Genomic DNA, 288,358 nt, shown 5'->3' with positions numbered 1-288,358 from the left:
CAACTAGAATCCAGTAGAGTGAGCACACCAAGCCTCCCATAGGGTCCTTTCTGCATTTCTGTTTTGTAAAGCTTTGTGCTGTTTGCTTATTAGAAATGCTAATAACGTGTCGGGTTTAGTTGTAGATTATTTGCGAATCTGTAAAAGAGAGGCATTGATCCTGAGAGGAACTGCCCATATTCTGGTAAACACAGCTCTCGCCGAAGGGAGCAAATAAAGAGAGCTCTTTAAGAAAGTATTGTTTAGCCTTATGCTGAGATGGAAGATTAAACTAAGAATCCATAGAATTACACAAGGTTAAGTCCTGTCTACTTTTATTTTACTTTCTCTGGGTAGGGGTTAGGGTTAGGGTTAGGGTTAGGGTTAGGGTTCGGGTTCGGGTTCGGGTTAGGGTTAGGGTTAGGGTGCTTGGCAAAATGGGTCCACTCTCTCCTGGGTAACCCTGGCTCTAGTCCCTCTTTTATGTCCTGGCCTGCCCCACCAGTCCCCTGGAGCCCTCTGCTGGCCTAAACTCCATGCTGTATGTTCTTACTTATAAGTGGGACATAAGCTATGATGATGATTCCAAGGCCTAAGAATGATAAGTGGGCTTTGGGGACTTAGGGGGAAAGGTGAGAGGGAGGTGAGGAATAAAACCCTACACATTGGGTACATTGTACTCTGCTTGGGCTATGGGTGGACAAAAATCTCAGAAACCATCAATAAAGAACTTTAGCATTTAACTAAAACCACCTGTTCCCCAAAACTATTGAAATAAAATAAAATAAAATAAAATAAAATAATAACAACAGATATCTTATTCCTTTGGTAGACCACATAGCCTAGCTCAAGAATTGACTAAATACTTGTAAAATATAAGAATAAATGGAACAACTGGGTTAGCACAGCTCATGCAGAGATGTCCAGCCATTTCAGAAGTGTTAAGGTTCAAAGCAGTGTTGCCTGCGCAGGCCCTGGGGTACCGCATTTTTGGGGAGGCACTGCCATCTCAAGCCTCCTTGTTTATGGCTCATGTTCTAACCCTCACACAGCACATGCTTGTCTTTAAAAACATCAAGGTGAAATAAACCACATGTTAATCAAGGTAGAATAAGTGGGCAATTAGAGAACCCACATAATTTAGTTGTATAACAGTAAACTTCTGCTGCATATTTAAAGGAAAATAGGCAAGATAATGTTTTTTATAAAAAGTGCAAATTATTCCACTGTTTTTGAATACTCACTGCTAAAACTCCACACTGAAGCACTGCCCAGAATGGTGGCCCGTGAAGCATTCTCAGTCTGGGACACGTTATTCCTCTTCTGTAAAAACTGCACCACTTTCAGACAGACTCTCAGGCAAAGACACAGAAAATTATCTCATTATTAGATTTGTGATATTTTAGAGGTTTCCTATCGCTGAGGTCATCTGAGCCAGTAGTTTTCAAAATGAGTTGATGGCTTCATATCCTAAAATGTTGCATTTAAATTCTAGTTAAAAATAGTTTACTGTATTTTTCCATTCTAAGACAGATTTTTTTTTTATGCTTTACTTTTTCTGGAATTAGCGTGCATCTTACAATTGATACACTGCATTAAATATGATGAGATCTCTTCTGTTCTTCTAAAAAATTATCAATACATTTGTGATGAATATTGATTTAATGGCATCTCATAATTTAAAACATCCAGGTTACAATCATTAACTCTTCTACAATATTTAGATACAAGAAGGTCATATTTCTTTCTTTTTATAAGTCAAATTATATCTAGCAGAAACTCACATGTGTGAAGATATGGAAGATTCCAATTCACGGAGGTTCCTCGTCATATTCTGTGCCAGACACTGGAGGCGGGTATGGTGGCACTTCATGCTCCTCACCTTCCTGTCTCACTACTTTTCCTGTGACTGCCAACTGCTGGCCCTTTACTCTGAAGGGGGTGAGAAGACCACTGCCCCTGGCACTGGGGAGGGGATGCTCCTCACAGCACAAGAAGTGCCAGGAAGGCAGCCGTCACATGCCGGAACCTTGGCCACACCAACCACATCTGGGGAATTGCATGTGACTAGGGCCTAGCCGATTAGGAATGCTGCTGTTCTGGGAATATCTCCCCGGTATCTTCATTTTGTTTTTCCATTGGCTAGTCCAGCTTAACCCCTTAGATGATTCTAGATCTCCACTGAAAATACCTAGGTGAGAGTTATCCAGGCAAATTCTCTTTTCCTCCTTTAAAACCATAAAGGCCATATGTGTGTGTGTGTGTGTGTGTGTGTGTGTGTGTGTGTGTGTTACAGCGAGGCCTAATCTGCAAAAGCACAGCTTGGCCTTCAGGAAATAGATGGGAAAAGGGAAAAAGGCTGCTTTATTATTTCCTTGTGCCGTCAAAGCACACACAAAGAAAATATCAGTTAGTACTTTCCCTAGTAATTCCATCTGTAACATTGAGCATTTAAAAGTTGTTATAATACATTTAAATACCATGCCCAGACAAGCGCATGATAAAATGTAGCATTAATGAAACAATTAAATGTCCCAACTTAATCTGTCTTCTTGTAAGCCATGAAATAAATTTCTCCCACTATCTCTATGAATATGTTTACCATTTGTGCAAATATACCACTGAATAGAGAGAGACAATTTTTATTTTGACAACAATGTACTCGTGAAATTACACACATAAATTCTGCTATAACCTGTGTGCACTGGCAGATGCAATTAAATGTGAGCCAAGGCCCATTTGTTCATGCATGTGTTTTTATGATTTTGTCTGTTCCTTTTTTGACTTACATATTTATAATACAGAATGTGAGAAGAGTTAGCTCTTTGTAGTTATTTAGCTGTAAGACATAGAAAACTGTTCTAGAACCTTTAAAAAGCAGTTGCAGGAATTTTTTTAAAGTCCCTGAAATTACACGTCAAGATATTATTTTAAATTATTATTCTTTGAAACTACTTTTCTGTATACATCAAGATTTATCAATAACATATAATCAAAGTAGGAAAGTATGGTTACCATATTGTATAATGGCACCTCATATTGCTTATTTCTTTTATAATTAAGTCATAAATTGAGCTCAGAAAAATATTTATATTAATAAAATGATTATCATCGGTAATGTTTGAGTTTTTCTTGTACATTTTTATGTAACAACAAAAAAGTTTTTACTATTAAAAATGATTTTTAAAAAATTGGAGCAAACCTAACCTTAATTTTATAAATACAATAACCTGAGGCTCATCAGGGCTGGTGACTCACACAGGCGCACACCCAGCATTGCCGGATATCGGCTCAGGATCCTGAATGAATTTGAACAATTCTTGCTAAATTAATAAATGCACTTTAAAATAGGCCCATGTTAATCCCAAAGTAACTAAACCTGTGGAATTTGCAAAAGAAGATGTTTATGAATGAGGACGTGGCCTTTCGACATTAGTTCTGATTCTGTGCCTGGCCTGTTTCTCATAGTTTTATTTACATATATTGATTATAATTTTAATACTTTTATTTTCCAGAGAAAACTAGGGCATAGGCCGTTTTAAACTGTCATATGTTAGCATTCTGTAGTAGATTAGAAAATGTATGAGTATACCATCTCCCAACATCGGGATGTGTTTTCTCATAGTATATATGTTTCTCATAGTACACAGTACAGTGTGGTACTTTCTCATAGTACATAGTACAGTGTGATAGGCAAAAACATGTTTATTAACAGGCCAAAATATCTAGTTTCTCTGTAAAAATAAGAAGCCAAAAGTATATAAACTTGAATTACTTATGTCCAGTAATTAATGTTTTAGTATTGTATCTTATTTATAAATGATATAGATATTTAATGGAAATATTTTACCTAGCTTAACTTTAAGGTTAAAAATTACCAAAAGTATTTTGGAAACTACTATTAGGCAGATTTACTGTAAAAAACTTATTATTGAAATAATGTATTTCACTTTTCACAACATGGCACCAAAGCGAAGAAGGAAGCTCCTGCCCCTCCTAAAGCCAAAGCCAAAGCAAAGGCTTTAAAAACCAAGAAGGCAGTGTTGAAATGTGTCCACAGACCCCCCAAAAAGAAGATCTGCATGTCACCCACCTTCCAGCATCCAAAGACACTGCGACTGCGGAGTCAGCCCAGATATCCTCTGAAGAGCACCTTCTGGAGAAACAAGCTTGACCACCATGCTATCATCAAGTTTCCACTGACCATTGAGTCAGCCATGAAGAAGATAGAAGACAACAACACGCTTGTGTTCACTGTCGATGTTAAAGCCAACAAGCACCAGATCAAACAGACTGTGAAGTGCTCTGGGACATGGATGTGGCCACGGTCAACATCCTGATTCAGCCTGATGGAGAGAAGAAGGCATATGTTCTACTGGCTCCTGATTACGATGCTTTGGATGTTGCCAACAAACTTGGGATCATCTAAACTGAGTCCTGCTGACTGATTCTAAATAGATGCATATCTTTTCACCATAAAAAAAAGGAAATAATGTTTTTCATAAAAATGACGACTTAAAGTCTTAAAGCTTATAGATTTGATTCTAATTATCTAGTAAGTATAATATTAGCTTCTTGTAAGCACTCAAGCAGAATAGAAACTTGTTTGTTGGCGGGGCACGGTGACTCACACCTGTAATCCCAGCACTTTGGGAGGCCGAGGTGGGCGGATCATGAGGTCAGGAGATCAAGACCATCCTGGCTAACACTGTGGAACCCTGTCTCTACTAAAAATACAAAAAAATTTAGCTGGGCGTGGTGGTGGGCGCCTGCAGTCCCAGTTACTTGGGAGGCTGAGGCAGGAGAATGGCATGAACCCAGGAGGTGGAGCTTGCAGTGAGTCAAGATCGCACCACTGCACCCCAGCCTGGGTGACAGAGAGAGATTACATCTCAAAAAAAAAAAAAAAAAAAAAAAAAAAAAAACTTGTTTGTTTTATATTTAATAGTGATAACTCTGAAGACATAGTTGTTTTATTACACAAAAAATATTAAATTTATCTTATTTAAGTTGTATCCAAATCATGTTAACTTGAAAAACATTTGTATCGGTTCCTTTTGTTTGGGAGTTTGGGGAATATTTATTTATAAATGATTATTTTTTTCCAAGTCAAGTTAGAATAGAACACTTTTAGAGGATTTTATAAATGAATTTTGCAATGCTACATTTCTACTCATTGGATTACAAGTTCTCAGGCATCCCAAATGATTAACAAAATGAAGATTTCTAGGGCTTCTGTGGGAGAGTATGGAAGGTCTTTTTGAACTTTTTAATGCTGTCAAATGAAGAATGATGAGCTTCATAAATTCGGAAAGGAGAGATTTCATTATGTTTTTGTTTTTTTTGAGTCGGAGTTTCACTCTTGTTGCCAAGGCTGGAGTGCAGTGAAGTGATCTTGGCTCACTGCAGGCTGCACCTCCCAGATTCAAGCGATTATCCTGCCTCATCCTCCCTAGTAGCTGGGACTACAGGCATGCGCCACCATGCCCAGCTAATTTTTGTATTTGTAGTAGAGACGGGGTTTCACCATATTGGCCAGGATGGTCTCGATCTCTTGGTCTCAGGTGATCCACCCGCCTCAGCTTCCCAAAGTGCTTTGATTACAGGCATGAGCCACTGCACCCAGTGAGAGATTTATTTCCTATAAAGGGTTGCAGCCTGCAGGATAGTCCTGACAGGCTAGGAAGCATAACCTCCAGCCAGAAGTCAGAAAGAGACACTTAAAGGGAGACGTAAAGGAAATAGTAATGTATACTGAGTGACGTGGCCAAATGCACATATTTAATAAGCTCTAGGAGGAGTCATGCATATTTCTGTAAGGAGAAATGCATGCATGCGCAATTGAGTTTCTTGCTCCTTCATGGGTCCAATGTACAAAAAAATGGCAGTGTTAGCATGATCCCAGGGTGGAGTTTTCAGCCTTCTGACATTAAAAGATGAAGCTGAGGATATGAAAATTCGCTCTGTGCATCCTGTGTACGCTGTCCAGAACCTCTCCATCATGGGTGGTCTCTTATCAGGCAAGAGAGGAGAGGCAGCTTACGGCAGTTGGTTGAAATCAGTGGCGGAGTCTTTTGAAAGGCTTGTTTCTGTTAAATCCTTAGGGTAGAAAGCCTCATCATGGTTAGCAAAGGAGGGGGTATAATGAGGTGTATCTGACCCCTGTCATCCCATCCTGCCCAACTTGTAATAGGGGAGGAAAAATAATTTTCTCTGTACCTTTACGGAATTCTAAGATGGGACCCTCTGTAAATCCGAGAACTCAGTTTTGAAAGTCACTCTGGGATCCCCTCAGCCAAGAGTGGGTCTGTTCAGTCAGTTGGGAGCTTAGGATTTCATTTTCATTTATCAGTGCTAATGGGAATGAGTAGGCTGTCTTCCTGGAAGCTGAATTTGAAAGAAACTCCTTGGATGGGGTTAATGGCAGCTGTATTTTCTGGGAGCTCTGCTTTAATTAGATAAAGTAAGTTCTGGTAAGATTTCTTTCTTTATCTTTGGTATCTTAAATGTTTTCATTTAAATAATTTTTATAACAAGCCTTTTTTTTTTTTTTTGAGACAGAGTCTTGCTCTGTTACCCAGGCTGGAGTGCAGTGGCACGATCTTGGCTCACTGCAAGCTCCGCCTCCCAGCTTTATGCCATTCTCCTGCCTCAGTCTCCCAAGTAGCTGGGACTACAGGTGCTCACCACCACACCCGGCTAATTTTTTTTTGTATTTTTTTTTAGTAGAGATGAGTATGGTCTCGATCATGTTAGCCAGTATGGTCTCGATCTCCTGACCTCGTGATCCACCTGCCTCTGCCTCCCAAAGTGCTGGGATTACAGGCATGAGCTACCGTGCCCGGCCCCTATGACAACTCTTGATATCTGAGTGGGTTCCCACACAGTCATCTGTTGTAAGACTTTCTGATTCCTTTTTTTCCTTTGGTCATTATGAATAGGGCTTCTGTACATAATTGCATGGTAGCTTTTGTTTGGAAATAATATCAAAGTAGCTGTCAACATACTTATGAATGTGATTTTTGGATTGTAAGGTGAGACTTGTTTAGCTTTGGGAAAAACTGCCCAACTTGTAAAAGGGGAGGAAAAATAATTTTCTCTCTACCTTTACGGAATTCTTAGATGGGACCCTCTGTAACAAATTACAGATTAAAATGAGAAAAAAGTAGACAAGTTTAAAAACATGTATACCTTATGGATACATGGGCAATACTCAGGGAAAAATGAGTAAATCCCCAGCAGGTGGCTTTCAATTCAAGTGTAAATGCTATCTTCAACTTAAAGAAGATTTGAGGCTCAGTAGTGGGGAGGTAACAAGCAAAAGCACAGTAGACAAGGGTAAGTTTTCTTATACAGACTTAACTCCATGCATTCTCTGTTGATAAGACTCTTTAGTGATTTAGTCATCCTTCTCTTCTTGGTTGGTGCCAAGAGAGAGGTCTTTTAAATGGGGATTTCTTTTATAGATGTAAATTTTCCTTACACAAGGGTAACTTCTACTCTGTTTTGAGAATTTCCTTTTTTAGCATTTTTTTTTTTCAAAGTAATCAGCTCAGAATAATTCTTATGCCAAAGGGACATATTTTGGGGTGGCATATTCTGGTTTCCTACCATCATATTTTGGGGTGGCATATTCTGGTGTTACACACTGTCTTCCACCAGCAATGAAAAGAGTTCTTGTTTTTCCTCCAGCAATTTGTCATTTTTTTAGAGTTTATCAGTTCTAACAGATATAGACCAGCTGTGCTATCTCATTGTGGTTTTCAGTTCTCTAGTATGTTGAGCATGTTTTTGTATGTTTACTTGCCATCTGTAGATGGTCTTTGGTGAGGTGTGTGTTCAGAACTGTGTGCATTTTTAATTGAGCTGTTTAACTTATTGTTTAGTTTTAAGAATTTTGTATATATTTTGAATGCAAATTCTTTCTCAGATCTGTATTTTGCAAAAATTTTTTTTCAATATGTGGCTTGTCTTTTTGTTCCCCTAACAAGGTCTTTTCCAGAGTATAAACTGTAAATATTAAGAAATCCACATTGTCATTTCTTCTGCATATATCAACCTTGTGTGTCATTTGTTAAAATTCATTACCAAACCCAAAGGCACATAGCTTTTCTTCCATAGCTGCTTCTAGAAATTGTACAGTTTTGCATTTTTAGTGTGAGGATGATTTTGAGTGATTATTTGTGTAAGTTGTAAAGTTTTCATCTACATGCATATCATTTCCTATGGTTTCCAACAATCATTCCCTCACTATTTTTGGGAAAGACACAGGGTAGTGGGCTCTGTTAGAGCAGATAGATGGCTAGACATGAAGAGGAGGGGGAGCTCCTGAAAAAGGGAAAGTCTGGGAAGGCTCACCTGGAGGGACCACGAAAAATTCACATTTAGTGGCATCTGTAATGCTGGAGCGGATGGGCACTTGTGAATTGCGGGTAGGAGGGAGAAGAGGTACCTATGCAGAAAGAAACACCCTAGAAATCCTCATAAGATGCCCCAGTCATCATTCACTCTGCAGTAATAATATCACAATATTGCTAGCTACATGCTGATAAGGACAAAAGGGACATTCTTAAAAGAAACCTGGCACCATAAGTACAGATTAGGGCAGAGAAGCACATTGAAAAGAGATAGACGCAGTAGGTCCAAATGTGACCGCCGTCAGCCTGCCTGGGATGGCGGGAAGGAGCCCGGTGCCAGAGTGGATTCGGATGGATCACCACACACGTGCCTCATCCAGCACTGAGGAGGTCCCACAAGCCTAAGTGGGGCAGGTCGGGGACCTAAGGCAGGCGGCCTGCCGTCACTATACTGCGAGCAAGAGGGCCCTGCAGTGCCCCAGCGCCAGCAGGGGGCGCTGGCCACCACTGTAAGAAAGAGGGCCCTGCAGTTGCTCTAGACGCCAGCAGGTGGCGCAGTGGCACAGCACCGTGAGCAAGGGGGCCCTGTAGTGCGCAGCTGCAAGCAGAGGGCACCCGAGCCCGGCTTTTCAGATTACTGATGTTTCCCCCTCTCTGCGCCGCTCCTCGGGCTCCGTGCGTCCGTCCGCCTCCACCGCGCCCCCTCAGGCCCACGCAGCGTGCGTCTCCGCGCCTGTGCCGCCACCCCCCCCGCCCCGCAACGCACGGGCGTGCTACACTGCGCCTGGGCCCGCCTGCGACTCTGCACCTGCGCCGGCCTGCGCCGCGCCGGCGTGTGTCTCTGCGCCTGCGACACTGGGCCTGCGCCGCGCCCGCGCGCCACTCTGCGCTTGCAACTCTGCGCCTGCGCCGGCCCCCTCCGGCGCGCGACTGTGTGCCTCCGCCGCGCCGGCCTGTGACTCTGGGTCTGTGCCGCGCCGGCGCGCGACTCTGCGCCTGCGCCAGTCTGCGACTATGCGCCTGCGACTCTGCGCTGGCCTGCGTCGCGCCCGCCTGCGACTCTGCGCCTGCGCCGGCCTGCGCCTGCGCCGGCCCGCGACTATTCTCCTGCGACTCTGCGCCTGCCCCGGCCTGCGCCGCGCCGGCCCGCGACTCTGCGCCTGCGCCAGTCTGCGACTATGCGCCTGCGACTCTGCGCTGGCCTGCGTCGCGCCCGCCTGCGACTCTGCGCCTGCGCCGGCCTGCGCCGCGCCGGCCCGCGACTCTTCTCCTGCGACTCTGCGCCTGCCCCGGCCTGCGCCGCGCCGGCCCGCGACTCTGCGCCTGCGCCGTCCTGCTCCGCGCCAGCCCGCGACTCTGGGCCGGCGCCGCGCCGGCGTGCGACTCTGCCCCGCCCCGGCCTCCGACTCTGCGCCTGCGTCGCGCTGGCCTGCGACTCTGGGCCTGCGCCGGTCTGTGCCTCTGCGAGGGCGGAGTTGTATTGTCTTCATCACAGACTCAGAAAGCATCACGAGGGCGGAACTGTGTTCTCCTTTGCGCAGACCTGGGGGGTACCGCGAAGGGGGAGCAGCGTTCTCCTCAGCGCAGGTCAGCACGTGGGGTGCACCGCGAGGGCGGGGCTGCATTCTGCTCAGCACAGACCCGGGGTACACCGCGAAGGCGGAGCAGCGTTCTCCTCAGCCTCGCTTTGGGGCAACGCGGGGCCGCATCCACGGCGAATAAAATCCTGTTTGTAGCCTTGAGTAATGAAGGTCAGAGACTAGTTAGAATGGTTCAGTGTGGAAAACGGGAAACCAAAAGCCGCTCTGAATCTTGCGCACCGACGTTCTCCCCACCCAGGGCTAGGCGGCCTCAGTGCGAGGTCCACACCGTGGCCCGGAACACAAATGCAGCATAGGCAGACATGACACCCCAAATACGACACCCGCAGTGCTCACGTAACAAGTACCTGTAATGCTAATGCACTGCCTCAATAGAAAAGTTAATACAAGAGCTGCATTTCCCACGCTGCCCTGGAGTGCTAAGACAGCGATCATAATAACACTGACATAGTCAGTGCGAACGTAGCAATAGGGTTAGGGTTAGGGTTAGAGTTAGGGGTTGGAGATAGGGGTTATGGTTTAGGGCTAGAGCTAGAGTTTTAGGGTTAGGGTTTTAGGGTTATGGTTCGGGTTCGGGTTAGGGGTTCGGGCTAGGGCTAGGGGGTTAGGGTTAGGGGTTCGGGTTAGTGTTAGGGTTAGGGCTAGGGCTAGGGGGTTAGGGTTAGGGTTTTAGGGTTAGGGCTAGGGGTAGGGTTAGGGGTAGGGGTAGGATTAGGGATTAGGGTTAGGGGTCGGGGTTAGGGTTAGGGTTAGAGTTAAGTGTTAGGATTAGGGTTAGGGTTACGGTTCGGTTTCGGGTTCGGGTTAGGGTTACAGGGTTAGGGTTAAGGGTTTAGGGTTAGTTTTAGGGTTAGGGTTAGGGGTTAGGGTTATCGTTGGGTTAGGGTTAGAGTTAGGGGTTATGGTTTAGGGTGAGGGTCAGGGTCAGGGATTAAGGTTAGGGTTTAGGGGTTAGGGTCTGGGTTAGGGGTTAGGGGTTATGGTCAGGGTTATGGTGAGGGTCAGGGGTTAGGGTTAGGGTTTAGGGTTTGGTTTAGGGGTTAGGGTTAGGGTTCGGGTTTATTAGGGTTAGGGGTTTGGGTTAGGGTTAGGGTTTTAGGGTTAGAGTTAGGGTTAGAGTTTGTGTTGGGGTTTAGGTTATGGTTAGCGTCAGGGTTATGGTTAGTGTTAGGGGTGGACAGGGCTTCATCCCTCAGCTCACCTAAGACAAATACCTATATGATTTCTTCTTCTGCCCTGTGTAAAATGCAGCTTCAATGAGCCACACTAAGGTATAAGTCACTATTCCTCTACCCCTACTCACAAGTCAATTGTGTATTCACCGAAAGGCATATGAAAGTCTCAAAACAATGCAATATTTTGTCTCTTGTCCACCTATATGCTGGAAGGCCCCCACCTTTGTGTTTTCCTGCCTTTCCAGATGGAACTGTTTCTTCGAAAAACAAACAAACAAAATGTGGTTTTGAGACATTTGGATGTGGGAGTTCTTGCAGGCCAGATGTCCTACCCTTGCCTGAGACGGCGGTGGGGCCACCAAGGAGATGGTGGCCCTCATGCTGCCCCAGTCTCACTCCTACAGGCTCACCCCCAATCTGGCCCACGATGCAATGCGACTACAGAGAAGTGGAACATACTCACTTTAGGTACTGCTGATACTCATGCGCATTCTTCCCATGAACAGAATTCTTCCCATTGACCAACTGCAGCGTAATGAGGAACCAGATCAGGCTGAGCACAGGGGACAGTAGTCTGATACTAAAAACAGATGAAAGTAAATTCAAACGTGAGGAATGTTGGTATTTTCCACCGTCATCAGGAAAAAGATGTTTCACCTTATCAACATCCTTAAGTCCCAACTTCTCAAAAAATAATTTTCCTAATCCTCAGAGCCCAATGCCTGCTTCCAGCCCCCAGGCCCGTGGGTGGCGGGAGTGCCCAGTGTAGCCCTTGCTCCTGGCCCATCCTGCACGACCGCATTCCTTGCTCATCAGTCATCCTCTGAGACTCTCAGACATCTGACGGTCTATGTCAGGGCTGCCAGGGGCTCTGCACACTCACGGAGCACCAGGCAGGCCCAGTCTGCGCCCAGCAGCCCCCCTGCGCCCTGCCCTCTGACTTCTAGGGAGGGACTCTCACTAGAGGAAAACAAATGGCCTCAATACGAAAGCAGGCTCAATGCCACCAGATTAAAGAAATCCCAACTAAAGTAAGATCTTATTTTTCCCATGAAACTAGTTGAGACATTTAAAAATATTCTGGTTTTGGAGAGTGGTAATAAGAGAATGACCTTGTCTTATAAACTGCTGGTAAGAGTGTAAATTGAGTAACACCCTTCTGGAGGAGAATCCAGTGATATCTATTTAAAGCTTTAAAAACACAGATACCACTCAACCCAAAAGTTCTAGAAATGTATCCAAAATGGCCATTTCTTAAGGATGTAGCACATTCTAAAATATACACTGTAAGTGAAGGAACCATAATGCTGTTAATCTGCAATTAAGTTAATCTATTGTTATATTTTAAATCCAAATCCAGTTAATCCGCTGTTATACTTTAAATCCAAATATTCATTTAGGTAGATAGAACCCATATTTCCATAGGCCAAATTACAAACACTATTTAAAATAGTATGTACTATAACTTTCTATGAAAATCAGCATGGGGAGTCCTCACAGTCCTCAGATAACATCATCTCATTCAACACCGTTTCATCACAACATCAGTGAGAAAAGAAATTGATACACCGTGAGGGCCACGGTTTGTGTGGAGAAGCACGTTCTGCATGGGTTTTCTCCCATCCCCCAGTTTCCTCCCACATCCCAGAGCCGTGCACATTAGGTGAACTGGCGCATCTCCATGGTCCCAGAGTGAGTGTGGGTGTGTGACTGGCCCTGCGAAGGAACCACGTCCTGTCCAGGGTGGGTCCTGCCTTGTACCCGGAGCTGCCGGGATAGGCTCCAGCCACCCACAACTCTGAACTGGAATGAACAGGTTGGAAAATGAATGAATGAATGAATGAATACAAATTATAAGAACTTGTAAAGCCTACCATCATCATACAAGTGCTCGACAGTGCGTGTCGGTACAAAAGTGCTCAGTGACCCACACATTTGTTCCTGTTGGTGCTGGAGCTGTGGGTGGGGGGAAGGGGGTGGGCCTGGGGAGGTCTCGCTCTGCAAACATTTACTGCCTCATTTAACCACCACAGGACTGCCGGACTGCCGTCACTCACTGCCTCGCCAAACAGTGAGTAGTTCTCACTAGTTTTTATTCATCTTTCTTAAATGTCCATAGAGCTCATATGTGCCTCAATGCTTAACACTTTAATTGTTTTGGGTCTTTCTTTAGAAGTTTGGCAATATTTTTATGACCAGAAACATGCTGTGGGAACTTAACTTTTGTTTCCACCGTGCAAGGAAGATAAATCTCAGTACCCCAAACTCACTAAGCCAAAGGGAAAAGTCAAGCTGGGAACTGCCTCAGGCAAACCTGCCTCCCATTTTATTCCTATATAAGGTGGCTACAAGAGAAAAAAGCTACATACAGACCTCCCTCACAGTTTGTCCACAAGGAAATGCCTCGTGGGCCTCAAGATCTCTATCCGGAAAGACTTCTGCTCAGTTTCACCCTGGCAATGCAGTTGCCAGCTGATCTTCCCAGGGGTGGGACAGGACGTCATCCCTCAGCTCACCTGAGGCAAATACCTATATGATTGCTTCCTCTGCCCTGTGTAAAATGCAGCTTCACTGAGCCACACTAAGGTGTAAGTCAGTATTCCTCTACCCCCACTCACAAGTCAATTGTGTATTTACCGAAAGGCCTATAAAAGACTCAAAACAATGCAATCGTTTGTCTCTTGTCCACCTATAACCTGGAAGGCCCCCACCTTTGTGTTTTCCTGCCTTTCCAGATGGAACCAATGTACACCTTACACCTACTGACTGATGTCTTATGTTTCCTTAAAATGTATAAAAATGTATAAAAGCAAGCTGCGCCCCAAGTACCTGGGGCACATGCTGTCAGGACCTCCTGATGCTGTCACAGCACGTCCTTCACCCTGGGAAAGTAAACTTTCTAAACGGATTGAGACTTGTCTCAGATATGTTGGGTTCATACTATCAGTTGCGTATGTGTGCTACTGCAGAGCACCTGGCTTCTGTTCCAAGACGTGAACCCATCTGTGGGCTTCTGAGGAGAGGATGACATGTTGGGGAAGGATCAGTCTGGCTGCTGTGTTATGACAAGGGGAAGGGCTTGCAGAAGTCGGTGGGCAGACCAGTCAGTGCCAGCGACATTCCAGGGAGGGACCAAGGCGGTATGGCCAGGTGGTGGCACAGGAGGGACAGGAAGAAGCAGATGTGGAACATATTTCTTTTTTTTTTTCTTTTTCTTTTTTTGAGATGGAGTCTTGCTCTGTCATTCAGGCTGGAAAGCAGTGGCACAATCTCGGTTCACTATAACATCTGCCTTCCATGTTCAAGCTATTCTCAGGACTACAGGCACCCACTACCATGTCCAGCTAGTTTTTGTATTTTTATTGGAGACAGGGTTTCACCATGTTGGCCAGGCTAGTCTCGAACTTCTGACCACAGGTGATCCACTTGCCTTGACCTCCCAAAGTGCTGGGATTACAGGCATGAGCCACCGTGCCCGGACTGTGGAACATATTTCTAAAACCTGTTCCAAGGATGGAGTATGAAGAGAGGAGAGGAATCAGGCTTCCAACCTGAGCAGCCACCTGGGAGGCTGGAGGTGCCACGTAGCTGGGAGGACTTGAGGAATGAAGATGAGGAGACACTGTGTCCCTGAATAAGCTTCAATATTGTGAAAAATGTCAATTATCCCTAACTCAATCCATGAGGTGTTCTTATTTGTTTTTGAGGTTTTATGTTTGTCCAAGTTTACACAGAATAATAACTATTAATTTTTTTAAAAGTAAAGCTAGACTCTGTACCTTACTCTCAAGATGGAATAAATTCCAGTTGGATCCAAAGACGTAAGTGGAAAATAAAGAAAAAATAGGTAGGGCACGTTGGCTCATGCCTGTAATCCCAGCACTTTGGGAGGCTGAGGCGGGTGGAACATAAGGTCAGGAGTTCAAGACCAGTCTGACCAACATGATGATACCCCGCCTCTATTAAAAATACAAAAAAACTAGCTGGGCGTGGTGGCAGGCACCTGTAATCCCAGCTACTCGGGAGGCTGTGGCAGAGAACTGCTCGAACCCAGGAGGCAGAGGTTGCAGTGAGCTGAGATTGTACTACTGCACTCCAGCCTGGGTGACAGAGTGAGACTTTGTCTCAAAAAAAAAAAAGAAAAAGAAAAAATAGAAGTACCAGAGAAAATGTATACCTATATTTTTAATTTTGAAAAGCGAAGATTCTTTTCAGAATGACTCCAAATGTGAAGCCAGAGAAAAAAAAAATCAAAACCTATGAACAAATAACAAAGCAATATGTACACAAATAAGGCTAATGAACCAGTGGGAAAAATGAAACTGAAATAAATGGAGAAAATACATTAATAGGCAATTAATGAAATAATTATAAACATCTAGTAAACATAAAAAAAAATGAAAATAAAAACATAATCTTGGCTGGATATGATGGCTCGCGCCTGTGGTCCCAGCTACTCGGGAGGCTGAGGCAAGAGGATGGCTTGAGCCCAGGAGGTCGAGGCTACCATAAGCCATGACTACACCACTGCACTCTAGCCTGGGCGACAGAGCGAGACCCTGTCTCATAAAAAATAAATAAATAAATAAAAGAAAAGAATTTTAAAAACCTTATTGGTATCTTTTGTCTTAGAACTTTACTTTTTAAGAGTATTTACTTAAGTGCCCAAATCAACAAAGATGTTCATTTCAGCATAATAATTAGGAATTTTCTACATCAGGAACATTACAACTCATCCATCAATGAAGGACTGCTTAGGTAAATAATAACATATTGATAAAATGGAATATCAAACAGCTGACAAAAAGAATAAGGCAGAACAAAGATACCAAAAACACACTGTTAATGAAAAATGCTAGCTATAAAACACAACGTACCTTCCTACGAACTCACTTTGGTACACTCATAGCAAAAATATGGTAGCAACACTACCTAATTATTAACAGTAGTTATTTCTGGGAGATGGAATTCTTGAGGGCTGTTACTTTTCACATTAGTTTTTCTATTTCTAGTAATTTTTCTTTGAACATTTAAACATTTTTAAAATAACTGTCAAATGTATAATTTGAAAAAAAGATTAAAATGTCAATAACAAATATTCTAACCTAAATTATTTACTTTGAAATAATAAAAGAATTAGTTTATTGATGATGCAAATATCCTACCCCATCGATGCAGCAAACATCTGTAAAAATTTCCTAATATTTGGTTAATCCTATTTTATAATTTGCTCTTTGATTTTCAATACTTAGCTGCTGTTACATACAAAAGCAAACGTGTTTTTAAGAAACAAGTTAAATTATTTTAGCTAAGATTAATATTGATTGATCTGTGATAGAGAGTATAAACTTATGTGTAATCCAGTCACTTTTTTTTCTGATGGAGGATACTGTAACTCAGATATACTAAAAGATGATTAATAGTTAATTACATTTGAAAGATGAACTATATCCTTTCATAGCTGAATGAGTTAATCTAGTTAATGATTTTCTTCCCTGTAAATTACCTTAAAAACTGATAGTAGACCTTCATCAACATATATGAGTAACAGTACAACAGAAAATGCAAGCAACTGATTAGTTGTTTCTTTGGAAAATGCATGTAAGTTGATCTCCCCGTGGCTTAAATGATCTCTTATGCGGGGACCCTCCTGATGGTTCAGGAAATCCCAGAGAAATGCCTTTCAGAAATTAAACAGAGAAAATGTTTTGTTAGTATCCGCGGCAGAGAGCCATGCCTGGTGTTGCTAACAGAAGGAAAGAGTGAATCCATCAAGTCCTCTGAAGCCCTGGGTGGGACCCTGCTGCGGAGAGCTGTTCTCCTACACCCACTGGACAGAAAAGGGAGCTGGAGAGACTGTGGGGGAAGGCAGAGCTGCCCAGGTGGTACTGGAGTCTCATCAAATTCCAGTCTTTCTTGTTCTCACAAGGGGTGCCTCACAATATCGCAGTTGGTTGTACACCCCCTGCAGTACAAAGAATAATATTCTCTTCTCTTCCTTTAGTTCTTGAGAACAATATCACATGGCGGGGGACACGCCGTGCACTATTGGAAGTAATATCATTCTCTTATTCTGGGTAGTAGGAACACTATCTCAGGCGGGATGGACAACCCCTGTGATACTGAGAGTAATATCATCCTCTCCCAATGAAGATATTAGGAACCATATCACAGGGGGCGTGTACACTTCTTTGATATTGGTAGCGATATCATCCTTTCCTCCCTGGGTATAGGAAACAATGTGACAGGCGGGGTGGACACCCCCCACGTCTTGGGGAGTAATTCCCTCCCTGGATATTAGGATCCACGGTGGACACACAGTGTGTTTACGATTCTGAGAGTAATATCATCTCCCCCTCTAGACATTACAAACAGTATCAAAGACGGGTGTACACCCTCTGCAATATAGGGAGGAATATCATCCTCTCCCCGCCTGAATATTAGGAACAATATGAAAGGAGTGTTTATGACCCCTGCGATATTGGGAGTAATATCATCCTCTCCCAGGTGGAAATTAGGAACAGTATCACTGGGGGCGTGTACACCCCTGCGATATTGAAAGTCGTATCATCCTCTCCCCTCTTGGATCATGGGAACAACATCCCTGGGGGGTGTACACTTTCTGCGATATTGGGAGTAACATCATCTTCTGTGCCTTGGAATATTCAGGATAATATCACAGGGGGAGGGGGCGTGTACATCTTCTGCAATATTGGGAATATTATCCTCTCTACCCCTGCAAATTTGGAAAGATATCACAGAGTGGGTGTTCACCTCCTGCAATATGGGTATTAATACCGTCTTCTCCCCTTTGAGATATCAGGAAGACTATCACACAGGGGTGCACAGTGTCTGCGATACTGGGAGTAATATCAGCCTCTCAGCCTTGAGATATTGAGAAGAATGTCACAGGGTGGATGTACATCCCCTGCCATATTTGGAGTAATATCCACCGCTCCCCTCCATGGATATTTGGAACAATATCCCAGGCTGGGTGTACGCCTCCTGCTCGAAGGGGAGTAATATCATCCTCTCCCTCCCAGGATATTAATTACAATATCACTGGGCGGGTGAACACAACCTGTGAATTATTATCATCCTCTCCCCCTCTGGATTCTAGGAACAATATCGCAGAAGAGCTGTACCCTTCCTGTGATATTGGGAGTAATATAATACACACTTTCCATGAATATTAGGAGCAGTATCACCGGGTGGCTGTCCATTCATTGCTATGTTTGGACTCATGTCATACTCTATCCCTGTTTATATTAGGATCAGTGTCACGTGGTGAGTGTACACCTACTGCGATATTAAAACTAAAATCATGCTCTCCGTCCCTGGATATTAGGAACAGCATCACAGGTAGGTGTACACCCCCTGCGGTATTAGGAGTAATAATATAATTAATTATTAAACATCAATGATCGATTTTAATAATTATCAATGATACTATTAATTAATAGGAATCCATTTATTAATTATGGATAATTATTTTAAATATATGATTATGCATACTTAAAATTAATTATTAACATTAATCACGTTTAACAATATTATTAGTTCTTAATATTAATTATTATTTTATTACCAGCATCACTTAGTATTGATTTAAGTAACATTATTGCTGATATCATTATTTTATTATTAACAGTGATATTACTATTAATTATTAACAATAATCTTTAACATTTTTAACCAGTATTAGTTTTTACTATCTTTATTGTGATTATTAACATCGATGATTACTCTTAATTTTTCTTATATTTATTAATATTAATAATTAATAGACTTGTTCCTGGTATCCGGCGGGGAGAGGATATTACTCCCAATATCGAAGAAAGTGTACAGCCCTCTATGATGTTATTCCTAATAGCCAGGGGGTAGAGGATGACATTATTGAAACTATCGCAGTGGGTGTACAACCCTTCGGTCATCTCGTTCCTTATATCCTGGGTGGGAGAGGATGATAGGACTCCAAATATCGCAGGGGGCGTGGACCTCCCCCGTGATATTGTCCCTAACATCCAAAGGTGGAAAGACTGACATTTCTTCCGATTTTGCAGGGGGTGTACACCACCCCTGTGATATGGTTCTAATATCCAGGAGGCGAGAGGATGATATTAGTTTCAATATTGCAGGAGGTGTACACTCCCCAGTGATATTGTTCTTAATATCCAGGGATGGAGAGGACTATATCACTCCCAATAGAGCAGGGGGTGTACACCCCTTCTGTGACATTGTTCCTAATAGCCAGCGGGGGAGAGGAAGATATTACCCCCAATATCACAAGGGGGTGTATACCTTATATCCTGGAAGGGAGACGATGATACTCGTGGCAATATCGCGGGGGGTGTACACACCCACTCTGATATTGTTCCGAATATCCAGAGAAAGAGAAAATCATATGACTCCCAATGTCACAGGGGGTGTACATCCTCCTGTGATATTGTTTCTTATATTCAGGGGGAGAGGATGATATTACTCTCAATATCACAGGGGTTGTACACACCTCCTGCGGTATTGTTCTTAGTATCCCGAAGGGGAGAGCAAAATATTACTCTCAATATGGCAGGGGGTGTACACCTCCTTTGTAATATTGTTCTGAATATCCATGATGGGAGAGGATAGGACTCCCAATATCACAAGAAGTGTACAGCCGAGGCCGGGCGCGGTGGCTCAAGCCTGTAATCCCAGCACTTTGGGAGGCCAAGACGGGCGGATCACGAGGTCAGGAGATCGAGAGCATCCTGGCTAACACGGCGAAACCGCGTCTCTACTAAAAAATACAAAAAACTAGCCGGGCGAGGTGGCGGGCGCCTATAGTCCCAGCTACTCCGGAGGCTAAGGCAGGAGAATGGCGTAAACCCGGGAGGCGGAGCTTGCAGTGAGCTGAGATCTGGCCACTGCACTCCAGCCTGGGCGACAGAGCAAGACTCTGTCTCAAAAAAAAAAAAAAAAAAAAAAGAAGTGTACAGCTGCCTGTGATACAGTTCCTAACATCTAGGTGGGGAGAGGATGATATTACTGCTCATATCGCATAAGTTGTAAAACTCCTTTGATATTTTGCCTACAATCCTGAGGGGAGAGGGTGATATTGCTCCCAATATCGAAGAAGGCGTACACCCCCCTGTGACACTACACCCAATATCCACGTTGGAAGACGAAGACATTACGCCCAATATCGCAGGGGATGTACACCCATCCTGGGATATTGTTCCTTATATTGAGAGGGGGAGAAGATGCTATTGCTCCCAATAACGCAGGGGCTGTGGCGGTACACCCCTCCTGTGATATTGTTCTTAATATCCTAGGGAAGCGAGGATGATACTACACCCAATATCACAGGGGGTATACATCCACCCAGTGATATTGTTCTTAATGTACTCCACCTCCCACCACCAGGGATATCGTTCCTAATATCCAGGGGAAGAGAGGATAACATTACATCCAATATCGCAGGGGAGTGTACACACCCTCTGTGATGTTGTTCCTAGTATCCAAAGGTAGAGACGATGATATTACTGGCCATATCGCAGGGGGTGTACACCTTTCTGTGATACTATTTTTGACATTCAGTAGGGGAGAGGACAACATTAATCCTAATATCACAGAAGGTGTACAGACCCCTGTGATGTAGACCCTAATGTACAGGGAAAAGAGAAGAATATTGCTCTCGGCCAGGCGCGGTGGCTCAAGCCTGTAATCCCAGCACTTTGGGAGGCCGAGACGGGTGGATCACGAGGTCAGGAGATCGAGACCATCCTGGCTAACACGGTGAAACCCTGTCTCTACTGAAAAATACAAAAAACTAGCTGGGCGAGGTGGCGGGCGCCTGTAGTCCCAGCTACTCGGAAGGCTGAGGCAGGAGAATGGCATAAACCCGGGAGGTGGAGCTTGCAGTGAGCTGAGATCCGGCCACTGCACCCCAGCCTGGGCTACAGAGCGAGACTCCATCTCAAAAAAAAAAAAAAAAAAAAAAAAAGAAGAATATTGCTCTCAATATCGCAGGGGCTGTAACCACCCTGCCCCCCGTATATTGTTCCTAATATGCAGCGGGGTGGAGGCTCATAGTACTCCCAATATCCCAGAAGGTGCACACACCTGTGATATAGTTCCTAATATCCAGTGGGAAAGAGGCTGATTTTACTTTCGATATTGCAGTGGGTGTACAGCGCCCCCAAACCCGGGGTATCGTTCCTAATATCCAGGCGGGAAGAAGATGACATGGCTGACAATATCGAAGTGGGTGGACACTTCTTCAGTGATATGGTTCCTGATATCCAGGAGGTGAGTGGATATTATTCCCAATAAAGTAGGAACCGTTCAGTCACCCTGGGATTTTGTCCTTAATAACCACAAGGGAGAGGTGATGTTACTACCAATATTGCAAGGGGTGTACACCCCTCCTGTGATATTGTTTCTTATATCCAGGAAAGGAGAAGATGGTATTAGTACCAATATTGAAGGGATGGACAGTCCCCATGGGATATTGTTCTAAAGATGCAGGTTGAAAGAGGATGAGACTCCCTCCAATACAACAAGGGGTGTACACCCCGCCTGTGATATGAATCCGAAAACCTAGAAGAAGAGAGAATGACATTGCTTCCAAAAACACACGGGGTGTACACCCACCCTGTGATATTGTTCCTGTCATCTAAAGGAAGAGATGATGATACTACTCCCACTACTGGAGAAGGTACACACCCCCCTGTGATATTGTTCCTCATAAATTGTGGGGAAGAGCATGATATTACTTCCAATATGACAGTGGCTTGACACCCCGTCTGTGATATTGCTCCTAATTTCCAGTAGGTAAAGTATGATGTTCCTGCCAAGAGAGTAGTGGGTGTACAGCCGCCCTGTGATATGTCTCCGAATATTCAGGGAAAAACAGGAAGACATTACCCCAAATCTCCAGAAAAGTGTACACCCATTGTGTGATATGGTTCCTAATATCGGGAGGTGCAGAGGATGGTAATCTTTCTCCCATCGCAGGCTGTGTACACATAACCTGTGAAATTGTTCCTAATATCATGAAGAAAAGAGACTGCTAATAATGAACACACATTTCAGGGGGGAGTAATTATTAAGATCCACATCGTAAAGGGGAGTAATAGAGATCCCCTCTCTCCCCCTCACTGTTACAATCCACATCACAGGGGGTGAGAACCCCCCCACGATATGGGGAGTAATAGCATCCCCCTCTCTTCCCCTGGCCTTATATAAGGAGGCTGGCCTTATATAAGTGCCCCCCAGTGCCATCGCAGGCTTTAATGTATTCACTTAAAGATTTTTCCTCATTTAGATCTGCCATTCCCTTAATAGGTCTAATTGCTGCCTGACATTCTGTATTAGCATATTCATGAGCAAGCAGCTGAACGATCACTTTCTTGGCATGAGAATTGGAAATGGCCTTTTGAGCCGCATCCGGCAAACGGGCGATATAATCAGGATAAGGCTCCCTTGGACCCTCTTGAAATGTGTGAAAAGAAGGATAAGCAGTAGCAGGGTCGTTAATTTTTTCCCAGGCTCTTAGGCATGTAGTTCTGAGCTGATCAACAGCCTCATCACCCATTACCATCTGTTGATTTAGAGTACCCCATGCCTGTCCGATTCCAAGCAATTGATCAGGTGTGATATTAATGGGACGTTGGGCTTGAGCATTTCTGCCTGATTTGTTGCTTCATCCGTCCACCAGGTTTTCAATTGGAGAAATTCAGAGGGGGACAGGGTGGATCGGGCTAGTGCCTCCCAATCCATACGTATTCAACGTCTGTTATAAGCCACACATTGTAACAAGGAATGAACATAAGGGGAATTTGGCCCATATTGTCCAATTGCTTGCTTTAAGTCTTTTAATATTTTAAAAGGAAATGGCTCCCAGCATGCTTGAGTAAGTTCTCTGGCCTCCTCAGCTGGTGAAATAATTACCAGAAACTGCCAAGCATTCAAATCCCCCATTTCTTGTGCCTGGCGAATGGATGCCTGGATTGTCCCTGTGCCATAATTTGTATTTGGACCCGCTCGCAGCACTCCTCTACCATAATTAACAGGTGGGCAAGCCTAGATCATTCCCTCATCCTAATTGGCTGTTGGACAAGCCTGAAGCTTCCCTTCGCCATAGTTACTGGCGGGGCCTGCAACAATGGGAGCGGCAAGGCGTGGGCCTCAGGCTCCCCTTCCAAAAATTCCTAAGGCTGGCCTGGGGGTGGCCATTCCAGACCTTCCCCTAAAGGCGCAGTAGGTGGCACAGTTTCTTTTATAAGTTTTTGGAGATTAGCATACATACCTTCCCGTTTCTCGCCCTTTTTTAAACGAGACTGTCAAGGTTCACTTAGCTGATAATTAGACTCCTGATTATTCAACTTTCCTATGTCATCCTGAAAATCCTCCTTCTCCTCCTCAGTGTGGAAGGGCTCCAGGGCTGTTTTAATTGCAGACCACACAGACCAAGCAGAGACGGGAATATCGCGGCCCTCTTGTTGTGCTGGTTTTAAGTCTGATCCCACCTTGTCCCAATCTTCTACATTCATGGTTCCATATTCTAGGAACCAAGGAGAATACTTGTCTACCAGAGGGAACAAAGATGTGAGATTTTGGGTACTGACAATTACCCCTCCGTGGCGCAGTAACTGCTGCACAAGGCTTAAGTAATTAGCGACCTTACTCTCAGCTCGACCCACATTTTCCCGAGGTTTCCCTGGAATTCCCCGAGCGCCCTCCTTACCCTAGAGCTTGAAGTGAAAACCTACTCGGGAGTCCTTTGTCGGTCGTCCTCACCTTTCCACGCTCTGGTGTTCCTTCACTGGATTATTTGTAGAGATTACAGGGAGCCCTGCGTTGGGCACCAGAGACAGCCTGGGCAACCGAGGGAGACCCCCGTTTCTACCAAAAAAAAAAAAAAATTAGCTAGGTGTGGTGTCGCTCGCCTGTAATCTCAGCTACTCCATGAGAAGTCAGACAAAACCTGCCACCAGAGACTGATTTTCTTCTAAAATGCTTTCTCCAAAAGGGGGAAATTGGAAAGGAAAATATTTTGGGCCCCGCAAATCACTAAGATAAAGGGAAAAATCAATCTGGGAACTGCTTAGGGCAAACCTGCCTCCAACTCTATTCAAAGTCATCCGCTGCTGGCTGAGAAGAATGCATATATTATTGCCTCCTTTGGAAAGGCTCATCAGAAACTCAGAAGAATGCAACCGTTCCTCTCTCACCTGCCTGTGACCTGGAAGCCCCCTCCTGGCTTCGAGTTGACCCACTTTTGCTTCAGGTTGTACCGGATCAAACCAGTGTTCATCTTACATATGTTGATTGATGTCTCCTGTCTCCCTAAAATGTGTAAAACTGTCAGATACAGTCAGTTTCTCTTCGGAGGTTTGGCATGTTAACGTTCTTGTGTTTTGTTCTCGAACTCAACTTTCTTGTTCTCCATGCCTCCTTGCCCTTAGTTACTGTAAACAACCTTCCCCCACCCCCGTCAGTTCTAATCAATCACTCACATCTGTTCCCTTGGTTACCTGCTCTGCACCCATTTCTCCCTTCCAAACCACACGTCCCACCCCCACCGTTGTAACTCACGACTCCCTTCCCCCTTCCTTATTTGGGAAAGTATTCACAAATAGCCAACGGGGTCATTTTAGATCTTGAGGTCTGGCCCCAGCCCATGCCAGAGGTAGGGATTGCATTAGGAATAAAAACCCCTGCTTTCCTTTGTTCCGTGCGCTCTTGCGATTGTGATTGATGCCAGCAGCACGCTTCCGCAGAGGTAAATTGCGTTGCTGAGAAAACTTTTGCTTAAGTGCTGGTTTCACTTTGTGTCACCGAGCATTTATCTCCAACAAAACCAAGCTGTGCTCTGACCACCTTGGGCAACTGTCATCAGGACATCCAGAGGCTGTGTCATGCACAAGTATCCCTAACCTTGGCAAAATAAACTTTCTAAATACTCTTTTCCCCAAATGCTCAGGGAGACTGATTTGAATAATCATAAAACTCCGAGGCTGCACTCCAGCCTGGGCGACAGAGCAAGACTCTGTTTCAGAAATAATAAAATAAAATAAAATTAAATTAAAAAAAAAAATCAAATCTCCGGTCTTCCGCACAGCCGACTCTGCGTGAATTACTCCTTCTCTATTGCTATTCCCCCCGTCTTGAGAAATCGGCTCTGTCTAGGTAGCGGGCAAGGTGAACCCACTGGGTAGTTACAGAATTGTCACTATATTGCTTGCAATTTTATATATATATTATGCACAAATAGCTATAACCTTGTATAGGAGGTTAAATGCAAATGTGCTCCTTGCGTGGTCAGATCCCAGCGCAGGAAGGACGCACCCCCTACAAACCCCTAGGCCAAAACGATCATTCTGGCCACATCCAGCCTCACGTGAGATCGCAATCTCCTGTCACTCAGGGCCTGAGGGGGCGGGGCCTGAAGCCCCATACAATCAGGGAAGCTGGGGTGGAGACCCGTCAATCAGGCGCGCCGCCGGAAAGGAGAGGGTGGCTTCCGGGACCCGGCTGGCGGGCGCTTTGTCTCGCCTTCGCCACCGTAGGCTCTTTCTGTGAGTCTCCGCTGCGGCTTCCTGGCTCTGGGAGGCCCGGTGGCTCTGCAGCAGCCTCGGCCACCCTGTGACCTGCGGGTGTTGGGACGTCCGTAGCGGGCGCCAGGACACCAGGGAAGCCGAGGAACGGTGAGTGGACTGCCCGTGGCTTCCGGAAGTGGGGAAGAGGGCTGGGTGAAACCTGCTGGAACCAGCCATGGGCTGCGGAACCTGCGGACCGAGTCGCGGCCGCGCAGCCGGGCCTCAGTCCCCTTCTGTGCAGGGCCGGGCGGCGCGGGCAGCGGGACCCCTGCGTCCTGTCCGTACCTGTGGGCGCCACTTCCGCCGGCCGGAGCCCTCTCCGGAACCCCGCGCCTCCCCCACCCAGTTAGTGCGGTGACCACGGGAGGGTGATCCGGGAGAGCCCGGCTCGGTGTGGGGGGTTCCAGCGTGGGAGGAGCTGTGGTTCATGGAGCTTCCAGTCCCACCTTTCTCCCCCTAAAATTAACCTGAGGCTTTGTTAAAACGTTAAACGGTGTGTTTGAGCAAACGCGATTCTTAAACGGGTACCGCAGTCATGGTTTGTGGTTTGGGGTCCACGGGAGGGGCGTAAATGAGAGGCTTTGATAAGGTGAATGAGGACGCAAACCATACATATATATATACGCACATATACATACATATATATACACACACATATATATATATATATTTTTTTTTTTCTTTTTTTTTGAGACGGAGTCTCACCCTGTCGCCAGGCTGGAGTGCAATGATGCAGTCTCAGCTCACTGCAACCTCTGACTCCCGGGTTCAAGCGATTCTCCTGCCTCAGCCTCCCAAGTAGCTGGGCTTATAGGTGCCACCACCACGTCCAGCTAATTTTTGTATGTTTAGTAGAGACAGGGTTTCGCCATGTTGGCTAGGTTGGTTTCGAACTCCTGACCTTAATTGATCACCCTCCTCGGCCTCCTAAAGCGCGGGGATTACAGGCGTGAGGCACCTTGGCCAAAATATTTTTCTGTTTCCAAACATTTTACACGAGAGGAAAGCGGAGAATAAATCATCTGACACTCTACTGTAAAAAAAAATCTTTGTGCCTCTCTTCATCTTTCCTAAGTGTACATATGACCAAAATGTCTTTAGGTTGAGGTCCCCCCGTGAAAACTTGACAGGGTGTTGTGTCCTCAGCCACTCTCCTGTCTTTTCCTAGTCCTGGCATTTTAGAACTGTCTGGGGATGACCCAGGATACCCACAGTGGCCATGTCTATTGGAGGGTCTAGTGAGTCTCAGCCCCGGGGTCACCTCATCCCCAAGGACAGCCTGAGGTAGGGGGTAGAGTCTCTCAGGGGAGCAGCTGGATGCTCTTGGCCTTAGAGGAATCTCCTGGTATAGTTTCATCTAAAATGGTGACCCGTTAGGGTCATTAACATTTTAGGACATTAAAATTAATGGACAATACAATGTAATGTCATGAAAGTTAGGTCATTAAAATTGTTCCTCCAGCCGGAGTTTTTATTCCTCGGAGACACATTGACGGTCTGCCAATGGGATGGTGATATTGAGAGGAAAAGGCAGAAATGGTTTCTGCTCTCTAGCTTGTCTCAGACTTGTGAAGAGAGAAAAACCATCCCAAAGGACAAGGAAAACCCACCCCAGAGAGGATGTGCAAGAACCTGAATATTAAAATGCACTTAAGGCCCACAGGAGGACAAAGAGCAGTGCCAGTGCCTCCTAGGTGGTCACTGAGTACTTTACTGAACAGGATGGGTGTCCTAAGGGATGGAATGGTCTGCCGTGACACTTAGAAAGGTCTGCGTTGGAGTCAGCACTGCCTCTCCCTGAGTTTATTACCTTGAAAAGGCTTGTCCGCTTATTTGAGTTTCAGGTTTTCACTGACTGTAAGATACATTTTGTCAGTACAGCTTGAAAGATAAAAATACTATTTCCAAAGAGGCAAGGTAAAATGATGTATTTCGTTTGCTAAAAATTCGTGTTTATTTCTTCCCCAGAGTGAGTGTAGTAAGTTTTAAAGTTCTGTTCTTTTAAAGGGTAATTTCAAATGGAATTGTAGGACTTAGCTTTGTAAATGCTACTGGTGAAATAAAAGTGTGATAGATAAATTGATGATTTATAAAGATTCACCAAAATGTCAGTTCCCCTCTTGTAGCTTGGTGAAGAATTTATGACAGTGGACACATGTGTATCCTCTTATCTGGGTGTCTGAGTGTTGTTTTTTGTTTTTTGGAGATGCTGTCTTGCTCTGTAGCCCAGCTGGAGTGCAGTGGCGCCATCTTTGCTTACTGCAACCTCCTCCTCCCGAGTTCAAGTGATTCTCCTGTGTCAGCCTCCCGAGTAACTGGGATTATAGGCACCAACCACCACACCCAGCTAATTTTCATATTTTTAGTAAACACAGGGTTTTAGGCCTGGCATGGTGGCTTATGCCTGTAATCCCAGCCCTTTGGGAGGCCAAGGTGGTTGGATCACGAGGTCAGGAGTTCCAGAGCAGCCTGGCCAACATGGTGAAACCCTGTCTTTACTAAAAATACGAAAAAATTAGCTGAGCGTGGTGGCAGGCACCTGTAATCCCAGCTACTCGGGAGGCCGAGGCAAGAGAATTGCTTGAACCCGGGAGGTGGAGGTTGCAATGAGCCAAGATCTTGCCACTGCACCCCAGCCCAAGGGACAATGCGAGACTCTGTCTCAAAAACAAATAAACAAACAAACAACAAAAAGACGGGATTTTTGCCATGTTGGCCAGGCTGGTCTCAACCTCCTGACCTCAGGTGATCTCCTGCCTCAGCCTCCCAAGGTGCTGGGATTATAGGTGTGAGCCACGATGCCTGGCCCACTCTATTTTCTTTTTATTCCCTAAACTTTAATATGTTTGAGTTGGTCTGTTCCTTTATCTCTTTTTTCTTACATAAAAAAATTCTGCCTAATCCTTCGTTAAAAAAAAATCTTCCTGTGACTTCTGAAAGTATTCTGGTTTTATCTTTTGTATTTGAATATATAATAAGATGATTATTGTTCATGGAATAGAGAAGAATGCAATACATTTTCCCAAGTAGGTGCCAGCCTGGTTTGCCTCATATTGTAAAGTGCATGTAATTTCTTTTTCTATTCTATAGTGCCTACTCTATCATTCCTCAACTTTCCATATAGATGCTGGGTCATTAAGACTTTTTTTTCCTTTGGTCTGCTTGCTCATCTCTCTGCTAACACTGTGCTGTCCTGAATATTTTTGTATGAAAATCTTAGAAGTATGTTAGACAAGCCATCACTCTTTTTTTAGATGACTAAAAATGATTAGACATTGGTCATCTTTACTACATACGAAAGAGTAGCTTTTCTTGCCTAAAACCACCTGATTTGGGAATTTATGTGGTTTCATAGGAATAGCATCTGGAAGTGGTGACATTAATGTCATTTTAAAAAGCATGTGTCCTATTTCCTCTTATTCCTTTCTGCCTTGATATTGTGCAATGGAAATTTGAAAAATTGTTGTATTAGTATTGTTAAATATCAATTATTGGTTTTATTTACTACTCAATTAAATTTAATAAGCCTATTCTCTCTTGGTGTAATCACGTGGAATGGGTTCACTTCCACAGTTAGCAAGTGACAGCACATGTAAAATATTGTCTACCAGGGAAATTCATTGAACACTTAGTGTTCAGACTGTGTTTTTGTGTCTGGTTCCCTAAGCACCACTGCAGTGACACAGAATAATAGACTTTCAGCAGAAGAAGTTTTGGAAAATATACTGCATAAACCATTTAGATGCAGTGAGTCATTCTTATTACTTGGGTTGGTGGAATCCCTTTCAAAATGTAAGTTCCTAATACAAACAAAGATTGAACTTTGCGAGCAGGTATTTTTAAGAATAAGTAGTCTCAGGACTGATAATATTAACTCACTTATGCACATCAGGTAGGACTTTAGTATGACAGATACTAGAAATGTACAAAGTGAAGTTAAAAGGTAACTCCTAGCAGCATATCGTAATCTTACTCCCTGGATTCTCTAATGAGATGGGTGTTTCTACTTTGCTGTTGCCTTTTTGAATAGTTCAATTCTAGCATTAGTACTGCTGTGTGGGAGGGAGTATGTGTGAACAGAGTAAGAGTTGTGACAATCAAGTCATAGAATAAATGCTTGGAAATTTTAGAATCTTGTAAACAGCTTATGAATTGAGTATACATTCCCAGTGCTCTCAGTCTCACTCATCCTTCTATCCACATGTGTGGAATGTTTTAGGACTCCGTGGCTTTTGAGGATGTGGCTGTGAACTTTACCCAGCAGGAATGGGCTTTGCTAGATTCTTCTCAGAAGAATCTCTCCAGAGAAGTGATGCAGGAAACCTGCAGGAACCTGGCTTCTGTAGGTAAGAATGACAACACATTTCACTTAATTACAGAAGTATTTCCCTATCATCAGTGCTATTTGTGATTTGGAATGGGGCAAGGGAATGATTTGGTGAATAAATCAGGCATGGGCACTGTGTACAATGAACATGAAATCTAGTAATGTTTCTATAGTTTGAAATAATTCATGATAATTTTGTGCATCTGCATTTTAGGAAAAAAACGGAAAGACCAGAATATTGAAGATCACTTCAAAAAACTTGGGAAAGATACAAGATAATTTGCACTGAGAAGAGGAAATAAAGTCCTCTGAAGGAATCTTAGCATGTCATGAATTTAAAAACAAGCAATCAAAGCAAATAAGAGTCACTTGAAATTCATTTCCTTTTAGAAAAATTTCACCCAAAATGTAACGTACATCATTGTAGCAGTCAGTGTTTGGAAAACAGTTTACTTGAAAATAGTACTACAAAAGTGTATATGAATGTTACTATTTTGGTCATAGCCATGCAGGTGGTAGCTGTGTTTTCAGTAGTAGCCCCTTTACTTTCAAATAATTCAGTCGTGGCACAAAAACAAAAACAAAACAAAACAAAAATGCATTTTCCCTAGTATTGGTAGCAGTGTAAGTCGAAGACCTATGAATGAGTAGAAAGTTATTACACCAACCAATAGTAATGTGCTTGTCATTTTTTTTACAGAAATCATATGGCACAGGGACTGCGTGAAAGCAAAGAAGGTAGTCAGTATGATGGACAAGTTGTCAGCCACATTCCAAATCTTGATCTGAATGAGAACATTTCTACTGGATTAAAACAATGTGAATGCAGTATTTGTGGAAAAAGTCTTTGTACATCATTCCCTCCTTAATAGGCACATCCTAGCTCACTCAGGATACAAAACATATGGAGAGAAGCAATATAAATGTGAACAGTGTGGGAAACTCTTTGTTTCTGTTCCAGGTGTTAGAAGACACAGGATAATGCCCAGTGGAAATCCAGCTTATAAATGTACGATATGTGGGAAAGCTTTTCATTTTCTCAATTCAGTTGAAAGACATCAGAGAACTCACACAGGAGAAAAATCCTATAAATGTAAACAATGTGGTAAAGTGTTCACTGTTTCTGGTTCTTGTCTAATACATGGACGAACTGACACTGGAGAGAAACCCTACGAATGTAAGGAATGTGGGAAAACACTCAGATTTTCTTGTTTTAAGATGCATGAAAGGACTCACACTGGAGAGAGATGTACCAAATGTGATAAAGCCTTCAGCTGTTCCACTTCCCTTCATGACCATGGAAGCATTCATACTGGAGAGAGACCCTATGAATGTAAACAATGTGGCAAAGCCTTTAGTCGTTTGAGTTCCCTTTGTAACCATAGAAGTACTCATACTGGAGAGAAACCCTATGAATGTAAACAATGTGACCAAGCCTTCCGTCACCTCAGTTCCCTTCACCTCCACGAAAGAATTCATACTGGAGAAAAACCCTATGAATGTAAGAGATGCGGTAAAGCCTACACGTTCCAGTTACCTTATGCGCCACTAAAGAAGTCATGCTATAGAGGTTGGGTGTAGTGACTCAGCCTATAATCCCAGCACTTTGGGAGGCCAAGGTGTGTGTATTGCTTGAGCCCAGGAGTTCATAACCAGCCTGGATTAAAACAATGTGAAGCAACCTGGGCATCGTGGTGAAACTGTCTCTACAAAAAATAAAATAATGCTGGGCCCGGTGGCTCATGCCAGCTACTTGGGAGGCTGAGGCAGGAGAATGGCGTGAACCTGGGAGGCGGAGCTTGCAGTGAGCCGAGATCGCACCACTGCGCTCCAGCTTGGGCGACAGGCAGACTCCGTCTCAAAACAAAAACAAAGAAAATAATTAGCTGGGCATGGTGGCACATTTCAGTTGTCTTAGTTCTTTTTCAAGGACATAAAAGGCCACAGGGGGTTGGAGGGAAGCCCTGTGCATGTGGATCACGAGGTCAGGAGATCGAGACCATTCTGGCCAACATGGTGAAACCTCGTCTCTACTAAAAATACAAAAATAGCTGGGTGTGGTAGCATATGCTTGTAATCCCAGCTACTCAGGAGGCTGAGGCACTTGAACCCAGGAGGTGGAGGTTGCAGGGAGCCGAGATTGTGCCACTGCGCTCCAGCCTGGCGACAGAGTGAGACTCCATCTCAAAAATAAATAAATAAATAAAGCCCCTTGAATATAAGAAATGTGGTAAAACATTTACTCTTTCCCATTCCCTCATAAACATGAAAGAACTCACACTGCACAGAAAGCTTAAGAATGTAGGAAATGTGGTCAAACCTTCAGATTTTCCTGAAGATTTGGGAGGGCTCAGAGTGGAGAAAAGCTTTTGAATTTAAATTTATGGTAAGGCCTTCGCTTGTGTAAATTCCATTTGAAGATGTCAGCTCATTCCTGAGAAAAACCCTATGAATGTCTAGAATGTTTGAGTGTTTCATTTCTCTCATACCCACTTAAGGACATATGAAAATGCACACTGTAGCTGGCTGGACCTTGTAAATACAAGAACGTACACAGGGTTAAAACTCTAACAGTTTAGAAACTACAAGAATATTTTCAGTTTTAACATTTACTTGAAAAGCCGTGTGAAAACTCCCACTGGAAAGAAGTTCTATAAGTGAAGCTTTTCTAATTTGGAAAGCCTGGTGCAAATTAATTATCGTGCAGTGCTTGAAAAAAATCTATGAAATGTTACACAAGTTACTAGTATATTTTTATCAGTGGCCCATTCTTAAAGAGTCTTGAGTATGCATTTCACCTTGTTTTGCAGGGAAACCTTGAGGTGAGAGTTCTGTAAGTGCTCTTTAAGCAGTAGTACTTGAATTTCATAGATAATGATATTTTCTTAAATCTGTTGGTAGAATTTTTGTCTATTCATTTGATAATGTGCTGGATTCATAGTTGAATTTGGATGTTTTTCTAATATGTAGGTAAGTTTAATTTTTTTCATTATTATTTCTTTTTGAGATGGAGTCTCACTCTGTTGCCCAGGCTGGAGTGCAGTGGTGCGATCTCGGCTCAGTGCAACCTCCGCCCCCTGGGTTTAAGCGATTCTCCTGCCTCAGCCTTCCGAGTAGCTGGGACTACAGGTGAACGCCACTACATCCAGCTAATTCTTTGTATTTTTAGTAGAGACAGGGTTTCACCATGTTGGCTAGGCTGGTCTTGAACTCCTGACCTCGTGATTTGCCCGCCTTGGCCTCCCAAAGTGCTGGGATTACAGGCATGAGCCACTGCGCCCGGTCAAGTAAGTTTCATTTGTATGTATTGTCCTGTGATTAACGGACCAGTGAATAATGATTGTGAATTCTTGGGATTGTCTTACTAGCCTCATTTGGCAAATTTTGATTATCCCTTTTCCATTATACACATCCCACCTATTTTTATTAAATGAAAAACTACTCTTGATGTAAAGATATTTATTTTTTGCTAATAATGAGTTGGTATTAATTCCTAAGTACGTACAGTTTACCCAGGTGACGGAGCTTGCAGTGCGCCGAGATCACACCATGGCACTCCAGCAAGGGTGACAGAGCGAGATTCTGTGTCAAAAACAAAAAAAAAAGGAATATCCTCACTTTTTTTTTTTTTTTTTTGAGACGGAGTCTCGCTCTGTCGCCCAGGCTGGAGTGCAGTGGCCGGATCTCAGCTCACTGCAAGCTCCGCCTCCCGGGTTTACTCCATTCTCCTGCCTCAGCCTCCTGAGTAGCTGGGACTACAGGCGCCCACCACCTCGCCCGGCTAGTTTTTTTTTTGTATTTTTTAGTAGAGACGGGGTTTCACCAGGTTAGCCAGGATGGTCTCGATCTCCTGACCTCGTGATCCGCCCGTCTCGGCCTCCCAAAGTGCTGGGATTACAGGCTTGAGCCACCGCGCCCGGCCATATCCTCACTTTTTTAATGTTATACCACTCTCCGCGCTCAAGTTAATCCCTGTTTGGGCCTGTGGGAGCTTACACCATCCTCCTGTATGTAATTAATAACTGATGTCTGGCTTATCTGTTTAGTAATAGATGTTATGTGTTTAACGGTGCCAGTAAACATAGGGTGCTAATTCCTTCCTCACCAGTGGGGTGCATGAGACGCTATTGAAACAATTGGCAGCACGAATGGAATGGATCAGCCCTCATGCAGGACACCAGCTCAACTTGACCGACCTGCTGTGGGCTGACTGTTCCGTAACACATCAGCAGTCACCTGGGTCAGAACCGTGAGCTGACGATGGGCCTTCCCTTTGGTCTGCACAGTGTTTTGTGGTCTTCAGGTGTTGTCATCTTCTTCCACACTAAAATGCTCTCATCTCCTAGACATCCATGTTTAACTGCACCCCAGCATGAACTTTGGCCTGTGCTTAGCAGGCAGTTTTGAGGCCCTGGCTTATAAATGCACAAAAGCACAGCACATAAGCCAACACTTAAGTCCTAATTAGCAAGAATCAGGCTGTATCTCTGTAGTCCCTGCATCTGCTCTGGTCACCATCTCTGTGTGCTTAGGGCAGCCATGTGAACATTATTAATTATTTTACACTCCAAGACAATAGTTATTATGTAAGAAGTAGTGGCCTTGTTTGTTTCTTGTGCTGCTGCTCCCCTTGCTGCTGTACCATACACCCTCCTGATGAGGTGTACATCTATGGTGCCTCATGGTTCAGGCACTGCTGAGTAAAGAAAATGGGAAGAAATAGTTTGATATTAACCCCTACCGAAGCATATGAAGAAGCGTCTCAGCTGCTTTCATTGAAAAATTCCTGACCAGGGTATGGGCTTTTCTTATAACTGCTGCTTATCAGCATGTCAAAAGTCTCATCTTCGGACTGCAAGTCTTGATGGCCTTAGTTATAGTGGCCTTACTGCATGTGGAGCTAACCCCATGAAGATGGAGTGACACTCTGGAGGATTAGGTGGTCTCCTCCAATGTGGGTTGATGGGTTTCTGAACTCTTTAACCATGCAGAGAGTCTACACTGCCAGTGATCATATGCCACAACTCTATAGATGTAGAAATTCAAAATATTCTGAAACAGTTTCCATTGAAAGGAAATAGAAAAGCGGTCTGGTGCCACGCTCCGGTTAAGAGAACTAGTAGATGGCTCACAAGAACACTCTGTCGCTACTGTCTGTGCCTCTGTCACAGCAAATATCCCGATCCTTCAGTTTTAAGGGTACAGGGCCATTTTCCTCCCTTTCTTACTGGTAGTTTTCAAGATTACTGTATGATATGCTGGGAAGGCAATATCCTGATAATCAAGTGACATTGGTCAGAACAGCCCAGGCTCTGTTATAGGCCCTGCTCGAAACAGAATGGCCTTTAACGCTTGTGTCCAGCAAACCACATTCTGGGAGAAAACTCAATGTGGGCTGCTTTCTGGGGTCCCTCAGTTGTAGTGCAAGTGAAGCATTTATAGTCAAAACTCCAACCATCTGCTCTGGGTAACCTTCCTGATCTTGTAGTGGTTCATATTGAATCCTAGACTTCTGTTGTCTTTTGTTTGCTATTTGTAAGTAATAAATTCACTTCATGGAATTTATCTATGAATGTATTTGGCCTCATTGTACTCAGAAAAGTTGGTAGCCATTGCACAGTGAACCCGCTTCATAATTGGTGAAAACACCTATGGCCCCCTTGTGCCACAGCAAGGAGGTTCATTCAGCCAAACATAAACTTCATGTTTGTAAAACCCTGTAACACAATTATTACCATGTGGGAGGCCTTTAACAATGGTGATGCTGATTTGAAAAACTCTGAAGGAAGAAATTTACTCAAATGGGTTGGGTACATGGGAGTTCCTCCTAATTCCAAGAAACCCTTACTCCCCTCCACCTAAAAAGAGTGGAGAGGCCGGGTGCGGTGGCTCAGGCCTGTAATCTGAGCACTTTGGGAGGCCGAGGTGGGCAGATCACAAGGTCAGGGGTTCAAGACCAGCCTGAATAACATGGGGAAGCCCCATCTCTACTAAAAATACAAAAATTAGCCGGGCGTGGTGGCAGACACCTGTAATCCCAGCTACTCGGGAGGCTGAGGCAGGAGAATCGCTTGAACCTGGGAGGCGGAGGTTACAGTGAGTCGAGACAATGCCACTGCACTGCAGCCTAGGTGACCGGGCAAGACTCCGTCTCGTGGGGGGGAAAAACAGTGGATAAGAACTGAAACAGGTTCAAAATTTCAACTAATTGGAAATGCAAGTTTACAAAAATATATTTAAAATAAAAGGTTAAATGAGTGCTCATTGAATTTTATGCCTCCACAAAATAGGTTGTGAGTTAACTTCCACATTTATTGAAAGCCACCAAAGTTGGGAAGCCTCCGTGTCTGAAATTCACAGGTGGCTCAAATAAGAATTATACCTGGGGATACCCCAAAGTTTAAATTTGGTATCCCCTATGATATTATGAGGAATTACTCTACATAAATCAGGTTGTCTTCCTTTAACTCTGAAAATCATATTATCTTGCCTGAATTCTCCATAACGCATCGCTCTGCAGTATCCTATAGTGGACATGGCTTTTCTGACCAATAAGCACTAAAATTAAGTGTGTGAGACTCACCTATGTTCTTATCAAAATGGAAATCCCTGAATCCCACCAGTTAGAATAACATGACAGAATGTCAGATTTGTGGAATATATAAGTTTTCTGTAAGGTTATTAGGTATCGATTCCATTTTATTAATAGATATCAATATATATAGATTACCTATTTCTCCTGTGTTTTAGTATGAATAGATTGTGTCTCTTAATTCATCCAGTTGTCTAAGTTACCAAGTTTGTGGGTTATGGAGATTGTAATATTCTTTATGATTTTATCATCCATGGGCTCTCTAATATAAAGGCTTCTTTTAATTCTTAAAGTATTAGGTTGGTGCAAAAGTAATTGTGGTTTTGGACCATGAATTTTAAATTTGTATAACTAGGCTGCAACACATCTTTATTAATCAAAATAGAACCCATTACAATGGGCTGGGGACAGTGGCTCACGCCTGTAATCCCAGCACTTTGGGAGGCTGAGGCAGGCGGATCAGGAGGTCAGGAGTTTGAGACCAGCCTGACCAACATGGTGAAATCCCGTCTCTACTAAAAAGACAAAAAGTAGCCGGGAGTGGTGGCATGTGTCTGTAATTCCAGCTACTCAAGAGGCTAAGGCAGGAGAATCTCTTGAACCCAGGAGGCAGAGGTTGCTTTGAGCCGAGATTGCACCTTTGCACTCTGGCCTGGGTGAGAGAGTGAGACTCTGTCCAAAAAAAAAGAAAAAGAAAAAGAAAAGAAACCATTACAATGAATACATTTTTTGCCAATGAGAAATAAACTTGTTTATTCTGTGCTTTCAGGGTTGGATGAACTCTTGAAAAGCATTTTCTGCATCTTGCTGGTTGTGTACTTGTTTTCCCTGCAAAAAGTTGTCAAGATGCTTAAAGAAGTGGTAGTTGGTTGGTGGTAGTGGGAGTAGTATCATCATCTCTTCCTTTAGATGACAGGAACAATATCACAGGGTGGGTGTACACCCTGTGTGTTTTTGGAAGCAATGTCATTCTCTCTTCTTTTAGGTTTTCGGATTCATATCACAGGCGGGGTGTACACCCCTTGTTATATTGGATGGAATCTCATTTTCTTTCAACCTGTGTCTTTAGAACAATATCCCATGGGGGTTGTCCATCCCTTCAATATTGGTACTAATACCATCTTCTCCTTTCCTGGATATAAGAAACAGTATCACAGGAGGGGTGTACACCCCTTGCAATACTGGTAGTAATATCACCTCTCCCCTGTGGTTATTAAGGACAAAATCCCAAGGTGGTTGTATGGTTCCTACTTTATTGGGAGTAGTATCATCCACTCACCCCCTGGATAAGAGGAACCATATCACTGAAGAAGTGTCCACCCACTTTGATATTGTCAGCCATGTCATCTTCTTCCCGCCTGGATATTAGGAACGATATCCTAGGGTTGGGAGCTGTGTACACCCACTGCGATATCGAAAGTAAAATCAGCCTCTTTCCCGCTGGATATTAGGAACTCTATCACAGGTGTGTGTGCACCTTCTCGGATATTGGGAGTGCTATGAGCCTCCACCCCGCTGCATATTAGGAACAATATACAGGGGGCAGGGTGGTTACAGCCCCTGCGATATTGTGAGCAATAGTCTTCTCTTTCCCCTGTACATTAGGAACTACATCACAGGGGTCTGTACACCTTCTGTGATATTAGGATTAATGTTGTCCTCTCCCCTACTGAATGTCAAAAACAGTATCACAGAAGGGTGTACACCCCCTGCGATATGGCCAGTAATATCATCGTCTCTACCTTTGGATATTAGGAACAACATCACAGAGGGTGTGTACACTTCCCTGTGATATAGGGCATAATGTTATCCTCTCTTCCCCTGGATATTAGGAACGATATCCCTGGTGGAGGGAGGTGGAGTAAATTAAGAACAATATCACTGGGTGGGTGTACACCCCCTGCGATATTGGGTGTAGTATCATCCTCGCTTCCCTAGGATATTAAGAACAATATCACAGGAGGGTTGTACCGCCACAGCCCCTGCGTTATTGGGAGCAATAGCATCTTCTCCCTTTCTCAATATAAGGAACAATATCCCAGGGTGGGTGTACATCCCCTGCGATATTGGGCGTAATGTCTTCATCTTCCAACGTGGATATTGGGTGTAGTGTCACAGGGGGGTGTACACCTTCTTCGACATTGGGAGCAATATCACCCTCTCCCCTCAGGATTGTAGGCAAAATATCAAAGGAGTTTTACAACTCATGCGATATGAGCAGTAATATCATCGTCTCCCCACCTAGATGTTAGGAACTGTATCACAGGCGGCTGTACACTTCTTGCGATATTGGGAGTCATGTCATCCTCTCCCATCATGGATATTAAGAACAATATTACAAAGGAGGTGTACACCCCCTGCCATATTGAGAGAAATATGTTGCTCTCCCTTTTGGGATATTAGGAACAATATCGCAGGAGGTGTGTATAACCACTGCGATATTGGGAGTAATATCATCCTCTCTCCCTGAATATAAGAAACAATATCACAGGACGATGTACACCCCCTGTGATATTGGGTGTCACATCATTTTCTCTCCCTCTGGATATTCGGAACAATATCACAGTGGATATGTACACCCCCTGCGATATTGCCACGAGTATCATCGTCTCCCTCCCAGGATATAGGGAACAATATCACAAAGGGGTGTACATCCCCTGCAATAGTGGGAGTAATATCTTCCTCTCCCCCGCTGGCTATTAGGAGCAATGTCACAGAAGGGGTGTACACTCCCTGCTCTATTGGGAGTGATATCTTCCTCTACTTCCCTGGATATTAGGAACAATGTCACTAGGGAGTGTACACCTCCTGCAGTATTGAGACTAATATTATCCTCTTTCCCCTTGGATGTTAGGAACCATATTGCAGGGGTGTTGTACATCCTCTGCGAAATCAGAAGAAATATCATCCTCTCCACCTTTGGAACACTTTTTAACATAGCTTCGCATGTGGGGAGGACTCGAGTGATTAATCAAATATTTCATCAGGTGCAGTTCTTCTGTTTCCCAGTTTTGACACAACATTTGGTGAAATTTCCAGGGACTCCTGTGGTCAGCTTCACGGTTTCACTCTGTCACTTTCTAATGCAGTGTTCTTTGGGAGTCTTTCAAATTAAGCGCCACCATTTAAAAATAAGTTTTATAATATGCAGTTTCAGGTTAATTCTTCACCTTTGTGTCTCAGGCAGTGGCTCCCCACCTGTGAGTCGTCAGAAAGGTTCACACGGTTTTCCAGGGCGACCTTTGCATTTACTGGAACTATTAAGAGCTCGTTCCTGCTTCCGCCGTGATTGAGACGCAGTGCGCGTGATGCCGTGCGTGGCTTAGCGTCTTCTGCAGGCTTAGAGGGCACTTTCTGTTCTTCCCCAAGCCTGCTCCGCTGTGCCGAGTGTTCACTGTGGGCGATGGTCACGCTGTCTGGCACAGGCCACTGATGCCACAGGGCAGACTCCACGTATCGGAGCCTGCAGAATGGCAGAGTCCGGCCTCCTCGCCGCCCTTCAGGGGGAGCAAAAAGCGCAAGCCTGTGATCAGAGCTGTGCTAGCCCAGAAAGCCTCCGAACAGGTTTAATTTAGGAATCAGCTCCTACCAACTGCCCATGTTTAGGATATGTTTGAGTGTTTGTGATTTTTCCTGCACTGAAGCTACTGGGCTGGCTCTGAGTCACCGTCGTGGGACTTCAGGTTGCCCCGACGGGAAGCGGAGGGAGAGGAGGGCCGCACAGAGGCTTGCGGCGGTGATAATGAAGGGCTTGTTGCCTCTTGGGACAGCGAGTTCAAACTCTTTGTAATTGTCAGCGTAAATAGTGACCCGCTGAGGACACGGCTGTAATTCAGGGTGGCATGGTTGATTGTCATCCTTGATATCAGGTACCTGCCTCTAAAATGACGGTACTCGTAGTGCGGCTCCAGGAGGGCAGCTCCTGCCAAACACACGTGCTCCTGGGCCCGCGCCTGAAGCCATGGTCGTGCTGCCAGCCAGGCCTGCAGCTGTGGGTGCAGCAGGGTCTTCATGGCACTGAGCACCTCCCTTGTTTGCTTGTGGGGCCCAGCCCTCCGTCCCTCCCGGTCCCCAGTGCGGCTTCTCCCAGGGTTCTCACAGCCCCGTGCACACCTCCGTCTTCACAGCTTCCCTAGTTTTCTCGTGGGCAGCCCAGGAGGGCGCCTGGGCAGGGTTCGTGTGTTAGTCGAGTTCTCTTCAGCCTCCCTGGCTAATGGATCAACAGGTCCCTTCAGATGAGTCAGCCAGCTGTGCCTGCGTGTTCAGGATACTTGTCAGGGTCCTTCCTCAGAGCAAGACCCACACTCACCTCCTCCATAGGACTTTGGAGCCCTCCCTGGAGAGACACCAGCCACATCCAGAGGGGCCGCCCGGGTCCCCGCAGGCTGGTGGGAGTGACTTCTGAGCCACTCGAAGCCCCACTTTGTGTTCCTACACCCCACAAAGTCATTTAAAGCGCCATGTTCTGGTGCCGTGTGCCTCTCGAGTGTGGCACACAAGCCTAGACAGGGATCTGAGCGGGCACTGCCTTCCTCAGGCTGCGCTTGTGTTTTAGGGCCCCTGGAACACTCGTGGCTGTGATTCTGGCCACTGTCTCGGCTTCCCCAGACGGTTTCACCCGCAGCCTGAGGGCCACATCGGCAGCCACCGAGGAGCCAGCAGGTCCGACGTTGGTCTCACTCAGTCCTTCTCGACTTTGGTGACAGAGGAGACAGAAAAACTTCAGCTGGGAGCCCCAGGCCTTCTCTGCTTGGGGCCCTGGGACTGAGATAGCACAGATCCTGCCATCCACGTGCTGGGGGCCCCGCTGTGCGGCTCCCTCCTCTGGTCAGGGGCCGCTCCCTTGGGCTGGGCAGCTGCGGGTCCTCGCACTCAGGGGCTCAGGGTGGATCCTGGATGCAGAGAGAAGGAGAAGGGCGGCGGTTTGAGCCCAACTGTGTTGGCTTCATCTTCTGCTTCTTGTCGCTAAATACATTTGCAAAGTTTTCCAGATGAAAACGCAGAAGGGATTTTTAATGACTGCAATCTGTGAATTCCATGGAAGCCAAGTCTGTCCACCTCTTTCACCCACCTCATTTCTCCCCGTTGGGGTTGATTTTGGTAGCGTTCATAGGGGCAGGGACGCAAGGGGTGGTGGCCAGCCCTTGGCCCTGTGTCCCTCCTCTCATCCCCTCAGCGCCACAGCATTTTGGTGTCATCCCCTTCCCTGCATGTGTCCTCAAGAAAACCAAGTGCGGCTGGAGGGAGATGCCTGTGCCCGCTCCCGTGACCTTCCCGGCCAGCCTGGCTACAGCGGCCTCTCAGCAGGCATCTTTCTGGTGCTGCCTCCGTGCCCCTCCCATCACCTGATGCTCGTGCTCCTGAATCTTCACGCTTGTGCTCCGTGCAGCCACCTCACGGGTTCCCTGGGAATGGAGACGGTGTTTCACGCCAGTCAGAATGCTCTTCTCTGTCCACTGAATAGTCCAACACAGAATTATTGCTCTGTGATTATTTATGCTTTGTTATGTAGAACTGGAATAAAGAAAAAGCAAATTTAGACATTACAGCCCTCAGGTTGAAGCTGGGTAATTGCATTAGGGAATTAAATGAGAACATTTGAGCTTCTCGAGTTCTAATTCCACATCTTCGTATCCCCATCACCCCATACCCAGTGTCTAACACAGCTCTTGGTCTAGGAGTTTCTTGATAAATGCTTATTGAATTGAACTGTACTGAGTTTAACATTCCCACCCAGAGTTAGAAGCCAGTCCCTGAGCAAATTGCATTTAGAACGTGAGTTTGACGTTACTATGATAAGCGGTGTCCTACACGTCATAATTCCTAGTCAATATCAGCTATTTAGTCAAATAGAGTCAAGTATAGAGAGACATTGGCCCATCTGGCGAAAGGGCAAGGCACGATGCTTTAGGTGCAGGTCCCCAATATCAACTATGAAAATAAAATGTTGTCATCTCCAATTGCAGCCCTGTCCTCAGCTGGTCACTGTTTATGCTAAGAATTTTAAACAGCTTGAACTTGCTGTCCTGAGAGACAACACACCCTCCATTCTCTCTGCAGTGCAGCTGCCTGGGTGGATGGAACATGCCCCTCCTCCCTCCCTCCCTCCCTCCCCCCTCCCCTCTCCCTACCTCCCCCCTCCTCTCTCCCTCTCTCTCCCCTCCTCTCTCCCTCTCTCCCCCCTCCTCTCTCCCTCCCTCTCCCCTCCTCTCTACCCCCCTCCCCCCTCCTTCTTCCTATCTTCTCTCACCTTTCTCCCCCCACCTTCTCTCCTGGGTGAGGGGCAGAAGAGAAGAGACCTCCGGAATCTTCTGCTTCATCCAAGCAGCTTGGGGGCGCATCAACAGCTGCAATTTGGCTGTCCCAGCAGGTGCCTCAGGGCAGCCTTTCTAATGGGAATCCTGGAATCATGTCTTTCCTAAATGTGTCCTAAAGGCTGGAGGACATGAAGTGAAACAATGCTCCATGCTCAGTCCTGTGATTTTGTGTATTTATTGGACTTACTTTGAAATTAAACTAAATGATACCCAAGGTAGAGCATGAAAAAAAAAGTAAAAACAGGCTATGGTGTTTGAAAAACAAACAAAACCGTTTGGTTTGTTGGTTTGTTCTTAGACCTTCACAGGCTCCTAGGCCACACATTTCAGTTTCTCAGCAAGTGACATTCTCTGCGGAAGCCATGTGAGCCTCTTGTTTGATGAAGTCAGCCACAGCAGAAAGAAGCACTCCGTAGGCCCCGTGCTCAGCACCTTGGCATGAGCTCCTGCCATCTTCTGTTCATGCTCATCACAGCTCTGTGCAGTGGGCATCCTCCTGATCCCTGTGGGAGGATGGAGGATGGAGGCGGAAGGGTGAGTGACGGCAGGATCACATGAGGGGTCTCTCCCGAAGTAGGGAGGGGAACCTACCCAGGACCTCAGTGCCCATCACGTCCTTCCTTCTCCTCCTCTGCCTCTCTGTGACTGTTTGACTCAGGCTGCAGGGACAGACGTGAGTATGTGCAGAGCGTGTGTGCACCCCTGGGGGTGTGTGCTCATATTGGCAGGGAGGGATGTGCGCGTGTACAGAGCGTGTGTGCACACCTTGGGGATATGTGCTGGCATTGGCAGGGACAGATGTGAGTGCGTACAGAATATGTGCTGGCATTGGCAGGGACAGATGTGTACAGAGTGTGTGTGCACACCTCGGGGTTGTGGGTTGGTGTTGGCAGGGACAGACGTGAGTGTGTACAGAGCGTGTGTGTACACCTGGGGGTGTGTGTTTATGTTGTCTTGTAAGCGGCAAATACGTGGCCTGTTGCATTGGGCGGCCCTGCGCCCGTGCTGAGTCCGTCAGTGGCCCTCGGGTTGGGGTCTCTATCTCCCCAGACAGCACTCGAGTGTCTTGAGGTTTTAGATTCTTCCTCTCCGGGTACTTGGGCCTCCTCAGGACCAAACATCAGAACCAGCCCCAACTGCAAACTACAAGAACATTCAAATGCATCTTCAGTAGAGAAAATAAAAGCAATTGGAATAATTTTCCAACATGACCCCGTGGTTAAGCCGTTAGATACTCCAGCCAACAGATTGAGTCACTTTAAAATTCACACCAATTAAAATGGCTGTGAGAGTTGCAGAGCTTTACCGCTAAACCTTGAAATAATTGAAGCATTCTGCTCCACTTGCTTACAAACTAGGGTTGGGGATAACTTTCAGTCCAAAGTAGTAACCTTGTAAATCCAGCTTAGATACGAGGCTCCCACTGACACAGGAAGAGACAATGGCCCTTGTTTATTCTCCTGTGTTCAGATACTTTGTCATTTTTTTTTTGTATCCTGATCATCACTTCTGCTTTTCCAATTCAAACTAAAGGGAGTTTAGTTCTGTTTTGGAGAAGCTGTGGTTAGTAGTTTCTTTTCATGGTTTGCTTAATCTCTTAAGTCTAGTGCTCGCATTTACCCAAATAGATTTTTCTTTAGTACAGCGGTGCCATAGCCCAGGGCTTCTCCCTCCATATCTGCTCCCCAGGAGGCTCCCTAGGAATGGGCGCTGGAGATCCAGCCCCTTTCCGTGTGCCGTTTTCTTTCAGTCCAAGGTAGGTTTGGCTCAGAGAAGAAAACAGGCCTCCGGGTTAGGTGCCTCTGACTGCTTGCTTGTGAAATGTTTAATGATAAGGTGCCTTCCAAACTAATTTTACACATTGATAGTTGTAGCCTGAAGTATCACTGCAGTCATAAGAACAAGAAACACTCCCATCAAGTAGATAGGCAGAAGAAAGCCATAAAAGTTTAATAAAGCACAAATAAAATGGTGTTGTAAGAATTTACAGTGGGAAATGCTCTCAGTCCAGCCAGATTGGCTGTGGTGTCCTCCTGTAAATACATTTAGCCACGTGTGGCCCTGATCGCAATCACTACTGTGAATTGCCATCCAGAATGTTCTTGGGGGTTGATGCCTGGACTGTGCCAGCAGATGAGTCTGATTTGACGTCATGGTGGTGATGTGCTTAACACGGCCAGCTGAACTGAGGGGTGGCCACCCGTGCACTCGCCACGTGCAGCCATTATTCTTGTAATGGAGTTGCACGGGGCGCAGCTTGTCCACCTGGGCTACTTAAAGTACCGGGAACCCATCCACGGGTGGGTGCCTCCCAACATAAGAGCTGTCTTTTTTTATCCAGTGCCCTCTGGCGCTGCAGACTCTGAGTCCACCGGGAGGCACCGGAGTGCTCTGCTGGGCCAAGGAGGTCCCCGAGCAGGTGGTCACTCATTGCTTGTGGAGTGGTCCATGGCCTATGAGTTTATTCCCCGGGTCTATGTGTGTGAGATTAACCAGTTCACAGCTGGGCACTTACCCCTTACACAGGTGACACTAGTTAAAGTGGAATCTGTATTGGCTCACACGGGAGTGTGTGAGGAGCTGGGAGGGAGGGGAGGTTTGGCCGTAGCACTAGAGCCTGGGCTCCTGACATTCTGCGTCTTCCTGTTGGGGGGGCCGTCAGGGCCGCTGTGGGTCCTGAAGACAGTAGGTGCCATATGGACCAGGGGATGCAGAAGCCTCTAGAGGCTGTGGGGGGCAAGGAGACGGTCGCTTCCTCAGAGCCAGCCCTGCCGACACCTCGACGTTAGCTGGTGGGACCTGTTTTGGACTCCAGCTTCCAGAAATGTGAGAAAATAAGTCAGTATTTAGGGTGCTAAATTTGGGGTGATTTAGTGGAGAAATAGAAAACTAGCCCACAAAGGTGCACGTATTAAAATGTGCTCTGTCCAGGTGTTCACAGTGGTGTGAGGGGGATGGCATCAGGGTTCTGGGAACTGTGCAGTTTTACTGAAGGAAGGGGGTTCGCCACGCCTTTCCTCATGTAACTGAAGGTATGTATGCCTGCCACACCGCCCAGGAGACAGGGACTGGAATTCTGACTTTATTTCTTACGGGAACCAAGCCACAGTCAGAACACAGGGCTGAAATGAGCTTCCTACAGCCTGAACTGGGAAGAGGAATCACAAGTTGCTTGTTTTTTTCTACACAGACCTGTCCTTTCAGGTTTTGTTAAGTTCTGGAAAAAGGGAGAAGCCAGGCACACCTCGGTGAGGGACAGTGTTTCTGGAGGTGGAACGGCTTCAGCCTTAATGTGGCCGTGTGGTTGGGAGGCTCAGAAACTGCCCTCCAAGGGCACTCATCTGTTCCTTATTGCAGTAATACCTCGTTTACAGAAATCCACAGAAATTACAGTGCGGGAGGCCTCTGGTCTGGATGGGTTTGTGTGGACCGAGGTCACGGGGTGTTGTCCCAAGTGCTTATCCTGATCTGGCAGAGGTTCTGTTCCCAAATAATTATTCCACAGTTTCAGAGCCTATATCTGAGTGATAGTCTTTTAACTTTGTTGCATAAAAGTAAACAAAGTATGTCTTGAGGGTCTAAAAATCTATTTAGTAGTCATGGCTTTAAACTCATACATGGGGCTTTGGGATGGAGTGAAAACCACCGTCACCTGCGTGGACGCTGCGTGGTATTTTTAGCGTGGTGGCCTGCTCATGCCTTGAGCTCCATCTGCAGTGTGAGCAACAGCTGTGCATTTGAGAAATGTAGGCAGGTCTGCTTGCTCCTCCAGGGGCCTGCAGGCATCCGGGTGAGGGGCCTGGGATGAGGCCACATCAGTGGGAAGGAGCTTGATTGTGTCAGCAGATATGTCTGCCTCTACGGGCCCGCAAGCCAGCCAGAACCCAGTTTTCCTTTGGTCATCTAATGCCAGAAAAAAACCTGTTTCTTGGAGATTCTCGTAATTTTTATTAATGAACCATTTGACCATAAATAAAATGTTATAAATGCATGAGGCTTTACAATTTGGCAGATGTGTAACTCACATGTCATTATATCAAACTGTTGAAGATATTTGTTTCACTTGAAGGCTTTTAGCATTTTATGCGCAAACCAAATGCCAGTAGCATTTTGAAGGAGTATTTTGGAATTTTAAACACAGTGGGACAGTGCTGGGTCTCTGGGATGCTGGTGAGGTGGACGTGACCTCAAGCTCTTGGAGCTTGCAAGCAGGATTCCTAAATTGTCACACCTGCAGTGCTGGAAGTCAAAGTGGATTTCTGTAAATGAGGTATTAGTGCAATAAGGAACAGATGAGTGCCCTTGGAGGGCAGTTTCTGAGCCTCCCAGACACCCCAGGAGGGAGCGGGATGGGAGGCAGTTACCCACCAGAACCTGGACGGTGGACCGTGTTTGCTGGTGGCCCTGCTTGGCAGGTTGTTACGTGCAATAAGAAACAGGTGAGTGCCCTTGAGAGCTGTTTCTTGGCCCCCTTCAGAACCACAAGTGGAAGATGCCCCAAGGTCGGGGGGTGGGAGTTTGGTTATCCACAGAAGCCTGGATGGTGGAGCTGAGTTTACTGATGGTCCTGCGTGGCAGGTCATTCCATGCAATAAGGAACAGGTGACTGTCCTTGAGGGCGGTTTCTCGGCCTGCTTTGGAACTGCAAGTGGAAGACGCCCCAAAGTGGGGGGGGGGGTGGTGGTCCATTATCCAGTGGGGCCAGATTTGCTGTTGGCCGCTGCGTGGCAGGTCACTGCGTGGAGCGATGGGAGGTGAGTGGAGTGGGAATAGAGGATGCACCCTCCACAGCTGCTGCTGGGAGTTGGCTCTGGTAGCAGAAGGGGCATAGATAGAGGGATTCCCATCAGGGGCAACACGACTGGGGTCCCACGTGTGCTGGACGCCGAGGTGTGGCTATATGTAATCTCAGTCTGCACAGCCGTCCTGGTGAGTGGGTTCAGTTACTTTCCCATCTCACATTTGAGAAATCTCGGGGGCTCACATCACAGCTAGGTGGGTTGGAACTAATGTCTCAGGCAGGACGTTGGCCCCAGAGCCCAGATCTTACCCGGCCCCGCTCTTTTCAGTACACCAAGCTTGTAGAGAGGGGTGTGTGGTGGTGGGTGGCGGCTGAGAAACCAACACAGTAGAAGGGGGGGAGGAAATAAACCAGGCAGGAGACACAGGCAGTGCTTGGGAGATCTGCACGGGGTGTGGGTGTGGGGGGCACCTCTGGGACTGTGAACCCCGTTCTGTGCTCCTGGCTTGCCCAACCTTGGCCCTCAGCCACATGCTGCGTGCTTTAGGTGAAATCTCAGTCCCTCGTGTGGTGCGGGCATCTTTTCTCCCTGGCTTTGTCACTCCGTAAATCACGGAGTCTCAGTGGGGATGGCGGGGTGGTTGGTGGTCCGTAGAATTTGCCCTCCACCTTCCCATCCTTGTTCTGTCCTGTCTGGCCTGTTACCTGAATCTGTGTCTCTTCCGAGCCTGCAAATGAGTGGAGGCCACGGCAGCCTCTTGCTGACAGACCTCTCAAACTCTCTTATTCATCAGAATCGTGTTAAATGCTGATTCTTAGGCACCCCATTAGACTCTACGCCTGTCTGGCATGGGTACTTTGGGGAGGGTACAGAGGGTTGCTGGGCTGTTCCAGGAGGGAATTTGCATTTGTAGAATGTCCACTGTGGTCTTTCCAGCACTCTACTTTCCATGCACACGTGGCATTAAACCTGGAAGACCTCTGGGTGCTGTGCTGGTGAGGAAGCCCCGGCTGGACGAGGGGCTGCTGGGGCTCGGACTTGATTCCTGGGCTGGGGGCTGCGGGCTTATTCTCTTCAGTGGGCCTGCTGATGGGATGCCCTGAGAAGTCCTGCTGTGTACTCAGGGGAAGGTGCAGAGACAGGCTCAGAAAAGACCATGGATTTAAAAATTCCTACTGGAAAATCTTTTATGAGCAAAGTAATTTGCATCTAACTGTAGACAATCATTGATTGAATAAATGGTTTGTTTACAAAGTTGATCCTATGAACAGATTAAAGTTTTCATTCATGCCTTATCTATAATGTAAATAGCAGCTATTACTGCAACCTAAATTAGCTTTAAATTTCGTATCAGATTGCAGTCCAGATTACAAACGGCTGCTTGATAATCTAATTGATAAAACGGAGCAATTTAGTGCTTGGAACCCAGAGTGAAGGGAACAGAACTGCTTTGGTTTCTCAAAAGCGTGTGACTGAGTGGTGACCTGGGGTGAAGAGAAGTGGCTGGAGTCATTACACTCGAGGAGATGATCTGCCCCCGCCTTTCTCAGCTGTCTTCTGGACAAAACAAAAGGGTGATAAATGGAAAAAATTCAGCACTGAGTTCGTCTATGCCCTGAGCTTCTCATACGGTCATTAATGGGCTGTATCTGTGAAGCCTCCATACAGGCACAAAGGAATTAGGCTAGAGTAAGGCGGCCGGCGACCTCTGGCGTCTGGACCGCGTGTCATTTCCTAAAGCCCTCTTGGGTGAAATGACAGTCGCAATGTCTGTTCGGAGAAGTGTAATCTCACGTATGAGATGCAGATTTTAAATGATGCAGATTTTAAACACCAAAGTCAGGAAGCTTGGTGGGAGTGGCTGTCTTCCAAGTGGTTTTCTGTGCTGCCATGGATGAGGCGTGGATGTGTCATCTGTTGGTGAGATCCACTGGTGAAGGGGCTAAGCAAACCGTGGAGGTCAGGGGTGTGAAGGTGCATCTCTTCTGGCATCCCAAGTAAATACATTTTGTAAAACTTGTGAATTTGACCCTGACCCTAACCCTGAGTGTTGAAGTCTGGTGCAGTGTCTTGAGCCCTCTTCTGCATTGAGGGTGAGTGACTGTAAATGACCGATTCCTCAGTGGTGAAAGTTCAAATTTAGCTTCCCTGAGGAAGCCAGACCTCAGTCACCCGTATCTCCATTAACACTGCGGCCCCTACGCGGGTGGCTGCAAGTTTCCAGGCCTTTCTTGGAGAAGCAGCCGTGAGGTGCTTGATGATTTGACAACATCAGCCACCTTCTGTCTTCTGTCTAATCACGGTACAAATGATTCAAGGAAATGGATCTGGTTTCTTCCCGATTGTTGGAAGAAGCAGCCCGCCTAGGGACTCCACCGTCCTCTGCACTTTCACAGCGAAGTCTGTGTCTGTCTCCGAGGAGTGTCACGTGTGTCGTGGGAATCACCTTCTTAATTCTTCCTGCTTTTGAGGGCTCAGGTAGCTCTGCTGTTTCACCCGGGATGAGCAGCAGGTGGTCTCTGGTTGCTGTGGGACCAGGGCTTGTGTTTCACCCGGGACGAGCAGCAGGTGGTCTCTGGCTGCTGTGGGACTAGGGCTTGGGGGTACATCATCACATCCGGTGGCCTGTCCAGGCGGGCATCATTGTCTTTTGCCTGTTGCCTGAGGCAGCTGTGATGCCATGAGGATCATGCTTGTCAGGGCCAACCCAGTTCTTTCAGTGTACACCTCTCCTGCTGGAGTGCCTTTCCTTATGATGACTTGTTGAATTAGCGTGGAGAATGCAGAGAGGCTCTGGGCCTCTATCTCTCTCTCGTTCTTACTCCCTGCAGCTGTGATGCCCGACAAGGGAGCCCATAGCCAGAGGCTCCTTTAATTAGAATAAAGATTTGATTACATAGCTAAACAGATTTGAAAAGAACTTCACAGATTAAATTCCAGATTCAACCCTTCAGGCCCTGTGGCCACGTTTCAGGGCTCAGCAGCTGTAGGTGACTGTTGTCTTTCTGTGTTGGCTGAGCAGATTGGGGCGTTTCCAGTTCAGCAGGCAACTCTCTTGCATGGCTCTGCCTGTGGTGAGGGCACCTAGGCTGGAGAGCCTCGTGGGGATCCCTTAGGCCTCTGGCTGCAGCCAAGCTGCACGGTTCCTGTGCCCCGGGTCCTCTGCAGGCCCAGATGGATCCCACCACAGAGCCAGCACTGCTAGACTTGGGTACGGTGTGCAGACAGCAGAGGGGCACGTCTGGGTGTTGCAGGGGCTGGGGTGACTGGCCTCCTTGGCCAGGCTCCTGTCTCCTAGTCTTCAGGGGAAATGCATCCACCATCCACCATCCATACCGTGCACCAGAGGAAAACTGCAGGCTTCTCTGTGGATGGTGAATTGAGATCATGCAGAGTGACTAGGTTTGGGCTCCTGGCCAGCGTGGAACCTGATACCTTTAGGTGGAACCTGACATGCCTCCATGTGTACAATGCAAAGAGAATGCAGCATTGTCAACTTGAATCCAGATGTGCTCCCTTTTGAGGTGGAAGGTTCTGGGAGTATTGGCCATTGGTGATTGTGCTGCCGTGGAGGACTTTGAATGCAGGCACTGGTTTGGGATAACCCTGGTTTCCTGGTCCTGTATGTGGGCATCCCTGAATATCCCGGACTGGAGGAAGGCAGGGCAGATGGGAGGGTGACAAGAGGTCAGGTGTTTCCAGCTTTGGGGACTGATGCCATCAGATGGCCGAGATCAGGATGGTGGTGGCCAGGGACCAAAGCAGGGGTGCGTGGATATGCCATGTTTCCTGGAGCAAGTGGAGGACCTCTTGAACTCTATTCCTGGGCAACAGTTCTTCCATTCTCAGGAATCTGTGCCATTGTAATTGAGTAGCAAATTCTGTAATTGCTCTAATTACTTACTAAGTCCCCATCCCATTTACCATAAATTAGCAACAGTGATAAGAGTTTGCCTAGTCAAACCTTACCAAGAAAAACCAGTGGAACTAGTTTTAGTTGCCTCCAGTTCCCTCCAAATCAGATTCTTTAGCGGCTTGTGTCCCCACACTTGCTGCAGTTCCTCCTGGGCCTGGCAGGCACATTCCAGACATTCATATCTCCGCTCAGATGCAGGCGTGCACATTATTTATAGAAAATGGCACTGCGCTGTGATCGGCTTGAGCTGATGTTCTCTAGGTGGGAGGCGGAGGTTCAAAAGTTCTAATGGGATGAAATTAGAAATACGAATTTTAAAAATTCACGTGTTATGAACTCTGTTCAGTGATTTTCTCTGAAATGAGAGACTATTTGCAGATGAGGCAGTCAGCCTGCAGCTCTCCTTAGATATGTACTAGACCTCGATGCCGTCCTTTGGCCTCTTCCTGGGTGTGGGGTGCTCTGCTTGAAGCAAAACCAAAGGAAAGAACGTGGTCTGTACATCACTACTGCAGCCAGCTCAACGCACACACCCACTGGGAGGGGGGTTTGATCACTTAACATTTTAAATGCATTTAACATTAAACCAGCAAGTCAGCCAGTGCTTTCTGTAAGCAAGCTGCCTGGCTCATGGGAACCTGACACTTGACTTTTCGGAAGAGAGTACTTGCTTCTGTGGAGTGTCAATATTTGTCTCATTTCTTGAGACTGCTCAAAGTGATGAACGTGAGTAAATTAGGACCTTTTTTTTTTGTAAATTGGGCCACAGAGCTCTCCAGGCACAGTCAGGGGAGTAAACAGCTGTGAAAGATGCCGCCTGATGTGAGCCATGGCCAGGCGCTTTGGAACCTGGAATTCCATCTCCAGCCTTTCAAAGGACACAGAGGAATATAAAATGCAGATGGGAGAGTTCATATTTTGGGCATCTCTGTTCTTTTGAAATCAAAAGTGCAAAGAAAAAGTTTTGCCTTAAGGTCTTAACCCATACTTGTTTTTCTCCTGAAGTTTTAAGATTTTCTTAACTGCTTTTTTCTCCCCCGATCCTTGGGGAACTTCTATCTTCATATCTTCTTAAAAGATATGGTTAAATTCAACACTGAAATTTAAAAACATGCTTTCATATTTTTCTTGAAACTGATGTATCTGACATTGGTGAAGAACTAACTGGGAGTATTGGTTTATTTTTAATTTTTTGAGACAGTCTTGCTGTGTTGCCCAGGCTGGAATGCAGTGGTGTGATCTTGGCTCACTGCAGCCTCACCTCTTGGTTCACGCCATTCTCCTGCCTCAGCCTCCTGAGTAGCTGGGATTATAAGTGCCTGCCACCATGGCTGGTTCATTTTTGTATTAGTAGAGACGGGGTTTCAACATGTTGGCCAGCACTCCTGACCTCAGGTGATTCTCTCCCCTTGGTCTCTCAAAGTGCTGGGATTACAGGCATGAGCCACCACACTCGGCCTGGGATATTCTTGATTGTAACTCTAATAGATCGCTTTGATAAAAACGAAATAGAACAACAACAACAACAAAAAACTGTCTGAAAAGTCCCAAAATTAAAGAGCTCACTTGGACAGGGATTTGGACACCAGTTGAATGGCCCAGCACAAACCATAGTTACATGGGCCACTTGGCCTGTTAGATCCTTAGGGTACTTGAAATCATGGGGATATTTGCATTTCTGCCTCTGGATATCGTGTTAGTATGAATTCGGCTAGTGTTTGAGGGCCAGGCTCAGATCCGGGAAAACAAGAGCCCCTGCCCTCACGGCACTTCTCTTCCGTGTGTGTGTGTTAGGAAAATAGAAAGCATAAAATATTTTTTTCAATGAGCTGGGAAGATGGAAAAACAAGCTTAAGATGTTTACTTGTTCAGAAGAAGGGAAGTGCAAGGAACACTCAGCTTTGCTGCTGCTGAAGGAGGCCCCTGGTGGAGGCTGTTTCAGAGGTGGGGTTTCTCTGAGAAAGGTGGTAAGAGGCAAATAGGATGCCCCATCTGGTTTGCTAGAGATGGGGAAAGTTAGTATCCCCAAAACAGCCTCAGCATTCTGGCAAAGGCTTTGGAAAACCAGCTAGGGTGTGGGACCTTGTTGGCCGCTGGGTAGAAGGAAAACATTGCTGGTCCTGAGGACTGTACTGTTCTTCCACTGCTATAAAGAACTACCTGAGGCTGGGTAATAAGGAAAAAAAGGTTTAATTGGCATACAGTTCTGTGGGTTGTACAGGCTTCTACATCTGGGGAAACTTACCATCAGGGCGGAAGGTGAAGGGAAAGCCGGCATGTCTTCACATGGCTGGAAGGGCAGGGAGAGTGAAGGGGAAGGTGCCATGCACCTCCAAACAACCAGATCTCAGGAGAACTATCATGAGGACAGCACTTGGGGGATTGTGCTAAACCATTAGAAACCACCCCCATGAGTCAATCACCTCCAACACAGGGTTACATTTCAGCATGAGATTTGGGTGGGGACACAGAGCCACACCATGTAATGCTTCCCATTCTTCTGCACGTGCTTTGCAAATGGTTCTGTCATTGGTTTTTGTTTTTGTTGATACATAATATATGTACATATTTTCAGAGTGCATGTGATATCTTGATTCATCCCTATATTGATGAAATCTGTGTACTTGGGATGTCTTTCACTTTAAATATTTTCTTTTCCTTATGCTGGTTATGTTAAGTTATTCTCTCCTAGCTGTTTTGAAATACACAGTAGATGACCCACTGCCATCCCCCTGCTGATAAATCAATAGTAGGTCTTGTGCTCCCATTAGGCTGTGTGTTTGTGCCCGTTACCAGCCTCTGCCCATCCTGCTTATGAGTGGGCTCTGCTGGGCCCTGTTGACCACCTACTCTTGGCCTCCATGATATCTGCTCTCAGCTCCTACTTATGAGTGAGAACATGCTCCGTTTCTTTGCTTGGCTGGTTTGCTTGATGTAATGTCCTCCAGCTCCATCCATACTGTCGCGGATGACAGGGATCTCCGCTGTGTGGTGGAGTATTGCTCCTGTGTATGTTCAGGCCACGTTCCCTTCATCCCCTGTTGATGGGCACTCAGGTGATCCCGGACGTTGGCTGCTGTGGATGGTGCTGCACTGAAGCTGAGAGCAGTCACTGGCTTTATACTCAGGGGACGTGAGCCACTTTGATGTTCTCAAGCAGCCTATCCCCAAAGCCCTCCGTGGAATGCCGCATTCCTTTGTACCCATGGCTTCTTCCACTAGGATGAACAGCTGGGAAGGGACTTTGAATGAATGCTTGGGTTTCTGTCTTTAATTGGTACCCAGCTACACTGGCCAAGCAGGGGTCCCAGTGACCCTGGACACTACCTCACATAAGGTCCAAAGATGCAGTTAGGTTCTTTTTTTAACTTAAAAAAAAATGCTTTTGACCTGGTTAAGCTATAGCATTATCAGTTAGAGTTTTTCTATATTGGAAAGGTGTATATTTTATTTTCTAAGAAGGAAAGAAATCCTGTTAAATACTCTAACCACAGATTAAATCATGTCAAGGAAAGAGGTACTATTTTGGGGGAAAATTACCCCTTCATGTCAAAGATCAAGGAGATGACTTACATTGTTTAATTGAGTTAATTGTGAAATCTTAAGTGGTTTTAAGAAGATGAGCTGTGGATGCTGCAAGACATGAGACTGAGGCTGATTTAATGTTAGTCAGCCCTGACAGAATGTGGCTAATATTTAAAGCTTGCTCCAGTATTGCTTGATAGATTGTAAGTTAATGTAAAGATCTGTTTGATGCTTTTATTTTACAAAATATTATTGAGAAAAAGTTTGACAGCCAAGGAACCGCCTTCAACCAATTTCTTCCTAATTTCTATCACCAGAAAATTTTGTCCTGTTAATTCCAGAATTTACTTTTGGAAAGTTCCCATAAGGAGAGCAGAGGTATTGGTGGTTGAATCATGACTTGAATTTGGGTGAAGATCGTTAAATATTTCATAGTCATGTTTGTCTTGGTGGTTTTAGCAATTTTATATACAATTAGAACTGTAAGTCAAACCAAATGTGTTCTTTTGCTTTTGTGATACTCTTTTGTATGACTATACTGGTAAAGAATGATAAAATGTGTATAGGGTATTTTTTTCTGTGTAGATATTAGGATTTTTAGGGAAACAAATTAATCATTCTTCTAATATACACTGTGCTGTGTGTTGGGTCCTTTGTACATTAGTTGAATCACTATAATGAGGACCACTTGAAAGTCTGTTTCTATACCAGATCTTTTATATGTTGACTTGTGTTATGCAAAATCCTTCATCCTCTAAGAAGACTAAGCAATGGGTTGGAGGAGAGATTTAATCACCCATTAGGTCTATTCCGAATGCCCAGAATTGAATACAAGTACTAATTATGTTTTTGAAGTGAGGTGTGTGTGTGTGTATGTGTGTGTGTGGTGGACTCCTTTTTAGGTCATGGGAGGGAGGTAAAGCAAAGATCAGATTTGCTGATGAACATTTGTGCATATGCTAGTGGAGAAGTCATATGACTTGACTGCACCTGCGTACTCTGATTTTGGTTTCGTTAGTGTCCGTAGCCACAAGCCTCAGCCTTCTCTGGGACCCACCCTGAGGGGCTGTGGTGAGGGTTATTACAGAGTTGTGTGTCTTAGCGAATGACACAAACGGTCTTGTGGGCCTACTTTGGCTTTGTTTGAACCTGTAGATTGTTAAACTAAATTTAACATTTTGAGGATTGTAAATTGTGATTCTTGTCTAAGAAGAGGTTTCTGTTGTCTCTGAAGACAAGAGCCGCAATACAGATGGTCCCTGGCTCACAATGGTTACATTTGTGATTTTTTTTTTTCAACCTTGTGATGGTGTGAACTAGTCACACTCAGTGCATTGTTCACCCCGAGAAGGGCTGCCTCTGGATGAACCCATTGTAAGTTGAAACTATTATGTCAAATGCACTTCCTATTTAGGATATTTTCAGCTTATGCTGGGTTTATTGGAACAGTTTCATCCCATGGTAAGTCAGGGAGCATATGTGCTCATAAGAGTAGAGAGGATCTCATAGATACTGTGAGGTATAATGTCTCTGATGTTGTAGAGATATGATGAAAATGATCAAGTGGGACTTGGAAGCCTTGGAGGGACTCACAAGGGTGGCTCCTGGAATGCAAACGTGAGCGCCACTGGCTTCTGGATGTGACATCTGTGCCTTCTGCTTAGCCCAGTGGGTTATTGGCTGCTTCCAAGGGCAGAGAGGTCCAGCGTTCCTGTGTTTAGGTGTTTGAGCTGCCTTAAGAGCCTAGGTCAATTCTCACTGGTGTCTTCAGGGCTTTAGGCCTTCTGAACAAGCAGGAGGAAGGGCGACTTTGTAGAGCTTTGGAAATCTCAACGGACTTCAGGGCCATCCCCTTGGCAGGAAAGAACCCCACTGGAGGCAAGCAGGGTGCCCTGCATGCCTGTGCTGGGCCCAGGCATGTACGGACGTTGTGAGGGCCACAGGACACAGATCGGTCTTGGTTCACAACTGGTGTCGATGGCCACGCAGCATTTCTGCCAGGTACATGACTGCAGGGACTTGGGTTTTGGGGTGTGTGTCCTGGTTGCCTAGTTGCTTGGAAGACCCCTATTCAGATCCCAGCCTGAGTCACCGTGACAGGCCTCCCGCTTCACACGCCACACGGAAGCCGTGGCATCGGTCACTGACCCCCACCAGGTGTCAGATGTGCGTATGTATCTTCCCTGGTCTCGTGATGGGTCTTGTTTTGAGGTTATAGTAAACGTTCTTTACGAGGGGTTTTGGATTTTTTATGTTGTTTGCAAGGAGACAGCAGGGAGTGCTTGAGCAGTGAGATCCCCTTTCCAACCAATGCAATTTCAGATCCCAGCAGGTAATTAGGGCAGGGGAGCTATAGGATCACCTTTCCAACCAATGAGAATTCAGATCCCAGCAGGTAATTACGGCAGCGGGGTGGGTGGCAGAACCCTGAACTGTGGCTGTTTCTGGTGTCTTGCCCCGCAGACAGAGCATGCTGGGGCCTCCGTGGTCCTCTGGGGTGGGTGGAGCGCATGAGCTGGGTGCTGCTGGGCTGTGGCTGGCTCCCCAGCCCGGGGTTTATGCAGGACTGGTTCTTAAGACGACTTGGAACCCAGAAAGTAGCACGAGGAGAACGGGTTTGTGCCTTTCTGGATCGTTGGTGCTTCCCAGTCTCAGATGCTGTGCAGGCTCTGAGGGGTCTCACCAGGAAGACTTGCACAGTCGGCCCCCAGGGTGGAGTGGGGCTGCAGCGGGTCTTGCAGGAGCTGGAAGTGGGGGTGAGTGTCTCGCAAGCGGGACCTTTCAAATGGGCCCAGCAGGATGCATCCGTGGAAATGGTGCCACCTAACGCAGGGCTGCGGCCAGCAGGACCTGAAAGGTTACAGCGGGCTCTGTTTCTGCTCTCTCTCGAGAGTCTCTGCAAGGTTTTCCTTGGTTTTTGTCTGTTTGGAGGACGCTTCCCCCTTTCTTGGGCTTACCTAGCCTTCTGAGCTTCCTTATTGAGTATGACAAAGCCCTGAGAAGGCATTTTTATCGCATAATTGTGTTATCCTGGTGGCTGGATAAATGACCTGCAAATGTGGGTGACTCAGTAGCTCTGAGGGTATTCAATATGCAAGCCAGAGGTGGGAAGGAAATGTTCAGGCAGGCATCAGAGGATCTATTCTCTGCTTCACACTGGGGCCCTGGTTTGCTGACAGTCTTCACATTCAATCCAAAATGGGGATAATGAAGTCTCACGGATTCGGCTTCAGCTGAGAGCTGCCTCCAGCACAGTCTTGTGTGAGTAACAGTTTCTATGTTTGGTGCGAAGGGCGGGCGTCAGTTGATCTTATTTGTGGTGGTGCTTATGGTGGGTTTTTCCTAAGGAATGTAGACTTAATTAGCTTTGGCAAGGGAATCCTGAGTGATAAATTGGAAGAATGTTTCAGGAAATTCTGGAACCTGCAGTGAATCTGGAATCTGTATGAAATTGAGATTTGGATTCTCACAATTTCCTAATGCTACCCCGAAACCCAGTAGTTGACATAGTTGTAGAGCTTCAGTTGTGCTGCCCCAGTTCCACATTTTAAAAGGAACACGTTGCTTTCATCTAGAATGTTCTGACTTCTGACTACTGCCAGCAGAGTGACCAGCTCTCTGCATCAGAGGGGAAGCCAGGGCTGTGCTCACGGCGTCGCGGCAGCTGGGAGCTGACCCTGGACTTCAGGCACGTGTGATGCTGACCATTTTCTGTAATTTCCAAGGGTGTAGTGGTCTCCTTCGCGCTTTACAGTCTTCTGAAGTTTTTGATGTGTCTGCACTGTATAGATTTTTCAGAAGTAGATGGCCTTTTCCCCCACCCTTGGGCTGAGTTTTGTCAGAGGCTGGTGTGTGGGAAGCACCACACCCACATTCTGACAGGGAAGACTCTGGTGCCCAACTGAGGTCGGAGTGGAAATTTGTTCTTCCTTCCCTCCAGTCTGGTCCAGCTGCTCCCTGGTTGCAGAAGAAAATCATGCTTATCCAAGTCGTAGGCAAACCCCCGAAGTCAAACATTTGTCTTTTCTTTAATAGGCCCATTTAGTTTATAAGGGATGATAGGTAGAGAAATGTCTTTTAGGGGAAAATTAATTTCCTTAATTACAGAGAACTTTTTGGATAAAAACTGCAATCAGGAAGCTATTTTGTAATAAGATCTAGTTAAATACTACAGTGGAAAGCTCCTTATATTTGATCTTAAACTTGGGCCTGGTGTGCATGGCCGCACGCTGGTACTCATGATGCCACGCTCAGCTGTGAACTACAGGCACGGCACATACTTTCTGGTTGCTTTTTTGAAAGTCTTATTGCTTGGCCTCTCCGACTCAAATGTTGAGTTACGTTGATTCTGTTCAGAATGTTCATCCCTCCGTCTAGGGTCCAGTCGTCCTTCTCAGAGGAGGAGACCTGAGGATGAGATAGAGGCCAGAGGGCTGTGGGGCTGAGGGCGAGGGTGGGGCATGGGGCCAGAGGGGCATGGGGCCAAGGGTGGCGCAGGGGCCTGAGGGGTGCAGGGCTGAGGCCGGGGCAGTGGTAGGAGGGGTGTGGGGCTGTGAGCCAAGCTCCATGGTGGCCTCTAGGAATTGGGAGACTCCAGGCAGGAATACAAGCTACTGACCCCTTGACTTCAGCCCTGGGACTCCTGACTTCCAGGGCTGAGAGGAGGTTTGCATTTGTGGTAATTTGTTGCAGCAGCAATAGGAAGTTAATGCATTGTATCTGTTCTTCACCTCCAAACCTTTGAAAAGTAACCCTGTTGTATCGGCCTTTTGTGTGCCCTAAATTCTAATGAGATGGTTTGTAGGAAATAATGGACACAAACGATGACAGAACAAAAAGTTGGACAGAAGCAGTGTTTTCTGTGGTTCTGTAGTTTGGGTCTATGAAGTTAGATTTCGGTCAGAGAGTGTGTGGTCTTGTTCAGTGTATACCTGGAGTACTTGTTCAGAGCTCCTGGGGGAGTGGTCTTTAACACTGTTAGGATTAAAACTCCAAGCACATCAGGGCTAGAGTTCCTGAGTCAGTGTTAGGCGACGTTTCAATAAGAGTTGGCATGTAGAATCTGCCCACTTTACTAGTATGAAGCAGCAAAATCTTCTTTTTTTTTTTTTTTTTTGAGGTGGAGTCTCGTTCTGTCTCCCAGACTGAAGTACAGTGGCGCGGCCTTGGCTCATTGCAACCTCCGCCGCCTGTGCTCAAGTGATTCTCCTGCTTCAGCCTCCAAATTGCATGATTTATTTTCTTGTTTTATATACTTAGTATATGAAAACTCTGCAAACTTTATTAATACAAATGACATGCCAGAACTTAGGAGAATCTGGCATTTTCCCATGCAAATTAGTAGTGATGTGGAATTCCTGGGCTGGTTTCATTTTATAAGACATGGGATGGACTTTGCCTAATTTCTGTGGAGCTAACAATTGTTAATCACCCAGCACTCTTACCTCCCCCAACAGCTCAGGTGAGGGGGTTGTTACTCCCACTGTCATGATGAGAGGCAGGAGACTGAGGCTTAGATAAGCAGATGACACTTTACTGTCCAGCCCCACCCACCCCGTAGTTTCCTGCCATGGCTCAGCTATCTTCCCGCAAGAAAGGATAGACACCCTGGTGCTGGGTAGAATTCCTTGTGAACCCCTTTGCATCCTCCAGGGAGTTCTTGCTTTACAGTGGTGGATCATGTGGGGAGGCCTCTGGCCCACTGAGAAAGTGACTCAAGTTGTAACATTACTGTCTCTCTGTCCGGCTGCTGTCGATTGGGTGATTAGTAAAGAGACATTTAATGCTTACAGCTCTGGAAGCTGGAAAGTCCAAGGTCAAGGCAGTCCAAGGTGAAGGCACCTGCACATCTGGTGTCCCAGGACCTGTGGCTTACAGACGGCAGCATCTCACAGGGTCTTGCGTGGCAGCAGGTGTCTCGTCAGGACTCACATGGTGGAGGAGCAGGAGGGCTCCTCCAGACCTCCCAACAAGGACACCAACCCCAGTTCTGAGAGCAGGACCTCCCAAAGACCCCACCTCTTAATGTATCCCATCGGAGATGGTTTGAGCATGAGGTTTTGGGGACATTCAGGCCAGAGCCATTGCTCTGCTGTGGTGTTAGGGCTGCATGGCATCATTACTGCAGCAGAGCCACAGCTTCTTATCTGCGTTTGCTGCAGGAGGAAGACGCAGGTGCCTGTGCAAGTTGGGGTTCGGTGCAAGAAGTGGAGACCCTCTGGGAATCTTAGCAGGAGGAATTTAAGGCTTTGAGAACTGACACCTTAGGACTGTAGTTTTCTTCAGACTGTAAAAACCTTGGTGTGTGACAATACTGAACATTGCCTGAGCCCTGTGATCCTGTAAAACAGTGGTGGTTAAGACTTTCCCCCTCCCCACAACTGCGCCCCCACTTTTACTGCAAGAAGCCCCTTCCCATGTGGCCTAGGCTGACTGGCGGATGACCATTCACCGAGGACAAGGCCAGATACAGGCCTTCAAACCCCCCCCCTTCTCTGCCTTATAAGTGATTAGCTAAACTGCCTGTTCCCACTAATCAATCACCTCCCACCTTGAAATGGTTCTTCGTGGTGCAGTTGCGCCTAGGGGGGTGGACTTGTCTTTGACTGTTGCCTTCCACAGAGGACGGTTAGGGTGGGCAGGAAAGAATTCACTGCTACAGGTCTGCATTCCAGGCTGTTTCCAGAACTGGGAATTCTTGTGCCCTGGAGTCTGGGAATGGATTTCTAGTGTCCCAGCTTCAGGTGGAGTTGAAATTGAGTGAGGCAACCCACCACACCCATCTGGAGCCAGGAACTAGAGCCATTTTTAAAGTGGCAGTTTCTCCATAAGATTACCCAAAAAATGTGCTCAGCACGTTTCTTTCTTTCTCATATGCATTTGGCCATCTAAAATGGGAATGGTGGTTTTTGGAAGCATGGATGTAGTTTTAAATTTTGAGTATTGTAAACCTTAATGTAGCTTCTTAAAATGTTTGCCTGATTATCTGGAGATTTACTAAACCTTTGGAGTGGTAATAATGAGTTGATCTATACGACTTTGCTTTCTATGATGCGATGAAAGTACTCTAATTAAAACCTCTGCAATTGGGTCAGCAGGCGATTGGCCAAAACAAATTCTGCTTTTTGGGTTTCTTTAACCAAACAAGGGAGTAGAGTGTAGGGTGAAGTGGCAAATTCATTTCAGAGCACGCCAGAGCCCTCAATGATTGAGCAGCCTTCTCAGGTGAACGTGTAACGTGCCCTGAGTCTTGGCAAGCCTGGCTACTGATGTGTGCACGTGACACCACAGAGCCACACCTAGGAAGATGTGGTTTCTGTAACAAGCTTTGGAAAACCAAAGTTCAACTAAATTATCTAACTTTGTTACAGAAAAAATTTAGACCAGATGGCCAAAGGCCTGATTGTTTCATGGTTGAGACATGGTTATAAAATTGCCCTTACTTGGTGCCAATCAGTGTTGGTCCACAGTGATATTCCTCCAACCTCACTGAATAGTTTGGAGACTGATACGAGACTGAAAATCTCCTTAAGGTGAAAAGGGCTCTGGGGCACCCGGGAATATCCGCACACCCGTGGCCATTCCCCTATAAGGTGGAGAGGACGGCTGGGTCACACGGGAGCATCTGCACACCCGTGGCCATCCTCTTTAAGAGGGAAAGGGCTGTTGGGGTGCCCCGCAATATCTGCACACCCGCGGCCATCATTCCTGTTACCCTTTCTGCTCAGTCACCTCTGTGTTCCCGGATTCAGGCTTTGGGACACTCATGAACAGCTCGTCCCCTGGACTGGTGAGGAAGGAGTGGGAGGTTGTTCTGAGGCTCTGTCACTGTCTGCCCTGTCATGAGCTGGACAAGGCAGTGGCAGTGACCCTGGAGGAGTCTGGTCAGTGAGGGCTCCGGCAGGAAGTGCTGAGGCTTGAGGTGGCTCTGCCAGTCGTAACCAAAGGTCTTCCCTCTTATTTCCATGTTTCCTTCTAGTTCTGCACCTTGCACTGCAGAGTCTCTGCGTATCTATAAATACACATGAGTTAGATACAGGTGTCTCTTTCCCCTCTGTCTGGGGCTGGGCCCAGGGAGTGAAGTGCAAGACCCCCTTACTGCTGGATGCCCACCAGCACGAGGCACTGCCTGCCCTGCTGATAAATGCCTACAGCGAGTCCTGGAAGCCTCCTTCTGAGGACCTGGCCTGTTAACGGTGTATACGGGAGACAACTGAGCTCCCCTTGCCCCACCCTGAGCAGAGACTGGGGAGGCGGCGGCAGCACTGCCCCCATGGTGCATCCTTGGTGCACGGAGGAAAGTGTGTTCATGCTTAAAACACAGCCTATCCTCTCAAAAGCAGGGTGACAACCACATTTACTTCTGGAATCTTAAAAAGGAGCCCGTCTCTTTGAGAGAAGAACGTGGCACGTATGTGTGTACCTCCTTTTTTTTTTTTTTTTTTTGAGACAGTCTCCCTCTGTCACCCAGGCTGGAGTGCGGTGGTGCGATCTCAGCTCACTGCAAGCTCTGCCTCCCGGGTTCATGCAATTCTCCAGCCTCAGCCTCCCAAGTAGCTGGAACTACAGGCACCCGCCACCACGCCTGGCTAATTGTTTGTATTTTTAGTAGAGACGGGGTTTCACCGTGTTAGCCAGGATGGTCTCGGTTTCCTGACCTCGTGATCTGCCCACCTCGGCCTCCCAAAGTGCTGGGATTATAGGTGTGAGCCACCGCGCCGGGCCATATGTGTGTACCTCTTTACAAGTCTTGCCCGACCTTTGCATTTAAAAATTATTGAAAAACTTAAGGATGTAACTGACAAGAGCTTTATAGGTTTCTCCAAGTAAAAATTTGGAAAAGTTAAGTGAACCCATAATGCGTTTCATTTCTATGAGTCCCACACTTGGATTTTTAAATGTGGGCAAAACATCTGTATGTTCTTCAACCTGATTTCCGTGGAATCGTGAATGAAACCTGCTGAAGTTGCCGTGCGGGTTTTGTTATGTGGCGGTGACAAGTGGGGCTGGTCATCAAACAACTGGAGGGATCCCTGTCCTTTCTATGCTCCTGTTGGACACTAGGCACGTGCTTGGGTGTTTTCTGTGTGTGTGGACAAGATGAGGACAGGATTTCCAGATTCACACGGTGGTATCTTCTCCCTTTTCTGTTAAAACGTGTCTTCTGCTGCTTCTACATAGACCAAGTGTTTCTTTCTCTTGCCTGTCTACATAAACGCTGTTGAACAAAAACCGTAATGTAGACATGTGAAGCTGAATTCCACATGATAAAGCAGATAGAGATGACTGAGTATACTGTTTTGTGGAAGGAAGGTTTAAAATGATTTTTAGCTTTTTCCCTGAAATAGGGAATACTTTTAACTTTTTCCCTGAGATAGGGAATAATGAAATGGGAAAATAATTAAATTTTCCCATGTAATTGTTAGATTATATTTAATTATTAGATTATTCATGTATTGCAAGGGAAAAAGGAACTAGATCACCGCATGTACCCAAATGAAAATTTAAAGGGTATGGGCGAGTTCATTTAAACTCCTTTAATTTGTTTTTGTTTGTTTGTTTTTGACAGTCTCACTCTGTTTCTCAGGCTGGGTGTAGTAATACAATGACAGCTCACTGCAACCCCAACCTTCTAGGCTCAAGTGATTCTCCTGCCTCAGCCTCCCCAACTGCTGGGATTTACAGGCGTTAACCACCACACACAGCTTATCACCTCTTGGAGACTAGCTTTGAGTTTGGGCATTCACTGAACTATATTTTGGTTAATTCTCAAAGTTTGTCACTGTTTATCTTTAATTTGCTAAAAATCTACACGTATTGTAAAATGCGTTACATTTCCTTAGCATTCACGGATTCCCCGTTAGTGGGGCAGAGACACAGAAGGGCAGAAGGTGTTCAGACATCATCAGGGTTGCAGTTGAGTCCTTGCCCTGAACACAGTGGAGCTCTGGGCTCTGCGGCCCCACGGAGGTCCTCTATCCACTGAGGGGGCCGGGTTACCTGGAAGGTCCCTCCAGCCTCTGCAATTTTGCCCTTTTCAGGTTAACGTCTCATCGTTGTCCTGGACAGCACTGCCTTTCGTTCACTGACCCACAAGTGAACAGCTAGTCAGTGGCCAGTGCTGCTTCCTTCAGCTGGGAGGTGGTGATGTGATAACACTTCCATGGAATTTGGTTCTTGGTGTATTAAGGGTTCAGTTGTATGTTTATTTTTAATCTGCACCTCTGAATTGGTCTTTTGATTGCAAAGAGATTGCTTACTGGATTTGTTTCTGAATATTTCGTGGATAACAGGAGAACCTTGCTTATCTGTGTGTTCATTTAATGTGTTTTTGCCAGGCATTTATATGGGTGTGTTAGCCCTCAGCCCACTTTCTGTGTGTGGTGGAGTCATTGAAATCATTTATGTGAAGTGTCTCTTCTATTAAGGCCAGAGGACGTGGGGTGGTGTCTCCCTAAACTAGGGGGAAATGGCATTGTTCTGCCCTCCTCCCTGGGAAAGCTGGTGTTTCCAGGTCTCTGAACTTGGCTCCCACACTGGGAGAGTGGCTGTGGCTTCTGGAGCCCGTTTTGTGCGGGACTGACTCCTTCACTTGCTTTATTCCCCACCGTCTTTGCTGCTTTATGACGCAGAGATGAGGGAGTTGGGCCCAGGGGCCTTGCCTGTGCCTGAAGGGCCCGATGCAGAAAACTCCTGGTGGGAAGGATGTTCCTTGAGGGCAGCTTTTGGAGTCTTTCCTACTTTTAACTGAGAAGCAGCTATTCACATGGTTCTATTCTGCTGGTGTGTTTCAAAATAATTGGTGTAGAGTTGCGAAGACGTCCGAGACACCCATGATCCACTCCGGGCCAGTGCCGGGCATTGTGCTCAGATGCCTTCAGACCACATTCAGATGCCAAAGATTCTTGCTTGGTTATTCTCAAACTTATGAGAATCTAAAACGCGAGCCACGGTATGGATTTTCTCTTGAGCCTCCATGACTTTGCCTTGTATTTTGGGCATGAATGACTTCATCAAGGGAAAAGAATTTGAGGAAGGAGCCTCTGAGGCTAGGAGGGGGTGGGAAGGGGCAGGGGGAAGAGGAGGGAAAAGGAGCTGTAGAGAGAAGAGCCAGGCTGGGGCTGGGGCAACTCCCCATGATGCTCCCCCACCCCTGGCGCGAGGCCCCAGGGACTGACTGATTTTCCCACAGGAAATGTGTATGATTGCGTGTCTGTTTTGTGGGCTGGCCATTTGGATTGAGGGAATGTCTGTGTTGTGATTCCTTATTGATTCGAAGGTTGGAAAGGTTTGTGCTCAATACAGGGGTCTCTTGGTGCGATGGGAAATGTGATCGCAGCCGCCTTCAGGGTGGGGAGAGCCCTTGAGGCCCTCAGTGGTGGCCGGTGTCGGCCTTCGCTTCCCTGGGTGAGCTGCCCTCAGGGTGGGAAGGGAGGCCCTCGGTGGTGGCCACTGTTGGCCTTCGCCTCCCTGGGTGAGTGCTGCTCCATCCCCGGCTCTCCGACTCCTTGCCTGGCACCTTCCTCGTTGGAGGCCGTGATCCATCAACTTTGTCCATGCGTGTCCTGCAGACTAGTGCTGACTGCAGGTTCAGGAGTGGTCAGAGGAGGCCAAAGGAGGCCCTCGTGATGCGAAGCTAAACGTTTAATGATGGCGCTGTTGAGTGCATGAGCCCCGTCAGCCCGAGTCTGGGTAAGAGGGAACCGCAGGGTGGAGGGAAGACTGGACAGATGGGTGCTTTCCTCGGCCCCTGGGAGCACGGCCAGGTCTACCCTCAGACCTCCTGGTTTCTCCCATATTTCCGTAAATAGCAAGGGAAGGACTCGGGGCACCCAGGGACCTCAGGGGTATAAGCTGTGTCCTCGCGTGGCCCCAGCTGTGGCCAGTGACGTTATTCTCTTTAACCTCAGGCTTATTTTCTATAAAAACACAAAGGGACAGAAGTAGTTCAAGGGCCTCTAAAGACTTATGTAATTGTTAATAGGCCTAATTTTATGCTTTCTTGTGTATTAAGAGCAAATCATGAAACAAACTCATTTCTGTTTGAAGAAATCTTTACTGCTCTCATTTTTGTGGCAAGCAGCATTGGTTCTTTGCTTAGTGAGCGTTAGTGCCCTCCTGCCTAGTGCTGCTGCCTGGTGTGTCCTTGTACACACCTCTGTCCATTGGTCTCCGTTCACCTTTCCGCCTAGAATTGTAGGAGGGGCGCTGGGATCTTAGGGCTAGAAAGAAGCTCTGAAGACCACTTTTAGGGGCGGCTTTTAGTCAGGGCTTCCAGAGAGACAGCCAGCCGGGTGTGCGTGTGTCTCCAGGGCGAGGCTTGCTGCAGGGGCTACAGAGTCCAAGAAGCCCCAGGACCCACAGCCTGCAAGGTGGAGTCCTGGGAGGGTGTGGCTTGAAGACTTGAGAAGCGGAGGGTGCAGATCCCACCCGGGTCTGAGGAGCTGAGACCAAGGAGCACGGGCTACAGAAGACAGATGTCACCGGCACATCAGCCAGACAGGTGGAGTGAACCCAGTTTTCCCCGCCTTGCTGTTTTACTTGGGCCCTGGGTGGATAGGGTGGTGCCCCCCACACCGGCGAGGATGGGTCTCCACTCAGTCCAGAGGCAAACATGCATCTCACACAGAAATAATGCAGAACCAGCCATCTGGGCACCCCGGGCACGCTCAGGTTGATGCACAAAACCAACGCCGCGCGTGGCCCTGACATCTGCGTGTTCGCATCACTCCATGCACATTGCTCGGTCATTGCCTCGGTGAGTTTGTAAGTTCGTTGTGTGGTTCTGGGGCTCTTTGTCCCGGGTGGTGGTGGTGGTGATGATGACAGGTTCCCCACTGCCCCAGCTCAGGTATGGAAGGTGATGGCACCAACGGCTCCTTGTTTCTCAGACACTTGAGCGGGTGCTCTGTGCAGCCAGTTCCACCTGCAGCAGCATCTGTTCCCTATGCCGATTCCATTCGGAGTGTGCGCCTCCCTTCTGTTGAGGGTGCAGCCTTCTTTCAGGGAAGAACTGTGTCCTGTTCGCCTATATCTCCTGTTGTGAATCTCATGGCTGAATAAGTAGCTATAGGATACCTCGGTGGCTGAACCATAGGTTCATTGGAAAGAAAACTTTATACATTTTTTTTCTTTTTGGGATGGAGTTTCACACTCAACGCCCAGGCTGAAGTGCAATGGCACGATCTTGGCTCATTGCAAACTCTCCCTCCTGGGTTCAAGTGATTCTCCTCCCTCAACCTCCCAAGTAACTGGGGCTACAGGCGTCTGCCACCATGCCTGGCTAATTTTCATATTTTCGTTAGAGAAGGAATTTCACCATGTTGGCCAGGCTGGTCTTAAACTCTTGACCTCAGGTGATGCACCCACCTCGGCCACCCAAAGTGCTGGGATTACGGCCATGAGCCACCACACCCAAGAACTTAATACCATTTTTTAAAAAAAAATCATAGTGGGCTTGTTAAATGCTTACGTTAATGTTTATTTTAAAAAATGTTATCTGTGACCTTTGAGCTTTTCATAGCACTTCTCGTGTGAGTATTTAAAAAAGGCCCTTTAGTCGTGGGGGAGAAGCGGTTATCCCTTTCAGCAGAGGGAGATGGAGGAACAGGCCGTGGTGGGTCTGAGCACAGGCAGTCACCCCAGCCTTGGTGCTTGCTTAGGTCTGTTCTCCGTTCACCGTAGTTGCATCCACTCTCATTGTCACCTTAAAAATAGGCTTTTTCGGCCGGGCGCGGTGGCTCAAGCCTGTAATCCCAGCACTTTGGGAGGCCAAGGTGGGTGAATCACGAGGTCAGGAGACCGAGACCATCCTGGCTAACACGGTGAAACCCCATCTCTACTAAAAATACAAAAAAATTAGCCGGGCGTGGTGGCAGGCGCCTGTAGTCCCAGCTACTTGGGAGGTTGAGGCAGGAGAATGGCGTGAACCCAGGAGGCGGAGCTTGCAGTGAGCCGAGATAGTGCCTCTGCACTCCAGCCTTGGCGACAGAGCAAGACTCCGCCTCAAAAAAAAAAAAAAAAAAATAGGCTTTTTCCTCTTTCTAATCAGAACAGTTAGTTTGTTAACTATCACGTTAAGGTGTCGAGAATGATGGCTTTCAGGCCTCAGATATGACACAAGTAATAAATGCAGCTGACCCTGAACAACATAGGTTTTGAGCTTCGAAGGAACACTTATGTTAATTATTTTCCAACCAAACCCTTACTGAAAAAACCTGGGTTTGTGGAGGGCCGACGTTTCCTACATGCGGTTCCATAGGGTGGCCGTGGAGTCCTGTGGATACGTAGATTTGGGTAAACTCGGAGGGTGTTCTGGAATCCATGTCCCTGTGTATACAGAGGGACAACTGCAGCTTTTTAAAAGTTTGTGTCCTGCCTTGTCCTAAAAAGGCTCCAAGGTGGATGCAAAATTATTTCATTTTTTTGGTTTTCTTGGTGGGATATTGATGTTTATTCTACAGTGTCTAAAATCCTGAGTGAACAGAGTTACCGCTTCTGGAACAAAGCCAGTCTGGAAACACATATTGAGATATCCACCTTTTCTTCATGGTTTCACAAAAGGCCATGATCATATTTTATTCAGTTGAACCATAGGAAACTGCCAATATTTGCAGTTTGTGGCCTACAAAATGGCAGGTTCGTACGATATTAAAAACAAAGGCTTCCTGGATGGGGAAAATAGGAATCTGTAAGAACCTGAAGTTGTCTGTCATGGCCGCTGAGTCACAGATAAATAAACCTGCGTGAGGGGAAGTTGGCTGTACAGTATTTTCCTTCTGTTTTGAAACTGTCAGAAAAAGGTCAGTTCCATTGAGTTGGGTCCCTTTGCCTCACCTTTGCTGCATAGGGGACTTGCCATTATACCTCTTGTTTCCAGTGCCCAGGAGGCAGATGCCACATAGAAGACCTGCAGGTCAGTGGATGTGAAACAGGCATCGGACACGCTGTGCACCTTGGGACGCATCTGAGAATTGAGTACTTGCGGCAGGTCTGAGGTGAGGGCGTGTTCCATCTCCTCTCCCTTCTCTGGCTTTGCAGGCCTTTGAAGTTGGTCCTGGAAAGTGAAATTAGTTAATGCTGATTTAAGCTCCAGGTCAAAGCCAGGGGGCCGAAGAGACCCGCCCTTCACTAGGGGTGTGAAGCATTGGGCCCTCCCATCAGGAGGCAGCAGGGACTCGAGAAAGCCCCACATGCCCTCCAGTTCCCTTATGTTGAAATTTTTTTTTTTTTTGTGACGGAGTCTGGCTCTGTCGCCCGGGCTGGAGTGCAGTGGCCGGATCTCAGCTCACTGCAAGCTCCGCCTCCCGGATTTACGCCTTTCTCCTGCCTCAGCCTCCCGAGTAGCTGGGACTACAGGCGCCCGTCACCTCGCCCGGCTAGTTTTTTGTATTTTTTAGTAGAGACGGGGTTTCGCCGTGTTAGCCAGGATGGTCTCGATCTCCTGACCTCGTGATCCGCCCGTCTCGGCCTCCCAAAGTGCTGGGATTACAGGCTTGAGCCACCGCGCCCGGCCCCTATGTTGAAATTTTTTGTGCTTGGCCATGCCGGGTCATTTTGGGAGGTAAATGGGGGGTTCACATGGGGATGTGCAGTTTTCTTAGGTATCAGGTGCGAGAGTTGAATTTGTAGAAGCTGTGCAGATAGGAAAGGGCCTGGCAGGGAGTGCTGTTTACACGGAGCCAATTTAACGCGAGGTCTGTGCTCTGCCTGGGTCCGTGTCTGTCCAGTGTCTCCCAGTCTGCAACAGGACGTTCACGTGACTCGGCGCCATCGTCCCACTCTGTGTAGACATCTGAGGATCTGCGCGGCTGCTCTGTTAGAGCGAGTTGTGATAATGAACTGAGAAACAGTGAACAGACCCTGAATTGGTTAGCACTGGTTCCACGGCCACTTCTGCCGTGGTTGGAGTCATTCATAATAAAATGTGCTGGACTCCTATGCAGAGCTCTGAATTTCAGAGGCCCTTTAACTTGGCAGCTAACCAGCCGCTTCCTTCAGAAGACATTTGAGTCCCCTTTACCTACCAGGGTGACCCTGGGAGTTTGAAGATGAGTGAGACAAGCCCTCCGTGTCTTGTGGATTTTACTGTCCAGAGGGGAGACAGATGTGGATGTTGAAGGAGTCCCTATCAGAGGTCAGCGCACGTCATTTTTGTTTCTTCAGCACTTGCTGTATTCAGGCGGTGCCCCGGGCCACGTGCAGAGCATCTGGGGACCCTGCCCATGGCATCCCAGGCACAGCTAGCATCTGCGCCATCTTCATACTTGGCCTGAGTTTTGGGGAAGTACCGAGGATGGCTTCTGCCTTTGCTAGAGAGAGTTGGAAGTCAGGGCAGCCCTCCACAAGGAGATGATCGCCAGCTGATTCCTCAAGAAAGAGAGGTTGTCCCCACATGGGCAGAGCAGGGCAGCATGCACAGACCTGGGTGTGGGGTCTGGGGCATGTGCATCTGAGTGGGGTCTGCTGGGAGACAGCAAGGGTGAGGTGTGAAGGCAGTTGGAATTGACAGGATAAATTATCACTAAGGCGATGCTGGGAAAACATAAAATTAGGACTCTCTGGGGTAAACATGGACTTAGGGTGACCCTGGGCGTGGGTGTTTTCAGGCTCTGAAGGCAGAGATTTAGGAAATTGGGGCAGAGCTGAGCCCCAGATGAGGATGAAGACCACCCTTGGGATGTTAAATGAGACAGGGGTGGAAACCCAGTGAATGTCCTGGGGGGTCAGTCCAGCAGGAAGGCAGCAGAGGAGACCGGTGTCCTCAAAGGCCCCTTGGGCCTGTCTCTCAAAGTGCTGGGATTACAGGCATGAGCCACTGCTCCCTGCTGATACTTTTAAAATTTCTAAGCTACTCTCTCTCATACCCACTCCTATATATATTTTTTTCTAGACCAGGTTTATGGCTATATTTTTTCCAAGGGAATCGAAAAGTTACCTGTTTGAAGTACAAATAACACCGTGTTTAAAAACCGAAAATGCCAATTTGCATAGAAGTTTCCAAATACCCAGTTGGTTTGAGCCTTGCATTGCAGTGTCACTACCTGCTCTTAAATTTCTACACGATGTATAGATAGCGAGGCAGGGACGGCTCGTACATCTTCAGATTTCAATTCTACTAACTTGGGCTATATTTTCATTTATTTTGGCACACCTGTGGGTGCGGTAAGCAATGCCAGGGTATTTATTTTGAAGCTTGTCCAATAACAGTTGGGAAGATTTTCACATTTTTAGAATTTTCATAATAATAGTTATAATTTACAAAGAATTTAAAATTGTGTAGTCATTATTTTGTTTTTTTTCTAGATGTGCCCTGAAACAGGGTTGCTAACTATCATTCTACATCACAGGATTCAGAACAGTACCCTTTTGGAACAGATGCCTGTTATCGAGGAATTCCACCTAGTCAGTTCACTTTAAACGTGTTTAAAAGGTTTTCTTTATCCTAGTTGGCACCTGTGGCTATAGTTTGTTTTCACTGCTGAGGAATATTCCACGATGGAAACCGTAATTCATCTGTTTTTCATATCGGTGGACATTTGGATTATTTTGGGAGGGTGTGTATGTCTATTCAGCCTTCATTTTTTCAGGGTTTTTTGTAGAAGATAATGTAACAGTGTAACATCCTCTGGTACAGAGCCAACACGAACCCTGATTACAGCCACACAGACTCTCAGAGCTTGTTACCAACACAGAGAACCATTTTCTTAAGTTGAAACACAGTAGCAGAACCTGAAGCCATGTGAACGGTTCCTCCGATCTTACACTTGGAATTCACTTTTTATCACTATGTCTGCTAATTAGGAAGCATATCAATTATACAGAAATCTGAGAATGTAAAATTATACGTTTATAACAGAAAAAACCTTATTTAATACCCCAGAACACATGGCTATGTTTTTCCCTCATGCCCCACCACTGTTTTCTTTGCTTGAAATGGGAAATGACACTTGAAGGCAGTTTTCTAGCGACTGTTAGGCTGGCATAGTTCTTCAGAGACAGAGGATGTAAAGCACATGGAGAATTTCTGTCTGTGGAATGTGATTTCCTGGTCACCTTATTCAGGCTGCTGCCGCCTTCCCCTCTGGCCACCTGCACCGTGGGACGTCTGAGGAGGTCCCTGTTTCATCCTCTGGAAATTCTGAAAAGGAAGGAGAGGAGGGCGTGCAGGGTGTGGTGCATTTGTGTTGGTCCTTCGAGCTTTTATTTGGAGTCTCGGCTGCCTTGGTGGTTCCTGCCTTTATGCCCCTAGCTCGTGGCTTCGTCCTTGTGTCTAACTCACAGGCAGACAGATGGAAAGGGAAGTTGTATTCAGCCAACAGCTTGATCTTATTCTCAAGGCTTAAATCGACTGGGTATTTGGAGACTTCTGTGCAAGTGGGCATTTTTGGTTTTTAAACATGGTGTCTTATTTGTACTTCAAATGGGTAACTGGTTCTCTTGGAAAAAATATAGGCATAAAGCTTGTTTTTTTTTTTTTTTTTAAAAAAAGATGAGAGTGGGTGTGAGAGAGTGGCTTAGAAATTACACCAATAATGGTTGGGCCTGGTGGCTTACGCCTGTAACTCCAGCACTTTGAGAGGAGGAGGCAGGTGGATCCCCTGAGGTTAGGAATTCCAGACCAGCCTGGTCAACATGGTGAAACCCCGTCTGTACTGAGAATATGAAAATTAGCCGGGCATGGTGGCAGGCACCTGTAATCCCAGCTACTTGGGAGGCTGAGGCAGGAGAATCACTTGTACCCGGGAGGCAGAGGTTGCAGTGAGCCGAGATTGCGCCACTGCTCTCCACCCTGGGCAACAGAGCAGAAACTCCATCTCAAAATAGACAAAAACAAAACAAACAAACAAAAAACACCCCGGTAATGGAAACCTGGTTGCGTCATCTGTGATGGAGATGGCGGATTATTTCATTTTTAGTGACAGGATGAATTGGATATGTTCGCAGTATTGATCTTGACAAGGGAAATGGTGAGAACCAAACGTGCCGCCCAGCTTGGGCCTTGCCATTGGCAGGCGGGCAACAGACTGGAGACTTGGAGACCGAGGGGAGAATTCCCTGGTGACGCTGGTGCAGTGTGTGCTTCTGGACTCCTGCTGGAGGGAGCTGCCCCTTTGCCTTGCAGGCTTTGGTGCAGTGGAGACCTTAGGACCTGCCCCTCCTGGCACACCTGTGGGTGTGGGGAGCAGTGCCAGGGCTCAGGCACAGGTGCTGAGCCCGGAATGTGGGACGGCAGAGGCTGCACACGCCGGCAGGCATCTGCTCCAGCAGCCGGGGGTTTCCGCAAGGGGGCGGGGGTTGGTTTTCCTCCTTGAATTTGAGTGGGGAAGGTGTCCTGGGTTGCTGTGTCTGCGCTTGTGTTGCTCTGAGGTGAAGTTGTGGCCCCGAGTCCCTGTCCCTCTGCCAAAGTGAGGGTTTGCCCATTTTTAGGTGAGATTTCCCTTGGGTCCGGGTCTCTAGGAGTGGGGCGCATTCCAAGGGGGCGTGAACACAGTGGACGCGCGTGGGCCTCTTCCTCTCCCCTCAGCTCCTGGGCCGTGTGTGAAGAGCTGCCCAGCGGAATCACCCTCCTGCATGGTGTTTCATTCACCAGAACTCGTTCTCACTGTGGACTCTTGAGTCAAATGTAATCCAGGAATGGAACGTGCTGTTGCTGGATGCCACACACAGCATCAGGAGCCTAGTTGGGGATTATATGATCTTACCCCACACCTTAAAAGTAAAGACTATAGTTGTTAGGCGTCTGAGCCCAAGCCAAGCCATCGCATCCCCTATGACTTGCACGTATATACGCCCAGATGGCCTGAAGTAACTGAAGAATCACAAAAGTGCCAATGCCCTGCCTGGACTTAACCGATAACATTCTACCAGAAATAAGTGAAAATGGCCGGTCCTTGCCTTAAGCAATGATTTTTTTTGTGTGTGAAATTCCTTTTCCAGGCTCATCCTGTCTCAAAAAGCTCACCCACTGAGCACCTTGTGACCCCCACTGCTGCCCGCCAGAGAACAACCCCCATTTGACTGTAATATTCCTTTACCTATCCAAATCCTATAAAATGGCCCCACACTTACCTCCCTTCGCTGACTCTTTGGACTCAGCCCGCCTGCACCCAGGTGAAATAAACAGACATATTGTGCTCACAAAGCCTGTTTAGTGGTCTCTTCACACGGGCGTACATGACAATAGTTAAGGGGATACTGAAGTCTTTGGCAGCTCCAAGAGCTTTTTCAGTTTGTGTCGGGCCATTTTAGGCAGAAGGAAATGCTTGCTTAGAGAATCTTACAGAAATGTTCGGTGCAGTGCCATTAACTAGTGGAATAAATGTGTAACTTTCCGTGGTGGCCCTCTGGAAAGAGATGCACTTTGAGTGCACCCTGGCCTGCTTGCTACAAGAATCGGCCATGTCACCCCGCTTTCCGTGGGTCTGCAGGTGTGCGTGGTCCATTGCCCTGCACTGTGGCCATGGAAGGGAAGATGATCTGGAATGCTGGCGACAGTTATCAGTGCGTGTTGATGTGTGCTGCTTTCTACAGGGGAGAACATTTCTGTTTAATAAACATCTCATCACGATGATGACTGCAAGATATTTGAGTCTCATTCAATAGTGCTTCTGGGTTCCTTCTGTTTTTAATCTGCTTTCTAGCACTAGGCAAGTGAAGACATGGAAAGTAAAAACCCATTGAACTTGTAGAGACATGGTGTTGTGTAGGAGCAGACTGTAGCCTCTGGCTGTTTAAAGATTGTAGTAAACCTCTTACCTGGCATGGTCAGGGTGTAAATTATCTTGTTTAATTGAAATGTGTATGAGTCAAAGCTGGCGCCTGTATTGTTGATGAAATACCAGATTTTAAGGGAACATGTCAATGTGCCATAAGATACCAACAAAGTTCCTCACTGAGGTTTGGCGCGGGTTCGGAAGAGCTGGGCCTTAGGTCACCAGGGTCGTCTCTGGGAGCAGATGCTCAGTGTGGGCATTAGTCACTTAGCCTTTCCAGAGCTGAGGAACAGCTCTCTGTGATGGTTTTTGAAACCTGTATTTTGAGTCAGTTTGTCCCACTTTACTCAAAGTTGCCGCGCGATTTCAGACCTTTGCCTCCACCGTGCGCTCGTTTTCTTGTCCCCTGATAACTGCCTCAGTTGCCCCGGCCTGACATTTCAGCCTTGTCGTTCATGGACACAGGCTCCGTGGTGGGGCCAAGGCCGCGACTCCGGCTTGCACAGTTCCTTGCCTCTCACCATGGTTTATCACATCACTCCCGGGATCTCCCGTTTAGAAGAAGAGTGTCCGTTTCCTGCAGGCCCTGTGTGGTGTGGAAACCACCCCTACCTACCTTTCTCCTGTTTGAACTGTACCGTGAAGCTATTTCTGTTCTAGTCAACCGTCAGAATTTAAGGAACAGTGATTTATGTAACTTATCACACGCTTCTCAGCAGTTTTTTATGAATTTCATTCTGTTGTGAAATTGTTGCAGTTTTCATGGCTATGCTGGTCTCACGTTGTGGCCCTTGAAATGAATTCCCTTCCCCATTGTGTGTTAAGGTTGTGCCTGGGAGCTGTTGAGGCCTCACCTCTGCTTAGGGCAGTGGCTTTGCTCGCCTGTCAACAGGAAGAACCTTATTTAGAGCATTTCTAATGTGGTTTTTGCTTCCAGACAGTTACTTTTTTCACAGAGACAGCCACTAAAGTCATAAATTATACTCAGGATGGACACACGGGTCAGCTGACAGAGTGGAGTCCAGAACAGATCCAAAGATGCAAAAGCAGTTGAGTGGAATTTGAGTCTTTTCAACAAATGGTGCTGGAATTATGGGACAGTCATATGCAAAAGAGTGAAAACAGGGAGAAATTTCTGTATGAAAATTAAGGTGGACCATAGCCCTGAATGTAAAATACCAAACTACAAAACCTATAGAAGAAACGGAAATTGTGGAGACCGAGGGTGAGAGCTCTTAGCCATACCATGATCCATAATCAAGGAAGAAAACAAGTAGGTAAGACTCATCAAAATTAAACTTCTAATATAAAAGACACCCCTAGGGAATTGAAGAGACACATTTTCGATAGATGGGGAGAAGATGTCTATGAACCATGCAGCTGGCAAAGGACTTGTATCCAGAATGCACAGGACTCCCACGGCTCTTGACAGAGAACAAATCACCTGACTTAAAAGTGGAAGAGACCTGAACAGATGCTTCGATGAGAACGACGGGAGGATGGCCCGAAAGCATCTGAAATGACTTTCAGCGTGACTGGTTGCACCAAGATGTGCACTGAAGCCGCAGTGAATTTGTTCACACCCCTGTGGAGCGCCTGACTAAGGTCTTCCGACAGCCCCAGGTGCTGGTGAGGACAGGCAGTCGGGACTCCTGTGCGATGCTGGGGTTCAGCATGGTGCAGACAGCTTGGCGGTTTCTTACAAAACTGAACTCACACAAACGTGGGGCCCGGTGACCCCAATCCTGGGTATTTACCCTAGAGAAACAGAATCTGATGTTTAAGAAAAACTGTGCCCAGATGTTAAGAGCGCTGTCTATAGTTGCCCAAAACAGGTTACAATGTGCCACAGCCATACGTGGAACAATAAATACCCAGCAGCCCCGAGGCCTGGCTGTTGATCACAGGACACCCCGGGTGCACCTCCAAGCACAATGCCCAGGAAATCGTGATTTTGCGAGTGTTTTGCGACAACACTCGCAAAAGACAGACCCGGGGGATGGGAGGACACGGAGAGGGTGGTTGCTGAGAATGGGAGGGTATGCTTATGAGGCCCCGTGAGTGGGTTTGGGGCTGTTGGACTGTTCTGCTTGTGTGATGACGATTATGGGAATATTTGTGCCGAAATTCACAGAACTGAACACTGTCCACTTTACAGTAATTTTTAAAAAGTGGTAATATGCTCATTTTCGGTACTGTTTTTAATGGAAGATGGAGTTTGCAGATGATTTGTCAGGGCAAGCCTGTCTCAAGAGTTTGTAGATGATTCGTTAGGGGCCTGTCTCAGAGCGGTTGGGTTGGGTTGGATTGGGTTGGGTTGGAAAAGCCTTCCCTGTTGGGGGCAGTAGCATGGGGCATGGAAAGGATATTGCCAAGGAAACACGTAGAATCCTTTGAGGAAACATGTGTTTTTCTAACTTGCTATAAGATAGAATTGGAAATTGTAATGGTTTTGTTTTCTAGAGTCTCGGTAGAATAGGGAAGACAGTGTAATAAAAGCTAATTTTGAAATGAAGAATTTTAAAGATTTTCAACAGCAATTGCTCTAGGAAGTCACCCTGGAAATGTTTTTAAAGATGTTCAGTAGCAATAGCTCTAGGAAGAGTCACCCTGGAGTTGCTTCTTGAGCATTGGTTTCCTGGCTGTGTATCTTCCGACTTTCATTTTTAAGTTTTGCTGTGAGTTGGGGATGTGTGGGAATAGCCATCCCCAGGTGTTGGGTAGGAGTGGCCCTGCAGGGGGGTTGCATGTGCCCCGAGGCCTGAGGCACTGTTTCAACCTAGCTTGGAACATGGGGACTCTTGTCAGTGGCTGGAGTAAGAGTACCAGCCTAGCAGGCTGGGGGAGCCCCGGGGTGGTCTGGGCACTGTCCTCCCTGCCTGCAGGATGGCAGCTGGAGGAGCTCGAAGGCTGCCTGCCTCGTGGCTGTCAGCGCAGCAGCCCCTCCTGGCCCTGGAGCAATCTTTGGGTCCACGAGTCTCTGCGCTGGGACTTGCCTCCTGGGACCTCTGCCACTGTCCTGAGGGCCCTGGTGCCACTTTCCTGGTGGGACCCAAGCCTCAGGCAGCTGCGACCCCAGATTCGGTTGCTTTCCCTGCCGTCTCATTGTAGCACGAGTGCTCATCTCACTCAATGTAGAGCCTCAGGTTCCTTCAAGATCCCCAGATGGAATCTCCCAATTTAACAAGATAGTTGGTGGCAAGATTTGAGCGGCACTGATTTAACTCAGCTTCCAGAGTTTAAGTTCCCAAGACACAGTCCTGCTCCTTCCTCGGCCTCATCCTGTGTGGCTGGTGTGGATGCGGGGTTTCCGGAGGGTGCGGCTGAGGCAGGTCAGCAGCAGCTCATTATTGATCGCTCAATGCCTTGAGGATAACTAGGATTAATGACCTTTATAGGGCTGTAGTTTTGGAGTATATATATGTGCGTGTGTGTGTGTGTATGTATGTATATATATGTGTGTGTGTGTGTATGTGTGTATATATTTAAATGAGGTGGACACGGTTATCACTACATTTTTCTGACATGAAACTTGGAGAGCAGAGGATTTAGGAAACTCCTGAAGCCACACTGTCAGCGGGACCCGGGCGGTCTGGCCTTAGACCCTGCACTGTTCGCCCCTCACCACGCTGTCAGCAGACCCGGGTGTTCTGGCCTTAGAACTCACGCTGGTCGCCCCTCCCTGCCACGTTTTGAGGTTTTTCCTGCTTCTGGGCAGCATTTGATAGCTTGTGAAACAAGACCAAGACTTACTATGAGTGGATATGCCATTATCTGAGATCCAGAACGTTTTCTGGACCTGGTGTTGCCGATGTCACGTAAGGGAAGGTAAAAACATTTTCATTGTGGTCACTGGGGCTCCTGAAATGGTATTTTTCCCAGTGAAAGTTTACTCAAAAATCTTTTAACTCAATACTATGTAAACAGGAAGAAGTGTGTTGGGCTCTAGTTAAATGTCTCAGAGCCACAGAAGTAAATGAGGGCACCTTCCGAGCACAGCCTCCTGGAGGAGTCCAAGGATGTTTGTCTGGAGGGTTTGCCATGAAGCAGGACTTGGGCAGGGCTAGTCTGCCTAGGGAGGCCTCTGCCATGATGTAGGTTAGTTGAAGTAGTTGACGGGTGGTGGTGTGAGGTCAGTGGTCCCCGAGGAAGCCCCTAGCAAGGCCGGTTTCCGTGGGATGGAAAACTGCCGTTCAGTGGCTGTAATCCTGGCTTCACGGGTCTGACATACAATCCTGCACTTGGATACTTGGATCCCAGCCAGGTCAGATGGCCCTGAAAGGACATTCGGACTGTGACGGCTGCACCCATTCTCAGCATCTGTAGGGTCTCCTATGTAAGTGTGTGTTTCCATTTTCTTTCAGCACAATTTCTCCCAGTGAAGTCGTGAGAAATAGAAGGAAAGGTGGAATGAAGATGTGATTGAGGAAAGTGTGCTGTGGTCTTCGACCTTATTTTGCCTTGGTTGGTGCTCAAGAACTTCACCTGACCTCAGAGCTGAGCATTTCTGCCAGGAAGTCCTGCCTTTTATGCTACCTCGAGGCCTGTTGAGACACTCCAAGAAGCTTCGTTAACAAATTGCGTTTTCCTTTTACAGCAGTTGGATATATTTGCAGCAAAACAAAGGAATAACCCCCCAATATGGTGATGAAATGCATTTAAGTATAGATAACATTCAGTCTTGAAGGGCCTGGGATTTTAATCATCTTTGGGTCATGTAACAAGTGGTGTTGGTGATTAAAATCTCCTGACAGCTTTGTTCTGCCACGTTCCTGAGTTTTAAATGATGATCTTCCTGGTTGTACCTTGGAGGGGCATTTGTATCAGTAGAGAGCAGAGTGGTGGTTCCCAGAGGCTGGGAAAGGACAGAGGTGAGGCCCCTGAAGGACACTGGTCTTCCCGGTTTAGGGATTTGGGGCTCAGCCACCTTCCTGTGTCCGTGTAAATTATACCCAGGATCATTTTCACTCGCCCCACTTTAGTTGAGCATTGGAGCTTCAGGATATGTGTGCCCACGTCACCTGGGCCGTGATCCTGGAGTTGGGTGAGACTGATTCCCGGGTTTGTAGAATTACTCTGGGATTATTGAAAACAGAAGCACTTGAGGCATTCATAATGCTATTTCCTGAACGTAATTTATGTTCAGTTCTTCAGAAACATTTATCTGAGGAAGCATCTACAATTTTTGTTTTCTGCCACTCAGTGCTAGGAAGAATTGTGCAACACTCAAGTGAGTGGCATTATTCCTCTCCCTCCACCATGCAAGCAAGATTAAAGGTACCTCTGGCTCCCCTCAATCTTCTCATCTGCAGGGTGCCTGGCGTGGCAGTGTGCGGCTTTCCGTCTTCTTTTTGGGGAGAATTAGTTGTGTTTGTACTTCTCAGTTCAGCCTGGTGCAGTTGTGTGCGTGAGGAGCTTGGATGCTAGGTGACCCTCCCAGGCCTGCCTCCCCCCTCCTTAGGCCTTGTTCTAAACTGACAGATAAACAGTGTGTTTTGGAAGAGGACAGCAGCAGGGCAGGAGAGAGTTTGTTCAGACTTTCTCCTTGCACTGACGTTTGAGCCTTCATCCAGCCTGGGCACTTCTACAGAGCTGCTTTTGTGTGTTGCAAACCATTCCCTCCCAGTAACCGTGCTTTCAGAGGTTTGGAAATGTGACTTAACTCATCTTCAATTTAAAGCGTACTATTAAATTTTAGTGTTGAAACTGATGTATTTTATGGCCTTTATTTGATTTCTCTTGATTTTTTTTTTCCCCATATGAGACATGGCATCTTAAGGGAGACAGCCTGGTGTTGGCTGCCTTTCCTAAGGATGGAAGTGAATTCTGAAAGCCCTTTATGTAGGCAGTGAAATAATCAGGGAACCGTTATTATAGCTATGCCTGTCCATGTAAAGCGAGCACGACTCATAAGCAGAAAAAAGTGCAGCCCGGGACCAAGGTGAGCCCTAATGCTGCCTGTGCCTCGCCTCCCTGCCATGAGGAACGCAAGTGCAAGCGCAGGTGGTTGAGTTAGCCTCCAAGCCCAGCCTGCACCGCCCTCATATCCCTCTGCATCTGCAGGGGCACAGGCCGTGCTGCCACCCCTCGCTCAGTGCCAGGGCTGATGCATCAGGAACAGTGGGTACTGTCCGCCCCTTGCTCGGTGCCAGGGATGATCTGTCGGGATCCCTCGTGCTCATCTGGTCCTCATGTCTTCATCACCAGCCTCCTGCTGGTAACGGGCTTGTTATTACCTTGGTATGGGTAATAACATACCCATACCAAGGTGTTGTGGGGCGGTGCTCAGTCCTCCAAGGGAATTGGCCCTTAACCGATTCATATTCAACAGGACCGGGAAATGGGTTCTTGTTCCATGTCCTGGATCCCAGGAAGCCCTTGCCCTGAACCCTGTAATGCCCGGGGTCTTCCTGAGAAACGCTGGTGCCACTGGAGCACAGCCCAGCCCCCTCCAGTTTCTCCGCTTTGTAACTGCACTTGTGTTTAGCAAGTCTTCCAGGACGTAGACGCTGCTTGGTGTGAGCCAGGTTTTGTCTGGAAAGAGGACAGATCTGAGCCGGCAACCAACCAGCCCAGAACCATCTTTTATGCTTCCAGATTCTGTGTCCAAAAACTTACCCGTGGACATTGAGGGTGATGCATTTCTGCTCCAAGACATCTGTGGACTCAGCTGGAGGGATCAAAAGGATGTGGAGCTTCTTCACTCCTGGCCTGGGCTTGGACCTGCTGTGCAGCCTCTCAGTGGCACCAGGGCCCCCTTGTGTCACAGTAGCCTCGGGTTGGTGGCACTGCCCCAGGATGTCCCAGGCTTCATGATAGTAGGGCCTGCTTGTGCCATGGTGGCCTCGGGATGGTGGCACTGCCCCAGGGTGTCCCAGGCTCCAAGGCCAGTGTTCCGTCCAGCAAAGGGAAGTTGTACTGTAAGGTCTAGTCTCGGTAGGTGCCTGGGGTCCTATCCTTCAGAGCGGTCCTGCACTCACCACAAATCAAGCCAGGGGAGGCCCTGCCAGAATTTGCAGCTGTGTTTCAGGTTGTTCCACAAGGCCTATTTTGGGCTAGTCAGGTATATAATTCTTATTCTCTGGTTTTTTTGAGACAGGCCAAAAAACAAAAACAAAAACAAAAAAAAAACCTTTTTGTTGCCCAGGCAGTGGTGTAAGCAAAGCTTACTACAGCCTTAACCTCCTAGGCTCAAGCGATCCTCCTGCCTCAGTCTCCTGAGTAGCCAGGACCCACAGGCACATGTTCCACGAGTCCCCATGCCTGACTTATTTTTGTATTTTTTGTAGAGATGGAGTTTTGCAATGTTGCCCAGGTTGGACTCAAACTCCTGGACTTAAGCAGTCCAGCTGCCTCAGCCTCCCAAAGTACTGAGATCACAGGCATGAGCCACCGTGCCTGGCCAAGTGTGTTTCTAATTTCAAAATTAAGAGGACCCAGAGTCAGTTAATTACGTCTCTACTGGAACATGTTGCTTATAGTACATTAGGAAAAATCATCCAGAACTTGGAAAAGGGGCTGGACAGACACAGCCTTTCGAGGTTGTGTGATGAACCCCTGGGGTCTTTAACCATCTGGAGGGATGTACCATGTCAGACTCACTGTTGTCAACCAGCTGAAGCCCAGGTTTCATGAGGTTATGTGTCAGCTTGTAGTCCTTTCTCTGGCAGAGATGCGAGTGACTTCTGCTCAGTGAGAGGCTCATCTCAGGGACTTCATGGCCTGAGGGACGGCAGCCTGTTTGAGCTGATTGAGCAATCTCGCGCTACCCTTATTTTCTGAAACGCCTATGAGTGACTTCTCTCTTTTTTTTTTTTTTTTTTTTTTTGAGACGGAGTCTCGCTCTGTCACCCAGACTGGAGTGCAGTGGCCGGATCTCAGCTCATTGCAAGCTCCGCCTCCCGGGTTTACGCCATTCTCCTGCCTCAGCCTCGCGAGTAGCTGGGACTACAGGCACCTGCCACCTCGCCCGGCTAGTTTTTTTTTGTATTTTTTAGTAGAGACGGGGTTTCACCGTGTTAGCCAGGATGGTCTCGATCTCCTGACCTCGTGATCCGCCCGTCTCGGCCTCCCAAAGTGCTGGGATTACAGGCTTGAGCCACCGTGCCCGGCCCTATGAGTGACTTCTCACATGGTCTTTGAAGCGGCTTCATGCCCGCGCTCCTTGGTAATGATCGAATGCTTTTTTTGACCCCTTGTCCCCTTTCTTTGGGGTGTTCCAGTCTCAGTTCTCATGATGTGTTCTGCTTCTGTAGGAATTTCTGAAGCTACTGAGTGTAGAAAGCACTGAGGAGGCTGTGCTCCCACCCCTGTGAGTCTTCCAGGCATGATCCTCTCCCCTTGGCGAGGCGGCCTCCATGGCACACCGAGGGGGCCGTGCTCCTGTCCCCCGTGAGCTTTCCAAGTGTCCTCGTCTCCCCTCCAGGGGGACAGGAGGAACCTTTCAAACCCTTCTTAAACTTGTTTTCATGTCTTTGTTTTAACAGATTTCTTTGCATCGTCTCCCTTATCCAGAAGTGAGGGTGAACGGAGTTATTCACGGGAGTCAAGAAACCACACGCAGCCCAAAGTGATGTTTGTTTCCCTGAAATGATTTGTATGTGTTCACCTTAAAATGCAACTCAGTAAAACAGGTGTGTTTTGAGGAATGACTTTAAATTACTCAGGTAAAAATGTGACATTTAAATTTCATCATCTGTGCGGGTGTCCACAACCCCCTTCTGTGATTGCTTGTGAGTTTGTGACTTGTGGTTATTTTTGAAGAAAGAAAATCTATTGCTGAGGACTTTAGAGGGTGTGCTGGGATTGTGTAGGGTGGACATCGGGGGCTTCAATGAGTGGCTTCCTTGAAGAGGTTCAAATTAAGGCTGAGAGTCCCTACTCCAAAATGCTCCGAAACCTGAAACATTCCGAGCTTCCTCATGACACTCGAAGGAAATGCTCTTCGGAGCACTTTGGATTTCAGGCTGGGGATGCTCAACTGGGAAGTGAAATATTGCAAGACCCTTCTGGCCCCAGGAGCTTGGATAAGGTCATGGAGGGGGCCTGTGCTGGGTGTCCCTGGAGTGTGAGGCAGCCTGGGCTCGCTGAACTGGTTTTTGTAGGAGCCACAGAAGGGAAAGAGGGTCAACGTGGCCACACCTGGCTCCTCAGAAGGCTGGACCAGAAGGAGATGGGCGCAGAGGGCAGCAGTTGAGTCCCCAGCGTCCGGGGCTCCTGTCCCTGGTGGAGTTGAGAGCCTCCTCTAGTTGTGGCCTCTCCCCTGTCAGCAGCCACTGAGGCCTGAAGGGAGAGGGGGCTGAGGAGAGGAGGAAGGATAGGCCTACTTTTGGAGAGGGCCAGCATCAGCCTGTGCTAGCCTCGTGTGTTACTCCTGCATCCAGGGTGCACGGCCGTGCCTCGTGGTGTAGCGGTTCCCGGGATGCACAGCGCTTTTGTCTGCAGTAACGGCTTTGTCTCCGACCCTTGGAGGCAAGTTACCTTTTTCCCCAGTGAAAAGAGGTAGAAAATCTTACAGAAATGCATTTGCTCTAATGTCTATTTTCCGATAAGACATGGTCGCTTAGGCTAAATCTTTGGGAAGTCAAGGCAGGAGGATCACTTGAGGCCAAGGGGTTCAAGACCAGCCTGGACAACATAGCAAGACCCCATCTGTATAACAGAAAAGTTAGCTGAATGTGGTGGTGCATGCCTGTGGTCCCTGCTACTCTGGAGGCTGAGGTGGGAAGATCACTTAAGGCTACAGTGAGCTGCGATTGCTCCACTGTACTCCAATCTTGGCACAGAGCCAAGACCCAGTCTCAGAAAAAAAAAAATCCAGAAATGTCATTTTCTTTTTAAATCATCCCAAAAGAAAAATCAGTTTTCTCTAAGAATGTAAAGGGAAACTGATACGATTCTTTCCTTGCATTGTTTCTCCTTTTGAAATATTTACAATAGTCCGTCCACATCGTCTCTCATCTCATTACAAAGCAGCAGGTATCTTTGAGGTTAGTGGTGTTTCTCTGTGTCGCACCTTGGAGAACAGCCAGCATGAAACCTCTTACCATGATCGTGCACATCGTTTGTAGTCCCAATTAAAATCCTCTCCAGAGACGCCTGTGCTGCTTATTATAGCAGAACTTTGGTTGTGCTGAAATGTGCATTCAGCTAATGGTTTTAAGTTCATATCTGAGATGATGCTGTTAACTGACTTAGTTCAGGAATCATTTACTGAGTGTCTTCCAGGCCAGACATTGGGGACAGAAAGGTAATAATGATCCCTGCCTCATGCGCAGGAAGTCTAGTGCGATGTACAGACACGTGCCAATGGCTGCCATGGAATATGGTGAGCATTAAGATAAAGGGGCACCCTGTGTGCCCTTGGAGCATAGAGCAGGGCTTGTGTTCTGGGAACATGGGCTCCATGTGAAAACACAATTTAAATTTTTTTTTTTTTTTTTTTTTTTTGAGATTGAGTCTTGCTCTGTGGTCCAGGCTGGAGTACAGTGGTGTGATCTCGGCTCACTGCAACGTGCTCCCCCCAGGTTCAAGCGATTCTCGTGCCTCAGCCTCCCGAGTAGCTGGCATAACAGGTGTGTGCCACCACGCCCGGCTAATTTTTGCATTTATAGTAGAGATGGAGTTTCACCATGCTGGCCGGGTTGGTCTTGGACTCCTGACATCAGGTGATCCTCCCGCCTTGGCCTTCCAAAGTTCTGGGATTATAGGCATGTAAGTATTCATCCTTTTAAATATCTGCGGGTAGCACTTAACTTTAAATGGGTACTAATTAAACTATTGAATGACTTTAGTATGGATTGAACGACTTTGCTCGGGCCTCGTTTTTAATTTCTTTCATTAGAGAGAAAAAAAAAATGCAGGTTGAATATCCCTCATCCAAACTGCTTGGAACCAGAAGTGTCTCAGATTTCTTCAGATTTTTGGATTTTTGAATATTTGTATTATACTTGCTGGTTGAGCATCCTGAATTCAAAAATCCAGAGTCTGAGCTGTTCCAATGAACATTTTGTTGAGCGTCACGTCGGCACTCAAAAGTTGTGGATTTCAGAGTTTCTGGTTAGGGAGACTCATCCTGTATGGGTGCTGGAATGTCACAGGAGTTCTGGACCAGAGGTTGGGTGACTAGGGTTTGGTTTTCGCTTTGTTACTAAACAGGCTGTTTTCTTCCATAAGCTCAGCTTTAGATCCCCCGGTTGTCAAAGAAGGGAATGGGCCATCTGATGTTTAAGGCCTCTGTTAGTTCTGACTTGGAGACACCTGGCTTCAGTTCATCTTCCTTAGGAGTGGACAAAGAATATGGGAATTTTGAAATTGTTAGTCAACATCTACAGGGTCGTTGCAGCCTGGTTTTGAGTAAAGGTCATCTTTAGTGAGCCCAGGGAGAAACAGTGGTTTAACTGTCAGCTGAGAGGGGTAAGCAGTCCTATTAATTTTCCTCTGTGTTAGTGAAAGCATTGTTAAGGGTCACAGCGTTAGTGAACTCACTGTCACAGGTTATATTGAATGTCTTTTCAGTCACTAAATGCTTTTTATGATATGTTTTTCGGGATTTCAGTGTTGTATGATTTCTCTGTGTTAAGCACAGGAAATTTAACATCAGCAAAAAAGAATGCTTTTTTTTTTTTGAGATGGACTTTCGTTCTTGTCGCCCAGGCTGGAGTGCAGTGGCGTGATCTCAGCTCACTGCAACCTCGACCTCCTGAGTTCAAGGGATTTTCCTGCCTCAGCCTCCTGAGTAGCTGGAATTACAGGTGCCTGCCAGCATGCCCAGCTAATTTTTGTATTTTTAGTACAGATGGGGCTTTGCCATATTGGCCAGGCTGTTCTTGAACTTCTGACCTCAGGTGATCTTCCTGCCTCGGTTTCCCAAATTGCTGTGATTACAGGCATGCGCCGCCTTGCGTGGCCTTGAATGTTCTTTCTATGGGAATCTACGAAAGCCAGCTTTTGAGTCTAGTGGCAGAAACCTCTTCATTGTTTAGCTGTGCTGTGAGCTTGGAGGGCTTCAAGTCCAGCTGAAAAAGCTGTAGTATTTTAGGTCAGTTGGCTGTCTTGGAGAACTTCATGAGCACTGGGCTGGAGTGATACTGTCAGAGTTCATGAGCGGTGTGAGGCTCTCAAAGCCTAGATACTGGGGTTGCCCAAATACGTCAGCTGGACTCACTATTTGTCTCGGGAGTCGGGGGATGGAAAATGCTGTGGTCTTAACTCTTCTCTTAATTTTACAGTGCTGCAATTAATGCTAAGAATGATTTCATACGTTTGCATTTTGCTTTGTAATTCACAGAGAATTTTAAAATCTGTTATCTGATTTTATTCCCTCAGCAGTTCTGTGAAAAAGGTAGAACACTTTCATATCTTCTGCTTTCCCATGATTCTCTTGTGGCTCACAGAAGCTAAGAGCCTTCACCAAGGTCATAGGGTGAATGAGTCGCAGAGCTGCGAGTAGAGGCTCAGGCTTCTAGTGACCCTGTTTCTTCCTTGATGGCTCGCTCTGGTGGCGCTATGTTCAGGTAACTGCGCATGCTCGGTTTGGTCTTTTGTAAATCCCTGCCCCATTTCGGGGGAGATTCTTGGGAGGCTTCTATTCATTTTGGAGCATTTAAGTATCTTGTCCTCTCTCCCTCTTCCCAGATGCATGGGCATTTCTGCAGGCCCCCAGGCTGGTCCTTGTGCGTGGGGGCGTCTCCTGCCTCCACGTTGCTTGCATGTCCCCTTCTGAAGGTGCTCTTCCCCGCATGGAACCCCCTCGTGCCTGCCTCCACACTGCAGGCTGTTCGGTAAATGTTCCTAAGTCAGCATCGTTGTTTTCTAGAAATGGGACGGGGTATGGATGCCAAGTTCTTTTCTGTGTGAAATCTTCCATTGTATCATCTTGCCTTCCCCGTGTGTGCTCCTTGAGGTTGTCGCTGTGCTGCGGTCACCTCTGTTCCCTAGGGTGCCTCCTTTGGAGTCCTGGCGGTATTAGACATGTAGTCAGTGTTCACAGCCTAAATGAGAGAAAGGCCAACAGAGTCATTAAATCTGGAAAATGACAAGTGAGGGAAAGGAATTTTTATTGAAGGCATGTGAAAAAGAAATCTTTTTAGAAAAGTTGACCTGTTTCTCAACTGGAGTTGAATTTCAGCTCAGAAAAGCAGCTGTGTGCCCAGATGGCTTTGGGATTTCAGTTTGTGACAGATGAATGGAATTTGTTGTTGTATGAATGTGTTATCCTTTTGTGGTTTTATTAGGTCTTTCTCCCAAATGGAATCGATTTTTCTATAAAACTCACACTTCCTTTTTGAGAAGTGTAACACTAATTGTATGGGATGGTCTCCCAAAAGATTACCAGCCAGGAACCAAACACACTGCCTCAGACTCACGGCCCCTGGTTTCTGCCTGTGCAGCTGCAGGGCAGAGAGGCACGCTTGAGCTGAAATCAAGACGCATGTCTGCATCTTCCCTTTCTTGACTGCTGTTTCGTCTCTGAGCTGGCCTGCGTTCAACGTCTAGGAGCTTGGTGGGTGTAGACACATTACGGTATGGAGGAGGGATATGGCGTTGCCACAGCCAGGAGACTCGCTGAAGTCTCTGTTCTCTTCCTGCTCACTGCTCTGACTTTGTATAAGTCACATGAGTAGGGCTGTGCACAGTGGCTTACACCTGTAATCCCAGCACTTTGGGAGGCCAACCTGGGAGGATCTTTTGAGCCCAGAGTTTGGAACCAGTCTGGGCAACATGGTGAATGTCCATCCTTAGAAAAAATAAAAATTAAAAAATTAGCCAGGTGTGGTGGCTCATGCCTGTAATCCCAGCTACTGGAGAGGCTGAGGTGCGAGAATCACTTGAGCCCGGGAAGTCGAGGCTGCAGTGAACCATCATCACGCCACTGCACTCCAGCCTGGTCAGAGCAAGACCTTTTCCCAAAAAAACCAAAAACAAACAAACAAAAACCCATGTGTAATAGTGGCAGTAGTTAACTTTTGAAAGTTTGAAGAAAAGTTTCTAAATCACCTGTGACCATGGACAATTTACTTAGCCTTTCTATGCCTCAGTTTCCTCATCTATGAAAAATGAGAGAATATGGTACTGATCTTACAGGATCATTAAACCATTGCCCAGATTGCTTATAGAGCTAGAGCTTTTTCCTTGAAGTACATGAGTATGGCTGTCAGACATCTGAAACGCGAAGCCATCTTACAACATCATTTGGATGCTACCCCCTCTCCGCCCTTTTTTTCCATTTGTAAGGGACAAGGATCCAGGAAGGAAAGTATCAGCTTACAAAGGCTTTTGTTACAATTAATCGTTCATGTTCTTTCTTTTGGTATCTTATTTTCTGTTTACTTTTTTTTTTTTTTTTTTTTTACATTTTTTGAGACAGAGTCTTGCTCTGTCACCCAGGCTGGAGTGCAGTGGCACGATCTCGGCTCACTCCAACCTCTGCCTCCCAGGTTCAAGTGATTCTTGTGCCTCAGCTTCCTGAGTAACTGAGATTACAGGTGTGTGCCACCACGTCCAGCTAATTTTTATGTTTTTAGTGGAGACAAGGTTTCGTCATGTTGGTCAGGCTGATCTTGAACTCCTTAACTCAGGTGATCTGCCTGCCCCAGTCTCCCAAAGAGCTGAGAGTACAGGTGTGAGCCACCGCCCCCGGCCGCTGTTTCCATTTTGTAACACTAGCGTCACCCCAGTGTAGGGTGGCTAGGGGTATTCTTCTTTCCTGTTTCCTGGTGTATTTTCCTCTACAGTATTGATCACTCTTTAACATACTTTTTGGTTGTCTGTCGCTACCTACAAAAATGTATGTTCGCTGTTATATCACCAGTGCCTGGCACATAGATAGTCAATATTTGTTGAATGAATGAATGAATGAATGAATGGGCTGAAAGAACCTTATTCTTCTTTCTTCTGTCAGTTCACACCAAATGCTTTTGGAAAATGCTATATGAACAGGGATCATAAGCAGCAGAGGTTACACACATGGCTGTGGGATAGCCCATCATCCTCAGATAATTGTCTGGAAGGAGGTGGAGTACTTGAGTAGAAATGATACAAGATAACTTCTTCAGGAAATCAGCCAAGTGTCACAGCTTTTCACACAGGCGTGTGATGTTTGCGTATGTGTGTATGAAGAGCTGTCATGGCCTAGAATCACGGACCTTTAGATCCCTTGTACAGATAGAAAAGTAAAGTCGGAGGCCCAGGAATGCTGTAGGCCACCAAGGTAGAGTCCCTGTCTGTCCTTCTCAGTGTCCTGTCACTTCTCACTGCACTCCCCTCTTTACTCCTAAAGCCACTTTCCCTAACTCTGAATGTGAAACCACGAGGGAGAAAATGTACTCCAGGCTCACAATTTGTGGAGAAAAAGCCCAGCACCTAAAAATAATGTTCACAAAGTTTGTACCTAGAAAACGTGGCCATTTCTATCACGTCTTTGAATTTCCCTGTTTCTCATACATTTTATAAACAAGACAGTAGAAGGAGATTCGTGAACAGCAACTTTAGAACAAGGGGGAAAAAATCAAACCTAGAGCATTCCAGTTTCTGTTTTCTTCTCAGTTTAGGGCTGAGGCACTTTAGCTTCCTGTCTAAGGGACTACTCAAATCTGATTAGAAGCCATTGTGGGCTGGTAATTATCCATAATTTTAGAAAGACAGATGTAGCACCAACTCTGTTCTCTAATAGCAGGCTTATTAATTTTAAATTTGCATGGCAGGAGAATCAGATGGCGAGGTGAGATAAGCATTCAGATGCTTGGTCAATGATAGCTGTTTACTTCCACGTGTCACATGGGGATTTGGGACCCGGGAAGTCCACTGAGAACTGATGATTGTCTGTCCCCTAACCAGCTGGGTTCTTTTTCATCCTGAGCTCAGAAAGATTGCTCCTACTGCAGCCAGGGAAGACAGGTTGTTGACTGGTTAGAAATCATGGTAGGTTATTTTCTCCACTCGCAGTTCGCAGTTGGAAAGCAGAGCTATCAAAAAGTTGTCTCTGTTGTATTTCAAATCTGGGTGTTTAAAAAATTATGTAAGCAATTTAATCATTTCTTTAACAGTAGTTGTGTGTGTTCTTGATGCGAATCAGAGGTGCATTCCCTTGTAAAATCCCTGGGACTTAATAGAAAGATGTGAGCCTTAGAACAGAAGTTGGTTTTCTAGATGATCATGTAGATATGATGCTGAGCACTAGACAAAGATGTTGATTGAAGCGATTTAAAAAAATTTTGTCTGAGTTCAGATTTTACACCAATATTTAGAAAATCAGCAAAAGAACTTGGAGGAATGTTCTCAGGCATGCAGTTCAGCCCCCTGCGCACATTGTCATAAAATCCAAGTGAGTGTACAGGGAGACGCATTCCTTTCTGTTCTCATCACAGGTCCTTCCCTGGCTCTGCACCTGCCTGTCATGCGCGTCCCTGTGAAGAGACCACCAAACAGGCTTTGTGTGAGCAATAAAGCTTTTTAATCACCTGGGTGCAGGCGGGCTGAGTCTGAAAAAGAAAGTCAGTGAAGGGAGATAAGGGTGGGGGCGTTTTATAGGATTTGGGTAGGTAAAGGAAAATTACAGTCAAAGGGGGGTTGTTCTCTGGTGGGCAGGAGTGGGGGTCACAAGGTGCTCAGTGTGGGAGCTTTTTGAGCCAGGAAAAGGAATTTCACAAGATAATATAATCGCTTAAGGCAAGGACCGGTCATTTTTACTTCTTTTGTGGTAGAATGTCATCAGTTAAGGTGGGACAGGGCATTTGCACTTCTTTTGTGATTCTTCAGTTACTTCAGGTCATCTGGGCATATAAGTGCAAGTCACAGGGGATGCGATTCCTTGGCTTGGGCTCAGAAGCATGACATTGCCCTCTTCCCTACCTTTTCCCTCCTGTGCGGTTCTCTCACAAAGTGAATGGCCTCAGCCACAGCTTCTCTGCAGCTGCATCAGACTGTGGCGACAGGAGTGGTGGCTCCTGCAGGGCCTGCTGTCCCCACTGAGCCCAGTCTTGCTTGCCGCTGGAACCTGGTCACCATTTTGCACCAAAAGTATGTAATTCTACGGAATGAAAGCCAACATGCTGGGAATGGAGGTGTCTTTATCACGGTGCTCTGCATATTTTAATCTTGGGTGGAAAGTATGGAAAAGTATGTGATACCTGTGGTTTGATGTCAGAAGGACGTTGTGAACTTGACGTGGACTGAGGATGTTCAGGTGCAACAGGAACATTAAATGAGACTTCCCCATCTCCCTGTCAGGCACGCACAGGTGTATGGCCACATCTTATGTGTTATCCTTATCTAGAGTGCGCCTTGTCGTCACGTTTAAAGTTACATGATGATATTCTGCCTCATAGAGTAGGTCCCAAACCGCATTCAACCCAGAAATGCACTCTTGCTTTTATACATCGAAAGTGCTTTCATATACCAAGTGGGAGAGCAGTCCTAAAATCTGGGCTGGAATCACAGAAGGAAGGCTTTGGGAAGCAATAGATTCCCTAATCCAAAGCTGGTTTTCGATGAACCTAGAAACAGGACCAAGAGAAGTGAATTTGCCTAAGGCCCTGACAGTGTCTCACGGTAGCATTTGAACCTAGCAGTTTCTTGACCTATTTCTTTAAATGATTAGTCATGCTTCCTCTGATTCCTATATAAACGTATTCCTCATTCATTCTTTTGTTTCAGTGAATTATTGCGGTGCTCCCACGTAGCAGTATTTGAGTCAAAATGTGGCAGTGTTTATCCCTTTCCAAGGTTTTTAGTTGCACAGTTTGTCAAAGTTGTGCTAACAGTTTCTTGTTGGTTGCAAGGTGTCCTTTCGGAAGCCAATTGTGTGGTGTATTTATATTGCTTGTTGGAGGTAGTTTGGTTAGAACCTACTTTGAGTGGCTGGCGTGGGCCTGGGGGACAATAACAGCTGCCTGCTTCATGGGCAGAGATGAAATAATTGCTTCCTGGGAAGTACCATCCTCCTGGCCACACTCTCCAGCCCATTTCCTTTGTGGTGGTTTCCTTGCATCTGCATGGTTCTGACTTCGTGTGAGTCTCTTTTATTTTAGCATATGACTTCAGGCTGTGGGGAAGAATGGCCATTTTAGCACAGAGATGCACACAAAGGAACAACTGGCTAATTGTGAGTGAAGCCATTCTTACAGGGGGTTTCATTTCTTTTATTCTTTAACAGGCAGTCTGGGAAGCATTCTGGACACTTGGCCTGCGCTGTCACAGCTCCTCCCTGCAGGATCGCAGATGTTTGGAGATTGTAGTGATAACTGTTATCATTGAGAATGTCGTTCTCACAGGCTCTAATAAGTCAGGATTTATTCAGTGTCAATTTGTTAAAGACAACTGTATTTCTAGCCAAATCCATGGGAGACGTTTCTCCTGGCAGTGTTGCTGGGGGTATTCCCGTGGCTTAGTCTTAGGGAAGCACATGCCTTTGAATACTGCTGAAGCTGTGAGTACCCAAAGCGCACCGGAGTACTTTTGCCATACGGGGTGTTAGTCACTGATACACGTCTCAGTCAGACCTGATGGATTCTCGACCCCTTCCTTTCTTAATTTTTTAATTTTTATTTTTTATTTTTGTTTTTTAAGAGCATAACCTCTCAGGTGGCCACCATGAATCTCTGGTGTTTTCAGTTGGCTGCAGCCTATTTGCTATCTCTGGTTCAAACATATTCGAAGCCTGATGATGCTTCCCTCGGTTGTTCTTCTGCTGTGCCCGCAGGGTTCAAGACTGTCAGAGCTGGGAGCCACCTTCACAACTACCAGGGTTTCCGGAACCTTCTTTATCTAGCCCTGGGGATGGAAGAGATGTCATCAGAGGCGGAGGCTTATTAGGTTTACATGCCATTGATAACGAATGAGGAGGTTTTCTTTTATATAAGGGGAGCTTCTTATAATGTGCTTTAGTAGGGTAAAGAAGCTTTTGAGGTTTGCTTTCTCTGGAAAGATAATTTGTGATCCTGCTGTTGCTTTCAACAAAAATATCATTTGCATACCAGTGCATGTTGTATTACTGAGCACTGGCTGACAAACGGTTCTTAACTCGTCATTCACTCCGCCACTGATTTTTGAATGGCATATGTGTGCCAGCTGTAGTAGGAACTTGCTAGACTCTAGGACTAACCCTTATGAAATAGGGGTCCTGGCGGAAGCAAATGCATATAACTATAAACGTTTGAGGGGATATCAGAGGGGGTGCCTATAGATGCAAACTTCGTTCATTCATTGCCCCATCTAGGAGATTTTGTGTCTTAGCAGTGTGTTCCATAGCAACACATCCCTCTATCAAAATATTCATCATATTATTTTGAAATTCTGTGCTTAGGTGTGTGTTTTTCTGACTAAGTTTAGAACTGGTTAAGGACAGGCTATGGGGTACGTATTATATATATGTACACACACACACATATATATATACACATTACCATTGTAAATATAGTATATATTTATATATATACTCATATATATATTTCTCCCTCTCTATATATACATACACACCACACATATATATACACACACACATATACATGAAATACACACACATACACACACACTCTTCTACTGCCAAGCACAGAAAGTCAAAACTCGGCAAGGGTTCTTTTAGTGTTCATGAAAAAATAGATATGTTAGTTGAGAGCGTCCTTAAGTTGCCAGGGGAAAGAGGATGGATTCACAAAGGGAGATAGTGTGTTTTTTATTTTTTTCTTTGTTTAACTCTTGAATTCGAAATAATCCAGACTTATGGAAAAGTTGCAAAAATAGTACAGAGAATTCCCATATACTCTTCCCTCAGATTCCCCAAACATTTCACCCCATTTGTACTTTCTCTCTCTGTGGATATAATTTTTTTTTTTCTGAAATGTTTGAGAGAGGAAGGTAGAATGCAGGGCAGGGTGAAAGGCGGAAGGAGAGAGGTGGGTTGGGAGGCTTTTTTTTTTTTTAACCTTCTAAGATGGAGTTTCGCTCTTGTCACCCAGGCTGGAGTGCAATGGCACGATCTCGGCTCACTGTAACCTCTGTCTTCTGAGTTCAAGTGATTCTCCTGCTTCAGTCTCCCGGATAGCTGGGATTACAGGCACCCACCACCATGCTCGGCTAATTTTTTGTATTTTTAGTAGAGGGGTTTCACCATGTTGGCCAGGCTGGTCTTGAACTCCTGACCTCTGATGATTCACCTGCCTTGGCCTACCAAAGTGCTGGGATTACAGGCGTGAGCCACTGTGCCTGGCGATTGGGAGGCTTTTGCAGTAACCCAGAGCGCTATGATGAGGGCTGGACCTGGTTGGAAATGATGAGGAAGGTGAGAAGTGGTTAGGTCTGGCACATATTTTGAAAGGAGAGTTTAAATGGGTTGGATGACAAGAGAGAGAAAAAGAAGTATTAAGGATGATGTCAAGGATTTTGGCCTGAGTAACTGGAAGACTAGAGATGCTGTTATTGGGATCGGGAAGACTATGGGAGGAGTGGGTTATAGCAGGGGGAATCAAAAGTGTGTTTTCGGCATGCTAAATTTGAGGTACAAAAAGGGATGTCAAGAAGTGTTGGCCGGGCGTGGTGGCTCACACCTGTAATTCCAGCACTTTGGGAGGCTGAGGCGGGCGGATCACCTGAGGTCAAGAGTTCTAGACCAGCCTGATAATTATTAAAATCGATCATTAATGTTTACTAATTAATCATATTATTGCTCCTAATACTGCAGGGGGTGTTCACCTACCTGTGATGTTGTTCCTAATGTCCAGGGACAGAGAGCATGATCTTAGTTTTAATATCGCAGTAGGTATACACTCACCCTGTGACACTGATCCTAATATCCAGGGGGGTAGAGTATGACATGACTCCCAACATAGCAATGAATGGACAGCCACCCGGTGATATTGCTCCTAATATTCACAGAAGAAGCGTATATTACTCCCAATATCGCAGGGAGGGTACAGCTCTTCTGTGATATGGTTCCTAGTATCTGGAGGGGGAGAGGATGATAATAATTCCAGTATCACAGGCTGTGTTCACACACCCTGTGATATTGTTATTAATATCCTGGAAGGGAGAGGAAGATATGACTCCCCATAGAGCAGGAGGCGTACACCCAGCCTGGGATATTGTTCCTAATATCCATGGAGAGGAGAGGCTGATATTACTCCCAATATGGCAGGGGGTGTACATCCACCCTGTGATATTCTTCTTAATATTCCATGGCTGAGAGGTTGATATTACTCCCAGTATCACAGACACCGTACACCCCCGTGTGATACTCTTCCTGATATCTGGAAGGGGAGAAGACGGTATTAATCCCCATATCGCAGGAGGTGAACACCCATTCTGTGATATTGTAGAAACCTAGTTTTTAGATTCCTTCCTGGGCAGGGGTCGTCGCGAGAGACCACTCGACACCGAAGTCACAGCGCAGAGATTTATTGCTAGCGCACTAGGGTCCTATGTCCGAAGTTGGCCACAGGACCCTGAATGCCTAGTACAGGCAGTTTATAAAGGCAAAACCACAGAAACTCACAAAGCTTGAGGCGCAAGATGATTGGAGCAGGTTATGGCCTGAGCAAGGTGTCTTACTCTGATTAGTTGGTTTGAACCCGCGCGGGGTATTTCTCGGACTTGTTTTTCTGTTTGAGTTCCGGGAATTTTGGGTGGGTGTTTTGGATAGCCACCTGGTCATTGAGCGGGTGCTTTAGATGGCCACCTGGTCATTGGGCGGGTGCTTTAGAGCCTGGTGTGGCTTTTCTAAGCTTTCTAAGTTTCTAAGTCTCTTAGTCTCTAAGTTTCTAAGTCTATAAGTTTCTAAGTCTCTAAGTTTCTAAGTCTATAAGTTTCTAAGTTTCTAAGTCTATAAGTTTCTAAGTTTTTGTGGCCTATTTTCAATATCTTTCCTAATATGCAGGGGGAGAGAGGATAATATTATTCTCAATATTGCAGAACATGTACACGTCCCCCCGTGATATTGTCCTTAATATTCCAAGGCACAGAAGACGATGTTACTCCCAATATCACAGAAAGTGTCCACCCCCCAGTGATGTTGTTCCCATGATCCAGGAGGGAAGAGGATGATATGACTTTCAACCCCTGCACCCTGCAATGCTCTCACCCTGCAACACTGACACCAGCTCAACCTGACATGAGAGCAGAGGTGCTGGCTGGGGGTGTTCATTTCTTCTCTTTTTTCCCTTGCCAGACTGAGTAGAGGAAGCTGAGACCGAGCAGCCGCAGGAACAAGGTAGGTTTTGCCCGTGGCTCAGGCTTCCTCTGGTTATGAGCTGGGCCTTGGAGTAACGCCGGGGGAGGGGACAGAGCTGAGTACGGTGGGCATTGGATGTGGCTGTCACCCCTCTGTGGTGTGGGCAGGGGACTTGAGGGATATCGCCTGAAGTGGGCCTGAACCTCCCATCTACTCTGGCACTGGAGGCCGTGGGGTCCCACACTTCTTCCAATGAACATGCTGAGCCCCGCCTGGTCCCCGACCGAGGTGGGGCATCCTTTCCACTGCTGAGGCCCACATGTAGCTGTGGGTTCCTTTTTCATGACCTGGAGAAACTGCAGTTCACCCTGTGCTCTGCCTCAGAGATGGGAGGCCACACTGCCCTCAGCAGGTAGCGGAATTGCCTTAGGTTACAGGGGTCTCAACTGAGGTCCCTGAAGGGTCTGCTCCTTCCTGGGGAGCCAGTGGGGAAGGGAAGGCTGTTGTAGGTTTGCCTCACGGAGGGGGTGGTTCTACCCTCTGCCAAAGTCACTGGAGCAAAGGCACGTGGCTCTCCAGCTGCCCCAGAGGCCAGGATAATGGCTGGGAGGGGCTGTGTGCCTCTGCCGGGTGGGGGAGATTTCTTAGCTAATCTAGTATAGTCAAGTCAGACATTTGCCTCTAAATCATATTTATTTGTTTTTTTAATTCCAAGGCTTTACACATGAATAAGGAGGCCGTTTGTATTGAAAATATTTTTTACATGTGATCTTGAAACAGAGAGTCTGTTTCAATCTAGGTTTTTCCCTTCCTAGTAATGCCTCCTTTCATCCCAGGTTTTCCAACAGGAAATGCGCTTGTTTGCTCACCTCTGGGAGGGGGTTTTGGCTAGGAATCCACCAAAGCCAGCAGGCACCAGTGGGCTGCTGGAGCAGTCTGGCCTTTGTTAACCCTTTAGGAACCGTGGGCTTCAGGTTTTCAGACCATCCAAGGTGAAGGTGGCCACAGGGGCCTGGAAGCTTTCCCATCCTTCCTGCAGGGATGGTCCGTTTCCCTGCACGGAGCTGGGTACATGGGTACAACACCCCTGTCCTGTGCCTTCGGTGGCTTTACCAATTTTGCATAGCAGCTTTTGAGCTGATCCATAGCTCTGATTGGCTATTGAGGATTTCATGGATTCCTGTGCCCCACCGGGGGGCCCAATATGCTGACAGAAGTTACATTTGTAGTTGTAGCGCTGCATATACATGGGTCCAGTTAGAAGGCTTTGATTCTTTCTGAAGGGAAAGGCATCTCTGAGGGATCACTGAGCTGACATAGTCTCCTAAAACCTTGCTGTCAGGTGGGTGACAAAACAGGACAGGAGGGTGATTTTGTAGGAGAGTCGGGCCACGGGCCTGCGTGTTCTCTCTGTCCCCATAGTGCCGGAGTTCCTCCGTACTCCAGGCCTGGGTTTGCATTGCACATAATTCTCAAGGGCTCATGGCAAGCTGCGCCAGGGACACAGAGTGCGGGGATGTGGGGACCCTGCCCCCAGTGGACCAAGGACTCACTGCCGGACTCTAATCTGTCTAGGTGTTTTTGTGACTTGCAGAAATACCTCCTCTTTGCCTGGGCCTGGATCCACAGGAGACCCTGCCGAAGGTGAAGAATGTTCTGAAACAATGCAAGACCTGCCCAGGCTGCCCCCAGGAGCCAGCGTCCTGGGGTCTCTGTGCAGCATCCAGCAACGTGACCTTACAGGACCCCAAGGAGCCCTCCTTGTTGTTGGAAGCTGAGGACCACTGAGAGGACCCAGAGGCCCTGAGCTCACTGCTGCTGTTCCTGAACGCCCCCGGGTCCAAGGCCAGCTTCTGTGGGGCATGTTCAGCAGCTTTAGTGATGAAGAGGAGCTGACTGGGTGCCTGGCACAGGCCCGAGGCGTGGCCAAGAAAGCGACTCTGCTTCCTCCTGGGGCGGCTGTGCAGCAGGAGGCTCATGCTGTCCCAGGCCCGGGTGTACTTTGAGGAAGCCCTGGGGGCCCTGGAAGGCAGCTTTGGGGACCTGTTCCTGGTGGTGGCTGTGTATGCCAACCTGGCCGGCATTTACCAGAAGCAGAACGGGAGAAGTGTACATAGGTGGTTCCCAAAGCCATGGCCCTGCTCCTGGGGACGCCCGGCTACATCTGCAGCACCGAGGTGGAGGGAGAGCTCCTGCAGCTACCGCTGCAGCAGGCGTTGCGTGGCCAGAGCCTACAGGCCGAGGCCCGGGCCTGCTTCCTGCTGGCCAGGCACCATGCGCACCTCAAGCAGCCCGAGGAGGCCCTGCCCTTCCTGGAGCGGCTGTTGCTTTTGCACAGGGACTAGGGAGCCCCAGAGGCTGCGTGGCTCTCAGACTGCTCCCTACTCCTGGCTGACATCTACTCCTGGCTCCTACTCCTGGCCGCAAGTGCCTGCTCCACCTGGGGCTGAGCTGTGTCAAGGTGGCCTCATTGAGGACACAGGACTCACTGGCCGGCTCGCTGAGAAGCGTGAACCTGGTGCTCCAGAACGCCCTCCAGCCCCACAGCCTCCCCACCCAGACTTCCCACTACCTCAGGGGATCACTGGCTTCCCTAACCCCGGGCACAGGCCAGGCGCTGCGCGGCCTTCTCCACGCCAGCCTGGCCCAACTGTACAGCCACCGTGGCTACCACGGCCCAGCCATCACCTTCATGACATAGGCAGTGGAAGCCAGCGCTGTTGCCAGAGTCCGTGCCATCCTGGACCGCCTGATGGCCCTGGCCTGGCTGCACGTGCTTCATGGACAGAGCCCGTTGGCCCTGAACATCCTGCAGTCTGTCCAGGATGCAGTGGTGGCCAGCGAGGACCAGGAGGGTGTGATTGCCAACATGGTGGCCGTGGCTCTGAAGAGGACGGGCCGGACGAGCCAGACAGCTGCAGGCTACTACTGCGCCCTATGGGCGGCTTGGGACCTGGGCCAGTGGAGGAACCAGGCAGTAGTGCTGGCCAACTTCAGGACCCTGTGCCTGCACGCGAGTGCCAGCAGGCTGGCCCAGCACTAACTCCTGGGGGCCGTGCGGCTGTTCTCGAGGCTGCCCTGCAGGGAGTGTGGCCGGGACTTCACCCACATACTCCTGTAGCTGGGTACCCCTGCACCCGCCAGGGCCCGGCCCAGCAGGGCAAGGGCTACTATGAGTGGGCCCTTCTGGTCACCGAGGGGATGGATGCCGTGGAGAGTGAGTGCCAGTTCCTCCTGTGCGCCCTCTGGGGCCACTCGGGTCAGGGCACACCTGGGGTTTGTGATTCGGAAACAAGTGGTGGTTTATCCACCATCGAAAGTGCTGAGTCATGGCCAGCAGTAGATGTTGGCAAACGCCCTGGAGACAGGCGGTTCCCATGCAGGGCCAGGCCCTCTGTGCCCTACTGAGGCAGCCAGCTCTTCCTGGTTTGCCCAGGGACCATCCTGCCTTGAGCACTGAAGGTCCTGCATGCTGAGAATTCCTAGACATAACCCTGGGATCAAGGCAGGCTCGGCTGCTCTGGGACTTGGGGCCCCTCCATGAGCCAGGCCCTGAACACCAGTTCTTGTGCCCGTGTTATCTGCTTGGTATGTTGGCAGCCTGCGCACCTGTCATCCCACTTCACAGAGGACACGGGGCGGGTGATTGCCCAAAGCCGCAGAGCAGTTCATGCAAAAGCAGCTCGTTGTGCAGAGTGTGCCAGGCCCCCCCCCAACAAATGGGGCTTGTGGGGTCCTCGGATGGCAGAGACTGAGCATGAGAATGTGAGCTTCAGGCCCCAGAAGCCACAAAAGGGTGAGTGGCGTGATGGCGGGGCAGCACTTGGCCCCGGGTTAGGGAAGCCTCTTTAGTCTGGGACCAGAGGGTTGAGAGCATTTAGTCAAGTAATAGGTGGTGGGGGAGGGGCTGGTGGTGGAGCCTGTGTGAAGACCCAGGGGTGAGTGAGTGGGGGTGAGTGAGCGGGGATGAGTGGGGTGTGAGTGAGCGGGGTGTGAGCGGGGGTGAGTGAGCTGGGGTGAGTGAGCAAGAGTGTGAGCGGGGATGAGTGGGGTGTGAGCGGGGGTGAGTGAGCGGGGATGAGTGGGGTGTGAGCGGGGGTGAGTAAGTGGGGGTGAGTGAGCGGTAGTGTGAACGGGGGTGAGTGAATGGGGGTGAGTGAGTGGGGTGGGAGCGGGGATGAGTGAATGGGGGTGAGTGAGCGAGAGTGGGAGCGGGGATGAGTGAATGGGGGTGAGTGAGTGGGGTGGGAGCGGGGGTGAGTGAGCGGGAGTGGGAGCGGGGATGAGTGGGGTGGGAGCGGGGATGAGCGAACGGGGCTTATGCAGGGAGGTGCAGAGTTGGGAGGGGGTGGGTTGGGTGCTGGATGGTGAGAAGCTCTTCTGGAGAGCTAAGCAGGGCCTGGGGCCTCAGGCTATGGCTTGGCCTTTTCCCCAAGAGCACTGGGGAGCCATGGAGTGCTATCGAACAGTCTCTGCAGACTGAGCAGTGAACGGACAGTAGGTGGGCAGGGCTGTCTGAAATCTAGGCCGCAGAGAATAGATGAGGAAGTTGAGTCCAGGGAAATGGCTGAGATAAGGGATACTGTTGAGTTCCCTCTGCCTTGCAGCGTTTTGTCATGGCATAGTGAGACCACTCAGAGGTGCCTCCTGTGGCCTGGACCAGAGCCCCAGGGGCTGTGACCAAACCTGCACATTTCCCAGCACAGGCCCGGCACCCACTCCTGGCCCTAGGAGGGGTGAGATTTTGGAAAGGACTGAGTGAAGGGGCCCCGGTCCCACACATCTGCCCAAGGAGGGTTGGGGGGTTCAGACCCAGGCTTCTTCCCCAGGGGCATTCTCTGACTGGAAGGAGACCCTCCAGGAACCCAGCGTCCCAGCCCCCACTGCAGCCTCCGCTGGCTCCTGGCACAATAGACTCTGGCACCTCTTCCTGTGAGGCCCTCCCCTGGGTGCTGGGGGATTCAGACCTGGAAATGCAGGCCAGGGAACGGGGATCATGCTTCCCTGTCTCCCCACCCTGCGCTGAACGGTCGAGGAGACCGAGGGCGGGGCTGATACCCCACATGCTTCCTTGGGGTCATTTTTGAGTCACTTTCGGTAGTTTGTGTCCTTCCAGGAGTTTGGCTGTTGTGTCTAGATGGTCTGGTTTGTTGGTGTACAATTGTTCGTAGTGTTTTCATGGAATCCTTTTATTTCTGTCAGGTCGGCAATAATGTTTCCTCTTTCATTTCTGATTTTAGAAACTTGGGTTTTAAATTTTTTATTTCTTCATTTTTATTAGAGATGGGGTCTCATCATGTTCCCCCAGGCTGGTCTTGAATGCTGACCTCAGCGATCCTTCCACCTTGGCCTCACAAAGTGCTGGGATGACAGGCATGAGCCATGGTGTTCAGTCTCCAATTTTAGTCATTTGTGTCTCATCTTTCTTTTCTTGGTCAGTCTGGTGAAAGATTTGTCAATTTTGTTATTGTTTTCAAAAAACCCACCTTCGGTTCTGTTGATTATCTCTTTTGTTTTTCCATTCTCTATATTTTTACTTCCCATTTCCACTCTCTTGTTTATTATTTTCTTCCTTTTATTCACTTTGGGTTTAGTTCTTTTTCTAGTTTCTCAAGGTGGAAGGTTAGGTTTTTGATTTGAGATTTTTCTTCTTTCTTTGAATGTAGACATTTACAGTTATAAATTTCCCTTTCAGCATTGCCTTAGCTGCATCTTGGAATTTTTGATACACTGTGCTTTTTTTTTTTTTTTTAAAGACAGAGTTTTGCTCTATTGCCCAGGCTGGGGTGCAGTGGTGTAATCTTGGCTCACTGCAACTTCTACCCAGGTTCAAGCCATTCTCATGCCTCAGCTTCCCGAGTAGCTGGAATTACAGATGTGCACCACCCCACCCGGCTAATTTTTGTGGTTTTTTTTTTTTTTTTTTTTTTTTTAATAGAGACGGGATTTCACCATGTTTCCCAGGCTGATCTCAAACTCCTGGACTCAAGCGATCCTCCCACCTCGGCCTCCCACAGTGCTGGGATGAGAGGCGTGAGCCACCGCGCTGGCCCGGGCTGTGCATTTGTTTGCATTCTTCTCAAATTAGTTTTCGGTTTCCCTGATGGTCTCTTTGACTCACTGGTTGTTTAGGAGTGTGTAATTTCCACATATTTTTGAATTTCCCACATTTCCTTCACTGTCGATTTCCAGTTTCGTGCCAGTACAGCTGTAGAACACCTCTGCTTTGGTCTCAGTCCTCCGTTCACTGAGGCTCCTTTTGTGGCCTGGCACATGGTCTGTCATGGGGAATGTCCCCTGGGTGCTCAAGAGGACTGTGTATTCAGCTGTTGTTGGGTGGCGTGTGTGACAGATGTCCATTCGGTGTATCTGTTTTCCTGTGTTAATCTCCGGAATGTTTCTGACACTAGAAAATCAGAAGTTTTCCACAGTTCCCAGCGCCCTGGCTTTGGGAGAGGCCAGTAAGCCTGTGGGTTTGGAGCCTGGTTGCATGAGAGAAGCATGTGTGGGAATGCCAGGGGCCGGCTTTGAACCCCATTCCCCCAACATGATGCCGTGTGTGGCAGACATAACGCTTGGCTTTGCTCTCTCAGGGTTCCATCTGTGACAGGGGCTACTTGTGCTCTGACCTCATCAGCTCAGGCTGAAGGTGGCCCTGGTCCTGGCCAGAGGGGCTTTGTGAAGCAGAAATAGATGGCCTGGTGCAGGGGCCGAGCCCCTGCTGTTCACTCTGTGTCCATCCACAACCTCGGCCCTGGGAGTTGTAAAGAAGGCCGGCCTGTACCATGAGCATCTGCACCAAGGTGTGCCCATGTCACAGGGTGCTCGGCGTCTGCCCTGGCACAGGTGCATGGCCTGTCTGCGCTCAGGCGTCCCGCCTATGGGGCCCAGGCTCACAGAGGTGTGAAAGAGGCAAGCACGGCGCAGGGGCCTCCGAGCCCAGCCAGCCTCGCTTTGATGCTGGGAGACTAACGTCTTCCATTTTGTCTTCTGCCCAGGCCAGCTGTGGGCCGTCCAGTGGCTGTGCTACTTCTACAGCGCCGTCATGCCCAGCGAGGCCCAGTATGTCATCTACCACGATCTCCAGCTGTCCCGCAAGGTGGCTGACAAGGTGCTGGAGGGGCAGCTCCTGGAGACCATCAGCCAGCTCTACCTGTCCCTGGGCACGGAGCGGTAACGGCTGGCTTTGCAGGGGTGGAGGTGGAGGTGGGGGTGGGCAGGGAGAGGGGCACAGGGAAGCTGGCCCAGGGCCCAGCAGCCCCTCTCCTTTTGAGCATTTGGTGCTTTGGCATCAGATGCTTTGAGCTGGTGGGCCTGGGGTCATCCCAGGGCTGCTGCTAGCCCGTGAGTACCAGCTTGAGCCTCCCTTGTTGGATCAAAGGTCATCTCAACCCCAGCAGAGGCAGTACGTGCACTCTGGGCTGTTCTTCCTACTATGGTGGCTTTTGTCATCTGACCTATGCCTGCCCCGAGTCTTCACTCCTGGCCTTCGTCTGTCCCCTTAAATGTGACCACAGCAGCCACCTGTGGCTTCTCTCCCACAGAAGACAGAGCCAGTTGTGTCACCTGCTTCCCTGGGGCAGAGTTTCAAGGTCTCACGTCCCATATGTGGCCTACTCAGCTTCCCCCAAGCATCCTGACCTGGTGGGGTAACCATGGCCCTGGCCACCCCACCCACAGGGCCTGGTGACATTGCTGCAGTCACACCCCCTCGAGTGTCGGACTTACTGAGAGAACAGGGAAGGAGCCAGATTCCATGGGGACCTGGAAGACTGGCTCCAGTCTTGGCCTCAGGTTCGCAGAAGGAAAAAGGGCCAGTGTGCTAGAGCCATGCTTCTCAAAGTGTAGTCCCTGGACCAGTAGAGCAGCATCCATGTCACCTAGGAGCTTGTGGCAAGTGGGAGTTCTAGGGCCTGCCCCAGGCCTGTGGAGCCGGAAGCTCTGGGGGCAGGGCCAGCAAGCTATAAGGACAGGCCTCCGGGTGACTGTGATGCCTGCACACCTTGAGAACCATCGGCCTAGATAGCCTCTGAACACTAACGGCTCCTGGTGCGTCTGGAGAAGACACAGGCCATGTCTGGGAGGCAGGGGAGATGGACTAGCACACTCCTCCTGCCACAGGGCAGCATGATGCTCGATTCCCTCAGAAGGATGTCCTTCATCTTTTCCATGCTGTGTGTGTTCACCCTGGCTCTCCCAGCTGCCTGGCAAGGGCAGAACACTGCACACACAAGAGGGCCGTTCCCAGTCCCCACATGCCAGATTCATCTGTCACCAGACCCACGGGAGGAGGCAGACTGGTTCCAGGAGGATGAGAGCCCTTGTTCTGACACCTGTGTCTGATTCCAGTGATTCCAGGGCCTACAAATCCTCTCTGGACTACACCAAACGAAGTCTGGAGATTTTCGTTGACCTCCAGAGGAAAGAGAAGGAGGCACATGCCTGGCTGCAAGCAGGGAGGATCTATTACATCCTGCGGCAGAGCGAGCTGGTGGACCTGTACATCCAGGTGAGTGGCAAGGGATGCAGGAGGACCCCTGTGCTGTTCACTCTCTGTCCATTCATCCTCCCATCATCTATTTACCTGTTCATCCTTCCATCCATCCATCCTTTTATCATCCATCTATTCACCCGTCCATCCATCCATTCACCTGTCCATCCACCCATCCATTCATCCTTCCATCATCTATCTGTTTACCTGCTCATCCTTCTCTCCATCAATCCATCCTCCATCCATCCATCTATTCTTCCTTCATCTTCCCATACACCTGTGGGTCTTCCATCCATCCATCCTTACATCATCCATTCATCTGTTCATCTTTCCACGCATCCATCCATCCATCCTTTTATCATCCATTCATTCACCTGTCCATCCATCCATCCTTCCGTCTATCTTTCCATCATCCATCCAACTGTTCATCCTTCTATCCATCCATCCATCCATCATGCTTCTGTTCACCTCTTCGTCCATCCATTCACCTCTTCGTCCATCCATCCATCCTTCCATCTAGCCTTCCGTCCGTCCATCCTTCCATCTTTCCATTATCCATCCAACCATCTTCCATCCATTCACTTGTCCATTCGTCTATCCATTCAGTCATCATCCATCCTTTTATTATCCATCCTTTTATCATGCATCCCTCCATCCTTCCATCCATTCACCTGTTCATCCTTCCATTCATCCATCTATCCATCCATTCGTCCATCTATCATTCATTCATTCCTTTATCATCCATTCATTTAGCCACCATCCATCCTTCCATTATCCATCCATTCACCTGATCATCCTTCCATCCATCCATCTATCCATCTATCCATCATCCATCCACTCATCTCCTGTTCATCCTTCCATCCATCCATTTATCCATTCATTCATCCATCATCCTTCCATCATCCATCCATTCATCTGTTCATCCTTCCATCCATCCATCATCCAGCCATCTGTCCATTCATCCATCCATCCTTTTATCATCCATCCTTCATCCATTTATCATCCATCCATTCACCCATCTATCCTCCATCCATTCACCCATCTATCCATCCATTCACCTGTTCATCCATCCGTCCATTCATCCTTCCATCAACCACCCATTCACCTGTTCATCTTTCCATCCTTCCATCCATCCACCATTCATCCATCTGTCCATATATCCATCCGTCATCCATCCATCCTTCCATCAACCATCTACTCACCTCCTGTTCTTCCTTCCATCTATCCATCATTCATCCATCTATCTATTCATCCATCACATCATCCATCCACCCGTCCATTCATCCATCCGTCCATTCATCCATCCATCATTCATCCATCCTTTTATCCATCCATTCACCCGTCTATCCATTCACCTGTTGTTCCATCCATCTATCATCCATCCACCCATCCGTTCATCCATCCTTTCTCCCATCCATCCATTCACCCACCCACCAATCTACCTATTAATGCATCCCTCCATTCATCTATCTGTCCATTTGTTTATCCATACATTCGTCTATCCACCATCTATCCATCCACATGTACATACATCATCTACCCTCCACCCATCCATAATCTACCCACCCATACATACATACAGACATACACACATCATTCCATCCATCCACCCCTCCCAGCATTAATCTATCCACACACCCGTCCATCCATGTGTCTATATCTCCTCATCCATTCATCCATCCATCCACTCATTCCTAAGCCACTGCTGAGCACCTGTTGTGTGCCTTTTCCCTCCCTCCACCTGGTTCCCTCACATCCTCCCCCGGTGGCCAGCATCTTCTCCCTGAGGGCAGAGGCGCAGCCCCTCACAGTGCCCAGCACCTGCTGGTATACAGCACATGCTCAAATAATGTGACCACTGAGTTAACACACAGAAGAACTTGCTCCAAGCGACAGGTGGCACATCTCCTTACAAAATGAATCTTAATCATAGTGGCTGTTTTCAGAGGCTTTCCCAAACGCAGTGTGATCTGGAACAAATTGTGAAGCCCACGAGCCTGGTGAAGCTTTCATTATTGAGCACCTGCTGTATACCTCCTTGAGCTGAGGAGAGGGATCAAGAGCTCATGGTCAAGAGGGGACCAGGCCCACCCACAAACACTGTTGATGTGGCAGGGATGTGGCAACGCAGAAAGGAGCCAGGGGCTGGGCTCCCAGCAATCTGGGGGCCACGGAGACTGGTTTGAGTGCAGGTGGAGTGGGCTAGGGCTAACCCTGTTGGTAGGATTCACAGGTATCAGGCTCCTGGGCTGCAGCGGCTCAGTCACCTCCCGGCACTCAGGTGCATCAGTTCATTGTCCTCATGCCAGTGGTGGGAGCAACCCTCATGCACAGGGTCTGAAAAATGCTCAGGTGTACCTGTACTGTGTGAGAGGAAGGAGCCTGGCAAAGGCGCACGTAGCCTCCTCGCTAGGTGTGGGTCTTGAGGGAACTTCTGTCTCCTTTCAGGTGGCACAGAATGTGGACCTGTACACAGGCGACCCCAACCTGGGGCTGGAGCTGTTTGAGGCAGCTGGAGACATCTTCTTCAATGGGGCCTGGGAGCGGGAGGAAGGCATGTCCTTCTACCGGGTGAGCTGGCCTGTGGGCTGATGTGGGTGGGCCTCCGTGGGGCACCTGGAGGGCTGAGGCACAGGTGTAGCAGGGTAGAGGCCTCACACCTGGAGGCAGGGCCACCCATGCACATGATGAGTTTCCAAGTGGTCTCCCTAGGAATGATATTGACCATGCCCCTGCCCGGGACAAACGCTCAGGGCCTGGACATGACAATGGCTCTACCCTTGTACCTGATGACCTCAAGCAACCATGAGGGGGAAGTCCTGTCCCCATCTTCCAGATGAGGAAACCGAGGCTCAGAGAGGCACAGGGATATGTCAAAGGACACACAGCATACCAGTGGGAGGCCCAGGTCTGCATGCATCCCAGAGTGGGGCAGCTTCTCCCTTCCTCTGAGCTCACGGTGTGGCTCAGCCCTCGGCACAGATAAATGTGGTGTTTTTAGAGCGGAGAGGAGTGCTGGCTTCCCCCAGTCAGACCCCCGGTGGGTCTCCCAGGTGGGAGAGGCTGGTCTGAGGCTGTCGGGTGTAGCTAGATGGGCGGCAGGTGACTCTTCAGCCCCCAACTTGGGTGTCTGAACTATGTGTTATCCCAGAGCACAGAGCTGTGTCGAGGTGCAGGGGTAGCTGGGGCCTGGGAAGCTCCAAGCACATGTTTGAGCTCTGAGAAGGGCGCTGGGCAAGGTGGGTGCTGTGGGAAACCTGACCCCACCTGCCTGTGTGGTAGGACCAGTCCCTGCCCCTGGCAATGACTACGGGCAACCGCAAGGTGGAGCTGCAGCTACAGCTGTGCAACAAGCTGGTGGCACTCCTGGCCACACTGGAGAAGCCCCAGGAGGGCTTGGAGTTTGCCTACATGGCCCTAGCACTCAGCATCACTCTGGGTAAGTCCCCTGAGCCGCTGCCCTGCCAGGACCCACACTTTGCCAGAGCCCAGCCTCCAGGTCTGCAGGCCAGGAGCTGAAACAGCTGCTGGATTTTCCTGGTCTCCTGTCCAGGCAGGCAGATCTGCCCAACTGGCTTCCCCGTCCGGCTGTGAGGAACAGCCCGAGGTCTCTCACGCAGTGCAGAGTTCCCTGCCTGACTGAGCTCTGCTTCCTCTGCCTGTTCCCGCTGCTGACCACAAGGGCCTTCCAGACATGCCAGGCATCTCATTGGTCCCTGTATGTGTCAGGCTGAGTGGCACATTCCCTTTCTCTTGTTCCCTTCCCACCCTCATCAACCACACGGCTCTCTGGCTGATAAAATCCCGGTTCCTCTTCCAGCAGTCTGCCCCTTAAGGCCGGGCATCCCCTGGTGCTGTGCCAGGGTCATCTGTCCCCCTCCAGAGACAGAGAACCCTAGGCAGGCCACATGCCCCAGCGCCTTGTGGCCCTGTACACAGTAGGTGTGCAGCTGACTCCCCAAGGTAGGGGACTCTGATCGTGACACACCCAGGAGGAGTCAGATGTCATGTCTGTGGGTTGCCTGGAGCCAGGGAGCCCGGGAGTACCTGGACTGCATGGCTTTTGGGCTCCCCTGGTTAAAACCAGTGAGCAAAGGCAGGTGGCTATGTGTAGACACAGAGCTGGGCCATCCAAGTCCCACTTTGCCAAAGCCTCACAGTAGACAGGGGCAGGCCTTATTAGTTCTGCTTTGCAGATGGGAAAGTGAGTCTGGGAACCTGGAAGGGAATGGCCAGAGCTGCCCAGGTGACCACAGGTGCCTGGAGGCAAGTCAGGTGTGCTGCCTGGGGTCTGCATACCTGCTCCTGAGGGGCCTGTGCCCTCCCTGCCCCAGGGAGCCACGTCCTCACACCTGCCCCTTTGGCCTGCACCCCAGGTGACCGGCTGAACGAGCGCGTGGCCTACCACCGGCTGGCCGCCCTGCACCACCGGCTGGGCCATGACAAGCTGGCGGAGCACTTCTACCTCAAGGCCCTGTAGCTCTGCAACTCGCCGCTGGAGTTCGACGAGGAGACCCTGTACTACGTGAAGTTGTACCTGATGCTCGGTGATATCATCTTCTATGACCTGAAGGTGGGTAGGAGGGGCAGGGCTCGGAGTGTTCCCGGCCCCCTCGGGGTGGGATCCCAGAGGCCTGGGTTCCAGACTTCCTTAGGAATGGCCCAGTGGCCTCCCTGGAGCTCTGTACCCAGCTGGAGGAGCCAGCAAGCTTAGCAGATATAATCCAGCTCCCAAGATGGCCAGGCCCCACCCTCAGGAACTCAGTCTCAGCCACGGAGGCTGACACACGAGTGGGCAATGGTGGCCTCTGAGTAAAGAAGGGGGATTGTAGTCAGGGGGCCCTTCAGAGGATGGCATCATCCTCACATTGAATCCACGTTGCAAGATCCAACCCAAATCCTGGCACCTCCTCTAGGAAACCTGCCCAGGGTGCCAGCCTGCACTGAGCAACTCCTTCCTGGAGTCCCGAGACACCTTGAATCTTCACACCACCCAGGAAGGGTGGGGTGGGACCAGTGTCTTACCATTGGGTTCACAGACAGGGAAACCCCAGCTCAGGGCAGGTGTATTGGGGCGGGGCCCCAGCCAGCCAGGCCTAGGCCTTGCTGGGTCGGGTCGGTCTGGAGGGGACGTGCTGTGCTCCCTCTGCCCCCAGCCCTGCAGGGCTGGAGAGCTGGGACTGGCAGACTCAGACCTGGGCTGTCTCCACCCCTCTGCCCAGGAGGCACCGCCCCTCCTCAGCATCGCACTGGCACCGCGTCAGTGCTCCTTATGGGCTGAGGGGCCAGGGCACTCTAGTCCAGGGGCCGAGATCTTGGGGGCCTTAGAACAACATAAGGAGCTGGGGCAGCCCTAAGACCCTGCCCCGTATTCCCCACCGCAGGCCTACGGCGGCCCGGGACGCCTCAGCCCAGTGCTGGCGACACCTGGTGGTCAGAAGTGGTCCCTGTGGACTCCCAAGTCCCAGCCAGACAGGGAGGTGCCAAGTGTCAGGCCCAGGGGGACACTGCTCACCGCTCAGGGGCTCACCTGGGACCCAGGAGGACGGGCCTCCCAGAAGAGGCCTTTATCTCTCTTGGTCAAGCCTGCCACCCACTCCGCCTGTCCAGGAGAAAGGAAAGGGCCAAGTAGTACCTGAGAGGCCAAAGTCCACTGTTGGGGTCGAGGGGCAGAGGCCTCCTTCACCTCCTTGCCATGCACAGTCCTCCTTCACCTCCTTCCCATGCACAGTCCTTCTTCCCATGTACAGTCCTCCTTCCCATGCACAGTCCTCCTTCCCCTTCACAACCCTCCTTCACCTCCTTCCCATGCACAGTCCTTCCCATGCACAGTCCTCCTTCCCATGCACAGCCCTCTGGGCCTCATCGTGACTGTGCTGTCAGCACAGGCCAGCTTCCCACAGGGAAGCCCCCTTAGGATTCCCCAAGGGCGGCTGTCTTTCCAAGGCTACACCCTTCTCCTTGTACAGGAGACTCTGGACCCAGGGCCCAGAGGAGTGGGAGAAAAAGCCGGGCTGGATGGAGTCTGGAAGGCTGGCAGAGAAGCAGGGGAAAATGGGCATCTTTGCCGATTGCCTCTAAAATGGGGTCCCCTTTACTCTACACGTGAGAGTGAGCCTTGGAATAGGGTGGATTAGGTGTTTACTGGCTCAGCCTGCCACTCACTAGCTGCTGCACACACTACAGGCACACGGAAATGCACACGCAATTTCACACAGGCACAGGCACGTACACAGGGACACACATGCAGGCACACAAACACGTACGAGCACAGGCACACGCAGAGACATATGCATTGACTGGCTCCTTCCTGTTTAGTTGGGAAGCCCCCACCCCTTCAGGAAGCCTTTGCCTTCCACCCCCAGCTGAGTCTGGGGCCTCCTGGGGACCCCACAGGCTCCTGGGCTTCCCTCTGCCACAGCCCGGGCCACCCTGTGTGGTCAGTGTTGACTCTTAGGTCCCTCAGACTGGGAGCAAGGACGTTAGGCTCAGCCACGCACCCAGCGCAGAGTCCAGTGTTCGGCTGGGCTGGGAGCATTGGATGAGCAGTGGCCGTGACTCGGGGACTTCTCACGCCCCTGCTCCGTGTGTGGGGCGGGGCAGTGAGGGAATGGACTGCTGCATCTTGGATTTTGTCATTGGCCCTGGGAGCCATCTTGAGATGGTAAAGAGGGACAGGCCAGGCATGGGTCTTAGAGAGGTCCCTTGGGTGACCCCCATGTGGAGGAGGTGCCTGGGGAGAAGCCGGGTGGGGCATGGGAGGGTGAAGGAGGAAGTCTGGGAGACGGCATCCCAACCCAGGGATGGTGAGTTTGAGCCAAAGATGCATTGAAAATGGGAGTGGATGTCTGGGGAGTCACATTCCGTCAATATTTCAGGGAGCATTGCCAGAGAGGACACCTGAGAGATGGTTTTGTACCTGGCCTGGCCCCTGGAGGGCCTGGAAATGGTCAGCATGGACAGGGGCCAGAGGGGAGCCTAGGTCACTCAACGCTGTGCCCCTGCTGTGGCTTGGAGCCACGGGTCCTGCATCGAACTCTCAGAGCAGGCGGGATCTGCCCTGACCTCAGCCCATGGGGAAAGCAGCCACTGCCTGCAGATAGGGTGGCACTGGGGCAGGAGGCTTGGGGTGATTGGGGTGTAGGGACAGTCAGGAAGGCTTCCAGGGGTGTCAGGGTCATCCCCACCTCCTGCAGCTGAGACCACAGCAGTGTCACAGGCTTCGGGGCTCATGGGGTAAGCCAGCATCGGATGGACATGTGGAATGACCTGGAGACAGGAACGGCCTCTGGGAAGACGGGCTCCGAGTCCCCCTTTTGCTCAGCACGGCCTGTCCCTTTCAGGATCCGTTTGATGCAGCCGGGTACTACCAGCTGGCACTGGCAGCCGCCGTGGACCTGGGCAACAAGGCACAGCTGAAGATCTACACGTGGCCGGCCACCATCTCCCACAACTTCCTCCTGGACTGCGAGAAGTCGCTCTTCTACCAGAAGGCCAGGACCTTCGCCACAGAGCTCAACGTCCGCAGGGTCAACCTACGTCCTCTGCCACTCTGCGGGTGGGCCCCCTGGTTGACCACTAGCCACCCTCACTGAGGACAGCATCCGAGGCAGTGGGTATTGTGCAAGGAGGATGGTCTCCTGCCTCTCCTGGTGTCTCCCGTGGCTCACTTTCTGGGTAATGGAGGCATGAAAGCAGGGTTCAAATAGCAATAAATGTGTTTTTTTTGCAATAACATACCGAAGTCCCCAGGGCATCCTTCCCTGTGTGCTTCCTGGGCTGGGTCTAGGGGCCAGCTCCTTCCCTGGTGGCAGCCCTCTGATCTTGGGGATGAGAAGGACCCTGAGTCCAACAGACCTGGGTCAGGTCACCATGAGCCTCGGTTTCCTCGGAGGCCAGAGGGGAGATGGTGGTGGAACTCCCTGGGCAGCTCCCTGCTCTCCCTGCTCAGAGCTCTTGCTGTAGGTCTCGTGCCACCCTTGCCTTTAACCTTCAGGCCACTATGCCCGGATGTGGGGGCTGCTAGTGTCCTTGTTCGCCATTGAAGAAACAGGCACAGAGAGGTTAGGTGTCTGGCCCACTGTCACACAGCAGGTAGGGACGGAGACGCAGAGCCCAGTTCACTGACCACCACACCACGCTGCCAGCCTGCAGCCAGGAAGGTGTCCCCCATTAGGACCCAAGGCCAGCTCCTGGACCTCTCTTGTGGTGTCAGGACAGCCACAGGCCAGTGAAAGTGGGCCTGGGGATCCCTCTCTCAGTGTCCTCTGCTCCCAGACTCGGTTGGGCCGAGCCTGGCCAGTCCCACCTCTGGCCACTGGTCAGCCCTGTAGTAAGTGAGATGCAGGGATCTCCGTCTGTGTAGACGCTGCTACCCAGTATTGAAAGCCTTATCTGGGCTGCCCCCCAGCCTTCCCCCACGTACCCCTCCCGTTCCGGCCCCTGGCCGTCATCCCAGTCCCAGGAATCCCAGGTTTTCCTTCTTGGAATCTCTTGGCCCCAGGGAACACAGTTCACACCGTCTATTTGCCAGTTTACACAAGAAAACCGAGGTTCAGAGACTATGGGTGTCTCACGTGATTCTCACGTACACTGCACTCTCCCAGACCCCTCTTTTAAACACTTTAAATGAGGTGACTTTCACATCGCACGCAATTAACTATTTCAACGCGATTAATGTGGTGGCTTTTGTACATTCACAGTCCTGTGCAACCACTCACGCCATCTAGTTTCAAACTATATTCATCTCCCCAGAAGAAACCTCCCATCCTCAGTAAGTAGTTACGGCTCCTTGGTATCCCCCAAGCCCCTCGTTTAATAGAAGGGGAAACTGAGGCCCCGAGAGAGACTTGCCAGTGGGCGGAGCTCTGATAATAAGGAATCAGGCACCCATCTGCTGGTTCAGTCCTGGGTTGGTTTTCCACCCAGCAGAGGTGACAGAGCCAGGAGGTTCTGGGACCCCATGCTTGCAGCCAGAGCCGAGCCCTTCCCTGAGTCTCCCCACCAGGGGGCAGCAGAGAGCTTTCCAGAACTGGCCGCGGGGCTGGCGGGAAGCAGCGGGTCAAAGCTGCTGACAAACCTCAGCTGGACCCCAGATCGCTGTCTCTGTGGGTTGGGTTTGGGAATTGGAGAGGAGGCCGCATGATTGGAAACGTGAAGACAGCACGGCCTGGCTGGAGCAGCCGGAAGCGCCGTCACATTGACTGAGGACACAGACATCCTGCCCGCTGGGCCAGACCTGCAGCTATTCTTCTCGGGGTGGGGCCCGTAGGTCCGGGTTGCTCTTGGTCCCCGACCTGCCTCAGAGTCCGGGGGGCTTTGGAACTCTGCCTCCCCATCTCCACCCATCCTGGCTGATGCCATGAGGGGCCTGGATCCTGGGATCCTGTTCTTCTTGGGCAGCAGAGACTGGGGGACCAGAGGAGATGATGGGTCTTCAATCCCCACATTCAAACCCCAGCCCACCACTGACAGTCTGGGGGTCGGGATGAGGGAGTTGATGTCTCTGAGCCCCAGTTTTGTCACCACTAAAATGAGGCTGACATACTGGTGCAGAGTGCCAGCCCCCGGGCTAACAGAGACCTGTTTCCTACTGGCAATACCTCTTACTCCTAGGAACAGCTCCAACAACCACACACTAGGGAACACTCAACCCAGGCCAACTTGTCAGAGGCACGTGAACCAGAGCGACTCCATCTTGAATGGGGGCTGGGTAAAGGGAGGCTGAGACCTGCTGGGTCGCATTCCCAGGAGGCTAGGCATTCTTAGTCACAGGATGAGATAGGAGGTCGGCACAAGATACAGGTCATAAAGACCTTGCTGATAAAGCACGTTGCAGTAAAGTCCGCCAAAGCTCACCAAACCCAAGATGGCCACGAGAGTGACCTCTGATTCTCCTCACGGCTCATTATATGCTAATTATAATGCATTAGCTGCTACAAGACACTCCCACCAGCGCTGCGACAGTTTACAGATGCCATGGCAACATCTGGAGGTTACCCTACGTGGTCTCAGAAGGGAGGGCATAAATTCTCAGTTCTGCGAATTGCCCACCCCTTTCCTGGAACACTCATGAATAGTCCAACCCTTGTTTAGCGTATGATCAAGAAATAACCATGAAAATGAGCAACCAGCAGCCTTTGGGGCCACTCTGCCTATGGAGCAGCCATTCTTTTTTTCTTTCTTTTTTTTTTTTTTTTTTTTTTTTGAGATGGAGTCCCGCTCTATTGGCTGAACTGGAATGCAGTGGCGTGATCTTGGCTCACTACAACCTCCACCTCCTGGGTTCAAGTGATTCTCCTGCCTCAGCCTTCCTAGTAGCTGGGATTACAGGCACCTGCCACCACGCCCAGTTAATGTTTTGTATTTTAGTGGCGACAGGGTTTTGCCATGTTGGAACAGGCTGGTCTCGAACTTCTCACCTCAGGTGATCCACCTGCCTCGGCATCCCAAAGTTATAGGATTACAGGAGTGAGCCACTACGCCTGGCCAGAGTAGCCATTCTTCTATTCCTTTTCTTTCCTAATAAACTTGCTTTCACTTTATGGACTCGCCCGGAATTCTTTCTTACGTGAGATCCAAGAAACCTCTCTTGGGGTCTGGATCGGAACTGCTTTCCAGTAACAAACTTGCTTAACCTCTCAGACCCTTCGTCTCTTCATCTGTAACCAAAGACAAAGCCTCCCCCGAGGTTCCAAAAGTGTGGAGAGAATGCATGGGAAATGAGGGGCACAGATTTGGTGTGCAGAACCAATATCACAGACTGGGTGTCAAGCCACTGTCATACTGGAAATAATATCATGCTCTCCCCCACAAGTTATGAGGAACAATATCCCAGAGGGGTGTGTACCTTCTCCGGTAGTGGGACTAGTATCATCATCTCTTCCTTTAGATGACAGGAACGAAGTCACAGGGTGGGTGTACACCCCGTGTGTTTTTGGAAGCAATGTCATTCTCTCCTAGGTTTTACGATTCACATCACAGGAGGTGTGTACACCCCTTGTTATATTGGATGGAGTCTCATCCTCTTTCAACCTGTATCTTTAGAACAATATCCCATAGGGGTTATATATCTCTTCAATATTGGTAGTAATACCATCTTCTTTCCTGGATATAAGAAACAGTATCACAGGAGGGGGGTACACCCCTTGCAATGTTGGTAGTAATATCATCTCTCCGCTGTGGTTATTAAGAACAAAATCCCAGGGTGGCTGTACGGTTCTTACGTTATTGGGAGTCATATCATCCATTCACCCCCCGGATATCAGGAACCATATCACAGTAGAGGTGTCCACCCCCTTCGATATTGTCAGCCATGTCATCCTCTTCCCGCCTGGATATTAGGAAAGATACCCCGGGGTTGGGGGCGGTGTAAACCCACTGCGATATCGAAAGTAAAATCAGCCTCTTTCCCGCTGAATATTAGAAACTATATCACAGGTGTGTGTGCACCTTCTGGGATATTGGGAGTACTATCAGCCTCCACCCCACTGCATATCAGGAACAACATACAGGGGGCAGGGTGGTTACACCCCCGGTGATATTGAGAGCAATATTCTTGTCTCATCCCTGTACATTAGAAACTACAGCACAGGGGTCTGTACACCTTCAGCGATATTGGGATTCATGTTATCCTCTCCCCCACTGAATGTCAAAAATGATATCACAGAAGGGTGTACACCCCCTGCGATATGGCCAGTAACATCATTGTCTCTACCTTTGGATACTAGGAACAACATCAGAGAGGGTGTGCACACTCCCCTGCAATATTGGGCATAATGTTATCCTCTCTTCCCCTGGATATTAGAAACGATATCCCTGGAGGTGGGAGGTTGAGTACATTAAGAACAACATCACGGGGTGGGTTTACTCCCCCTGCGATATTGGGTGTAGTATCATCCTCTCTTGCCTAGGATATTAAGAATAATATCACAGGAAGGGTGTACAGCCACAGTCCCTGCGTTATTGGAAGTAATAGTGTCTTCTCCCACTCTAGATATAAGGAACAATATCCCAGGGTTTGTGTACATCCCTTGCTATATTGGGCATATTGTCATCGTCACCCAACGTGGATATTGGGTGCAGTGTCTCAAGGGGGTGTACACCTCCTTTGATATTGGGAGTAATATCATCCCCTCCCCACAGGATCGTAGGCTAAATATCGAAAGGGTTTTATAACTCGTGCGATATGGGCAGTAATACCATCCTATCCCCACCTGGATGTTAGGAACTATATCACAGGCGGATGTACACTTCTTGGCCTATTGGGAGTCTTATCATCCTCTCCCATCTTGGATATTATGAAAAATATTACAAACGAGGTGTACACCCGCTGAGATATTGAGAGTAATATTATGCTCTCCTCTTCGGGATATTAGGAACAATATCGCAGGAGGTGTGTGCAACCCCTGCGATATTGGGAGTAATATCATTCTCTCCCCTTGAATATAAGAAACAATATCACAGGAGGATGTACCCCTCCTGTGATACTGGGAGTCATACCATGTTGTTCGGAACAATAGCATAGTGGGTGTGTAAAACCCCTGCGATATTGCCATTAGTATTATCTTCTCCATCCCAGGATATACAGAACAACATCACAAGGTGATGTACACCCCTGTGATATTAGGGGTAATATCTTCCTCTCCCCGGCTGGATGTGAGGGAAAATATCACAGTGGAGGTCCAGGCCCCTTGCGATATTGGGAGTAATATCATCCTCTCGTACCCTGGATAGAAGGAACAAGATGATCGAAAGGATGTACACACACTGCGGTAGTTTCAATAATATCATCTTCTATCCCCTGGTTATTAGGAAAAACATCATAGAGGAATGTACACTTTCTGCGATATTGGGAGGAATATCATCTTCTACCCACCGCATATGAGGAACAAGTCTATTATTAATATTAATAAATATAATACAAATTAATGTTAATCATCGAGATTAATAATGACAATAAAGATACTAAATAATAATACTGATTAAAAATATTAACGATGAGTATTAATATTAACACTATTAATAATAAAATAAAGATATCAACAATTAATCTTAAATCAATACTGAGTGATGCTGGCAAAAAACGATAATATTAAAAATTAGTAACATTAATAAATGATATTATTAAACGGTAATTTGACATCATCTATTTAAAATAATTATCCATATTAATGGTAAAATTTTAATTGATAGTATTACTGATAATTATTACAATCGATTCTTGACGTTTAATAATTAATTATATCACTGTTCCCTGAGCAATACACTGAAGGTGTACACCCGTCTGTGAAAGAGTTCATTATTTCCAGAGGGGGAGACAATATTACTCACAATATCTTAAACAGGCTATGAGTCCACCATGGCTCCCAATAGCCAAGGAGGGGAGAGGGGATGGCTATTGGACCCCACCTCGCGGGGCCTCTGCAAAGCCTCTACCTGTGCCTCAGCTCCCACCCTGGCACCCTCCAATCTGTTCACACAGACTGGAGACCCATCTATAAAAAACATAAATCTGATCCAGTCATTCAAAACCCTTTGCTCACTTCAAGTACACGTCAAGCCTTTCTCGAGAATCCCTGCTTCGCCTGGTTCTGACACCAGGTCCCACTGTAGCTCCAGCCACCCCAGGTCCTCCTGGGGCCTCTGGATACGCTGGCCGCCGTGTGCGTCACATTCAGGCACAGTGGTGGGCGGGAGAGCGACCCCCAAAGGAATCCCGGTCCCAATCCCTGCAACCTGGGACTGTTCCCTCATGCGGTGATAAAGGTGAATTCTGATGACTACCCAGGTGGGCCCTAAGTGCCACGACCTGCATCGGCAGATGAGGGGTGCAGAGGCTGAAGGCCCTGGAGCAGGATGCTGCACACCCACATGGGAGGAGGCGGCGCCAGGGAACAAGGCGTGCAAGGCCCGCAGCTCTGGGCACCTGAATGGGCCACGAGGGACTCTCCTGGAGCAAACACTCCGGTCTCAGTCCATGGCTCCTGCCGTCCAGAGCTGTGGGAGAGGGAGTATTATTTTCCAGCCCCAGGTGTATGGTCAGGGTCACAGCGGCCACGGGACACACACAGGCACCTTCCTCAGCTCTGACCCAGAGGGAAATGCCATTTCCTCAGGAAAACACCGCCTGGTTTCTAGGACCGCAAAGTTCCCTCTGTCATGGGCTCTCGGGGCACCCCATGTTCTCTCTTCATAGAAATCACCCCGGTGTCTCTCCCTGCAGTTACCTCGTGGTTATTTGACTTGCAGTCCTCACTAGGCTGCAAATTCCATGAGGGCAGGAACGGTGGGCTGGGCTCACACCACTGCACCATCAGCAGGACCTGGCCGAGCCCAAACAGCAGGCGCTCAAGAAATACTTGTCACTGAATGACATAAGCACAGTATTCCCCAGCCAGTCGTCTGTCCATCCGTCCGTCCAGGTCAAGGGCTGATCCTGCAGGATTCCCTAACCGGCCTCCATGGGACTCAGCCAAGAGTAAAAGCATGAAGTGGGGGTGTGGACTTGAGACTGGGAGCCATATGAGAGTCTGTGCACGAAAGTTTAACACCCACTGGGAAATGTTCACTTGAGTGCCTCGGATGAAATTTAAAAGCGCACTTTGTTGAATAAACACAGGCTTGATTAAACCATTCCAACCTATACTTCGTTTGACAGATTCTTTTCCTCCCAAAATAATTGGTTGATGTATTCAAAACTGAACACGGGCTCTAGTTAGCGGGCCACTTTGCATTGTGTAGAAGCCGAGGTGGGGAGAGAAACAGGCAATGGGAAGAATTCCTGTCTTTGTGCTTAGGAAGGACAGAGGACAGAAGCCCGTCAAGGGTCCAAAGAGCCCACAACTGCCTTCTTGAAGGGCCAGTGCAGAATTCTGAGGGTGTCACTGTTCCACCTGTACCGGCTCTCTCTCTAATTGCGATCTAAGACTTAAGATGCCATAAGGCTTTAAGACTTGCCCTTGGTGTTAGAGAATCCTGGGCATGGGAAGGAAAATGTGGGTGGGGCGTCAGGACCCCCAGAGGCACAAAGCCTCATGGGTTATTTTTCCTACTGAATCTCCCCCGCAGCCCACCCTGAGGTGGGGAATTACTGTCACTCATTCAAAGAATGACATCAACCACTTAATGGCAAAAGAATTCCGCAGGCAAAACAGCTCTCCCAAGAGGCTGATTTGTGCCCGAGAGTGTCTGAGTTCTGCTCCCGCCAGGCTGCTGCTGTGGGTGCGTGGAACAGCGCAGCCCTGACACCTGAGCCACGCCCCCGACCGTGTGCTCCTCTCAGTGTAAACGCAGTGAAAGCTGGGATGGAAGAACCCGCCTTTGCTGGAGCTTAGATACAGCTTTCCTGAACTCTCTCCTCATTACCTAGATGGCATCTGAAGCCTGAATTAGCCTCTAAAAATAGCAAGTCACTCCAGCCGTGCCTCAGGCAATTAGTCAAAGTAGCACTGACAAGAAAAAAGCCGATCCCAAGCGTGGCCCTGCGTGGACAGCAGCTGTGAGCTGCACTCGTCAGGCAGAGCCTGTGACCTCAGCCATTCTTGCCACACAATGGGATGTGCCTGGCAGACACAACCCCCTGCAAGGGCACACACACGATCCTGCTAGGAAATTCCCTAAGGAGTCCCATGGGAGCAAGAGCCCAGGCTACAGTTCAAACATCACCGGCACGTTGCTCCGTGGGTGTAAAGAACTATAAATTGGTGGTGAAAGATAAGGTGGCGTTTGCTACAGCGTTAAGGTAGAAAAAAGCCACTGACTTCTCTGTGAGAACCACTTTGCTCTGTGAATCTGCAGGGAGGCCAGTTTTCCCATGACTGCTATCCCTCACGGCAGCCAAGCCTCTACTGAAGTCGGTGGCCAGACAGGGCAGGGGGTGGGGGTCCCGCCCCTGCTACAGCAAGGGACCCGCAGCAAAGCACAGCCGCTGGCCGGGGTTGTGCTGCGCCACGTGTGGGGTGCGAGGGTGGAAGCATGTGTGGACATCTACAAGGTGCTAAAGGAGAGCTAAGCCAGCGATGGCCCGAACCTAACGGCATTCAATGAACAGGGGACAAGCACGGGGCCCAAGAAAGTCCAGGGAACGAGCCTGGGCCAGCCTCTGCAAGGCCAGCACAGCACCAGGGAACACGACAAGGAGAAGCCCAGGAGAGAGATGGCCCTCAGCTCGAGTGGGAGGCACAGGAGGCTGAACCCGGAACAGAACTGCTGTTTTCCGAGGTTCTGTGCCAAGCTGAACTAAGGAGTATCCAACAGGGCTGGGAGTTTTCACCGCAAACTCCGGAGGTGGTTTGGACGTGAAGAGCTAAGGTAAAGGACAGCGGCTGCTCTTCAGAAGGCACCAGGCGGACAAGCCACTGATGTGACCCTACTTGCCAAGGTGGCCACCGTCCCGTCTGCAGCTGAGTGAGGACCCTCTCCGCAGCAAAGGCCTGTGAAACTCCCACAGGTCCTCATGTCCAGCTCATGACCATAGAGGTGGGTCAGCTTATCAGGGACCTGAGGGGCCACCATGTGGCTGTCAGCACCACGCCCATGACCGGCAGGATCCACTCCTCCCATAGCACATGTTGGTGAAGCTGCCTGCCCAGGAGGACTTGATTTCAGCTCTCTCAAGAACCTCTCATCTCACCAGGAAGGCTGTGGTTCCAGGCAGCGGCCCCCAGTGGACACGGCTGTGTCCCAGAGCTCTTACGTACCACGCACTCAAACCCCTTCCTGCAGGCTCCCACAGCTGGCCCTGCAGCCTCGCTAGTCAATGCAGGCAGGAGAGGCAGGCTCCAGAGAAATGGTGCTCACCGCTCCCCTAGTCTAGGTGGGATAGAAACATGACCCCTAGGACTGAATATATCATCTCACTTTTAGTCAGTAAAGACAGATTCTCCCTAAGGCAGAGAAGCTAAAAAATTTACCCTGTTCTGGCCAGTGTGATCGACATAAAGTCAAGCTAATAAAGAGTGGGGGTGGGTGGAGAAGAGTAATAATAAATCTGGCTCATTCTTAGCACAGAAAAAACAAATTGCTAAAATAAATGAAAGAAAGCAATGGGAGGAAACGGGGTTCTCTTACCTGGACAACAGCATTCAGGCCAGTGTCAGCGCCCAGGCTTATTTCTGTGCCCGGGACATTGTTGCTAATCGTGGCCGGCACCACACACAGGTGGATGCAAAGCTCCTGGCGGCGGCCTCACGCCTCGGCCATGTCGCACGCGCTCTCGTAAGCCTGAAGCAGCAGGGCCAAGCGGTTAGCGGGGGGTGCTGGGTGCTCACCTACCAGCCCCAGGGCCTGCGCTGAGGTCCAGGAAGGGACAGAAGGGGCCTGAATCACCAGCGGAAGCCGGTTCATGCGGGTCAAGGGGCCGAGGGGAGCTCTGGAGGCTGTGCTGTAGCAGGACAGGCCTCAGCGACACAGGGGACTGCCTGGGCACAGCCCAGGTCCTCGTGAAAGGGGAGGCCTGCAGGCAGCATAGCAGGGTGGGGGTGAGGCAGGCAGCAGAGCAGGTTGCAGGCAGTGGCGAGTTAGTCACGAGCGGGACAGCTCAGCTCTTGGCATCTCATCGTGGGTAAGGGAGGCCGGGGCGGTCAGCAGGTTTAAAGGCAAAGCCAGTCCTGTAGCTTCCTGCAGGCAGGCCACGATCAGTGGGATGGGCACACAGCTGTAAGGACCACACCAAGTGGCAGCCTTCATCGTGCAGAGGCAGCCTCCACTCTCAGGCAGGGAAGGAGGCAGGCAGCTGGATTACCGGCGGGTCACACTCAGCCCCACGCCACATCTCTGCTCACCGGCAGGAAGCCGCACACAAAGCCACACAGGCGAGCAAGAGCCCGAGTTGCTGCTCTGGGGTTCCACTGGGAAATGGGCTCTGGTGTCAGAAAGGGGAGCGGTTCTGGAGCCCATGTGCACCGGGGTTTTCCAGACTCCACCTCAAGGTGTTAACCAAGGTAACAGCAGGACAGGTGTACACGCTCACTGTTCCCACCTCCAAGCGGCCCCACACAGCAAGGTATTTTTGTCATCCACTTGGCGGCAAAACCAACTGTGTATGGACTTGGACTTGTCCCTCTTCCTGTGAATATCCCCACATCTGCTGCAGAAATGCTACTGCTGGGACGCAGGGCGGGGCCCACATCGCCCCAGGAGAGTTGGACAGTGAGCGACCCAGGCTCTGCAGCCCTGGTGCAACCCAAAGCATCCCAAGGCCAGGAGTCCGTGTGGGCCGAGGGCTTCCGACAGTGCGTGGAGATCTGTGGCAGGTGAGTTCACAGCGTGGTGGGTAGGAGGGTAAGGTGGGTAGGTCAGTGCTGGGCGACCACGAGGTGAGCTGTGAGCAGGGTCCCCCACGCCCCATGGCATGGCCTCCACGTCCACCCAGGCCCAGCACATGCCCAGCTCTTGGGCTGCTCTGTACAGGCTCTGCCTTGCAGGCTCTGGCCATGGCAGTTTGTGCAGGACTTCAATCCAAATGCCAGCCTGCTTGCCAGCCAGAAACACTCATCTGGAGATACTCGCTGGCCTGGTGCCCAGGATGTGGCCCCGTCAGCACCATCACGTGGGGGGCTCCTTATGCTTTTCAGACAGGTGATGTCACTCCTTTACTGTGGAATGCCCTAGCTCAGGACTGACCAAGACTGGCTGCGGGGAGCTGGTTGCTTCTCCAAGAAGCCCTCACTGGAAGCCAGAGGGTGTGTGTAACCTGGTGCCTGAGGCACACAAGAGGGCAGGTGGGGGAGGTCTCGGCTCCTTAACTCCACATTGAAATCTGTGGGAATGGACCCATTGCTGCAAATCCTCTCTCCCCTCCTTCCCTATCGCTCCTCTTCTCCTTCCTTCAGTCTCCAAAAAAGGGGAGGGAAGCTTCAAGACGGGGGAGACCCTGCCCAGAAAAGCATAAAACTCTCAAGACCGAACACAGCCGGGCCCCTGGGTACGTGGGGGGGGGGGGGGCACTATGACAAGGAATTACTCTCAATGCTGTGGTCACCGCCACCTTCGCGACACCTGACGGCAGCGTGGCACCCACCTACTGTGTTTCTGATGTGACCTGATCAAGCTTACAGGACAGAGTAATGCATCAGCCAGCGCTAGGGAATGAAAGGAGTCCAACCGAAACTCCCTGCAGCCACATCCTGAGAATGTGTAACACCTGCTCTGAGGTATTTCATTCACTCTGTTCTGCCTGGAAGACCCACTCACCAGCACCGCATAGATTCTGAGGGGCTGTGGCATCAGCTAAGCATCAATGCTGGCGAGAAGGAAATCACAAGTGAGGATGAGGACACACGTGTCCAAAGAAGATGATGACTTCACCGTATCAGATCCGCCCAAGGCTTCTGAAGCACAACACGGCCACGTCCTGAGCCAGACTCCTACTATGGAGCCCGCCCTGTGCTTGGAGGGACTTTCCGCAGTGTCCCTTGTCTCCAGCCCCAGAAGCTGGGAGCATCCCTTCTCCCAGTTCTAACCAGAAACCTCCCTGGACGGTGCAAACATCCCCTGGGGCACAATCATCCCAATGAGAATCACCGAATATACTGAACAACTGGAGCCATCCACAGACCCCAAACATAAATGCTGCCCAGGACCAGGCCATGAGTCATGGGGCACAGAGGGTGTGGCCGGACAGGGAAGAGACGCTCACTCCCACACATCCTCAACCTCCGATGGCTTCAGGACAGTGGTTGGAGCGACCTGGAGCCATCCACATCAAGTCGCCTCACACCCTCATGTCCTGAGTTCGTCACCAGCTCCTGTTCTACGGCCAGACAAGCCCAGTTCAGACCCAAATCCAAACCTTCTCAGGCTTCATCCTGTTTTGCCGTCAGTAAACAGGACTCTGGAGAAAACAGCTGCCATGTTCACATCTCCGTTCCTCTCCCTTCAGGCGTCCACAGATGGACCCCTCAGCAGCTTTCTCATCCCTGTCCTGGCTCCCAAGCAGCTGCTGCATTCGCCGGGGTGACCTTGATCGGCCGGTGTCACTCATCCATCACGAGACTAGAAGCACAGCACTCCCAAGACAGCCTCATTCCTCGGAGCTCAGGATCAGAAGGGCAATGAGGACACACACATACCCTTACCAAGGTGGCTGTGCCTGGCCAACGGGAGCCTCAACTAACTACACTTTCTAGTTCTTTCTCTATTGTAATCAGTTAACTTAAGGCCCAGCGTGGTGGCTCATCCCTGTAACCCCTGCACTTTGAGAGGCCAAGACAGGGGGACTGCTTGAGCCCAGAAGTTTGAGACCAGCCTGGGCAACACAGGGAGACCTCATTTCTATAGAAATACAAAAAATTAGCTGCTCACGGTGGCATGCACGTGTAGTCCCAGCTATTCAGGAGGCTGAGGTGGGAGGATCTCCTAAGCCTGGGAGGTGGAGGCTGCAGTGAATCGTGATTGCACCACTCCATTCCAGCCTGAGAAACAGAGTAAGGACCTGTCTCAAAAAAAAAAGAAAAAAAAAGAAAAGAAAACAAAAGAAAAAAGAAAGAAAACGAAATTGTTTAACCTAGCTTTGAGAAACTTGAATGAATGAAAAACTGAATTTAAAACAATCGCATAATAAATTACACAGTCCCTCCAAGGGAAGTCAAAGTGGGTAGAACTGATCATTTGGGGGGTGTTTGCCTCACGTATTTTGGTTTTCAAATTTTGACCCTACACATTTATTACATATTTACAATCTGAAAAACAACAACAAAAAAGTTATTTATAGCGGAGGACCCTGGAATTAAAGAGAGATTTTTTTATGCCTGAAAGTGTACATCACATACCACAAGGACCTCTGCTTTGTGTGGAAAGTTGAAAATAAAAAAAGTCACAGGGAGATCAACAGCAGCTTTGTCCCACATCTTCAGATGCTCAGCTAACTGCAGTGACTGCTCTCAAATTCTCCACCCATTCCCTCTGGGCAAGTTCCTATTAGGTAACAATTTGGGAAAAAAGAAGTTTCAGTCCCTCCCATTGCACACCCAACTTTCACGGACCCAAAAATCCAGCTAAAGCCAGTGAAAGAGCAGCGAAAGCCATGCTGGCATCCCCTCTGTGAAACTGACACTCATGTTCATGTTCCCAGCGTGAAGGTCAGCCCAGAGCTGGGCCAGCCCCGCAGCAGCAAAGCCGTGACACCCATCACCGGGAGAAGAGAAGCAACGTCTAGGTCAGAGATTAGTGACTGCCAAAAAAAAGGTGAAAGTTGCCCCCAAAGCCAGTGAACACGGGAAAACCTGGGCAGGTTTCCTTCGCAAAGAAAGTGAAGAAAGTTTAAGATGCTCAGAAAAGCAAGAATCAAGTGCTAAGCGTTACTTACTATATGTGCTGTATGGTAAATGCTTTTTTTTATTTACCAGTGCTAGAAATAAGTTTCATGCCAAGGATTTGCAAAAAAAAAAAAAAAAAAAAAAAAGGAAAAGAAAAACTGAAAAATATTCATGAGAACTAAGTCACACAAGAAAAATTAAAACTTGAGAATTAGTGAAAAATTTTAGACACCAAAATTTTTAAAAAATGAAATGCTTCCTGCATTAGGTATGGATTTCAGGCTCCCACGTGAAGAGCCGGGAATGGCGGCACGTGCCTGTGGTCCCAGGTACTCGGGAGGCTGAGGTGGGAGGATCATCTCAGCCCAGGAGGTCGAGGCTGCAGTGAGCCGAGATCACAACACTGCACTCAAGCCTGGGTGACAGAGTAAGACCTTGTCCCACAAAGAAAACAAAACAAAACAAAAAAACAGAAGAATATATTTCTATGTTTTATTATTGTCTCTTGGCAAAAACCTAAACTAGCCCCAATATTGCCTTAGATGTAATTTAACAGCCCCGGTTTACAAAGAGGAAAATGAGGTCAACAGACAAGACCAAAGAGATAACAAATGCAATGGTGTGCTCAGGACAATGACTACACTTATAAAATATTCAGTTCAATTTCTACCCTCAGCATCAAGGCAGGGGTTCATCATAATGGGTACTGGAGGCTTAAAGAAAATTTAGGCTCAGCATGTCCAAAAAAAAAAAAAAAAAAAAAAAAGCGAATTTTAATGCTGGTGCAATCACAGGAGACTGCAGCCCAGCCCTCCTCAGCACTGCAGGTACTCACGGGCACTCCCGGGGTATTGGCCACGCTGCATCCCCCGCCGGTGACCACACAGAGGAAGAGGCAGTAAAACATTTTTGGGAAGGAGATCAAAAATGTTCAGAGTCTAAAAACATAATTTTCTAGGGGGTGGGGAAATAACGAGAAGCTCTCATTCAGGGTATTTGTAAAAGGCTGTTTCTAGCGCACTGGTAGATAAAAAAGGGCCGGCGCCCGCCTGGTGAGGCACACACGGACTTACGTCGGTGATAGTGTTCAGGGCTGTGTCTGCCCCGATGCTGAAATCGGAATCCGGCACATTGTTGGACACACTAGCGGGAATCATGATCATGGGCACACAGAACTCCTCGTGCTTCCCCCGGGGGGCTGACAGCTCCAGGAGTCCCATCTAAATTGATCCAGTATCTGCAACGCTGGCTGCTCAGAGGCCATGGTGTGGAAGGGCCAGGTCATCGCTTAGTCATACGGGGCACAAGCACGTCACTTGCCACTCCAGTCTTTCTATTTCGTCAAACCCTATTTTCTCCTGAATATTGATCATAGCAAAGTCAATACCCTTTGAAACATCAGCTTGCTCTGTTCAAGAGCTTTAAACACATGTAAGTCTTTCTTGCCATGCTCAACACACACGACCGGCCGTTTCTGAAGTCAGTGTTTCTGGAACAAAAGCCTTGGCCTGCGCCGTGAACATTCACGCTGAGCACACTGTCGCGAGGCTGCTTGGCCAGCCAGCAGGGGCAGGAGAGAGCCGCAGGTGCGGTGTAGTGGTCCCTGCAAAGGCGCCTCACTCCCTCAATCAAGGGCGGTGCCTCCTGCCAATCCAGCGGCTTCCTCCGTGGGGAAGCCGCCTCTTCAGCTGCCACCGCACGGACTTCAGACGGCTCAGCCAATGGGGCAACAGATTCTACAGAGTTCCATATTGTTAAAGGAAAACTTCTGTTACCAGACAACCTTAATATCAGATTCAACGTAAAATAACCAACAAGGTTATTTCCAAACCAACATGCTACTGGTGCCTTATCCTCCAATGCTGCTTAAACACGGAGAAATATGAGGAAAAAAGAGCATGGCACTTAATTCTTTAAAAATAACACCTCTTCCAGGTTCATCTTACCCGTATCATAAAGACTTAGAACTGTGGATTCCCTACAGGAACGTGGAGTGGGGGTGGATCCCCACGCTGACCCAGCCTCCCCACAGGTCAGTCACCCCCGACCACGGGGTTCACACCTCTCTAGGCCCTGTCACCTCAACAAGAAAAGGTGGCATCTCTGAGATCTCTTCGCAGGGAGCACCCGAACGGCAGCTAGAGAGAGAGACAGACACACCCACAACTGTTTTAAAATCCTGAAATGCAATACATATTTAAGGACTTCATTAGTAGCTTTTTAAAACAGTAAGAACAGAGTGAGCCTGGTTTTAACCTCTCTGCCACAATAACACCGTGTACATCTGTCTTTTACTGTTTGCTCCTCCTCCAGCAGCTGCTGCCTGGCTGGCCGACTGCAGAAGAGCCTCGGGTACTCCCGGGAGGCCCTCGGTAAAAGCGTGAGCACCACGATCACGTCTCAGGACGCCACACACGTTAGGGTCGCCCACAGACCGCCATTTCCAATGCCTAGAAGGCACTGAACCGGCCTCCTGCTCTTTGTCAATGTCAACTCTCCTAAGCTATGTTGTGTTGAACATTTTTAACTGCAGTCCACACACACTTCTTTGTTTCTGTCTTGTTTTTATCCTAGAGGCATATTATGGAAAATTAAGTTTGTAAAGTTGAAGAGTTTTCTGAAAGTCGCCTTCTAATCCTGGAAAGAAAAAAAAATGGGCCAGATGTGTTGCTCACACCTGTAATCCCAGCAGTTTGGGAGGCTGAGGCGGGCAGATCGCTTCAGTCCAGGAGCTCAAGACCACCCTGGAAAACATAGCAAAACGCTGTCTCTACTAAAAATACAAAAAAAAAAAAAAAAATTAGCTGGGCTTGGTGACGCGTGTCTATTCCCAGCTACTTAGGAAGCTGAGGTGGGAGGATACCTTAGCCCAGGAAGTGAAGGCTACAGTCAGCCAAGATTTGAGTCACTGCACTCCAGCTTGGGTGACAGAGTGAGACTCTGCCTCAAAAAAACAAAAAGCAAAAACAACTGTATAAATCAGTACAGAAGGGAGTTAGCTGGGCATGGTGGCACACACCTGTAATCCCAGCACTTTGGGAGGTCGGGGTGGGCACATCACCTGAGGTCAGGAGTTTGAGACCAACCTGGCCAATATGACAAAACCCCATCTCTAATAAAAATACAAAAATTAGCCGGGCATGGTGGCGGGCGCCTGTAATCCTAGCTACTCAGGAGGCTGAGACAAGAGAATCACTTCAACCCGGGAAGCAGAAGTTGCAGTGGGCTGAGAATGTGCCACTGCACTCCAGCTTGGGCAACAAGAGCAAGAGTCCACTTCAAAAAAAATTAAAATTAAAATTAAAAAAAAAGGGAGCTAATGTTTTTCATTTAAGGGAAGGGAGAAGAACATTCAGTATTTCTACATCTCACGCACACATCTGCAGTGGTGCCCTGAAGTATTCAAGATACACATTCCTACAAATAGAGCTTAAAACTACTCACCAAGTTACATGCTAAAAGCACATGCATTGTAAGAATGCTACATTCGATTTTTTAAGCATCTGTATCCAATATTTTAGCATACTGGCAGCTTTCCCTTCAGGTGCTGTATGCCTAAATTATTCCATGTTTAGTCATTCATTTTAGAATTTATGACTTGCTCTAGACAAAGGAAATATATTTGAACATAAGGTACTAAATTAATGACTTAGGGAAAAAATTACTAAATTAACTTGGAAGTTAAACTTTGCAAACTGAATTTGTTGGACTTCATGTAAGCTATATGATCAGTTTTTTAAATTGTTGTGTGTTTCCCTCGAGGATGGAAGTCTCCCCTTTTCTGTCATCCACTGTGTACACCACTGCAGCCCGCGCCTCTCATCCACCAACCACAGTGCGGCCTGCAATTCACCCTGTACCACGCCTTCCACACCTTACCTGAAAGTCACTAAGTATAACCAAGAAGGAAATGAAAAGCAGATAAATGACCTCCGCCCCCACATCCAGCATGCAAATGTGAAACATTCATCAAAGTAAAACCAAAAACCCATGTCAGCTCACCATTGTAACTGGTAGAATTACGTCCATGGCAATTTTAAAAGTCTAGTTATGTAAAAACCTAATTGAAAGTCTCAAGAAATACAAACTTTATACAAAAAGACATCGGCAAACATTGACAGTGAGGAGAGGACTTCGCTCTGCATCCAGTCTCTCCTGGAAGCCACGGCCAAATGCCAGACTGTATAGACCCGAAAAGCAGAGAAAAACAAGTGTTGAAATGTGTACAGTCTCAGCAATGTACAAATTTGACGTAGGATGCTCAGAAACCTTGAATTTCCAATCAGAAAACAGGAACATAAGCAAGTTCCCCAGTAGTGCCCACCTTCTGCTTACGGCGCTTGTAACAGGAACGCTGGCCACCTCGGGGGGATAGAGGCTTCCTGGTCACACTCGCTCTGACAGCCGCACAACTGGCCCCGCCACAAACACCTGTCTAATACTGAAGAACCACTCGCTCCCTGGGCTTCGCTCACTCTTGGCCGGAGAGCGTGTTTACAGAGTACACTATCCACTGAGTTCTCGTTCAATGCGTCAAACTTGTTGAAGGCAGGGCAACCCCATTCCTGGCCCAATTAAGTGAACTGAGCAGAGCAAATGCCACGAGTTGGACAGCACTCAGTCACGACAGCAGCGGCCAATGTTCACAGGGCACTGGTTTCGTGCCGGAAACAGTTCCAAGCGTCTTCTTTCTGTCCGTGGAATGTGCACTGCAACCCTGTGGGGCCGTTTGCAACGCCCACCAGAGTTCTGAGACAACCAAGTCCAAGCTGTCTGTAGGCCTTGCCGCGTGGCCGTCCACGTCCTCTGCAAACCAGACTTCACTGCAGGGACCGCGAGTTCCACGGCTGCCTTGAGGCACATGCTCCCTTTGCCACGTCTTCCTGGTCCCTGGCACCAGCCCTCATCACCACTGCTGCCAACACTTTGTCTTCTCATGGCACCTGAGGGGCCTGTTCTTTCTGCCCTTGCTAGCTCCCTGCGTCCAGCTTGGAGAGTGCCCACATCAACGCCAACGCTCATGTAATCACCACCCCTTCCATGGGGCTTGATGCCTAGGAGTCTCAATATCAGAATGTCAGATTCCAACAGAGGTTGCAGTGAGCCAAGATCGCATCACTGCACTCCAGCCTGGGCGACAAAGCGAGACTGTCTCAAACAACAACTTAACGCTCAGGAAAAGCTTTGAGCATCCCCGGCCCCAACCAACCCAAAGAATCACATGACAATGGTTATCATCTGATTTTGACACAATAAAGTTCTATTCTTCTCTCTAAACACAATAGTAAACAGTTGCCATCAGCCCACAGAAACTCCCACGACCCAGTAACACCGGACTAGCAAGATTAATGGGCCAGGTACGCAGGGTTCAGCTGCAGAAAGTGATGATACCAAGAATGTGAGTGCGCTCAAAACCAGATTCCTTGCTTTCAGGGTAGAGGGGCTTCCCGGGAAGATCATCCAGCAGCACGGTTTCCACTTCCATCATGAGGAGGAAACGGGGGTTTCCTGAGGGCACTGACAGGACTTGGGTCTCTGCCCCTTTGTCCTCTGTCCTGTTACGGGATGAGGGTGGGCTGAAGGCAGGTTCTCTCTACATCTTCTGGGCAGGAGAGATGGAGCTGACAAGTGGACGACGGATTTTCCAAAACGTTCCCATGTTTATAACCTGTTATCAACCTGGTTTCCCTGGAGATCAGGGAAGCAGCATCATTGATTCTCTTCCATTAGGGACAACTCGGTGGTACGGGAGACAGGAGATGGCATCCGCCTTGGGTCAGCCTCCATGCAGGTCTGAGTCAGTCACTTGTGCCTGGGCCTCAGCGTGCTCGTCTGTCAAATGGACGGCCCCACAGACCAGTGATTTTCAACCAGAGTTTCAAGGAGGTTGCCCAAGGACAGGGAGGAGGAAGAAGAAGAAGAAAGCTGTCGAGGAAGGGGACGAAAAGTGGCGGGAAAGATGGGAGGAAAGGGGCGAAAGGTGGGGGGAAAGGTGGGGGGAAGGGAGGAAGGGGAAGGAGGAGGGATGAGGGTGGGAGGAATGGAGGAATGGGGGAGGAATGGGGGAGGAATGGGGGAGGAATGGAGGAATGGGGGGGAATGGGTGGGAATGGGTGGGAATGGGGGGGAATGGGGGGGAATGGGTGGGAAAGGGGGAGGAAAGGGGGAGGAAAGGGGGAGGAATGGGGAAAAGGGGGAGGAAAGGGGGAGGAATGGGGAAAAGGGGGAGGAATGGGGAGAGAGGGGAAGGGAGGAATGGGGAGAGAGGGGAAGGGAGGAATGGGGAGAGAGGGGAAGGGAGGAATGGGGAGAAGGTGGGAAGGGAGGAATGGGGAGAAGGTGGGAAGGGAGGAATGGGGAGAAGGTGGGAAGGGAGGAATGGGGAGAAGGTGGGAAGGGAGGAATGGGGAGAAGGTGGGAAGGGAGGAATGGGGAGAAGGTGGGAAGGGAGGAATGGGGAGAAGGTGGGAAGGGAGGAATGGGGAGAAGGTGGGAAGGGAGGAATGGGGAGAAGGTGGGAAGGGAGGAATGGGGGAGAAGGTGGGAAGGGAGGAATGGGGAGAAGGTGGGAAGGGAGGAATGGGGAGAAGGTGGGAAGGGAGGAATGGGGAGAAGGTGGGAAGGGAGGAATGGGGAGAAGGTGGGAAGGGAGGAATGGGGAGAAGGTGGGAAGGGAGGAATGGGGGAAAGGGGGGAAGGGAGAAATGGGGGAAAGGGGGGAAGGGAGAAATGGGGGAAAGGGGGGAAGGGAGAAATGGGGGAAAGGGGGGAAGGGAGAAATGGGGGAAAGGGGGGAAGGGAGAAATGGGGAAGGGAGAAATGGGGGAAAGGGGGGAAGGGAGAAATGGGGGAAAGGGGGGAAGGGAGAAATGGGGGAAAGGGGGGAAGGGGAAGGACGGGGAGAAAGGGGAGAAAGGGGAGAAGGGGGGAAAGGGGCGGAAAGGGGGGAGGGGAGAGAGGGGGGGAAAGGGGCGGGAAAGGGGGGAGGGGAGAAGGGGGGAGGGGAGAAGGGGGGAAGGGGGGGAAAGGGGGAGGGGAGGGGGGGGAAAGGGGGAGGGGAGAAGGGGAAAGGGGGGAGGGGGAGAAGGGGGAAAGGGGGGAGGGGAGAAGGGGGAAAAGGGGGGGAGGGGAGAAGGGGGGAAAAGGGGGGAGGGGGAGGAAGGGGGGAAAAGGGGGGAGGGGGAGAAGGGGGGAAAAGGGGGGAGGGGAGAAGGGGGGAAAAGGGGGGAGGGGAGAAGGGGGGAAAAGGGGGGAGGGGAGAAGGGGGGGAAAAGGGGGGAGGGGAGAAGGGGGGAAAAGGGGGGAGGGGAGAAGGGGGGGAAAAGGGGGGAGGGGAGAAGGGGAGAAGGGGGGGAAAAGGGGGGAGGGGAGAAGGGGGGGAAAAGGGGGGAGGGGAGAAGGGGGGAAAAGGGGGGGGGAGGGAGAAGGGGGGAAAAGGGGGGAGGGGGAGAAGGGGGGAAAGGGGGGAGGGGAGAAGGGGGAAAGGGGGGAGGGGAGAAGGGGGGAAAAGGGGGGAGGGGAGAAGGGAGGAATGGGGGAAAGGGGGGAAAGGGGTGGAAGGGGTAGGCTGTCCAGGGGAAAGGGAGGAGGAGGAAGAGGAGCGTGGAGGGAGGAGAAGAAGGCCCGGTTCTCTGAGGAGGACCACCAAGTTTCTGAGGTTGTCTTGGAGTCAGAGGTGGCAGTGGCTTGGGCTCTAGGCCCCTCTGTTACATAGTTTTAGGCTTCAACTATTTATATTTGTGGACTCTTTAAAAGATTTAATTAAGAAAAACCGAGTTGGGCATACCTTGCTTCTAAAACACGATTTCTCAAGCCTAAGACTAAGTGCTAGGCATTGCTCATTCTGTTACGGTCGTTTCCTCCTATTTAAAATCAGCCGCACACCCCCAATCTCTCCCCTTCAGTGTAAACACCACCTTTTCCGAGGATCTCAAACAGCAGAGCGAGCAGCCTGTGACCCCGGCCGTGTGCACGAGGAGAGAAGAGCAGATGTATTGTGAGGGCTGTGGAGGGCACAAGAGGAGGAGGCCCAGCACCTTCCTGCACCGCTGTGCTCTGCCAGACCTAAAGGACACCCTCGCTTCTGGGGGGTGAACAAGCAGCACAAGCTATCAACACTTATTCCAAAGGAACAGGAAGAAAATTCAGATGAAGTTAACACGGTTATCCCAACAACACTACAACAACCCAGAAACAGGAGGGCCAGTGAGCCTGAGACAGGCAGTTATCACAGTGGGACAGCACCGTTGGCATTATGGCTTTTTGGCAAAAAAAAACAAAAACAAAAACAAAAACAAAACACACACACACAAAAAAGGTAACACGGGCCACCCATTATTTTCTGCCAGTGGAAAGACACCCACAGGCCCCCAGATGCCAACGGCCCCCTGGAAACGAGCCCACGCAGCACCTCGTGTCTTCGAATGAGCGGGTACGTGGTGTCCTCAGCACCCCCGCCCATGACACACACACCACACTTGATTCCCACACCTGAGAGTCCAGGGGAATGTCAGGAAGTCCCCGGAGGACAGGCCATCCTGTGAGGGGCACTGCAGGGCTACGCACCTCAGAGGGCCCCCGGGCAGGTGCTCTCTCCCCAAAGAATGAGCCAGTCCTGACCACACCCAGATCGCTGTGGCCTCCAAACCGAGTGCCAACATCTCACATCCAAAGAGATGCGCAGGTGCCTGCTGCGCATGGAGCCCAAGCCCCTCGCAGAGCTCAGGACTAACCCAGTGTCCAGGCCTGGGGCCGTCACCAGCCAGGAGAGGCGTCCGGGGCACTTCCCAGCAATGGCCACCAGAAGTAACAACTCAGGCCCATCAGGAGTTTCCTCACTATGCAGGTTTTAGAAGTAGAGACAGAGGTTCAGGTCTAGTGGCACAAACATCAACGGACCCCATGGAACGGCGGGTGTGGTCCCTCCATCCCACCAGCCTGCATGGCTACTCCTTTCTGCTCCCATCACACACGTCCCTACCTGGCCAAGCCCCTTCTCCTTTTCCCCCATTAGATTCATCAAATCAAACCTCGCTGTCCTTGGCAAATGTACCATTAATTTACTTACTGCCCAGAACAAAAGCACACTTGCATTTAACATGACACCCCCGCTACAATAGAACAGCCTTAATTCAGACATGACGCGGAGGAACAGAGGCAGGAGGGGTCGAGAGCCATCCTGGAATTGGCAGCTGTTTTCTGGGGAAAGCGTCTATCGCACCCGAGCCTGACACTCGTGCCACACTGTCCCCGTGATGTCTGAAAGCTCCATGAAGACAAGGTCACTCTGACCCCTTCACACCCACAACGCCAAAGAGCAGCAGGTGTTCAGGAAAAGTCCCCCGCTAGTGGTGAAGACAAGAATAATTCCCCGTGGTGCCCAGAATGTCAGGAGGAAACAAGGTACCATGTGGATGCCTTTCAGGTGAATTTTGCAATGATTCTACCGAATGCCAGTCATCCTTTTTCAGAAAATCAATACCAGAAAACATGTGTCGCCAGCAGAGAGATGGTCCCTTTGACGTCTTACAAACGCACCTACGTTACTCTGAATTTATCTCAAGCCTGGTGCTCAGAAGCAGTCCCTGTGGCCTCCCAAGTCCCAGCCAGACAGGGAAGTGCCAGGTGTCAGGCCCAGAGGGACGCTGCTCACAGCTCAGGGCCTCGCCTGGGACCCAGGGGATGGGCCTCCCAGAAGTGGGCCTTTATCTCTCTTGGTCAAGCCTGCCGCCCACTCCGCCTGCCAGGAGGAAGGAAATGGCCACTTTCCTTTGTAATGAGTAGAGCTTGGATTGTTTGTTTTCCGTTGTTATTTATGAGGCTATGGTGAGCTCAGGTAATTGTGACTCCTGATGCTAGTAATACAGAGGTGTTTAGAAGGGGTACTTCTAGGGGGTTTAGAGGAGTAATGCCTGTTGGTGGTCAGTGACCTCCTAAGTAGGGGGTTGGGGCGAGGCTTGAATGGTAAAATGCTCAGAAGAAGCCGGAGAAGACGACGACTTCTGAGATGATGAATAGCACTATTCCATATCGAAGGCTTTTTTGGACGGATACTGTGTGGTGACCCTGATAGGTGCTTTCTCGTACAACATCACGTCATCATTGGTATAGGGTTAGTGTGGTGGTTAGTAGGCCTAGTATTAATAGGGTAGTCGAGTAGAAGTGAAATCATATGGTCAAGCCGGATGTTATTAGGAGGGCTGATAGAGCTCCTGTTAGTGGCCAGGGGCTAGGTTTGACTATGTGATAAGCATGGAATTGGTGAGTCATTAGGTGTTGTTGTGTAAGTAGAGGCTGACCAGGAGTGTGAAAACGTAGGCTTGAATTAGAGTTACAATATGAGTTACATAGTAACATGTTTTGGATACTGTCTCTTTCACATTCTAAGTATCAACACCAAAGAAATTCTTGAGTTCCTTGTTAAATTGAAAAGCAATTTACGAACCATAAAAGCCCCAATATTAAAGGATACAATTCAGTCTTTAGAGCATATTCTCAAAGCTGCACATCAACCAACAACTAGTAGGTAATTCCAGAAATTTTTCACCATCGGCCAAAGAAACCTCGAACCCATTCAACAGTCAGCACCTGCTCCTTCCTTCCGCCAGCCCCAGGCAATCGCCAGCCGACTTCCGTTTCTCTGGATTTGCCCATTCTGGACATTGTGAACAGAATCGTACAGTGCGTGACCTTCGGTGCTGGCATCTTTCACATCCAAGGTGAGTGGAATCTCACAGTGCGTGACCTTTGGCGTGGCCTTTGGTGCAGGCGTCTTTCACGTCCAAGGCTCGTTTGGGTTGGAGCACACGTTCTTTTGTTCCTTTTTATAGCTGAGTGATATTCCATTGTGTACATATTGTCTTTATCCATTCATCTGTTGACAGACACCTGGGCTGTTTCTACTATTAGGAATAATGCCGCTATGAAAATTCTTACATAAGATTTTTTGGTAAAAATATTTTCAATTTTCTTGGGCATATGCCTAGCAGTGAAATTGCTGGGTGGTACGGTGATTTTATGCTTAAATTTTCTGAGGAACTAACTGCCAGACTTTTCCAAAGCAACTGTACCATTTTACTTCCCCTCCTACTAGCAATATATCAAGATTTCAGTTTTCCCAAATTCACCAACATGTCACTGTCCAATACTGGGGTTTTACCCATCCCGGTGGTTGTGAAGTGGTACCTCACGCTGGTTTTGATTTGCATTTCTAAGATGATGAATTCTGTTAAACATCTCATGTGCATTTTAAGGCATTTATATGTCTTTCTTTGGAGAATGTCTATTCAAATCCTTTGTCCATTTTTAAATTGGATTTTTATTAAGAGTTTTAAAATATATTCTTCATATCAGGCCCTTATCAGGATAATGTATCCTGTTCTGTGGGGTTTTTTTTTTACTGTAATAGCATCCTCTGAAATGAACATTTTTCATTTTGATACCGTCTTTTTCGCATCAGTTGCTTGTTATGCTTTAGGCGTCTCATCTAAGGAAACATTGCCTAATCCAATGTAATAGTTTCACCAGGATTCTCCCCTAGAGGTGTCATGGGCTGAACTGTCCCCCTCATCAAGTTTCCCATGTTAAAGTCACAACCCCAGAAACTCAAAATGTCACTGTATTTAGATACAGTGCCTTTAACTTGACAATTTAGGTCCCATAAGATCTTAAGAGTAGGCCCTGATCCAGTATGACGGGTGTTCTTATAAGACAATTTAGACACACAATCCTCAGTGCTGCACACACATAAGAGAAACCTGTGAGGACACAGAGAAGACGTCGTCTACACAGCATGGGGTGAGGCCCCAGAGAATCCAACCCTGCCCGCACCTTGACCCCAGGCTTCCAGCCTCCAGAACAAAGGAAATAAGATGTTGTTTAAGCCGCACGGTCTGTGGTGTCCTTTATGGTACCCAGAAGACTGACAGAATGGGTCTCACAGTCGACTCCTTACACTGGATCCATTTTGAGCTTTGTGTGTAGGGTGAGGAAGGGTCCAGTCCATCCTTTTCCATGTGGATAACCCAGTTGTCCCAGCACCATTGAGTTGTGAAAGGACAAAAGTAAAGCAACCCTTATGTCCTTTCTCCATCAACAGTTTAGAGGATACACTGAAGTATCATGGACAATTTTGTCGGTTTAAGCCAGTGGTTTTCAAAATTTGGGTCTCAGGAACCCTTTGCACTTTATTAAAGATCACAAAAATGCTTTCTCATAAGGCTGGGAATGGTGGCTCATGCCTGTAATCCCAGCACTTTGGGAGGCAGAAGCAGGTGGATCACTTGTGGTCAGCAGTTCGAGACTGGCCTGGCCAACATGGTGAAACCCGGTCTCTACTAAAAGACAAAAATTAGCCGGGCATGGTGGTGGACACCTGTAGTCCCAACTACTAGGGAGGCTGAGGCAGGAGAATCACTTGAACTCAGGAGGCAGAGGTTGAAGTGAGATGAAGTCACACCACTGCACTCAAGCCTGGGTGGCAGAGGAAGACTCCGTTTCAAAAAAATAAATACATAAAAGTAACAATTTGGTTCATTTTACAATGATAAAGTCATTATATCTTAACACAGTCTTAAAGAAGAAACCATTTTCCAAAATAAGCAGCAGCGTGACCAGTTTGTGCTGCTGTGAAAACACCAAACATCTCTGCACCTCAGACAGCAGGGTTCTCATGCCTGCATCTGCGTTCAGTAGGCTGCAGAGCCGTGGTTTAAGTTTATGAAGAAAGTCCGACCTCATGCTGATATACAATTAGGAAGTAGTATTTTCATTGTGTTTTCAGATAATTTTAGGTATTCTCCGCTGCCAAATGTAACAAGCGGCACTTCCGTATAGGCTGTCTGCAACGCGGAGTCTGCGCTCTGGTTGACGGGCCTTTCTGCCCCAATTCCTTCTCAGTCCACTGGTCCATCCTGTACTTGAATGGCTTTTACCAGGCACAGGATTTGTAATCACACATTGGTTAGAAAACACTGGTTCAGAGTTATGAGCAGCTTCCACATTTCATTCTTTGTCCAAAAAAACCACATCAATATCACCACTGATCACATGAGAAAGTGGTGGACACAAGATTTTTATAGTTTAATATTCACTGGAAATCTCAAATGTCTAATCACTGGGAATAATGTAAGGTACTTTCGTGAGATGAAAGAGTCATTTTGTTCATTTTTCAGGCCACACCTGCAAATGCCTCCGTCTGAAGTAGCATCTTTTGTAAGTCATTCTTTATATAAAGGCGGCCGTTAGTGGAAGAAGTGGTTCTGCAGGTTCATAGTTCAGAGGCACCAGTGCTCTCCCTACATAACCATAAAATCCGCAGAACACGCACCTGTGCACACTTTCTCACTCAGAACATTCCAGAAGGAACCCTGAATCCCAGTGCCGCAGCGGGACTGAAGTTTTCTCTCACCCACACAATAAACACAGGGAGCTCCCCCAGCCCCCACCCCGAGGTCACAGCCTTGGTCCTCTGTCTGATCTAGGAGGGCTCCTGCAGCTCCAGCCTAACAGGGAAAAGTAGGCACCCACATGTCAGAAAGCCCTCCCAAGGCCCGGCGAGCACTTCTGCTTATGCCCCAGCCAAGTACGTTTGACGAGGCTACAGCCAGCTGTACGGCAGGCAGCGAGGTACCCAGCAAATACTTCAGGGGTCCCGTTACTGAGAAGGAAAGGTGGACAGCGAGGTACCCAGCAAGTACTCAGGGCTCACGTTATGGAGGAGGAAGCCAGGCAGATAGTGTGGTACACAGCAGGGTTCACGATACCGGGGAGGAGAGGAGGGTGAAGACAAGGGGACTGGAACTGTCTGTCTTAAGCTTTAGCATTTACAAGGCTCGCTGTAGATTATCCGATTTGATCTTAACAGCTCACAAGAGAGGCAGAGGCATGACTGTTTTCATTTCATGAAAAGAGATCCAGAGAACTGATGATGACCATGTGCTCTTCCCACAGGCTCCCAGAAATCCTCCTCAAATCATCTCTCAGTTGTATACATGTGATAATACCTCAGTCACGTCCCCTTCCTGCAGGGGGATTGTAATGCCGCCCTGCTGTTCCTTAGTGCCCCTACCTTCTCCTGCCATGGCATTTCAGCCATGCCAACCATCCATGGGAAGTCAGCACAACCCCACCTCCGCTGCTGCTGATGGCTTGGGTCACCCTTATCTTTCATTTCCACCAGCAGGGACCTGTTCGTCCTTCAAATGCAGCACAAACTCACTCATTGTGTGAAGCCTTTTCCAGCCATCACAACTGTCATGTGTAAAATCAGTCTGTGGAATGCTTCATTTCGGAGGTGCTTATGTTTTCTCATTGGCTGTGATCACGACCAAATTCTGAGCAAACCAGGTGGTCCCCTCTCCCCATCTCTGCTCCAATGCACTTAAAACAAGGATTCCTGGAAGCACCTTTGTAGTCCAATTCACGCATGAGTCTGCCCCACACCCTGCAGTGAAGCCCTGGCGGTCAGGGCTCAGGGCCCCCAGGTGGGTCAGGAGAGCTTAGTGCCCTCTCTGGAGTTGTCACCCAGAGACCCACGGCTGGAAGGGAAGAAACTTGCATCCTGTGAAACATCCAGGCCCCGAGACCCACTCAGGAGCAGAAAACAGGGAAGGAGCCTCAACCAGACCCTCGGGAGGGCAGTCAGCAGGAGCCACGGAGGTCACCGGGAGGGAGGGAGTCAGGCAGTGAGGCCAGAGGTGATGTGGCCGGGAGGGAGGTGATGTGGCCAGAGGTGACGTGGTGGGGGATGACACGGCATGGTTGGGGGAGGAGACGTGGCCAGAGGCAACGTGGCCAGGGAAGGAGAAACGGCTGGAAGTGACAAGAGGGGTCTCCAGACCTCAGACTGTGTGCCTGATTTATAGATGACATTTTAATTATGATGTTATATCTAACTTTAAAGTAGCAATTTAGAACCACTGTGTACATTTAAAACATGGTACAAATATAGCACATTTCCCAAACCAAAGAACAGTGCATTGAAGGAAAAAATAGCAACTCACCAAAAAAAAAAAAAAAAAAAAGGAAAAAAAATTTATTTAAGATCAGAAATAAAGAGATCCTACAGCTCTTGTAGTCCAATCCCCACCCTAATGTGAATGGGGGAAAAAGGGAATTAGATTCTAGTCAGACAAAACTAAAGGCAAAACCGATGTACTTTACTTTCTACTTGACAGAAAACAAGAAAAGCTCATCAAGGAATCCCAACAAATAGTAGCTTTAGGAGTCCCCAAAATGCAAAATTCACCTTCAAATTAAATCAACTGCTAAGTGTGTATAAAGTTATGTTTTTCTTTATTGTCTTCCTCCGCCACAGGGGCTTTTTTAGAACTTGTTTCCCCCTAATTGCCTCCAACACCAAGGAAATTTAAACCCCACAAGTAAACCGTGTCTCGATTCACACACAGCGTCCTTTGGAGCAGACAGTCCGTTGCTCTGACATTCTTCTCACCTAAGCACCGAGTACAGCCTGAGAACGCACAACACGCACACACACGAACTCGGACAGACAACAGGTGAGATACGGCACATGAGCAGGAAGATGAGACAAATGAGCTTCACCGACTTCAACACCGCAGATCCGTGAAGAAGTGACACACGCAGCCTGATCGGGTGCTGGTGACTCCTGGGAGACAGCCAAGGGCAACATTTGGAGAAGCAGCACCACAGGCCAGGAGGGTGTCGGGGCTTCTGAGGAGAGGGGCGACCCGACCAGGTGCTGGGGGCTTCAGAGGGGAGGGATGCCCCGACCAGGTGCTGGGGGCTTCAGAAGGGAGGGGAGCCCCGACTACGTGCTGGGGCTTCAGAGAGGGGGGGTGCCCCAAGCAGGTGCTGTGGCTTCAGACGGGAAGGCGCCTCAAGCAGGTCCTGGGGGCAGCAGAACAAGCCCTGGGTCCCCTTGTCACTTTTCACTCTCTACTCCCGAATCTCACCCTGAAGTTGCAGCAAGTCCAGGTATTCATTTACCCATAAAATTTAGTATCTGTGAGTAACACAAGTCACTAATCCACACCGATCTGAGTCCACAGATACCTCCCAGAGATGTCACCATCCCTTCTGGTAGAGGGGCAGCCCAGGGGCACACGCTACTAGAAAGGGAGACTGTCTCCAGCCTGACACTGCAGAGTCCTCAACACTAAGTCTACCTTCTGGAACCATGCCGTCTCCCACAGAAGCAACTAGGAGCATGTAGGGGTTTTTAAATCTTTTTTTTTTTTCTTAAGACAGAATCTCCCTCTGTCCCCCAGTCTGGAGTGCAGTGGCACAATCTCAGCTCGCTGCAAACTCTGCCTCTCAAGTTCAAGTGATTCTCCTGCCTCGGCCTCCTGAGTAGCTGGGAATACAGGCACCTGTCACCACGCCCGGCTAATTTTGTGTATTTTTAGTAGAGATGGGATTTCACCCTGTTGGCCAGGCTGGTCTCGAACACCTGACCTCACGTGATCCACCCATCTCGACCTCCCAAACTGCTGGGAATACAGGCATGAGCCACGGTGCCCGGCCCATATAGCTATTTAAATTGGACTAAAATTGAATAACATTAGAAGTTCAGTTTCTCATTTACACTTCAAGAATTCTGTCACCCACAGGCGGCCACTGACCAGAGGCTGGTAGAGATGTCACACTCCACACTGTAGAAGGTTTTATGGACGAAGTGGCTCTAAGATCATCTCGGCATCTTTATATTGAAGTTACCAAAGTTTTACTCTGATTATTATAGACATCAGCATTCTCCCATTTAAAAATGTCAGTGCTATTGCAATGATCAGATCTGTGACTTTCCAGAAGCTCTTCTCTTCCTGGACAGAACTGCAGAGCATCTGCACTCTGCCTCCACACTAAGGGACAGCAGAAACCTCCGTGTAAAATCAGGGGGGAGAAAAAAAAGAAAAAAGAATCCCTGGTCCCTCTCCCCTACAATTTTGTGAAACTCCTCTTAACATTCAGAATAACTGCCAGAGTTGCAATAAACAAGCATCCCTTGACCAGGAAGAAACAGGTAAGCAAGAAGAGGGAGACGCGAGGACCCTCAGTGCCCTCTGGGACCCCAGGCCCAGCCAGGACTGAGAAGGGCAATACAGCCCGGCAGATCTGCACACCTGATGCGAACCGTGCGCACGGTTTCCCCGGGCCTCCGTCCCCTACTCTGCCGTCACTGGCCACTGTGGCTCTGGTAGAGGCAGATCCCTGAGCCCCAACACCCACAGCCAGTCCCCTCCTTGCAGGTCTCAGCTCTGCTGTCACTGCCTCAAGTGCCTCCCTGATGCTTCTCATCTTCATCCGCGTACCGTGTCCCCTCTACACCGCAGTCCTTGCTACCGCCCACACCTCCACGGAGCCTGGCACACAGGTGCCTGAGACGCCCCAACAGGCGGGCATGGCAGGGTAGGGCTTGGAGTTCCAAGGGCCACATCCCACATACCACCACAAGCGCTGCGGAGGCTGTGGAACGGGTCCAGGCCTCAGGCCGGCACTCAGCTTCTCCCGGCCCCAGAGGCCAAGAACATAGCAAGGGAGCGCAGCCGGAAGCAGGATCCCAAATCCCCTTCCTGTTCCTCAAGAGGAAGGGGGCCTCGGGGCACAACTCTACCAGCGCCTTCCTCCTGCCAGGCTGCCTGTCACAGGACCGACACCTTCACCGCAGGGAAACCCACCAAGTACCTCCTGTGAGGAGAAAACCACCAAGTACCACAGGAGCCACGACCACTGGCAGCGTCTACTGAGCCCAATTAGTGACAACAGCAGCCGGGCCCCTATGTAGCAGCACCGACTCTGAACCTGTCCCGCACACCACAAGGCTGACCATCCTGAAGCTCAGCTTCGACTCATCAGGGGCCTCTTCCAGGAGAGCTCGGCATGTCTATCTTCCCTGGGGTCACAGAAAGGTGAGGGACTCAGCCCCGAGTGTGAACAGAGTCAAGCTCCCACTAGCTGTGCAGACAACCTCCCTAGCCCTGGCCTGGGAAGGGGCCAAGCCCAAACAGCCATCTTTTGCCGCCACAGGTACAGAATTCAGCCAGCTCTCTCAATGGAGTCGTGCCACGTCAACTCCAGGCTCCTCAGTACTCTGGGGTTCACCTCGGGCCGCTGCACCTTTGAAACGTGGCTGTGGACTCCTCTAGGCTGCTCAGTGTCACGGCCCATTTCATTCAGACACTGCAGGCCCCTGCTGTGGTGTCAATACCCAGGACACCCCTGCCGGCATCCTCCGAGATGCTGCTGCAGCTGCAGCTGCAGCTGCTGTGATCTGAGAACAGCCATGCACAGGCATCAAAGGGAGGGCTCCTCAAGTCTCCTCCGAGAGCAGCGGCTACAGCTTTGGAGGACGTTGCACTGAATCCTGGGTGAGGCTGGCTCGGTCTGCAGTCTAAGCCTGGTTGCTGGGGAGACACACTCTGTTGTAACTGACAGAGGCTGTTGGTGGCAGCTCTACCAAGACCGAGATGGCAACTAATCTGAGATTTACTATCTATACTTTCTATCTGATGTGTGAAAGGAAACATCGTGAAGTTCCAGTAGCAAGGAATTTCCTATCATCTATCACATGAAGATGCAGCAGAAATACAGCTAAAATGTTAGTAGGGTCTTTGCAGAGGAACAGATGGGTCTATTTCAGGAAAAGTGCTTGCTGGCTTTTTAGAAACAGAGTGAAATCCCTGCCAAGTAAAGGTTTGTACTTTTGCTCTGGAAACAGAGAGGGAAAGTTCTTCCTTATTATTCAAATACATTAACTATATTTAAGTGTTCTTGTAAACTAAGTATTAAATATTCAAAAGTAAGTAATTCTGTTCGGTCTATTTCATTCTTTAAATGCAGCTTTCAAAGACGGACAAACACCTGGCCGGGTGCGGTGGCTCGCGCCTGTAATCCCAGCACTTTGGGAGGCCGAGGCGGGTGGATCACGAGGTCAGGAGATCGAGACCATCCTGGCTAACACGGTGAAGCCCCGTCTCTACTAAAAATGCAAAAAATTAGCCGGGCGTGGTGGCGGGTGGCTGTGCTCCCAGCTACTCAGGAGGCTGAGGCAGGAGAATGGCATGAACCCGGGAGGTGGAGCTTGCACTAAGCCGAGATCACACCACTGCACTCCAGCCTGGGTGACAGAGCAATACTCTGTCTCAAAAAAAAAAAAAAAAAAAAAAAAAAAAAGAAAGGTGGCAAACACCTCATGTCTGCCCTGACTCCAGCCATCTCCATGGAGTGGACAGAGCTTGGGAAAAGTTCACTGTGGAGGACCAGAAGGCCAGGCCGGGCCTTTGCTCAGCAGATGAGCGAGAGGGTCAGCCACCCTAGGGAAGAAGCCCACATTTGCTATGTTACTGATGATATCCACATACATTTCTATTTTGCCTCCCACACACAGACCTGGGATCCATGTTTGAACAAGCGGCTCCTGCCAACAGAGGCTCCATGCCATCATTTCCCTGACCTCCCCAACAAGAGCCAGGCCAGCCAGTGTCCCCACACGGGTCCTGGGACCCAGGAAGATCCGGGTCCTGCCCCTCTTCTCCCTCATCCCTGCAGCACCTGGCTTGCTGTGGAAGTCCAGCAGTGCTGGCTGAACCCATGTTCACCTGGGGTGTCCAGGAGAAGCCTCTGGGCAGAAATCAGCTGGGAAGCAGGGCTATGTGCGCTGGCAGATCACTCGAATGGATTTGCAGAACCGAGTTTTCAACACAGGTGCCACCATCAAGTCCCTCAAGCCCCTTGTGAGCCTAGAGGCACAGAGCCATTTGCTGCACTCCCACAATCTCTAACCACCCTGCACAGAAGCCTAGTTTATCCAAAAGACCATAAAATTTTGTGTGTAAACAAAGTTTGGCATAATGAATTAAAAGTGAAGTCACCACTTCTATTTTCCATTAATCCATTCATTCAAACAAGTATCTCTTGAGTATGTGCATCGAATACTGTGGAATTAGGATTTAGTCCATGCCTTCAAGAAATATACATCACAGAAGAAAAGGTATAGCTTGTAACTAACAGTGCTGAACAGGCAAGAAATACACATCGCAGAAGGAAAGGTAGAGCTTGTAACTGTAACAGTGCTGAACAGGCAAGAAAGAAGCATCATAGAAGGAAAGGTAGAGCTTGTAACTAACGTCATAGAAAGAAAGGTGTAGCTTATAAACTAATAGTGGTGAACAGGACAGAATCTCACAGGCTCATCAGGAGCCGCCGAGGAGGAAGCCATGATTCATTTCCACCTGCAGTAGACAAATGTTTCCTGGATAAAGTAACTTTTCTACAGTGATATCTGTTCCCTATTGTTTCGATCTTGCTTGATAAGGGTATTAAATCACCACTTTATGTGCTGCTTATATAAAATACATCATTGTCAGGGGAGGTTATAAAATAAATACTTCACACAAGCTTGGGCTGTGAATGGTGAGAGACAATGGGACAATGTGTTCCCGTGTTCTCAAGATGCAGAAGGGGCAAGACCCTGGGGTTCCCTTCTCCTCCCCACCGCCCTGTTCCCAGATGAGGGGTGGAGGCAAGGCCGCTGTGCAGTCCTAGAGCTGGCTCCAGGGCTAGGACACTACGCCCGCACTCTCTGCGCCCCATGCGAGAAATACAGCCTGGGGGGCAATCACCAATTGACCTGGCGGTGGAGAGAGTCCTTCCATCAAAAGCCTGTGCTTCCAGGAGCCAGAACAAAGCAGGACCCCCAGGAAAACTGTTCCAGGTGCTCCTGAAACCTGGGCAGAGTCACAGCCTGGCAGGAAGCACCAGTGACGCATGTGTGCCCAAAACTGGGAGGATGGCCAGACGCCTGGAGGCCAGACCGACCTGCAGGAGATGACCACTTCTCTCTGGTTCAGTAGAGATAGACAGTCTGGGCTTCACTTTTGTATGTGGAGCCTCACAGTACAGAAATATCACAAAGGGGTTAGACTTCGTGTACCCTAATTTTTTAATTAAAAAAAAATCACATTTATTGCTACTAATTCTAAATCCAACAAAGAAAAATAAATAATTATGAAAACACATGCCTACAAAATGTAAACCACAATCTCTTTACCCATAGGAGACCCAAAATTTAGTTTACCTTTTCTTCAGTATCATCTCATTTTTTTTTTAAGCCATTACTGAGGTGTCTCCTCACTGCCCCATGAGGAGGTTCATGGGCTCTTCAGGGCTCTTTACTGTTTTGCCGTTTTTCAGGTTTCAGGGCAGGATCATTTTCCCACACTTGTTTGCTTCCTTGATCACCAATTGTTCACAAGGACATCGTTGTGCCTCAGAAAACGTAGTCACTGAACTTCACTAAAAGTGAAAGCAATAAGGACATTTTGGCTGCCATGACAGCATCCTCAGTCACTGAATCTCCCTGGGGGACCAGACACACCCCCAATCTCCTTGTAACCCCAGCATACAGTTATCGCTGCAGCTGACAGGACTGACCCAGCCCGGGGGAGGCATGAAAGCAAAGGGAAGAGAAGGCAGGTGACTCATTTAGGAAACTCGGGTGATCCTCTCAAGTCACATTTCTCAGGGTGTCAAGGGACCAGTCACATGCAGGGAACGTCCTTGGCCTGGCAGGTGGCAGACTCCTGGGACCCTCCTCAGACATGTTAATCAGAGAATCTAAAGGCGGGCAGACTCTGAAAAGTATCTGTAAAGGAAGGACGTAGCTCTGCTGTGAGCCCACTACATGCGGGGTCGCGCAGGACGCCGCTCCCAGCGTCCAGTCTCCATTTCACCCTCCTGGGAGGAACACCCGTCAAGTCACAGAGCACGGTCTTCAGCGAACACCTTCCTGCGCGACCTCCACTGTCGCCCAACCCTGCAGGAGTAGACTCTGAGTAGGGGAAACAAGTCTTTGCTCCTGACCCGGCCACCTTGACACTGGGCATAAGACCAGCACTGCTACGTCTCTGGGGAAAGGAGCGGCCCTGGGCAGGAATGCACTTGGCAGCCCCAGGGAGGGGCCAGGTGTGGAGGAGCAGGCCTCTGCCTGCAGACACGTCAGCACAGCATCCTGGAGCAGAACCTCCAGCCCAGCTGAGCCTACAGATGGCCGCAGCCCTGGACAGCATCTTCACGGTGACGCGGGGGACTGGGCCAGAGTCGCTCAGCAGGGCTGCCCTGAATTTGCAACCTGAAGAAGCTGTACAATCGTACGTGTACGTTGCCTTACCCCCTAGGTTTTGGGGTCACTTGTCACACAGCGACAGACAGTGGATGTGCACGGACTCCCAGGCCACGATGGCCTCTGCCGGCCTCACCCGGGCTGTCTCATCTGGTCCCATGACATCACGTTTCTCAAAGTCAAAGGCTGCCAGGGCCCCCTCTTTTCTTCACAAAGTCGTTACAAGCTCACGATACAAACTGAAAAAAAAAAAAATCTGTAAAATACAACATATGACGCAATGCAGGGTGAATGCCCAGGCACATACACACGCAAAACAGGTGCATGCACACATGAACAGGTGTACACGCATGAAACGGGCACGAGTGAAGGTGTACACGCGTCAAACAGGTGTGCATACACACATGAAAGCACCAGACATGAAGGACTGTCTTTGGGAGCCTGGTTTTTAGACATCTCCCTCACACTTTTACATCTGCACGATCACAAACACAGCACACCCCAGTACTGAGGGGAAGCCCCAGCTTCTCATGGGGGCACATGAGGCTTTTTATTTATGCCACAGGTTGCATCACTACATTCTAGAACTGCAAGGCCCCGCACTGCGAGGACTGGGTCAGGTCCACCCTGTGCTCCAAGGACCAGGCCGCCTGCCAGCCCACACGGACCTGCCCCTCGGATGGTGCGGCTGCTTCTAAAACAGAGGCTCAGGCCCACCCAGAGATCTGCAGTACCTGTTATTAAATCAAGACTTGGCTGTGGGTAAACGTGAAGATTTTTATTAAACATGACTCTGGAACATTCAAAGGACCATAACTAAATGCTCCTTTCGCAGTCTCAGCGTGTCCAGACACTCATAGAGAAGGCCAGGGCATGGGAACCCACGGAGCCCTGACAAGGCAGACTCGGAGCTGTGTGGCTCAGTTAGCACAGATTTTGTGTTGATACTTGCCTTTTACATTCAGATTAAAATAAAAAATCTGCAAAAGTAGCTCACATTCTATTTCAATTCTCTATTTTTGTAGTAACTGGGGCCCTTTCCCTCTGGTTTCCCAGCCAAGCAGTAAATAGGCCCAGCTGGGATTTGTCAAAGTCTGGGCCTCTGTTGTAGAGTAAGTGAGGGGGGTAGGGAGGGGAGCCTGAGTGGTGAGGAGGATTGGGGGATAGGGAGGGACAGAGGGAAGGATAGAGAGAGAGAAACCGCCGAGGGCTGGAGGCAGGAGGGATGCTCCCTGGCAGTCTCAGGCTCCCCGTTCCAAGGTAACTGAGCTGGCATCACGCATGCGGTGCCGTCATATGACTTGGCTGACAAACGCCAGAACTGCAACAAAATGCTTAAGGAGAAGAGTAAGCACCAGCATCTTCAGATTAGGGTAGAGTCCCGGTTTCACGCTTGCCTTGTATCACATTCTATAAATTGTAAAGATAACGCATTTTCTTACCAGCCACACTGTTCCCCAAATACCAACTATAATAAAGACCAGACAGCATCTGAGTACTGAGCGTGTGTCAAGCCCCGTGAGGTAGGCATCATTTACTTTGCTAGAGAAAGAAACAGGCTCTGAGAGAAACTTTCTGAGGCCAGGCAGCTGTGTCCAAACCCACCTCGCACCTCCTGACCCTGAACGTGGAGGACCCAAGTCATTCATGTGAATAATTTACCTACCTGCCTGTCAGATTGAGATTCAACCCCCAGATCTAATCATCTCTATGCAGGAATGTGTCAAGGAAGGTATACCATTCTATGAGTTTGAGCTGGGGGAACAAAGGCAGGCACCCTCGACACACATGTGGTATGGAGGTACGCGACCAGTGCAGGGGTGGACAGGAGCACGTCCAGCCCTGCCCAGTCACACAGCCACCCTGCCATGCCAGTGCAGGGGCCGCCACCGTGTCTCGGGGAAAAACAGCTTCTCCTGCACAGGAATCTACCCATGAAAGTGTGTTGCTGAGCAGGTTTCAACCAACATCTCAGAAATCAGACACTGTGTAACACGCTTATCTATACAGGCTGCCTATGTCCGGGAATCACCAATAATTCCCATCTCGCCATCAATTATTTCTGGTAAATACTCATTATTCTAAGTTAACTGAGACAACACAAGAACAAAATAATGGAAATGTCAGAGTCAATCAGCTCCACCTGCTGAAGAGCTGGGACTAATGATGAAACCTAAGGAATCCTGGAGAAGGCAGCAGGACCCCAGTCCCCGTGGACCACCCCAGCCTCCTTCCACAGGAGAGTTAGTCGTGGGGCCAAGGAACGGCTTTCAAGGAATCTCAGAGGTTCTCAAAGTCTTGAAAGTTTAACGGGAACTGAATATTTGCATCTGAGTCACACGAGCACATTAAAAGTAAAATTTCCTCTTTCCACTAGAATTATGAGCTTGCAGCGGTGACACTGGCTGTATCTCATGCTCCTGAGATGTTTGGGGGCAACCGTGCATCTCGGATGAGTCATTTATAACGATGAAAGCAGTGCTTGGGCTCTCGATCCAGGACCACAGACCCCACCAGTGAGGGTCTAAACAGGACAAGCCTCGGCCTGGAAAGGCTGGTATCCGTGCGGGCTGGGAGGAGCACCAAGAAAACTCAGGGGCAAGCCCCACGCAAGCTCGGCATATCCTACCCCACGCAGTCGGCATCAGCCACAGGGATCTTTTGTTGTTTTTTGTTCAGGAAGGAACATATTAAAAAGCCTGGGGCCCAGGGCCTGTACTCCCCAAAGCTCCCCACAGAGCCGGGTTAAGTGACACCTTCCCTCATGTTAAAGTCAACTATATATGGCTGCTGAGGGCATCTCAGAGCAGGTGCAACACTGAGCTTTCCTGCTGTCTGGGGAAAGCAGGAATTCCAGGCCTCTGCCTTCCTACCTCCCCAGAGGCTCTAGCCCAGGTGAGCTCAGCTTCTCCCAGGTAAGGAGCACAGACCAGCTTCCCCCATGCTCCTCAGGTCACACAGGAGCGGTGCAGACCCTTGCACCTTGGCACGAGCCCTCGCAACCCACCCCAGAGGCAGCAGCCCAGCCCTGTGGCCCCAGCCTGGCAGGAGGCAGCTGCTGGGGCCCCTGCTCAGGGTTCAGCACAGCGAGGTCCAGCCACAGCAGGGGAGACATCCACCACCCGGCCATTCGTCTTTAACCTAAAACAGACACGGGAATTCAGCAAGGGGTTCCTTCCCCTGACAAACCGTCCGTCCTGTTCTCATCTCTCCCTCCTGCCCCAGTACTGCACCCAAGGCCACCCAGCACTGTGCCCAAGGCCTGACTCCCAGTTTCACAGGGAATCCAAGATGATTATGATTTTGAGAAACTGGGAGCTACATAGAAAATGAGTTGGTAAAGCCAGTGTCCACTGATCCTCCACTCCACACAGCAGAGAACAGTCCTCAGGATAAAACCCACGGGGCGGGGAAGACGTGATCAAGGCGGGCAGGACAGAGGAGCCACAAAGCCAGTGGTTCAGGGAACAACGCCACGTGAACACAAAGCTAAAGTACTCAGCGGCTGGAAGACAAAACACAGGAGACAGAAACAGTGAACGTTTAAAGAGAAAAGAAAAAAAAAAAAAGCCTCACTCTTAAGAGTCAGTCAAGATTTAAGTTCTCAAGTCACAATGTATCAGCACAGACCTCTCATAATGCCTGAAACTTGGGGCAGTAAACACGTGAATCAGTTCTCCCAAGTCCATCGTTTTCTTTGATGAGCCTCTTGAGTCTCAGGCTGGTTTCAAAGTAAGCCCTTCTCTGTTTGTTGATGACTTAATAATTAACACACTTGAAAACACATTAACTTCCAAATTAATCTGCTAATAAAATATTAATTACCACACTGGCTGTCATCTACAGAAAAAAACACAATCACTTTCTGGTTCTAAAAACATTAGAATTCGAAGCCCCATTGGCCATCTGAACAGCACCTGCTTTTGACAAGGGCATTCCAAAGCTAATCTGAAAAACTAGTCCACGCCATGATCAGTGGGGGGTCAGACTTGCCTCATCACCCCACCTCCCTTCTGGAATTACACAGAACTTAGACGCTTAGTCTGATGGGAAACATTTACAATCTATTATCTCCAAAGCTACCTGGAGGATTCCTTCCACATGACAAAGCCTTGGTCTCCACAACCCCTTATCTGACAACTCTCTCGACCAACTGTCAATCAGGAAATTTTAGAATCTACCTGTGACCTGGACACCCCTGCTTCCAGTTGTCCCACCTTTCCAGACCAAACCAATGTACATCTTACATTTATTTTGATTGTCTCATGTCTCCCTAAAAGCTATAAAACCAGACTGGGCTCTGACCACCTCGGGAATACGCTCTTAGGATCTCCTGAGGGGAGTATCAAGGGTCATGCTAACTCATTTGGCTCAGAATAAATCTCCAAATGCTTCACAGAGTTTGAGTCTTTACTGACACACTACCTTTCATGGGTATTCATCTGGGGGACTCACAATCAACTGGAGGCAGCTGTTGCCCACTGTGCAAAAGTCTCTGCAGGACTGAGCCTCTGGCACGGGGACTCCAACCCCTGAAGCAGCAGCTCTCCCATGTCCCACGGCCTGATAGACCTGCACCTCCCGGGCTTCTCATTTCAGAGTCTCAGCAACAAATCTACCAAATGTGATCAACATCACAGAAGATTCCTCGAGGCTTTTGGCTGTTGTTTCTCTCCAAGTTTACTCTAGAACCAGAATGGCAACACTCGGAACAGGATGGTTCTCAGTCACTGACCCTCCTGGTAAAAACACTGTCTCCAAGAACCTTTCCCGCCAGTCACAATTTCCTTCGAGTCAAGCTCGAAGGCCACCTCCCCAAGAAGGAAACTTCTTCAATCCAACAATCACAGCTCCTGTTCCCATCTAGAGCTTGTCTGCCAGGAAGGGAAGACTCCTCATTCCAGAGACAGCAGGTGCCACAAACTCAGGGTTGTAGCCATTGCGAAGTCAAACACTCATGAAATTAATACACTTTTTCCTCCTTGGATACTGACGTTTCCTCTTCTGGAGGTCAGCCAAGGCCATCTGCACGAGTCACAAGCATGATGGCTCCAGTCCCCCCTTCGGTGTCAGCAGTGTGGCTCCGCTCTGAGACCCTCCTGCACCAGCCGGGTCATGCACCTGTTCCCACAACTGCTGTCAGCAGACTACAGTGATTCTAAAATAATCAGCAAACTGAGGTTCCGAAGGATGCATTTTAAAGAAAAATGTGTAAGTTTTACTGCATGAAATCAGCTACATCTTTTGCTACTCCAGAGGCTTTTTGTTTTGCTTTCCTCAAGATTCTCTACAATGATCCCAACAGTCAAAGTTCCCAGTTACAGGCAGAGGGTTGGGCAGGCCGCATCTGATATTTAACACACACACAGAATCCACGTCAAAGGATTTTCCCTGTTCACTAACATCATCAGGACAAACTTTAAGCAGTAATAATCTCCCTGTCTGGAAAACTGAGCTCTCTTAAGAACTAATGCAACAAATGTGTTTGACAAAGTTGCAGGTGGACATTTTAGTGAATGAATCACTATTTCAAGGAGGATAAAGGCTCACTATTCAAAGGCATGTTTTTGTCAAGTTCTGTAATTTCAGCTTCATGCATTTAAATCATGAAGTGAGGCTTGTACCTGATCCATTACAGAATCTCTACAAAACAGAGAAAATTCCATTTCTGCACATTCACTGTCATTCTTTTCCATATGCATACGGATGGTGGTAATTTAAGTTGGCATTCCGACAGGATTTCTAAATTAAACTGTCTTCGACTTTAAACACTACATGTTAAACATTACACACTCCATTGTTAAACATTTATAGTAGGGTCTGTATGGCCAGTTTTAAAGATTTCTTCCTCACTAAAAACAAGCGTTTAACCAATAAATGGTCTACTCTAAAATATTCTAGAGACAGAGATACATTTGGAGAGTGGACACACTTAACACAGAAATACGCAACATCAAACAGGCACAACCAGCAGTGACTGTGGAAGGGGCGCCATGTGAGTGCCCCTAAAAACACACACAAGCCTGGCTGCTTAAAAGGAATGAATATAGCTCAACACTCCTATGTGAACATTGATGTGTCTACTGCCTTACAGAATCCTCCTAGCTGAGCTGCAGGAATCTTCCTTGGAGCCTTTTCTCACCTACACTGCCTACAGGTGCCCACTGGGCTCCCTGGGCAGTATCATGTCTTTGTTTAGAATATCACAGTATTTGGAGGCCTGTTTAATCCCAAATCAGAGCCTTATGATAACTCAGACACCATCCCTCAGGGCTTGTGGGCCAACTTCGGCTAATGCAGGCTGCTCCACAGTGCCCTGCAGATGGGCTTGGTGCATCCACACGATTTTAAGATTTGGGGCTGCCGTTTTCTGCAGTCACAGATGCGCACTTACATATTCATCATGACTGAAGGCAGCACGTGTTTTTATGTTCCTTCTGTAATGGTAATAATCATGGCAACATTTCTTCAACCCTTAAAAAAGCCTCCTAACAGCAGTTGCATTCCACCCCCTTCCTTAAAATTAATAGAATTTACCAAACTAGGTGAAATCAGTCTTCATGAGAAAGTGACAACTCAGTGTTCACACAATGGCATAGTAGCTGGGCATAGAGTGTATGTCAACATCCCAAACTAAGCACCCATCACAGTTATTCCCAACTCACAGGAAAGCTAGAAAAATTTGAAGGCTTAAAACATAATTATAAATGAAAATAACAAGAAACCAAAGTTTCTGAAGAGCATTTATTAGCCAAGTAAGGAAAGCCATTAACCAGTGCTGATTACATTGCATTTGATTACAGCAGCCAAAGACGTGTCCAGAGGAGGAGACTTTTAAAGATTAGTCTTTCAGTAAGAATGGTTGCTTAACAAGTTCACACTACTGGGCTACACCAATCATCAATTAAGAAGCAACATCATCCTGATACCAAAGCCTGGCAGAGACACAACAAAAAAAGAGAATTTTAGACCAATATCCCTGATGAACATCGATGCAAAAATCCTCAATAAAATACTGGCAAACCGGATTCAGCAACACATCAAAAAGCTTATCCACCATGATCAAGTGGGCTTCATCCCTGGGATGCAAGGCTGGTTCAACATTCGCAAATCAATAAACATAATCCAGCATATAAACAGAACCAAAGACAAGAACCACATCATTATCTCAATAGATGCAGAAAAGGCTTTTGACAAAATTCAACAGCCCTTCATGCTAAAAACGCTCAATAAATTCGGTATTGATGGAACGTACCTCAAAATAATAAGAGCTATTTATGACAAACCCACAGCCAATATCATACTGAATGGGCAAAAACTGGAAAAATTCCCTTTCAAAACTGGCACAAGACAGGGATGCCCTCTCTCACCACTCCTATTCAACATAGTGTTGGAAGTTCTGGCTAGGGCAATCAGGAAAGAGAAAGAAATCAAGGGTATTCAGTTAGGAAAAGAAGAAGTCAAATTGTCCCTGTTTGCAGATGACATGATTGTATATTTAGAAAACCCCATTGTCTCAGCCCAAAATCTCCTTAAGCTGATAAGCAACTTCAGCAAAGTCTCAGCATACAAAATTAATGTGCAAAAATCACAAGCATTCTTATACACCAGTAACAGACAAACAGAGAGCCAAATCAGGAATGAACTTCCATTCACAATTGCTTCAAAGAGAATAAAATACCTAGGAATCCAACTTACAAGGGATGTAAAGGACCTCTTCAAGGAGAACTACAAACCACTGCTCAGTGAAATCAAAGAGGACGCAAACAAATGGAAGAACATACCATGCTCATGGATAGGAAGAATCAATATCATGAAAATGGCCATACTGCCCAAGGTAATTTATAGATTCAATGCCATCCCCATCAAGCTACCAATGACTTTCTTCACAGAATTGGAAAAAACTGCTTTAAAGTTCATATGGAACCAAAAAAGAGCCCGCATCTCCAAGACAATCCTAAGTCAAAAGAACAAAGCTGGAGGCATCACGCTACCTGACTTCAAACTATACTACAAGGCTACAGTAACCAAAACAGCATGGTACTGGTACCAAAACAGATATAGACCAATGGAACAGAATAGAGTCCTCAGAAATAATACCACACATCTACAGCCATCTGATCTTTGACAAACCTGAGAGAAACAAGAAATGGGGAAAGGATTCCCTATTTAATAAATGGTGCTGGGAAAATTGGCTAGCCATAAGTAGAAAGCTGAAACTGGATCCTTTCCTTACTCCTTATACGAAAATTAATTCAAGATGGATTAGAGACTTAAATGTTAGACCTAATACCATAAAAATCCTAGAGGAAAACCTAGGTAGTACCATTCAGGACATAGGCATGGGCAAAGACTTCATGTCTAAAACACCAAAAGCAACGGCAGCAAAAGCCAAAATTGACAAATGGGATCTCATTAAACTAAAGAGCTTCTGCACAGCATAAGAAACTGCCATCAGAGTGAACAGGCAACCTACAGAATGGGAGAAAATTTTTGCAATCTACTCATCTGACAAAGGGCTAGTATCCAGAACCTACAAAGAACTCAAACAAATTTACAAGAAAAAAACAAACAACCCCATCAAAAAGTGGGCAAAGGATATGAACAGACATTTCTCAAAAGAAGACATTCATACAGCCAACAGACACATGAAAAAATGCTCATCATCACTGGCCATCAGAGAAATGTAAATCAAAACCACAATGAGATACCATCTCACACCAGTTAGAATGGCAATCATTAAAAAGTCAGGAAACAACAGGTGCTGGAGAGGATGTGTAGAAATAGGAACACTTTTAAACTGTTGGTGGGATTGTAAACTAGTTCAACCATTATGGAAAACAGTATGGCGATTCCTCAAGGATCTAGAACTAGATGTACCATATGACCCAGCCATCCCATTACTGGGTATATACCCAAAGGATTATAAGTTATGCTGCTATAAAGACACATGCACACGTATGTTTATCGCAGCACTATTCACAATAGCAAAGACTTGGAATCAACCCAAATGTCCATCAGTGACAGATTGGATTAAGAAAATGTGGCACATATATACAATGGAATACTATACAGCCACAAAAAAGGATGAGTTCGTGTCCTTTGTAGGGACATGGATGCAGCTGGAAACCATCATTCTTAGCAAACTATCACAAGAACAGAAAACCAAACACCACATGTTCTCACTCATAGGTGGGAACTGAACAATGAGATCACTTGGACTCGGGAAGGGGAACATCACACACCGGGGCCTATCATGGGGAGGGGGTAGGGGGGAGGGATTGCATTGGGAGTTATACCTGATGTAAATGACGAGTTGATGGGTGCAGCACATCAACATGGCACAAGTATACATATGTAACAAACCTGCACGTTATGCACATGTACCCTACAACTTAAAGTATAATAATAATAAATAAATTAAAAAAAAAAAAAAAGAAGCAAGGCAAATGAGTGTGAGTCATTTTCCTTAATCCTTAATGTGTCAAAAATTACCACATTGGTCAAGCTGGTCTCCAACTCCTGACCTCATGTGATCCGCCCGCCCCGGCCTCCCAAAGCGCTGGGATTACAGGCATGAGCCACCACGCGTGGCTGAGAAGTGTTTGACAGAGGCTGAGGGGAGGCTTCTGTCCCTTCCTGGGACATCCACATCTCACCCAGCTTCCGACACCGACTATGACACTCGAAGCATCACAGCAAGGGCAGCTGCATCCCCGCAGTTCTCTGCACTAATGCCACAGTGGCGTGAGCAGCCACAGCCCTAGAGCTGCCACTCAGCCTTATCGTGCTGGCACAAGCACAGCAGAAACTATCAAACCCCCAAGAAGGAGGAGTGGGGACCCAGGGGTGTGAACCAGGAGGGAGGAATGCGGCCCAGGGGAGTACGGAGGAGTGGGGGCCCTGGGGATGGAAATGTGAGGGAGGAGTGGGGGTCCAGGGGAGTGAACAAGGAGGGAGAGTGGAGAGTGGGGGTCCAAGGGAGTGAACAAGGAGGGAGGCGTAGGGGCCCAGGGCAGTGAACCAGGAGGGAGGTGTGGGGACCCAGAGCAGTGTACCAGGAGGGAGGAGTGGGGACACAGGAGAGTGAACCACGAGGGTGGAAGGTGGAGTTTGGCCCAGCGAGTGAAACAGGAGGCAGGAGTTCGGCCCAGGGACTGAACCAGGAGAGAGGAGTGTGGTCCAGGGAGTGAACCAGGAGGGAGGTGTGTGGTCCAGGGAGTGAACCAGGAGGGAGGTGTGTGGTCCAGGGAGTGAACCAGGAGGGAGGAGTGTGGTCCAGGGAGTGAACCAGGAGGGAGGAGTGTGGTCCAGGGAGTGAACCAGGAGGGAGGTGTGTGGTGCAGGGGGTGAGCCAGGAAGGAGGAATGTGGTCCAGGGAATGAACCAGGAGGGAGGAGTGCAGTCTATCGGAGTAGGGAGGAGTACGGTCCAGAGGAGTGAACAAGGAGCCTCTGGGGGTAGCAAGTTCACACACCACAAATACCTCCCAATCTATCCGCGTGCAGGAAGGGGACGGAAACTGCGCAGGATCTGCAGCGCTTTCTCCTCACAGATGAGGAGGATACCGACTCACGCATGAAATCAGAGCTAAAGTTCTACCACAGTGGGAAGACGCTTCACAGACCCAAATGGGTGCAAAAAGAAACCAATCATACAAGATCAGTGGATGGAAAGGGTCAGAAATTTAAGCCTGTAACAAGCTTTCAGAAAAAACTTCATTTGATCTGCAAGATGACTGCAGCTCTGCTGGATCATTTCTGCAAATGTCTAACTCGCGATAAGCAATCTCAGAGCTGTTCAAGGAGTAACAAAATCAACAGTCCTCCTGCCCCTTTCCTCAATGGGAATACTTTATTCTGTCTTCTATTCAAATTAAGTATCTTGCAAGGGAGTTGAAGAAAACTGCATAGCAGATTTTAAAACTTCAATGCTTTTCTCAATTTTCGCCACATTCTGATGCATTTTACTGACTACACGGCCAATAAGCCTAAAGCTTTTTGCATCGATAAAGACAATGCTCCTTGTAGCAATAGGCTTTTTCTTTTCTATACAAAGATCTATAATTTCAGCTAGTAAAATGGGCATTTCACAAAGATTTTGCACAATTCCTAGCACAGATTTTAGCAAAATAAAACCGTTATCTTTCTGCAATTAAATAACCAAGCATAGGAAACTGCACAGTTAACATAACCATTCCATTATTTTATATAAACACAAATGAGAAAGTAGAGTATGCTTTGGAAAACAGTATTTCCACATGACAACGATGAAGCAGAAAACAGTTCCTCAGCCTCATATGACATTTGACAACCGAAGAACTCTGGCCCAAGCCCAGCCTGGTTAAACGGAAATGAAGTAAACATGTGAGTGACCGAGGTGGGGCACTCTGATAGTCACAGTCCAGGAAAGAACAGCTAACATCTTTCTTCTTCATGGGAAAACCAAAACATACTCGAGAGACCTTGATTCTTTAAAACACAGTCTGCCCCAGTACTAACCTTAAGCTCCCATTGATCAAGATTGCTATAACCACAGAGGTGTTTTTCCAGGCCCTCGAAAATCACGGACATGGTACATACACAACGTTTTCAAACACTCAATGCTACCAATTTGTTAAATGCACTGTGACACCGGAGGTCTTGTGCAGGACCAGAAGTGTCGCAGCCTGGTTACCTGTCCTGGTGTTCAATGCTTTGTATGTGCAAAACCTGCTGTTACAATTTACTGGGCTTAATGTGATTCAGTTCATCACAGAAGAGAGCTATGACATTTACTTAATTCCACGCACAGATTCTCAGGTTCACCTTCCACGAGTGACTGTTCTGTCCACGAGACAGTGGAGGGAAGACCCAGAAAAGGCCTGGGAGATGCCAGGTGCTCACAAACTGGTATCCGTCTGCTGGTTCTGGCTTAAAGGAAAACAGACATACAAGCAGCTAAAAGGGCTCACTACACCTAATATCACAATGTTCTCAAGTTTACCTTAGCCAAAAATAAAAGCGGAAAAGCAAAACTACTCCAGGGCATGATTCCAGTGCTAATCTGAAACATGAAATATTTAGAAGACAAAGCTTATTGTGAGTGCAAGTAATATACACATAAAACACTGGTTTCACAAAACCCAGTCTTTGCGATTGCTTTTATAAAAAGTAAAATTCTCATGAGGATCGCATACATTAACTGATTTTCAAATGAAGGGACTGGTAAACTTCAGGGCATATGATTTCTGCCACACATGAGGGGAGCAGTGAGAGAGAAGAGCTAGGATCAAGTGTGCTTCAGTTTCTGCCAAAACAAAAACACAGGAGTCAACTTCCATAGCAAGCTCTGCTTGAGAGCGACAAGATGTTAAAGTTGCAAAGGAGCTTCTCCCTGTATGGGCACATGTGATCCTTGCAAAATCATAGCTCAGCATCATCAAAAATCAGGAAAGAACACAAGCCTTCCAGACATGAAATCCAAGAGCAGAAGGGAGCAGAGTCCAAGCTTGCTCAACAGAACTGTTCCCAGACAACAGCACAGAGGACGTCACAGGGAGGGCAGGGCAAGCAACAGCAGCTTCCGTGTTGCCGCAAGCAGGGCCTGAGCCAGGGGAGCAGTCTCCTCCAACCTGACAAGGAGGCACGAGGAGCCACAGAGAAGTCAATTCAGGGTCCTTTTCAGAAAGGGGCAACAATAAGAAAATCTGGTCTCACCCACCCCATACCCCCTACTGTAGCAGCTAAACTCGCACCTGCGTCTGTCACGTTCCCCGATCCCTCTTGCAGATGCTCTTCCTGCACCCGGGTGCCTGTCTCCGTGCTGCTCCTGAGGCCACACCTGTTGTCATCCACTAGTGACCAGGAATTCACTTTTGTCCGGGAGAAGCAAATGCAGAGTTCACACACTCCTGTACAGGTTTGTTGGCCGAGAATCTAACTGCACTGTCCGATTCCAGATGTGCTGGTACCAAGGAGAACGTTCAATGTCTGGCATTTATAAACCGTATCAGTGGGTTCTCCTGGGACTTCCAGGGAGCCGCACGAGGGACGGAGCTGTTGCCCTGTTACCCTGAGCCAAAGCAAGGCTGAGAGGCACACACCACAGGCCACATCACACTCGAGCACCGACTCGACACTTGCTCGTTCGTGTGTTAAGAGTTCAGGGTACAGGCGACAGACAGGCCTGATCTCAGTCATGGGACAACAGTGACTGCCCACAAGTCCCGTATCTAAGCCCCGACTTGCCCATCCAGCCTTCCTTCAGGAACAATGCCCACCTCACAGTGCAGCCATGAACGCTAAGTCAGCACGTACATACACAACCAGATTCATTGCAATTGTGCTTTCTACAACAAATTAATACAAGCAGGCGCTATCATTGAGACTGAATAACCAATATTAGAACAGAAGATCAGGCCAGCGATGGTGGCTCAGACCTGTAATCCCAGCACTTTGGGAAGCTGAGGTGGGTGGATCACTTGAGGTCAGGAGTTGCAGACCAGCTTGGCCAACATGGCAAAACCCCATCTCTACTAAACATAAATTATCCGGACATGGTGGCACACACCCTGTAACCCCAGCTACCAGGGAGGCTGAGGCATAAGAATCACCTGAACCTGGGAAGTAGAGGTTGCAGTGAACGGACATCGTACTACTGTGCTCCACCCTTCCAGCCTGGGTGACACACCAAGATTCTCGTAAAAAAATAAAAGGTCAAGATGAAAACTGATTGCCAAGGTCCATGTTCCATAAACTTCAAACAAAGTTCATTAGCTGGTACTTGATCAAGTTGTTGATTTCTTCATTACAATCTTGTATATCCTTCTAACATGGCTCAAAATGTTTACATTTGAGCACACCTCGAGTATAACAAAAAATAAAGTGCCTATATTTCATAAATGAGCAAGTTCCAGTAAGACTGCATCCTGCTCTAGTTAATCCTTTGACAACGTAAAACTGAACCATCCTGACATAGCACTGACACATGGTACAAGAATAATGACCTCCAATTAAATCGCTAGATTTAGAGAACACATAAATATAGCTTATCACTAATTCACCAGCGATTAGCAAGATTTTAAAGGAAGAAAAAGTATCGGGACTGTAACTAGGAATAAAGGCAAAAATAAACACGAGAAATTAGTCACGTTTAAATCAATACCCTTTCTGTGGGGCCGTAATAAAGTATACACAACAGGTGTGCAAGCTGTCATGCTAAGCTGTCACCAAGCTCTCTATGAAGGTGGTAAGAGCGTCCCAAGTCGCAGAGCCTCATATTCCTATTTAAATGCTACACAGCCAACACCACACTCAGCACGCAGTGAGAACTCTGAAAGCTCTGAGGAACGCATGATGGGATGAAGGGCCTCAGTCCTGCCATCACCCTGCTGCTTATTAAAAATATAAAACAAAGCCCTGCCTTCAAGGTGCTCAGATCTAACTAGTACAAAGTTTTGCTTTTGACGAGTTAACTACGAATGATGAAGACTCTCAACAGCTGTGCAAAATGTAAGGCAGCCTAATAAGAGGAACTTGGCTGAGAGTAAACCCAGAGATGGTTTTTTAACCACAGAAGAGGAAAGAACTGAAGAACCTTACAGAAAGTTGACAGCAATTTCTATTTCTCTATGGTAGAACCTGGAATTTACCTTTGAGACAGACTGTCCTTCTGTTCTGAAAAATCAGATTATTCTTGCAATCCTCCATCAGGAGTGAAATTCCCAAAGGCATGGAAAACCAAGTGCTAATTTTAAAACTCCCCCAAAAAACTACCTATGATCTTAGATGTGAGATTTAGTATTCTCAAATTCGGAAATGTTTTGCACAAAGTCCTTATTTTCCCTGTTTACTTGAAAGCTGTCTATCCTTTTATCCTAAACATCTTCTTTCTCATCCTTCCAAACAGTATCTGAAGATGAACTTACATATCGTTTTCAATGTTAACAAAGAAGATACTGCATTTGTCACGAACTGTTTATATTCACAACTCTAGGAGGGATTTTGCTACATCGTGAGGAATAACACGAGGCAGGAAATACGCCACGAATAAAGAACAGTAGAAAGTGGACACATTTCCTGATGAGTGCCGATTTCTCATTGAGCTGCTGACAAAGTTATAATACAGAAAGCTAGACAGCTGCTATGTTAGTTCTATGTCACTTAAGTGACCGAGTCATTGTTGTTTCGGTTCCCTCTCTCGTCTTGGGATGAGACACACCTCACAGAGCTGTTTATGATTTCAGGAACACACACATCAATGAAGTGACTATTCCTAAATCATTGCAAAGGGTAGAGTAACCTGCCAAATTTCAACTAGGTTGCAACAAACAACTGTTTTCATCCTACACTCTCCGGTGCCAGCGAGATGGTGTGTTCTTGGATCCCTGCGGGAGCCCTATTCCTGGTGCCATAGAGCACACACATATTTACATCCACATAGTGTAAATTTATGGTACACTGTAACATATGTACCTGCGTAGAGCGTACACACATCCAAATACGTAGGGTGTACATAAGTGCACTACATGCGTACAGAGTGCACACACATCCAGATCCATGTGGTATACATGCATAAAGTGTACACACATCCAAATACAGTGTACAAACAAGTTCACTACGTGTGTAAAAGCATAGAGCATACACACATCCATATAGCAAATGTACATAGGTAAGCTAACACATATGTGCATGCATAGCACGTACACCCATCTATATGCATACAGCGTGCACAGGTATACTATAACCTGTATGTACATGCATATGGCATACACATGCACATCCATATGTACACAGGTATGCTATTTGCTATATGTATACACGTGCGTATAGCATACACTCTTATCCAATGTACGTAGGTGCGCTACAGCATGCATACACATGCGCAGTGTACACATATGCACATGTATACAACGTACATCAGTACACTAACGTATAAAGCGTATACATATATGCAACACTGTACATACATATGCAGCATGTGTATGTATTAGTGTGTACATATCCAGAAGTTTATTCAGGGTGCATAGTGTACATGCATGCTTGTGTGCACATATGTATATATACATCTGCAGAAATAATGTGCACATACCCACATGGTGTACGTACAAAGGTATGTATATGGCATTAAATACATGCATGTAGGTACACATGCAGAACAGATAGGTGTACAAGTAGTGTGCATATAACCATAGTGACCATAGATACACACATATACACATGTACATGCATGCCTACAGCATTCACGTGTGTACGACACAAATACAGTGTACATACCTATACGTTGTAAATACATGCACAGTGGAAATACACGTAGTATGCATACACCACATACACACATATACATTTATAGAGTACACATATACCGAGACCCAGAACGGGTCATGAGTATTAATACTTCGGAAACTCTTCCAGTTCTACCTAAGTGAATTTTTTTTTCAAACTATAATAGAACTCATACAAAAAGGGTTTTAAGGAAATGAATAAAGCTAGTGACAAAAATCAGTGGGAAGGACACAACCACTTTCCCTCAGAGTTCTCGGCCTGACCGTGGAAGTTCAAAGGTTTCCTAATGCAATACACATCAGGACTGACTCACGATAAAGCACTCCTTAAAAATTAAAAATGTGTCCTCATGTTTTGGCCTTTGAGACAAAGCCTCTTAGTTAATCGAGTTCTGACTGAATTTGACTCACAGTGCTCTGGCAGATTCTTCATTTTCTGGTGAGACAGATGAATGTCCCAGGGTGAGGGCAATGCCAGCCCTTTCAGGGTCAGCTTTTCAAGGAGCGATGTCTGGCAGAACACAATCCAACACCATAGTAGGATCCCCCACCCAGCCACTTAGACGCTTTCGGGTACTTACTCTGTCTCCTTGTTTCCCTTTCTTGAATTCAGCTGGGGGGGAAAAACCCAAAAAAATCAAAACCAAAAACAAACAGCCCATGTGTTTATGCGTCTGAAAAGTTAATACATCCACATCTAACTTTCTAAATGAGACACGGCAGGTATGATGGTCACTGAACAGTGGCCACTGTTGAGAAAATATGAAGTCTTCTGCAAACATGAACGAGTTTCTAGGAATACAAAAGTCAAGGGAATTTACTTCACATATTAAAGCTGTCAAGGGTGCTCATCAAAAATGTACTTAGAGGTTTTCCTTTAAAGTTATTTTTGAAGATTTTTAAGTTGCAATACTTAAAAGCCTCTGGGAAAAGAAAGGATACAGGTATCTGGAAGATTTTTAATAAATGATTTTCATGTCTTTTTGATAAAGTTAAATAAGGTCAGCCTTGAAGTAATGGGTTCCACTACTCTGAAACTGTGGATGGAATCCACAACACCAGACAATTGAATAAACAGCAAGGCTGCACACACAGGACACAGGCAGTGAGCCAGCCTGACTAGTTGTCAGCTTCTGGGTCAGTTCTACCCAGTTCTGCCCAGGCCCCACTGGAGATGAAAACGTGCCCTTTAGAAGCCTTGAATCCCCACCTTTCAAAATCTAATCCTCTTCAACTGAGGCCCAAGTCCAAAAATCTACTGACATCTTAGCACCTGGTAGGCCAGCTGTTGCCTAGCCTTTTTGGCACCAGGGATGGGTTTCATGGGAGACCATTTTTCTGGGGGGTGGTTTTGAATTGCAACTGTTCCACCTCAGGTCAGGCATTGGATCATCATAAGGAGCACCTCCGAGATCCCTCACATGCAGTTTACGATAGGGTTCCAGCGCCTAGGAGCACACACACTTATGATAGAGTCCCAGAACCTAGGAGAACATGCGGCTTACCAGAGGGTCCCAGCGCCTAGGAGAACAGGCATTAAATGAGTTGGCAAAGCCAAAATCCACCCGATCTACCACTCCAAAACAAACATACACCACTGCCCAATATTGATGTGAGCCAAAAACATGGAAGTCCTGAGGGCCCACACTGACCACAGCCAGACACCACTTCTGAAAGAACCAAGCATGTGCCTAAAGATCACCCGTGATGACCCAGGAGAGCAGCTTTGAGCAGAGACAAAGGTGAAGGAGAGGCACATGGGTCAGGGTGCTGGGTGTGCCCGTCTTTGTGACCTCACTGAGATTACTGACCTCTGGCCCTTGGTGTCCGTCCTGTGGAGGAGGTAGCCCCCAAATCCCTGCCTCCCTTCAGCACTGACTGAGGCGGTCCTGAAGTCTCCCCAGGGCTGAGACTGCTTCTAATTCCTGTTAGCTGCACACCCACATAAAAAACAAAAAACAAAATATCAAGTATGCAGACAGGAAAAGAAAAATATGTGAATCTTCCCTTATTCAACAGGTATTTAAAGAGTAACAGGAAAATTGTGATAGTCTTTAAACAACCACCAGCTATCACGTCCTGTTGACATGTTTTAGCTAATCAGGAACACCTTTACCAAACACCTGTGTGTTCAGGAAATCAGTTGACAGGTCCCAAATAACCTCGGAGCTTACGACCTGACCCCCACTCACGTGCATCCCCTCTCCAGAAGCACGTGTCCTGGACACCTTTCAAATGGTGAGGAACAGGAACAAGGGTAGCTTTCCCTCAACCCCACAAAACAAGCTCGACCCTGAGGAGCCCGGAGAACAGCAACGTTTGTTTAGATGCTTTCCCACTGACCTTGTCACAGCAAACGTTCCCATCCCACACAACCCAGTGTTTAACTCTCGCTGGGATACCAGCAGCCGTCAACCCTCAACAAGCTGGAAACAGAAGCCAAGCTGACAGGAGGCCTCTCTCCATTCCCTACTGAATTCGCTCAGGACACGGAGGTTCCCAAACACACATGGCCCCGAGTATTCCACACCTGGAGAACATTCTAACAACAGACTCTGCAAAGACATTCCCCTAAAGAGAAACTCAGTTTCTAACTTCCCTTAGGGAAAAATATGAGGCCCAGAACTTTCCAGAAAATCACGTGTGGGAGGAAGCCACTCACCTCTGGCACTTCCTAAACCTGCCTTCCCGCAGGTGCTCAGGGATGCCCCCGCGACAGCCCCGTCCACCCAGGACGGCAGCAGGGCTCAGGCAGCCAGCACCTGGGCAGCTGGCGAAGCAACCCCAGGGTGAACACGCCATCCCAGGCACTACTTCCCGGAGCCCCTCAGCAAGAAAAACAGAGGCGGGACAGAACCGAGGGCTGATTCGAGGCTGGGGAGCCACAGGCCCGCACAGCTCAATCATCAGACATGCTCTTCTGTGGACAGAGGAGCCCAGCCCAGGGACAGGCCAGCACAGAGACTCTCGTGCCGGCTCCACGAGCCAGCGTACTCCAGGGCTGCAAGTTTATGATCACAGCTTCAGAATTTGTTTCCAGAATCTTCCGGAATCAAAGACGCACCAAACTGTAAAGCTGCCAGGACAGCAGGGCCCAGGAGCAGGCTCAGGGGAGGACCACGTAGAAACCCCACGTGTGCATGCTTACTCCACACAGGCCACCCCTTCACCCAATACTATACACGCAAACGCATGTATGCACTCCATACACACCCTCAAATACACTCACCAAATATGATGCGTGTACACACTCCACACACACCCCCAAATACATACAACACACATGAACATGCTCACTGCAGCCACACCTGCTAAATACACTCACCACACACGCACAAACGTGACACACGTGCACACTCATTCCAGACATCACACCCCTCACCAAGTACACAGGTGCACACACCCCCAAGTCGAGAACCTGCAGACTCCACAAGCTTTGGTTTCCCCCACTGTTTCTCTCATCACATGAGATCCACACACAGGTGTCATTTACTGACATCTAACACCCGGGGAGGCCCTTAGACAGAACTGCAGTCACAAGTCGGCTTCATTCAGGCATTCATCACCAGTCTCCTGAAGCCACCTCCTGTCCCCACGGGAAGGGAGGCCGAGACCGGAGACGTCACTGGGCTTACAGATCCCCAGGCTGGCAACCCAAAGAAATGAGGAGGGCTCGGCCACGGCCCTGGAGGGAGATGGGTACTGGGCTCAGGTATGGGCAACATGAGTCCTCATTTCCATACCGTGTCACCTACGACAGCGTCAGGTGAAAGCCAGTGGTTTGGCATTCCTGGAATAGACAGTCCTGGAATTACAAGCAAAACTTTTTACTCCTCCCCTCTGAACACATGAGGTCCATGGTCCCCTCACATCTAACACTGGGAATCTGAATCGGTGACTCTTTCTCCACCTGAGGACCACCCAAGAGGATCCACACCTGCTACAACAGCAGCACCGCACCTGGTCTGCAGGGGAGCAAAGCAAATCCCACCTTTATGAATAACACTGGATTACCCCGACACTGGCAGCCTGCAGTGTGTATATCGTCAAGCCCCCAGATCTGCGCCACCTGCAAGAGGAACACCAGTCCTTAGTCCAGGGCTCTCAGGACAGCTTGTGAGGAGGATGCTAGCACCCTTCTCATCTCCCAGTGGAGAGGAGAGGCGGCCAGGGTCAGGACTGGTGTATCAGGAGGGTCAGGGTTCAAACCCCATCTGCCTCGCAAAGCAGCCCTTACCGTTCAAGTGACTTCTATCATCAGTCTTAAAATGTACCACAGTTACCAGCAATTCTGAGTGTTGTTCCTTGGGACGTCATAAGCAAACATTTTGTTAGAAACATTTTGCCAAATCTGCTTTCAAAATCCTATGTTATGAAATGACTAATGAAAATTTGAACTATGAAATAAAGAACATAGTTAAATGAATCCCAAAATGACTATGGCGAAGGAAGCTTTAACTTGAAGTGAAAAATATCCCCTAAATGACATCAGCCAGAATTATCTTCAATCATTACTGATCCCATACGCTTCAGGAATTATACAGCATCATCTCAGATATGAACTTAAAACCATTAGCTGAATGTACATTTCAGCACAACCAAAGTTCTGCTATAATAAGCAGCACAGGCGTCTCTGGAGAGGATTTTAATTGGGACTACAAACGGTGTGCACGATCGTGGTAAGAGGTTTCATGCTCGCTGTTCTCCAAGGTGCGACACAGAGAAACACCACTAACCTCAAAGACACCTGCTGCTTTGTAATGAGATGAGAGACGATGTGGATGGACTACTGTAAATATTTGAAAAGGAGAAATAATGCAAGGAAAGAATCGTATCAGTTTCCCTTTACATTCTTAGAAAAAAACTGATTTTTCTTTTGGGATGATTTAAAAAGAAAATGACATTTCTGGATTTTTTTTTTTTTTTTTTACTTTTCTTTCTGAGACTGGGTCTTGGCTCTGTTGCCAAGATTGGAGTACAGTGGAGCAATCGCAGTTCACTGTAGCCTTAAGTGATCTTCCCACCTCAGCCTCCAGAGTAGCAGGGACCACAGGCACGCACCACCACACTCAGCTAACTTTTCTGTTATACAGATGGGGTCTTGCTATGTTGTCCAGGCTGGTCTTGAACCCCTTGGCCTCAAGTGATCCTCCTGCCTTGACTTCCCAAAGATTTAGCCTAAGCGACCATGTCTTATCGGAAAATAGACATTAGAGCAAATGCATTTCTATAAGATTTTCTACCTCTTTTCACTGGGGAAAAAGGTAACTTGCCTCCAAAGGTCGGAGAAAAAGCCGTTACTGCAGACAAAAGCGCTGTGCATCCCGGGAACCGCTACACCACGAGGCACGGCCATGCACCCTGGATGCAGGAGTAACACACGAGGCTAGCACAGGCTGATGCTGGCCCTCTCCAAAAGTAGGCCTATCCTTCCTCCTCTCCTCAGCCCCCTCTCCCTTCAGGCCTCAGTGGCTGCTGACAGGGCAGAGGCCACAACTAGAGGAGGCTCTCAACTCCACCAGGGACAGGAGCCCCGGACGCTGGGGACTCCACTGCTGCCCTCTGCGCCCACCTCCTTCTGGTCCAGCCTTCTGAGGACCCAGGCGTGGCCACTTTGACCCTCCTTCCCTTCTGTGGCTCCTACAAAAACCAGTTCAGCGAGCCCAGGCTGCCTCGCACGCCACGGATGCCCGGCACAGGCCACATGTCCTCATCCAAGCTCCTGGGGCCAGAAGGGTCTTGCAATATTTCACTTTCCAGTTGAGCATCCCCAGCCTGAAATCCAAAGTGCTCCGAAGAGCATTTCCTTCGAGCGTCACAAGGAAGCTCGGAATGTTTCAGGTTTCGGAGCATTTTGGAGTAGGGACGCTCAGCCTGAATTTGAACCTCTTCAAGGAAGCCACACACTGAAGCCCCCGATGTCCACCCTACACAATCCCAGCACACCCTTCGAAGTCCTCAGCAACAGATTTTCTTTCTTCAAAAATAACCACAAGTCACAAACTCACAAGCAATCACAGAAGGGGGTTGTGGACACCCGCACAGATGATGAAATTTAACTGTCACATTTTTACCTGAGTAATTTAAAGTCATTCCTCAAAACACACCTGTTTTACTGAGTTGCATTTTAAGGTGAACACACACAAATCATTTCAGGGAAACAAACGTCACTTTGGGCTGCGTGTGGTTTCTTGACTCCCGTGAATAACTCAGCGTTCACCCTCACTTCTGGATAAGGGAGAAGATGCAAAGAAATCTGTTAAAACAAAGACATGAAATCAAGTTTAAGAAGGGTTTGAAAGGTTCCTCCTGTCCCCCTGGAGGGGAGACAAGGACACCTGGAAAGCTCACGGGGGACAGGAGCACAGCCTCCTCGGTGTGCCATGGACGCCGCCTCGCCGAGGGGAGAGGATCATGCCTGGAAGACTCACAGGGGTGGGAGCACAGCCTCCTCAGTGCTTTCTACACTCAGCAGCTTCAGAAATTCCTGCAGAAGCAGAACACATCATGAGAACTGAGACTGGAACACCCCAAAGAAAGGGGACAAGGGGTCATAAAAAGCATTCAATCATTACCAAGGAGCGCGGGCATGAAGCCGCTTTAAAGACCGTGTGAGAACTCGTCTTTAAAGTGTGAAACTCATAGGCGTTTCAGAAAAGAAGGGTAGCGCGAGATTGCTCGATCAGCTCAAACAGGCTGCCGTCCCTCAGGCCATGAAGTCCCTGAGATGAGCCTCTCACTGAGCAGAAGTCACTCGCATCTCTGCCAGAGAAAGGACTACAAGTTGACACATAACCTCATGAAACCTGGGCTTCAGCTGGTTGACAACAGTGAGTCTGACATAGTACATCCCTCCAGATGGTTAAAGACCCCAGGGGTTCATCAGACAACCTCGAAAGGCTGTGTCTGTCCAGCCCCTTTTCCAAGTTCTGGATGATTTTTCCTAATGTACTATAAGCAGCATGTTCCAGTAGAGACGTCATTAACTGACTCTGGGTCCTCTTAATTTTGAAATTAGAAACACACTTGGCCAGGCACGGTGGCTCATGCCTGTGATCTCAGTACTTTGGGAGGCTGAGGCAGCTGGACTGCTTAAGTCCAGGAGTTTGAGTCCAACCTGGGCAACATTGCAAAACTCCATCTCCACAAAAAATACAAAAATAAGTCAGGCATGGGGACTCGTGGAACATGTGCCTGTGGGTCCTGGCTACTCAGGAGACTGAGGCAGGAGGATCGCTTGAGCCTGGGAGGTTGAGGCTGTAGTAAGCTGTGCTCACACCACTGCCTGGGCAACAAAAAGGTTTTTTTTTTTTGCCTGTCTCAAAAAAAACCAGAGAATAAGAATTATATACCTGACTAGCCCAAAATAAAAGAGGCCTTGTGGAACAACCTGAAACACAGCTGCAAATTCTGGCAGGGCCTCCCCTGGCTTGATTTGTGGTGAGTGCAGGACCGCTCTGAAGGATAGGACCCCACGCATCTTCTGAGACTAGACCTTACAGTACAACTTCCCTTCGCTGGACGGAACACTGGCCTTGGGGCCTGGGACACCCTGGGGCAGTGCCACCATCCAGAGGCTGCCATGGCACAAGCAGGCCCTACTATCATGAAGCCTGGGACGTCCGTCAGAGCAGTGCCACCGACCTGAGGCCACCATGCCAGGGGAGCCTGGACATCATGAAGCCTGGGACTTCCTGGGGCAGTGCCACCAACCCGAGGCCACTGTGACACAAGGGGGCCCTGATGCCACTGAGAGGCTGCACAGCAGGTCCAAGCCCAGGCCAGGAGTGAAGAGGCTCCACATCCTTTCCATCCCTCCAGCTGAGTCCACAGATGTCTTGGAGCAGAAATGCATCACCCTCAATGTCCACGGGTGAGTTTTTGGACACAGAATCTGGAAGCGTAAAAGATGGTTCTGGGCTGGTTGGTTGCCGGCTCGGATCTGTCCCCTTTCCACACAAAACCTGGCTCACACCAAGCAGCGTCTAAGTCCTGGAAGACCTGCTAAACACAAGTGCAGTTACAAAGCGGAGAAACTGGAGGGGGTTGGGCTGTGCTCCAGTGGCACCAGCGTTTCTCAGGAAGACCCCGGGCATGACAGGGTCCAGGGCAAGGGCTTCCTGGGATCCAGGACAGGGAACAAGAACCCATTTCCCAATCCTGTTGAATATGAATCGGCTAAGGGCCGATTCCCTCGGAGGACTGAGCACCGCCCCACAACACCTTGGTATGGGTATGTTATTACATACGTTGGTATGGGTCTGTTATTACATACATTGGTATGGGTATGTTATTACCCATACCAAGGTAATAACAAACCCATTACCAGCAGGAGGCTGGTGATGAAGACATGAGGACCAGATGAGCACGAGGGATCCTGACAGATCATCCCTGGCACTGAGCAAGGGGCGGACAGTACCCCCCGTTCCTGACGAATCAGCCCTGGCACTGAGCGAGGGGTGGCAGCACGGCCTGTGCCCCTGCAGATGCAGAGGGATGTGAGGGGGGCGCAGGCTGGGCTTGGAGGCTAACTCAACCACCTGCGCTTGCACTTCCGTTCCTCATGGCAGGGAGGCGAGGCACAGGCAGCATTAGGGTTCACCTTGCCCCCGGGCTGCACTTTTTTCTGCTTATGAGTCGTGCTCGCTTTACATGGACAGGCATAGCTATAATAACGATTCCCTGATTATTTCGCTGCCTACATAAAGGGCTTTCAGAATTCACTTCCATCCTTAGGAAAGGCGGCCAACACCAGGCTGTCTCCCTTAAGATGCCATGTCTCATATGGGGAAAAAAAAAATCAAGAGAAATCAAATAAAGGCCATAAAATACATCAGTTTCAACACTAAAATTTAATAGTATGCTTTAAATTGAAGATGAGTTAAGTCACATTTCCAAACCTCTGAAAGCACAGTTACTGGGAGGGAATGGTTTGCAACACACAAACGCAGCTCTGTAGAAGTGCCCAAGCTGGATGAAGGCTCAAAGGTCAGTGCAAGGAGAAAGTCTGAACAAACTATCTCCTGCCCTGCTGCTGCCCTCTTCCAAAACACATTGTTTATCTGTCAGTTTAGAACAAGGCCTAGGGAGGTGGGAGGCAGGCCTGGGAGGGTCACCTAGCATCCAAGCTCCTCACCCACACAACTGCGCTGAGCTGAGCAGTACACACAAACACAACTAATTCTCCCCAAAAGGAAGACGGAAGGCAGCACACTGCCACGCCAGGCGCCCCGCAGATGAGAAGATTGAGGGGAGCCAGAGGTACCTTTAATCTTGCTTGCATGGTGGAGGGAGAGGAATAATGCCACTCACTTGAGTGTTGCACAATTCTTTCTAGCACTGACTGGCAGAAAATAAAAGTTATAGATGCTTCCTCAGATAAATGTTTCTGAAGAACTGAACATAAATTATGTTCAGGAAATAGCATTATGAATGCCTCAAGTGCTTCTGTTTTCAATAATCCCAGAGTAATTCTATAAACCTGGGAATCAGTCTCACCCAACTCCAGGATCACGGCCCAGGTGACGTGGGCACACATATCCTGAAGCTCCAATGCTCAACTAAAGTGGGGCGAGTGAAAATGATCCTGGGTATAATTTACACGGACCCAGGAAGGTGGCTGAGCCCCAAATCCCTAAACCAGGAAGACCAGCGTCCTTCAGGGGCCTCACCTCTGTCCTTTCCCAGCCTCTGGGAACCAGCACTCTGCTCTCTACTGACACAAACGCCCCTCCAAGGTACAACCAGGAAGATCATCATTCAAAACTGAGGAACGTGGCAGAACAAAGCTGTCAGGAGATTTTAATCACCGACACCACTTGTTACATGACCCAAAGATGATTAAAATCCCAGGCCCTTCAAGACTGAATGTTATCTATACTTAAACGCATTTCATCACCATATTGGGGGGTTATTCCTTTGTTTTACTGCAAATATATCCAACTGCTGTAAAAGGAAAAGGCAATTTGTTAATGAAGCTTCTTGGAGTGTCTCAACAGGCCTCGAGGCAGGATAAAAGGCAGGACTTCCTGGCAGAAACGCTCAGCTCTGAGGTCAGGTGGAGTTCTTGAGCACCAACCAAAGCAAAATAAGGTCGAAGACCACACCACACTTTCCTCAATCACATCTTCATTCCACCTTTCCTTCTATTTCTCACGACTTCGCTGGGAGAAATTGTGCTGAAAGAAAATGGAAACACACGCATACATAGGAGACCCTACAGATGCTGAGAATGGGTGCAGCCGTCACAGTCCGAATGTCCTTTCAGGGCCATCTGACCTGGCTGGGATCCAAGTATCCAAGTGCAGGATTGTATATCAGACCCGTGAAGCCAGGATTAAAGCCACTGAACGGCAGTTTTCCATCCCACGGAAACCAGCCTTGCTAGGGGCTTCCTCGGGGACCACCGACCTCACACCACCACCCCTCAACTACTTCAACTAACCTACCTCATAGCACAGGCCTCCCTAGGCAGACCAGCCCTGTCCAAGTCCTGCTTCATGGCAAACCCTCCAGACAAACGTCCTTGGCCTCCTCCGGGAGGCTGTGCTCGGAAGCTGCCCTCATTTACTTCTGTGGCTCTGAGACATTTAACTAGAGCCCAACACATTTCTTCCTGTTCACATAGTATTGAGTTAAAAGATTTTTATGAGTAAACTTTCACTGGGAAAAATACCATTTCAGGAGCCCCAGTGACCACAATGAAAATGTTTTTACCTTCCCTTACGTGACATCGGCAACGCCAGGTCCAGGAAACGTTCTGGATCTCAGATAATGGCATATCCACTCATAGTAAGTCTTGGTCTTGTTTCACAAGCTATCAAATGCTGCCCAGAAGCAGGAAAAACCCCACAATGTGGCAGGGAGGGGCGACCAGCGTGAGTTCTAAGGCCAGACCGCCCGGGTCCCGCTGACAGTGTGGCTTCAGGAGTTTCCTAAACCCTCTGCTCTCCAAGTTTCATGTCAGAAAAATGCAGTGATAACCGTGTCCACCTCGTTTAAATATATATATATACACACACATATATACACATATATACACACACACACACACACACACACGCACATATATATACTCCAAAACTACAGCCCTATAAAGGTCATTAATTCTAGTTATCCTCAAGGCATTGAGCGATCAATAATGAGCCGTCCCCCTGCTGCTGACCTGCCTCAGCCGCACCCTCCGGAAACCCCGCATCCACACCAGCCACACAGGATGAGGCCAGGGAAGGAGCAGGACTGTGTCTTGGGAACTTAAACTCTGGAAGCTGAGTTAAATCAGTGTCACTCAAATCTTGTCACCAACTATCTTGTTAAATTGGGAGATTCCATCTCTGGGGATCTTGAAGGAACCTGAGGCTCTACATTGAGTGAGGTGAGCACTCGTGCTGCAATGAGACGGCAGGGAAAGCAACTGAATCTGGGGTTGCAGTTGCCTGAGGCTTGGGTCCCACTGGGAAAGTGGCACCAGGGCCCTCAGGACAGTGGCGGAGGTCCCAGGAAGCAAGTCCCGGCACAGAGACTGATGGACCCAAAGATTGCTCCAGGGCCAGGAGGGGCTGCTGCGCTGACAGCCACGAGGCAGGTAGCCTTCAAGCTCCTCCAGCTGCCATCCTGCAGGCAGGGAGGACAGTGCCCAGACCACCCCGGGGCTCCCCCAGCCTGCCAGGCTGGTACTCTTACTCCAGCCACTGACAAGAGTACCCATGTTGCAAGCTAGGCTGAAACAGTGCCTCAGGCCTCGGGGCACATGCACACCCCCTGCAGGGCCACTTCTACCCAACACCTGGGGATGGCTATTCCCACACATCCTCAACTCACAGCAAAACTTAAAAATGAAAGTCGGAAGATACACAGCCAGGAAACCAATGCTCAAGAAGCAACTCCACGGTGACTCTTCCTAGAGCTATTGCTATTGAACATCTTTAAAAACATTTCCAGGGTGACTTCCTAGAGCTATTGCTATTGAAAATCTTTCAAATTCTTCATTTCAAAATTAGCTTTTATTACACTGTCTTCCCTATTCCACCAAGACTCTAGAAAACAAAACCATTACAATTTCCAATTCTATCTTATAGCAAGTTAGAAATACACGTTTCCTCAAAGGATTCTACGTGTTTCCTTGGCAATATCCTTTCCATGCCCCATACTACTGCCCGCAACAGGGAAGGCTTTTCCAACCCAACCCAACCCAACCCAACCCAACCCAACCCAAGGGCCCTGAGACAGGCCCCTAACGAATCGTCTACAAACTCTTGAGACAGGCTTGTCCTGACAAATCATCTGCAAACTCCATCTTCCATTAAAAACAGTACCGAAAATAAGCATATTACCACCTTTTAAAAATTACTGTAAAGTGGACAGTGTTCAGTTCTGTGAATTTCGGCACAAGTATTCCCATAATCATCATCACACAAGCAAAACAGTCCAACAGCCCCAAACCCACTCACGGGGCCTCATAAGCATACCCTCCCATTCCCAGCAACCACCCTCTCTGTGTTCTCCCATCCCCCGGGTCTGTCTTTTGCGAGTGTTGTCGCAAAACACTCGCAAAATCACGATTTCCTGGGCATCGTGCTTGGAGGTGCACCCAGGGTGTCCTGTGATCAACAGCCAGGCCTCGGGGCTGCTGGGTATATATTATTCCACGTATGGCTGTGGCACATTGTAACCTGTTTTGGGCAACTATAGACAGCCCTATTAACATCTGGGCACAGTTTTTCTTAAACATCAGCTTCTGTTTCTCTAGGGTAAATACCCAGGATTGGGGTCACCGGGCCCCACGCTTGTGTGAGTTCAGTTTTGTAAGAAACCGCCAAGCTGTCTGCACCGTGCTGAACCCCAGCATCGCACAGGAGTCCCGACTGCCTGTCCTCACCAGCACCTGGGGCTGTCGGAAGACCTTAGTCAGGCGCTCCATAGGGGTGTGAACAAATTCACTGCGGCTTCGGTGCACATCTCGGTGCAACCAGTCACGCTGAAGGTCATTTCAGATGCTTTCCGGCCATCCCCCAGTCCTTCTCAGCGAAGCATCTGTTCAGGTCTCTTCCGCTTTTAAGTCAGGTGATTTGTTCTCTGTCATGGGCCGTGGGAGTCCTGTGCATTCTGGATACGAGTCCTTTGCCGGCTGCATGGTTCACAGAAATCTTCTCCCCGTCTATCAAAAATGTGTCTCTTCAATTCCCTAGGGGTGTCTTTTATATTAGAAGTTTAATTTTGATGAGTCTTACCTACTTGTTTTCTTCCTTGATTATGGATCACGGTGTGGCTAAGAGCTCTCACCCTCGGTCTCCACAATTTCCCTTTCTTTTGTAGTTTGGTATTTTACATTCAGGGCTATGGTCCACCTTAATTTTCATACAGGAATTTCTCCCTGTTTTCACTCTTTTGCATACGGCTGTCCCATAATTCCAGCACCATTTGTTGAAAAGACTCAAATTCCACTGAACTGCTTTTGCGTCTTTGGATCTGTTCTGGACTCCACTCTGTCAGCTGACTCGTGTGTCCATCCTGAGCATAATTTGTGACTTTAGTGGCTGTCTCTGTGAAAAAAGGAATTCTGTCTGGAAGCAAAAACCACATTAGAAATGCTCTAAATAAGATTTTTCCTGTTGTCAGGAGAGCAAAGCCACTGCCCTAAGCAGAGGTGAGGCCTCAACAGCTCCCGGGCACAACCTTAACACACAATGGGGAAGGGAATTCATTTCAAGGGCCACAACGTGAGACCAGCATAGCCATGAAAACTGCAATAATTTCACAGCAGAATGAAATTTATAAAGAACTGCTGAGAAGCGTGTGATAAGTTACATAAATCACTGTTCCTTAAATTCTGACGGTTGACTAGAACAGAAATAGCTTCACAGTACAAACAGGAGAAAGGTAGGTAGGGGTGGTTTCCACACCACACAAGGCCTGCAGGAAAGGGACACTCTTCCTCTAAACGGGAGATCCCGGGAGTGATGTGGTAAGCCATGGTGAGAGGCAAGGAACTGTGCAAGCCGGAGTCGCGGCCTTGGCCCCACCGCAGAGCCTGTGTCCTTGAACGACGAGGCTCAAATGTCAGGCCGGGGCAACCGAGGCAGTTATCAGGGGACAAGAAAACGAGCGCACGGTGGAGGCAAAGGTCTGAAATTGTGCGGCAACTTCGAGTCAAGTGGGACAAACTGACTCAAAATACAGGTTCCAAAAACCATCACAGAGAGCTGTTCCTCGGCTCTGGAAAGGCTAAGTGACTAATGCCCACACTGAGCATCTGCTCCCAGAGACGACCCTGGTGACCTAAGGCCCAGCTCTTCCGAACCCGCGCCAAACCTCAGTGAGGAACTTTGTTGGTATCTTATGGCACATTGACATGTTCCCTTAAAATCTGGTATTTCATCAACAATACAGGCGCCAGCTTTGACTCATACACATTTCAATTAAACAAGATAATTTACACCCTGACCATGCCAGATAAGAGGTTTACTACAATCTTTAAACAGCCAGAGGCTACAGTCTGCTCCTACACAACACCATGTCTCTACAAGTTCGATGGGTTATTTACTTTCCATGTCTTCACTTGACTAGTGCTAGAAAGCAGATTAAAAACAGAAGGAACCCAGAAACACTATTGAATGAGACTCAAATATCTTGCAGTCATCATCGTGATGAGACGTTTATTAAACAGAAATGTTCTCCCCTGTAGAAAGCAGCACACATCAACACACACCGATAACTGTCGCCAGCATTCCAGATCATCTTCCCTTCCATGGCCACAGTGCAGGGCAATGGACCACGCACACCTGTAGACCCACGGAAAGCGGGGTGACACGGCCGATTCTTGTAGCGAGCAGGCCAGGGTGCACTCAAACTGCATCTCTTTCCAGAGGTCCGCCATGGAAAGTTACACATTTATTCCACGAGTTAATGGCACTGCACCAAACATTTCTGTAAGATTCTCTTAGCAAGCTTTTCCTTCTGCCTAAAATGTCCTGACACAAACTGAAAAAGCTCTTGGAGCTGCCAAAGACTTCAGTATCCCCTTAACTATTGTCATGTACGCCAGTGTGAAGAGACCACCAAACAGGCTTTGTGAGCGCAACATGTCTGTTTATTTCACCTGGGTGCAGGCGGGCTGAGTCTGAAAAGAGTCAGCGAAGGGAGGTTAAGTGTGGAGCCGTCTTATAGGATTTGGATAGGTAAAGGAATATTACAGTCAAAGGGGGCTTGTTCTCTGGCGGGCAGCAGTGGGGGTCACAAGGTGCTCAGTGGGGGAGCTTTTTGAGCCAGGATGAGCCAGGAAAAGGAATTTCACACAGACACACAAAAAATCATCGCTTAAGGCAAGGACCGGCCATTTTCACTTATTTCTGGTAGAATGTTATCAGTTAAGTCCAGGCAGGGCATTTGCACTTTTGTGATTCTTCAGTTACTTCAGGCCATCTGGGTGTATATACGTGCAAGTCACAGGGGATGCGACGGCTTGGCTTGGGCTCAGAGGCTTGACAACCATAGTCTTTACTTTTAAGGTGTGGGGTAAGATCATATAATCCCCAACTAAGCTCCTGATGCTGTGTGTGGCATCCAGCAACAGCACGTTCCATTCCTGGATTACATTTGACTCAAGAGTCTACAGTGAGAACAATTTCTGATGAATGAAATACCATGCAGGAGGGTGATTCCGCTGGGCAGCTCTTCACACACAGCCCAGTCGCTGAGGGGAGAGGAAGAGGCCCACGCGCGTCCACCGTGCTCACGCCCCCTTGGAATGCGCCCCACTCCTAGAGACCCGGACCCAAGGGAAATCTCACCTAAAAATGGGCAAACCCTCACTTTGGCAGAGGGACAGGGACTCGGGGCCACAACTTGACCTCAGAGCAACACAAGTGCAGACACAGCACCCCAGGACACCCTCCCCACCCAAATTCAAGGAGGAAAACCAACCCCCGCCCCCTTGCGGAAACCCCCGGCTGCTGGAGCAGACGCCTGCCGGCGTGTGCAGCCTCTGCCGTCCCACATTCCGGGCTCAGCACCTCTGCCTCAGCCCTGGCACTGCTCACCACACCCACAGGTGTGCCAGGAGGGGCAGGTCCTAAGGTCTCCACTGCACCAAAGCCTGCAAGGCAAAGGGGCCGCTCCCTCCAGCAGGAGTCCAGAAGCACACACTGCACCAGCGTCACAGCGTGAGAATTCTTCCCTCGGTCTCCGAGTCTCCAGTCTGTTGCCCGCCACGGTCTTCTGCCAACGGCAAGGCCCAAGCTGGGCGGCACGTTTGGTTCTCACCATTTCCCTTGTCAAGATCAATACTGCAAACATATCTGATTCATCCTGTCACTAAAAACGAAATAATCCGCCATCTCCATCACAAATGACGCAACCAGGTTTCCATTACTGCGGTGTTTCCCCCCCCCCCCCCATTTTGAGATGGAATTTCTGCTCTGTCTCCCAGGATGCAGTGCAGTGGCGCGATCTCGGCTCACTGCAACCTCTGCCTCCCGGGTACATGTGATTCTCCTGCCTCAGCCTCCCAAGTAGCTGGGATTACAAGGTGCCTGTCACCATGCCCGGCTAATTTTCATATTTTCAGTACAGACGGGGTTTCACCATGTTGACCAGGCTGGTCTGGAACTCCTAACCTCAGGGGATCCACCTGCCTCCTCCTCTCAAAGTGCTGGAGTTACAGGCGTAAGCCACCAGGCCCAACCATTACTGGTGTAATTTCTAAGCCACTCTCTCACACCCACTCCCTTTTTTTTTTTTTTTTTTTAAAGAACCAGCTTTATGGCTATATTTTTTTCCCAGAGAACCAGTTACCCATTTCAAGTACAAATAAGACACCATGTTTAAAAACCAAAAATGCCAATTTGCACAGAAGTCTCCAAATACCTAGTTGATTTGAGCCTTGAGAATAACATCAAGCTGTTGGCTGAATACAACTTCCCTTTCCATCTGTCTGCTTGTGAGTTAGACACAAGGACGAAGCCACCAGCTAGGGACATAAAGGCAGGAACCACCAAGGCAGCCGAGACTCCAAATAAAAGCTCGAAGGACCAACACAAATGCACCACACCCTGCACGCCCTCCTCTCCTTCCTTTTCAGAATTTCCAGAGGATGAAACAGGGACCTCCTCAGACGTCCCACGGTGCAAGCGACCAGAAGGGAAGGCGGGTGGCAGCCTGAATGAGGTGACCGGGAAATCACATTCCACAAACAGAAATTCTCCATGTGCTTTACATCCTCTGTCTCTGAAGAACTATGCCAGCCTAACAGTCGCTAGAAAACCACCTTCAAGTGTCATTTCCCATTTCAAGCAAAGAAAACAGTGGTGGGGCATGAGGGAAAAACATAGCCATATGTTCTGGGGTATTAAATAAGGTTTTTTCTGTTATAAACGTATAATTTTACATTCTCAGTTTTCTGTATAATTGATATGCTTCCTAATTGGCAGACATAGTAATAAAAAGTGAATTCCAAGTGTAAGATCGGAGGACCCGTTCACATGGCTTCAGGTTCTGCTACTGTGTTTCAACTTAAGAAAATGGTTCTGTGCGTTGGTAACAAGGCCTGAGAGTCTGTGTGTGAGTCTGTGTGGCTGTAATCAGGGTTCGTGTTGGCTGTGTACCAGAGGATGTTACACTGTTACATTATCTTCTACAAAAAATCCTGAAAAAATGAAGGCTGAATAGACATACACACCCTCCCAAAACAATCCAAATGTCCACCGATATGAAAAACGGATGAATTACGGTTTCCATCATGGAATATTCCTCAGCAGTGAAAACAAACTATAGCCACAGGTGCCAACTAGGATAAAGAAAACCTTTTAAACACGTTTAAAGTGAACTGACTAGGCGGAATTCCTCGATTACAGGCATCTGCTCCAAAAGGGTACTGTTCTGAATCCTGTGATGTAGAATGATATTTAGCAATCCTGTTTTGGGGCACATCTAGAAAAAAAGCAAAATAATGACTACACAATTTTAAATTCTTTGTAAATTATAACTATTACTATGAAAATTCTAAAAATGTGAAAATCTTCCCAACTGTTGTTGGACAAGCTTCAAAATAAATACCCTGGCATTGCTTGCCACACCCACAGGTGTGCCAAAATAAATGAAAATATAGCCTAAGTTAGTAGAATCGAAACCTGAAGATGTACGAGCCGTCCCCCTGCCTCGCTATCTATACATCGTGTAGAAATTTAAGAGCAGGTAGTGACACTGCAATGAAAGGCTCAAACCAACTGGGTATTTGGAAACTTCTATGCAAATTAGCATTTTTGGTTTTTAAACACGGTGTTATTTGTACTTCAAACAGGTAACTTTTTGATTCCCTTGGAAAAAATATAGCCATAAACCTGGTCTAAAAAAAATAAATACGGGAGTGGGTATGAAAGAGAGTAGCTTAGAAATTTTAAAAGTATCAGCAGGGAGCAGTGGCTCATGCCTGTAATCCCAGCACTTTGAGAGACAGGCCCAAGGGGCCTTTGAGGACACTGGTCTCCTCTGCTGCCTTCCTGCTGGACTGACCTCAGGATATTCACTGGATTTCCACCCCTGTCTCATTTAACATCCCAAGGGTGGTCTTCATCCTCATCTGGGGCTCAGCTCTGCCCCAGTTTCTTAAATCTCTGCCTTCAGAGCCTGAAAACACCCACGCCCAGGGTCACCCTAAGTCCACGTTTACCCCAGAGAGTCCCAATTTTATGTTTTCCCAGCATCGCCTTAGTGATAATTTATCCTGTCAATTCCAACTGCCTTCACACCTCACCCCTGCTGTCTCCCAGCAGACCCCACTCAGATGCACATGCCCCAGACCCCACACCCAGGTCTGTGCATGCTGCCCTGCTTTGCCCATGTGGGGACCACCTCTCTTTCTTGAGGAATCAGCTGGCGATCATCTCCTTGTGGAGGGCTGCCCTGACTTCCAACTCTCTCCAGCAAAGGCAGAAGCCATCCTCGGTACTTCCCCAAAACTCAGGCCAAGTACGAAGATGGCACAGATGTTAGCTGTGCCTGGGATGCCATGGGCAGGGTCCCCAGATGCTCTGCACATGGCCCGGGGCACCGCCTGAACATAGCAAGTGCTGAAGAAACAAAACTGACATGCGCTGACCTCTGATAGGGCCCCCTTCACCATCCACATCTGTCTCCCCTCTGGACAGCAAAATCCACAAGACACGGAGGGCTTGTCTCACTCATCTTCAAACTCCCAGAGTCACCCTGGTAGGTAAAGGGGACTCAAATGTCTTCTGAAGGAAGCGGCTGGTTAGCTGCCAAGTTAAAGGGCCTCTGAAATTCAGAGCTCTGCATAGGAGTCCAGCACACTTTATTATGAATGACTCCAACCACGGCAGAAGTGGCCGTGGAACCAGTGCTAACAAATTCAGGATTTGTTCACTGTTTCTCAGTTAATTATCACAACTCATTCTCACAGAGCAGCTGCGGACAGATCCTCAGACGTCTACACAGAGTGGGACGATGGCGCCGAGTCACGTGAACGTCCTGTTGCAGACTGGGAGACACCGGTCAGACATGGACCCAGGCAGAGCACAGACCTCACGTTAAATCTGCTCCCTGTAAACAGCACTCCCTGCCACGCCCTTTCCTATCCGCACAGCTTCTACAAATTCAACTCTCACACCTGACACCTAACAATACTGCACACCCCCATGTGAACGCCCCATTTACCTCCCAAAATGACCCGGCATGGCCGAGTACAAAAAATTTCAAAATAAGGGAACTGGAGGGCATGTGGGGCTTTCTCGAGTACCTGCTGCCTCCTGATGGGAGGGCCCAATGCTTCACACCCCTAGTGAAGGGCGGGTCTCTTCGGCCCCCCGGCTTTGACCTGGAGCTTAAATCAGCATTAACTAATTTCACTTTCCAGGACCAACTTCAAAGGCCTGAAAAGCCAGAGAAGGGAGAGGAGATGGAACACACCCTCACCTCAGACCTGCCGCAAGCACGCACTTCTCAGATGCGTCCCAAGGTGCACAGCGTGTCCGATGCCTGTTTCACATCCACCGACCTGCAGGTCTTCTATATGGCATCAGCCTCTTGGGCACTGGAAACAAGAGGTATAATGGCAAATCCCCTATGCAGCAAAGGTGAGGCAAAGGGACCCAACGCAATGGAACTGACCTTTTTCTGACAGTCTCAAAACAGAAGGAAAATACTGTACAACCAACTTCCCCTCACGCAGGTTTATTTACCTGTGACTCAGAGGCCATGACAGACAACTTCAGGTTCTTACCGATTCCTATTTTCCCCATCCAGGAAGCCTTTGTTTTTAATATCGTACGCACTTGCCATTTTGTAGGCCAAAAACAGCAAATACTGCCAGTTTCCTACAGTTCAACTGAATAAAATATGATCATGGCCTTTTGTGAAACCATGAAGAAGAGGTGGATATCTCAGTATGTGTTTCCAGACTGGCTTTGTTCCTGAAGTGGTAACTCTGTTCACTCAGGATTTTAGACACTGAAGAATAAACATCAATATCCCACCAAGAAAATCAAAAAAATGAAATAATTTTGCATCCACCTTGGAGCCGTTTTAGGATAAGGCAGGACACAAACTTTTAAAAAGCTGCAGTTGTCCCTCTGTATACACAGGGACATGGATTCCAGAACACCCCCCGAGTTTACCCAAATCTACGTATCCACAGGACTCCACGGCCACCCTATGGAACCGCATGTAGGAAACGTCGGCCCTCCACAAAGCCAGGTGTTTTCAGTAAGGGTTTGGTTGGAAAATAATTAACATAAGTGTTCCTTCGAAGCTCAAAACCTATGTGGTTCAGGGTCAGCTGCATTTATTACTTGTGTCATATCTGAGGCCTGAAAGCCATCATTCTCGATACCTTAACGTGATGGTTAACAAACTAACTGTTCTGATTAGAAAGAGGAAAAAGCTTATTTTTAAGCTGACAATGAGAGTGGATGCGGCTACGGTGAACGGAGAACAGACCTAAGCAAGCACCAAGGCTGGGGTGACTGCCTGTGCTCAGACCCACCAGGGCCTGTTCCTCCATCTCCCTCTGCTGAAAGGGATAACCGCTTCTCCCCCACGACTAAAGGGCCTTTTTAAAATACTCACACGAGAAGTGCTATGAAAAGCTAAAAGGTCACAGATAACATTTTTAAAAATAAACATTAATGTAAGCATTTAACAAGCCCATTATGATTTTTTAAAAAATGGTAATAAGTTCTTGGGTGTGGTGGCTCATGGCCGTAATCCCAGCACTTTGGGTGGCCGAGGTGGGTGCATCACCTGAGGTCAAGAGTTTAAGACTAGCCTGGCCAACATGGTGAAAACCCTTCTCTAACGAAAATACGAAAATTAGCCAGGCATGGTGGCAGACGCCTGTAGCCCCAGTTACTTGGGAGGCTGAGGCAGGAGAATCACTTGAACCCAGGAGGGAGAGTTTGCAATGAGCCAAGATCGTGCCATTGCACTTCAGCCTGGGCGTTGAGTGTGAAACTCCATCCCAAAAAGAAAAAAAGATTATAAAGTTTTCTTTCCAATGAACTTATCATTCAGCCACCGAGGTATCCTATAGCTACTTATTCAGCCATGAGATACACAACAGGAGATATAGGCGAACAGGACACAGTTCTTCCCTGAAAGAAGGCTGCACCCTCAACAGAAGGGAGGCACATACTCCGAATGGAATCGGCATAGGGAACAGATGCTGCTGCAGGTGGAACTGGCTGCACAGAGCACCCGCTCAAGTGTCTGAGAAACAAGGAGCCGTTGGTGCCATCACCTTTCATACCTGAGCTGGGTGGTGATGACATCACTACCACTACCACCCGGGACAAAGAGCCCCAGAACCACACAATGAGCTTACAAACTCACCAAGGCGACGACCGAGTAATGTGCGTGGAGTGATGCGAACACGCAGACGTCAGGGCCACGCACGGAGTTGGTTTTGTGCATCAACCTGAGCGTGCCTAGGGTGCCCAGATGGCTGGTTCTGCATTATTTCTGTGTGAGATGCATGTTGGCCTCTGGACTGAGTGGAGACCCATCCTCGCCGGTGTGGGGGGCACCACCCTATCCACCCAGGGCCCGAGTAAAACAGCAAGGCGGGGAAAACTGGGTTCACTCCACCTGTCTGGCTGATGGGCCAGTGACATTTGTCTTCTGCAGCCCGTGCTCCTGGGTCTCAGCTCCTCAGACCCGGGTGGGATCTGCACCCTCCGCTTCTCAAGTCTTCAAGCCACACCCTTCCAGGACTCCAGCTTGCAGGCTGTGTGTCCTGGGGCTTCTTGGACACTGTAGCCCCTACAACAAGCCTCGCCCTGGAGACACACGCACACCCGGCTGGCTGTCTCTCTGGAAGCCCTGACTAAAAGCCGCCCCTGAAAGTGGTCTTCAGAGTTTCTTTCTAGCCCTAAGATCCCAGCACCCCTACTACAATTCTAGGCGGAAAGGTGAACGGAGACCAATGGACAGACGTGTGTGCGAGGACACACCAGGCAGCAGCACTAGGCAGGAGGGCACTAACGCTCACTAAGCAAAGAATCAATGCTGCTTGCCACAAAAATGAGAGCAGTAAAGATTTCTTCAAACAGAAATGAGTTTGTTTCATGATTTGCTCTTAATACATAAGAAAGCATAAAATTAGGCCTCTTAACAATTACATAAGTCTTTAGAGGCCCTTGAACTACTTCTGTCCCTTTGTGTTTTTATAGAAAATAAGCCTGAGGTTAAAGAGAATAACGTCACTGGCCACAACTGGGGCCACGAGAGGACACAGCTTATACCCCTGAGGTCCCTGGGTGCCCCCAAGTCCTTCCCTTGCTATTTATGGAAATATGGGAGAAACCAGGAGGTCTGAGCACAGACCTGGTCGTGCTCCCGGGGGCCGAGGAAAGCACCCATCTGTCCAGTCTTCCCTCCACACCCCAAGGTTCCCTCTTACCCAGACTCTTGGGCTGACGCGGCTCATGCACTCAACAGCGCCATCATTAAACGTTTAGCTTCGCATCACGAGGGCCTCCTCTGGCCTCCTCTGACCACTCCTGAACCTGCAGTCAGCACTAGTCTGCAGGACACGCGTGGAAAAAGTTCATGGATCACGGTCTCCAACGAGGAAGGTGCCAGGCAAGGAGTCGGAGAGCTGGGGATGGAACAGCACTCACCCAGGGAGGCTAAGGCCAACAGCGGCCACCACCGAGGGCCTCCCTTCCCACCTTGAGGGCAGCTCACCCAGGAAAGCGAAGGCCAACACCGGCCACCACTGAAGGCCTCAAGGGCTCTCCCCACCCTGAAGGCGGCTGCGATCACATTTCCCATCGCACCAAGAGACCCCTGTATTGAGCACAAACCTTTCCAACCTTTGAATCTATAAGGAATCACAACACAGACATTCCCTCAATCCAAATGGCCAGCCCACAAAACAGACACGCAATCATGCACATTTCCTGTGGGAAAATCAGTCAGTCCCTGGGGCCTCGCGCCAGGGGTAGGGGAGCATCATGGGGAGATGCCCCAGCCCCAGCCTGGCTCTTCTCTCTACAGCTCCTTGCCTTTTCCCTCCTCTTCCCCCCGTCCCTTCCCACCCCCTCCTAGCCTCAGAGGCTCCTTCCTCAAATTCTTTCCCCTTGATGAAGTCATTCATGCCCAAAATACAAGGCAAAGTCATGGGGGCTCAAAAGAAAATCCATACCGTGCCTCGCGTTTTAGATTCTCATAAGTTTGAGAATAACCAAGCAAGAATCTTTGGCATGTGAATGCGGTCTGAAGGCATCTGAGCACAATGCCCGGCACTGGCCCGGAGTGGATCATGGGTGTCTCGGACATCTTCGCAACTCTACGCCAATTATTTTGAAACATACCAGCAGAATAGAACCATGTGAATAGCTGCTTCTCAGTTAAAAGTAGGAAAAGACTCCAAAAGCTGCCCTCAAGGAACATCCTTCCCACCAGGAGTTTTCTGCATCGGGTCCTTCAGGCATAGTCAAGGCCCCTGGGCCCAACTCCCTCATCCCTGCGTCATAAAGCAGCAAAGACAGTGAGGAATAAAGCAAGTGAAGGAGTCAGTCCCGCACAAAACGGGCTCCAGAAGCCACAGCCACTCTCCCAGTGTGGGAGCCAAGTTCAGAGACCTGGAAACACCAGCTTTCCCAGGGAGGAGGGCAGAACAATGCCATTTCCCCCTAGTTTAGGGAGACACCACCCCACGTCCTCTGGCCTTAATAGAAGAGACACTTCACATAAATGATTTCAATGACTCCACCACACACAGAAAGTGGGCTAAGGGCTAACACACCCAAATAAATGCCAGGCAAAAACACATTAAATGAACACACAGATAACCAAGGTTCTCCTGTTATCCACGAAATATTCAGAAACAAATCCAGTAAGCAATCTCTTTGCAATCAAAAGACCAATTCAGAGGTGCAGATTAAAAATAAACATACAGGCCGGGCGCGGTGGCTCACGCCTGTAATCCCAGCACTTTGGGAGGCCGAGGCGGGCGGATCACAAGGTCAGGAGATCGAGATCATGGTGAAACCCCGTCTCTACTAAAAATAGAAAAAAAATTAGCCGGGCGCAGTGGCGGGCGCCTGTAGTCCCAGCTACTCGGGAGGCTTAGGCAGGAGAATGGCGTGAACCCGGGAGGCGGAGCTTGCAGTGAGCCGAGATTGCGCCACTGCACTCCAGCCTGGGCGACAGAGCGAGACTCCGTCTCAAAAAAAATAAATAAATAAAATAAAATAAAATAAAATAAAATAAAAATAAAAATAAACATACAACTGAACCCTTAATACACCAAGAACCAAATTCCACGGAAGTGTTATCACATCACCACCTCCCAGCTGAAGGAAGCAGCACTGGCCACTGACCAGCTGTTCACTTGTGGGTCAGTGAACGAAAGGCAGTGCTGTCCAGGACAACAATGAGATGTTAACCTGAAAAGGGCAAAATTGCAGAGGCTGGAGGGACCTTCCAGGTAACCCGGCCCCCTCAGTGGACAGAGGACCCCCGTGGGGCCACAGAGCCCAGAGCTCCAGTGTGTTCGGGGCAAGGACTCAACTGCAACCCTGATGATGTCCGAACGCCTTCTGCCCTTCTGTGTCTCTGCCCCACTAACGGGGAATCCGTGAATGCTAAGGAAATGTAACGCATTTTACAATACATGTAGATTTTTAGCAAATTAAAGATAAACAGTGACAAACTTTGAGAATTAACCAAAATATAGTTCAATGAATGCCCAAACTCAAAGCTAGTCTCCAAGAGGTGATAAGCTGTGTGTGGTGGTTAACGCCTGTAAATCCCAGCCGTTGGGGAGGCTGAGGCAGGAGAATCACATGAGCCTAGAAGGTTGGGGTTGCAGTGAGCTGTCATTGTATTACTACACCCAGCCTGAGAAACAGAGTGAGACTGTCAAAAACAAGCAAACAAAAACAAATTAAAGGAGTTCAAATGAACTCGCCCATACCCTTTAAATTTTCATTTGAGTACATGGGGTGATCTAGTTCCTTTTTCCCTTGCAATACATGAATAATCTAATAATTCAATATAATCTAACAATTACATGGGAAAATTATTTTCCCATTTCATTATTCCCTATCTCAGGGAAAAAGTTAAAAGTATTCCCTATTTCAGGGAAAAAGTTAAAAATCATTTTAAACCTTCCTTCCACAAAACAGTATACTCAGTCATCTCTATCTGCTTTATCATGTGGAATTCAGCTTCACATGTCTATAATACGGTTTTTGTTAAACAGCGTTTATGTAGACAGGCAAGAGAAAGAAACACTTGGTCTATGTAGAAGCAGCAGAAGACACGTTTTAACAGAAAAGGGAGAAGATACCACCGTGTGAATCTGGAAATTCTGTCCTCATCTTGTCCACACACACAGAAAACACCCAAGCACGTGCCTAGTGTCCAACAGGAGCACAGAAAGGACGAGGATCCCTCCAGTTGTTTGATGATCAGCCCCACTTGTCACCGCCACGTAACAAAATCCGCACGGCAACTTCAGCAGGTTTCATTTACGATTCCACGGAAATCAGGCTGAAGAACATACAGATGTTTTGCCCACATTTAAAAATCCAAGTGTGGGACTCATAGAAATAAAACACATTATGGGTTCACTTAACTTTTCCAAATTTTTACTTGGAGAAACCTGTAAAGTTCTTGTCAGTTACATCCTTAAGTTTTTCAATAATTTTTAAATGCAAAGGTCGGGCAAGACTTGTAAAGAGGTACACACATACGGCCCGGCACGGTGGCTCACACCTATAATCCCAGCACTTTGGGAGGCTGAGGTGGGCAGATCACGAGGTCAGGAAACCGAGACCGTCCTGGCTAACACGGTGAAACCCCGTCTCTACTAAAAATACAAACAATTAGCCAGGCGTGGTGGCGGGTGCCTGTAGTCCCAGCTACTTGGGAGGCTGAGGCTGGAGAATTGCATGAACCCGGGAGGCAGAGCTTGCAGTGAGCTGAGATCGCACCACCGCACTCCTGGTGACCGCACTGCCTGGGTGACAGAGGGAAATAGTCTCAAAAAAAACACAAAGCAGGTACACACATACATGCCACGTTCTTCTCTCAAAGAGACAGGCCCTTTTTTAAGATTCCAGAAGTAAATGTGGTTGTCACCCTGCTTTTGAGAGGATGGGCTGTGTTTTAAGCATGAACACACTTTCCTCCATGCACCAAGGATGCACCATGGAGGCAGTGCTGCCGCCACCTCCCTAGTCTCTGCTCAGGGTGGGGCAAGGGGAGCTCAGTTGTCTCCCATATACACCGTTAACAGGCCAGGTGCTCAGAAGGAGGCTTCCAGGACTCGCTGTAGGCATTTATCAGCAGGGCAGGCAGTGCCTCGTGCTGGTGGGCATCCAGCAGTAAGGGGGTCTTGCACTTCACTCCCTGGGCCCAGCCCCAGACAGAGGAGAAAGAGACAGCTGTATCATAACTCACATGTATTTATAGATACACAGAGACACTGCAGTGCAAGGTGCAGAACTAGAAGGAATCATGGAAATAAGAGGGAAGACATTTGGTTACGACTGGCAGAGCCACTTCAAGCCTCAGCACTTCCTGCCGGAGCCCTCCCTGACCAGACTCCTCCAGGGTCACTGCCACTGCCTTGCCCAGCTCATGACAGGGCAGACAGTGACAGAGCCTCAGAACAACCTCCCACTCCTTCCTCACCAGTACAGGGGACGAGCTGTTCATGAGTGTCCCAAAGCCTGAATGCGGGAACACAGAGGTGACTGAGCAGAAAGGGGGACAGCCACAATGGCCGCGGGTGTGCAGATATTGCGGGGCACCCCAGCAGCCCTTTCCGTCTTAAAGAGGATGGCCACGGGTGTGCTGATGCTCCCGCGTGACCCAGCCGTCCTCTCCACCTTATAGGGGAATGGCCACGGGTATGTGGACATTCCCGGGTGCCCCAGAGCCCTTTTCACCTTAAGGAGATTTTCACAGTCTCATATCAGTGTCCAAACTATTCAGTGAGGTTGGAAGAGTATCACTGTGGACCAACACTGATTGGCACCAAGTAAGGGCAATTTTATAACCATGTCTCAACCATGAAACAATCAGGTCTTTGGCTATCTGGTCTAAGCTTTTTCTGTAACAAAGTTGGATAATTAAGTTGAACTTTGGTTTTCCAAAGCTTGTTACAGAAACCACATCTTCCTAGGTGTGGCTCTGTGGTGTCACGTGCACACATCAGTAGCCAGGCTTGCCAAGATTCACGGCACGTTACACGTTCACCTGAGAAGGCTGCTCAATCACTGAGAGCTCTGGCATGCTCTGAAATGAATTTGCCACTTCAGCCTACACTCTATTCCCTTGTTTGGTTAAAGAAACCCAAGCAGAATGTGTTTTGGCCAATCGCGTGCTGACCCAACTGCAGAGGTTTTAATTAGAGTACTTTCATTGCATCATAGAAAGCAAAGTCATATAGATCAACTCATATTACCACTCCAAAGGTTTAGTAAATCTCCAGATAATCAGGCAAACATTTTAAGAAGCTACATTGAGGTTTACAATACTCAAAATTTAAAACTACATCCATGCTTCCAAAAACCGCCATTCCCATTTTAGATGGCCAAATGCATATGAGAAAGAAAGAAACGTGCTGAGCACATTTTTTGGGTAATCTTATGGAGAAACTGCCACTTTAAAAATGGCTCTAGTTCCTGGCTCCAGATGGGTGTGGTGGGTTGCCTCACTCAATTTCAACTCCATCTGAAGCTGGGACACTAGAAATCCATTCCCAGACTCCAGGGCACCAGAATTCCCACTTCTGGAAACAGCCTGGAATGCAGACCTGTAGCAGAGAATTCTTTCCTGCCCACCCTAACTGTCGTCTGTGGAAGGCGACAGCCAAAGACAAGTCCACCCCCCTAGGCGCAACCGCACCACGAAGAACCATTTCAAGGTGGGAGGTGATTGATTAGTGGGAACAGGCAGTTTAGCTAATCACTTATAAGGCAGAGAAGGGGGGTTTGCAGGCCTGTATCTGGCCTTGTCCTCGGTAAATGATCATCCGCCAGTCAGCCTTAGCCACATGGGAAGGGGCTTCTTGCAGTAAAAGTGGGGGCGCAGTTGTGGGGAGGGGGAGTGTCTTAACCATCACTGTTTTACAGGATCACAGGGCTCAGGCAATGTTCAGTATTGTCACACACCAAGGTTTTTACAGTCTGAAGAAAACTACAGTCCTAAAGTGTCAGTTCTCAAAGCCCTTAAGTTCCTCCTGCTAAGATTCCCCAGAGGGTCTCCACTTCTTGCACCGAACCCCAACTTTCACAGGCACCTGCGTCTTCCTCCTGCAGCAAATGCAGATGAGAAGGCTGTGGCTCTGCTGCAGTAATGATGCCATGCAGCCCTAACACCACAGCAGAGCAATGGCTCTGGCCTGAATGTCCCCAAAACCTCATGCTGAAACCATCTCCGACAGGATACATTAAGAGCTGGGGCCTTTGGGAGGTCCTGCTCTCAGGACTGGGGTTGGTGTCCTTGTTGGGAGGTCTGGAGGAGCCCTCCTGCTCCTCCACCATGTGAGTTCTGACGACATGACCGCTGCCACGCAAGACCCGGTGAGATGCTACCATCTGTAAGCCACAGGCCCTGGGACACCAGATGTGCAGGTGCCTTGACCTTGGACTGCCTTGATCTTGGACTTTCCAGTTTCCAGAGCTGTGAGCAATAAATGTCTCTTTACAAATCACCTAATCAACAGCAACCGGACAGAGGCAGTAATGTCACAACATGAGTCACTTTTCTCAGTGGGCCAGAGGATTCCCCACGAGCCACCACTGTAAAGCAAGAACTCCCTGGAGGATGGAAAGGGGTTCACAAGGAATTCTACCCAGCACCAGGGTGTCTATCCTTTCTTGCGGGAAGATAACTGAGCCATGGCAGGAAACTACAGGGTGGGTGGGGCTGGACAGTAATGTGTCACCTGCTCATCTAAGCCTCAGTCTCCTGCCTCTCATCACGACAGTGGGGATAACACCCCCCTCACCTGAGCTGTTGGGGGAGGTAAGAGTGCTGGGTGATTAACAATTGTTAGCTCCACAGAAATTAGGCAAAGAATCCGCCCCATGTCTTATAAAACCAAAGCAGCTCAGGAATTCCACATCACTACTAATTTGCATGGGAAAATGCCAGATTCTCCTAAGTTCTGGCATGTCTTTTGTATTAATAAAGTTTGCAGAGTTTTCACATACTAGTAAATAAAACCGGAAAATAAATCATACAATTTGGAGGCTGAAGCAGGAGAATCACTTGAGCACAGACAGTGGAAGTTGCAGTGAGCCAAGACCTCGCCACTGTACTCCAGTCTGGGTGACAGACTCCACCTCAAAAAATAAAAAAAAAGATTTTGCTGCTTCATACTAGAAAAATGGACAGATTCTACATGCCAACTCTTATTCAAAGGTCGCCTAACACTGACTCAGGAACTCTGGCCCTGATGTGCTTGGAGTTTTAATCCTAACAGTGTTAAAGACCACCCCCCAAGGAGCTCTGAACAAGTACTCCAGGTATATGCTGAACAAGACCACACACTCTCTGACCGAAATCTAACTTCACAGACCCAAACTACAGAACCACAGAAGACACTGTTTCTGTCCAACTTTTTGTCCTGCCATCGTTTGTGTCCATTATTTCCTACAAACCATCTCATTAGAATTTAGGGCACACAAAAGGCCAATACAACAGGGTTACTTTTCAAAGGTTTGGAGGTGAAGAACAGATACAATGCATTAACTTCCTTTTGCTGCTGCAACAAATTACCACAAATGCAAACTTCCTCTCAGCCCTGGAAGTCAGGAGTCCCAGGGCTGAAGTCAAGGGGTCAGTAGCTTGTATTCCTGCCTGGAGTCTCCCAATTCATAGAGGCCACCATGCAGCTTGACTCACAGACCCACACCCCTCCTACCACTGCCCCGGCCTCAGCCCTGCACCCCTCAGGCCCCTGCCCCACACTCGCCCTCAGCCCCACAGCCCTCTGGCCTCTATCTCGTCCTCAGGTCTCCTCCTCTGAGGCAGACCCTCGTACTCCCTCTCATCAAGGCACATGTGAAAACACTGCACCCACCTGGACAACCCAGGGTCCTCCCCCATCTCACTGTCCGTTACACTCACATCTGCAAAACCTCTTTTGCCATGGAAACTTCATTATACTAACAATCATTTAACAAGTGCATTATAATGATGTGAAAATTGGCATCGTTTTCCTCCTAATGAACAGATCAGTCACCCATGTACCCATGTAACCTATAAATATTTGACTATTAAATATACGATACTGTAGGAGACAGAGATGAGGAAGACGGTTCCACCCTGAAAGACGACTGGACCCTAGACGGAGGGATGAACATTCTGAACAGAATCAACGTAACTCAACATTTGAGTCGGAGAGGCCAAGCAATAAGACTTTCAAAAAAGCAACCAGAAAGTATGTACTGTGCCTGTAGTTCACATCTGCGCCTGGCGTCATGAGCACGAGCGTGCGGACACGCACACAGGGCCCAAGTTTAAGATCAAATATAAGGAGCTTTCCACAGTAGTATTTAACTAGATCTTGTTACAAAATAGCTTCCTGATTGCAGTTTTTATCCAAAAAGTTCTCTGTAATTAAGGAAATTAATTTTCCCCTAAAAGACATTTCTCTACCTATCATCCCTTATAAACTAAATGGGCCTATTAAAGAAAAGACAAATGTTTGACTTCGGGGGTTTGCCTACGACTTGGATAAGCATGATTTTCTTCTGGCCAAGCAGGGAGCAGCTGGACCAGACTGGAGGGAAGGAAGAACAAATTTCCACTCTGACCTCAGTTGGGCACCAGAGTTTTCCCTGTCAGAATGTGGGTGTGGTGCTTCCCACACACCAGCCTCTGATGAAACTCAGCCCAAGGGTGTGGGAAAATGCTGTCTACTTCTGAAAAATCTATAAAGTACAGACACATCAAAAGCTTCAGAAGACTGTAAAGGGCCAAGGAGACCACTACACCCTTGGAAATTACAGAAAATGGTCAGCATCACACGTGCCTGAAGTCCAGGGTCAGCTCCCAGCTGCTGTGACGCCTTGAGCACAGCCCTGGCTTCCCCTCTGATGCAGAGAGCTGGTCACTCTGCCGGCAGCACTCAGAGCTCAGAACATTCTAGATGAAAGCAACGTGTTCCTTTTAAAATGGGGAACCGGGGCAGCACAACTGAAGCTCTACGACTGTCTCAACTACTGGGTTTCGGGGTAGCATTAGGAAATCGTGACAATCCAAATCTCAATTTCATACCGATTCCAGATTCACTGCAGGTTCCAGAATTTCCTGAAACATTCTTCCAATTTATCACTCAGGATTCCCTTGCCAAAGCGAATAAAGTCTAAATTCCTTACGGAAAACCCACCATAAGCACCACCACAAATAAGATCTACTGACGCCGGCCCTTCGCACCAAACATAGAAACTGTTACTTACACAAGACTGTGCTGGAGGCAGCTCTCAGCTGAAGCCGAATCCGTGAGACTTCATTATCCCCATTTTGGATTGAGTGTGAAGACTGTCAGCAAACCAAGGCCCCAGTGTGAAGCAGAGAACAGATCCTCTGATGCCTGCCTGAACATTTCCTTCCCACCTCTGTCTTGCATACTGAACACCCTCAGAGCTACTGAGTCACCCACATTTGCAGGTCATTTATCCAGCCACCAGGATAACACAATTATGCGATAAAAATGATTCTCAGGGCTTTGTCATACTCAACAAGGAAGCTCAGAAGGCTAGGTAAGCCCAAGAAAGGGGGAAGCGTCCTCCAAACAGACAAAAACCAAGGAAAACCGTGCAGAGACTCGAGAGAGAGAGCAGAAACAGAGCCCGCTGTAGTCTTTCAGGCCCTGCTAGCCGCAGCCCTGCGTTAGGTGGCACCATTTCCACGGATGCATCCTACTGGGCCCATTTGAAAGGTCCCACTTGCGAGACATTCACCCCCACTTCCAGCTCCTGCAAGACCCGCTGCAGCCCCACTCCACCCTGGGGGCCAACTGTGCAAGTCTTCCCGGCGAGACCCCTCAGAGCCTGCTCAGTGTCTGAGACTGGGAAGCACCAACGATCCAGAAAGGCACAGTCCCGTTCTCCTCGTGCTGCTTTCTGGGTTCCAAGTTGTCTAACGAGTCCTGCATAAACCCCGAGCTGGGGAGCCAGCCAGGGCCCAGCAGCACCCAGCTCATGCGCTCCACTCACCCCACAGAGGACCACGGAGGCCCCAGCACGCTCTGTCCGCGGGGCAAGACACCAGAAACAGCCACAGTTCAGGGTTCTGCCACCCACTCCGCTGCCGTAATTACCTGCTGGGATCTGAATTCTCATTGGTTGGAAAGGTGATCCCACAGCTCCGCTGCCTTAATTACCTGCTGGGATCTGAAATTGCATTGGTTGGAAAGGGGATCTCACTCCTCAAGCACTCCCTGCTGTCTCCTTGCAAACAACATAAAAAATACAAAACCCCTCGTAAAGAACGTTTACTATAACCTCAAAACAAGACCCATCACGAGACCAAGGAAGATACACACGCACATCTGACAGCTGGTGGGTGTCAGTGACCGACGCCACGGCTTTCGTGTGGCGTATGAAGCAGGAGGCCTGTCACGGTGACTCAGGCTGGTGTCTGAATAGGGGTCTTCCAAGCAACTAGGCAACCAGGACGCACACACCAAAACCCAAGTCCCCGCACTCATATACCTGGCAGAAATGCTGCGTGGCCATCGACACCAGTTGTGAACCAAGACCGATCTGTGTCCTGTGGCCCTCACAACGTCCGTACATGCCTGGGCCCAGCACAGGCCGGCACGGCACCCTGCTCGCCTCCAGTGGGGCTCTCTCCTGCCTAGGGGGATGGCCCTGAAGTCTGTTGAGATTTCCAAAGCTCTACAAAGTCGCCCTTCCTCCTGCTTGTTCAGAAGGCCTAAAGCCCTGAAGACACCAGTGAGAATTGACCTAGCCTCTTAAGGCAGCTCAAACACCTAAACACAGGAATGCTGGACCACTCTGCCCTCGAGAGCAGCCAATAACACACTGGGCTAAGCAGAAGGCACAGATGTCACATCCAGAAGCCAGTGGCGCTCAGGATTGCATTCCAGGAACCGCCCATGTGAGTCCCTCCAAGGCTTCCAAGTCCCACTTGATTGTTTTCATCGTATCTCTATAACATCAGAGACATTATATCTCATGGTATCTATGAGATCGTCTCTACTTTTATGAGCACATATGCTCCCTGACTTAGGCCAAACAATGCACTGAGTGTGACTAGTTCACATCATCACAAGGTTGAAAAAAAAATCACAAATGTAACCATTGTGAGCCAGGGACCATCTGTATTATGGCTCCTGTCTTCAGAGACAACAAAAACCTCCTCTTAGACAAGAATCACAATTTATAATCCTCAAAATGTTAAACTTAGTTTAACATTCTACAGGTTCAAACAAAGCCAAAGTAGGCCCACAAGGCCATTTGTGCCATTCACTAAGACACACGACTCTGTAATAACCCTCACCACAGCCCCTCAGGGTGGGTCCCAGAGGCGGCTGAGGCTTGTGGCTACGGACACTAACGAAACCAAAATCAGAGTATGCAGGTGCAGTCAAGTCATATGACTTGTCCACTAGCATATGCACAAATGTTCATCAGCAAATCTCATCTTTGCTTTACCTCCCTCCCATGACCTAAAAAGGAGTCCACCACACACACACACACACACACATACACACACACATACACACACACACACCACTTCAAAAACATAATTAGTACTTGCATTCAATTCTGGGCATTCGGAATAGACCTAATGGGTGATTAAATCTCTCCTCCAACCCATTGCTTAGTCTTCTTAGAGGATGAAGGATTTTGCATAACACAAGTCAACATATAAAAGATCTAGTATAGAAACAGACTTTCAAGTGGTCCTCATTATAGTGATTCAACTAATATACAAAGGACCCAACACACAGCACAGTGTACATTAGAAGAATGATTAATTTGTTCCCCTAAAAATCCTAATATCTACACAGAAAAAATACCCAATACACATTTTATCATTCTTTACCAGTATAGTCATACAAAGGAGTATCACAAAAGCAAAAGAACACATTTGGTTTGACTCACAGTTCTAAGTTTAATATAAAATTGCTAAAACCACCAAGACAAACATGACTATGAAATATTTAACGATCCTAACCTAAATTCAAGTCACCATTCAACCACCAATACCTCTGCTCTACTTACGGGAACTTTCCAAAAGTAAATTCTGGAATTAACAGGACAAAATTTTCTGGTGATAGAAATTAGGAAGAAATTGATTGAAGGCCGTTCCTTGGCTGTCAAACATTTTCTCAATAATATTTTGTAAAATAAAAGCGTCAAACAGATCTTTACATTAACTTACAATCTATCAAGCAATACTGGAGCAAGCTTTAAATATTAGCCACATTCTGTCAGGGCTGACTAACATTAAATCAGCATCAGTCTCATGTCTTGCAGCATCCACAGCTCGTCTTCTTAAAACCACTTAAGATTTCATAATTAACTCAATTAAACAATGTAAGTCATCTCCTTGATCTTTGACATGAAGGGGTAATTTTCCCCCAAAATAGTACCTCTTTCCTTGACACGATTTAATCTGTGGTTAGAGTATTTAACAGGATTTCTTTCTTTCTTAGAAAATAAAATATACACCTTTCCAATATAGAAAAACTCTAACTGATAATGCTATAGCTTAACCAGGTCAAAAGCATTTTTTTTTAAGTTAAAAAAAGAACCTAACTGCATCTTTGGACCTTATGTGAGGTAGTGTCCAGGGTCACTGGGACCCCTGCTTGGCCAGTGTAGCTGGGTACCAATTAAAGACAGAAACCCAAGCGTTCACTCAAAGCCCCTTCCCAGCCGTTCATCCTAGTGGAAGAAGCCATGGGTACAAACGAATGCGGCATTCTACGGAGGGCTTTGGGGATAGGCTGCTTGAGAACATCAAAGTGGCTCACGTCCCCCGAGTATAAAGCCAGTGACTGCTCTCAGCTTCCATCCACAGTAGCCAAGGTCCGGAATCACCTGAGTGCCCATCAACAGTGGATGAAGGGAACGTGGCCCAAACATACACAGGAGCAATACTCCACCACACAGCGGAGAGCCCTGTCATCCGCGGCAGCATGGATGGAGTTGGAGGACATTACGTTAAGCAAACGAGCCAAGCAAGGAAACGGCGCATGTTCTCACTCATAAGCAGGAGCTGAGAACAGATCTCGTGGAGGCCAAGAGTAGGTGGTCAACAGGGCCCAGCAGAGCCCACTCATAAGCAGGATGGGCAGAGGCTGGTAACGGGCACAAACACACAGCCTAATGGGAACATGAGACCTACTATTGATAAATCAGCAGGGGGGTGGCAGTGGGTCATCTACTGTGTATTTCAAAACAGCTAGGAGAGAATAACTTAACATAACCAGCACAAGGAAAAGAAACTATTTAAAGTGAAAGACATCCCAAGTACACAGATTTCATCAATATAGGGGTGAATCAAGGTATCACATGCACTCTGAAAATATGTATTTTTCAGATACAAAATAAAATATTATGTATCAACAGAAACAAAAACCAATGACAGAACCATTTGCAAAGCACGTGCAGAAGAATGGGAAGCACGACATGGTGTGGCTCTATGTCCCCACCCAAATCTCATGCTGAACTCTAACCCTCTGTTGGAGGTGAGCCCTGGTGGGAGGTGATTGACTCATGGTGGTGGTTTCTAATGGTTTAGCACAATCCCCCAAGTGCTGTCCTCATGATAGTTCTCCTGAGATCTGGTTGTTAGGAGGTGCATGGCACCTTCCCCTTCACTCTCTCTCCCCGTCCAGCCATGTGAAGGCATGCCTGCCTCCCCTTCACCTTCCACTCTGATTGTAAGTTTCCCCAGATGTAGAAGCCTGTACAACCCACAGAACTGTATGCCGATTAAACCTTATTTTCCTTATGACCCAGCCTCAGATAGTTATTTATACCAGTGGGAGAACAGTACAGTCCTCAGGACCAGCAATGTTTTCCTTCTACCCAGCGGCCAACAAGGTCCCACACCCTAGCTGGTTTTCCAAAGCTTTGCCAGAATGCTGAAGCCGTTTTGGGGATACTAACTTCCCCCATCTCTGACAAACCAGATGGGGCATCCTATTTGCCTCTTACCACCTTTCTCAGAGAAACCCCACCTCTGAAACAGCCTCCACTAGGGGCCTCCTTCAGCAGCAGCAAAGCTGAGTGTTCCTTGCACTTCCCTTCTTCTGAACAAGTAAACATCTTAAGCTTGTTTTTCCATCTTCCCAGCTCATTGAAAAAAATATCTTGTGCTTTCTATTTTCCTAACACACACACATGGAAGAGAAGTGCCGTGAGGGCAGGAGCTCTTGTTTTCCCGGATCTGAGCCTGGCCCTCAAACACTAGCCGAATACTAACACGATATCCAGAGGCAGAAATGCAAATATCCACATGACTTCAAATACCCTAAGGATCTAACAGGCCGAGTGGCCCATGTAACTATGGTTTGTGCTGGGCCATTCAACTGGTGTCCAAATCCCTGTCCAACTGAGCTCTTTAATTTCAAGACTTTTCAGACAGCTGTTTTGTTGTTGTTGTTCTGTTTTGTTTTTATTAAAGGGATATGTTACAGTTATAATCAAGAATATCCCAGGCCGAGTGTGGTGGCTCGTGCCTGTAATCCCAGCACTTTGGGAGGCCAAGGTGAGCGAATCACCTGAGGTCAGGAGTTCAAGACCAGCCTGGCCAACATGTTGAAACCCCATCTCTACTAATACAGAAATGAACCAGCCATGGTGGCAGGCACTTGTAATCCCAGCTACTCAGGAGGCTGAGGCAGGAGAATGGCATGAACCAAGAGGTGAGGCTGCAGTGAACCAAGATCATGCCACTGCATTCCAGCCTGGGCAACACAGCAAGACTGTCTCAAAAAAATAAAAATAAACCAATACTCCCAGTTAGTTCTTCACCAATGTCAGATACATCAGTTTAAAGAAAAATATGAAAGCATGTTTTTAAATTTCAGTGTTGAATTTAACCATATCTTTTAAGAAGATATGAAGATAGAAGTTCCCCAAGGATCGGGGGAGAAAAAAGCAGTTAAGAAAATTTTAAAACCTCAGGAGAAAAGCAAATATGGGTTAAGACCTCAAGGCAAAACTTTTTCTTTGCACTTGGATTTCAAAAGAACAGAGATGCCCAAATTATGAACTCTCCCATCTGCATTTTATATTCGTCTGTGTCCTTTGAAAGGCTGGAGATGGGATCCCAGGTTCCAAAGTGCCTGGCCATGGCTCACATCAGGCGGCATCTTTCACAGCCGTTTACTCCCCTGACTGTGCCTAGAGAGCTCTGTGGCCCAATTTACAAAAAAAAAAGTTCTAATTTACTCACATTCATCACTTTGAGCAGTCTCAAGAAATGAGACAAATATTGACACTCCACAGAAGCAAGTACTCTCTTCCAAAAAGTCAAGTGCCAGGTTCCCATGAGCCAGGCAGCTTGTTTACAGAAAGCACTGGCTGACTTGCTGGTTTAATGTTAAATGCATTTAAAATGTTAAGAGATCAAACCCCCCTCCTAGTGGGTGTATGCGTTGAGCTGGCTGCAGTAGTGATGCAGACCACGTTCTTTCCTTTGGTTTTGCTTCAAGCAGAGCACCCCACACCCAGGAAGAGGCCAAAGGACAGCATCGAGGTCTAGCACAGATCTAAGGAGAGCTGCAGGCTGACTGCCTGCAAATATCTGCAAATAGTCTCTCATTTCAGAGAAAATCACTGAACAGAGTTCATAACACGTGAATTTTTAAAATTCATATTTCTAATTTCATCCCATTAGAACTTTTGAACCTCCACCTCCCACCTAGAGAACGTCAGCTCAAGCCGATCACAGCGCAGTGCGATTTTCTATAAATAATGTGCACGCCTGCATCTGAGCGGAGATATGAATGTCTGGAATGTGCCTGCCAGGCCCAGGACGAACTGCAGCAAGTGTGGGGACACAAGCCGCTAAGGAATGTGATTTGGAGGGAACTGGAGGCAACTAAAACTAGTTCCACTGGTTTTTCTTGGTAAGGTTTGACCAGGCAAACTGTTATCACTGTTGCTAATTTATGGTAATTGGGATGGGGACTTAACAGTAAGTAATTAGAGCAACTACAGAATTTGCTACTCAATTACAATGGCACAGATTCCTGAGAATGGAAGAACTGTTGCCCAGGAATAGAGTTCAAGAGGTCCTCCCCATGCTCCAAAGAACATGGCATTTCCACGCACCCCTGCTTTGGTCCCTGGCCACCACCATCCTGATCTCGGCCATCTGATGGCATCAGTCCCCAAAGCTGGAAACACCTGACACCTCTTGTCACCCTCCCATCTGCCCTGCCTTCCTCCAGTCCGGGATATTCAGGGATGCCCACATACAGGAGCAGGAAACCAGGGTTATCCCAAACTAGTGCCTGCATTCAAAGTCCTCCACGGCAGCACAATCACCAATGGCCAATACTCCCAGAACCTTCCACCTCAAAACGGGAGCACATCTGGATTCAAGCTGACAATGCTGCATTCTCTTTGCATTGTACACATGGAGGCATGTCAGGTTCCACCTAAAGGTATCAGGTTCCACGCTGGTCAGGAGCGGAAACCTAGTCACTCTGCATGATCTCAAGTCACCATCCACAGAGAAGCCTGCAGTTTTCCTCTGGTGCACGGTGTGGATGGTGGATGGTAGATGCATTTCCCCTGAAGACTCGGAGACAGGAGCCTGGCCAAGGAGGCCAGTCACCCCATCCCCTGCAAGGGCCGGACGTGACCCTCTGCTGTCTGCACACCGTACCCAAGTCTAGCAGTGCTGGCTCTGTGGTGGGATCCATCTGGGCCTGCAGAGGACCCGGGGCACAGGAACCGTGCAGCCTGGCTGCAGCCAGAGGCCTAAGGGATCCCCCACGAGGCTCTCCAGCCTAGGTGCCCTCACCACAGGCAAAGCCATGCAAGAGAGTTGCCTGCTGAACTGGAAATGCCCCAATCTGCTCAGCCAACACAGAAAGACAACAGCCACCTACACCTGCTGAGCCCCAAAACGTGGCCACTGGGCCTGAAGGGTTGAATCTGGAATTTAATCTGTGAAGTTCTTTTCAAATGTGTTTAGCTATATAATCAAATCTTTATTCTAATTAAATTTAAAGAAGCCCCTGGCTATGGGCTCCCTTGTCAGGCATCACAGCTCCAGGGAGTAAGAACGGGAGAGAGAGGCCCAGAGCCTCTCTGCATTCTCCACGTTAATTCAACAAGTCATCATAAGGAAAGGCACTCCAGCAGGAGAGGTACACACGGGAAGAACTGGGTTGGCCCTGACAAGCATGACCCCCATGGCATCACAGCTCCCTCAGGCAACAGGCAAAAGACAATGATGCCCACCTGGCAGGCCACCGGATGTGATGATGCACCCCCAAGCCCTAGTCCCACAGCAGCCAGAGACCACCCGCTGCTCATCCCGGGTGAAACAGGCAGAGCTACCTGAGCCCTCTAAAGCAGGAAGAATTAAGGAGGCGATTCCCATGACACACGTGATACTCCTTGGAAACGGACACAGGCTTCGCTGTGAAAGTGCAGAGGACGGTGCAGTCCCTAGGCGGGCTGCTTCTTCCAACGATCGGGAAGAAACCAGATCCATTTCCTTGTAGGAGAATCTGTACCGTGATTAGACAGAAGACAGAAGGTGGCTGATGTTATCAAATCATCAAGCACCTCACGGCTGCTTCTCCAAGGAAGGCCTGGATACTTGCAGCCACCCGCGTAGGGGCCGCAGTGTTTACAATGGAGATACGGGTGACTGAGGTCTGGCTTCCTCAGGGAAGCTAAATTTGAACTTTCACCACTGAGGAATCGGTCATTTACAGTCACTCACCCTCAATGCAGAAGAGGGCTCAAGACACTGCACCAGACTTCAACACTCAGGGTTAGGGTCAGGGTCAAATTCACAAGTTTTACAAAATGTATTTACTTGGGATGCCAGAAGAGATGCACCTTCACACCCCTGACCTCCATGGTTTGCTTAGCCCCTTCACCAGTGGATCTCACCAACAGATGACACATCCACGCCTCATCCATGGCAGCACAGAAAACCACTTGGAAGACAGCCACTCCCACCAAGCTTCCTGACTTTGGTGTTTAAAATCTGCATCATTTAAAATCTGCATCTCATACGTGAGATTACACTTCTCCGAACAGACATTGCGACTGTCATTTCACCCAAGAGGGCTTTAGGAAATGACACGCGGTCCAGACGCCAGAGGTCGCCGGCCGCCTTACTCTAGCCTAATTCCTTTGTGCCTGTATGGAGGCTTCACAGATACAGCCCATTAATGACCGTATGAGAAGCTCAGGGCATAGACGAACTCAGTGCTGAATTTTTTCCATTTATCACCCTTTTGTTTTGTCCAGAAGACAGCTGAGAAAGGCGGGGGCAGATCATCTCCTTGAGTGTAATGACTCCAGCCACTTCTCTTCACCCCAGGTCACCACTCAGTCACACGCTTTTGAGAAACCAAAGCAGTTCTGTTCCCTTCACTCTGGGTTCCAAGCACTAAATTGCTCCGTTTTATCAATTAGATTATCAAGCAGCCGTTTGTAATCTGGACTGCAATCTGATACGAAATTTAAAGCTAATATAAGTTGTGGTAATAGCTCCTATTTACATTATAGATAAGGCATGAATGAAAACTTTAATCTGTTCATAGGACCAACTTTGTCAACAAACCAATTATTCAAGCAATGATTGTCTTCAGTTAGATGCAAATTACTTTGCTCATAAAAGATTTTCCAGTAGGATTTTTTAAATCCATGGTCTGTCTTTTCTGAGCCTGTCTCTGCACCTTCCCCTGAGTGCACAGCAGGACTTCTCAGGGCATCCCATCAGCAGGCCCACTGAAGAGAATAAGCCCGCAGCCCCCAGCCCAGGAATCGAGTCCGAGCCCCAGCAGCCCCTCGTCCAGCCGGGGCTTCCTCACCAGCACAGCACCCAGAGGACTTCCAGGTTTAATGCCACGTGTGCGTGGAAAGTAGAGTGCTGGAAGGAACACAATAGACATTCAACAATGCAAATTCCCCCCTGGAACATCCCAGTAACCTTCTGTACCTTCCCCAAAGTACCCATGCCAGGCAGGCGTAGAATCTAATGAGGTGGCCTAGGAATCAGCATTTAACACTATTCTGATGAATAAGAGTTTGAGAGATTGGTCAGCAAGAAGCTGCCGTGGCCTCCACTCATTTGCAGGCTCTGAAGAGACACAGATTCAGGTAACAGGCCAGACAGGACAGGACAAGGATGGGGAGTTGGAGGGTAAATTCCGTGAACCACCAACCACCCCGCCATCCCCACTGAGACTCTGTGATTTAAAGAGAGGCAAAGCCAGGGAGAAAAGATGCCCGTACCACACGAGGGACTGAGATTTCACCTAAAGCACGCAGCATGTGGCTGAGGGCCAAGGTTGGGCCAGCCAGGAGCACAGAACTGGGTTCACAGGCCCAGAGGTGCCTCCCACACCCACACCCCGTGCAGACCTCCCAAGTACTGCCTGTGTCTCCTGCCTGGTTTATTTCCTCCCCCCCTTCTACTGTGTTGGTTTCTCAGCCACCACCCACCACCACACACCCCTCTCTACAAGCTGGGTGGACTGAAAAGAGTGGGGGCGGGTAAGATCTGGGCTCTGGGGCCAACGTCCTGCCTGAGACATTAGTTCCAACCCACCTAGCTGTGATGTGAGCCCCCGAGATTTCTCAAATGTGAGATGGGAAGGTAACTGAACCCACTCACCAGGACGGCTGTGCAGACTGAGATTACGTATAGCCACACCTCGGCATCCACCACACGTGGGACCCCAGTCGTGTTGCCCCTAATGGGAATCCCTCTATCTATGCCCCTTCTGCTACCAGAGCCAACTGCCAGCAGTAGCTGTGGAGGGTGTATCCTCTATTCCCACTCCACTCACCTCCCATCGCTCCACGCAGTGACCTGCCATGCAGCGGCCACCAGCAAACCCGGCCCCACTGGATAACCGACCACCAGCCTCCCCTCACTTTGGGGCGTCTTCCACTTGCAGTTCCGAAGCAGACTGAGAAACCGCCCTCAAGGGCAGTCACCTGTACCTTATTGTACGTAATGACCTGCCACGCAGGACCACCAGCAAACCCAGCTCCACCAACCAGGCTCCTGTGGATAACCGAACCCCCACCCCCCACCTTGGAGCGTCTTCCACTTGCGGTTCTGAAGGGGGCTGAGAAACCTCTCAAGGGCACTCACCTGTTTCTTATTGCACGTAATGGCCTGCCAAGCAGGGCCACCAGCAAACACGATCCACCGTCCAGGTTCTGGTGGGTAACTGCCTCCCACCCCGCTTCCTCCTGGGGTGTCTGGGAGGCTCAGAAACTGCCCTCCAAGGGCACTTATCTGTTCCTTATTGCACTAATACCTCATTTACAGAAACCCACTTTGACTTCCAGCACTGCAGGTGTGACAATTTAGGAATCCTGCTTGCAAGCTCCAAGAGCTTGAGGTCACGTCCACCTCACCAGCATCCCAGAGACCCAGCACTGTCCCACTGTGTTTAAAATTCCAAAATACTCCTTCAAAATGCTACTGGCATTTGGTTTGCGCATAAAATGCTAAAAGCCTTCAAGTGAAACAAATATCTTCAACAGTTTGATATAACGACATGTGAGTTACACATCTGCCAAATTGTAAAGCCTCATGCATTTATAACATTTTATTTATGGTCAAATGGTTCATTAATATAAATTACAAGAATCTCCAAGAAACGGTTTTTTTTTTTTGGCATTAGATTACCAAAGGAAAACTGGGTTCTGGCTGGCTTTCAGGCCTGTAGAAGCAGACATATCTGCTGACACAATCAAGCTCCTTCCCACTGATGTGGCCTCATCCCAGGCCCCTCACCCGGATGCCCGCAGGCCCCTGGAGGAGCAAGCAGACCTGCCTACATTTCTCAAATGCACAGCTGTTGCTCACACTGCAGATGGAGCTCAAGGCATGAGTAGGCCACCACGCTAAAAATACCACGCAGCATCCACGCAGGTGACACTGGTTTTCACTCCATCCCAAAGCCCCATGTATGAGTTTAAAGCCATGACTACTAAATAGGTTTTTAGACCCTCAAGACATACTTTACTTTTATGCAACAAAGTTAAAAGACTATCACTCAGGTATAGGCTCTGAAACTGAAGAATAATTATTTGGAAACAGAGCCTCTGCCAGATCAGGATAAGCACTTGGGACAACACCCCGTGACCTCGGTCCACACAAACCCATCCAGACCAGAGGCCTCCCGCACTGTAATTTCTGTGGATTTCTGTAAACGAGGTATTACTGCAATAAGGAACAGATGAGTGCCCTTGGAGGGCAGTTTCTGAGCCTCCCAACCACACGGCCACATTAAGGCTGAAGCCGTGCCACCTCCAGAAACACTGTCCCTCGCTGAGGTGTGCCTGGCTTCTCCCTTTTTCCAGAACTTAACAAAACCTGAAAGGACAGGTCTGTGTAGAAAAAAACAAGCTACTTGCGATTCCTCTTCCCAGTTCAGGCTGTAGGAAGCTCATTTCAGCCCTCACTGTGTTCTGACTGTGGCTTAGTTCCCATAAGAAATAAAGTCAGAATTCCAGTCCCTGTCTCCTGGGCGGTGTGGCAGGCATACATACCTTCAGTTACATGAGGAAAGGAGTGGCGAACCCCCTTCCTTCAGTGAAACTGCATAGTTCCCAGAACGCTGATGCCATCCCCTTCACACCACTGTGAACACCTGGAGAGAGCACATTTCAATGCGTGCACCTTTGTGGGCTAGTTTTCTATTTCTCCACTAAATCACCCCAAATTTAGCACCCTAAACACTGACTTATTTTCTCACATTTCTGGAAACTGGAGTCCAAAACAGTTCCCACCATCTAACGTCGAGGTGTCGGCAGGGCTGGCTCTGGGTAAGCGACCGTCTCCTTGCCCCCCACAGCCTCTAGAGGCTTCTGCATCCCCTGGTCCATATGGCACCTACTGTCTTCAGGACTCACAGCGGCCCTGACGGCCCCCCAACAGGAAGACGCAGAATGTCAGGAGCCCAGGCTCTAGTGCTAGGGCCAAACCTCCCCACCCTCCCAGTTCCTCAGACACGCCTGTGTGAGCTAATATAGATTCCACTTTAACTAGTGTCACCTGTGTAAGGGGTAAGTGCCCAGCTGTGAACTGGTTAACCTCGCCCACACAAACCCCGAGAATAAACTCACAGGCCACGGACCACTCCACAAGCAATAAGTGACCACCTGCCCAGGGACCTCCATGCCCCAGCAGAGCCCTCCGGTACCTCCTTGTGAGCTCAGACTGGCGGCAGGGGTCTGCAGCGCCAGAGGGCCCTGGATAAAAAAGACAGCTCCCATGTCGGGACGCACCCGCCCGCGGTTGGGTTCCCTGTACTTTAATAGCCCAGGTGGACAAGCCGCACCGCATGCAACCCCATCACCAGACTAACGGCTGCACGTGGCGAGTGCACGGGTGGCCACCACTCAGCCCAGCTGTCTGCGATAAGCACATCACCACCGTGACGCCCAATCAGACTCAACTGCTGGAACAGTCCCAGCATCGGCCCCCAAGAACATTCTGGATCAAAATTCAGACTAGTGATTGCAATCAGGGCCACATGTGGCTGAATGTTTTTACAGGAGGACACCACAGCTGGACTGACGTCACAGCTGGATCTGGCTGGACTGAGAGCATTTCCCACTGTACATTCTTACAACACCATTTTATTTGTGCTCTATTAAACTTCTATGGCTTTTTTTCTGCTTATCTACTTTATGGGAGTGTTTCTTGTTCTTATGACTGCGGTGATACTTCAAGCTACAACTATCAATGTGTAAATTAGTTTTGAAGTCGCCTTATCATTAAACATTTCACAAGCAAGCAGTCAGAGGCAGCTAACCCGGAGGCCTCTTTTCTTCTCTGAGCCAAACCTGCCTTGGACTCAAAGAAAACGGCACATGGAGAGGGGCTGGATCTCCAGCTCCCATTCCTAGGGAGCCTCCTGGGGAGCAGATATGGAGGGAGAAGCCCTGGTTATGGCACTGTGGTACTAAAGAAAAGTCTATTTGGGTAATGTAAGCACCAGACTTAAGAGATTAAGCAAACCATGAAAAGAAACCACTAACCACAGCTTCTCCAAAACAGAACTAAACTCCCTTTAGTTTGAATTGGAAAAGCAGAAGTGATGATCAGGATACCAAAAAAAAAAAAAAAAAAAAAAAAGGAAATGACACAGTATCTGAACACAGGAGAATAATCAAGGGCCACTGTCTCTTCCTGTGTCAGTGGGAGCCTCGCATCTAAGCTGGATTTAGAAGGTTGCTACTTTGGACTGAAAGGTATCCCCAACCCTAGTTTGTAAGCAAGTGGAGCAGAATGCTTCAATTATTTCAAGGTTTAACGGTAAAGTTCTGCAACTCTCACAACCATTTTAATTGGTGTGAATTTTAAAGTGACTCAATCTGTTGGCTGGAGTATCTAACGGCTTAACCACGGGGTCACGTTGGAAAATTTTTCCAATTGCTTTTGTTTTTCCTACTGAAGATGCATTTGAACGTTCTTGTAGTTTGCAGTTGGCTGGTTCTGATGTTTGGTCCTGAGGAGGCCCAAGTATCCGTAGAGGAAGAATCTGAAACCTCAAGCCACTCGAGTGCTGTCTGGGCAGATGGAGACCCCAACCCGAGGGTCACTGACGGACTCAGCATGGGCGCAGGGCCGCCCGACGCAACGGGCCACGTATTTGCCGGTTACAAAGCAACATAAGCACACACCCCCAGGTGTGCACACACGCTCTGTACACATCTGTCCCTATCAACACCAGCACACACCCCGAGGTGTGCACACACGCTCTGTACACGCTCACATCTGTCCATGCCAACAACAGCATACACCCCGAGGTGTGTACACACGCTCTGTACACATCTGTCCCTACCAATGCCAGCACACATCCCCAAGGTGTGCACACACATTCCATACGTGCTCACATCTGTCCCTGCCAACGCCAGCATACACCGCCAAGGTATGCACACACGCTCTGTACAACCTCACATCCCTCCCTGCCAATATGAGCACACATTCCCAGGGGTGCACACAGGCTTTGCACATACTCATGTCCGTCCCTGCAGCCTGAGTCAAACAGTCACAGAGAGGCAGAGGAGGAGGAGGAAGGATTCGATGGGCACTAAGGTCCTGGGCCGGTTCCCCTCCCTACCTCGGGAGAGACCCCTCATGTGATCCTGCCATCACTCACCCTTCCGCCTCCATCCTTCATCCTCCCACAGGGATCAGGAGGATGCCCACTGCACAGAGCTGTGATGAGCATGAACGAAAGATGGCAGGAGCTCACGCCAAGGTGCTGAGCACGGGGCCTACGGAGTGCTTCTTTCTGCTGTGGCTGACATCATCAAACAAGAGACTGACACAGCTTCTGCAGAGAATGTCACTTGCTGAGAAACTGAAACGTGTGACCTAGGAGCCTGTGAAGGTCTAAGAACAAACCAACAAACCAAACGGTTTTGTTTGCTTTTCAAACACCATAGCCTGTTTTTTCTTTTTTTTTCATGCTCTACCTTGGGTATCATTTAGTTTAATTTCAAAGTAAGTCCAATAATTACACAAAATCACAGGACTGAGCATGGAGCATTGTTTCACTTCATGTCCTCCAGCCTTTAGGACACATTAAGGAAAGACACGATTCCAGGATTCCCATCAGAAAGGCTGCCCTGAGGCACCTGCTGGGGCAGCCAAATTGCAGCTGTTGATGCTGCCCCCAAGCTGCTTGGATGAAGCAGAAGATTCCGGAGGTCTCCTCTCTTCTACCCCTTGTCCAGGAGAGAAGGTGGGGGGAGAAAGGTGAGAGAAGATAGGAAGAAGGAGAGGGGAAGGAGGGAGAGAGGAGGGGAGAGGGAGGGAGAGAGGAGGGGGGAGGGAGGGATAGGGAGAGGGAGGGAGGAGGGGCATGTTCCATCCACCAAGGCAGCTACACTGCAGAGAGAATGGAGGGTACGTTGCCTCTCAGGACAGCAAGTTCGAGCTGTTTATAATTGTTAGCGTAAACAGTGACCAGCTTAGGACAGGGCTGTCATTGGAGTTGACGTTTTATTTTCATAGTTGATATTGGGGACCTGGACCTAAAGCACCGTGCCTTGCCCTTTTGCCAGATGGGCCTATGCTTCTCTATACTTGAGTCTATTTGACTAAATACCCAACATTGACTAGGAATTATGACGTGTAGGATACCCCTTACCACAGTAACGTCAAACTCATATTCTAAATGCAATTTGTTCAGGGACTGGCTTCTAACTCTGGGTGGGAATGTTAAGCTCAGTACAGTTCAATTCAGTAAGCATTTATCAAGAAACTCCTAGACCAAGAGCTGTGTTAGACACTGGGTATGGGGTGATGGGGATACGAAGATGTGGAATTAGAACTCGAGAAGCTCAAATGCTTCCATTTAATTCCCTAATGCAATTACTAAGCTTCAACCTGATGGCTGTAATGTCTAAATTCACTTTTTCTTTATTCCAGTTCTACATAACAAAGCATAAATAATCACAGAGGAATGATTCTGTGTTGGACTATTCAGTGGACAGAGAAGAGCATTCTGACCGGCGTGAGACACTGTCTCCGTTCCCAGGGAACCCGTGAGGTGGCTGCACAGAGCACACGCGTGAAGATTCAGGAACACGAGCGTCAGGTGATGGGAGGGGCACGGAGGCAGTACCAGAAAGATGCCTGCCGAGAGGCCGCTGCAGCCAGGGTGGCCGGGAAGGTCACGGGAGTGGGCACAGGCATCTCCCTCCAGCCGCACCTGGTTTTCCTGAGGACGCGTGCACGGAAGGGGATGACACCGAAATGCTGTGGCGCTGAGGGGAGGAGGGGAGGGACACAGGGCCAACGGCTGACCCCCACCCCTTCCGTCCCTGCCCCTATGAACGCTGCCAAAATCAGCCCCAACGGGGAGAAATGAGGCGGGTGAAAGAGGTGGACAGACTTGGCTTCCATGGAATTCACAGATTCCAGTCATTAAAAATCCCTTCTGAGTTTTCATCTGGAAAACTTTGCCAATGTAGTTAGGGACAAGAGGCGGAAGACGAAGTCAACACAATTGGGCTCAAACTGCCACCCTTCTCCTTCTCTCTTCATCCACCACCCTCCCTGGGCCCCTGAGTGTGAGAACCAGGAGGTGCACAGCCCAAGGGTGCAGTCCCTAACCAGAGGAGGGAGCCGCACGGCGGGGCCCCCAGCACGTGGATGGCAGGATCTGTGCTATGTCAGTCCCAAGGCCCCAAGCAGAGAAGGCCTGGGGCTCCCAGCTGAAGTTTTGCTGTCTCCTCTCTCACCAAAGTCGAGAAGCACTGAGTGGGACCAAGGCCGCACCTGGCGGCTCCTCGGTGGCTGCCGATGTGGTCCTCAGGCTGCGGGTGAGACCCTCTAGGGAAGCCCAGACAGTGGCGAGAATCACAGCCACGAGTGCTCCAGTTGCCCCAAAACTCAAGCATAGCCTGAGGAAGGCAGCGCCCGCTCAGATCCCCGTGCAGGCTTGTGTGGCACACTGGTGAGGCACACAGCACCAGAACACGGCACTTTAAGTGGCTTTGTGGGGTGTAGGAACACAAAGTGTGGTCTGGAGTGGCTCAGAAGTCACTCCCACCAGCCTGTGGGACCCGGACGGCCCCTTAGGATGTGGCTGGAGTCTCTCCAGGGCGGGCTCCAAAGTCCCAAGGATGAGGTAAGCGTCGGTCTTGCTCTGAGGAAGGCCCCTGACAAGTATCCTGAACATGCAGGTACACAGCTGGCTGACTCATCTGAAGGGATCTGCTGAGCTACGAGCCAGGGACGCCTAGAGAAAACTGCGTGAACCTTTGTGACTACTCACAGGTAGGTAGCTACTGCCTGAGACCCAAAGGTAAAGAATTAACCTGAAACTGCATATTATAAAACTTATTTTTAAATGATGGCGCTTAATTGAAAAGACTCCCAAAGAATACTGCATTAGAAAGTGACAGAGTGAAACCGTGAGGCTGACCACAGGAGTCCCTGGAAATTTCACCAAATGTTGTGTCAAAACTGGGAAACAGAAGAACTGCACCTGATGAAACATTCAATTAATCACTCGAGTCCTCCCCACATACGAAGCTATGTAAAAAGTGTTCCCAGAAGGTAAAGTGAGCAGGAGGGCTGTGAACACACAAAGAGAGAGCCACTTCATCCACGGACCACAACAAGAGAAACGCTAATGAGTGCCGACGACACGCTGGAGTCCAGGGCTCTGGGCGCAGCTGGGACGGGGACATCAGGGTCCCACTGTCCAGATGGGAAACCAGGGTGGAAACACCAGGGAGCCTGTCCCAGGGTGCAGAGCTAGTGAACAGTGGTTCATACTGCGACAATCCCAGCTGCCAGGCTGTGGGGCTCCACGGGACAGAATCCTGTTGACTTCACTCTGGGGTGCGAGAGGCGGCAGCATCCCCCAAAGGCACCTGGAGAAGTGGTGTTACCCTCCATCCCCTGTCCCCGGCGTTACCCTCCATGCCCCTGTCCCCGGCGTTACCCTCCATCCCCCTGTCCCTGGTGTTACCCTACGTCCTCTGTCCCCAGTGTTGCTCACCATCCTCCTCACCTCCAGGCCCCTCTCCCTGTCCTTCCTCATTTTCCTGTTCAGCCAGAGCACATCACATGTCTCTTCCCTTTTCAAGAGGCTCAGCTGCACCCAGAGGCATTCCAGCCTATTCGGGATGGGGCACACACCCTGGGGAAATGCCAGCACAGGGCCGGAAGGGCCTGAGACCCTCTCAGTGTCGCCCAGGAAGGATGGAACAGCCCACGGTCAGGCTGATTGTCAGGCAGGGTGAAAACTTCTGTGTCCGAAATGTTCTTTTCTCTGGAACTGTTCGGACCATTCGTGAACGAATCAGTTAAATACCAGCAAGTGCCATTCCCACTTATTCTCTGGCTACAGTTTTCCACCCACCAGCAACCACACTCCTAGGAATTATCCCTAACGCAGAATCAGCGCCTTGTGCCTTTAGGAAAACCTCTTTCTCTCCAGCTTTGTCCTCCTTCCACAAAAGGTGCCTCTGACTGCCTCACTCGCCGTACCAGGATTTCACTTGGCTACGGAGGAAAATCTGCGTGGGGCTCAGAGGTGGGTGGTCCTTGCATGGGCAGCAGGTCTGTGACATCCTCCGAGGAGCCTGGCCCAGGCCTGCCTCACACGCCAGGACTCTGCCTTCTGGCCCTCGGGCCCCCGAAGCTGCTTTCCTTCCTGGTGTCATGCCCCAGGCAAGAAGGCCGGACAAGGGCCCAGGGCTGCTGTGGGTCAGGAAAGCCTCCTGACACCTCCCACTCCAGGACCCCCCATCAGCATCCCAGCATCTGGACCTGTGTCACCAGCCGCTCTGCCGTGCAAGAGAATTGGATTTTCAGCTGGGTGTGCTGCTTCCCTAAACAAAGTAGGGTGTTGTTACTGAGGAAAAAGGAAAAAATTGGCATCTTCTTGGCAACCCCGCGACATCCAGCCACCGGTTCTCACCACCCCAGAGATGTCCATCCAGGGCAGATAGTGTCTTCAACCAAGCGCCACTGACCCAGAAGTGCAGTAATTAGTACACTTTCACCAGAATCACCCACTCCTTCACCTTTACACCCAAGAAAAACATGTTTGCCAGGCAAATTAGATGTCCAGGAGGTGTAAGGAAACCCCAAGCCTGCTTTAAGCCTCAGACTTTTGAGACCGTTGAGGGCTGTGCGCACAAGAGCAAGGCTGCACCCGAAAGCTCTGCTCCTGCCGGACGTCATGGACAGACCACACGGCTCAGCCACATGGACCCTTCCAGGACTTCACGAGAGGGACCTCCGTGGTACATGCAATGATGTGCACTTCGTTCAGCCTCGAACAGACCACGCCCTCGTTACAGGGTCGGTGGTCCACCTCCTGCCATCAGCCCCCCACCTCACCGAGGGTCTGTGTCTGCATCTGAAATAACTTTGCTGTTTTACCTGGGTACCAAAATGCGGCATCGCGATGTTTAAAGGTCTTTAAATATCAACACTCTGGGTGCAGTCCTTGTCACTTTAATGCGGTCACTCGATGCAGGCCTCACTCACAACTCTGAGGTAGCTCATACCTTCCCTACCTAACCAAGGAAGAAACGAAGGCATGGAAGGTGCAGCTCCTAAGGAGCAGATTAGGATTCAAACCAGTGAACTTCGTCACATGCTGACCTACCTCTCAGGCTGAGATAACGTTGAAAATTAACCAGGTAGAACAGCGTTCCATAAATTAGCTGGAAATGGTCCTTGTGGATGGGCCTGTGGTTACTCCCTGAAGAACAAGACCATTCGCCAAAAATCCACCTGTGTCACACTCAAATGTTTACATATACAATTATTTTAAAAATAACCCAATCAAGCATGTTCACAGCCATTTAGAGCCATATAGATTGTCTGCTTCACTGACAATCAACCCAAGACCTCTGTCGGCAAAGGCCACGGTGCCAGGTCCAGAGAAGGCGGGACAGAGACACAAGCAGACACAAGCAGGAACCTCTCCATCCCTGGGAGCCTCGCTCTGATCGGTCCGTGAGGACACGGTACAGACCGCGGGGCACAGGCAGACGGCAGGCCAGGAGAAGGGGCTGCATTGCCGGGAGGCAGTGCTTTGAGCTCTAATGGATGGAACACTGCTAACCAGTGAAGGTGGAGAGAGGGCACCCGTCTGAGAGCATGTAGAGGCAGCAAAGCACAGCCAGCCTCGGGGAACCAGAAGCCACAGGGACATCAGGTTGGGTGCTGCTATCTGCCGGCCACCAGCTAGGGGACTGTACTGGGCCTGGAGGGACATCCCTGACACTCCCCACCAGATGCCAGGGGCACCCCCAGCCCCAGGTGAGAACCATGGATCCCATGGCGAATGAGGCCAGCCTGTGAGAAGTGGGGCTGGGACAGCTCTGTACAGTTTAATAGGAAAGTTGGGTTCTATTTTGTGGGGTTTTGGTCACGTTGATGGCTAGTCAGGGCTGTCCGTCAGGAAGTGATTTGAGGACAGACTAGAGAAGGGGCTGCCAAGACCAGCGGGGCATTCGCTGTCTGGGTCCAAGGAAAAGGAAATAAAGGCTGGCGATGTGACAGTGGGGCGGAGCACAGAGCAAAGGAACTGGTGGAGACACAGGGCTGGCCCCACACAGGGCTTTGAGCAGCTACCCGGGGGTCGTCCTATTAATTCTCCTCATGGCCCCAAGAGGCGGCTGTGAAGATCCATCTCCTGAGGACAGAACTGTTCCAGAGCCACACAGCGAGGATCCACAGAACCAAGATCCGGGCCAGCTCCAAAGCGGGTGAACTTGTCCCCTCAGCCATGGTCCTAAGACAGGGATCGGAGCCCCCTGGACACACAGACACAGGAACTGCAGGAAGGGGAAACGGATGCCCTGGACCAGTGGCGGGACCCAGGGTTTCAGCCCTCCAGGGCCACTGGGACCAGTCACTGCACAGGTGGACACACGATGCTTTAACCCGCGCTGGGGGAAGGAGCCCACACTCTCAGGGTGGAGACTGCAGCTTGATCGGGCCGGCCTCCCTGCTGGGCACAGCCTGAGCTGCCCCAACCTGTACTGAGGTGCCCCAACGTTGGGGTGCTCAGAGCCACTCAGCTGAGATCGTGGTGCTTTCTGTAACCACCCTCGTTTCTTTATGGTATAGATCTGGACTCCATCCTTTGCAATGTGTGGGGTTCTAGGAAAAGGCTGGCCAGCCGGGGAAGTGTCCTGGGCTCTGTCCCAGTGATGACGAACTTGGCTGCCCACAAGGGCAGCCTGTTCACCACAGTGACCCCCGGGGACCACGCCTGCACCCACCTTGCTGAAGATAATTCACTTCTCATCCGTGAAAGAATAAAGCTAGACTAACTCAATTTCACACTCACTTCCAACTTTAACAACTTGTGTTAGGAAATCAAAGACAAGGACTCTGACCATGTCACAAACCCAGGAAGCAAAACCCGAGACTAACGGAATGATGCCACCTTCGCAGTTCCGAGCTCTACTAGTTGTTTTTCTTTTCTGGTCTGTTTTTCTCTTTTGGTTTAAATTGTCTCTGTTTCTCCCTCTCTGTGTCTCTCTCCTGGTTGCTCTGTCTCTCTGTGTCTCTTTTTAAGACTCTGTGTGTCTCTGTTTCTCTCTTCCCCTCATCTTTCTCTATCTTTCTATGTCTCTCTGTGTCTCTGCTTCTCTGACTTTTTCTGTCTCTCTCTCTCTGTCTCTCTCCCTCTCCCTCTCTTTCCCTCTCTCTCTCTGTGTGTGTGTGTGTGTGTGTCTCACTCTCTTGGTTTCTCACTCTCACTCTCCATCTCGCAGCTCTCTTTGGTTTCACTATGCAAGCTGACTCTCCCCACCTTATAATACAGTGGGATTAGCAGGAACCGAGTGGACGCCACAGCCCCCGTGGGCCCGGGAAATCGCAGCTTCGTCATAGCTAAGCCCGCCGCGCTCAGTTTTTCCCACCACCTGGAGGATCTACTCTCCGTTCGTCCTTCCCGACCTCAGACTACAGAGAATACCTGGGGGCGAAGGTCGAGGAAGCCGCGCCCGGAGGCTCCCAGCGCAGCCCCAGGAGGTATCCTGCCGGCAACTAGAAGCTGTGCGCGCAGCGGGGCTCTGCGCCAACAACCGCCGGAGCGGCAGGGCCTGCTGCGAACTTCCGCATCCAGGTGGGGTCTCCACGCCCCAATTCCACCCCGCCCCGCCATCGGCGCTCCCCGCAAGTGCAGGGCTTCCCCCCGCCCAGACGTTCGCGCCCACTCAAGGTCTCCCTCACCCGGCCCGGGAGATGCTCCCCGCGTTCTATCCCGCCCCACCCTGGCGCGCCCCCCAAACGATGTGACCCCCGCCCCCCTGTGGTCTCCTCTCCCCCGGACGCTGCCCCTGCCCCCACCTGTGGCACTCCGGGCATCTCTGAAGTCCCCAACCAGAGCCTTCCAGCCCACCCGCGAGTCTCGAGCACCAGAGACGCGGCCCCACCCGCAGGGACCCCGCCTACCTGTGGCGCTATCCCCACGTCTGCGGCCCACCTCACCGCTAGCACGGCCCCCACCTAGGACGACCCCGGCGTAGGTGCTCCTGCCCACTCCCGCACCCCGCCCGCACCTGCCCCTTTCCCTGCACCTAGCCACGCCCCCGCTCCCGCAGCCCCTCCCGTGCGCTCGGGCCCCGCCCGTCACCGCCCATTGGCCCTGGGGCGGGGCGGGGCAGCAGTTCCGACTCCCGCGCGCGCGGGCAGGGTCCACATTGCCTACTGCGCACCGGGACTAGCGGCTCCTCTCGACCTCCTCGCCATGGACACTGACGACTCCCAGGCCCCTAAGGGCTCCTTGCGGAAGTTCCTGGAGCACCTCTCCGGGGCCGGCAAGGCAGTCGGCGTGCTGACCAGAGGCGAGGATGCTCAAGGTGCGCACCTCCCTCCCGGCGGCGAGGGAGGGGCGGACGGAGCCGAGGAGAACAAGGCGAAGGGGATTTGGGGGATGGGGCAGAAGAGGGGGGAAGCGACGGGAGGACGCGGGGAAAGGTGGAGGAGCGATGGGAAGAACCAGGGAGAAGAGCGGGGAAGCGATGGGGAGAACTGGGGAGAAGCCCGTGCCCGGCAGCGGCAGGGGTACCTGCGGGGCGGCATGAGCCAGCAAGGCAGCCCCCGGGTCCTTGCCGGGTGGGGCGGAGGAGGAAGGGACATGGCGGTAGGAACCTCCATCCGGAAGATAGTGAGCTTTCCACCCCCTCCGGTTTATGTTTTAAATTGAGCCTGACAGAGGGGGTCGCCTGGAGGACCCTCGGGAGTCGTTCTGCCTCTGAGCTGTAGGACCCGGCCGGGCTTCCCCTCCGAAGCGTGGGTACAGCGCGATCACTTCCTAAGTGGCCCCCCGCCCTTCAACTCCGCCCCACGCCGCCCCCCAGCATGTCGAGGAAGAAACGGCCGGGTCCCCGCGCGCCTCCTGTCGCCTCGTGCCCCGCGCGGCGTGGGCGGGGTCCTGGCTGCTGCAATGCGGGACGCGGAGGGAGTGCTCTGGGTTCCCGCCTGGCGTCTCCGAGGCGGTCCGGCAGCCCCTCGCGTTTCCGCTGGGAGATTTTAAAAATGGGTTTCCTGCGCTCGCATGTGCTGTTGCCTTTCGGCTCGTGAGAAAACCGAAAACTAAAATGGGTCCCAGGCCCTCCCCGCAGACCTCCGCGGACGAGAAGGACCAGGAAGCGGGGACTCCGGGACGTCAGCGGCGCCGCGGCGCGGGCTCTGGGTTTCCCCTGCCCTGCAATGTGGAAGCGGCTCTCCAGGAGGGACCCGAGTCTGGGTCCACGACGCGGGCGCGCCAGGAGGACATTTAACATTGAAGAGCCGGAGGTGGTGGAGACTGCACGCCCCAGGCCCCGGGTGCACGTGAGGGCGCCGGTGCCCGGACGGTGGAGCGCCCCAGGCCGCGCAGCCCCTGGCGGGTAGATCGGCGCTTCCCAGGCGAACGCCACCTGGGAGCCTTAGTGATAGCGCGGGCTGGAGACGCGACGCGCCCGGAGCTGGGTTTTGATTTTTATTTTCCCGGTTCCTCCTGCCGCAGATGCGTGGAAAGGCGCGGATGGCGGATTTCCTCCCGTTTCGGGACCGCGCACTGCACAAGGATGGAGCGGGAATGGGCCCCCGCCCTCGGTCCCGGTGACCTTCCCTTCGCCCTTGAGCGCGCGGGGCGGCACGGGTGCTGCATGTTGGGGCGCTGTCAGCGCCGCCCCGCCCGCCGCGAGCGCCTACGTGATGCCCGGCCCGTCGTCTCCATGCGCCCTGGCCCTGACATCAGTACGCCGCGCGCTCCCCGAGCCAGCAGCGCAGCCTCCCTAGGCCCAGCGCCCCCGCCCCCGCGGGACACCCCGGTGGCAGCGCCAGGCCCCGCCCGGCAGCCCGCCCCCCAGCGCCCGGGGAAGTGCTCTGGCGTTAGCGTTCTAGTTAAAGGACCCCAGCATCAGCGTTCCTCCTGCAGGGTTGGGTTCGCAGAGGATGGGATTGGAGAAATTAGGAGAGTGAAGTGGAAATAGCCTGGTCAGCGTGACTTAAACCGGCCGGGAGATGTGCGAGTACGAATGGAGCCGCCTTGGGGTCCTAATAGGACCCAGAGTGGCTTCTCAGTCAAAGGCCTTCAAAAGCAGAGGGAGCACCTGGAGTGACCTTACCTGGGCCGCGAAAGACAAGAAACCTTCGGCACGGGAAGAGGAACTGACCTCTGGAAGCCACCAGGGCAGGTGGAAGGTCAGGGTTTCAAGGTGATTTTGGAATTTAAGTGCTGTGGGTCCTGCACAGTGGCTCATGCTTGTCATCCCAGTGCTTTCGGAGGCTGAGGCAGGAGGGTCGCTTGAGCCCAGGAGTTCCAGAGCAGCCTGGACAACATCATGAGACTCTGTGTCTACAAAAAATAAAAAAGAAAGAAAAACACATTAAGATGCTGTATGTATTGGAAAGTATTTATGGGTCATTCTTTTGAGCTCCATGTCCAAAAGCTTGCTAAAATGCTTGGGAGTTTGTGTACAGGTACGTGAAATTAGGATACATTGGCAGAATCTCCGTGTTCTCTGTTGCCCTGGTTTTGCCACCTGGGAGGAGTTACACATATTGGAGGTTAGTAAGTGCACGCCTCTTCTCTTCTGGGGAAAAAGGTACTTTGGAAACCAGTATTATGTGGGAACGTGGCTTGGTTGGTACAGCCTCGGGTTAATGGGAGACAGCTGCTCTCAGCTCTGCAGATGGCATCAAATACGGTGGCCTTGAGCCCACGTGGGTCACACCTGGGCTGTCCCTGGGAAAGCCCGCCATGGCGGGTCGCCTGGGCTTTCTTTCCCTGGCAGAGCCGAAGTCACAATTTTTTTGTAAACTCTGTAAAGAGCTTTACCCTTCCGAGGTATGATCTTGAACCTGTTGGAGCATTTGGACCCATTTCTTTTAAGGAAGTTCACCTCCAGATGTGCTTAGAGGGCCTGGTCTTAGCTGCCACAGATTTACAAATCCTTTAAGTAAGTTATTCCTCGAGAATTTATCTGTTGTGCCCCCATTCTTTTTGCCATTTTATTCTGATTCTATATTAGTACTTGATTTTCCCTGACATAGAAGACTATTGCCTGTAGCTGGAGGTCAGAGAACACATTCACATTCAAGTATCAATTTCAGGGGAATTATCTGTCAGATGTGAAATTATGGTACAATTCAATATATTAAAATGACCATAGCTACCATTTGTTGAAAATATTTTGTATACTAGGAGCTTTACAATTCTTATCTCCCAAGCCTAGATACATGGTCCCAAGAGAGGCATGCCCTCATTTTGGAAGTGGGGAGAAAGACTCACAAAGAAAAATAACTTAGGTAAGGGAGTGAGGTGCATACGCGATTGTGGTAGGAGCAAAACAGATCCTAATTCCAAATATTGTACTCTCCCTTAGACCACGAAGAGTACTTATGTCTGGCTCTGTCACCCAGGCTGGAGTGTAGTGGTGCCGTTACAGCTCACTGCAGCCTCAAACTCCTGGGCTCAAGTGATCCTCCTGCCTCAGCCTTCTGAGTAGCAGGGAAGACAGGAATGCAGCATCATGACCGGCTAATTGTTATTATTATTTGTAGAGACAGGATCTCACTATGCTGCTGAGACTGGTCTTGAACTCCTGGCCTCCTCTAGTGAGCCTCCTGCCTTGGCCTCCCAAAGAGCTGGAATTACAGACCTGAGCCGTCATGTCAGGCCTCCACCATGCTTTTCAGGAGCCTTTCTTGGTGAAGCTCCTTATTCTAGTTAATGCTCAAAAGTGAGCAAAACCCAACTTGCTCAAAATTACACAGATATTCTTTGGGTGGTTTTGTAAGGGGAACAGAAAATAACTTTTTATAGCGATAGGAGTCAAGGTGGCAAAAATGATATTAAGGCTTAATACCAACGCGATGGGCTGCTTTTCTTCTCCCAGTAGAGTTCATATTATTTAATTATAATATAAAATTGAAAATATCTTTCCTGTATTCCTGACTCCCCAGGCCTTGAATGAAGAAAGTATTTCTCAGGCTGGGTTTTTTTTTTTTTTTTTTTTTTTTTTTTTTTCCTTCTTCTTTGGGTATCTTCTGTCTCAGGCTGTGGGTTTTTGTTTTTTATTTTTTTTTTCCCTGCTTCTTTGGGTATCTTCTGTTGTCCCAAGACATATCTGGAAACTTAAATTGATTTTCACCCAACCTAAAATAAGCTCCACAGCTCTGGATCGCGGACTGACCATGACTAAGTACCCACCGCCACATCACGCTGTGCCACACACCAAGAGTGACTCATTGTCTTCGTCACAGGTTGTGGCTTCTGCAGGGCCTGGTGCCTGGTGGAGCTGAGTGTACTGGGAAGTCCAGGGGCATTCTTAGGGTGGGCTGGATGCGAAAGCGGCGTCCTTTTTGCCTGTGGTGACGTGAACATCAATACAGTATTTATAGAAAGTTCACAGAAATGTAGTAAGCTTCAATCTTTCCAATCCTAGTGAGAATAGCTAGCGTTTAGTGACTCTGTTATGTGGCAGGCCCTCAGTGATCCTGGGCACTGACTTATCCCCACTTTACACATGAGCAAGGGATGCCCGAGGTGTACCGGCTTCCCTGAGTTCACAGAGCTCCCTGGTGTGGCCAGGCCCTGTGGCTGCTGCAGGGATGTTCAGGGCTGCGTGTAGCTGTGTCTTCACTGGTGTCCATCCCGTGCCCAGCACCACGCCTGGCGCTTGACAGGAACACAAGCGTTTGCTGCCTGCCTCCCGCCTGGAATCTCCACTGAGGAGCAGGAAACCAGGGGTTCTAGCTGTCTTCTTCATTCATGAAGTCCTTTAGAGGAATTCAACCTTCTCTAATCAAAAGTTTCCAATATCCTCAGATCAATGCGTATAAACTGTTAAGACTTCAAGATCACAACCTAAAAACCGAAGTCAGAAGTGTGAGGTTTCAATTGACGACATGCATTAGGTCAATGACACACATATTTATTGGACACCAGGCTTGAGCCCCACATGGGCACCTTTGGTATCTGGAGCAATATTCCTTGGGTGGTTTTGTGAGGGGAACAGAAAATGACTTTTTATAGCGATAGGAGTCAAGATGGCAAAAATGATATTAAGGCTTAATACCAATGTGATGGGCTGCTTTTCTTCCCCCAGTAGAGTTCATATTATTTAATTATAAGATAAAATTGAAAATCTCCGAAGCAATGCTTCAGAGCCCAGTAGGATGGAAGAGGAAACTGAGAACAGTGCCATTTCTCCTCACACAGCTCCGGCGCCCCTCACCATCCTGTGCACACACATTCTTTGATGGGATCTTTTCAGTGTAAAGTGCAGTAATTAATTTTGCAAAACTTACTGGGTCTGGGAGGCAGATGATGAGTGATGGTGTCACCCCGTCACACAGTGGGAGATTTATATGATGGCATCATTTTCTATGAATGCAGACCACCTTGTGTGCCATACTCGGATGACCCTTCGAAGCTAGACATTTTGTCATCTTTCAAAAGAAGCATGTTTTCCCCCTTGGTTACAGAAAACTAAAAGCTTTTGATACAGGACTCCAACCTTTTATCAGGGAGAATCAGGGCTCTTTAAATAAGCTCGACCAGTCGGATGGGCCGTCAGAAGCAATTAAAATTAGAAAGATGAAGATGCGGTAACAACCTGGTCAGGGCAAATGTCAGGATACCAGATTGCATGTTCACAGTTGCGTTTCTGTTAAGAACGTGCGGGTGAATATGGAACAGAGGGCCATGTGTCAGTAGTTGGGTTGCATTTTATGTTTCTTTTCTACAAGCCCTTTCTGGTGTTGTGTTTGTGTTTATTAGAGAGTAGCTGCCCAGAGGCTGCCGTTTCCCTCCCCACTCCTCCGTTCTCTGCATCTTCACCCCCAACTCCCAGTACTTTGGAATTACAGTCATTGTGTTTGTCAGGATGGAAGAGGCAGCCAGACACATGGCAGATCAGAGCACTGAGAGGCAGAGACTTAATAAGTCCCGCCGTGGCCCCACTGTCTCGAGTGCTGAGATAGGGCCTCGGTGTTTTTCTCTGCAGAATGGAGGCATCACTCAGTCTCTATCTTCTCTCCCTGTCTCTTTCTTCACTCCCCCCTTCCCTAACACACATCCACAGTGAAAGTCTTCAGGAGGCAAAAGAGAAAAGGCTGGACTGTGCTGGGCCCCCCCAACCCCGGGGCCCATTTGCTGTCTTCCCAGCTTCCGTGTGCCCAGAGCCGCCTGGGGGAGCCTTTGGAGGTGCAGATCCTGACTGTGTGGGTCTCAGTGAGGCTCCGACTCTCACGGGGAGGCGCCGGTGCTGCGGGTCCCCCTGGGGGCAGTGCCGCGGTTTGCAAATCCTGCAGATCAGCTTCTCCACTTCTCCAGGTTTCTCCAACATCAGATGCTCCCAGGAGTCAGGTGGGATTGTTTTCTGACTTTGACCAGGATTTTGACGGAGAAGATTCATTAATATAGGACCCCTTGTCTTAACGTACATATGTAAATGATCTGATCTGAAGTTTTCTGAATGGAAAATGATTGAAGGAGTGGCATCCAGTAGCCTCGGGGAGTCATTCCGTCATATCTTTTCAGCTGTGTCTTACTACGATTAAGATTTTGTTTCTGTGTGTGGCGGGGCGGGTGGGGGACGTTGAGATGGAGTCTCGCTCTGTTGCCCAGCCTGGAGTGCAGTGGCTTGATCTGGGCTCACTGCAACCTCTGCCTCCCGGGTTCAAGTGATTTTCCTGTCCCAGTCTCCCAAGTAGTTGGGATTATAGACATGTGCCACCATGCCCACCTGATTTTTTTTTTTTTTTTTTTGTATCTTTAGTAGAGATGGGGTTTCACCATGTTGGTCAGGTTGGTCTCGAACTCCTGACCTCAAGCGCTCCACCTGCCTCGGCCTACCAAAGTGCTGGGATAACAGGCTTGAGCCACCACCCCCAGCCTTATTTCTGTGTTTCTGTAATCATTGCGCACATTAACGACCGCCTTCGGTGAGTCAGGGCAGGCTTTAGGCAAAAGAACTAAGCCCTCTCCGCCCCTGCGGCTCTCACTCCTGCGGTGAGGTGCGGGTACAATGTACCTGTAGCCGGACCTGAGAAGAAAAGCTCCTGTCTTATGAAAGGGCCCGGGGAGCCTCTGGTTGGGGCCGTTTGACCTGACCGGAAGGTGAGGGAGGAGTCGGTAGAGGTGGGTGGGCCAGTGGAGGACTTTGGATTCGCCTTGGGGGAACTGGGAAGCAGACTGACTGTCTCCGATAAGGGTGGCTTTGTGGAGAGGAGAGGACAGGAGGGGAGGTCGTGAGTTTAGGGTCTCACAAGGAGCGGCCACAGATGGAAGGTTATGGGGTGGGGCATGTGGCAGGGCAGCCCTGTGCCCACAGACACACCCCGCCGAGGAGACCCAGGGACTCAGCTATGACAGCTGGAAGGCGGAGCATGTGAGCTGCAGCAGACACAGGCAGGTGGGGTAAAAGGAGAGTCTTCGCAGCAGTGCTTAGAATAGCAAAAAGTGGGAAAACCAGCAAAAAGCTATCAATAGGAGATTAATGAATCCATTATGGCACCTAGAATGGAAGGAATTTTTGTCAGCGTTTAATAAGGAGCTTTGTGCTGGTCGAAAGTCAGGAGGTGCCCAGTACACTCAAGGGCAGTATTGAAGAGCTGAGTCCAGAGCAGCTCTGCACAGCAGATCCCCCTGGGGCCAGAGGGGCCGTTTGCAAATCCAAGCAGATCCGCTTCTTGAAGGTTTCTCCAACGGGAGCATCTCCCAGGATTGAGGCTTGCATGGGTGGCCTGTGTTATATATGCAATTTTAAATGATCTAGTTGCCACATTAAAGAAAGGCAGGTCCGGAGGGGGGGACGCTGGGTGCCATGACTCACGCCTGTAATCCCAGCACTTTGGGAGCCCAAGGCAGGTGGATCACTTGAGCCCAGGAGTTTGAGGCCAGCCTGGGCAACATGGCGAGACCCAGTCTCTACAAAAAATACAAAACAATTAGTCGGATGTGGCGGTGCATACCTACAGTCCCAGCCCCGTGGGACATTGAGGTGAGAGGATTGCCTGATCCCAGGAGTTGGAGGCTTCAGTGAGCTGTGACTGCACCGGTTCACTCCAGCCTGGGCAACAGAGTGAGACCCTATCTATAAATAAATAAATAAATAAATAAATAAATAAATAAATAAAGTGAGACCCTATCTATAAATAAACAAACTATATTTTCTATTCAGCCCACTATTTTGATAACAATCAGTTATTGTGTTATTAATATTTTACACTGTTTTCCATACTTAAGTCTTTGAAACCCAGTGTGTAAAGAATCTTCAAGTACATCTCCATGTGGACGGGACACACGTGGCCAGCGGCTCCTCTGAGGGACAGTGTGGTCACGGCGATGGGTGGCGTGTGCTGCCTGTACATAGAAGGTCCCCGTGTGAGTGTTTCTGCGAAGGCCCTGAGGGATGGGCAGGGGAGGGCCGACACCGTCCCAGCCACACAGAGGACCCTGGAATGCAGCAGGCTGCCAGCGCGCCCCCACCCCAGCCGCTCTGCTGCCTGAGCTCTTTCCCAGATGTCCACTTAGCTAACCTCCCTCACCTTCTTCCCTTTCCTTCTTTCCCCAAACGTCACTCTCAGGCAGGTCTGCAGGCTCTCCGATTGTCAATGGCAGCCCATCTCCATCCTCCACCCTCTTAACACCCCCCACCCCACTTGCTATTTTTCTCCTCAGTGCTTACGGCCATCCACCCCTGGGCATCATGCATTTGTTCACTGTGTTTCTTGCTTTCGGGTCTCTCCTGATTGGAACAAGCTCCGCCAGGACCAGAGGCTTTCCATTTTGTCACCGATGCATCCACATAGCTCCCGGCAGAGATGGCGCTTGGGGCACCTGAGGTGGACAGTGGCTGGTGGTTGAGCCCTACAGATTTATCTCAAGCCCTCCCCTGACCCTACCGGAAGACACTGTGGTCTGCACAGTCCAGATAGTCAGAGAGGCCCCCCGGCTCGATGACTTTGAACCGGCGGGGGTGGGGAGGGGGGAACAGCACCGTCGACAGAAACCCCCCTTGGTATCCCACCTCCCCATGCCTACATAATCCCTGCATTATCAAAGGAGAGACCCCTAGAAGGAGGTTTGGCAGCAGGAGTGAGATCAGCGCAGTGTAAGCTCATTTTCTGACAAACCAGTGGGAGGAGTTGGCAAACTGACTTTCTCAAAAAGAATGTATGCATCGAAATTAGCAAGTGAGTGATCAGCAGTGTGGGAAAATTCAGGAAAAGCAGTTCAGTGCTGTGAGAGAGGGCGAGGCAGGGAGCTTTATTACTCCAGACAACGGAGGAGGTAAAAGGATAGACCTAGATTATTTCACTAGAGTTCATCTATTCTTTTTTTTTTTTTTTTTTTTTTTTTTTTTTTGAGAGGGAATCTCGCTCTGTTACCCAGGCTGGAGTGCAGTGGCGCAATCTCGGCTCACTGCAACCTCCGCCTCCCGGGTTCAAGCGATTCTCTTGCCTCAGCCTCCCAAGTAGCTAGGACTACAGGCGCATGCCACCACGGCCGGCTCAGTTTTCTTTGTATTTTCAGCAGAGAGGAGTTTCACCCTGTTAGCCAGGATGGTCTCAATCTCCTGACCTCGTGATCTGCCTGCCTTGGCCTCCTAAAGCGCTGGGATTACAGGCGTGAGCCATCGTGTCCAGCCTATTCCTTTTTTTAAAAAAATACAATTTAGATTTTATCAGAATAGAATCCTAGGAAGCTGAGATTTGTAAACTGGGAAATCCATCTCCTCCAAGTAGCCAGGAAATAAGCCAGGTGACCTAAGTCATTCTTGCTAGGCCCTGGTGTGGGCCGGGGATGACTGACTCAAGGAAGAAGCTGTTAAAAAGTATATCATATGAAGAAAGTGATTTACTAATTGATCAGAGTAATGACCACATATTTCCTATGTAACCACTCCCTCATTATCTCCAACTTTATCTTTGGTTCTCATGACAAGATTATCACTTCCCAGAAAACTGGGTTTTTTTGCAAATTACCAGGAGGTGTTTTTCCAAATGGTAAGGTTCTTCTTTGGTGGGAAGATGTTTTCTCCTGGAAATCCTTAGGAAAGTTATTTGATTCTTGGGTTGGGCTCCCAAAACCAAAACAAAACAAGATGGATTATCCCCAGGATACCTGAGCTATAAGGACAATCTGTAGCTTGAGCGTGGAGTGAAAGACACTGAAACTGCCCTTTGTCCCAAATGGCTGTGTGCCGGGGCCCTAGAACAGCCCTAAGGAGGTGGTGAAACAGGTGACATTTACCTGTGAGGCTGAAAGCCCTCATTGCCAGGCTGTGAAAGTCCGCACTGCAGGTGTGCACGTCTTTATCCCTGTCCTGTGGGTGACAGAGCCTGCCAGTGAATGCTGGTGCATTTCCTTCTTGCTTTTCATCCACCCGTGTTCTCCTCCCTCCTAACCCCTCACTGAATGTTCCTGGGGCTTCATCAGGTTTCACCCTGCAGGGCCCAGCAGGAGGCAGCTGATTTGCAGTCCTCACCATTCAGAAGTTCAGAGGGAGGGCTTAGAACCAAACAGGCTCCACCCCCAGGCAATTAAATGAGCATCTGGCCTCAGCAGGCATTATTTTCCTTCAAGTTCCCATTGGTGACTCTAAGGCACAGGTATCGTAATAGAGGAAATCAGGAAGTCTTGAAAGTTAAAAGGAAATAAAACTAGGGTTTACCCTGTAGCTTCACCACTTCACTAAGGTCGTTACCTTCCAGTAATCAGTTTATCCCCCTCAGAGCCTCAGCTTTCTCATACCTCCAGGGAGGTGTCAGGAGCTCTGCGGGCTTCCTGTGAGAATCATCCGGGCCTGGGCTCTAGCTGTGGGTGTGCAGTCAGCAAGGGACGCCCTACTAGGTCCCACCAAGTGCTGCCAGCCCCTGAGCTCAAGGAGGACACGTGAAGAAAAGCCCTTTGCAATGTAGGGCTCCATCCCACCAACGTGCAAGTGAATAGAAGTCCTTTCAAGACCTAGTATTGTGTATTTTTAAAAGTGTAGTGCCCCGTCACCTGGAAATTGCTAGAAATGCATGTTCCCAGGCTCCCTCTCCACCTGTGAAACCCTGGGGGTGGCCCAGCTACCTGGGGTGCCGTGGCCGCTGATGGTGCTCCTGCTGTGGGGCGGTGTCACTGTTCTTTCCAGGTGGGTACAGGTGGACCCAGGGGTGGGGGGTGGGGAGAATCCCGCAGGGACTTCAGGGACTGAGTTTAGTGCTGGGGTGTGTTTCTACTCTGCACAGGAGTCTCCTGGGGTCACCTTGTGTATCATGTCCAGCTTTTTTTTTTTTTTTTTTTTTGAGACAGTGTCTCGCTCTGTCGTCCAGGCTGGAGTGCGATGGCGCCATCTCCACTCACTGCAAGCTCCTCCTCCCGGGTTCACAGCATTCTCCTGCCTCAGCCTCCTGAGTCGCTGGGACTACAGGCGCCTGCCACCACACCCAGCTAATTTTTGTACTTTTAGTAGAGATAGGGTTTCACCACGTTGGTTAGGCTGGTCTTGAACTCCTGACCTCAGGTGATCTCCCCGCCTCGGCCTCCCAAAGTGCTAGAATTACAGGTTTGAGCTACCATGCCCAGTGGGCTAATTTTTAAGTTTTAGAGATGGGTTCTCACGGTTACTCTTGCTGGTCTCAAACTCCTGGCCTCAAGCAATTCTCCCATCTTAGCCTCCCAAAGTGCTTGAATTTGCAGGCATGAGCCAACACACCTAGCCAGAAATTGATCTTTCATTTTAAACTTCATCTAGAGATGTGACAAAAACCAAACGAAGTATTTGTTAAAATACTTTATAACCCTAGGTACAGTAATAGAGTAATCCAACTGACAATTTCACAAAAGTCAATTTTTGGCAACAAGTTCAAGGTTATACATGTTAATAAAGATAACACATTTATTCAACCAGAAGAAAAAGGTTACAATGACAGAATTTATCTTTTTCTTTACTATGTTGTCTGAGCTATGGTTAAGGTTTGGGGAACTAGTATCTTAAAGAACCTTCAGAAATTTCTCATTCTAGAATTTAGAAACAAATTTTACACTCTCGGGGTTGAGAGAATCCAGGAGCAATCACCACCCCTAGTGTCCCGATGCTACTCTCCAAAGGCCCTTCCCCACTAGCCACAGAAATCAGAGCTCCCTGGGAAACAGACAGTTGAGCCTCTGGAGGAGGAAGGCCTGGCTGTGCCTGCGTTAGGGAGGTGGGGATGGGGGCATACAAACCAAAGAAGTGAGACCAAAATGGGCCAACAGCTGTGGCAAATGTCGGCATAAAAATAAATAAATTCCATCTGATCACATGGTCTCAAATATATACATATACAGAAATATTTGTGAGGTCACAGTGGTACTAAAAAACAAAACAAAGACGACTGGGGGGAAAAAAAGAAGAAAAGAAAGAACTCTTTTCTCCATGTTGGGCGCAGTGGCTCACACCTGTAATCCCAGCACTTTGGGAGGTCAAGGTGGGCAGACTGTTTGAACTCAGGAGATCGAGACCAGCCTGGGCACCACGGCGAGACTCTGTCTCTACAAAAAAACATAAGCACTAGCTGGGCATGGGGGTGCACATCTGTAGTCCCAGCTACTCAGGTGGCTGAGGTGGCCCAGGAGGCTGAGGCTGCAGTAAGCTAAGACCATGCTATTGTAGTCCAGCCTGGGGGACAGAACCAGACCCTGTCTTTAAAAAAAAAAAAGACAGCTTCTTCTGTCAACATTAGAGGTAGTTCCTGCACCACCCCTCCTCCTCAAACTGGACTTCCCAGGGAGAGCAGCCGTCCCTGCCTTTTCCACAGAACCATATTTCAAGATAACCCAAGAGCCCCAGCTGATGTGGAACTCTTCTTTGAAGAAGTCCAGCAAACGAATGAAGAATTACAGAATTTGAAAACTTCACAAACTCTAATAAATGATTCAGGCAATAATCCTCAATGAATATGAAAACCATTAATAGGTTGATGAGGAATTATCACAGGACACCAGAAACTCAAGTGCACCAGATGGTCTGTGGCTGAAGGGAGAAAGCAGATCTTCACAAGACAGTGGCCGACTCTCAGCATGCACCCTGCTGGTGTGAGACCCCCCGGTGGAGGCAAGCAGGCCTCACACGATGGTAGGATGTGGCCATCAATGCAGAACTCCCCACGAGGGACTCTGCTTAAAAAGGCGCAGCCTGACTCAAACTAAGGCTTTGGATCTAAGTTCCAGTTCTCAGGAAACACAGGAACATGGCACCCAACACCACACAGGAGCAGCCAGGACACCTGGAAAGTGAGAGCGCCTGGAGGAAACCCGGCCTGCACACTCCTCTGCCGTCCCCGAGAGGGTGCCCAGGAGAGACCCGGGCTGACCAGGTGTGATCTGTGGGACCCTGTGCAGCAAACACTTTGGGGCCAACTAGAAAATGTGAATATGGAATAAGAAATAGGCAGTTTTATGAAAGTATGTTTTATTCTATTAAAACTGAAAATGGCATTAGCTCATGTAAGAAAAAATCATGTTTTCAGGTCACAAATTCAAATATTTAGTGGTAAATGATGACATTTATAATTTACTTCCAAAAACTTCACAAGGAAAAGGATATCTATTATGTGATAAGTGTTTAGGGGCTCATTATCCTAGTCTACTTTTCTGTATACTTGAAAGTTTTCATAATTGTTTTTATATAAACTAACCTTGCAAATATGTTTTTACATTAGCATTTATATGTAAATTATTAGTGTTTTATAGGATACGTATAACTATATTATTACTATAATGACCTTATACTAGTGACATAAGAAACAAGCGATAGATCAGAAAGTGAGGATGTGATGAAGGTTCTGTGACTGCATCCACTATCGGAAGAGCACTTCTCCATGCCAAGGAGAGGCTCGAAGCTAAGCATTGCTAAATGTGAGAGACGCCATGTCATGAAATTGGAAGAACACAAACAAGTTAACTTTCCACAATCCACCATCAAACTTTTCCAACAAAATATTACCTAGCATTGCTTGGGTGATAGTGAGTGGTATGAAATTGCTTAAGCTGCTCCCACGTAAGCTCCGAGATGCACAGTGGGTCACCCCTGGAGACCACTGAGTACGTGTGGTCGGGAAGAAGTCTATTTTGAAGGTGCTGGGGGAATATCCTCTCATTGTCTGTCTTGAAATGTGAAATAAATAAGAATATATACATTTAAAATAATACACACATACCACATTACTTACAATATAGCCAATTGATCACATTCTGGTGCATATGCCTGTAATACTTTGCAAATAAAACTGTTCTAATGGTAACAACAACAAAAAAAAGACACCCCTGCAGGCATTGTTTAACACCGTATTCAATCACTCATCACCCATGCACAGGACCCAAGGATTGAGAACAATGGACTTTTTGATGTGTGTTGCAAATTGGAGGGATCACCAGGTCTGCCCACCAGCCAGGAGGGAAGTGGGGAGAAGCTCTCACCCTAACTTGAGTTTTAAGAAGGCTCCTTGGAAGAAAAGACTACCAAATTGAGAATGAAAGGTAAGAAATAGTTCACCAGCTGAGGGGGGCTACGGGAGTCAGAGAGCAGGCCACCCACGAGCCCCAGGGACACCAGCACAGGCAGGTTGTCAAAGTCACAAGGGGACATGAAGACACGGGCCCAGGACAGCAGCTCTTAATCCAAAATGGTCTCAAGGCTCCTTTACACTCTGAAAAATTAACCCATTTATGCCTGAGGTTGCAATTTTTTTTGTAAAAATTCAGACCTTGGCAATGACCTTGAGCTGTAGGATATAAATAACTCCCACAAGCTTAGGATTCCAATAATGGAACACGAGGCATAAATGGGTTTTAATGAGGACCCAAGCAGCTTTTGATTATGTGGGCTTTTTTGCCTGTGTAGGTGCCTGTGTGTGTTTATATAATTTTTCTATATTCTAAATTAAAGCTGAGACATTTAAAAACTACTTATGCATTAAGGTAAGCCATCATTACATGATAATATAAATATGTTTGAAAAATATTTCTCATAACAAAGTAAAAAACTGATTACTTAGAGTGATGCTGTGTTGCCTTTTTTGCAAACCTCTGTAGTGTCTGGGTCAGAGGTGAAGCTGGACTCCCCCATCTGCTCTGTATGCAGCTTGGTGCGTGTCACACACCTCGCCACGCAGCCTCTAGAAAGTACACCATGTACTTGGGCAAGAATGAGTGAAAAAGACAATGTGTTGATAGTGGTATGAAAAGAGCTTTTCTCTCGCTGCAGATCATACACGGGGGTCGTCAGACATGGTCTGAGACAGCATCCTGGCCCCGCTAATCCCCTGACTTCTGCTCACAGCACTGACCTAGCTAATCCAAGAACATGTCACCTATAATGAGAATATTATATAAAAATCAACCACCTTCCAGATGTGTCTGTATCATGGTTCTGTACATGGGTAAGGTAAGCTGAACACAACATTAAAAAGAAAGAAAACTTACAAACCCTCCCTTCATCTCACTAAAGACGACTCCTTTAAAGACCAAGGGTGTCTGGGGTCGCTAGGATTCTCGTGTTCCAGCCGCCATCCTTCCTGCCTGAGGACAAATAATTATAAGCTGACAGTGACTCAAATACTAAAGTCTGCATCAACTAGTTAATCACTCATGACATACCAGAAATCCAGCTCGTGTAAACATGGGAAAAAGGTGGCGTCCAAATACACCGAGAGGAGATTCTGAAGGTCCTTGGGATTTTGTGTGGAAAATGGATACAGAGTATAATCACTAGCTGGGTACAAATGAAAAGTGAAATTGTAAAATATAACAGATTTCTACTAAAATTATTGAGTCTCAAGCCTCATTTCCCCTTTGTCCTAGGACAGTAAGTTGTAGCTATTCTTGAGATGGGGCAGTGGCTCCATACTCTGGCCCCCGACCTTACTTTAGGTAAGCCTCCTGGTAAGTGTCCATACTTTTCGGTATGAAAGAAACTGTCTTCTCTTTCAGTCATGCCAGCCGGCCCTCTCCCTCAATCACATACCACGTCCCTGTGATCACAACACTTGCCACCCACTCCGTCCGGGTGCCATGAGTCACCTGGCCAAGCACACACAGCAAGTCGCTGGCAGAGGTGAGACCTCGGGTCTCCTCAGCCCAATCTAGGGAGCCTGCCATCCAACCACCATGCATAAGTGGCCCACTACGACCTGCATCATCTACCGCTGTTAAATTACTCGTTTCCAAGCTTACCGTACTTTGTAACAGATGATCAATGCATTTAAAATCAGCAGATACAGTGAGATGTCTGCTTTCTAACAATATATAGCTTTAATAATAATAGCGCTCATGGTAGCTATTTCTCAAACAAGAAACATGACTTATCGTAAGTTTCTATGGCTGGACACAGTGGCTCACACCTTTAATCCCAGCACTTTGGAAAACCAAGGTGATATGGTTTGGCTGCGTCCCCACCCAAATCTCATCTTGAATTGTAGTTCCCATAATCCCCACATGTTGTGGGAGGGACCTGGTAGGAGGTGATTGAATCATGAGAGCAGTTCCCCCCATATTATTCTCGTGACAGTGAGTACGCTCTCACGAGATCTGACAGTTTTATAAGGGGCTTTCCCCTTCACTTGTCATTCTCTTCCCTGCCACCCTGTGAAGAGGTGCCTTCCACCACGATTGTAAGTTTCCTGAGGCCTCCCCAGCCATGCAGAACTGTGAGTCAATTAAACCTCTTTACTCTTTAGGTCATTCTTTATAAATTACCCAGTCTTGGGTATTTCTTCATAGCAGTGTGAGATTAGACTAATACACAAGACAAGAGGATTACTTGAACCCAGGAGTTTGAGATCAGCCTAGACAACAAAGCAAGTTTCCACCTACACACACACACACACACAATGAGCCAGGCGTGGGGGCACCTTGTCCCAGTTACTTGGGAGACTGAGGTGAGAGGATCGCTTGAGCCCAGAAGTTTGAGGCTGCAGTGAGCCCAGATCATCCCACTGCACTCCAGCCTGGGTGACATGGTGAGTACCAGTCTCAAAAATAAGTACATTTCTATAAAATTTGAAAAATAAAGGAGTGAGTTTATAGTACTGGCTACTATTAAGAAGGGCCTCACCCAGAGTGAGGTGTCTTTGCCCTCACTTTGCAGGATTTCACAAATGCTCTGAGTCTGTTGTCAGGACTCCCATGCCTGGACCTTGCCTGGGACCCCCTAGTCACTGCGCTGGTTCCCTTGCTGGAGCCCTGCCCAGAGGCAGCTGCTTTCTTACACCACCCTCTCCAGGAGCTCTTCCCTTTCCCCCCAGCAGCAGCAGCAGCAGCAGCAGCTCCCACCCTTGTCCTTGGCCCTCCGCATGGCATCCACCATGTGCTTCCAGTCACAGCCGCATCAGTCTTTCTAGACGGTAAGTTGTTTTTTAAATTTGCTACAACATCAAGCATAGCACAGAGCCAACAGCTGGCCAAATATGTGAAGTGTGGTCATTTTTAGTTACTATGCTAAAAAAAAAAAAAAAAAAAAAGGAAAAGACTTAAGCAAATAACAAAACAAAAATGAATCCATTTTAATATAAACCCAAGTAAGTATAAGTCCACAATTTCTTCTTTATAATTTTGAAACCCAAAAGGCTCAGAAAACTGAAAGATTCTGCAGAAGTTTAGAGCAAACTATTTGATGGCAAAACCTGACTGAACAGATCAGGGCACTGAGTCTTCGTGCTCACACTCAGCGAATCATCAGGTTTGGCTGCAGAAACCTGAGTGTGTCTGATGACAGACCCAGCTGGAAGTGTTACTCTCTCAAATCTGACAAGAATCAGGCTTCGCGGGATTCCAGGAAGGGACCGGGGGTCATTTCTCTCACAAGCTTTGTTCAGCCGAGTAGCCATCATGCAACAGGAGCTGGGCCAGGGCCTTGGGACACGAGGACAAGGCTAGTCTCCACCCTAAAGGGCCCGTACCTATGCCAGAAACCACACCTGCAATGTATGTGGATTTATGAGGAGGTGCCGAGAAGGACCCATACCTGGTTTATGGTGAATCCGTGGATCTTGTCTCCTAGTTGATACTGTAGAGCCCTCTCACAAGCCCGGTTACTGTTCCATCGCCACGCTCTGTGGTGTGCATGTCTAGACTAAAGGTCATCTAAGTTAGATGAGCTGCAGGAAAATTATCTGGCTAACATTATTCAGCCACATAGTGAAAATACTCTTACATGATAAAGATCATTAATTAGATAAAAATTAAATACTGCATCTTCCAAAATCTTGCACATTCCAGAAAACTAATTTCTGGTAAGACCCTTCCCATTTTAATGACCTTTTATCTTACCTAAAGCTTCAGTGTTGGAAACCTTTTCTTTATACATGTTCAAAAATAACTATAATACAATTATGGTTTAAATTCCCCTTAAGAAACTCTTAAACAAAAGGGCTTCTTTTCCTCACAGAATCCTCACAAGCCTTCAAAATATTGGAAGAAATTCACACTACAGTTAAATCCCATTACATGCCTACCGAATTGGTGAAAACTTTTTAAAAAGCCTAATATTACCAGGAGCTCTCACACACTGCTAGTCATACTGCTCTCATACTGCTACGTACACTGCTACCTGTCCCACAGGGAGTACAGAGTGGAACAACTTTGGAAAAACACTTGGCATTCTTTAGAAAGCTAAGCAGGCAGGGCATGGTGGTTCACACCTGTAATCCCAGCACTTTGGGAAGCCGAAGAGTTCCAGACCAGTCTGGCCAATATGGTGAAACCCAGTCTCTACTAAAAATACAAAAATTAGCCAGGCGTGGTGGCAGGTGCCTGTAGTCCCAGATACTTGGGAGGCTGAGGCAGGAGAATCGTTGAAACCGGGAAGCAGAGGTTGCAGTGGGCCGAGATCACGCCACTACACTCCAGCCTGGGCGTCAAAAAAAAAAAAAAAAAAAAAAAAAAATCTGAATACTGGAAATCCGTTCACCTCTTGGTCTACATCCTCCACACCTTACACTGCTGCACCAGCACTCACAGACAAGATTGTCAGCACAAACTCTGATAGTCCCAAACTCAACTCACCTGGAGGTGTAACGACAGCGAATGGATAAACTGCAGACTAATCATTCAATTAAAAAAAAAAAACTAACCAACAAAAGTGCCTACAACTGCATATAACAAAGATGAAGGTCACATAATGTTAAACAAAAGATACACACGATACAGTATTATCCTAAACAGGTATTATTCAAACAGGTAACAAGATACTGTCAGAATGCATAGAGATGGTAAAATATTTTTAAAAAGCAAGGACATTTCTGTATGATAGTGCTAATCTAAGCGGGAGGGAGAGGGTTATGAGCAGTTAGGGGAAATCTTCAGCTTGGTCATGCGGACACTTTTTTTTTTTTTTTTGAGACAAGAGTCTTGCTCTGTTGCCCAGGCTAGAGTGCAGTGGTGCAATCTCGGCTCACTGCAACCTCCACCTCCTGGGTTCAAGCAATTCTTCTGCCTCAGCCTCCTGAGTGGCTGGGACGACAAGTGCTCACCACCACGCCCAGCTAATTTTTGTATTTTTAGTAGGGACGCGGTTTCACCATGTTGGCCAGGCTGGTCTTAAACTCCTGACTTCAAGTGGTCCGCCCGCCTTGGCCTCTCAACATGCTGCGGTTACCGGCGTGAGCCACCGCGCCCAACCTACTTCTTTTCTAATTATTCTCACCTGGATGAGATGGCTTACGCCTGTAAGCCCAGCAATGTGAGAGGCTGAGGAGGGGGATCACTTGAGCCCAGGAGTTCTAAACCAGCCTGGGCAACAGAGCAAGATCCCGTCTCTTCAAAAAAAAAAAAAAAAACACTTTATTTTCTCAAATTGTACTATATGTCTTACGGGCTTTTCTACATTAATATATCCCACCAAAATATTTTAAAGATATATACAGAGGAAAAGAAAACACCTATTCAGTCACTGTCAACATTATGAAGATATGCTGTAGTCAACATTTGCTTACTGATTTAGCAAATTTCAGAATTATGGGACAGAGACGCATTTTAAGAAGTTACTTATGAGCAAGGACATGATAGGAAACCCATGAGCGGTAAGGCCAGGGTCTCCCCTGAACTTTCCAGTAACCTGCTGCCAAACTCACGCCACGGACGCCCCGTGTCTCCCCCCGGCCTGGGCCGGCAGCGCTGAACTGTTACATTAAATACGGGCTCGTGGATTACCATGAGCACTAAACCGCTTCGTCAGTTTTTTCCCCCATAAACTGAGTCGTTAAAAAACCAAAAAAAGTTAAATTCCGGGAGGCTTCAGTTCTCTGAACACAGCCGGACTTTAAGAGTGGGCTGTGGGCTCCTCGGGTCTCTTAAGGACTCGGCCTCCAACAAAAATGAACTAGGAGCAAAGACACCAGCGAGAACCGCAACTGCCGGCCCCATTTACTACCCCCATTAAAGCCCACTCCAAAGGAGGGCCCTGCCAGGAGCGCCACGGGCAGACCCGGCCCCCAGCCCGGGGCATCGCCCCGGGGTCCTCCGGCCTCAGAACCCCGGATGTGGGAGCCCAAGGAAGGCCCCGGCAGGGCCTCGGGGTGCGGGGCGCCCACAGTGCGGGGAGCTGCAAGGCTTGGGCGCAGGGACCCCTACGTCTCCGGCCCGCCCTGGACCTTCCTCTCCCGGGAGCCAGCACGCCGAGCACTTCTAGCCGCCGACCGCAGCGCCTCACCCGCCGCTCAGCCGCCTCAGAGAACTCAACCCCCTCTGCGCGCCACAGCGCCACATGGCGTAAGACCAGCTCGGGGCTGGCGAGGGACCCCACTTAACGCGACGTAGGGCGTGGGGCGGGGCTTGCTGTGACGGCCACCACTCCTATTGGTCAGCGCGAACGGCAACGTCCTCTGCGATAGGCTGTAGATGAAAAGGGCGGGCCTCCACTGCTCTGGGAGGGGCGGGAGGGCGGTGCAGAGGGCGATGGGCGGGAGGAGCGGGGCCGACATGCCGAAGGAGGCGGCAAGGGGAGAAGCGTGCTCACGGGTAAAAGGGGCGCGGCCGGCTTGACGAAAGGGGCGGGGTGGGGCCAGCAGCAGGATGTGGACAGTAGAAGGAGGGGGAAGTGGGCAAGGGAGAAGTGGGACGTGGCGAGAGGCATGTCTATGCAGATGAGTGGGGCCTGGTGAAGGGCGGGGCTGCGCGGGTGAAAAGAGGGGTTCCTGGAGGGCGTAGTGCTATGTTGCGCGGGGCTGTGCAAGTGATGGGAGGCGCTTAGTAAGGGGTGGCTCTTTGCAGGTGAGGAGTGAAGCCTCGTAGGCGGGGATGAGCTGGGCCTTGGGGATGGGGCTTGCAGGCGATGGGGTGGAGCCAGTGGGGCGGGGCTGCAGGCAAGCTGAGCCTTGGGGGCGGGACTTGCAGCGAGAGGAGGGGCCTTGTGGGGGCAGGGCTGGCAGAAGAGGGTGGGGCTTGGTGATGGACCGGGCTGTTGGAGTGAGGGTAGTGGCCCGGTCGGGGGCTGCCGGAAGCTGGGCCAGGTGTACAATGGTAATCCTCTCTGGACTTCGTCATGTGGCTCAGGCTGTGCCTAGCAGGGAGGCCAGCCCGATCGAGCTGCCGTCTGCACCCTGAGAGTGAGGGCTCCTTCCCCCAGCGCGGGTTAAAGTAGGGAGGCCGGTCCCCATCGAGGGTGGGGTCTCCACCCTTCCATCCTGACAGCGAGGGCTCCTTTCCCCAGCGCGGGTTAAAGCACCGTGTGTCCACCTGTGCAGTGGCTGGTCCAAATGTGCCCTGGAGGGCAGAAACCCTGGGTCCTGCCGCTGGTCCGGGGCGTCTGCTTCCCCTTCCTGCAGTTCCTGGGAGGGTCTGTGTGTCCAGGGGGCTCTGATCCCTGCCTCAGGACCACGGGTGAGGGGTCAAGATCGCCCACTTTGGAGCTGGCCGGGATCTTGGTTCTTTGGATCCTCGCTGTGTGGCTCTGGAGCAGTTCTGTCCTCAGGAGAGGGATCCTCACAGCCGCCTCTTGGACCCTAAGGAGAATTAATAGGACGACCCCCGGGTAGCTGCTCGTGGCCCTGTGCGGAGCCAGTCCTGTGTCTCCACCAGTTCCTTCCCTCTGTGCTCCCCCACACTGTCACATCGCCAGCCTTTATTTCCTTTTCCTTGGACCCAGGCAGCGAATGCCCAGCTGGCCTTGGCAGCCCCTTCTCTAATCTATCCTCAAATCACTTCCTGATGGACAGCACTGACCGGCCATTGGCATGACCAAAACCCCACAAAATAGAACCCAACTTTCCTATTAAGCCGTGCAGAGCTGTCCCAGCCCTACTTCCCACAGGCTGTCCTCATTCACCATGGGATCCGTGGTTCTCACCTGGGGCTGGGGGTGCCCCTGGCATCCAGTGGGGAGTGTCAGGGATGTCCCTCCAGGCCCAGTACAGTCTCCCAGCCGGTGGCCAGCAGACAGCAGCACCCAGCCTGATGTCCCTGTGGCTTCCGGTTCCCCGAGGCCAACTGTGCTTTGCTGCCTCTTGGTCCTGCCAGACGGCTGCCCTCTCTCCACCTTCACTGGTTAGCAGTGTTCCATCCATTAGAGCTCAAAGCACTGCCTCCCGGCAATGCAGCCCCTTCTCCTGGCCTGCCCTCTGCCTGTGCCCCGCCGTCTGCGCCATGTCTTCGCGGGCCCATCAGAGCGAGGCTCCCAAAGAAACAGAGCGGTTCCTGTTTGTGTCTCTGTCCCACCTTCTCTGGACCTGGCACCGTGCCCTTTGCCGACAGAGGTCTTGGGTTGATTGTAAGCAAAGCAGACAATTTGTATGGCTCTAAATGGCTGTGAACATGCTTGATTGGGTTATTTTAAAAATAATTGGATATGTAAACATTTGAGTGTGACACAGGTGGATTTTTGGGCGAATGGTCTTGTTCTTCAGGGAATAACCACAGGCCCATCCACAAGGACCATTTCTGGCTGATTTATGGAACGCTGTTCTACCTGGTTAATTTTGAATGTTATCTCAGCCTGGGAGGTAGCTCAGCATGTGACGAAGATCACTGGTTTGAATCCTAATCTGCTCCTTAGGAGCTGCACCTTCCATGCCTTCGTTTCTTCCTTGGTTAGGTAGGAAAGGTATGAGCTACCTCAGAGTTGTGAGTGAGGCCTGCATCGAGTGACCACATTAAAGTGCCAAGAACTGCACCCGGAGGGTTGATATTTAAAGACCTTTAAACATTCCGATGCTGCATTTTAGTACCCGGGTAAAACAGCAAAGTTATGACAGATGCAGATGCAGACCCTCGGTGAGGTGGGGAGCTGATGGCAGGAGGTGGATCACTGACCCTGTAACGAGGGCGTGGTCTGTTCGAGGCTGAACGAAGTGCACATCATTGCATGTACCACGGAGGTCCCTCTCTTGAAGTCCTGGAAGGGTCCATGTGGCTGAGCCATGTGGTCTGTCCATGACGTCCGGCAGGAGCAGAGCTTTCGGGTGCAGCCTTGCTCTTGTGCGCACAGCCCTCAACGGTCTCAAAAGTCTGAGGCTTAAAGCAGGCTTGGGGTTTCCTTACACCTCCTGGACATCTAATTTGCCTGGCAAACATGTTTTTCTTGGGTGTAAAGGTGAAGGAGTGGGTGATTCTGGTGAAAGTGTACTAATTACTGCACTTCTGGGTCAGTGGCGCTTGGTTGAAGACACTATCTGCCCTGGATGGACATCTCTGGGGTGGTGAGAACCAGTGGCTGGATGTCGTGGGGTTGCCAGGAAGATGCTAGCTTTTTCCTTTTTCCTCAGTAACAACACCCTACTTTGTTTAGGGAAGCAGCACACCCAGCTGAAAATCCAATTCTCTTGCACGGCAGAGCGGCTGGTGACACAGGTCCAGATGCTGGGATGCTGATGGGGGGTCCTGGAGTGGGAGGTGTCAGGAGACTTTCCCGACCCACAGCAGCCCTGGGCTCTTGTCCGGCCTTCTTGCCCGAGACATGACCCCTGGAGGGAAAGCAGCTTCGGGGGCCCGAGGGCCAGAAGGCAGAGTCCTGGTGTGTGGGGCAGGCCTGGGCCAGGCTCCTCGGAGGATGTCACAGAGCTGCTGCCCCTGAGGGGACCACCCACCTCTGAGCCCCATGCAGATTTTCCTCTGTAGCCGAGCGAAATCCTGGTACGGTGAGTGAGGCAGTCAGAGGCACCTTTTGTGGAAGGAGGACAAAGCTGGAGAGAAAGAGGTTTTCCTAAAGGCACAAGGCGCTGATACTGCATTAGGGATAATTCCTAGAAGTGTGGTTGCTGGTGGGTGGAAAACTGTAGCCAGAGAATAAGTGGGAATGGCCCTTGCTGGTATTTAACTGATTCGTTCACGAATGGTCTGAACAGTTCTAGTGAAAATAATATTTTGGACACAGATGTTTTCATCCTGCCTCACAAGCAGCATGACCGTGGGCTCTTCCATCCTTCCTGGGTGACAGTGAGGGTCTCAGGCCCTTCCGACCCTGTGTTAGCATTTCCCCAGGGTGTGTGTCCTGTCCTGAATAGGCTGGAATGCCTCTGGGTATAGCTGAGCCTCTTGAAAAGGGAAGAGTCATGTGACGTGCTCTGGGTGAACAGGAAAATGAGGGAGGACAGGGAGAGGGGCCCGGAGGTGAGGAGGATGGTGAGCAACACTGGGGACAGGGGACAGAGGGTAGCACCGGGGATGGGGGGACGGAGGGTAACTCTGGGAACAGGGCGGAGGGTAACACCGGGGACAGGGGATGGAGGGATGGAGGGTAACACCACTTCTCCAGGCTCCTTTGGGGGATGCTGCCGCCTCTCACACACCAGAGTGAAGTCAACAGGCTTCTGTCCCCAGGAGCCCCAGAGCCTGGCAGCTGGGATTGGCCCAGTATGAACCACCGTTCACTGGCTCTGCACCTTGGGACAGGCTCCCTGGTGTTTCCACCCTGTTTTCCCATCTGGACAGTGGAACCCTGAGTGTCCCCGTCACAGCTGTACCCAGAGCCCTGGACTCCAGCATGTCATAGGCACTCATTAGCGTTTCTTTTGTCGTGGTCTGCAGACGAAGTGGCTCTTTCTTTGTGTGTTCACAGCCCTCCTGCTCACTTTAGCTTCTGGGAACACTTTTTAACATAGCTTCGTATGTGGGGAGGACTCAAGTGATTAATTGAATGTTTTATCAGGTGCGGTTCTTCTGTTTCCTAGTTTTGACACTGGGAAACAATGTCCCCATTGGTGAATTTTCCAGGGACTCCTGTGGTCAGCCTCACGGTTTCACTCTGTCACTTTCTAATGCAGTACTCTTTGGGAGTCTTTTCAATTAAGCACCGTCATTTAAAAATAAGTTTTATAATATGCAGTTTCAGATTAATTCTTTACCTTTGTGTCTCAGGCAGTGGCTCCTCACCTGTGAGTCGTCAGAAAGTTTCACGCAGTTTTCCAGGGCGGCCTTTGCATTTACTGGAACTATTAAGAGCTCCTTCCTGCTTCCCGTGATTGACACGCAGTGCACGTGAGGCCGTGCGTGGCTTAGCGTCTTCTGCGGGTTTACAGGGCACTTTCTGTTCTTCCCCACGCCGGCTCTGCTGTGCCGAGTATTCGCTGCGGGCAACGGTCACACTGTCTGGCACAGGCCACCGGGCAGACTTCACGTAGTGGAGCCTGCAGAATGGCAGAGCCCGGCCTCCTCGCCGCCCTTCACAGGGAGCAGAAAGCGCAAGCCTGTGATCAGAGCTGTGCTAGCCCAGAAAGCCTCCGAACAGGTTGAATTGAGGAATCGGCTCCTACCAACTGCCCATGTTTAGGATGTGTTTGAGTGTTTGTGATTTTTCCTGCACTGAAGCTACTGGGCTGGCTCTGAGTCACCGTCACGGGACTTCACTTGCCCCCAACGGGAAGCAGCGGGGGTGGAGGGCCGCACAGAGGCTTGCCGCCGTGATAATGAAGGGCTTGTCGCCTCTTGGGACAGCGAGTTCAAGCTCTTTGTAATTGTCAGCGTAAAGAGTGACCCGCTGAGGACACGGCTGTAATTCAGGGTGGCATGGTTGATTGTCATCGTTGATATCAGGTGCCTGCCTCTAAAATGACGGTACCCGTAGTGCGGCTCCAGGAGGGCAGCTCCTGCCAAACACACGTGCTTCTGGGCCCCTGCAACCAAGCTCGTGCTGCCAGCCATGCCTGCAGCTGTGGGTGCAGCGGGGTCTTCATGGCACTGAGCGCCTCCGTCCTTTGATTGTGAGGCCCAGCCCTCCGTCCCACCTGGTCCCCAGTGCGGCTCCTCCCTGGGTTCTCCCAGCCCCGTGCAGACCTCCGTCTTCACAGCTTCCCTAGTTTTCTCGTGGGCGCCCCAGGTGGGTGCCTGGGCAAGGTTCTTGTGTTAGTCGAGTTCTCTCCAGCCTTCCCTGGCTTGTGGCAACAGCAGGTCCTTTCAGATGAGTCAGCCAGCTGTGTGCCTGCATGTTCAGGATACCTATTAGGGGCCTTTCTCAGGTCAGAGCAAGACGGACTCTCACCTCCTCCGTGGAACTTTGGAGCCCGCCCTGGAGAGACTCCAGCCACGTCCAGAGGGGCCGCCCAGGTCCCCGCTGTCTGGTGGGAGTGACTTCTGAGCCACTCGAGGCCCCACTTTGTGTTCCTGCACCCCACAAAGCCACTTAAAGCGCCATGTTCTGATGCCGTGTGCCTCTGGAGTGTGGCACACAAGCCTGGACGGGGGTCTGAGCGGTCGCTGCCTTCCTCAGGCTGCGCTTGTGTTTTGGGTCCCCTGGAGCACTCGTGGCTGTGATTCTCACCGCTGTCTGGGCTCCCCTAGACAGTCTCACCCGCAGCCTGAGGGCCACATCCGCAGCCACTGAGGAGCCGGCAGGTCCGGCGTTGGTCTCACTCAGTCCTTCTCGACTTTGGTGACAGAGGAGACAGCAAAGCTTCAGCTGGGAGCCCCAGGCCTTCTCTGCTTGGGGCCTTGGAACTGAGATAGCACAGATCCTGCCATCCACATGCTGGGGGCCCCGCTGTGCCGCTCCCTCCTCTGGTCAGGGGCCGCGCCCTTGGGCTGGGCAGCTCCGGGTCCTCGCACTCAGGGGCTCAGGGTGGGTGTTGGATGCAGAGAGGAGAAGGGCGGCGGTTTGAGCCCAACTGTGTTGGTTTCATCTTCTGCCTTTTGTCCCTAAGTACCTTTGCAAAGTTTTCCAAATGAAAACTCAGAAGGTAATTTTAATGACTGGAATCTGTGAATTCCATGGAAGCCAAGTCTGTCCACCTCTTTCAGCCACCTCACTTCTCCCCATTGGGGCTGATTTTGGCAGCATTCATAGGGGCAGGGACGCAAGGGGTGGTGGCCAGCCCTCAACCCTGCATTCCTCCCCTCCTCCCCTCAGCGCCACAGCATTTCGGTGTCAACCCCTTCCCTGCACGCGTCCTCATGAAAACCAAGTGTGGCTGGAGGGAGACGCCTGCGCCCGCTCCCGTGACCTTCCCGGCCAGCTCGGCTGCAGCGGCCCCTCGGCAGGCATCTGTCTGGTGCTGCCTCCGTATTCCTCCCGTCACCTGACGCTCGTACTCCTGAATCTTCACGCGTGTGCTCCGTGCAGCCACGTCACAGGCTCCCTGGGAACGGAGACAGTGTCTCACGCCGGTCAGAATGCTCTTCTCTGTCCACTGAATAGTCCAACACGAAATCATTCCTCTATTATTATTTATGCTTTGTTATGTAGAACTGGAATGAAGAAAAAGTGAATTTAGACATTACAGCCCTCAGGTTGAAGCTGGGTAATTGCATTAGGGAATTAAATGAGAGCATTTGAGCTTCTTGAGTCCTAATTCTACATCTTCGTATCCCCATTACCCCATACCCAGTGTCTAACACAGCTCTTGGTCTAGGAGTTTCTTGATAAATGCTTATTGAATTGAACTGGACTGAGTTTAACATTCCCACCCAGAGTTAGAAGCCAGTCCCTGAGCAAATTGCATTGAGAACGTGAGTTTGACGTTACTGTGGTAATGGGTATCCTACACATCATAATTCCTAGTCAATATCAGGTATTTAGTCAAATAGACTTAAGTATAGAGAGGCATTGGCCCATCTGGCAAAAGGGCAAGGCACGGTGCTTTAGATCCAGGTCCGCAATATCAACTATGAAAATAAAACGTTGTCAACTCCAATTACAGCCCTGTCCTCAGCTGGTCACTGTTTACACTAACAATTATAAACAGCTTGAACTTGCTGTCCTGAGAGGCAACACACCCTCCATTCTCTCTGCAGTGCAGCTGCCTTGGTGGATGGAACATGCCCCCCCTCCCTCCCTCCCTCCCTCACTCCCCCCTCCTTTCTCCCTCCCTTCCCTTCCTATCTCCCTCCCTACCCCTCCTCTCTCCCTCCCTACCCCCTCCTCTCTCTCTCCCTCCCCCTCCTCTCTCCCTCCCTCCCCCCTCCTCTCTCCCTCCCTCCCCCCTCCTCTCTCCCTCCCTCCCCCCTCCTTCTTCCTGTCTTCTCTCACCTTTCTCCCTCCACCTTCTCTCCTGGGTGAGGCACAGAAGAGAAGAGACCTCAGGAATCTTCTGCTTCATCCAAGCAGCTTGGGGGCAACATCGACAGCTGCAATTTGGCTGTCCCAGCAGGTGCCTCAGGGCAGCCTTTCTAATGGGAATCCTGGAATCATGTCTTTCCTTAATGTGTCCTAAAGGCTGGAGGACATGAAGTGAAACAATGCTCCATGCTCAGTCCTGTGATTTTGTGTATTTATTGGACTTACTTTGAAATTAAACTAAATGATACCCAAGGTAGAGCATTAAAAAAAGAAAAAACAGGCTACAGTGTTTGAAAAACAAACAAAATCATTTGGTTTGTTGGTTCTTAGACCTTCACAGGCTCCTAGGTCACACGTTTCAGTTTCTCAGTGAGTGACATTCTCTCCGGAAGCTGTGTCAGCCTCTTGTTTAATGATATCAGCCACAGCAGAAAGAAGCACTCCATAGGCCCCCTGCTCAGCACCTTGGCATGAGCTCCTGCCATCTTCTGTTCATGCTCATCACAGCTCTGTGCAGTGGGCGTCCTCCTGATCCATATGGGAGGATGGAGGATGGAGGCAGAAGGGTGAGTGACAGCAGGATCACATGAGGGGTGTCTCCCGAGGTAGGGAGGGGAGCCGGCCCAGGACCTCAGTGCCCATTGCGTCCTTCCTCCTCCTCTTCTGCCTCTCCATGACTGTTTAATTCAGACTGCAGGGACAGATGTGAGTATGTGCAGAGCGTGTGTGCACCCCGGGGGTGCGTGCTTATATTGGCAGGAAGGGGTGTGAGCATGTACAGAGCGTGTGTGCACACCTTGGGGATGTGTGCTGGCATTGGCAGGGACAGATGTGTACAGAGCATGTGTGCACACCTCGGGGGTGTGTACTGTTGTCATGGACAGACGTGAGCGTGTACAGAGTGTGTTTGCACCCCCGGGGGTGTGTGCTGGTGTTGGCGGGGACCGATGTGTACAGAGCGTGTGTGCACACCTGGGGGTGTGTACTGGTATTGGCATGGACAGACATGAGCGTGTACAGAGCATGGGTGCACACCTGGGGGTATGTGCTTATGTTGTTTTGTAAGCGAAAAATATGTGGCCCATTGCGTCAGGCGGCGATGCGCCCATGCTGAGTCTGTCAGTAGCCCTTGGGTTGGGGTCTCCATCTCCCCAGATAGCACTGGAGTGTCTTGAGGTTTCAGATTCTTCCTCTCTGGGTACTTGGGCCTCCTCAGGACCAAACATCAGAACCAGCCAACTGCAAACTACAAGAACGTTCAAATACATCTTCAGTAGGAAAAACAAAAGCAACTGGAATAATTTTCCAACATGACCCTGTGGTTAAGCCGTTAGATACTCCAGCCAACAGATTGAGTCACTTTAAAATTCACACCATTTAAAATGGTTGTGAGAGTTGCAGAACTTTACTTCTAAACTTTGAAATAATTGAAGCGTTCTACTCCACTTGCTTACAACCTAGGGTTGGGGATAACTTTCAGTCCAAAGTAGCAACCTTCTAAATCCAGCTTAGATGTGAGGCTCTCACTGACACAGGAAGAGACAGTGGCCCTTGTTTATTCTCCTGTGTTCAGATACTTTGTCATTTCTTTTGTATCCTGATCATCACTTCTGCTTTTCCAATTCAACCTAAAGGGAGTTTAGTTCTGTTTTGGAGAAGCTGTAGTTAGTGGTTTCTTTTCATGGTTTGCTTAATCTCTTCAGTCTGGTGCTTGCATTTACCCAAATGGACTTTTCTTTAGTACAACAGTGCCGTAGCCCAGGGCTTCTCCCTCCATATCTGCTCCCCAGGAGGCCCCCTAGAAATGAGTGCTGGAGATCCAGCCCCTCTCCGTGTGCTGTTTTCTTTGAGTCCAAGGTAGGTTTGGCTCAGAGAAGAAAACGGGCCTCCAGGTTAGGTGCCTCTGATTGCTTGCTTGTGAAATGTTTAATGATAAGTCGCCTTCCAAACTAATTTTACACATTGATAGCTGTAGCTTGAAGTATCACTGCAGTCATAAGAACAAGAACACTCCCATAAAGTAGATAGGCAGAAAAAGCCATAAAAGTTTAATAAAGTGCAAATAAAATGGTGGTGTAAGAATGTACAGTGGGAAATGCTCTCAGTCCAGATAGATCGGCTGTGGCGTCCTCCTGTAAATACATTCAGCCACATGTGGCCCTGATCGCAATCACTACTGTGAATTGTGATCCGGAATGTTCTTGGGGTCTGATGCCTGGGCTGTGCCAGCAGCTGAGTCTGATTGGGCATCACGGCGGCGATGTGCTTAGCGCGGCCAGCTGGGCTGAGGGGTGGACACCCGTGCACTCGCCACGTGCAGGCGTTATTCTGGTGATGGGGTTGCACGCGGAGCGGCTTGTCCACCTGGGCTACTTAAAGTACCGGGAACTCAACCACGGGCGGGTGCGTCCCAACATAGGAGTTGCCTTTTTTTTTTTTTTTTTTTTTTTTAATCCAGGGCCCTCTGGCTCTGCAGACCCTGGCCGCCGGTTCCTGAGCCCATGGGGAGGCACCGGAGGGCTCTGCTGGGCCATGGAGGTCCCCGAACAGGTGGTCGCTCATTGCTTGTGCAGTGGTCCATGGCCTGTGAGTTTATTCCTGGCGTCTGTGTGGGTGAGGTTAACCAGTTCACAGCTGGGCACGTACCCCTTATACAGGTGACACTAGTTAAAGTGGAATCTATACTAGCTCGCACGGGAGTGCGTGAGATGCTGGGAGGTTGGGGAGGCTTGGCCATAGCACTGGAGCCTGGGTTCCTGACGTTCTGCGTCTTCCTGTTGGGCCATCAGGGCCGTTGTGGGTTCTGAAGACTGGTGGGTGCCATATGGACCAGGGGATGTGTGAAGCCTCTAGAGGCCACAGGAGGGAAGGAGATGTTCGCTTCCCCCAGAGCCAGCCCTGCTGACACCTGGGCGTTAGCTGGTGGGACCTGTTTTGGACTCCAGCTTCCAGAAATGTGAGAAAATAAGTCAGTGTTTAGGGCGCTAAATTTGGGGTGATTTAGTGGAGAAATAGAAAACTAGCCTACAAAGGTGCACGCATTGAAATGTGCTCTGTCCAGGTGTTCAGAGTGGCTTGAGGGGGATGGCATCAGGGTTCTGGGAACTGTGCAGTTTTACTGAAGGAAGGGGGCTTGCCACGCCTTTCCTCATGTAACTGAAGGTATGTATGCCTGCCACACCGCCCAGGAGACGGGGACTAGAATTCTGACTTTATTTTATTTTTTTATTTTTTTGAGATAGAGTCTCGCTCTGTTGCCCAGGCTGGAGTGCAGTGCCCGGATCTTGGGTTTATACCATTCCCCTGCCTCAGCCTCCCAAGTAGCTGGGACTACAGACGCCCACCACCATGCTTGGCTAATATTTTGTATTTTTTAGTAGAGATGGGGTTTCACCGTGTTAGCCAGGATGGTCTCGATCTCCTGACCTCGTGATCCACCCGTCTTGGCCTCCCAAAGTGCTGGGATTACAGGCTTGAGCCACTGCGCCCGGCTTCTGACTTTATTTCTTATGGGAACCAAGCCACAGTCACAACACGGTGAGGGCTGAAAGGAGCTTCCTACAGCCTGAACTGGGAAAAGAAATCGCAAGTAGTTTGTATTTTTCTACACAGACCTGTCCTTTCAGATTTTGTTAAGTTCTGGAAAAAGGGAGAAGCCAGGCACACCTCGGGGAGGGACAGTGTTTCTGCAGGTGGTGCGGCTTCAGCCTGAACATGGCCGTGTGGCTGGGAGGCTCAGAAACTGCCCTCCAAGGGTACTCATCTGTTCCTTATTGCACTAATACCGCGTTTACAGAAATCCACAGAAATTACAGAGCAGTGCGGGAGGTCTCTGGATGGGTTTGTGTGGGCTGAGGTCACGGGGTGTTGTCCCAAGTGCTTATCCTGATCTGGCAGAGGCTCTGTTCCGAAATAATTATTCCACAGTTTCAGAGCCTGTATCTGAGGGATAATCTTTTAACACTGTTGCATAAAAGCAAACAAAGTATGTTTTTGAGGGTCTAAAAATCCATTTAGTAGTCATAGCTGTAAACTCAAATATGGGGCTTTGGGATGGAGTGAAAACCACCATCACCTGGCGTGGACGCTGCGTGGTAGTTTTAGCGTGGTGGCCTGCTCGTGCCTTGAGCTCCATCTGGAGTGTGAGCAACAGCTGTGCATTTGAGAAATGTGGGCAGGTCAGCTTGCTCCTCCAGGGGCCTACGGGCGTCCGGGTGAGGGGCCTGGGATGAGGCCATGTCAGTGGGAAGGAGCTTGGTTATGTCAGCTGATGTCTGCCTCTACAGGCCCACAAGCCAGCCAGAACCCAGTTTTCCTTTGGTCATCTAATGTCAGAAAAAAAACCTGTTAGAGATTCTCATAATTTATATTAATCATTTGACCATGCATAAAATGTTATAAATGCATGAGGCTTTACAACTTCGCAGATGTGTAACTCACATGTTATGATTGAATCAAACTGTTGAAGATACTTGTTTCACTTGAAGGTGTTTAGCATTTTATGTGCAAACCAAATGCCACTAGCATTTTGAAAGAGTATTTTGGAATTTTAAACAGTGGCACAGTGCTGGGTCTCTGGGATGCTGGTGAGGTGGACATGACCTCAAGCTCTTGGAGCTTGCAAGCAAGCAGGATTCCTAAATTGTCACACCTGCAGTGCTGGAAGTCAAAGTGGGTTTCTGTAAACGAGGTATTAGTGCAATAAGGAACAGATGAGTGCCCTTGGAGGGCAGTTTCTGAGCCTCCCAGACACCTAGGAAGAAGCCGGGGTGGGGGAAGTTACCTACCAGAACCTGGATGGTGGAGCCGGGTTTGCTGGTGGCCCTGCATGGCAGGTCATTACGTGCAATAAGGAACAGGTGACTGCCCTTGAGGGCGGTTTCTTGGCCCCCTTCAGAACCGCAAGTGGAAGACGCCCCAAGGTGGGGGTTCGGTTATCCACAGGAGCCTGGATGGTGGAGCCGGGTTTGCTGGTGGACCTGCGTGATAGGTCATTACGTGCAATAAGGAACAGGTGAGTGCCCTTGAGGGCGGTTTCTCGGCCCCCTTTGGAACCGCAAGTAGAAGACGCCCCAAGGTGAGGGTTCGGTTATCCACAGGAGCCTGGATAGTGGGGCTGGGTTTGCTGGTGGCTGCTGCGCGGCAGGTCACTGTGTGGAGTGATGGGAGGTGAGTGGCGTGGGAATAGAGGACGCACCCTCCACAGCTACTGGTGGGAGTTGGCTCTGGTAGCAGAGGGGGCATAGAGGGATTCCCATCAGGGTCAACGCGGCTGGGGTCCCACGTGTGCTGGACGCCGAGGTGTGGCTATATGTGATCTCAGTCTCCACAGCCGCCCTGGGAAGTGGGTTCAGTTCCTTCCCATCTCACATTTGAGAAATCTCGGGCTCATATCACAGCTGGGTAGGGTGGAACTAATGTCTCAGGCAGGATGTTGGCCCCAGAGCCCAGCTCTTACACCCCCGTGCTATTTTCAGTTCACCAAGCTTGTAGAGAGGTGTAAGGTGGTGGGGGGGCAGCTGAGAAACCAACACAATAGAGGGGAGCAGGAGACAGGCAGTGCTTGGGAGGTCTGGGTGTGGGGGGCACCTCTGGGCCTGTGAACCCCATTCTGTGCTCCTGGCTTGCCCAACTTTGACCCTCAGCCACATGCTGCACGCTTTAGGTGAAAGCTCAGTCCCTCGAGTGGTGCAGGCATCTTTTCTCCCTGGTTTTGCCTCTCCTTAAATCACGGAGTCTCTGGGGATGGCGGGGTGGTTGGTGGCCTATGGGATTTGCCCTCCACTTCCCCATCCTTGTCCTGTCTGACCTGTTACCTGGATGTGTCTCTTCAGAGCCTGCAAATCAGTGGAGGCCATGGCAACCTCTCGCTGACCGGCCTCTCAAACTTTTTTATTCATCAGAATCGTATTAAATGCTGATTCCTAGGCACCCCATTAGACTCTATGCCTGCCTGGCATGGGTACTTTGAGGAAGGTAGAGGGTTGCTGGGCTGTTTGAGGAGGGAATTTGCATTTGTAGAATGTCCACTGTGGTCCTTCCAGCACTCGACTTTCCATGCACACGTGGCATTAAACCTGGAGTCCTCTGGGTGCTGTGCTGGTGAGGAAGCCCCAGCTGGATGAGGGGCTGCTGGGGCTCGGACTTGATTCCTGGGCTGGGGGCTGTGGGCTTGTTCTCTTCAGTGGGCCTGCTGATGGGATGCCCTGAGAAGTCCTGTGCACTCGGGAAGGTGCAGAGACAGGCTCAGGAAATACAGACCATGGATTTAAAAATGCCTATTGGAAAATCTTTTAGGAGCAAATTAATTTGCATCTGAAGACAATCATTGCTTGAATAATTGGTTTGTTTACAAAATTGGTCCTATGAACAGATTAAAGTTTTCATTCATGCCTTTTCTATAACGTAAATAGGAGCTATTACCGCAACCTAAATTAGCTTTAAATTTTGTATCAGATTGCAGTCCAGATATAAAATGGAGGAATTTAGTACTTGGAACCCAGAGTGAAGAGAACAGAATGGCTTTGGTTTCTCAAAAGCGTGTGATTTGAGGGAGTGACCTGGGATGAAGAGAAGTGGCTGGAGTCATTACACTCAATGAGGTGATCTGCCCCAGCCTTTCTCCATTGTCTTCTGGATAAAAGGGCGATAAATATGTAAAAATTCAGCATTGAGTTCCTCTCTGCCCTGAGCTTCTCATACGGTCATTATTGTGACGGGGCTGTATCTGTGAAGCCTCCATACAGGTACAAAGGAATTAGGCTAGAGTACGGTGGCCTGCGACCTGTGGCATCTGGGCCGTGTGTCATTTCTTAAAGCCCTTTTGGGTGAAATGACAGTCGCAATGTCTGTTGTTCGGAGAAGTGTAATCTCACGTATGAGATGCAGGTTTTAAACACCAAAACCAGGAAGATTGGTGGGAGTGGCTGTCTTCCAAGTGGTTTTCTTTGCTGCCATGGATGAGGCGTGGATGTGTCATCCGTTGGTGAGGTCCACTGGTGGAGGGGCTAAGCAAACCCGGGTGTGTGTGTGTGTGTGTGTGAAGCTACATCTCTTCTGGCATCCCAAGTAAATAGACATTTTGTAAAACTTGTGAATTTGTCCCTGAGTGTTGAAGTCTGGTGCAGTGTCTTGAGCCCTCTTCTGCACTGAGGGAGAGTGACTGTAAATGACAGATTCCTCAGTGGTGAAAGTTCAAATTTAGCTTCCCTGAGGAAGCCAGACCTCAGTCACCCATGTCTCCATTGTAAACACTGCAGCCCCTACACGGGTGGCTGCAAGTTTCCAGGCTCTCCTTGGAGAAGCAGCCGTGCGGTGCTTGGTGATCTGATAACATCAGCCACCTTCTGTCTCCTGTCTAATCACGGTACAAATGGTTCTCCTACAAGGAAATGGATCTGGTTTCTTCCCCGATCGTTGGAAGAAGCAGCCCACCTAGGGACTGCACCATCCTCTGCACTTTCACAGCGAAGCCTGTGTCTGTCTCCGAGGCGTGTCATGTGTGTCCTGGGAATTGCGGGAATTGCCTCCTTAATTCTTCCTGCTTTTGAGGGCTCAGGCAGCTCTGCCTATTTCACCCGGATGAGCAGCGGGTAGTCTCTGGCTGCTGTGGGACCAGGGCTTGTGTTTCACCCGGGACGAGCAGCGGGTGGTCTCTGGCTGCTGTGGGCCTAGGGCTTGGGTTGCGTCATCACATCCGGTGGCCTGTCCAGGTGGGCATCATTGTCTTTTGCCTGTTGGCTGAGGCAGCTGTGATGCCATGGGGGTCATGCTTGTGTCAGGGCCAATCCATTTCTTCCTGTGCACACCTCTCCTGCTGGAGTGCCTTTCCTTATGATGACATGTTGAATTAGCGTGGAGAATGCAGAGAGGCTCTGGGCCTCTCTCTCCCATTATTCCCTGGAGCTGTGATGCCTGACAAGGGAGCCCATATCCAGAGGCTCCTTTAAATTTAATTAGAATAAAGATTTGATTACATAGCTAAACACATTTGAAAATAACTTCACAGATTAAATTCCAGATTCAGCCCTTCAGACCCAGTGGCCACGTTTCGGGGCTCAGCAGCTGTAGGTGGCTGTTGTCTTTCTGTGTTGGCTGAGCAGATTGGGACATTTCCAGTTCAGCAGGCTGTTCTCTTGCATGGCTTTGCCTGTAGTGAGGGCACCTTGGCTGGAGAGCCTTGTGGGAATCCCTTAGGCCTCTGGCTGCAGCTAGGCTGCACGGTTCTGCCCCGGGTCCTCTGCAGGTTCAGATGGATCCCACCACAGAGCCAGCATTGCTAGACTTGTGGTACTCTGTGCAGACAGCAGAGGGGATATCCGGGCCTTGCAGGGACTGGGGTTGATGGGTCTCCTTGGCCAGGCTCCCGTCTCTGAGTCTTCAGGGGAAATGCATCCACCATCCAAACTGCAGGCTTCTCGGTGGATGGTGAATTGAGTCACGCAGAGTGACTAGGCTTGGGCTCCTGACCAGCGTGGAACCTGATGATACCTTTAGGTGGAACCTGACATGCTTCCGTGTGTACATAGCAAAGAGAATGCAGCGTTTTAGAGGTGGAAGGTTCTGGGAGTATTGGCCGTTGGTGATTGTCCTGCCGTGGAGGACTTTGAATGCAGGCCCTGGTTTCCTGGTCCCTTCTGTGGGCATCCCTGAAGACCCCGGGCTGGAAGAAGGCAGGGGAGATGGGAGGGTGACAAGAGGTCAGGTGTTTCCAGCTGTGGGGAGTGATGCCATCAGATGGCTGAGATCAGGAGGGTGGTGGCTGGGGGACCAAAGCAGGGGTGCATGGAAATGCCATGTTTCCCGGGGCATGGGGAGGACATCTTGAACTCTATTCCTGGGCAACAGTTCTTCCATTCTCAGGAATCTGTGCCATTGTAATTGACTAGCAAATTCTGTAATTGCTCTAATTACTGTTAAGTCCCCATCCCAATTACCATGAATTAGCAACAGTGATAAGTTTCCCTGGTCAAACCTTGCCAAGAAAAAACAGTGGAACTAGTTTTAGTTGCCTTGAGTTCCCTCCAAATCGGATTCCTAAGCGGAGTGTGTCCCCACAGCTGCTGCAGTTCCTCCTGGGCCTGTCAGGCACATTCTAGACATTCACATCTCTGCTGAGATGCAGGCGTGCACATTATAGAAAATCGCACTGCGCTGTGATCGGCTTGAGCTGACGTTTTCTAGGTGGGATGTAGAGGCGGAGGACCTGTGAGAGACTGTCCGAGCATCCTCATTGACTTGGAGCAGGTGCACATCTGTTATTCAAAAGTTCTAATGCGATGAAATTAGAAATAAGAAATTTTAACATTCACGTGTTATGAACTCTGTTCAATGATTTCCTCTGAAATGAGAGACTATTTACGGATGAGGCAGTCAGCCTGCAGCTCTCCTTAGAACTGTCCTAGACCTCGATGCCATCCTATGGCCTCTTCCTGGGTGTGGGGTGCTCTGCTTGAAGCAAAACCAAAGGAAAGAACATGGTCCTGTGTGCATCACTACTACAGACAGCTCAACACACACACCCACTGGGGGGGGCCGGATCACTTAGCATTTTAAATGCATTTAACATTAAACCAGCAAGTCAGCCAGTGCTTTCTGTAACCAAGCTGCCTGGCTCATGGAAGCCTGACACTTGACTTTTCGGAAGAGAATACTTCTGTGGAGTATCAATATTTGTCTCATTTCTTGAGACTTTGTTCAAAGTGATGAACGTGTGTAAATTAGGACCTTTTTGTGTAAATTGGGCCACAGAGCTCTCTAGACACAGGGGAGTAAACGGCTGTGAAAGATGCCACCTGATGTGAGCCGTGGCCAGGCACTTTGGAACCTGGGATCCCATCTTCATCCTTTCAAAGGATGTAGAGGGATCCACCTGATGTGAGCCGTGGCCGGGCACTTTGGAACCTGGGATCCCATCTCCAGCCTTTCAAAGGACATAGAGGAGTATAAAATGCAGATGGGAGACTTCATATTTTTGGTATCTCTGTTCTTTTGAAATCAAAGTACAAAGAAAAAGTTTTGCCTTGAGGTCTTACCCCATACTTGTTTTTCTCCTGAGGTTTTGAAATTTTCTTAACTTTTTTCTCCCCTGATCCTTGGGGAACTTCTATCTCCATATCTCAAAAGATATGGTTAAATTCAACACTGAAATTTAAAAACATGTTTCACATTTTTGTTTTAACTGATATATCTGACATTGGTGAAGAAGTAAGTGGGCATATTGGTTTATTTTTATTTTTTTGAGACAGTCTTACTCTGTTGCCCAGGCTGGAATGCAATGGCATGATCTTGGCTCACTGCAGCCTCACCTCCTGGTTCACGCCATTCTCCTGCCTCAGTCTCCTGAGTAGCTGAGATAAGTGCCTGCTACCATGGCTGGTTCATTTTTGTATTAGTAGAGACGGGGTTTCAACATGTTGTCCAGGCTGGTCTTGAACTCCTGACCTCAGGTGATCCACTCACCTTGGCCTCCCAAAGTGCTGGGATTACAGGCATAAGCCACCATACTTAGCCTGGGATATTCTTGACTGTAACTGTAATAGATCCCTTTAACAAAAACAAAACAGAACAACCAAAAAAAGCTGTCTGAAAAGTCCTAAAATTAAAGAGCTCACTTGGACAGGGATTTGGACACCAGTTGAATGGCCCAGCACAAACCATAGTTACATGGGCCACTAGGCCTGTTAGATCCTTAGGGTATTTGAAGTCGTGGGGATATTTGCATTTCTGCCTCTGGATATCATGTTAGTAGGAATTCAGCTAGTGTTTGAGGGCCAGGCTCAGATCTGGGAAAACAAGAGCCTCTGCCCTCATGGCACTTCTCGTGTGTGTGTGTGTGTGTGTGTGTGTGTGTGTGTGTGTGTGTGTATAAAAAGCATAAGATTTTTTTTTTTTTTCCAATGAGCTGGGAAGATGGAAAAACAAGCTTAAAATGTTCACTTGTTCAGAAGAAGGGAAGTGCAAGGAATACTCAGCTTTGCTGCTGCTGAAGGAGGCCCCTGGCAGAGGTCATTTCAGAGGTGGGGTCTCTCTCAAAGGTGGTAAAAGGGAAATAGGATGCCCCATCTGGTTTGCCAGAGATGGGGAGTTAGTATCCCCAAAACAGCCTCAGTGTTCTGGCAAAGGCTTCAGAAAACCAGCTAGGGTGTGGGACCTTGTTGGCCACTGGGTAGAAGGAAAACATTGCTGGTCCTGAGAACTGTACTGTTCTTCCACTACAATAAAAGAACTACCTGAGGCTGGGTAATAAGGAAAAAAAGGTTTAATCGGCATACAGTTCTGTGGACTGTACAGGCTTCTACATCTGGGGAAACTTACAATCAGGGTGGAAGGTGAAGAGGAGGCAGGCATGCCTTCACATGGCTGGAAGGGGAAGGTTCCATGCACTTCCAAACAACCAGATCTCAGGAGAACTGTCACGAGGACAGCACTTGGGGGGGATTTTGCTAAACCATTAGAAACCACCGCCATGAGTCAATCACCTCCCACCAGGGCTCACTTCCAACACAGGGTTAGAGTTGAGCATGAGATTTGGGTGGGGACACACAGCCACCATGTCAGGCTTCCCATTCTTCTCCTGCACGTGCTTCGCAAATGGTTCTGTCATTAGTTTTTCTTTTTGTTGATACATAATATATATACATATTTTCGGAATGCATGTGATATTTTGATTCATCCCTATATTGATTAAATCTGGGTACTTGGGATGTCTTTCACTTCAAACATTTTCTTTTCCTTGTGCTGGTAATGTTCAAATTATTCTCTCCTAGCTGTTTTGAAATACACAGTAGATGACCCACTGCCATCCCCCTGCTGATTTGTCAATAGTAGGTCTTGTGCTCCCATTAGGCTGTTAGTGCCCGTTACCAGCCTCTGCCCATCCTGCTTATGAGTGGGCTCTGCTGGGCCCTGTTCACCACCTACTCTTGGCCTCCATGAGATCTCTCAGCTCCTGCTTGAGTGAGAACATGCGCTGTTTCTTTGCTTGGCTCATTTGCTTAACGTAATGTACTCCAGCTCCATCCATGCTGCCGCAGATGACAGGGCTCTCTGCTGTGTGGTGGAGTATTGCTTCTGTGTATGTTCGGGCCACGTTCCGTTCATCCCCTGTTGATGGGGTCTCGGGTGATTCCAGACCTTGGCTGATGTGGATGATGCTGCATTGAAGCTGGGAGCAGTCACTGACTTTTATACTTGGGGGACGTGAGCCACTTCTTTGTTCTCAAGCAGCCTATCCCCAAAGCCCTCCGTGGAATGCTGTATTCCTTTGTGCCCATGGATTCCACTAGGATGAACCACTGGGAAGGGGCTTTGAGTGAACTCTTGGGTTTCTGTCTTCAATTGGTACCTGGCTGCACTAACCAAGCGGGGGTCCCAGTGACCCTGGACACGACCTCACATAAGGTCCAAAGATGTAGTTAGGTTCCTTTTTTAAACTTTAAAAAAAAAAAACAAACTATAGCTGAACCAGGTCAAAAGTGTTATCAGTTAGTGTTTTTCATATTGGAAAGGTGTATATTTTATTTTCTATGAAGGAAAAAAACCCTGTTAAATACTCTAACTGCAGATTAAATCATGTCAAGGAAAGAGGTACTATTTTGGGGGAAAATTACCCCTTCATGTCAAAGATCAAGGAGATGACTTACATTGTTTAACTGAGTTAATTTTGAAATCTTAAGTGGTTTTGAGAAAATGAGCTGTGGATGCTGCAAGACATGAGACTGAGGCTGATTTAATGTCAGCCCTGACAGAATGTGGCTAATATATATATTTTTTGTCTTTATAGCAGCATGATTTATTTATTTTTTTAAATTTATTTATTATTATACTTTAAGTTGTAGGGTACATGTGCATAACGTGCAGGTTTGTTACATATGTATACTTGTGCCATGTTGGTGTGCTGCACCCATCAACTCGTCATTTACATCAGGTATAACTCCCAATGCAATCCCTCCCCCCCTCCCCCATGATAGGCCCCGGTGTGTGATGTTCCCCTTCCCAAGTCCAAGTGATCTCATTGTTCAGTTCCCACCTATGAGTGAGAACATGTGGTGTTTGGTTTTCTGTTCTTGTGATAGTTTGCTAAGAATGATGGTTTCCAGCTGCATCCATGTCCCTACAAAGGACACAAACTCATCCTTTTTTATGGCTGCATAGTATTCCATGGTGTATATGTGCCACATTTTCTTAATCCAATCTGTCACTGATGGACATTTGGGTTGATTCCAAGTCTTTGCTATTGTGAATAGTGCCGCAATAAACATACATGTGCATGTGTCTTTATGGCAGCATAATTTATAATCCTTTGGGTATATACCCAGTAATAGGATGGCTGGGTCATATGGTACATCTAGTTCTAGATCCTTGAGGAATCGCCATACTGTTTTCCATAATGGTTGAACTAGTTTACAATCCCACCAACAGTGTAAAAGTGTTCCTATTTCTCCACATCCTCTCCAGCACCTGTTGTTTCTTGACTTTTTAATGTTTGCCATTCTGACTGGTGTGAGATGGTGTATCATTGTGGTTTTGATTTGCATTTCTCTGATGGCCAGTGATGATGAGCATTTTTTCGTGTGTCTGTTGGCTGTATGAATGTCTTCTTTTGAGAACTGTCTGTTCATATCCTTTGCCCACTTTTTGATGGGGTTGTTTTTTTTTCTTGTAAATTTGTTTGAGTTCTTTGTAGGTTCTGGATATTAGCCCCTTGTCAGATGAGTAGATTGCAAAAATTTTCTCCCATTCTGTAGGTTGCCTGTTCACTCTGGTAGTTTCTTTTGCTGTGCAGAAGCTCTTTAGTTTAATGAGATCCCATTTGTCAATTTTGGCTTTTGCTGCTGTTGCTTTTGGTGTTTTAGACATGAAGTCTTTGCCCATGCCTATGTCCTGAATGGTACTACCTAGGTTTTCCTCTAGGACTTTTATGGTATTAGGTCTAACATTTAAGTCTCTAATCCATCTTGAATTAATTTTCGTATAAGGAGTAAGGAAAGGATCCAGTTTGAGCTTTCTACTTATGGCTAGCCAATTTTCCCAGCACCATTTATTAAATAGGGAATCCTTTCCCCATTTCTTGTTTCTCTCAGGTTTGTCAAAGATCAGATGGCTGTAGATGTGTGGTATTATTTCTGAGGACTCTGTTCCGTTCCATTGGTCTATATATCTGTTTTGGTACCAGTACCATGCTGTTTTGGTTACTGTAGCCTTGTATAGTTTGAAGTCAGGTAGCGTGATGCCTCTGGCTTTGTTCTTTTGACTTAGGATTGTCTTGGAGATGCGGGCTCTTTTTTGGTTCCATATGAACTTTAAAGCAGTTTTTTCCAATTCTGTGAAGAAACTCATTGGTAGCTTGATGGGGATGGCATTGAATCTATAAATTACCTTGGGCAGTATGGCCATTTTCATGATATTGAGTTTTCCTATCCATGAGCATGGTATGTTCTTCCATTTGTTTGTGTCCTCTTTGATTTCACTGAGCAGTGGTTTGTAGTTCTCCTTGAAGAGGTCCTTTACATCCCTTGTAAGTTGGATTCCTAGGTATTTTATTCTCTTTGAAGCAATTGTGAATGGAAGTTCATTCCTGATTTGGCTCTCTGTTTGTCTGTTACTGGTGTATAAGAATGCTTGTGATTTTTGCACATTAATTTTGTATGCTGAGACTTTGCTGAAGTTGCTTATCAGCTTAAGGAGATTTTGGGCTGAGACAATGGGGGTTTCTAAATATACAATCATGTCATCTGCAAATAGGGACAATTTGACTTCTTCTTTTCCTAACTGAATACCCTTGATTTCTTTCTCTTGCCTAATTGCCCTAGCGAGAACTTCCAACACTATGTTGAATAGGAGTGGTGAGAGAGGGCATCCCTGTCTTGTGAGAATGTGGCTAATATTTAAAGCTTGCTCCAGTATTGCTTGATAGATTGTAAGTTAATGTAAAGATCTGTTTGACGCTTTTATTTTACAAAATATTATTGAGAAAAATTTGACAGCCAAGGAACAGTCTTCAACCAATTTCTTCCTAATTTCTATCACCAGAAAAATTTGTCCTGTTAATTCCAGAATTGACTTTTGGAAAGTTCCTGTAAGGAGAGCAGAGGTATTGGTGGTTGAATGGTGACTTGAATTTAGGTGAAGATCGTTAAATACTTCATAGTCATGTTTGTCTTGGTGGTTTTTGCAATTTTATATTAAATTTAGAACTGTGAGTCAAACCAAATGTGTTCTTTTGCTTTTGTGATACTCCTTTGTATGACTATACTGGTAAAGAATGATAAAATGTGTGTAGGGTATTTTTTCTATGTAGATATTAGGATTTTTAGGGGAACAAATTAATCATTCTTCTAATAGACATTGTGCTGTGTGTTGGGTCCTTTGTATATTGAATCACTATGACGACCACTCGAAAGTATGTTTCTATACAAGATCTTTTACATGCTGACTTGTGTTATGCAAAATCCTTCATCCTCTAAGAATCAATGGGTTGGAGGAAAGGTTTAATCCCCCATTAGGTCTATTCCAAATGCCCAGAATTGAATGCAAGGACGAATTTTTTTTCAAGTGGGGTGTGTGTGTGGTGGACTCCTTTTTAGGTCATGGGAGGGGGAGGTAAAGCAAAGATCAGATTTGCTGATGAATATTTGTGCATATTCTAGTGGAGAAGTCATATGACTTGACTGCACCTGCATACTGATTTTGGTTTCATTAGTGTCCGTAGCCACAAGCCTCAGCCACCTGTGGGACCCACCATGAGGGGCTGTGGTGAGGGTTACTACAGAGTCATGTGTCTTAGTGAATGGCACAAACGGCCTTGTGGGCCTACTTCGGCTTTGTTTGAACCTGTAGATTGTTAAACTAATTTTAGTTAAACATTTTGAGGATTATAAATCGTGATTCTTGTCTAAGAAGAGGTTTCTGTTGTCTCTGAAGACAGGAGCCACAATACAGATGGTCCCTGGCTCACAATGGTTACATTTGTGATTGTTTTTCAACCTTGTGATGGTGTGAACTAGTCACACTCGATGCATTGTTCGAATCGAGATGGGCTGCCTCTGGATGAACCCGTTGTAAGTTGAAACTATTATGTCAAATGCACTTTCTATTTAGGATATTTTCAGCTTACGCTGGGTTTATTGGAACAGTTTCATCCCATGGTAACTCAGGGAGCATATGTGCTCGTAAAAGTAGAGGCGATCTCATAGATACCACGAGATATAATGTCTCTGATGTTATAGAGATATGATGAAAACAATCAAGTGGGACTTGGAAGCCTTGGAGGGGGGGACTGACATGGGCGGCTCCTGGAATGCAAACGTGAGCACCACTTGCTTCTGGGTGTGTGATGTCTGTGCCTTCTGTTTAGCCCAGTGGGTTATCGGCTGCTCTCCAGGGCAGAGAGGTCCAGCGTTCCTGTGTGTAGGTGTTTGAGCTGTCTTAAGAGGCTAGCTCAATTCTCACTGGTGTCTTCAGGGCTTTAGGCCTTCTGAACCAGCAGGAGGAAGGATGACTTTTGTAGAGCTTTGGAAATCTCAACTTAATTCAGGGCCATCCCCCTTGGCAGGAGAGAGCCCCACTGGAGGTGAGCAGGGTACCGTGCAGGCCTGTGCTGGGCCCAGGCATGTACGGAGGTTATGAGGGCCACAGGATACAGATCGATCTTGGTTCACATCTGGTGGTGATGGCCACGCAGCATTTGACAGGTACATGAGTGTGGGGACTTGGGTTTTGGGGTGTACGTCCTAGTTGCTTAGTTGCTTTTAAGACCCCTATTCAGACCCCAGCCTGAGTCACCGTGACAGGACTCCAGCTTCACACGCCACACGGAAGCCGTGGCGTTGGACACTGATGCCCACCAGATGTCAGGTGTGTGTATCTTCCATGGTCTTGGGATGAGTCGTCTTTTGAGGTTATAGTAAACATTCTTTAAGAGGGGTTTTGGATTTTTTGTTTGCAGGGAGTGTTTGAGCAGTGAGATCCCCTTCCCAACCAATGAGACTTGGCCCCGGGGTGGAGTGGGGCTGCAGCCGGTCTTGCAGGAGCTGGAAGTGGGTGTCAGTGTCTCGCCAGCGGGACTTTTCAAATGGGTCCAGCAGGATGCATCTGTGGAAAGTGTGTCACCTAATGCAGGGCTGCGGCCAACAGGGCCTAAAAGGCTACCGCGGGCTCTGTTTCTGCTCTCTTGAGAGAGTCTCTGCACAGGTTTCCTCGGTTTTTGTCTGTTTGGAGGACGCTCCCCCTTTCTTGGCCTTCCCTAGCCTTCTGAGCTTCCATCCTGAGTATGATAAAGCCCTGAGAAGGCATTTTTCTCGCATAATTACGTTATCCTGGTGGCTGGATAAATGACCTGCAAATGTGGGTGACTCAGTAGCTCTGAGGGTGTTCAATATCCAAGAGAGGGGAGGGAAGAAAATGTTCAGGCGGGAGTCAGATCATCTGTTCTCTGCTTCACACTGGGGCCCTGGATTGCTGACAGTCTTCACACTGCATCCAAAATGGGGAAAATAAAGTTTCACGTATTTGCTTTCAGCTGAGAGCTAGCTCCATCACAGTCTTGTGTGAAAAACAGTTTGTATGTTTGGTGCGAAGGGCGGGCGTCAGGTGACCTTATTCATGTGATCAGAGGGGAGAAGTAAAAAAGCTTCCCTTGTAATTCCAGGACCGTCTATCCCAGGAATGCCAAGCCCCACTGGCTTTCACCCGACGCTGTCGTAGGTGACGCCGCATGGAAATGAGGACCCGTGTGCCGCATACCTGAGCCAGTACCCGTCTCCCTCCAGGGCCGTGGCCGAGCCCTCCTGATTTCGCTGGGTTGCCAGCCTGGGGATCTGTAAGCCCAGCGACGCCTGCGGTCTCGGCCCCCCCTCCCCGTGGGGACAGGAGAGGTGGCTTCCGGGGGCTGGTGATGAATGCCTGAATGAAGCCGACTTGTGACTGCAGTTCTGTCTAAGGGCCTCCCCGGGTGTTAGATGTCAGTAAATGACACGTGTGTGTGTGGATCTCATGTGATGAGAGAAACAGTGGGGGAAACCAAAGCTTGTGGAGTCTGCAGGTGCTGGACTTGGGGATGTGTGCCCCTGTGTACTTGGTGAGGGGCGTGAGGTCTGGAATGAGTGTGCACGTGTGTCACGTTTGTGCGTGTGTGGTGAGTGTATTTAGCAGGTGTGTGTGGAGTGAGCGTGTTCATGCGTGTGTCGTGTATGTTGGAGGGTGTGTGGAGTGTGTACACGCATCACATTTGGTGAGTGTATTTGAGGGTGTGTATGGAGTGCATAGAGGCGTTTGCGTGTATAGTATCGGGTGAAGGGGTGGCATGTGTGGAGTAAGCATGCACACGTGTGTGCTGTGTGTGGGGTTTCTACCTGCTCCTCCCCTGAGCCTGCTCCTGGGCCCTGCTGTCCTGGCAGCTTTACAGTTGGGTGTGTCTTTGATTCCGGAAGATTCTGGAACCCGATTCTGAAGCTGTGATCGCAAACTTGCAGCCCTGGGGGACGCTGGCCCGTGGAGCCGGCACGAGGATCTCTGTGCTGGGCTCCTCTGTCCACAGCAGAGCGTGTCCGATGATTGAGCTGTGCGGGTCTGTGGCTCCCCAGCCTCGAGTCAGCCCTCGGTTCTGGTCCCGCCTCTGTTTTTCTTGCTGAGGGGCTCCGGGAAGTGGTGCCTGGGATGACGTTTTCACCCTGGGGTTGCTTCGCCTGCTGCCCAGGTGCTGGCTGCCTGAGCCCTGCTGCCGTCCTGGGTGGACGGGGCTGGCGCGGGGACATCCCTGAGCACCTGCGGGAAGGCAGGTTTAGGAAGTGCCAGAGGTGAGGGGCTTCCTCCCAGGCTTGATTTTCTGGAAAGTTCTGGGCCTCCTATTTTTCCCTAAGGGAAGTTAGAAACTGAGTTTCTCTTTAGGGGAACGTCTTTGCAGCGTCTGTTGTTAGAATGTTCTCCAGGTGTGGAATACCCGGGGCCGTGTGTGTTTGGGAACCTCCGTGTCCTGAGCGAATTCAGTAGGGGATGGAGAGAGGCCTCCCTCCTGTCAGCTTGGCCTCTGTTTCCAGCTTGTGAGTTGTGAGGGTTGGCGGCTGCTGGCATCCCAGGGAGAGTCAAACACTGGGTGGCGTGGGATGGGAACGTTCGCTCTGACAAGGTCAGTGGGAAAGCGTCTAAGCAAACGTCGCTGTTCTCCGGGCTCCTCGGGGTCGAGCTTGTTTGGTGGTGGTCAGGGCAAGCTACCCTTGTTCCTGTTCCTCGCCATCTGAATGGTGTCCAGGGCTTGTTCCGCCGGAGAGGTGATGCGCGTAGAATGGGGGTCAGGTCGCAGGCTCCGAGGTTGTTTGGAATCTGTCAACGGACTTCCTAAACACACAGGTGCTTGGTAAAGAGATGTTCCTGATTGGCTAAAACATCTCAACAGGACGTGATAGCTGGTGGTGGTTTCAAGACTACCACAATTTTCCTGTTCCTTTTTCAATGCCTGTTGGATAGGGGAGGATTGGCATACTTTTCTTTTCCTGTCTGCGTACTTGACACTTTGTTTATTTGTGTGCTTATGTGGGTGTGCAGTTGACAGGATTTCGAAGCGGTCTCAGCCCTGGGGAGGCTTCAGGGCAGCCTCCGTCAGCGCTGAAGGGAGGCAGGGATTTGGGGGCTACCTCCTCCACAGGACGGACACCAAGGGCCAGAGGTCAGCAATCTCAGTGAGGTCACACAGACGGGCACACCCAGCACCCTGGCCCCTGTGCCTCTCCTTCACGTTTGTCTCTGCTCCAAGCTGCTCTCCTGGGTCATCACGGGCGATCTCTAGGCGCGTGCTTGGTTCTTGCAGAAGTGGTGTCTGGCTGTGGTCAGTGTGGGCTCTCAGGACTTCCATGTTTTTGGCTCCCATCAATATTGGGCAGTGTGGTGTATGTTTGTTTTGGAGTGGTAGATCCGGGTGGATTTTGGCTTTGCCAACTCATTTAATACCTGTTTCTCCTGTTTCTGTATCGGGTGTTCTCTGGTTAGAAGGGGGATGACGGTGTGGTGGAACGGCTTCTGGCTGTTGAGCCCCTGCTGAGAGCTGTTTGGCGTGCACAGATCCGTTTCGGCACAATCTCATGAGCAGCCCTGGGCAGTGCAGAAAGCGAGGCCCAGGTGAGGCTGTCGGACACAGGAGGGCCCTGACCTGTGTGCTTTCAGCCTCTGAGCCGCCCCTCTCCTGACTGCTTACCAAGCTGTATCGATACTGAAATCTGAGCATTGAAAAGTCACCAGGGGAATGCCGTTTCCGGGGATCTTACTGTGAACCTTCTGTTAAAGGTTGGATGTCGAATAATGAATTGCCTTTGAATGCAGGTACCAAACGGGCTCCCTGGGATAACTCATATCCATAGAAACGTTTTAAAATAATGTTCCCAACTAGCTATCCTTTACATGCTTTCTACTCAGAGGTGCTCTGCTCTCCTGTGCGCCTTAGTGATATGCCGTGTTTGCTTTGCATGCACTTGGGTTTTCAGAAGAAAACCGTGTTTGCAGGTACACTTGGAGCACGACATTCTTCTTCCTATTAGTGTAGATGCTCCATGAGAGGAGATAATGCTCATGCATTTCTGTGTGTTTTGTGGGGAATAAAAGTAGCCGCCGGCTCTAGCAAACCTAGAAGATGCCCAAAAGGTGATACACGTGAAAATATGCGGCCACTGCCATAAACCGCCTTGTATTATGTGTGGCAAAGTGCTGTGTGTGCGCTGTCTATGGAGAAAATGAGTCTTCCCTATTTTCCCAAGAGGTAACACTTGAATAGACTTCAGAAGTTGTCTTATCTGCAAACGGTACCCTCCTTCCATTGTTTTGAGACGTTGTCATAGGAACTCACACATGTCATTGTTTTCTCAGTTAGAACCTCCAGGGTTTGTCATAGTCCCTGTGTGTCATCACAGCGTCTGGTTCCACTTGATTTAAAGCAGGAAGAGGCCAGCCACGTGGCCTCGCTGGTGCTTCCCAAGCACAGGGTCTCATGAGGGCGGGAGCACTTGGTTGGGAGACGTGCTGTTCTTCCTGATAGAAACCCTGTGGTGCCGTTCGCTAGTCTCCTGCGGCGTTTCTTCCACCCTACATGCACCCAGTTTCTGTTGGTTTTTAGTTTATTTATATTTTCCGAGACAGGGTCTTGCTCTGTCACCCAGGCTGGCATGCGGTGGCGTGATCCCTGGCTCAGGCGATCCTCCCCCCTCAGTCACCCGAGCAGCTGGGACCTGGGGCGCGCACCAGCATGCCTGGCTAATTTTTCTTTTCTTTGTTGCAGGGATGGGGGGGTCTTGTTGTGTTGCCCAGGTGTGGCTCTGTTTTCTGGTGAGTGTACAGTGGGTTTTTATGGGGAACCTCTGTATTTGGGTCGGGGGTGTGGCATCCTGGTCAGGAAATGGCCCTCAGGCTTCCTTCCTGCCCAGCCAGGGTCACGAGTAGTGTCTCCACCTGGGCTGGTGTGTGTGTGCTGGCCAGTAGGGCTTAGTCCTGGACTGCAGACTGGCACGTGCTGGTCCATGGTCTGTTAGGGACCGGGGTCATAGCCGGAGGTGAGTGGCGGGCGAAGTGAGCATGACCGCCTGAGCTCTGCCTCCTCTTGGATCAGCGGCAGCATTTAGATTCTCCTAGGCGCTGGGACCCTATTGTAAACGGCATGTGAAGGGATCTCGGAGGTGCTCCTTATGAGGATCCAATGCCTGACCTGAGGTGGAACAGTTGCATTTCAAAACCACCCCTCAGAAAAATTGTCTTCCGCGATACCCATCCCTGGTGCCGAGAAGGCTGGGGTCCTTAACCATCTGGAGGGATGTACCGTGTCAGACTCACTGTGGTCGACGGGCTGTAGGCCAGGTTTCGTGAGGTCACGTGTCGGCTTGTAGGACTTTCTCTGGCAGAGGTGCGAGTGACTTCTGTTCACTGTGAGAGGCTCATCTCAGGGGCTTCATGGCCTGGGGGATGGCAGCCTGTTTGAACTGATCGAGCAATCTCACGCTACCCTTATTTTCTGAAACACCCGTGAGTGACTTTTTCACACGTTCTTTGAAGCGGCGTCATGCCCGTGCTCCTTGGTAATGAGCGAATGCTTTTGTTGACCCCTCATCCCCTTTCCTTGGGGTGTGTTCCGGACTCGGTTCTCACGCGTTCTGCTTCTACGGGAATCTCTGAAGCTGCTGAGTGTAGAAAGCACTGAGGAGGCTGTGCTCCCACCCCCGTGAGCCTTCCAGGCATCGTCCTCTCCCCTCAGCGAGGCGACGTCCATGGCACACCGAGGAGGCTGTGCTCCTGTCCCCCGTAAGCCTTCCAGGCGTCCTCCTCTCCCCTCCAGGGGGACAGGAGGAACCTTTCAAACCCTTCTTAAACTTGTTTCCATGTCTTTGTTTTAACAGATTTCTTTGCATCTTCTCCCTTATCCAGAAGTGAGGGTGTGAACGCTGAGTTATTCCCAGGAGTCAAGAAACCACACACGGCCCAAAGTGACATTTGTTTCCCCGAAATGATTTGTGTGTGTTCACCTTAAAATGCAGCTCAGTAAAACAGGTGTGTGTTTTGAGGAATGACTTGAAATTACCCTGGTAAAGATGTGACAGTTCCATTTCATCCAGTCTGTGCAGGTGTCCACAACCCCCTTCAGTGGTTGCGTGTGAGTTTATGTGACTTGGGGTTTTTTATTTATTTATTTATTTTTTATTTTTTTTGAAGAAAGAAAATCTTGTTGCTGGGGACTTCAGAGGGTGTGCTGGGATTGTGTGGGGCGGACATCGGGGGCTTCAGTGTGTGGCCTCCTTGAAAAGACGTTCAAATTCAGGCTGAGCGTCCCTACTCCAAAATGCTCTGAAACCTGAAACATTCCGAGCTCTCCCTCATATGACACTCGCAGGAAATGCTCTTCGGAGCACTTTGGATTTCAGGCTGGGGATGCTCAACCAGAAAGCGAAATACTGCAAGAGCCTTCTTGCCCCAGGAGCTTGGATGAGGACATGTGGCCTGTGCCGGGCATCCGTGGCGTGCGAGGCAGCCTGGACTCGCTGGACTGGTTTTTGTAGGAGTCACAGAAGGGAAGGAGAGGGTCAAAGTGGCCACGCCTGGCTCCTGAGATAGGGCGGAGCAGAGGGAGGTGGGCGCGGAGGGCAGCAGCGGAGTCCCCAGCGTCCGGGGCTCCTGTCCCTGGTGGAGTTGAGAGCCTCCTCTAGTTGTGGCCTCTGCCCTGTCAGCAGCCACTGAGGCCTGGAGGGAGCTGGGGGCTGAGGGGGAGGAGGAAGGGACAGGCCTGCTTCTGGAGAGGGCTGGCGTCAACCTGTGCTAGCCTCGTGTGCTACTCCTGCGTCCGGGGTGCACGGCCGTGCCTCGTGCCTCGTGCCTCGTGGCGCAGCGGTTCCCGGGGTGCGCAGCACTCTTGTCTTGCAGTAACGGCTTTGTCTCCAACCCTTGGAGGCAAGTTACCTTTTCCCCCTCCCCCCTCCCCCCCTCCCCCACCCCCCCCAGTGAAAAGAGGTAGAGAATCTTACAGAAATGCATTTGCTGGAATGTCTCTTTTCCGATAAATCTGAAAGTATCTCCTAGTGAGTCTCGTGTGTAGAGTAAGGACAGTTCATGCATATCTTAAAGCAGGTACATCTAGCAACGCAGAGCATCCCGGTGCTAGGATGGAGTTTCCCACTAACTCTGGGAGTGGAATCTGTAGAGCCTCGGGTGCTTGCACCATGAGGTTAGCGAGGGTGCAGGTGCACCCACAGCCCTGCCGGTGCCGCGTCCCTTCTGCTATAGAGCGTCTGCCGGGGCCTGCGTGGGTCGCCTGAGCGTTGCTGTTCCCTTTTTCACATGAGCCTTTTTATCGAATACTAGGATAAACTTGACCTCACATACTTGGTGGGGAGAGAGAGAAGTATATCTGGGACCTCTTTAATTCTATGTTGGAAAATAGATTTGGGCAAAATATTTCTGCATATGCGTGCTTGGTGGGCGTGGGGTTCCCTGCCGCACCCTGGGGCACGTTCGCACGCACATTGTGATTTAATCTTGGGTCTATGGCAACAAAACTGTAGAAGTTGGCTATGACTGACTTTCTCAGATCTAGAAACAAACATACAATTGGAATCATCATCTATTGGACTTCTTTGTAAAACCTGATTTGAGCTATCATTTTTGCTTGGTATGTTAACAGTTTCAAACTCAAATGTCACAAGGAGGAATTGTTACCATTTTGTTTTCGTATCAACATATTGCTTCGCCAAGTCTCTTCTCACTAATAGTTATCCTTCCTCTGAATGCGGCGTAATTGTTATAGAATTAAGAAAAAGGTTGGTTGGGCACGCTGGCTTATGCCTGTAATGTAATCGCAGCACTTTGTGAGGCCAAGGAGTTCAAGAGCAGCCTGGACAACAGAGCAAGACACCCCATCTCTCTCACAACAGAAAAATTAGCTGAGTATGGTGGTGCGTGCCTGTGGTCCCTGCTACTCTGGAGTCCGAGGTGGGAAGAACACTTAAGGCTACGGTGAGCTGTGATTGCTCCACTGTACTCCAGTCTTGGTGACAGAGCCAAGACCCTGTCTCAGAAAGGAAAATGTAAAAAAAAAGACAAGAAAAAGAAAAATCCAGAAATGTCGTTTTCTTCTTTAATCACCCCAAAAGAGAAATCGGGTTTTTCTAAGGGTGTTAAAGGGTAACTGATAAGATTCTTTCCTTGCATTGTTTCTCCTTTTCAAATATTTCCAGTATTCTGTCCACATCGTCTCTCATCATCTCGTTACAAAGGTGTCTTCGAGGTTAGTGGTGTTTCTGTGTTGCACCTTGGAGAACAGCCGGCATGAAACCTCTTACCACCACCGTGCGCATTGTAGTCCCAATTAAAATCCTCTCCAGAGACGCCTGTGCTGCTTATGAAAGCAGAACTTTGGTTGTGCTAACATGTGCATTCAGCTCATGGTTTTAAGTTTATATCTGAGAGGATGCTGTAGAATTCATTAATCATATGGGATCAGTAATGATGGCAGGTAATTCTGGCTGATGTCTTTTAGAGGGTATTTTTCACTTCAAGTTACAACTTCCTTCGGGATAGTCATTTTGGGATTCATTGAAATGTGTGCTTTATTTCACAGCTCAGATTTTCGTTAGACATTTCATAGCATAGGATTTTGAAAGCAGATTTGGCAAAATCTTTCTAGCGAAATGTCTGACGTCAGAAGGAACAGCACTCAGAATTACTGGTAACTGTGGTCCATTTTCAGGCTGATGATAGAAGTCACTTGAACGGTCAGGGCTGCTGTGTGAGGTGGATGATGGGGTTTTTGAACCCTGACCCTCCTGACACGCCAGCTCTGGCCCTGGCCTTCTCTCCTCTCCACTGGGAGGAGAGAAGGTGCCAGCATCCACCTCACAGGCCATCGTGAGAACCCGGGACTAAGGGTTTGTGTTCCTCTTGCAGGTGGCGCCGCAGATGTGGGGGCCTGACGATATATACACACTGCAGGCTGCCAGTGTCGGGGTAATCCAGTTTTCGTCAAAAGGTGGGATTTGCTTTGCTACCCTGCGGACCAGGTGCAGTGCTGCTGTTGCAGCAGGTGTGTGGATCCTCTTGGGTGGTCCTCAGGTGGACAAGGAGTCACCGATTCCGATTCCCAGGGTTAGATGTGAGCGGCGACCATGGACCTCATGTGTTCAGAGGGGAGAAGTGAAAAAGCTTCCCTTGTAATTCCAGGGCCGTCTATCCCAGGAATGCCAAGCCCCACTGGCTTTCACCCGACGCTGTCGTAGGTGACGCCGCATGGAAATGAGGACCCGTGTGCCGCATACCTGAGCCAGTACCCGTCTCCCTCCAGGGCCGTGGCCGAGCCCTCCTGATTTCGCTGGGTTGCCAGCCTGGGGATCTGTAAGCCCAGCGACGCCTGCGGTCTCGGCCCCCCCTCCCCGTGGGGACAGGAGAGGTGGCTTCCGGGGGCTGGTGATGAATGCCTGAATGAAGCCGACTTGTGACTGCAGTTCTGTCTAAGGGCCTCCCCGGGTGTTAGATGTCAGTAAATGACACGTGTGTGTGTGGATCTCATGTGATGAGAGAAACAGTGGGGGAAACCAAAGCTTGTGGAGTCTGCAGGTGCTGGACTTGGGGATGTGTGCCCCTGTGTACTTGGTGAGGGGCGTGAGGTCTGGAATGAGTGTGCACGTGTGTCACGTTTGTGCGTGTGTGGTGAGTGTATTTAGCAGGTGTGTGTGGAGTGAGCGTGTTCATGCGTGTGTCGTGTATGTTGGAGGGTGTGTGGAGTGTGTACACGCATCACATTTGGTGAGTGTATTTGAGGGTGTGTATGGAGTGCATAGAGGCGTTTGCGTGTATAGTATCGGGTGAAGGGGTGGCATGTGTGGAGTAAGCATGCACACGTGTGTGCTGTGTGTGGGGTTTCTACCTGCTCCTCCCCTGAGCCTGCTCCTGGGCCCTGCTGTCCTGGCAGCTTTACAGTTGGGTGTGTCTTTGATTCCGGAAGATTCTGGAACCCGATTCTGAAGCTGTGATCGCAAACTTGCAGCCCTGGGGGACGCTGGCCCATGGAGCCGGCACGAGGATCTCTGTGCTGGCCTCTCCCTGGGCTGGGCTCCTCTGTCCACAGCAGAGCGTGTCCGATGATTGAGCTGTGCGGGTCTGTGGCTCCCCAGCCTCGAGTCAGCCCTCGGTTCTGGTCCCGCCTCTGTTTTTCTTGCTGAGGGGCTCCGGGAAGTGGTGCCTGGGATGACGTTTTCACCCTGGGGTTGCTTCGCCTGCTGCCCAGGTGCTGGCTGCCTGAGCCCTGCTGCCGTCCTGGGTGGACGGGGCTGGCGCGGGGACATCCCTGAGCACCTGCGGGAAGGCAGGTTTAGGAAGTGCCAGAGGTGAGGGGCTTCCTCCCAGGCTTGATTTTCTGGAAAGTTCTGGGCCTCCTATTTTTCCCTAAGGGAAGTTAGAAACTGAGTTTCTCTTTAGGGGGAACGTCTTTGCAGCGTCTGTTGTTAGAATGTTCTCCAGGTGTGGAATACCCGGGGCCGTGTGTGTTTGGGAACCTCCGTGTCCTGAGCGAATTCAGTAGGGGATGGAGAGAGGCCTCCCTCCTGTCAGCTTGGCCTCTGTTTCCAGCTTGTGAGTTGTGAGGGTTGGCGGCTGCTGGCATCCCAGGGAGAGTCAAACACTGGGTGGCGTGGGATGGGAACGTTCGCTCTGACAAGGTCAGTGGGAAAGCGTCTAAGCAAACGTCGCTGTTCTCCGGGCTCCTCGGGGTCGAGCTTGTTTGGTGGTGGTGAGGGCAAGCTACCCTTGTTCCTGTTCCTCGCCATCTGAATGGTGTCCAGGGCTTGTTCCGCCGGAGAGGTGATGCGCGTAGAATGGGGGTCAGGTCGCAGGCTCCGAGGTTGTTTGGAATCTGTCAACGGACTTCCTAAACACACAGGTGCTTGGTAAAGAGATGTTCCTGATTGGCTAAAACATCTCAACAGGACGTGATAGCTGGTGGTGGTTTCAAGACTACCACAATTTTCCTGTTCCTTTTTCAATGCCTGTTGGATAGGGGAGGATTGGCATACTTTTCTTTTCCTGTCTGCGTACTTGACACTTTGTTTATTTGTGTGCTTATGTGGGTGTGCAGTTGACAGGATTTCGAAGCGGTCTCAGCCCTGGGGAGGCTTCAGGGCAGCCTCCGTCAGCGCTGAAGGGAGGCAGGGATTTGGGGGCTACCTCCTCCACAGGACGGACACCAAGGGCCAGAGGTCAGCAATCTCAGTGAGGTCACACAGACGGGCACACCCAGCACCCTGGCCCCTGTGCCTCTCCTTCACGTTTGTCTCTGCTCCAAGCTGCTCTCCTGGGTCATCACGGGCGATCTCTAGGTGCGTGCTTGGTTCTTGCAGAAGTGGTGTCTGGCTGTGGTCAGTGTGGGCTCTCAGGACTTCCATGTTTTTGGCTCCCATCAATATTGGGCAGTGTGGTGTATGTTTGTTTTGGAGTGGTAGATCCGGGTGGATTTTGGCTTTGCCAACTCATTTAATACCTGTTTCTCCTGTTTCTGTATCGGGTGTTCTCTGGTTAGAAGGGGGATGACGGTGTGGTGGAACGGCTTCTGGCTGTTGAGCCCCTGCTGAGAGCTGTTTGGCGTGCACAGATCCGTTTCGGCACAATCTCATGAGCAGCCCTGGGCAGTGCAGAAAGCGAGGCCCAGGTGAGGCTGTCGGACACAGGAGGGCCCTGACCTGTGTGCTTTCAGCCTCTGAGCCGCCCCTCTCCTGACTGCTTACCAAGCTGTATCGATACTGAAATCTGAGCATTGAAAAGTCACCAGGGGAATGCCGTTTCCGGGGATCTTACTGTGAACCTTCTGTTAAAGGTTGGATGTCGAATAATGAATTGCCTTTGAATGCAGGTACCAAACGGGCTCCCTGGGATAACTCATATCCATAGAAACGTTTTAAAATAATGTTCCCAACTAGCTATCCTTTACATGCTTTCTACTCAGAGGTGCTCTGCTCTCCTGTGCGCTTTAGTGATATGCCGTGTTTGCTTTGCATGCACTTGGGTTTTCAGAAGAAAACCGTGTTTGCAGGTACACTTGGAGCACGACATTCTTCTTCCTATTAGTGTAGATGCTCCATGAGAGGAGATAATGCTCATGCATTTCTGTGTGTTTTGTGGGGAATGAAAGTAGCCGCCGGCTCTAGCAAACCTAGAAGATGCCCAAAAGGTGATACACGTGAAAATATGCGGCCACTGCCATAAACCGCCTTGTATTATGTGTGGCAAAGTGCTGTGTGTGCGCTGTCTATGGAGAAAATGAGTCTTCCCTATTTTCCCAAGAGGTAACACTTGAATAGACTTCAGAAGTTGTCTTATCTGCAAACGGTACCCTCCTTCCATTGTTTTGAGACGTTGTCATAGGAACTCACACATGTCATTGTTTTCTCAGTTAGAACCTCCAGGGTTTGTCATAGTCCCTGTGTGTCATCACAGCGTCTGGTTCCACTTGATTTAAAGCAGGAAGAGGCCAGCCACGTGGCCTCGCTGGTGCTTCCCAAGCACAGGGTCTCATGAGGGCGGGAGCACTTGGTTGGGAGACGTGCTGTTCTTCCTGATAGAAACCCTGTGGTGCCGTTCGCTAGTCTCCTGCGGCGTTTCTTCCACCCTACATGCACCCAGTTTCTGTTGGTTTTTAGTTTATTTATATTTTCCGAGACAGGGTCTTGCTCTGTCACCCAGGCTGGCATGCGGTGGCGTGATCCCTGGCTCAGGCGATCCTCCCCCCTCAGTCACCCGAGCAGCTGGGACCTGGGGCGCGCACCAGCATGCCTGGCTAATTTTTCTTTTCTTTGTTGCAGGGATGGGGGGGTCTTGTTGTGTTGCCCAGGTGTGGCTCTGTTTTCTGGTGAGTGTACAGTGGGTTTTTATGGGGAACCTCTGTATTTGGGTCGGGGGTGTGGCATCCTGGTCAGGAAATGGCCCTCAGGCTTCCTTCCTGCCCAGCCAGGGTCACGAGTAGTGTCTCCACCTGGGCTGGTGTGTGTGTGCTGGCCAGTAGGGCTTAGTCCTGGACTGCAGACTGGCACGTGCTGGTCCATGGTCTGTTAGGGACCGGGGTCATAGCCGGAGGTGAGTGGCGGGCGAAGTGAGCATGACCGCCTGAGCTCTGCCTCCTCTTGGATCAGCGGCAGCATTTAGATTCTCCTAGGCGCTGGGACCCTATTGTAAACGGCATGTGAAGGGATCTCGGAGGTGCTCCTTATGAGGATCCAATGCCTGACCTGAGGTGGAACAGTTGCATTTCAAAACCACCCCTCAGAAAAATTGTCTTCCGCGATACCCATCCCTGGTGCCGAGAAGGCTGGGGTCCTTAACCATCTGGAGGGATGTGCCGTGTCAGACTCACTGTGGTCGACGGGCTGTAGGCCAGGTTTCGTGAGGTCACGTGTCGGCTTGTAGGACTTTCTCTGGCAGAGGTGCGAGTGACTTCTGTTCACTGTGAGAGGCTCATCTCAGGGGCTTCATGGCCTGGGGGATGGCAGCCTGTTTGAACTGATCGAGCAATCTCACGCTACCCTTATTTTCTGAAACACCCGTGAGTGACTTTTTCACACGTTCTTTGAAGCGGCGTCATGCCCGTGCTCCTTGGTAATGAGCGAATGCTTTTGTTGACCCCTCATCCCCTTTCCTTGGGGTGTGTTCCGGACTCGGTTCTCACGCGTTCTGCTTCTACGGGAATCTCTGAAGCTGCTGAGTGTAGAAAGCACTGAGGAGGCTGTGCTCCCACCCCCGTGAGCCTTCCAGGCATCGTCCTCTCCCCTCAGCGAGGCGACGTCCATGGCACACCGAGGAGGCTGTGCTCCTGTCCCCCGTAAGCCTTCCAGGCGTCCTCCTCTCCCCTCCAGGGGGACAGGAGGAACCTTTCAAACCCTTCTTAAACTTGTTTCCATGTCTTTGTTTTAACAGATTTCTTTGCATCTTCTCCCTTATCCAGAAGTGAGGGTGTGAACGCTGAGTTATTCCCAGGAGTCAAGAAACCACACACGGCCCAAAGTGACATTTGTTTCCCCGAAATGATTTGTGTGTGTTCACCTTAAAATGCAGCTCAGTAAAACAGGTGTGTGTTTTGAGGAATGACTTGAAATTACCCTGGTAAAGATGTGACAGTTCCATTTCATCCAGTCTGTGCAGGTGTCCACAACCCCCTTCAGTGGTTGCGTGTGAGTTTATGTGACTTGGGGTTTTTTATTTATTTATTTATTTTTTATTTTTTTTGAAGAAAGAAAATCTTGTTGCTGGGGACTTCAGAGGGTGTGCTGGGATTGTGTGGGGCGGACATCGGGGGCTTCAGTGTGTGGCCTCCTTGAAAAGACGTTCAAATTCAGGCTGAGCGTCCCTACTCCAAAATGCTCTGAAACCTGAAACATTCCGAGCTCTCCCTCATATGACACTCGCAGGAAATGCTCTTCGGAGCACTTTGGATTTCAGGCTGGGGATGCTCAACCAGAAAGCGAAATACTGCAAGAGCCTTCTTGCCCCAGGAGCTTGGATGAGGACATGTGGCCTGTGCCGGGCATCCGTGGCGTGCGAGGCAGCCTGGACTCGCTGGACTGGTTTTTGTAGGAGTCACAGAAGGGAAGGAGAGGGTCAAAGTGGCCACGCCTGGCTCCTGAGATAGGGCGGAGCAGAGGGAGGTGGGCGCGGAGGGCAGCAGCGGAGTCCCCAGCGTCCGGGGCTCCTGTCCCTGGTGGAGTTGAGAGCCTCCTCTAGTTGTGGCCTCTGCCCTGTCAGCAGCCACTGAGGCCTGGAGGGAGCTGGGGGCTGAGGGGGAGGAGGAAGGGACAGGCCTGCTTCTGGAGAGGGCTGGCGTCAACCTGTGCTAGCCTCGTGTGCTACTCCTGCGTCCGGGGTGCACGGCCGTGCCTCGTGCCTCGTGCCTCGTGGCGCAGCGGTTCCCGGGGTGCGCAGCACTCTTGTCTTGCAGTAACGGCTTTGTCTCCAACCCTTGGAGGCAAGTTACCTTTTCCCCCCTCCCCCCTCCCCCCTCCCGCACCCCCCCCAGTGAAAAGAGGTAGAGAATCTTACAGAAATGCATTTGCTGGAATGTCTCTTTTCCGATAAATCTGAAAGTATCTCCTAGTGAGTCTCGTGTGTAGAGTAAGGACAGTTCATGCATATCTTAAAGCAGGTACATCTAGCAACGCAGAGCATCCCGGTGCTAGGATGGAGTTTCCCACTAACTCTGGGAGTGGAATCTGTAGAGCCTCGGGTGCTTGCACCATGAGGTTAGCGAGGGTGCAGGTGCACCCACAGCCCTGCCGGTGCCGCGTCCCTTCTGCTATAGAGCGTCTGCCGGGGCCTGCGTGGGTCGCCTGAGCGTTGCTGTTCCCTTTTTCACATGAGCCTTTTTATCGAATACTAGGATAAACTTGACCTCACATACTTGGTGGGGAGAGAGAGAAGTATATCTGGGACCTCTTTAATTCTATGTTGGAAAATAGATTTGGGCAAAATATTTCTGCATATGCGTGCTTGGTGGGCGTGGGGTTCCCTGCCGCACCCTGGGGCACGTTCGCACGCACATTGTGATTTAATCTTGGGTCTATGGCAACAAAACTGTAGAAGTTGGCTATGACTGACTTTCTCAGATCTAGAAACAAACATACAATTGGAATCATCATCTATTGGACTTCTTTGTAAAACCTGATTTGAGCTATCATTTTTGCTTGGTATGTTAACAGTTTCAAACTCAAATGTCACAAGGAGGAATTGTTACCATTTTGTTTTCGTATCAACATATTGCTTCGCCAAGTCTCTTCTCACTAATAGTTATCCTTCCTCTGAATGCGGCGTAAGTGTTATAGAATTAAGAAAAAGGTTGGTTGGGCACGCTGGCTTATGCCTGTAATGTAATCGCAGCACTTTGTGAGGCCAAGGAGTTCAAGAGCAGCCTGGACAACAGAGCAAGACACCCCATCTCTCTCACAACAGAAAAATTAGCTGAGTATGGTGGTGCGTGCCTGTGGTCCCTGCTACTCTGGAGTCCGAGGTGGGAAGAACACTTAAGGCTACGGTGAGCTGTGATTGCTCCACTGTACTCCAGTCTTGGTGACAGAGCCAAGACCCTGTCTCAGAAAGGAAAATGTAAAAAAAGACAAGAAAAAGAAAAATCCAGAAATGTCGTTTTCTTCTTTAATCATCCCAAAAGAGAAATCGGGTTTTTCTAAGGGTGTTAAAGGGTAACTGATAAGATTCTTTCCTTGCATTGTTTCTCCTTTTCAAATATTTCCAGTATTCTGTCCACATCGTCTCTCATCATCTCGTTACAAAGGTGTCTTCGAGGTTAGTGGTGTTTCTGTGTTGCACCTTGGAGAACAGCCGGCATGAAACCTCTTACCACCACCGTGCGCATTGTAGTCCCAATTAAAATCCTCTCCAGAGACGCCTGTGCTGCTTATGAAAGCAGAACTTTGGTTGTGCTAACATGTGCATTCAGCTCATGGTTTTAAGTTTATATCTGAGAGGATGCTGTAGAATTCATTAATCATATGGGATCAGTAATGATGGCAGGTAATTCTGGCTGATGTCTTTTAGAGGGTATTTTTCACTTCAAGTTACAACTTCCTTCGGGATAGTCATTTTGGGATTCATTGAAATGTGTGCTTTATTTCACAGCTCAGATTTTCGTTAGACATTTCATAGCATAGGATTTTGAAAGCAGATTTGGCAAAATCTTTCTAGCGAAATGTCTGACGTCAGAAGGAACAGCACTCAGAATTACTGGTAACTGTGGTCCATTTTCAGGCTGATGATAGAAGTCACTTGAACGGTCAGGGCTGCTGTGTGAGGTGGATGATGGGGTTTTTGAACCCTGACCCTCCTGACACGCCAGCTCTGGCCCTGGCCTTCTCTCCTCTCCACTGGGAGGAGAGAAGGTGCCAGCATCCACCTCACAGGCCATCGTGAGAACCCGGGACTAAGGGTTTGTGTTCCTCTTGCAGGTGGCGCCGCAGATGTGGGGGCCTGACGATATATACACACTGCAGGCTGCCAGTGTCGGGGTAATCCAGTTTTCGTCAAAAGGTGGGATTTGCTTTGCTACCCTGCGGACCAGGTGCAGTGCTGCTGTTGCAGCAGGTGTGTGGATCCTCTTGGGTGGTCCTCAGGTGGACAAGGAGTCACCGATTCCGATTCCCAGGGTTAGATGTGAGCGGGGACCATGGACCTCATGTGTTCAGAGGGGAGAAGTGAAAAAGCTTCCCTTGTAATTCCAGGACCGTCTATCCCAGGAATGCCAAGCCCCACTGGCTTTCACCCGACGCTGTCGTAGGTGACGCCGCATGGAAATGAGGACCCGTGTGCCGCATACCTGAGCCAGTACCCGTCTCCCTCCAGGGCCGTGGCCGAGCCCTCCTGATTTCGCTGGGTTGCCAGCCTGGGGATCTGTAAGCCCAGCGACGCCTGCGGTCTCGGCCCCCCCTCCCCGTGGGGACAGGAGAGGTGGCTTCCGGGGGCTGGTGATGAATGCCTGAATGAAGCCGACTTGTGACTGCAGTTCTGTCTAAGGGCCTCCCCGGGTGTTAGATGTCAGTAAATGACACGTGTGTGTGTGGATCTCATGTGATGAGAGAAACAGTGGGGGAAACCAAAGCTTGTGGAGTCTGCAGGTGCTGGACTTGGGGATGTGTGCCCCTGTGTACTTGGTGAGGGGCGTGAGGTCTGGAATGAGTGTGCACGTGTGTCACGTTTGTGCGTGTGTGGTGAGTGTATTTAGCAGGTGTGTGTGGAGTGAGCGTGTTCATGCGTGTGTCGTGTATGTTGGAGGGTGTGTGGAGTGTGTACACGCATCACATTTGGTGAGTGTATTTGAGGGTGTGTATGGAGTGCATAGAGGCGTTTGCGTGTATAGTATCGGGTGAAGGGGTGGCATGTGTGGAGTAAGCATGCACACGTGTGTGCTGTGTGTGGGGTTTCTACCTGCTCCTCCCCTGAGCCTGCTCCTGGGCCCTGCTGTCCTGGCAGCTTTACAGTTGGGTGTGTCTTTGATTCCGGAAGATTCTGGAACCCGATTCTGAAGCTGTGATCGCAAACTTGCAGCCCTGGGGGACGCTGGCCCGTGGAGCCGGCACGAGGATCTCTGTGCTGGCCTCTCCCTGGGCTGGGCTCCTCTGTCCACAGCAGAGCGTGTCCGATGATTGAGCTGTGCGGGTCTGTGGCTCCCCAGCCTCGAGTCAGCCCTCGGTTCTGGTCCCGCCTCTGTTTTTCTTGCTGAGGGGCTCCGGGAAGTGGTGCCTGGGATGACGTTTTCACCCTGGGGTTGCTTCGCCTGCTGCCCAGGTGCTGGCTGCCTGAGCCCTGCTGCCGTCCTGGGTGGACGGGGCTGGCGCGGGGACATCCCTGAGCACCTGCGGGAAGGCAGGTTTAGGAAGTGCCAGAGGTGAGGGGCTTCCTCCCAGGCTTGATTTTCTGGAAAGTTCTGGGCCTCCTATTTTTCCCTAAGGGAAGTTAGAAACTGAGTTTCTCTTTAGGGGGAACGTCTTTGCAGCGTCTGTTGTTAGAATGTTCTCCAGGTGTGGAATACCCGGGGCCGTGTGTGTTTGGGAACCTCCGTGTCCTGAGCGAATTCAGTAGGGGATGGAGAGAGGCCTCCCTCCTGTCAGCTTGGCCTCTGTTTCCAGCTTGTGAGTTGTGAGGGTTGGCGGCTGCTGGCATCCCAGGGAGAGTCAAACACTGGGTGGCGTGGGATGGGAACGTTCGCTCTGACAAGGTCAGTGGGAAAGCGTCTAAGCAAACGTCGCTGTTCTCCGGGCTCCTCGGGGTCGAGCTTGTTTGGTGGTGGTGAGGGCAAGCTACCCTTGTTCCTGTTCCTCACCATCTGAATGGTGTCCAGGGCTTGTTCCGCCGGAGAGGTGATGCGCGTAGAATGGGGGTCAGGTCGCAGGCTCCGAGGTTGTTTGGAATCTGTCAACGGACTTCCTAAACACACAGGTGCTTGGTAAAGAGATGTTCCTGATTGGCTAAAACATCTCAACAGGACGTGATAGCTGGTGGTGGTTTCAAGACTACCACAATTTTCCTGTTCCTTTTTCAATGCCTGTTGGATAGGGGAGGATTGGCATACTTTTCTTTTCCTGTCTGCGTACTTGACACTTTGTTTATTTGTGTGCTTATGTGGGTGTGCAGTTGACAGGATTTCGAAGCGGTCTCAGCCCTGGGGAGGCTTCAGGGCAGCCTCCGTCAGCGCTGAAGGGAGGCAGGGATTTGGGGGCTACCTCCTCCACAGGACGGACACCAAGGGCCAGAGGTCAGCAATCTCAGTGAGGTCACACAGACGGGCACACCCAGCACCCTGGCCCCTGTGCCTCTCCTTCACGTTTGTCTCTGCTCCAAGCTGCTCTCCTGGGTCATCACGGGCGATCTCTAGGCGCGTGCTTGGTTCTTGCAGAAGTGGTGTCTGGCTGTGGTCAGTGTGGGCTCTCAGGACTTCCATGTTTTTGGCTCCCATCAATATTGGGCAGTGTGGTGTATGTTTGTTTTGGAGTGGTAGATCCGGGTGGATTTTGGCTTTGCCAACTCATTTAATACCTGTTTCTCCTGTTTCTGTATCGGGTGTTCTCTGGTTAGAAGGGGGATGACGGTGTGGTGGAACGGCTTCTGGCTGTTGAGCCCCTGCTGAGAGCTGTTTGGCGTGCACAGATCCGTTTCGGCACAATCTCATGAGCAGCCCTGGGCAGTGCAGAAAGCGAGGCCCAGGTGAGGCTGTCGGACACAGGAGGGCCCTGACCTGTGTGCTTTCAGCCTCTGAGCCGCCCCTCTCCTGACTGCTTACCAAGCTGTATCGATACTGAAATCTGAGCATTGAAAAGTCACCAGGGGAATGCCGTTTCCGGGGATCTTACTGTGAACCTTCTGTTAAAGGTTGGATGTCGAATAATGAATTGCCTTTGAATGCAGGTACCAAACGGGCTCCCTGGGATAACTCATATCCATAGAAACGTTTTAAAATAATGTTCCCAACTAGCTATCCTTTACATGCTTTCTACTCAGAGGTGCTCTGCTCTCCTGTGCGCTTTAGTGATATGCCGTGTTTGCTTTGCATGCACTTGGGTTTTCAGAAGAAAACCGTGTTTGCAGGTACACTTGGAGCACGACATTCTTCTTCCTATTAGTGTAGATGCTCCATGAGAGGAGATAATGCTCATGCATTTCTGTGTGTTTTGTGGGGAATGAAAGTAGCCGCCGGCTCTAGCAAACCTAGAAGATGCCCAAAAGGTGATACACGTGAAAATATGCGGCCACTGCCATAAACCGCCTTGTATTATGTGTGGCAAAGTGCTGTGTGTGCGCTGTCTATGGAGAAAATGAGTCTTCCCTATTTTCCCAAGAGGTAACACTTGAATAGACTTCAGAAGTTGTCTTATCTGCAAACGGTACCCTCCTTCCATTGTTTTGAGACGTTGTCATAGGAACTCACACATGTCATTGTTTTCTCAGTTAGAACCTCCAGGGTTTGTCATAGTCCCTGTGTGTCATCACAGCGTCTGGTTCCACTTGATTTAAAGCAGGAAGAGGCCAGCCACGTGGCCTCGCTGGTGCTTCCCAAGCACAGGGTCTCATGAGGGCGGGAGCACTTGGTTGGGAGACGTGCTGTTCTTCCTGATAGAAACCCTGTGGTGCCGTTCGCTAGTCTCCTGCGGCGTTTCTTCCACCCTACATGCACCCAGTTTCTGTTGGTTTTTAGTTTGTTTATATTTACCGAGACAGGGTCTTGCTCTGTCACCCAGGCTGGCATGCGGTGGCGTGATCCCTGGCTCAGGCGATCCTCCCCCCTCAGTCACCCGAGCAGCTGGGACCTGGGGCGCGCACCAGCATGCCTGGCTAATTTTTCTTTTCTTTGTTGCAGGGATGGGGGGGTCTTGTTGTGTTGCCCAGGTGTGGCTCTGTTTTCTGGTGAGTGTACAGTGGGTTTTTATGGGGAACCTCTGTATTTGGGTCGGGGGTGTGGCATCCTGGTCAGGAAATGGCCCTCAGGCTTCCTTCCTGCCCAGCCAGGGTCACGAGTAGTGTCTCCACCTGGGCTGGTGTGTGTGTGCTGGCCAGTAGGGCTTAGTCCTGGACTGCAGACTGGCACGTGCTGGTCCATGGTCTGTTAGGGACCGGGGTCATAGCCGGAGGTGAGTGGCGGGCGAAGTGAGCATGACCGCCTGAGCTCTGCCTCCTCTTGGATCAGCGGCAGCATTTAGATTCTCCTAGGCGCTGGGACCCTATTGTAAACGGCATGTGAAGGGATCTCGGAGGTGCTCCTTATGAGGATCCAATGCCTGACCTGAGGTGGAACAGTTGCATTTCAAAACCACCCCTCAGAAAAATTGTCTTCCGCGATACCCATCCCTGGTGCCGAGAAGGCTGGGGTCCTTAACCATCTGGAGGGATGTACCGTGTCAGACTCACTGTGGTCGACGGGCTGTAGGCCAGGTTTCGTGAGGTCACGTGTCGGCTTGTAGGACTTTCTCTGGCAGAGGTGCGAGTGACTTCTGTTCACTGTGAGAGGCTCATCTCAGGGGCTTCATGGCCTGGGGGATGGCAGCCTGTTTGAACTGATCGAGCAATCTCACGCTACCCTTATTTTCTGAAACACCCGTGAGAGACTTTTTCACACGTTCTTTGAAGCGGCGTCATGCCCGTGCTCCTTGGTAATGAGCGAATGCTTTTGTTGACCCCTCATCCCCTTTCCTTGGGGTGTGTTCCGGACTCGGTTCTCACGCGTTCTGCTTCTACGGGAATCTCTGAAGCTGCTGAGTGTAGAAAGCACTGAGGAGGCTGTGCTCCCACCCCCGTGAGCCTTCCAGGCATCGTCCTCTCCCCTCAGCGAGGCGACGTCCATGGCACACCGAGGAGGCTGTGCTCCTGTCCCCCGTAAGCCTTCCAGGCGTCCTCCTCTCCCCTCCAGGGGGACAGGAGGAACCTTTCAAACCCTTCTTAAACTTGTTTCCATGTCTTTGTTTTAACAGATTTCTTTGCATCTTCTCCCTTATCCAGAAGTGAGGGTGTGAACGCTGAGTTATTCCCAGGAGTCAAGAAACCACACACGGCCCAAAGTGACATTTGTTTCCCCGAAATGATTTGTGTGTGTTCACCTTAAAATGCAGCTCAGTAAAACAGGTGTGTGTTTTGAGGAATGACTTGAAATTACCCTGGTAAAGATGTGACAGTTCCATTTCATCCAGTCTGTGCAGGTGTCCACAACCCCCTTCAGTGGTTGCGTGTGAGTTTATGTGACTTGGGGTTTTTTATTTATTTATTTATTTTTTATTTTTTTTGAAGAAAGAAAATCTTGTTGCTGGGGACTTCAGAGGGTGTGCTGGGATTGTGTGGGGCGGACATCGGGGGCTTCAGTGTGTGGCCTCCTTGAAAAGACGTTCAAATTCAGGCTGAGCGTCCCTACTCCAAAATGCTCTGAAACCTGAAACATTCCGAGCTCTCCCTCATATGACACTCGCAGGAAATGCTCTTCGGAGCACTTTGGATTTCAGGCTGGGGATGCTCAACCAGAAAGCGAAATACTGCAAGAGCCTTCTTGCCCCAGGAGCTTGGATGAGGACATGTGGCCTGTGCCGGGCATCCGTGGCGTGCGAGGCAGCCTGGACTCGCTGGACTGGTTTTTGTAGGAGTCAC

At 49.1% G+C, this 288,358-nt stretch overlaps 1 protein-coding gene, 3 long non-coding RNA genes and 3 pseudogenes across 9 annotated transcripts; 4 read left to right on the top strand and 3 right to left on the bottom strand.

Moving 5' to 3' along the window:
• Nucleotides 1–3,914: 3,914 nt before the first annotated feature.
• LOC140710638 (large ribosomal subunit protein uL23 pseudogene) lies at nucleotides 3,915–5,298 on the top strand (annotated as a pseudogene).
• Nucleotides 5,299–21,090: 15,792 nt separating this feature from the next.
• LOC119620518 (uncharacterized) lies at nucleotides 21,091–34,789 on the top strand (annotated as a pseudogene).
• Nucleotides 34,790–89,942: 55,153 nt separating this feature from the next.
• LOC140710659 (uncharacterized) lies at nucleotides 89,943–220,817 on the bottom strand. 2 transcript variants are annotated; one of them, XR_012091756.1, is made up of 4 exons: nucleotides 189,007–189,585; nucleotides 186,024–186,141; nucleotides 166,509–176,275; nucleotides 89,943–94,598 (listed from the first exon to the last, which is right to left on the bottom strand). It is a non-coding gene; the product is annotated as an uncharacterized lncRNA (long non-coding RNA). The 2 variants fall into 2 exon arrangements; XR_012091755.1 differs by lacking the exons at nucleotides 89,943–94,598; nucleotides 189,007–189,585 and adding an exon at nucleotides 220,737–220,817 and having other exon boundaries at nucleotides 171,516–176,275.
• LOC140708550 (SH3 domain and tetratricopeptide repeat-containing protein 1-like) lies at nucleotides 96,068–114,217 on the top strand (annotated as a pseudogene).
• On the bottom strand, nucleotides 216,761–218,025 carry LOC140710660 (uncharacterized). The gene is made up of 2 exons (XR_012091757.1): nucleotides 217,930–218,025; nucleotides 216,761–217,837 (listed from the first exon to the last, which is right to left on the bottom strand). It is a non-coding gene; the product is annotated as an uncharacterized lncRNA (long non-coding RNA).
• A 17-nt stretch (nucleotides 220,818–220,834) lies between the features above and the next one.
• On the top strand, nucleotides 220,835–223,183 carry LOC140710656 (uncharacterized). Its single transcript, XM_073012915.1, has 3 exons — nucleotides 220,835–221,143; nucleotides 221,896–222,175; nucleotides 222,295–223,183. Exons 1-3 carry the CDS (start codon nucleotides 221,032–221,034, stop codon nucleotides 222,761–222,763), a joined length of 861 nt encoding a protein of 286 aa, XP_072869016.1. The 5' UTR covers nucleotides 220,835–221,031; the 3' UTR covers nucleotides 222,764–223,183.
• A 9,366-nt stretch (nucleotides 223,184–232,549) lies between these two features.
• Nucleotides 232,550–241,715, bottom strand: LOC140710658 (uncharacterized). 5 transcript variants are annotated; one of them, XR_012091753.1, is made up of 4 exons: nucleotides 241,460–241,526; nucleotides 239,451–239,659; nucleotides 238,775–238,882; nucleotides 235,841–238,248 (listed from the first exon to the last, which is right to left on the bottom strand). It is a non-coding gene; the product is annotated as an uncharacterized lncRNA (long non-coding RNA). The 5 variants fall into 5 exon arrangements; XR_012091752.1 differs by lacking the exons at nucleotides 239,451–239,659; nucleotides 241,460–241,526 and adding an exon at nucleotides 232,550–234,918 and having other exon boundaries at nucleotides 236,236–238,248; nucleotides 238,775–239,444; XR_012091754.1 differs by lacking the exons at nucleotides 239,451–239,659; nucleotides 241,460–241,526 and adding an exon at nucleotides 232,550–234,914 and having other exon boundaries at nucleotides 236,236–238,248; nucleotides 238,775–239,444.
• Between the last annotated feature and the right edge of the window lie 46,643 nt (nucleotides 241,716–288,358).

The sequence above is a fragment of the Chlorocebus sabaeus genome, chromosome 29 (assembly GCF_047675955.1).
Source record: "Chlorocebus sabaeus isolate Y175 chromosome 29, mChlSab1.0.hap1, whole genome shotgun sequence".
Taxonomy (NCBI): domain Eukaryota; kingdom Metazoa; phylum Chordata; class Mammalia; order Primates; family Cercopithecidae; genus Chlorocebus; species Chlorocebus sabaeus.
Note: the sequence above shows the minus strand (reverse complement) of the source record. Positions and strands in the feature narration are given on the sequence as shown.

Coding starts and splice junctions, on each gene's coding strand:
- LOC140710656 (XM_073012915.1), top strand. CDS start 221,032: ATGGACACTGACGACTCCCAGGCCCCTAAGGGCTCCTTGCGGAAGTTC. Junction 221,144..221,895: donor CAGAGGCGAGGATGCTCAAG/GTGCGCACCTCC, acceptor AATGGGTCCCAG/GCCCTCCCCGCAGACCTCCG. Junction 222,176..222,294: donor GGCCGCGCAGCCCCTGGCGG/GTAGATCGGCGC, acceptor CTCCTGCCGCAG/ATGCGTGGAAAGGCGCGGAT.